Below are 288,358 nucleotides of genomic sequence, written 5' to 3'. Positions count from 1 at the left end.
CTGAGTCATTACTCTTCCAAGTTTTCTGCACATTCGGGAAAAGCCTCCACATGCATATTTGTGAGAGAACTTGATAGCTTGCACTGTGCACTTTAGTGCAGTTTCTTGTTGTTATTGCTTTTTTGAGCCACGCCCCTCCTGTTTGCATCCCCTTAAAGAAGCATGAAGGACAAGCAGGAAAGGAACAGAGTCCCATGGTAAAGAGTCAAAGGTAAAGTCTTACTAATTTAATGACCTGCCCCCCACAGATATTTCTACAATTTAACATTTTTGAAAGTTCTCCATGGAATTCTAGTCATTTTCCCTCTCTGGATTTGCATTTTTGATGTTTAGAAGACACAAGTGTCTATTACTAACAACTACCACCACAAAAAGGATAGGAAATTTTAAGGTATGAGGGAAAGTAGAGAGAATACAGTCTCTGCCAATTAATTTGAATCTCCTTTAACCTTAAACAAGCTACAGAATGACTAAGCCTTATTAGTCATTAGGAAAACCACGTTGTTAGTGGGATTAGGGGTGGTACAGGAGCCATCTCCATTGGAGATTTCCATCTGTCTATAAATCAAGAGTAAATAAAAGAAGAAGTAAGGACCTGGGGAAAAAGAGCAACATTCAAGTGTTAGCTCTGAGAGCTCAAGATCATGATGGGAGAAACAAGCTATTCCTCACAGACCTTCTCTGGTGATACTGTCTCCTGGTTTGCTATACAAAACCCATGAAGTTGCCCTCAACTAATGTAGGGCAACTAATGTAGACTATTAGCATCAAAAGACCTAATTTATGTTTCTGCTTTATGTACTCACAGGAATTAAAGATATAACTGATAATATAAAGTTATGGAAAAAGTTTGACTCCATAGGTCAACCACAAAGATGGTTCTAAAAAGACGATGTATTTTTTTAATTTATGCATGCATATGTGAGCCTGCATGAGAATATGTGCAATATGCATGTGCAGGAGTCTGTGAGTCCAGAAGAGGGGGTCAGGTCCTCTGGAAGTGGAGTTCCAGGTGTTTGTGAGTTGCCATGTGAGGGCTAGGAACACACCCAGGTACTCTGTAAAAACAGTCAGAAGTACTCTTAACCACTGAGCCATCTCTGCAGTCCCATATTTATGAACTAATATTAATTAATTGACTTGCTTATACTGAGGCAGCCAAAATGACTGTGAATATGATCTTTTATGGGTGGGTACCACACACCTTTCTTTCATTGTTCTAAGGGGTTGGTATGGCATTTTCATTTTGATTCAGAAAACTCTGTCTTTTGTAGGACTGACTTCTTTTGGCAGTACATGAGAATTACCAATGATTCCAGCATTTGCTGCTCATAATAGAATCTCTTCTCCTTCCCTGGTGTCTTGATATATGGCCTGCTGTAAATATTGACAGTTATGTTGCTGGAAAGAATAACATGGAGAAGTCTTTTCTTGGGGCTCCAAATTGCATTTCTTGGTTAATTGATTGGGCCAGCTGTCTCTGCCGCGTCTTGACCTCCACAAGAGCCAGCAAGATTGATGGTTTCAATAGCCTTTCATGGCGCACTGAAGCATTCAGATCCAGCTTTTGTTACTTGGGAAACACTAAGTTCTTGCGTAGTGTGTTATTTAGATGGACTCGGAGGCTGATGAGTTGGGAGGCAGACAAATGCCCAACTGAAAGACAATGGCCGCAGATCAAAGGAGCCGATGAGATGGAGAGTTCATGAAATGTGAATACAATTCCCCGGGAGGACTGATGCTCACGGGAGCAAAAAGCCAATCAAGTTAAATATTCATTCCAGCCACAAGTCTGGAATTCTCTCACTGGGACCCAGGCCTCTAGGAAGTTTCCTCCTCTTTTCAAGGTCTACACAAGGAAAGAACAAAGCCATCAAGGATGCGCTCATTCCGGAAAGCCTGCTGCAAGATTGCAGGAACCAGAGGTCAGCAGCTACCACTGAGAGTTCATTGCAGTCGACCCCAGGAAGAATAGGACTTAAACAGTAGTTCTGAGGGAGTACTCGGCATCGTCACCACCAATGAGCCCAATGAATGTGACAGTTTAGAATTATCGGCTGCATTTCCCCAGAACTGGCTGTCTCCCCATATATCAAACAAACCTGAAACTCATGGCTTAATCGACTTATCATAAATCAGGTGTTAAGAGGGTGTGTAAGTGTTTAGATCCAGGAATATGGTACTTTGATTCAAGAGTATCAAAACATTAAGTAAAAACTGTTGACCAACTTGTAGCCACATGCGTCTTAATTAACATCAAAATCTAATTGACTTTTGGGAATACATGAGTAGGATGCTGTTGCAGAAACAAAGCACAGAAAGGCAGGAAATGCATCCAACAAGTTTAATCGGATGGTAAGAATTATTCATTTCACCAACAAGTACTACATTTGACTTTTTATCATCTCACCATGTATACCTCAACTCTATACACAGATTAATGAATGAAACTTATTATACTTTATTTGCTCATATCTTGGAAAATGTTATACAGAGACAACTTACCTCCATTATGTTCCTTTTCTGCTCAGTTTTTTGGCTTATTTATCTTTACCAATAACATTGTCCATGTGCACAGATTGCAACGGAAATTTTCAAAATCACACACACACACACACACACACACACACACACACACACACACACACTTCCTCTGGAATAACTGAGGAGGAGAAACTGCCTCATCCTTTCAAGTGAGAGTTGCCACTTTGACCCAGGCAAATGATGAGAAATAAAATCACAATGCCAATAAGCGCTGTCAAGTATCCTTCTGCTGCATAATAACTCAGCAGTAGGTAGCACTAATGGTGTTTATGAGCTGCCAGGCTGGGATTGGCCCCAAAGCAAGGAGGCATTTGCCCAGTGGGCTTCTTCTTTGGCGGGGGGGGGGGGGGGGGGGGGGGGGGGGGCTCTTTGCAGCCTGGGGACCCTTTTAGGTAATTCTCAGCAAGAGCTGTCTCCTCAGGCCAAGGACTTTTGCAGTGAGCTGTGTTCAATCATCGCCTTAAGGTTCATATTGTTTTCAAAATGTTTAGGACGTCAATATAATACTATAAGAATTACTATGTAGGACAAGCACATGCTCAGAGGTCGTGACTATAGGTGCATAGGCATTGTTTATTTGATAGTCCAAGCTAAAGTTCAAATTCTTCCTAAGTTTTATAGAGGCCATTGTATGCTAAATTCAAATAGCATAATCAAATACAATAACAACCATGAGCCATGAGTAAGAAGTAGGTTATATAGAGACAGAAGTAGAGCCCACCCACATGATGATAGCTAAATAAAGGCAAAAAAGAAAGTAATTGAGCATCATGGGGTCAGACCATCCAAGTTGCCTTTGATATTAAAATGATGCAAATATTTGGGAGGTCAAGAAGGAAATCAGTAATCCCTAATATATTTAGGTTTCATTTTGACGCCCACAAACTGAAACTACCTCTTTGGGGTGTGTGTCCTTACCTCAGCAAGGAATATAATTGAATCTGGAAATTATTTCCAGAGATGCTTGTTAGGGCCTGCTAGTTCTGCTCCCTGAACAGTACTGTGCTGAGTTGGTTCTGGGCTGAGTTTTGAGACAGCTTCTGCTTACAAAGAAGGGCTGTGTCCACCTGCCCTAGAAAGTTCATCGAAACTCCACATTAATTCATGTAAAACATCATTTCATGGGAATTAAAATAAAAAAACTTAAGAGACAGGCCTTGGCAGGGTGTCAGGAATCCTCAAGTCCCTATAACTGAAGGGGGAGATGAGTTTGTCAGTGTTGAAATGAAAGGTGTGAGAAGAGCAAGGATCACAGTTCAAAGGTGTTAAGGATCATCACCTTCATGCTTCTTTATATTATGTCTTTTTATTCTGCCTTGTATTTTAATTTATTTAAAAAGATAACTTTGTATATGTTCTTTAACGGTGACCAAGGACATGTAAGTTTCTCCCCAGTAGTAGAGAAAACTCTGGGCAGTGGCACAAAAAAATAAGGAATTTCAGTCATGTAAACACAGAGCAAATGCTGGTTGAGCACAAGTGTGTGCAGGATATGGAAAAGCAGAACCCATAGCCCCAGCCAATTGGTAATGAAATGAGGTAATAGAAACAACAGACACTGATCTCACTTATATACACATATATAGTAAAAACATTGGCCAGCCATAGCAATAGAGAATGTTAGGGTAGTCTCCAGAGGCTGGAGACTGAGATGGGTATGGGGAAAGGGAAGATGTAGAGCATAGGGTGCAGGGTTTCAGTTAGTTAGAAGTAAGTTTTTCAGTGAACTATTATAAAGCATGGTCACAACTGGTAAGAATGTACTGTACATTTCAACAATGCTAAAAGAATAGATTTCAAGTGTTATCACCACCAAAAAGAGCAATAATAAGAAGATGAAACCATAGATAGGTTGGTTTGATTAAATCTTTCTACAGCGTGTACATCAAAACCTATTTTACCCCATAAATAATATCATTCTTCTTTTCTTTAAGAAATTAATTAGTGAAGATAGATAGACAGACAGACAAAAAGGAAAGGAAAGAATGTTAGGCAAAATAGTTTGAGATTCCGTTAAGTAGCATATGTCGAATGAGTGATCAAGAAAAGAAGAGGACCATCAGAATGGAAACCATTGCTGTGGCCCACAGATGATGTACTCCAAGTGGGATAGTGTTGCACAGTGGGTACATTTATGAAGCCTGGAGTCAGACAACCTGGGTTCAGATCTTGCTTTACCATTGAGAACTATAGGATCTTGGGGAAACCTATCTGGTTTGGGGTTTTTCTGGTTCTGTTTTGTTTTCTTTCTTTCTTTCTTTCTTTCTTTCTTTCTTTCTTTCTTTCTTTCTTTCTTTCTTCCTTTTCTTTTGGTTTTTTAAGACAAGGTTTCTCTGTATAACAGCCCTGGCTGTTCTGGAACTTACTTTGTAGACCAGGCTGGCCTCAAACTCACAGAGATCCACCTGCCTCTGCCTCCTGAGTGCTTGGATTAAAGGCGTGTGCCACCATACCCAGCAACTTATCTGTGTGATTTCTTCTTCTCTAATGTAGAGCTGACAGTAATCTGAAAGAACTGAAATAAAGATTCAGTAATTTAAGAGCTATAAAGTGCTTATAACAATGTCTGGTGGGCCTTTCTCAGTCATCTTGAAGACTGAGTCAGAAGATGGTGGAGAGGTACAGAAATAGCCAATGAGCATTTCTCTCTGATTAGGATTGCAAGGTGGAACATATGCTTTGTGTGCTCACTGGCAAGAAGTCCTCTCACTGAAGCATCAAGTTCTAGTGAGGGTGAGATACTGTGGCATCAGATACCAGGGGCCCTGAAAAAATAAGACAGGAAATTTAGTTTTCATTCTATGAGGTAGTCCTCCATCTTCCTCTTCCAAGACAAGCAGTAATGCTCTGTGAAGACCAACGGACAACCACATATAACTATGAGCAAACTGAAGTACCTGCAATCAAATAAAATTCACAAATTAATTTCTGACACTTACAGTATATATAATCAACCAAGGGTATGGCTATAACCAACTTTCAAGAAGGAAAAAAATCCTAATTTGTTTAAATAGTTTCACCTTGGCCAACTGAAGCTATAAAAGTGGTGTCACCATACAAGGAGTGGTAGAGTGTGGACACACGCAGGCCCAAGTATCCCAGTAGCCTACTGTGTTGTGCTACACGTGGTCTCCATGAGTTGTAAGCAAGCCTTGCCCTCTACCCCTACACTAGGCACCTGATGATTATAGTGCATGGGCATTTGCGATGGGTTGTATACATACATATATTTAGATGAATACATAATGAATTCAAACAACGATTTCAGTTGACATACTCTTTATAGATCCAAACCAAATTTGGTTTGGGTGGCTTGTTCCTCAATAAGTAGTATCACGTTTCCCATCTGTTCTTTGCTTATCGTGGTAGCATGCCCCAAATTTGGTGATTTGGGCCTCCTGTGGCCCATGCATCATGTGCTGTGGTTAGGGAAGGCCTCTTGAGTGCTGAGTGACCCTGTGATAAACATAGGCTCTCTATCCACAGCAAAAACAAGAGAGGTTCCTGACAAGAGGAAATGGATGTAGCAGGGATGGAAATGAGAGAAGAGAGCTCAAGGTCCCACACTTCTTTGGTGCACTGTGTATAGGAAGGCACTGTGAGGAAAAGAGAAGGAACAGTGAGGTAAAACAGCCTACCAATACATGGACAAAGCTATAGAGATGCCCCTCCTGCAACCAGGCTTTCTTTAAGCCAAGTAGTAGTAGAGAACAACCAGGCTTTAAAACTCATCTCACACTTCGGTGTGCTTTTGTTCAACAAGGCATGCTTTTGATCTCTGAGGGTAGACCAAGTGATAGACTCTGAAGGCCCAGGCTGTCCAAATGTCTCCCTGTAACCCTATACTATTTGTTAGTTACACACTGCATTTGTGTCTGCAGGACACTAAATCTGCATGATGCAAAGGAACCTATGCAGTGCTGTGTGTGTGTATGTGTGTGTGTTTGTGTGTGTGTGTGTATGTGTGTGTGTTTGTGTGTATGTCTGTTTGTGTGTGTATGTGTGTGTTTGTGTATGTGTGTCTGTTTGTATGTGTGTGTGTTTGTGTTTGTGTGTATGTGTGTGTGTATGTATGTGTGTGTGTTTGTATGTATATGTACGTGTGTTTGTGTATGTATGTGTGTGTTTGTATGTGTATGTATGTGTGTTTGTGTGTGTGTTTGTATGTATGTGTGAGAGTTTGTGTGGTGGCAGTGGGTATGGCAGTCTCTGTAGTTGTCATTTGGGGATGGTGGCGAAAGAACAGCATGTCCTCTCAGATCTTCCAGTTCATTTAGTTCACCGCCTTGGCCTTTATTGTTACTTAATCCAAAGGACAGACTGGCTGGAGTTGTCATCTATTCCCTGGTGGCACTAACTTACTCCCTGAGATATGAATACACACCTCAGGGAATATCCCTGTAAGCACCCATTCACCTGTCCACATGCAAGACACTAGAACAGTTGTAGTATCCCAAAGCATTCCAGGCAATGTCTTTTGCCTCCGCTCCAATTTGTCCCAAATGTCTTCTTCTTTGCCACTTCTTGCTCCTCCATCACCCTGGATTTAAAAGAAAGAAACCACCACAACCCCTTGTGCTCAGCATATGTCACATTTGCTTATGTCTGAGAGATCGATTCTTCATTTATCTGCCTTTTCTAGAATTCTCTTCTTCTTTGCCTTCATTATTAAACGTTATGGAAGAAAGACTGGGCTGGATCAATTTTCTTGGTATTCCTCATTTCGGTGTTGGTCCCGACACCACAGTTCTTCCAATTCTGAGAAGAGGGGATGTGAGAGTAAAAGGACCTATGGAAACAGTGCTGTCCTTCACAGCTCTGCCTCAAATGTCTCCTGAATCTTCTGCCCCCGTGGAATGCTTTCTTCATGTTGACCTGACCTAGGTTCATGCAAATTCCAAAGGTAGTTTGCCGCCGTCCACTTCTCCTGCCAATTCTGCCGACAATGCGGGACACCCAGCGCTTTGCAAATGCCCACATTTGTAGTCTAACGCTGTCACTTCTCCCTCACTGACACTGTTTATTACTCAGAAGCCAGATATTCTCTTCCATGCCCTGTGTCCCTGTCCACTTACCGCCCAAGTCAGTCCTCTACTCGCTTCTCTCTGCAGCTCTGTGGTGCAGTCCAAACTTCCTACTGATTGGTGGACATTTGAGGTGTGTCATAACGTGCATGAAAACAGAAAAGTTAACATGCTAACATTGGTCTTAGAGAATTTAACTTCAAGATGCTTCTGAAATTCACATGGTGCCCCAACAGGTGTAGAATCTACTTGGAGTCAGGTGGGTATCCTTTCAGTAGCTATGTTGTCTCTGGCCTGCTCACGGCTTACATGGAAAACCATGTCTCCATGTAAGATGAATTGCTAATGGTCTTATTAATAATAATAAAAAAAAAACCCGGGGCCAGATACTGGAGTGAAAACTAAGAGATCAGAGGAATAGGACAAGCCACAGCCAACCTCACCTTACCAACTCCTCAGCCTCCAGAGACAGCTACTTCCTTCCTGTATACCCACAGCTATATGCCTTTCAGTCCCTGCCCTCTTACTTCCTCTCTCTGCCCAGCTACATCACTTCCTCTTTCCATCCAGCTCTATCACTTCCTGTCTGTCTGTACAGACCTCCAGACCTCTGTGATTAAGTACTGCTGGGATTAAAGGTGTATGCCCCCATGCCTGGCTCTGTTCCCATTGTGGCCTTGAACTCACAGAGCTCCGGATGAATCTCTGCCTCCTGAATTTTAGGATTAAGGGCGTGTGCTACAACTGCTTGATTTCTATGTTTAATATAGTGGCTGGCTTTTTTCTCTGATTTCCAGATAAGCTCTATTGAGATGCACAAAGAAAATATCATCACATCTCCATTTATCCAGTTGTCCAATAAATACACCCTCAGTTAAGAAGGAGGTCTCTTGGTTTGCTGGCCTTGTTTATTTCTGTTAACTTTAAATGAAAATTAAACATTTCTTTGTGTATTATTAAAATCGTAAAGTACTATCATTAGGCTTGGTGTTTTAATTAAAAATTTCCTTATTTAGAACACAATAATGATGAAAATTTGTATGAAATGAAAACTTAGCTTGTAAATAATAAGCTTTTTAAAAACACCACAATTAAGTGTAGTTAAAATATTCTGCTTCTTGCTTGAAAAAAAAAAAAAGCCCTTGTGCTAGGAAGAAAGTCAAGGGATCTGGCTTCTGGCCATCACTTCTTCATCTCTCACTGTTATATTTATGCTCCAGAGACAAAAATTATCTTTGTTACCTTCCTCCTCCTCCTTCTCTCTTCTTCTTCCTTCTCCTCTTCCTCTGCCTCTGCTTCACTTAACCCAATCTGGCCCCTTGCTAATGGTCCTCTGGCCTCAACTTCCTAAATGCTGGGATTATAAATATGCACCAGCTCACCCAGCTGCCAGTTGTCTTGGGTGTCTTATGCTCTTGGGCTGATCTACCTGTTAGACCTTTTGTGCCACTCAGTGGCATCTGTTCTCTCTTGCCTTCGTTACTCCCTACATGTCGCGTCACTGAAAATAAGCTTCCGTTTATTCTGTAAGCCCCAGCTCAATTGTGACGTCCTTTGCAATTGACTTCGCCAGTCTCTCAGAATCATAGTCAGCTCCTTCTTTTGAGTCCGTCCTGACACTCCCCCCAGGCATTATGTATATTCTGTGTTTGCCCGCCCCCATGTTTCCATTCCTTAGTTCTTCATATGCCTGCATGCTTTCTTTCTTCACAGCATGAGTTCATCAAAGGCTAAGTGTATGTCTTATTTTTATCCCCCAAACTGGACTGGAGACACTGAAAAAATGCTTATGAAGTGAACAGGACAGAAGAGGGAAGGCTGGGAAGGAAAGAAAGAAGGGAGGAAGGAAGGAAGGAAGGCAAGCAGGCAGGCAGGCTAAGTTAACTGGATATCAGCATTTCTTTGGGGGAAATACACCTTAACAAAACAAGCAAACCATCGGTAGAATATTGTATTGCTTTAAAGTGACAAAAGTCATAGTTATGGCAGTCTTATCTAATTAAAACTTCATTTAACATGTTAATCTTTGAAGACTGGGTATGGGAGCACATGCCTGCAGTACTAGCACTTAGAGCGCAGACCTGCAGACGCCAAGTCTAAGACCAGCATAGGCTGTATAGTGAGTTCAAATCCCGCTTTAACTACATAGTAAACCTCTGTGTTAAGAAGCAGTGTATGGGGGAGGCTTTGCCCTGGAGGAGGTGGGAATGGGGGGGGTGGGGGGAAAGGTGGGGGGGGCCGGAGGGAGGAGAACAAGGGAATCCATAGCTCATAGGTAGAACTGAATTGCATTGCAAAATAAAAATAAAAAAAATTAAAAAAAAAAAAAAGAAGCAGTGTTTGGGATGTGGCTCAGTAGCAGAACACTTGCCTGGTGTGGGCAGGGCTCTGTCCCCAGCACCTTCTCTGTATTGGTTACTTTTTGTTACTGTGATGAAATATCATGATCAAAGGTAACTTAAGGAAGAAAGGGTTTATTTTGTCTTCCAGTTCCAGAAAGCCAAGTCCACGATGGCAGGCAGGGGAGGAAGGGCAGCAGGGCATCCAGAGCAGGAAACTAAGAGATCACATCGTCAACTGCATCCTTGAAGCAGAGAGTGTCAACAGAAAGTGAGGCAAGGCTGTGAGTCCAGCCCCAGTGATGCACTTCCTTCCAGCAAGGCTCCACCTCCTGAACTTTCCTCAGTCTCCCCAAACAGTGACAACAAGTTAGAACAAGTTTTCAAATACCTGAGGCTATGGAGAACATTTCTTATTTCAACCATCACACCCCCCAGGAGTCTTGATGTTTTCTTTTAAATCCTGTAGGACCCCTTGTTTAAGCAATCACACCAAAAATGTATTTTCCTCTTAATACCTTCAAAGTATTCTTGGATATATGAGCTTTGTCAGCTAAAACTTTGCTGGATGACATGTATGAAAGCTTGTTAAGGAAAATTTTAACCCAAGACCACTGTGATGGGTACAGGGAGCACCGTGATGGGGTCTTGTAGTGGGTAAAGGCATATAGGACTCAACTTTGAGTAGAATAAGCAAATGGGAATTGATAGCCAAGAAAAAATGTGAGGTCCAGCAGATGGAAAATTAGTAAGTAGAGACTATGTGGATAAGGAGGTTCTGGTGGAACCAACCTGGTAAACACATGGCCACCAGACATCACCTGGGGGACATGGCGGGAATGAAGATTCTGGTCATAAATGGAAGGTGGTAGGTTTTGCTAAACAGCTCAGCAAGGTTCTTTTGACAAACATATCACAGTCAAGTTCCACATAAAGGCCTAGCAGACGGTTTAGAAACCTAAGCTGTGGCCAAGCAAAAAGAATCTTTGTTAGCCTCATAAATTACCTTGTATTTCCCACAATTTGTGCTCATGTCTCATAATTTCATGGTGTACACACCCTCTGTCTTCAATAATTAACACTAAAGAGCAGATTGAGTTCTTTACTCAGATAATTAGGAGATTCCAGGAATCTGTATCTAGTCACACAAGTGTCCCTTACAGTACAAGAGATGAGGGGACCCATGAAGATGCTCTAGCTATGTCACCTAGGCTTTTAGAAGGCACCATTGGCCATCTGGAGACAAGCTTAGAAGTAGACTATTGCTTAAATAATGACCTTAGCTTGTGTGAAATGTGCTTTACTCTTAACATGAGCGATCAAATTTGATGGGAAATATTCAAACTGTGCTATTTTTTCAGAAGTTATTTGTGTTCTCTCTTTGAATGTATATATTGGGGTGTGTGTGTGTGTGTGTGTGTGTGTGTGTGTGTGTGTCTGTCTGTCTGTCTGTCCTAATCCCCTGTAGCTAGGCTGGAGTCCAGTAAGCCCCAGCTATCCTATCGTCTCTGCTCCATAATGTGCAGGTGTTACAGGTGTATGACCACACCTGACCTTTTACATGGGTTCAGGGGATTTGAACTCGGGTTCTCGTTCTTGTGCACTGAATCATCTCCCCGGCATTCTGAAGTTTTTGAAATTTAATATTAGTCCTCAACTTCAATGCCTTCCTCTGGTTATAGTCAATACCAGGTCTCTGACACACATTAATGATGTGAGCATAACAAACATGGAGTGAAGAAAAGAGAGATGCTTTTTATTAAAAGCCCTAGAGTCTATTTTTATCAAATAAACATAATTAACAAAGAAATTTTCAGCTTTTAAATGTATGAGTTTTCACAAAGAATCACATTGGATATCGTCTGGCATGGGGTGATTTGAATGTCTCAAACTTAAAGAAAGGGGGAAAAAAAAGACAAGCCGTGTTTTGATCTGAAACTGCTAGTTCAGACTAAGGGGCGATTTCAACCCTGCTTAGAACTCAGTTTCCACTCCTGGAGGACACGGTCTCATCCCAGAGAAACAGAATCCACTTTTATCTGTTCAACTTGATATGCCATAGTGAGGAAAAGGTGAGCTGAACAGCTGTCTTTTGAGAGTTTTTGTTGTCCTTGTCCTTTTACAGTATGGCTTGGAGACTTCTCAGGGTCTCTCCTTAACGGCTCGGTTCTCCTTCTGAAAGTCAGCATTTAATTCCTGGAGGAAAAGCCGGTGTCCTTGTGCTGGGCTAATCCTGAGGTGACACCCACCTGATTTTAGAAATCCAAGAACAAATAAAATCTGCAACTAACTCTCTGTCCACAGATGTTTGAGTCCTGGCTGCCAGCACTCCTTATGGATCACAGTCCGTGTGCAGGCTGTCAGCACTGCTGGACCCTGAAAGCGAGGCCCACAGTGTGAATGGGAACATGGTCTGGAGTCTGAGGATTAGAAGCATTTCTTTAGAAGGGTCTGAAGGATTTCTTGCCCAGAGGAAATCTGTCTACTCAGGAAGCTTGTTACCAGTCCCCTTCAAGCAGATTCAAATGAAGACTCTTCAGCAAACATTTGTGGAGTGAGAGACTTGGCATGAGCCTTCAGTCATTAGCGGCAGGCCCATTCTGCAGGCATGAGGCTGGGCCGCAGGCTACAAAGGCGGCACATGCTTCCAACTGTGAGACTCCCTTAGTGGAGTGTTTCTGAGGACAGTCCTCTCTTCTAGCACCACAGCCTCACCCGATTGAAAAGGTTTCTGCAGGGTAATTAACCTGCAGCACTTTCTATTCTGTTGCACCCGGCCTTTGGGGTTGTTTGTTTTAATTATTGGTCATGTCTACTATGACCAAAAATAGGGCCTCCATTATTTCATCCAAATATTTTGCATTGGACAAAGTTTCCATCAACTATTCACTCAGGTATTACTGCTTTCATCTAAATTCACACGATTATAACTTGCAATAAAAACAAAAACAACATACTCAAGCTCTCTCGTCTCCTAAAACTCTTAAATCCTGGGAGATATGTTTCATTTAATTTTCTAATGCCCTGTGTAAGAACATGCAGTGTGATGAATTTGGTCTCCATGTATTTCAACACCTCATATGAACATTATTAAATGATAAAGAATTCAATTTCACGACTAAATGTGCCGGAGTGTCTGGTGCCCAAAGTTCTGCTTGAGTAAATGCATTGCCAAAGCAAATCAGAGGAATTCATAGAAGACTGGGAATGTTAATATCAGCCTTCCCTTGGAACTGTGAGTCTAATGTATGAGTGGAATGTGTGAGCAGATGAAAACATAAAGACAAGAGGCCATTATCCTCTGGTCATTTGGGAAACACCCAATAAGAAAATTGTTTAAAGATTTCCTGAACTGTTCTTTGGTGGTCTCTTTTTGTTTTTGTTTTTTTGTTTTGTTTTTTTGTTTTTTGTTTTTCGTGACAGGGTTTCTCTGTGTAGCTTTGCACCTTTCCTGGAAATCACTCTGTAGACCAGGCTGGCCTCAAACTCACAGAGATCTGCCTGGCTCTGCCTCCCAAGTGCTGGGATTAAAGGTATGCACCCCACCCCCACCCCCGCCACCCTGGCTGTGGTGGTTTCTTAACTGTAGGCTCTATGAAATAGGAAGGCAGAAGTGGAAATACAGTGTTGGGGGGGGGGGTCACCAGAGCCTCAGATATCACAGAGCTGTGTGACATCTGCTGACAGCAACACTTTAAAGTTCAAAGTAGCATCAAGACCTGGCCCAGGGCCTGGATGACAGTTTTTTGAAAGGAGGCCTATAGGTGTTTTCCTGGAGAAGAAAGATCAAGACTGTGTGAGCCTAGACTCACAGACAAAGATATTAAGTCATGGAAGGTCAATGTTTAAATCAATAACTCATAATCATTCTCCCATTGAAACGGAGTTGGCCAATGTGTTCATGAAAAACATAGCCAAATGCTTGCTGGCTCATTCAAAATGTTGTCATCACCAAAATTCTAATATTTAAAAGATTAATGTTTCAAAAGTCTTCCAAAAATTTCACTTGGAGACTGATTGAAAGACTTCTTGGTCTCTATCCACAAGTGACTTTAGTGGTTTAAATACATTGCAATTGTACCCGACTATGGGGAAGTGGTTCTCAGAATGTCACCCCTGGACAGACAAGTATCCACCTGGGAACTTGTCACTACTGAGAATTCTTCATCACCTCACTCATGCCACAGACCCACTGAATCCGGAGGATGAGGTTAGTACCCATCTTCCCAGTGATTCTCAACCTTCCTATTGCTGTGACTCTTTAATGCAGTTCCTCAAGTTGTGGAGACCCCAATCGTAAAAGCATTTTGTTGCTACTTCTCTTTTTATTTATTTATTTGTTTGTTTGTTTGGTTGGTTGGTTGGTTGGTTGGTTTTTCGAGACAGAGTTTCTCTGTGTAGTTTTGGTACCTTTCTTGGATCTTGCTCTGTAGATCAGACTGGCCTTGAACTCACAGAGATCTGGCTGCCTCTGCCTCCCAAGTGATGGGATTCAAGGCATGAGCCACCGCTGCCCAGCTTCATTGCTACTTCTTAACTGTAATTTTGCTGAAGCAGCTCACCATTAGTCCACATCTTCTCAGCTTCCAGGAGGCATGTGGTACCCTATCACTTGCCTAGAACTGACGAGGAAGCGGAATTCCTCTTACACATGCATGCTCACATGAAGAGAGATGGCATCAGAGCTCCTTGACGCAGTGCTGAAGACCTGAGACCAAATTTATTTGTCTTGAGAAATTTTAAAGTTCTTTTGGTTTTCAAGATTCCTTAAATTTTATCATTTCTTTATGAATTTTGACCCAACTTGCTTTCTTGTTTTACTTTCCATGCAAAAAAAAAAGGGGGGGCGGGGTGAGGTGAGCTAAGGGCAGAGAGGAAACTGCCCACCACCCATTCTGCCCTTCAGGTGGTATATTTGCTCATCCTGGCCTCATCCCTACTTGCCCAACTTATTCTGCAATACTGCTTTGCCTTTGCCCCAGTATATCCTCTTTTTTAAAGTTTTTGGTGTATTTGTGACTATGTAAATTTATGGGTGTAAATGTATTTATGTGGGCATAAAATAGCAATTTTCTCCATGATACATATGTGGACGTTAGGGCACAAACAACCTCATCGATCGATCCTTGCTTTTACTTTGTTTTAGACAGGGTCTCTAACACATAATGTATCAAGAGTTGGCTTTTCCAAGTCTTTTGAGGACACTGGTTGTGTCTGCCTTAACCCAGGGAGTCACTGTTTAATTTTAGTTGCAAACCTTCCTAAACAAACTCTTGAATGAGGTTAACTATACTTACCTCACAGAAATCTTGGAAGATGAGGTAGAAAAATATATATATAAAAGACCTGGGATATTATCTAACATATAAAACTAATCAATGACTTAATATTACCATGATTACTTTAGTTACTATAGAAACCTTCTCCTTATTTATTTTAGATTAGTATCCTTGGATTAATCATAAGGAACCAATTTACAAGAAAATCAGTCTCATTTTATTACAGTACTAATAGGAGGTATTCAAGAATTGAAAGAACTAATTATTTGAATATATTATTCTGCTATGCTGGTAAAAAAAAATAGTGTTTAAACAAGTTTCCTGATCATCCCTACAATATAAAAATGATGTTATACTTCTTAAAAATGGTAAGGATACTAGGAACACACAGTTTCATTTGGTTTTGAGATGAGGAGGATACAGGGGAAAGCTGTCTTACACAAATACAATGCAAGCTTCACTTTCATTCATTTATTCATTTCAGTGAACTCTGTATTACCAGGCAAGTGTCAGGTAGGAGAGAACCTCTCCCTGGATGATTTTGTTTAGAATAGACCACAGGGATAGCTATCATGGTTTGAATCTGACTGACAAAAATAGCCTTGTGGCAGGTGTGGTGGTGCACACCTTTAATCCCAGCACTTGGGAGGCAGAGACAGGCAGATATCTATGAGTTCAAGGACATCCTGATCTACAAAGACAGACCCTGTCTCAAAAAACAAACAAACAAACAAACACCAACCTTGTGTTCTGAAGTCTTGTTCCCTGGCTGTAGTATCATTTAAAAAAAAAATCTATGGCCTCCTTAGAAAATAGGACTTTGATGCTTTTAGGTCCCTAGGGATGGTCCTTTGAATTGTCTATTTCTTGCTGTTGTGATGTGGGCAGACTCCCTCACATGCTCCATGAACTGAGCTGCCCTGACATGCCCTCTCTGAAACCCTCTGAAACTGTGAATTCAATTTTTTTCTTCCCTTATGTTGTTTTTGTTGGGTATTTGGTCACTATGATACAGAAGTAGCTAATCTATTGTCTGCATACTTACAAAAGGAAAACGCAGTCTCCATTGCAGCCACAAACGTCTCTCGTATAATGTTGTGTTCTGTGTGCAGTCTACATTCTGTATAGAATCCCCATAATTATCTCACTTTCATTCTTCAGAGAATTTTATGCCACTTGAGTGGGAAACCTCAGTTAAAACACAAAGTAGCCATTTTCTCCGCAAATAGTCACAGATGGCAGGGCACCTTTATGATTCTCTGGGACCTAGCACTGGGCTCTCCAGTGCCAAGCAAAATCTCCTAGTGCTAAGAAAGACCTGTAGTACTGAGTTATTTACTTGCTGAGTCACAGTATTGGGTGACAGCCTGGCTGCCTGACAGTTGACTTTCAGTTGACCTTGCATGGTAAATTTTCAAACTTTGTTCTCAGTATTCTCTATTGGTTTTTGCTCCTACCTGGTACCCACCTCCATTTGCTCCTCCTCCTTTTCTTTTTTTAAGAAAACACACATCCACATAAAAAACCTCAGCCCATACACACCAACCAGATCTGAGTTGCTGAACTTAGTTCATGAAACACTTTGAAGGGTGGATGGACACACTGCTATAGAAAGAAATGATTTAAGAAACAGGATGGATCCTTTCTTTGTCAAGACAGCAAATTCAAACTCAAGGATTTCTACAGAGTCTGGAAGAATGTACAGGAACCCAAGAGGGTCTAAAATAGCAGTTCTCAACCTATGGGTCACGACTCCTTTGGGGTTGCATATCAGATACTTATATCATGACTCATAACAATAGCAAAATTACAATTATGAAGTAGCAATGAAATAATTGTATGGTTGGTGGCCAACACAACATGAGGAACTGCATTAAAGGGTGATCTCATTAGGAAGGTTTGAGGACCACTAAAGGGACCTTGACTCTTGCCCCTGTGCTGACATCTGGTTTCAGCCTGGTTTCTCTCTTTTCTAGAAATCTTCCCTGTGCTTCATACTTGCAACAGTCCTAGTTCCCTAGAACTGCTTATCTCACAGCGAAGGGTTTAATAGGGATGACTACGATCCTAATAAATGATACACAGGTAGGAAATGTCATAAAAAACCTATTATTATTTTATATAATTAATATATGCTAATAAAAACAAGAGGAAGTCTGCCCTACACTGAGGCATCATTTTGTTGCTACATTTTTAAATTAAATTAAAAAGTTTTTCAGTAGAAGGATAGTGTTATGAGGGTTAAATTCTTTGTAGTCTTTGCCAACAATAGTAATAAGAATTTGAAACATACGTTAGATGGCGGCACATTTTTTTTTTTTAAAGTTAAAAAGTAAGGTATAGATGGAGTACTAATTAAAACAGCTTTTGCATCCAAACATCGAACTTAATGACCTTGGCCAGATGCACCATTTCTGAAAGCCTTTTTGCAAGTGATTTCCAGTGCACCCTTATGCTCTTTCCCAGTTGGGGGTAATTAAGAGTCTTTCTCTGTGTTAAATTAGGAACTGCAGAAACAAGAAAGCTTCAAGCTTCCATTGTGAGCAGAGCCTCTTTTCTTGTTCGCCATGTTCAAAGAATCTCAAAAGGCAGCAGACTAGGGACTCTGAGCCCCTTAGGACAAGAGAACTCCCGGCTAAGTGGAAGCCCCAGGCTCACATAGATTAGGGATTCTTACTGAAGAGCTCATTGGGAGAATCCTCTTCCTCACAATCATTTTCTATCCCAGAAATAACAAACTCCAAATGACTCTACCCAAACAGCTACTTTTAAAAATGCTTGTCGTTCAAGTCTTTCTTCTTTGCTTAAAGTTAAATATGAGAAGTAATTCTGTTGTTTAGAAAAAAGCTTACGTGTGTCATCTGAGGGATCATCTGGTTAAAAACCGAGTAGTATAGAAGGAATGCCTTTTCAGTGGCAACACCGTTACATCTTTGTAAATGCTTCATGTGAAATTTCAATTCTAGAATCTTCCATGTGGTAATTATCATGCCTCAGCTGTTTTTGGTATAGCGGAGTGGGTCATTCTTAAAAATAAAACAAAACTCATTCCAAGCATCTTTATTCTTTCAAGAAATCGTTAAACAAATGCAAATAGACCCAATGATTTTGCTGTTAACTTTGCTGAAAGTTGTAAGGATGAACTGACTTGAAAGGTAATGAGTTCCCTATTGTTGAAGGATTTGAGGTTCTGGCTGGGTGACTCCAGATGATGTTGGAATGGAGAGACTTTAAGGTCCTCTCTAATCCGAAGATTCTACCATTATAATATTTATCACTTTATGAGGAGAAGACAGTGTTTGCAAGAAAATAATAAAATAAGAAATGGAAAAGAGGGAAGAGGTTTTTATGCTGTTAGTGAAGAAATGGCCACACTTTATAATAGTTTTTCTTTTAAGTCACTTGTTGGTAACAAAGGCTGTGTTGTAACCAAGTGTCTTTTATGGCCATAGAACCTTCTCGATTTCACTGTGCTGTGAAGAGCTCAAAGTACAGAACTGTTCCCACCTTTAAGGTGCTTGTTTGAAAGTGTCCCTTATCACCCTGACTTCTTGTCTACTGTGAGTGTGCACGTGTGTGATCCCAGCACCTAGAAGGCTGGAGCAAAGGGACTATGTGTTTCAGGCTAGCCTGGACAATAAAGCAAGGCCCTGCCTCAAGAAGACAGACAGATTTAGGCAGGCAGGCAGGCAGGCAGGTGAGAGACAGACAGACAGATTTCTGATAATAATAGTAACACATGTCTACTGTAGAACATCCAGAAAGTACCAAGTACATATCAATCATTATTGCCTCAGTGGAAAAGACAGGATAAAATAGGTAAAGGATTCATCGATATGGAGGATGATCAAACACTAATCCTATTTCTCCCTCAGTTGTGACTTATATTGCAATCAGAGATGATAAAATCCAAGTTATAAAATTAATTAAAGTAATTTCATCAAGTGGTCATTTATGGAGGCTGATAGAATGGTTGGAAGTAACAAAAACCAATATAAAAGATAAGGCCAGGCCTAGGCCTACAGCTCAGTGTTAGAACATATTCTTAGCATATACAAGGCCTTGTGTTCATCCTCAGGACCTAGAAAAAATACTTTTTTTTTTTTAAGAAGTGCAAACTTATAGTTCTTTATAAAAGTAAGGATTTAGGAAATCTAATGCACAGATATATTCAAACTGAATTTTTTAGGCAAATCTTTCCCTTTTTATCTTTATATTAAGTTTCAGTGCCTCAGGAGTAGGTTCTATGTACCCTATTTCCGAATCTTCCAATATAATGTTTGTTTGCAATAAGATAAACACTTCTGACTCAGTATACAATTCCTAGTTAGGAGTGGCGTGTATTCTTGCCAAATATTCTGTAAGAGTTGGAGACATGGACAAAGAACTTTATGAGAAATGGTACAGACAAAACTTAAAAAATTAAAAGTCCCCATTCTTTCTGGGATTCTGAAGTCTTCCTCATTGGTTCTTTGCTTTAGTGTTGAAAGAGTCAGTTGGCAAAACTGACTGCAGCTGACAGCAACCTGGGTACTTTTCTCACACCCGTGAGTGAAAAGTGGCCATCCTAGGTCTGTGTGTCCCACGTCTGTGTGGGGTTGTCAAATAGGCCAATTAGTTGGGGACATAATCATTCCACTTAGTAGACTGGCCATAGGCAATACACTCATAACTATTTAAAAGGATTCCTCTAGGTGCTTTAGAAGGAGCTGGAACAGAAACTGGATTGTTTCTTTGGACTAATCTGTAATAGAGGAATGAAACTTTTTGCTAAATGTGTTCAGTTTTCCATTGAAAAAAAAAATCCTGAACATTCTATCAAAAATCTCCAATATGATATACGTTTTCTTGGCAGGTTTCTATTGTTTTGTAATATCCTTTTCTCTAACCAGTGATTAATGAGACAGTAGATGGTAGAAAAGAAATGGTTTTGTTATCTACCTGACTGATTTTCATCTGATTAACCCACCACAGGAAGCCCCGGAACATTTTAGATATTGTTCAGAAGAATTCATCTAAAATTAGAAAGGAGAGGGTGGAGGACAGTTAAACAAGGCATGTGGGTTTCTCTGTCATTTGATTCTTCTTAGCCCCATTTTCAGTTTTATCTTTATACTAGAACCTACTGGCTTCAGTATTAGTAATATTTAAACACAAAAAAAAAAAAAACAGGAACAAAACCATAAACCTAGACTCTTTCCCTTCTATATTTAAAACTAAGTTCTTTTCAAATACTTGAACAATAAATCCAAACTCCCTCAAATGCATACATTTCACTTAATCTTTATTGTGATTCGTGTGGTTTAAGAACAGTAGGCACACATCCTTACCCTCCTTTATACCTAAAAATAAAGATTTAGAGACACAGTAAGCTGCCCAGACTCACATGGCTAGCAGAGCAGACCAAGAATGGAGTCCATGTCTTCTCAGGTCAGATGTCCAGATGCAAATGTTTTTTAGCTCTGCTAATTTAACTTTGCTAATTGGTTTCATTAAAATTGACTCTTGGTGTAAGGAATTTAACATTTAATGGGATACAACACTGTATGGAATTGACCTTTGATCTCTAAAAATAACATCCAAGTGATAGGGACTTGATATTCAGCATAATTATCATTTCTTAACATATGTTGCCATATTTCTGCAGTTTTCAAGACACCTGGCCCCGGAGCTCCAAATTCAAACAGTTAACATGGCTCTAGTCCACATCACCCCACAACTTTCCAAAGAACTAATCATTAGTCCAGTGATCAACAGTGGGGAGAAAAAATTTTTTCCTCTTTTTCTTAATTTAATCGATTAGAGGACGTCAAGTCAAGTAACGAAGGAAAAAAATCAAATTATTGAGGAATGAAGCATACATTTTTTTATCAATATGTCTATGCATGAGACTTTGCAGAAAATAGATAAAATTCAAAGAAGTGGCTCAATTTGAAGGCTTACATCTCCTTCTTAACTATATAGTAAGAGAGCTTGGGCTTCAGCGGAAGACGAAGTATAGACACTGATGAGAAAATAAATTGAGAACCTAATAGGAGGCCAGGGCTGTATTTAATAAGATCTGTTTATACCTACTAACCTGTGTGCCGACCCCTTTTGATAATAGATGCTTTTCTCTTCCTGATGGGAAGAGGGTACCCTCTTCAAAGGGAAATTTATCGCCTGCTCTCAGACACACAAAGAAAGAACAGACAGACAATTCCTCCTTCACCTCTTCTTTCTCCATTGCCTTCTGCTCAAAATAATCCTTACACAAGGTGGTCCCATCACTGCTCCCAATCTGAACCTTTTTCAAGTTTCCCTTTGCAACAGCTGTGCAAGTGGACTTAGAGTTAAGAGCTAAGAGAGCTTCAAGGAGGAAGGATGGGAATCAGAACAAGAACAGACAAGCAGAAGAGGGATAACTGAAGCCTGTGTCTACATCCATCTTGACCAGTCTCCCTATGCTGGGAATAGGGGAGTCCAGTTAAATACCTTATGTTTCATTTCAAGAGCAGACTGCGGGAAGGGATAGGATGTCCTCTGACCTTTAACCTTATGTTGTATGAGCAACAGGGAACTAATAAGGGGGCACTTCTGTGGAAAGAAAAGGAAAACAATGACTAATGCTTGGAACAGGGTGAGCAGTGTTTCTGGGGCCACATGACAGCCAGGCAGGATTTCCAAAGGCTGGACCTGCAGAGTCTTGAGGTGCTGGTTGGAGATGATGGAGCTGTCACAGCCGTGGGTATTTCCTGGGTTATGAAGGAGCGTGTTCTGTCCAAACTATTGTGATGATAAAGTCTTCCAGGTAATATCGAGTCTTCCACCTTGAGTTTTCAGGCTTTAGGGAAAGGGCAATTTGCCAACTCATGAGACTAGGAAAACGTTCAGATCAAAAAAGGCTGCTTGAGTTTATAAAGAGGTTAAAATAATTCAGTGACAATGAGCATTCATAAGTTGGAGATAGTTTTCCTTTAAAAGCTAAAATTAGGAGGAATGAGGTATCATGGTAGTAACCACTTATTACTTGGTTTCATCCACAGCATAGAACAAAAAAATTGAAATAAAATAGGACATAAAATTCTAGTCAGTCATAGTGACACATATCTATAATCTCAGTCCTAGGGGAGCTGAGAAAGGAAGATTGTTTTGACTTTGAGACCAACTTGGACTAAATAATGAGTTCAAGGCTAGCCTGGGCTGTATAGTGAGACACTATCTCAAACAAGGACAAAAAAAAAAAAAAAAGAAGCAAAAGAATAATAAAATGAACCCATAAAATTCCTCTCACAATCACATTTTTTTTGATGAAAGATAATCAAAGTACAGTTATCTGAAATGTGTCTTCCCCAGCAGTGAATCTCATGGCATGCTTGAGTTTCATCAGACTTTTAGGTAGATAGGGTAAGGTGGGTGGAAATAATTTATGAATGGTGTGTCTGGATTAAATTTTTTTATATCCGATCTCTGTTTTTTAATTCCTTTTTTTTTTTTTTTTTTTTTTTTTTTTTTTGGTTTTTCGAGACAGGGTTTCTCTGTAGCTTTGTAGACCAGGCTAGCTCTGTAGACCAGGCTAGCCTGGAACTCACAGAGATCCACCTGGCTCTGCCTCCCAAGTGCTGGGATTAAAGGCGTGTGCCACCACCGCCCAGCTTTAATTCTTTTAAATGTCTTTTGTTACATGTATCTGTTATTTGGGTGTAGGTATATCATGTCATTCTTGGGGAGTTCAGAGGAAACCATACTGGAGTCTGTTCTTTCCTCCTTACCACAGGAGTCCTGTGGCCCAAACTCAGGTCACTAGGCTTAGCAGTCAGCATTTCCATCCACTAAGCAATCCTGCCAGCCCTCTCCACTTTTATTGATGGAATCTTTCTATTTGTTTGTTTGTTTTTAAGCGATAGGGTCTCATTACGTAGCCCTGGCTGGCCTAGAATTCATTATGTAGACCAGACTGGCCAAACTAACAGAGATTCACCTGTTTCTGCCTCCCAAGTGCTGGGATTACAGGTGTGTGTTACCTCCCCTGGCTCTTACAGAAATTGTCTAGGATCCATGCTGTATTTTTCCTTCCTTCAATTTGATCCTCCCATAGGTACCAATAGGACATTCATTTCTACTGGTACTGAAAGCCCTTTTAAACCCAAGGCATCATCATCTGGGCTCCAGTAAGCTTATTATGCCCCAAAATGAATAATTCTTTTTATGTTTTAAAAAGGGACAAAAGAGATAGTCTCAAAGAGGATATGGAAGATTCAGTCCTGTGAGCCAAAGCCATTCCCAAAGCTCGACACAGGCATGGTGGCACACACATATAATGCTAGCACCTAGGAGGCTCATGCACAAATATCCCTGTGTTTCAAGCCTAGGTTGGACTGTAAAGTAAGACAATGCCTCAAAACAGTGTGGGAGAGGAAAAGAGAGAAGGAAGGAAAGGAAGGGGGACAGGAAGAAGATGGAGAGACAGAGATGACCCTCACTGTATGAGTAGTAGGAATGGGGTTTATGAATAAGTGTCCTAATCCAATACTGGCAGGTGACAGTGTGAGAGGGACTTGCTTAGTGGTAACAAGGCAGTGGGACAGAGACATCAAGCACTCATCCAGAGGATAAGTTTTACCTCTTTCTTTGACACCTTGAGACTCAAGATCAGCAACCTGTGCCCCTCAGCAGGCAAAAACCCAGGGACAAAGATCCTTCCCCTGGAACAAGATAAGCTCCACAGCAGGAAGGGGGCCATCTCTGGCTGTCCTGCTGTTAGTCCTCATCAAGCTGTGTCAAAGTGAGCCAGTGTAACAAGGGCCTTCGGTTCACCGGTCTGTACAGACTGGCTTGAGCCATAGTTTTCTAGTCCTGAGCTTGCGTTCGACCCTCAGATTTCTCCTCCTTTGGACAAACAACACAGAAAGTAGCAAAGAAAGAAAAAAAAAAAAAACAAAAACAAAAACAGTAGCTATCTCTAGGAAGATAAGAATTAGAAGACCTTGAGCCAAAAATCACAAGAGCTACAATAACCAAAAGGACTCGTCCTTAGGCACGTTTTCCTCCTGTCAACTTCAATCTGGAAAGGAAGAAGCAAGGAAAGGCCCAGACTCCTCCCATTTGATCCGACCTGTGCAGACAGCCAGGGGCTGGCTTCTTAGGGATTCTTATCATTACTGGCTCTGATAGAGGTGGTCAGATATAAGCTCTAACCTCCTGAGCAAGGAGCCGACTCCCCCACCCACCCCCACCCCTCCCCAATCCCTTCTTTGTCAAAACCTCCTGGGGGAAGAAAAGCTTTCCCTGGGGGCCTATAAATCAGAATAACTAAAGACGGTTAGCAAGAGAAGAAGCCTTCATCTATAGGAGCTCAAGAGTCTGCACAAAAGAAATGAAATGTAAAAAGGAGGACCAGGGAGGCATTTATACCCATTTAGCAAAGGAAAGCAGGTTTGCCTACAGAGGGTAAAAAACTACAGGGAAGTAAGAAAGTATTATATGCCTGGGTGAGGACTATTTTTAGTAGGGTCTATTTATACAAACTCACCTAGGTGTTGACTCCCTATCTTTGATGATAAAAGAGTTGCTCCTCTCCTCCTGGTGGGGTGGAGTGAAGGGCAACTTCCTCAATGGAAAAATTGTGTCCTTGCATGGCACATTGAGACTAGGAGAGAGAACTCTTTCGGAATCTGTTCAGTCTCCATTGCCTTCGACTCAAAATTATCCTTTTGCTAAAGTGGCGTATTATTTTAGGGTGACATTCTAATGAGTTGGACTCTGGTATACAGAGGGCCAATCGGTCCTCTTTCTGTATGAGGAAGGACATTGGTTCCCAGATCCATTATTACGCAGGATACCAAACCAAAAGCACTGTGTGAGGTGATACCTTTTGAGAGAGTTAGAGAGCGAGCCAGTTACAAAGAATTTAGGGTGGCTTTTCCCTTCCCCTTTCTTTTTTAAAGAGAGTATTGCAATATGCTTGTCTAGGCTGGTCTTGAACTCCAAGGTTCAAACCACCTTCCCACCTCAGCCTCCTGAATGACTAGCTTGGGATCACTGATTCTTTACTGTTGTTATTATTCATCTTTATTACGCATACAAAATAAGATTCTTCTTTACAGCCTTTTTCTACGTAGAAGCCACTATCCTGTGCTTGTGTTCACCCCATGACTTGCCACCCAGTCACCCAGCCACCCAGCCACACAGCCACACAGCCACACAGCCACACAGCCACACAGCCACACAGCCACACAGCCGCTACCCAGTCACCCAGTCACCCAGACACACAGACACACAACCACACAGCCACACAGCCACACAGCCACACACAGAATAAGAAGGAAAGACATATAGAATAAAGATAAAAAGCCCAGAGGCAAAATGTAGTTAAAGAGAAGTGGGATAATTTAAGCTAGAAAAACTGGCTAGAAACAGGCCAAGCTAAGGCCAGGCATTTATAAGTAAGAGTAAGTCTCCATGTATTTATTTGGGAGCTGGGTGGAGGCCCCCCAAAGAGTAAAAAAAAATACAGTGGGAGATGAACTTGATGATGCTTTTTTTTTTTTTTTCAAATTTTGACTGTATGATAGGGGAGAGAGAGAAAAATCTATAAATACATTCATAGCAAGCTGTACATCAGCATGAGAAACAACCCTCAGAAATATGAACAATGAAACACACATCTTAGCACAGGCAGCTGTAAAATTTAACTATAAATGTTCTTGGTGGCAGAACTATAAGGTGTATGGATAGAAGATAACGTCTAAATGGAGATTAACGTCAGCCTATGACAACAGAGATCTGACAGAATTAGGAAGTGTATGATCTGCTTTGTTCACTTTAGGAAAGTAATTTTGGTGGTTAATAAAACATAAATCAGCTGGGCGGTGGTGGTGCTTGCCTTTAATCCCAGTACTTGGGAGGCAGAGGCAGGCAGGCGGATCTCTGTGAGTTCCAGGCCAGCCTGGGCTACAGAGTGAGTTCCAGGAAAGGCACAAAGCTATACAGAGAAACCCTATCTTGAAAAACCAAAAACAAAAAACAAAAAACAAAAAACCACATAAACTAATGTGAAGAAAAATTGGTGGTGGGGGAGGCAAGACTATATTCTAATTGTCTAATTGAAAAGTAACGAGCAATACCCATATGTGCTTTACAGTAGGCATGAATAAAGTAACTTGATAGTATTTAATAATCATTTATATATGTATATATATATATATAAATATATACAAATATATATTGCACAAGGGTACAAAGATGTATACCACAGATGTTTAATGTACTTGGAACTCATGTGTCTGGAAGATTCATTAAACTAAAATACAACTATACGATATAATACTATAGTATTTTCTGTTATGAGAAAGAACACTAGTGTTACGCGTCTTAACATGAAAATATGTTCACCGCATGATTTTTCTGTTTGGGTGTATACAGGTGGGGAAAAAAGGCCAGCAAAATGATAGCAGTTGTCATTCTGATATATGGAATTCTTAAGATATCTATACAGTTTTTTAAAATGTATATGTGGCTTTATCATGCTCATATTTTTTTCAAAACTAAAAGAAAATCACAGAGAAGACCTTTAAAAGATTGATGATCAGAACCTAAGTGAAGGTAGTCACAATGGGCTCAAGAAAGACCCTGGGAACCATGATGGTATTTGGTGGGAGATGGCTGGGTGTGAGTCATATGAGACAGAGAGACCGGAAGGGATGAAGGGGACAGTAGCATTTCTGGCTAGGTGAATGGTTTGTGGTGGTGTTATTGACAGAGATAGAGAGGATGGAGATGACAAAGTAGGGTATCACTGACAGTGAGTTAGTAAGCTTGGTCTGAAGCTGCCCAAGGCTGCTTGCTCTACAGGCATTTGAATGCTTGCCTTGATCTCTTGTGCTTTCTGCCTTCTCTGGACTCTGGTCTTTCTGAAGACTTCTGTAATATGTGTACTCACTAGGTGGGGGAGAGGTGGGGCTCAGAGAATAGTATTCTTAGAGATTAGCATTTCATTCCTCTGGGTCCTTTTACTTTCCTTCCTTTCTGAGTCCACAGTCATTGCTAAAGGCGCGAAAAATGCATCATGTCCTGGGATAATCTTATCGTTGTTTCCATGTGCCTGTGTGTGCACGTGTTTTTGTGTGTATGCATGTGTATGCAAGTGAGTGTGCATTTGTGTGAGAGTGTGTGTGTGTGCATGCATGTGTATGTGCGTGAATGTGTGTATGCATGTGTGTAAGTGTGTGTGTGAGTGCATGTGAGTGTGAGCATGTGAGTGTATGTGTGTGAATGCGCATAGTGTGTGAATGTACGTGTGTGAGTGCATGTGTGCACATGTGCATGTGTATGTGCACATGCATGTGTATGTGTGTGTGTGTGTGTGTGTATCTCAAGCTTAGTCCTGGAGAGAGAGGACTCTTGATTGTAGCGGGAAAATGTCTTTGCTCCAAACAGGGGAAATACATGGCCTTCTACACATAAGGCAGGGTAGAGGGAAAGAAGGAATGAAGGAGAAGGGAGGAAAAGGAAAGAAGATTCCAGTGGGTGAAGAAAAAGGAGAGAGAAGACCGAAGTTTCCGGGTCCCTGGAGAGAGAAAGCGAGAAAACTTATTCCTCACCCCCAGTTAATCTGCTGAGACACTCAGGGCACTGGACCAATGAGTGGAACCTGCCCTTCTATTCTTGTTTGTTCCTTGGCTGGGCCAGGGCAGGGGGCATGAGGAGCAGTGAGAGAAAACAGATTCCAAAGAAGGAAGCCTGGCTGTGCTGTGGCCAAGCAGTGCCTGTTAGCTACAAGGGGCTCAGCGTGCTGCCAAGGATCCTCTGGAGGGAGGGAGAAGGTGCCATACCCCCATAACCTGCAGAGGAGGACTCTCAGTGATCAAGAGGATGCCATGTTCCAGGACCATGTACTAGCTTGCTTCCCATCAGCCCTGTTTCTGTCCAGTGTGCCCAGTACACCCTGGGAAGAATACCCTAGAAAGACTAAGATGATTTTTTTTAAATCAGTGTTTAAACCTTTTAGAAAAGTAAGAGTGTGCTTTTTTTTTTTTTTAACCTTTGGATTGGGGCTGAGATTGGGTTATGTGCCAGACCAGATAATAGGGAACTATTCCAATTTACAGAATAACCAGACATTGGTGTTCAAACTACAAAAATATACAACAGATTTTTATCAGCAAATACATCAATAAACAAACTCCAGTGATAATGCCTCACTGTTTCTTCTTAAAATATACACAACACACAGATCTATGCATCCTCTCTCTCTCTCTCTCTCTCTCTCTCTCTCTCTCTCTCTCTCTCTCTCTCTCTCTCTGTGAATTCTCGACACCTTACAATTATATACAAGTGGGCAACTACTGAAGAAGCCTTTTCATTCTTTGCTTTCATAGGCATCTTTCCCCTTTTCTCTTTACTTTCTCTTAGCAGGCTTACATGTCTGCTTAGCTTTGGTTATCCAGAAGTGTCTTATTCAGAAAAGAAGCAATAGAAGTTGAGGTACCTTCAGCCTCTTGTGTTATCTGGGCTAGACTGCTTTTTCAGTATGTGTTCACCAGGGTTTGCCAACTGAGCTGTGATGGCTTGTGTTTGAATCAGCCAATGTCCTCACTGATACAGAAGTAAAGACTCTCAGCTAATGTTAAACAACCTATGTGAAGGCTACAGCGTGCTCCATGGAAAATCTCAGCTCAGCTGCAAAGTTGGGTGGTAGCAATAGAATAGGTACATGTAGTATTCCCAACACAGAGGGGTCCATACTGCCCCAATGCTAGGGCTGCTGGGAAGTTGGTAACACAGATAGAACCAATTTTAGTAGATTATTACTCAGGCATAATGGTGGTTTGAGATGGGCTTTACTGCCCAGCTCAAGCAAAGTATGGAGCTTTAGGAACGCTTTGGCCTATAGTGCCCCTTTCATAATCTAGGAATAAGGACAGAAATAGATTTACTAGAGGATGTTGGATTAAGAGGGAGAATGAAGAGAAGAAAATCTTCCAGAGGAACTGGAATATTAATGAAAAGATCCTTCTGTTAAGAAACTGAAACACATACATAGTCAGTATTCTTGTAGAATAAAACCAATTAAATTACTTCAAACATTGTGCTTTCTTTTCAAAAGATTTTGATATAAGTCATATAATTGGAAAATTGGCAAGGCTTGACCCGACTTAACTTGGCATGGCACAACATGGTAGTATAATGTAAACCTATGGGCATTAAGGGCCACAAGAACTTCTGCAAAATCAGTGATATTTTTATTACTGCTTATACCTTTGCTGGCATGTCAAAGGGATCTGCCAATAGTAGCCAATATGCACTGAGCAGCTATTCTTTCGAGTAGTGCTGTTTCACTTACTCTAGCCTTGCTGTTGATGGCTGGTGCAAATGAAGCAGAGAGGATTAGTAAGTTACTCAAGACCACAGAGCTAGGAGAGGAGTGGACCAGAATTGAACGTGATTTCAGCATTTACATTCTTAAACCCCGTAAACACCATACCTACTGCCTCCCTGGTATGGCAAGTAAGTGCTTTCTGAACACAGAAAATCTTAGTAGATTAGATACTTTATTAAGAAGAATTTCCATTCTCCTTGTTTTGGGGGTCATATGTTTTGTTTTGTTTTTGTTTTTTGTTTTGTTTTGCTTATAATAAACAGGCATCTCTTTTGCAATCAAAAGCAACAAAAAAGAAATAGAACAAAAATTGCTATTCTTTTAAAAAAGAGCATGGTTTCTGTTCCAGATAATGTGAGATGAAGCTTCCCTGGCTTTTGTTTATTTATTTTCATTTTAGAGAGACCCAAAGGGAGAGAGAAACACATAAAAAACTGGGACAGTAATTGGGGCCTGTCTGTATAAACAAAGACGTGTGTACAAAGCTGTTTTAATGAGCTTAGAGAGATGCCACATTATGATCAAATATTAAGCATAATGTTTATTTTATTTTCATAATTCTTTGCATTGGTTAGTTTTTTGAAGTGTGTGTCTGTGTGTCTGTGTGTACAGTGATATGTATCAATCTTTTCAGTTCCTTTTTACTCTTCAACATGTTTAAGCAAGCGATCCCTTTCCATATAAGGGGCAAAAGAATTTGGAGCAGTGAGGCAAGATGACAAGGAAGAAATGTTTCCTGTCTCAGCAAGAAAGGGACAGGAGTGAAACTTCTTGCAACATTTAGCTCTTTGGGGTAAGTGGCTATAATTTCTCCAGTAGCAGTTTGAATTAAAGGTCTAGGAACATACTTCCTACAGAAATGTATCCATGGGCTCAGGCTTTACATGTGACATGTGGCTAATGGGTCGGTGCCATCATCTATAAGCACTTAGAGCTCTCCACATTTAGAATTCCTGGATCTGATTTATGCAAATCCAGCAAGAAGTTTTATTACATTAAAAAAAATGCTTGAATCATTTTTAAGGATAGAATACTTGTGGTAGTTTAAATGAGATGTCCTCCATCATCTTGGGCCTTTGAATACTTGGTCCCTGGTGGACGATTTGTTTTGGTAGGCTTGGGAGGTGTGGCCTTGCTGGAAGAGGTATGAATGGGGGCAGGCTTTGAGAGTTTCAAACTCATGTCATTTTTACTAGTTGGCTCTCTGCTAGGTGCTTGTGGTTCAAGGTATGAGCCTTCATCTCCCTGCTCCTGCCGCCATGCCTTTGTGTCTCTGCCATCACGGACTCTAACCCTCTGAAAATGTAAGCTCTAATAAACTGTTCTATAAGTTGCCTTGGTCATGGTGTCTTATCATAGCAACAGAAAAGGAACTGATACAATACTGAACAGCACTGTCATATATATCATGAAAATCTTGTGTCACATAGCAAGGATTTTATGACAGACAAATTTTTCAGTTGACCTGTGACAGTACATAATTTGGCATTCCAATTGATTTGATATATGTAGATGGATTAAGGTAGGATTGGTTATGCTACTTTACCTTGCCATCCAAAATAATATTTCTGCTTGGAGAAAGAGACCATTCGAATGGATGGGAAGAGCCAACTGGTGGGCTATATGCTCTAGAAGTGTTTTATACTCTTTAAGGACCAATTAAGATGGGAGGCAGTACTTATTAGCAGTGCTAATTGAAAATTTTTTAACGAGTTCATAACCTACGTACATTTCCCAGCTGTGTACTAAGGCTCTCAGGGGTTGGCAAAGCTGAATCATAATATGTCTTTGCCAAGACTTGTCTGCAAATTCTTAACCTTTTTTTGTTTGCCAGGAACAAAGAAAAATTATTGTAAACCTAGCTGCTGTTGTAACATATGAGCAGTCTTTTCCTAAAATGCAAATTAGACAAACAGGAATCATGACATCATTTGCAGAATGCAGTTACATTTGGCTCCTGCTGTTTTGTATATATATGACTTTCATACCTCACTTGATATATTTTATTATGCTTTACCATTTTCAGAGCACTCGCATATGGGTAATATCATTTGATCTTTTCTTAGACCTGATGTTTTTAATATACTTCATGTTTGAAAACCATGATACTTAAATTTATATAGTGCTTGCAACACACAGCAAATGTTTTGATTATTGCTGTATGGAAACTTTTTATTATATCTCAACCTATAGGTTACACAGGTGGCAAAATAAGCCATTGTCAATTTTTATTGACAGATAAAATGGATTTTCAAATATTACCAAATATATCTGGGTTTTCTTTAATGTAAAAATAATATTTAATAGCTGGGTGGCTACTCATGCCAATATGTAGGAACAACTAAGAATTTTGTCAGATGGATTACTGTTGAAACTTTGATAACGCTTAAAAACTTAACATTGAAAAGTGAATTTTTTTAAGATTTATTTTTATTTTATATGCATTGGTAGTTTATCTGTATGTCTCTGAAGGTGCCAGAACCCCTGGAATTGGAGCTTTAAACAATTTTTAGGTATCATGGGGGTGCTGGGAATTGAACCTGGATCCTCTGGAAGAGCAGATAGTGCTTTTAACCACTGAGCCATCTCTCCAGCCCCAAAAGTTAATTGTTAATGTTAGCTTACTAACAAATCTACTTCAAATAAAGCTGCACTTTTTTATTTAGAGCTTGTTATTGCTTAATAAATACCTTAAAAATGTTCTAGTGCCTCAAAAAGGTGCTTCTTAGTAGAGTTCACAGTGGCTCTGAATATAAGAGATGTAATTCTCTCTAGTTGTAAATGAAGAATTATTAAAAATAACAATTCATAGTTGTGTTTGACAGCAACAACCACACCCAGAGTTGGCCCGTAATCCAGAGCAGTGGTTCTCAACCTTCCTAATGCTTTGACCCTTTAATACAGTTCATGTTATGGTGACCCCAACCATAAAATTATCTTCATTACTACTTCAAAACTGTAAGTTTGTTACTGTCATGAATAATAATATAAATATCTGACATGGGACCCTGTGAGGGTCATGACTCACAGGCTGAGAACCACTAATCTAGAGACTGCACCAAAGGCTTGCAATGAAAGGCTTGTAACTCTGGTCATAGGAGCCTAAGTAACTCCAAATAAGATGGTGTGTGCTGACACCTTTATTGTCATCCATCTGCCTGTTCCCCTGCAACCTGAGCATGTGCCCAGAACAATACAGAATGGCTGGAGCCTTGAGTGAGTTCTCTGTTCTCCATCTTTTACTGCCTTTACTTCTCCTGTGCATGCTCCTTCAGTGGACCCTGCTCCTGGAGTGTACTCTGCTCTTGCAAGTTGCTGTGTGTGGAGCACTTTCACTCGTGTTCTTCACTAAGGACACACTGCTGATCTTTTTGACCTGAATTTAAGTTACACAGAGGATTCTTCCCAGTAAAGCCCAAGTCTGTATGCCCTGCTATATACTCTTTTCATTTCTAGGGTATACCTGTAGATGTAATTCTGAATGGTCTTATTAAATAAGAAACACAGAGCCAAATGCAGAGTTGAAAGCCCAGAGATCGAGCAGCACCTTCTTACCCCTCGCTGTCGCTGTTGTCCTTCCCCTCTGAACAAGACCTACTTCCTGTGTCCTGTCTTTTTATTGACTTTCTGTTCTGCCTTCTCATTGGTTCTAAACCCAACCACATGACTTCTTCATCACTGCCTGTCTATACAGACCTCCAGGTCTGTGTGGTTGCTACTGAGATTAAAGGCGTGTGTCTCCATGCTGGCTGTGTCCTTGACCACACAGAGATTCTGTCTGCCACGTGATCGGGGATTAAGGGCGTGTGCTACCACTGCCAGACTTCTGCTAAATGGCTTGCTCTTAGCTCTGACCCCCAGGCAACTTTATTTATTAACATACAAATAAAATCACATTTCAGCACAAATAAAATACCACCATATATACCTTCTTAGTTGTATACACATTGCTAGCATAAGAAGATTTTGTATTAGGTACCACATGAGAAAAGAAGAGGACTCAGTGGGGAAAGCTGCATCAAAACAAGACAAGGGGTGTGTTTGTTTCTTTATGTATTTATGTATTGTTAAATGTTTAGTAATCAATTTTACATTGTTAGTATGTGCCGGAATTTGTGTATGGGAACATATCTAACTGTGTAAAATATGCAAATTTATGACTCTAGCCCCTCCTTGAAATTTTTTGTTAGTTCTCTGAGAATTTTGCACAATGAATTTTGATCATATTCCTTTCCCTCTCTCAACTCCTCCAACATCCACCCCACTTCTCTACCCACCTGCCCACCTAACTTTGTTTCCTTTTTTTTCCCTCTGGATCGCCCATGGAGTGTAATTTGTTCTGGATATGTGGCCTTCCCATGGAGTATGGCCAGCCTACCAGTCGTTATTCTCTTCAAGAAAATTGACTTCCTCTTTCCTAACAGCCATCAACTGCCCATTAGTAGCTCCTTGGCTAGGGGAAGGACTTTGTGTCTCCTCTCTCCAGGCAGGCATTTGGTTTGGCTTGAGACTGCACGGGTCTCATGATGATATCCCAACCACTGTACGTTCATATATGTATCTGCCCTATTGGAGCAGAAAACCCTGTTTCCTTGTAACCATCTACTGCATCTGGCCCTTACACTCCTTCCTCCCCCCTCTTCCTCAATGAGCCCTGAGGCTTGGGAGAAGGGGTTGTGATGTAAATGTCTCTTTTAGGACTGGGTATCCCTACCCCCTTATTCTCTGCACCTTGACCAGTCTCTATTTAATCACCGTCTACTACTAATAGAAGCTACTCTGATAATGGACATGAGATGCAGTAATCTATGGGTACAATGACAGGTCATTAGGAGTCAAGTTAACACTATGCTCATTTATCAGAATAACAGTAGGTTCTGCCCAAGAGCCTATAGTCTGTCTAGCCATAGGTTCTTGTCTCTAATCATGATGTCAGGCTCCTTTTTAAAGCTCAAAATGTATTTGGAGGTGATAACTACTGTTAGACACATATGGCATAATAAAGTGCTGTGTTGTATGACACATATTAGGGCATTTGAGAGCTAAGATAGGATCTCTTGAATATGTAGTGTTTACCCACAATCCTCTTTGTTCTGTGCATTGTGCTTATTAAACTGGCCTACAGTAACCTAAGTAGAAATAGATGAATGTATCTATCATGTGGCATACACTGGGGTATATAAGATCTCTTGAATGTGTAGTATTTTCCCACAATCCTTTTGGTTAATGCATTGTGCTTATTAAACCAGCCTACCGTAGACTAAGTAGAAATAGATGAATATGTTAATCACAGGGAAGAATGGGTTCAAATGTAACAAAGGCCAAATCCACAACAAAGAAACAAGAGAAGAAATCAAGGAATATCTGAAAATAGGGTTAAACATAAAGGGACATTGTGTTGTGTGAAAGGCTTGTGTGCCAAAAGGAAAAGATGAATAGTGTGTGTGTGTGTGTGTGTGTGTGTGTGTGTGTGTGTGTGTATTTTCATGTTTTATAATACTTTTGAGACAGATTCTTATGTTCTCTTGGTAGATCTGGAACTCACTGTGTAGATCGAGCTGGCCTTGAACTCACGGAGATCCACCTGCTTTTGCCTCCCGAGGGCTGAGATTAAAGGTATACATCATCACACCTGGCACATTTTATTACTTAAGTCCTGAGCTATTGCTGTCTAATCTGGGCTATTGCTGATGACATACCTCAAGCCCTTCTCTGGACTTAGTCTTTGTGTGCTTTCCAAGCTGATTATTTTGACTATGGTGACCAGCATTTTTGAAGCTGAGGCAAGGCTTGAGGCCAACCTGGACTAACTACCCTATCCCTATCCCTGCCACCCTACCAACCTCCAAAAAAAAGCATAGCTGGAGAAATAGCTCAGTGGGTAAGAGTGCTTGCTTCGTAACCATGAGGATCTGAGTTTAAATATCCATGACCTAGATAAATACCAGGAATGGTTGTAAGGTACACTGAGGGCACCAAGGAAAGTGGATCCCAGGAATGCATTGGCTGGTCAGCCATGCTGAAACTCAGAGTTTTGGGTTAGGCGAGACATCCTGTCATAAGAGAATAAGATGGAGAGCAATATGTAAAGATACTGAACATCCTCCTCTGGCTTCCACATATGTGTGCGCACTCATGTGAACCCCTGCGCGTGCACACACACACACACACACACACACACACACACTACATAGACGAAGAGTGAAATAAGTGTGTTTTCACCTGTTGTTCAGATGCTCAGATGCTTGTCACCTCTATTTCCAGGACCTTGGAATTCTGGCCACAGAAACAACACGACAGGTAACTGAAAACCCACAGCAGATGAACGACCAATTCTGCTTGGAAATCTAAAAGACACAACTTTGTGAACCATCTAGCCCCAGCAGAGCGGGTGACAAACTGACCTGTGACAAAGTTAGGAGTATGAGTAGCAGTGCAGCTGGGCCCCTTCTGGCCCCTTCCACTCCCACTAGAATGTGGCTTACCTGAAGAGTGATGCTGACATGCGCAGATGCGTAGAAAGTTGCTAGAGAATTTCCTAGAACAGGCACAAGGGCAAACCCACCCCAAGACCACCCAACTTGATTCAAGGCCTGGTTTCCCAGTGCACATCGCCATAATGGTTAGAGATAGAAAATTCTCAAATGTAAGAAGTTTCTGTATTCGGTAAAAAATCCTACCTGATTGGATGTATTAGCGGGAGAGGGACACCAGGAAAACAAAAGCATAAATATGAGACTAGGATTCACTTACTTTAGAATTTTGGTATATTTAAAAATCTGCTGGGGGCCTGGAGATTTGGTTCAGTAGAATTGGCAGAGCAAGTTAAATTCCTAACACCCGAAGGATGGCTCACAACCCTCTGTAACTCCAGTCCCAAGAGATCCAAGGCCCTCCTCAAACCTGAGAGGGCACCACACAAACACATGTGCGGCACATACATACATACATACATACATACATATATACATACAGGCAAAACACTCATGTACATTAAATAATAAAATAAATGACATTTAAGAATTAAAAATAAGCAAATGAATAAAAATCTGACTTTGCTGATGGTTCTTGATTTTTAGGAATTTTAAAGAATACACAAAATAATACATATACCTTTAAGATAAATCATGGTTTTTTTTTTTTGTTTGTTTTTGTTTTTTGCATAGGGTCACTTAAGATTGGGACAATTTAACTACTAAATGATATTGTAAAGTTAAATTGTTATTATAATGTTTATGTCTGTGAGATAAATACCCTTAAATACTTTTAAATATCCTTGAAAGTTGCTGTAACACAGGATAATCAAGTCACTTAAAATTAATTTATGACTATTAATTGATTTAACATTGCTAAGCTCTTTGAGATAACCAGGACATATCAAAATCTTAAGGAAAAATATCTATTTATTTTAATAAACAAGATGGGATAGTTCTGTAGTCAGGACTAGTTTGCTCAATGGGTAATTTTACTGTAAACATGAAATATTCTTTATCTCCTAAATGAATTTAATTGACAGGTCTTATCATAAATTGAAGGTTGATACCTTACTAGGCTAAATGATTATAAATGATTTTTTTCAAGAAGAAGAGTCCTTACTTTAAAGGGAAATGGCTTCAAACAGTAGTTACAGAAAAAAAAATCACAATAAGATTTCCTGCATATATTTGAAATGCTCAATGCTTACAGAGAAACATATACAAATTGGAATTCCCTGAAGCATCATATAAGATGCTAACAATAATGTCTCGCATGTCTTATATGGTTTTCTTTCAATTTCTACTCTTGAGACAGTAAGGTTATGCAAAACACTGTCAATTAACACAGGGAAGCTTCAAGATGCAGGAAAACAAAGCCAAGCAGGGTGTTTTCCCCCAAAGAGATTTGAAATCTGCAACTGAGAAATTTAAGCTCTTGGCCTTATTTGATCAAAGCAACTTTGTCAGAAGTTCCCTCAGATATGTGTCTTGGTCTTGTGCTTCCAGGTTTCCCTGGGTGTTTAAAATGCACAACCACAATGAAAAGGATGCAGATTTTTAGTTTCTCATCTTTTTGTAAGTGTTTTGATCCTCTTGTGTTGGGTATTTGCACTGAACTTGGGAACCTGCACTTGGACACACATATACACAGAGAGGAACACACACACACACACACACACACACACACACACACACACACACACACACACTTTTGGTCCTCAAGATGGCAGAGTGCAATGGAGCATTTAATGGGAAGGTGAGAGCTGTGTGTCACCTCTTGGTGCTGGTGTGAGCTTGGATGTCTTAGCTAAAATTCCTCACCTGTAAATGGAGGTAAAAATATCTGCCTATCTTATATCATAGAAATTAAAATGAGATGACATATGTAAAACTCTTCCTATAGGGCCCCCAATAAGGAAAAATAAGTGGTATTTTAAAACTCTTCTTATATACCTTATGTGTGAAGGATTGTTTTTGTCAACTTGATACAAGCTGGAGTGATCTGGAAAGAGGAAGCCACAGCTGAGAAAATGCCTCAGTCAGATTAGCCTATTGGAAAGTCTAGAGGGCATTTTCATGATCAATGATTGATGTACAAGGGCCCAGACCACCATGGGTGGTGCCACCACTGGGCACGTGGTCCTTGGTTGTATTAGAAAGCAAGTTAAGCAGTCCATGATGAGCAAGCCAGTAAGTAGTTTTGTTCCAGGCATCTACTTCAATTCAAGCTTCCTGAGTCCTGCTTTAACTTCCTGCCTTGATTCCCGTTCATGATTGATTATGAACTGTAAGCTAAAACAAAACAAAACAAAATCTTGCCTCTCTAGTTTGCCTTTGGTCATAGAGGGTTTTTGTTTGTTTGTTTGTTTGTTTGTTTGTTTTTCCACAACAGCAGAAACCTAACTAGGACACTATGGATGTATGGTGAAATTTTGTTTTGTTTAATGTAACACCCCTCGCCCAAATTAGGAAACTAAATAGTTAATTTTGACATCAAAGAAATCTTGTATGTCCTCCTATTTTGGTACTGTTCCCTAGTGTTTCATCTAGTAGATACCGCAATGAAGGCATCAGCCCTGGACATGCTCATCCTAGACTGTGTGAGTCCTAAGTGAAGAGTGATTGGAAAGCTAGTGAAACCAAATTGAATATTCCTCCCTGGGCTCAAGAAAACAGTGAATACAGATGATACCTTCAAGATTCTCACCTAAGAAAATAAAATGGGAAACAAAAATAAGAGAAAAAAATGTTAATATTCATTTCAATGAAGAACAAACAAAGACAATTTTTATGTTTTTTGTTTTGTTTTGTTTTGTTTTTTTGTTTTTTGTTTTTCGAGACAGGGTTTCTCTGTGTAGCTTTGCGCCTTTCCTGGAACTCACTTTGGATACCAGGCTGGCCTCGAACTCACAGAGATCCGCCTGCCTCTGCCTCCCTAGTGCTGGGATTAAAGGTGTGTGCCACCACCGCCCGGCAACCGACAATTTTTAAATATGTACTATGAACTAATATTCTCCAGCAAAGTCAGGATTTGAAGAACATATGATAACCTTGAAAACTGAAAGTGAGTGAAGTATTTCAAGATAAATCTGACTATTCCTAAAGAAAAATGGAAAGATCTTTACTCAAGGAAAGCTTTTTGAAGGATATACGGAAGGAAATGGCGTCTTTTACTTGCTCATTTGGAAGGGGTGATGGATACGACTACCTGAAAGAGTCCTACAGGAAAACTAGTTCTTAACGCTTTTCTTCACCTGATTTCCTGTGCACATTGGAGCTTTACTAAATATGTAGCAGGCAGTTGGAAGGAGATTTTTCTGAAATATGGACCAGATGAATCCAATGCTTACTGAGTTGTACACAGAGAGGATGTTGAAAGCATGGGAGAACCACTCCAGAGAGCCAAATCTGAAGGCCCTCTCCATTGGGAACACACATCACTCTTGGGCTACCTGTTTCAAAGAAGCACCTATCTGGAAACCCGTGAGGACACCTAAGGAACAGCATGTGCCCAATTGTGCCAGGCTTCAGCCACTATATCTTTTGATTCTGGAAAGTGTCAGACTCGCTCTCCACAGGACGGTGCTGTTGGAAGGTGGCAGAACCTTTCAAAGCTGAGGACACTGGGAGCTCTTAGGTCACTGCAAACATGTCCTCCAAAAGGGTTGTGAGATCCTGCCCCACCCCCTCTTTTGTGCTTTCTGGATGTTGGATAGTTTAACTTGAAGTGTGTTCTTCTACGATATTCTGTCTTGCCACCGTCTCAGAGGAAAGGACACTGACCTAGCAACCAATTATAAGCTCCAACCTTCAACACTGTAGGTCAGAATGAACCTCTCTTCTTAAGTTGATAGCCTTGGGTATTTCCAGCTGAATCACACTTTAATCAGCACGGGGCTCTAGAGAGGGATGTGTTCTTGGTCAGGTCCTCTCATGAGTACCCTTCTCACCACCCTTTCATCTACTTAAGAACATGGACTAGGCCTCCACAGAGGGCTCATGCAGCCCTGCACATTTCCCGATGCCCACTTGGTTACTTATTCTTTTCTCCGTATGCCCACACACAACTGTCTTTCTTCATCTTTAATGTGGTACCGACATTTACACGCTTTGAGCAGAGGATGTGTCGTTCTTAGCCTGGAGGACTGGAAGCCTATCCTATATAGGCTAGTCCAATCCCACAGCCTTGGGTTTTCTCAGAAAAACCACTTTCCATCTCATTGTCTTGAGTCTGGAGGAAAGTTAGTGATGTTGTTTTAAAATTTTTTCCTCCATCTTTCTGTTCCAACACGTCTGCGTCCACTGGGATATTAATTTAACAATTACCTTTTCTCCCAAGTCTGCCACTTTTCCTTTTCCAGTTTCCCTCCATATTCTCAAAAACAAAACAAACAAACTCAAAAACCTTTAAACTCAGTACTCACCTTTAGTTGCTATTCCGTTTGTTTCTTTCTATGGTCAGGTTTCTCAAAGTCATCCCTGCTCCAGAACCCACGGTGCTTTCTAGGGCTTCTACAACATTAGGGAGACCATTTTCCAACTGCCCATTTGATGTCAGGTTTTCTACAGCTACTTAAAGTAACCCATGAGTAGTGCAGATTGAATGCAGAAGGAGATATGAGAGTCCCAATGCCGTCTATCAAGTCAGATACCAGAGAAAGGCAACAACATAAACCAACATTCTCTTCTTGCTAGAACATTTTGTTTGGCCAGATTTTTCTAGAAATCAAAAATGCTTAATATATAATATATGTGAGGAAGGGTTTGCTTTTGTTTGTTTGTTTAGGTCTCATTATGTAGCCCTGCTTAGCCATTTGTGTTTCACAGCATTGGGTAGAAGTGTGAAAATGCTGTTAACACACTTTAACACAATCATCCCCTCTCTCAGCACCCCCTCCCTTTACTCTAGCTTCCTAGTCATGTGGCATCATTGTTTCTTGGGCCTTTCTACAATTCTCAAGTTTCTTCCTGTGTAGGAGCACAGGTCTCAATTTTTTTTATGACATTTGTAAGTCAGTTATTACAAGCCTTCCCATCTTACAAAATTTTAACATCTTCTCTACCACATCTCTTCAAACATTTCCCATTCTTGTGCATCATCACCCATCCTGTTCCTTTGCACTTGCTTTAGTAGTATTTCCAAATGTGTATTCACCCTCAATTGCTGTATGTGTTAGCTTTTTATCACGGTGACCAAAACACCTGACATGAACACCTTAGGGAAGGAGGGACTTATTTGGAATCACAGTTGCAAAGGTGTGTGTGCTTAGAACATCAAGTTGCCAAGTGGCTGGTGGCTTACGGGTACCTTACATCTTGTTTGTCATGGCGGCAGCTGGCAAGTCTCTCTGTCTCAGCCTTTCATTTTCCCCAATTCTCTTCTCTTTGTCCCACCTATACTTCCTGCCTGGCTACTGGCCAATCAATGTTTTATTTATTACCCAATCAAACAACACATGTAACATACAAAACACCCCACAACACCCAGGTAAGCTGTTCACTGCATGGCTGGTTAATAAACACAGAGGGAATGTTAGGGCTGACCCGACTTTCTCCTTTTCCTCACTTTATTCTATCTAAGTCACTGAGCTTTGGTGTAGTGCTTTCTAGATTCAAGGTGGTCTTATCTTCTCACATAATTCTTTCTGGAATTACCCTTAAAGATGTATCTAGAAGTGTGTCTCACCAATCTCCTTGTTGAGTCTAGATCCAGTCAGGGTGACAATAAAGATTACCTATCACATTGCAGGGCAAATTACCATAAACTTATGGCTTAGAACCACTCTCATAAATTATGTCAGTGTTCTTGTTCCTTGGGAGTCTGGACTTGGTCCTACCTGGCTTCTTGCTTCAGGGTGTCTTTCATAAGTCTGTAATCAAGGGGCTAACCAGGGCTAGGGGCTCATGGCAAGCCCCACAAGAGAAGAATCTACTATATATGCACAGATTGAGTTCCTTATGAGCTGATGAACTGAGAGAGGACTTTAGTGACTGTGGACCAGAGGCCACCCCCATTGACACATGGCCATTTCATTTAGCACCTTGCTTAATCAAAGAAGCAATGGAGGAAATCTGCTAACAATATGAAAGTCACTGTTTTTATGACATGGCACTGTAGTGACATTTCATCACTTTTGCAGCATCCTATTCATTAGAAGCCATTTGCTAGGTAAGACTACCCTCAAGATTGGGAGACTCCATGAGGGACAAATACTAGCAGGTAGGCTGTGGGGTGATGCGGAAGGTGGTGGTTCAGGGTCATGGGTAATAAACACATGCAGACAACTTTCTATAGTTAACTGGAGTCTCCACTGTCCCACATCAAACCTATACCCTCATCACTCCAGTAAAAGTGGAGGTCAATCATGACCTTCTTGCACAAGCTGATGACCTACCTCTCCCAAGGTTTTATCATATGCAAATAACCAGAAGCAGTTGGCCTTCTGTTGCTCCTCTGGATGTGGCTTCCTCTTCACCCTGTGTCTGTCTATTCCTTTCACATATCCCTATGATGGTTCTTTCTTCCCTTCATCTTAGAGGTCTACACCATGGAGAGGTGCCTGCACTCTACCTTTGATCCTTTCCTCTTTTGTAACTACTTAAATCGAGGCTTAATTTTCACTTGCTTAATGGCTGATGACACAGAACACTTTACAATTTTTTTCTTTTTAGTTTTGTGAGAGCCTGTTTATCTATTGTTGGCTTTATTTTCTGAGCAACCAGAGCTCTGTTTAGAAAGAACTTATTTATGCCAATATCTTGTGGCTCATTCTCTATCTTCTCTAGAAGTTTTGGAGTTTCAAATTTTAGGTTGAGGGTGTTTTTGTTGTTGTTTTATTTTGTTTCCCCCCCCCCACTCAGAGTTGTTTTTTTTTTTTTCAGGCTAAGAGTCAAGTGTCCAATTTTCTTAACTCCTCTTGATAAAAATGCTGTCTTTTCCCCAGTGTGTATTTTTTACTTCTTTGCCAAAAATCAGATGGTTTTAATTGTGTCAACTTAAATCTGGATCTTCTTCTCTAATCTATTGATTTACATGCCTGTTTTTATTACTGTACCTCTGTAGCGTAACTTGAGATCAGGTATGGTAATACTTTCACATTATTCTTTTTGCTCAGTATTGCTTTGACTCTCCAAAGTGTTTTGTGTTTCCATGGGAATTTTAACCACCACCCCCATTTCTGTGAAGAATATTACAAGGATTTTGGATTAGAACTTTCTCTGTAGACTTTTCCATCTAGTCAGAATGGCTATCATCAAGAAACCAAATGACAAACATAAATTGGCATCAATGGAAAAAAAAAAACATATTCACCTTAGGTAAGAGTGTGAACTGCTCACCCACTATTGTTGCACAAATCCTAAATGGTCTTATAATTAAAAAACAGGAGCCAGATATTGGGTTAAATGCTGAAAGATCAGAGAGACAAAGGAACAAGCCACAATCACTTCTTACTTACTTCGCCAACTCCACGAATTCTCTAACTAATGCCTCTGAGTCCTCAGCAGAAAAGGCCTCTAGTTCTTGTCTTCTCACACCTTATATGCCTTTCTCTGCCTGGCCATTTCACTTTCTATCTCAACCTTCCTAGTGCTGGGATTAATGGCAGGTGTGGTTCCCAAATACTGGGGTTAAAGGTGTGTGCCACCACTGCCTGACCTCTATGTTTACCTTTTTGGTTGTCTCTGTCCTCTGATCTTCAGGCAAGCTTTATTTCTTAGATTACAAATATCACCACACACTCTAGAAATCAGTGTGCAGAGTCCTCAAAGAGTTGGAAATCGTTCCAGCTATTCCACCCCTGACCCTATACCCAAAGGACTCTACGTCCTACTACAGAGATTCTTGCCCATTCGTGTTCATTACTGCCTTGTTCACAGTAGCTAGGAAATGAATCAGGCTAGATAGTCACCAACTGACAAATGAATAATGGTACACAGAATAGAATTCTATTCCGTTGTAAAGAAAAATGAAATTATGAAACTTGGAAGTAAACAGATAAAACTAGAAAAACAAAAGTTTTAACTAGGTGAGATAACCGAGAGGCAAAGGTTGGATATTTTCCCTCATATAGGGTCCTAGTTTCATATCTCAAATACTGTGTGGTCGTCCTAGAGAACCTGCAGAAACCAGAAAACTGGAAAGAGTCCATTGGTGGTGCATTATATGAGGAGGGGATAGTAGAAGGCAGGTCATATGGAAATACGGGGGGGAGGGGCTACTTGGAATGGATAAGTTTAAGTGGGGGCGGTGGGTGGTGGCGTATAGAAGATGTGGGAGGTGAGGAGAGTTGTTTAGCCAAACTGAAACACGTATGAAAAGGCCACATGGACACCTGCTACCTTGTAACTCAACTAAAATATATATTTGTATATGTATATACATACATATATAAATGCATACATATGAATATACATTCATATATATATATATATATATATATATTTAAAAATCTAGTCTTAGCATTTTATGTGTTGATGACTCTCAAGCAGATGTTTCTCCCCCATCTTTCTCCCAGTACCAGAGAGTGTCTAGTTGTCATTTGTATTTTCACTCAAAGACAACACAAATCTGGGAAGTTGAGGTAGAATTTTTGATTTCCATCTCTCCCCTTCTCCCTCACACTTCAGTGCAAAATCCACTCTTCCCTAATTGGTCCTGGTGTCAGTAAAGGTCAGTGCCATTCACCCAGTTACTGAGATAAAAGTCTAAGAGTCTTCTGTGTTGCTTATAGTGCCCCATGGGCAGTGTTCCTCAGCATAAGCTGATGAGTGCACCTTAGACTGTGACCCATACTCTAGAGTATGACCCACACTCTCCCCAGGCCTCTGCTCAGCTGCATCCTCAGACCCTGCTGTCTCTTGTCTGGCTGTAATAGGCACTTTTTTTCCTTCCTTCCTTCCTTCCTTCCTTCCTTCCTTCCTTCCTTCCTTCCTTCCTTCCTTCCTTCTTTCCTTCCTCTCTTCTTTAAAAACATTCATAGAATAGATTTTGATCATATTCTTAGCCCTTCTCCAACTTCTCCTAAAACCTCTCCATCTCTCTCTCCACTCAAATTCGTGTTCTTTTTCTCTCTCTCTCAAAAAACAAAACAAAACAATCGAAAGAAACAATCAAACAAACAAAAAACAAAACAACAACAAAAAACCCAAACCAAAACAACAACAAGCACGCACAAACCGTGGCGTCTGTTTTGTATTGGCTAACTACCCCTGAGCACAGGGCCCGGCCCGGGGCTTGGCTGATAGGACAAGTGTCCAGCTGGCGCTTTGACTCGCCACTGTTGCATCAAGTTCATTCCTGTGCTGGGAACTGTGTCTGTGGTTCTCACTGTCCGGATCCTTGTTCCCATTATACCACCATCTGCTTCTTTAAATGTTGGTGCATCAATTCGGGGACGTCTCCCCTGACCATGCCATTCCTCTCTGTCCCCTTTTACTGTCTGCTTCATGCCGGACTACTTGAAAGTGTTGTTGTCAGGTTACGTGTTTAGTTTGTTGTCTGAGCACAGGTTTTGGAGGGCAATGTTTTGGGTCCCTTCCAGCTGTGGCCCTGTAATCAGAAGGAAGTTCAGCAAGCACCGAATGTATGGACAACCTGGGAGTCTAAACTTGGGAGACAGACGTTCTTAAATGACTTCCTGAGTCCAGTTTATGCTGTGCTACAACATGTGTTGGTGAATCTTTTCGGAAGCTGGTGATTTTAAAGCCTGAGGTCATGACAGCTGCTCTACTCCTGGTTGAAACATCAAGCTTGATCTGTACTTGCTCTCACAGCTGTAGAGTCAATTAATATAGGATGATCAGGTTGCTGGACATATTTAAGAAGACTTGGTCTTGTCATATATTGAATCTACCCAAGGCCATGAGCCGTGGTTTTAATTCAACACACGACAGGCTCCCGTATAAACTCTCACTGAACTCTTTTTTTCATTGAGAATTTTATTTACAATTTGAATAAAAACATGGGAGCTGAATAATCTATTAAATAATTGACTGATGCTTAAGTATGACAATTATAGTGTTATAGAACATTCCAGCACATCTGATTGAAAATAGCTTTGGCTGGACTTTCATCTCTCAGAGTGGATTACATTCCTGTTTCTTTCTCATTCCCCTCAATCCTGCCATCATTACACATGTAGAGGGTTTTTTATGATAATCAGATCCACAAATATCATATCTCTATAATGAGGTGATTCTAGAAAAGCTAGACCCTGTTTTAGTAAGTAATTATTCTCATATTCCAAGGACAAACTACCAATTAGTAATGATTGAGTATTTGTGACTTCAAAGTTGTATCCGGGAGGTATGGTTTTATCACTGAATCAGTCGAAATGAAAACAACAAGAAAATACTCTCATGCAATTTTAGGGCAAATTCGGGGAGGGGGAAATGGGAAAGAAAGGGTGGAAATTGAAAGATCCCACAATCTGCTGGAACCCTGAGTTTTCTTAATTAAAGGGAATAACACCCCCTATCACTTAGAATTTCTAAGAATGATACTGTTTTCTGTCTACTTACTGTTCACTTCTCCTTGCTTTTTTTTCTTCTGAAAAGTAATTAACTCTTCATTAGCATTACCTGAGAGACTGCCTGCCTGATAATGTCATCAACAAAAGCTAACTTTCCTACTTTTTTCTGCCATCTATTTTCAAAGTGACAAAAAGAATCTGAAATCTATGTAAGTTAAATGAACTATCCATTTTCAGCTGGGCGGTGGTGGCACACTCCTTTAATTCCAACACTCGGGAGGCAGAGGCAGGCAGATGTCTGTGAGTTCGAGGCCGGCCTGGTCTACAGAATGAGTCCTAGGATAGCCAAGGCTGCTGTCTCCCAAAACAAACAAACAAACAAACAAACAAACAAAAATGTATTTTCAAATATTATTGTAACTGTGTAAAATGATAGTGTCTTTCATTACCTAAACACTTTAGAATCCTTTAAAGGTGTTTTTAGTATTACTTGGGGTGTACTTCTTTTTTTTAACATACAAGATTTTGAAAATTTCAACTTCAGTTTATGTATCTATAAAAACCGATATACCTCTCCCTCACATTGTAACTGTGACGGCTAAATGACACAGTCACATGGCGCTCTTAGTTTGTCACATGGCATAGAGAGAAGCCACAAAGGTAGCACTCTGGAAGAGACGCTTTCCTAGAGCTAACCCATGGATGTAACAAGAAATAATACAGGAAGGCAGGCGAAGCTCCCATCCACTAGTGTGTCGGTAACTCACTCAGGTGGCCCTGAACTATTATTAATTAGGATTACGGAGATTTTTGTTGACCGAAATCAGCCATGATTTTTCAGAGCTACCCACAAACTGGGCAGTTTCCAGTTTTCACTCTTACCAAAGTGAAAGCTCTCCACGATGCGATGATCGGCCTGACTGACGCGGAAACACACGTTTTCAGAATGTTTGCTGTTTCAAAAGAAGCGTCACAGCTACAGAGCTACTGTTTCAAAGTGCTTATGATTTCCTATTAGAGATTAGAATGACTAATAATGGGAACAAAATGCGTTCTCATTCAAAATGCAATTAAATGGGCTAGGAGAAACGGTGACTTTTCTGACAGAGGCAGGCACTGTGTTTACCGTCAGCAGCTCTAGCATTTTTCTAGAATCTGCCTTCTAGAAACATTTGCTTCATTTAAGCCACACAGTTCTCTCAATTGCGGCTGGCAATAGAAAAGGTTATTTTCATTAATTTGTTTTTCTAGTCAAGTTAGTTCTATAGAGAATCCTTATTCTTAAGAGCTCATGGTAAGTTTGCTTAATCAAATATTAATAGACATTTTTCAGTAAATGTGGTGTGTGTGTGTGTGTGTATGTGTGTGTATGTGTGTGTGTGTATGAATGCATGTGTGTGTGCAGTCACATGTGAGTGTGGGCTATCCCATGCTAGGGGAATGCTCTCACACCAAGCTGCACCGTCATTTCTCACAGGGAGCTGTATTTAAGTTCTTGCATATTAGAGCTCCCAACAAGAATTTTACTTCACAACCAGATATGATTTATTCATCATTATGCTAAAATTGTGATTTTTTTCAAATGCCTTAAGAAAGAAATAATTTCTACATAAATTTGTTTAAATTTTCCTAAAAGGCAAAATTGGTAGATAATTTCCCTGGTGTGAGAAAAGCATGTCTTTAAGACACTTTTCCACACTTACATTCATGTGTTTTGCATTTTTTTTTTTTAGATAAAACTGAAGCTTGTTGACATAACTAATTGATGTTGCCTTTAAAGAAATCCTTCCATTTCTGCATTTATCATTCATTCTTGAATTCTTGATCTTTCATAGTTCAGGCCATAGCATTCAGTGAAATACAGGTATTTTCATATATATATATATATATATATATATATATATATATATATATATATATATATATATAGTCTCAAACAATAGGCAAGATACACAATTTCCTAAGATAAGATTTGAAGATGTCACTACCAACAACAACATAATAAAAGATTTCCCGTCTGTTATGAACTCAGTCTTGAACCTGTAACCTTAAACTTCTCAGTTTGGAGACAGCACATAAGTAGGCAACACTGTTAGACATTTGAGCATAATAACAACAGTTTGAATCAATCCCACAGCTAGGAAAAGCCTCTAACTTTTATCTAGGTCTGAGCAGGGCATAGATTTTTAGCTAATTTAATTTGAATAATCTTCTCAACTAAAGAGGCTGTTTTAAGAGCCTTATAATTAGCATTGTCTTATTGCCATTAAAGTATGGTATGCTAGCTGGGGTTGTAGCTCAGTTGGCACAGTGCTTGTCTGGCAGGCACAGAGCCCAGGGTTTGATCCCTGAGTATTACGCAGGCTATAATCCCGGCACTCTGGAAGTGGAGGCAGGAGGATCAGAAGTTAAAATACTGTATACTGAAGTAATTATCAGGGATCTTGCTATGTTTTCCAGGCTGGCTTCAAACTCCTATACACAAGTAATCTTTCTGTGTCAGTCTTCTAAATAGCTGGGATTACAGTGCACGCCACCATGCCCAGCCTAAATGAAATGTCTTAAAAACAATACATTAGCAGAGTATGTTGGTGCACCCTTGGGATCCCAGCACTCAGGAGCTGGAAGTAGGAAGTAGTGAGTTACAGGTCAGTTTGGGCTATATAGAGAGATTTTTTTTTTTTTAAAGAAGAAGGTAATAAATGATATTTAGCAGCTATAAAGAGAAAACTATTCATATCTATCAAAATTAAGCCCAGTAAATTAACTAAACCAAGAAACTATACTCATTAAATATCTAAAGAATATTTTAGTACAATTACAATTTAAAGAACCATTTTCAGTCCCATGAAAATAATAACGATCCCATAACCCAGAATCTGATTTCAAAGAACTGATCACATAATTATGAATAAATTAATATGGATTGCTCATTAAGAAGCCAGAGCCAGCTTTGATTTGAAACGTGTTAGCAATAAAGTCAGGCAAGGTTCTTATTGCCTGGGGTTTGACATACAAGGCAAAATATTGAATTAATGGTAAAAGTCTAAAGTAGATGTGGTGGTGCATGTTCCGAATTCCAGTATCAGGAGTTCAAGGTCAGCCTGGGCTACTTAGAAAATTTGAGGTTAGTGTGAACGGGACCCTGTCTCTGAAATGGGGGGAAAAAAGAATTATTATTGTGCTCTGAACTATTTTTGTAAGAAATTTATGAAAGCAGAATTGTAATGTTGCCCATTTCTGTTACAGTGTTGATAAGGAGACAAATGTCAGAGAGACCTATAACCACAGAGAGTGAAAATTGTCATCCTCCATCTGCTCTTTGCTTTGGAATTTTTGGAGAAGTTTTGTAACCTTGCATGCTCAAAGCATGGCCACAAGAGGATGCTATGTACAGTAGGAATGGGAAAAAGATGGCCATATTCAGGGAAGCTAACACAAGACCTGGGCCTTAAAGAGTAAAGTCAGTAACAGTAAAAATGGCTGGACGAATGTCACTTTAGGAACTCTTTAATTTGTCTGCATTTTTACCATACTCTTTAAAGCATGCAGCATGTTAATCGACCCACTTTAAGGAGTTGACTTTGGAGAGTGCTTTTTAAAAAATATAGGAAATTACTAATGCTAAATTACTCACAGAGTTCAGACACACTCTTACAGGTGAAGTGGAAGTCTCCCTAGGTTTAGGTACATTAGTTTCCTCCATTCACAAATACTTCAGAACATGGCTAGTGCAGTGGAGGACACATTGAGTCCAAACAAACATTAATCCTAGCACCATGGAATGATGGTTTGTTGAAATATCTAGAGTAGTGACTTGCAGATGAACTCATGTTCTGTCTAGAGCAGTGATTCTCAACCTTCCTAATGCTGAGAACCCTCAATACAGTTCCTCATGCTGTGGTGACCCCCAATCATAAAACTATTTTCATTGCTACTTCATAACTGTAATTTTGCTATTCTTATAAATCGTAATTTAAGTGTCTGTGTTTTCCAAGGGCCTTAGGCGACCTACATGTTGAGAAACACTGATCTATACTAACATTGATATCTGACGACAATTTCATAAAACCAGTCTGCATAGCTCAGACCTCAACAACATTTCCTTGAGAACTAGTGCTCAACTTCTCAAAATTGAGCTCACAGTGCCAGGGTTTGAACCCAGTGCCTTAGACATGGTAAAGAAGTCCTTTTACCATTGATATATATATATATATATATATATATATATATATATATATATATATCTCCAACTTCACTCAATTCATTTACTAAGCATTTTACATCACCCAAATAACTACATGGATGAGTTAAAGCAATTGCTATTATTGACCAGTTGAGAGTGCTCCGTGATTTGACAATTTTATATTACTTTGGCTTCTGGGAGTTATTTAATATGTATACAGCTTTCCCTGCAAAACACGTGTTAGCCAGTGTGACTTAAGGAAATGTTACAATAAGGATGAGATGAGGTATCACCTGATCACAGGAACATGATCTCGTTGAGAGGCATCTTTTGTTAACTGCGGGGTGGACCTTCCACTCTAGCTTCCCATGTAGACTTGAGCCATATTCCTGCTCTTCTGTTTCCTAAGACATTTGTTTAGATTGTTTGTGCAGTCACCAGGAAATATTTTTTTTCCGCAGATAAAAGTTTTTGTACCAAACTGAGCACTGTCCACAGCATCTCTTCTCTATCACAAAAGTTGTGTGCTTTAGGCCATGGACCTTCCTGAGGTAACCTGTATACATCTCCCTCCTGGATACTCAGGGTGTGATAAAGCTTTGAGCTAAATTGTTATTGTTTGTAGAGGAGTTCTTTATACCTGCCATGGACATATACTCGGTGTTATCCTGCATTCATCTCCATGCCAGGTCCTTTATCTTACTGATTATTTTAGAAGAAAACAAATAGCTCAGAGATCCCTGTGAAGAACTGAAATAAACCATAAACCCTCCCCCCGCCCCCAAATAGAACAAAGCTGTTACTCTTTAGGTCCCTCTGTGGACCTGTGGACAAGTTTCATAAACTTCTCTGGAGTATGTCTGGTCTGATGTCTGCAAATCTCGCCAGTCCTTGGGAGAGGGTGGTCTCCAGATCATAGAGGAGCTAGGATTTGCAAATCCGGCTTGCTCTTCTGCTTTCTGAACATTGCCAAGTTGTTTCTCCATGTGCTTGGGGCTGTCCCATTGAAAACTAAGAATTTTTCAAGTTTGTTTTAAAATACAATATAACAGGAATTTGGGTACCTGGATGCCCCTGGGAGGTGACCTTATCCATTTGTCAGATGGGGAAAGCCAAGTCTGTGAAAGCTAAATTATGGCTCAACCATAGAACTAGGAAATGGAAGAATATAGACATAGTTACCTTAGAATACAAACTTTATTTTTCTTTTTGTTACCCTTCCTCCCCAAATCCCTTGTTATCAGAGTCACTATATAAGGCAAAATGTTTACAAAGCTGCATTAGTTTGCAATTGCTGTGTTACAAATTATTCAAGACAACCCACTTTCAGTATGTGAAAAAAACATTTCATAGTTCTATAGGTGAGAAGTCTGGACACAGTATACTCGGGTGTGCTACTTGTGGTCTGACAAGGCTAAACTCAGAATGTTCTCTGGGTTTAATTGTAACCTGGAGCTCAGGTCCTCTTCCAAGCCCATTCAGGTGGCTGGCAGGACTGTTTCATGTGAGCAGAAAGATGGAAGGCTCTGTTTCCTTGCCAGCTTCCAGCTGTAGGTAGCTCTATGGCCTTGAAGACTTGAAGGTATGTGTGGTTACAGGGGAGATATTTTTCACACCAGCAGGAAAAATTTTCTCTTTATGAAACGCCCACTCCCTTTATTCAGGGCTCAGTTGGGTAGGGCAGAATCCCTAGGGTGGATGATAGCATTCTCACAGGGAGAGGATCATATAGGATATGTGTCGTAGGGAATAAGAATCTTGGGATTCTATTTGTCACATTCACAGTGTAATCACTCCTCAGTATCCACAAATATTTGATTCTAGGACCCCATTGATATGCAAACTGCAAGCATTCAGATCTGTTACATCAAATGACATAGTATTTGCAAATTACCTATGCAGATTCTTCAGTGTACTTGAGGTCATCTCTAGTTTACTGATTGTACCTAATACAATGTAAATGTTGTATATGTAGATGTTATACTGCATAACTTATGGAATAATGGTGGGAAAAATAGCTGTGTATTCTCAGTAGACAGACACGATTTTTCTTCTAATTATTTTTAAGCCTCAGTTGGTTGCACTGTGACAATGAATCCTGTCGGAATCAGGGACAAACGCTACTGTAATCATTTGAATAACTTAAAAAAAAACTCTTTATATCTCTGCTTCTTCTTACTGGGATTTGGGAGATTTTTGTAGGACAGAAAATTCAGAAAAGATTCATGATAGAAAGTGGACTTGGAGTCACTGTGGTGACTCTCAAATCTATAGAGATACACGGTTTTTATTGGCTTTACTATTCTTAGACATAAGTACCAGTAGTGTAGCCTGGGATCACTCAAAATTAATTCAGTAATTAGAATAGTAAAGCGATGTATTCATTAAGCATAAAGCTTCTTTTTGCAAAGTTGGCCTGAATTCATAACGTTGGGGACATCTACGCTGGTTGGCAGGAGGAGGGGCCATGGGAAGGGAGGGTGGCAACAGCAACCAGAAGACCTGCCAGGTTTGCAGTGATGACTTTGGTTGGAGCACTATTCTTACTCGACCTCACAGGAGTGAACTGACACATGTAAGTTATGAGACGCTCCATTTCACAGATGATGCACTCTTGTGAAGGGATACAACCAGAATTCTGAGTCCCTGGAGCTTTCCCTGGGATGGGCTCCTCTTGGTCAGGTTTTCATCCAGGTCCATGGCAAAGAGAGTGATGATAGCCTGCTCTTGGATACTGAGATCTTGTAAGAGATCCACACTCTTTGGAAGACAGACTTTCTCACCAATATCAGTGTATGAAGGGACTCTTTACTACTCTGAAGTTTTCAGAAATCAAGATCAAGGCTGAATACATAAATTTTTGTTTTGTTTTTTTTTCTTGTTTGTTTGTTTCTTTTTCATGACAGGATTTCTCTGTGTAGCCCTGGCTGTCCTGAAACTTGCTTTGTAGACCAGGCTGGTCTTGAACTCACAGAGATCTGCCTGCCTCTGCCTCCTGAGTGCTGGGACTAAAGCACCCAACCCCCATAAATTTAATTTTTACAGAAAAATTTACAAATAAAGTTTCTTATGAACTTTATGTAACACTTAACTATCATGGCTCATGAGTAATAAGTGTATCATTATATGAGAATGTGTTAATATGAGGATCTCAAATGTAGACTACATAAGCAAAAGGCTGAAGCTGATTTTTATGTGAAAAGTGTGATAATAGAAATTAGCCTTGTTTTGGAACCTCTGTGAACTATGGTTTATTTTTGGTTGAACAATGATGTAGATGCAACTGAATATGTAGTCTGAATTGAAATAAAAAGCTGGATCTGGCAAATAAATTGCTGCCTATTCTCTGTAAAGGAGAATTAAATAAAACTGTGAATTCTTTACCTACCTTTATATTCAGATCTATCTATCTATCTATCTATTCATCTCTTCTCTATATGTAAAGGCTGAAGTTGATTTAAATATCACACACATATACATACATACATACATACACACATACATATAATTTGAGATAAATGACATCAATTAGTTCAGATTGGTAATATCACAAAAAAATAGAAGATATGAATTTTGATTTGAGTAGCATAGAAATCTACCAGCAAAAAAAGGGAAAGAAATTCAAGGTAGAAAAAAAAATCCTACTGTAGTTGGAACTTTTTGCCAGGACTGCTGGCTCCCCAGTAATGACACTGAGACTTATTATTAATTATAAAAGATCAGTCATAGCTTAGGCTTGTTACTAACTCATTCTTACAATTTATATTAGTGTACGTGCTGCCACATGGCTCATGGCTTATTATCACATGTCATACTTCCTCCATGTCTCCTTGTAACTCTGCCTTCTTCTTCCTAGCATTTTCTCTGCCCCCAAAATCTGCCTAGCTAGTGACCATTTAGCTTTTAAACAAATCTGAGTGACACTTCTTTACAGTGTACAAAAAGATTATTCCATAACATCCCACAACGTGATTGACATTACAGAGGTAAGAGTATGTATAGTTTGGTGTGGCCAGAGAACACTGAATCTACAAGAGGAGAGGAAGAAAGAGAGTGAACATTTACTTCTCACTGAGTCTGGAAAGGACATGCTGCTCTTCTATAAAGAACTGTCAAAGTTACAGCACCAGGAACCCAATAGAATCTTTTCACCAAGGACTGACATGATAATAACTATATTTTAGGAGATTAGCTTTGGTGGCAGGAGGGAGAATAAATGGGTGTGAGAACTGAAACCATAGCAGTAAAATGAGAACTTACAAGTCCAGGTCAATAACTCAAAGGATCTAGAGAAGGACAGAGGTAGAGAAAAAGAAGATGAACCTACAGCTGAGCTATTGCACAGGAGAATGCCTAGGGGCTGGGGCATCAAATGTCTGGATGGAGGTAGGAAAGGAAGCTGTAAGGAGAGAAATGGAAGCTGTTCCTGACCAGTTCAACCTGGCCTTCTATTCTGGATGTGTCTAGTTTGAAATAGTTAGAAATAGAGTCTTGGAAGCCAGACAAAATTTAGAGCAGTAGATACCCATTTGTGGATTAACGTTTGAGCTCGTGACAGTGAGTGACATTTTATAGGATTAGCATGTAGTTAAGAAGAAAAGCATTTTAAATATTAGGCCAAGGGCCAGCATGCATAAAACCTGCAAAATAAAAATGTTAGAGAAAGAGACAAGGAACATTTTTATGAATTATTCTCCGAGTCCCATGGGTAAAAATTGGAGATGGGTGAGTAAGCATCAGTATTCCCCAGGCAGGAGGAAGTCAAGCGCGGCCTGTGACTATTGAGCAGTCTCCTTGGCGGAGTTGAGGAGGTGATGGATTCCTTGAGGGGATAAAAGAAAGAACTAAGAATACTGGGTGTGAAAGGAAAGGTAGGGCTCAAAGAACATTTTCCTCTTATGGAATGATGCTTAGAACAACAACAAAATAACAGAGAAGGTGGGTATTCAGGGTTACCTGGGACTGCAGTGGGCAGGGCAGATGCAGTCAAAGGAGGGAAGGAAAGAACTGGAAATGCTTTAAAGTCTTGGGTACTAGAGGGGAAAAGGACATTCTAGAGTGAGTTAAAATAGGTAGTCAATTAAGCTCCCTATATGGGAGAACTACAGAGAATTTAGTCTTCATCACCCATAACACACACAATGCTGGTGCATTCTTATACATCCTAGCAAATTGCTGACTCAAAATATGCTCTAAAAAATAATGTGTGTGTGTGTGTGTGTGTGTGTGTGTGTGTGTGTGTGTGTGTGTCTCCACAGAGGCCAGAAAAAGCTGTTAGATCCCCCACTAGAACTGAACTGCAGTCAATTGTGAGCTGCTAGATGTGGGTTCTGGAAGCCAAGCTCAATTCTATAGAAGAGCAGCAAATGCGCTCTTAACAGTAAGCCCTTCTTCAGCCACAGGGGTGTGCTTATTATAACAAAAATAAAAATGATTTTTCGTGTGATTCTGTCCCACCATCTCTTTGAAACAGCAGCAATGGTGGGGAAAGGGGTCATATCCTAATATAGGAGAAAAACTGCCTAAAACAAGTAACTTTCTCTTGCTCACTGCAAAACCAGAGCTAGTTTGGGTCAGTCTCAAAGATATGAGTCTCACAGGATGAAAATGATTGGGGTGTATAGGTATACTGTTTTATGGGATCCCAAATATTACAGTGCAGTCTGGAACCAAAGAAATGCCCCTGAGAAATACTAATTCTGAACACATTCGTTGGCAGTCATTTGAACATCTAGGACTCAGAGTCAACTCTCGGATGTCTATATATTGGATTATATCCTAGGCGAGACTAAACTTACTCTGCCTTATAACTTAGGTGTGTTCATGACTGGGTATGTAGTTAAGTAGTGGAGTGCTTGCCCTATCATGTACAAATCCCTCGCAACACACACATGCACACACACACACACACACAAATGCATACATGTGCACACACAAATGTGTGCACAGGTGATTTCATTCTGTACCTTTGGGAAAGAGTTGGAACAAACCCAGTCTTTATGATCAAGCAGAAGAGACAACACTTCGATATTTTCCATGTGAGTATTGTCTTCTGCTTGGCTGTTCTCCAGTTTTTCTTTTCTTTTCTTTTTGCTTTTTCTGACATTCATTTGGTTTCTGTCAGGTTGGTTAATCATTTTACTAAATCATCCTTAAAAGATAGCTTGCTTTCTTAGTTGTTGATACTTATAAAATTCATTCCCAAATAAATGAGGTTTGAAAGACATACATATTTGTAGTATATCCACACAGAAGAATTTCCTACATACAGAGTATTGAAAGTTAGTCTGTTGTAGAGGAATCTGAGTTCCAGACCTAGATCCAGGCTGGAGATGACTGGAACATTCCACTGAGAACTTTACTCTTGGCTCAGCTTGGAACTAAAAGTCCCCCATGAAGTCAGATATTTGAAGCCCTGGGCCCTAGGAAGAGGAACCAAAAAAAACCAGAAGGGTCATTTTTATAAAGATGTAGAAAGAAACTTTAAATTATGTGTGAACGAAGGTTAAAACATACTTATGGTATTATTCCTTGCCTGGGCCAGGAGCAGAATAGTGTGGGTCAGCACTTCATCCCATGCAGCCCAGCTATCCTAATGACATTATGAAGTAATTTCCTATAATCTGTTTTAGAATGCTTCCTACCAGGTGTCTTTTATGGAACTTACAGAAAGGAATTGACCTGCTAAATTGCTCTTGCTGTTCAAATATTTGACATACTAATTCATCACTCACAGGATTTAATTTATATTTTAGCATCATTATAAATTTAATAGGGATGACTCTTTTCCCTATCATAAGAAAGTGTATTTCAAAGGAAAAGTGTTAACCTTGGAGAGCATCTTGTGGGCTGATGCTTAAAAGCCATCGAGACATCTAATTTCTCTCTTGGATATATATTAAATGCATATAGAGTCTGAGCAATGAGAACGTACAGTGAAATTCACTTTTATCTGCTGTGTGACTATGGACAGTGGTCAACAGCAGGCTGTTAGAGGAGTTACAGCTGAATTCCAAGCTAGGTCCAAGATGGGGGGTGAATGCAACTTGGTCCAGTAATTGGATGAGGGCAGACCACAGTTATGTGGAGTGATAAATAATCTGATGGAGAGAAGAATCGTATATCCCAGGCTCAGAGCACGAAGAGGCTACTAGCCCTGCTAATGATGCTGTTTGTAGATTTAGATAGACTAAACGAAGCCAGTAAGTGTAATCTATAGGTGAAACTCAGGAAGGCAGTTTAAGGAAAATGTCTTGACATTTTGTCATACTGTAGAAGCCACCATTGTAACTATTAGATAGTTTGGAGAGATAAGTAAAGATTTTTTAATCTATTTTTAAATTCTCTTTATATTGATTTACTTCATTATTTTATGTCTATGAGTGTGCCTAGTGTCCACAGAGGTCAGAAAAGGGCATCAGATTCTCTGGGACTGCAGTTATAGGTCGTTATGAACCACCATGTGTGTGTTTGGAATTGAAATCAAGTCTTCTGTAAGAGCAACACGTGCTCTTAGCTGCCTAGCTAACTCTCCAGACCAAGATTTTTACTTTTCAATTTGTTTTTAAAAAGCATACTTTGTTGGCTATGTAGAGGGCTTCTAGAGTATATATAAGGTTACAACCCCAGCATTGCAATAAAAACCAATCAACCAACCAATAGCTTATTTTAACATAAGTTACTCCAAAGGGCCATGCTTGGTATCATAATCGTAATTATCACTTAAAAATTTGTATATTATAGTCTTATGGTATGTGGGAAAGAAATTGTATTGATCTTAATTTGTTCACTAATTAACAACCTTGCTTGAAGATTAGATACATGCAGTATGAGACATGCAAGATGGAATATGAAATAGTCTGTCCTCAGGGAGATGCATACCCAGTAGAAGCAGATTATTACATATTTCACAAGAAAGTAATTAGAAACTGGGGGAATTGTTACGAAGGAGTTACCAAATGTGTGATGGGAGATTAAAATAGTATCATGAAACTGGTTTGAAAGACAGAAAAAAAGTGTTTTCTAAGCAAAGAAAGTCAGCCCAGACCTGAACAATAGAGAGAGTCTGGCAAAGCACGGGAGAATTTCAGGCAGAGGAAACAGAAACACGAAGGCGCTGAGGCTGGGGAATGGCCGAGTCTTTTGTGCTTGGTGCAGGAAGACCCCAGTGTGTGTGAGGAGGTGAGAGGAAGCTGGAGGTAGGCACTTCCTAGCTCTGCAAGGGCACTGGCTGCGGTTCTCAGAAGCAGAGTGACTGGGTTGGAATTACATTTCAGAAAGGTGCCTCTGACTGCCGTGTGGGGCAAAAATAAACAGGAGAAATGATCATCAGGTTGAAAACTTCTCTACAGTCACATCAAAGGAAGCTTGGAGGCTTGGATTTAGACGGTACTTGGAAAAGAGGAGGGATGAAGACCCAAGTCAAAGTGACAGGACATGGGGGTAGCCTTGTGGAGATCATGAGTAGTTGATGGAGAGAAAATGGTAACGTCGGAACCAGGCTTTTTATATTCATTCTGTCCCATTAAAACTCATTCTAGGCCTGGTGTGGTGATGTACACCTTTAAATCCAGCACTTGGGAGGCAGAGAAAGGAGGATCTTTGAGTTTGAGGCCTGGTAGACAGGTAGCTAGGAGGCTCCAGGACAGCCAGGGTTGCATAGAGAACAAAGAACACTTATTCTAAAATGCTAGCCAAAAGTTAGGAGTTCTTTGTAGGTGCAAAGCATAGTGTTAGGAATTCTAATGGTCAGTTGTGCAGAAAGACCACAAATGGACATACAGTCTCTGTCTTCCATATGCTCATATTCACATACAATGTCACTACCAAAAGAAGAAAAAAAAGTAACTATAAAGCTATACTATATATGCATATATACAAATAGATGTATGATATGTGAATGTCTCTATATATGTAGGTTTATGTACATAAATATGTATGTAATGTAAATTTAAGATATTTGCATCAAATGTACATGTGACTTAAGGGCACAGTGTGAAACTGAGAAAGAATAACTAAAAGATTGGGTAGTGTGCTAATTATTGTTTTGTTTTTATTAACTTGACTCAATCTAGAGTCATGTGGAAAGAGGGACCCTTGATTGAATAATTGCCTCTATCAGATTGGCCTGTAGGTATGTCTGTGGGATATTTTCTTGATTAGTGATTGATGTGGAAGGGTTCAGCCCACTATGGGCAGTGGTATCCCTGGGCTGGTGGTTCTGGGTTGAATAAGAAAACAAGATGAGCAAACCTCGGTAAGCAGGCCAGCACTCCATGGTGATTCTACTTCAGTTCCTGCCTCCAGGCTCCTGCCCTGAGCTCCCTCTAAGACAGATGTGAAGGGGTGTGCGAGCCAAATAAGCCCTTTCTTCCCCACAGTGGCATTGTCAGTATTTATGACAGCAATAGAAAGCAAACTCAGATGGGCAGCATCCTTTTCTCAAAAGGAATTAATGTTTTCTTAGAAACCATTGTCTTACACATCTGTCTTATTACCAAAGAAGCATGATGGTGGCTACATTTGTAGAAGAAAAGAAAGATGGTCTGACCCAAGTTCAGTTCCTGAGAAGGTAAAAGAAAGAGAGAGCAGGGGAGGGGGTTGGGGAAGGAAGTAAACAAACATTAATATTAGCAGTATCATCTATTTAATCCAAGTTGCAGATCATGGGAGTATAATTATGAATAATCATATCGTTAATAATAATGGCACATGAAAGTAACTATCAGTGTGGCATAATTATTCAAGTCACACAAGCAGAAACACATAGACATACCTTTTAGAATGTTTTAGATTACGAATTCACAATTTTGTTATAAAACCGACTTGCATGAGCCGGCTTTTTGGAACCTAGTGCCTATGCTGAGACACTTTGCTCAGCCTTGGTGCAGGGAAGAGGGGACTAGACCTGCCTCAACTGAATGTTCCAGGCTCTGCTGACTCCCCAGGGGAGACCTTGCCTTAGAGGAGGTGGGAATGGGGGGTGGTTTGAGGGGGAAGGCTGGGAGGTGGGAGGAGGGAGGACAGGGGAATCCGTGGTTGATATGTAAAATGAATAGAAAAATCTCTTAATAAAAAAGAAAAAAATCCAACTTGCTGATGGAATATGATTAGTTAGCAATTCTATTAATTATTTGCCGAATGTAATGGGGGAGATGACCCCTACTTTTGCCAGGAAACCATACTTTTTTTCAAAAGCACATTGTTTACTAAGGTGCTTTTCTTCTCGTATCCTCTGGCATGGGACCATTTTTAACTCTACTTAGTCTCATATGTATTTTTGACTATGCATTATTTATAGGGATAGCAGGACAGTGACAGTGAGAATATTCTCTACTAACTATATAACTGTCCTATTATTATTACTATATAACTATATAACTGACCATTATTACAACTATAGTAGAGATGACAGACTATACTTGAAATTAGTCGAGGTGAATTGATCACAAAGCTAATGAACTTTCAAGGCCCCTTTAGTGTTCTTGGGCCTAGATTTTTGTTTTGTTCCTGGTGATGTGGAGTCAACCCAGGGCTTCTCATACACTGAAGCATACATACACTCTGAATTTCATGTCCATCTCAAATTCGTATTTCTGAATTTGCAGTATTTTCCTTCAAAAAAGTTTCCCCAAATTTTATGAGCTTCAGGCTTTAGAAAATTTATCTAGCCTTCTGCATTGAATAATTACTTTGTTTTTTATGTCTTTCTCACAAGATTTCAGTTTTCCATGAACCAGGGCAGTATTTGTGTTCTTCCATCATCCATCATTTCTTCAGGAAATGCTTGGTGAATGAATCAATCACACCGATCTGGACTTGATTCTGGAGAGAGTTCCTTTTAATTAATTCCTGTGTTTTTATTAACATCAACTTTGTCACAGCATTTTCCAAGGTCATCTTTGTTTAAATCACCTTGTTACTTTATTTTAAGAAGTGAGAAGTATCCAAAGATTTGTATCTAGTTCTCATTCCTGTCAAGAATGTATGTTTTGCAAAAGTGAAATTACATTAGTTCTTTTTCATTTTTTTCCTTTAATTTTTTCCTTGGATTAGACCCCAAAGGAATTATTAAAAGAATATATTTAACCAACTTTGTAGATTTGAAGACTTCCCAAAGGCAAGTCTTGTTGAAAAAACCTGCAATGGTCCACAACAGCACTTCTTAAAGCTAATGTTTTATGTAAGATCTATATTTCACCTTTATTTCTCGAAGTGATTACATAATTTTCTGCCGTTTTTTCTGCTTGACATGCATTTACAGTTTGGTGTATAAGCTGGAAGCTGACAAGCCATGTTTGATCCCCATTCTAGGAGCTGAACAATATGCAACAAATTCATTAAAACATGAAGTTATTTCATCTTGAAAAGTTTCAATTGAGGTTTACATTTGATATATTATATCTAACTTTTGTTTTTAATGGCTACAGTCCCACTCTGAAGCCCAGGCTGGCCTTCAGGCTCCTGGTGGAACTCTTGCCTCATCCTCCAAAGGATGCTCAGAGACTACAAGATGAACAAACCATCACACCTGGCATTACGTTTTTTTTTTTTTTTTTTTTTTTTAAAGAATACTTTTCCTTTTCAGTCCTTAAATCAGCTCCAGGGTATTTTTAAAAACACCAAAAACACTTCATTTGCCACTTACTGACCACAGAAATTAATAATTTAAGGACAATTTCGAAGTCTTGACAAATCTCATAAATATTTTAATGATAAAAGAAATCTACTTTTTGGGTTAATCTTTCAGTTGGCTGTAAACAATGTAGCAGAATATACTCAAGAAATTAACACAAAATAATATGAAGAATAAAGACTTGAACAATATATTAGTAGAAGAAAAAAATTGACTTTGCTGTAAATTTCCTGCTAATTAGCTGCACTTGACAATAAAACAGGATTCCAGAATCGGGCATAGTTCTAGGAAGCGGCCTTGCCATTCAAGTGCCTCTCTATCAGATGTCTGGAAAGTTCTTTCAACACCCATTTCTGCAACTCTAGTCCCCATTTCCTCCTCTTCCTGTATCATCTAACTAAGTTTAAAAAAAAATCATGTAATGCTAAGTTATACTTCCTCATCAAATCCATCCATTCCTCATTCCTACAGTTTCCATGGGAACGCTGCTGATGTTTTTTATTTGGAAGTTATTGGCACGTCAATCATCTTTCTTCATTATTTTAGTTGGGGAGGTTTGTCAACTATCGCAATTACTTTATTCAAACAGAAAATTTTCATCAAGTGTAGGTCTCCTTTACCCTCATGGAGATATTCTTACTAATTAAGAAGGTGTTCTGGGAAGTAAAGTGTCTAGACCCCAAACAAAGGAGACAGAAGAAATTATTCCCATAGGCTTGGGTTTTTATTATCCATGTATTTGGCAAGACCTTACATTTTGTTTTAAAATCCAAAACGCGAGTTTGCCTTCAGTCCTTTGATTCTTAAACGTTCCTGTCTGACAGCATGTGGGTAGTAATTCTGAAGCCCTCAAAATGCCTCCCATCCTCCAGATAAGTACCCTCATGAAATGAAAGGGCTTCTGCTTGCAGCAGCTTGCTGCCCCTTGCTGGCTGAGCAGTGGCCCCTCCTGGGAAAGTGGAGTTATTTCAGCCAGCTCTGGGGCCCATCTTCCTTTCCCTCCATAGAGAGACACTGCAGTGCTGTTCACTGAGTAATCTTTTCTCGGGTTCTGCCGTTTGTGTGGCACAGTGAGATTTGTACCTGGCGTTTGTTGGAAGGCTATCAAGATATCTGGACACTAACGTTTAAGAATAAAGAACGATGCCAGTAATGTTGAGGTATCTCTTAACAATTACACCCATCTTACAGAGTTTGATTCTTAGCCCAGTGCAAATTAAAGTAGAATAAAATGATTTTCAAGACAATTTAAAAATGCTTTTGCAATTCTCCTTCCTACATATGTATGAAAGGTGTACTCCAGATTTCACCTTTATTTAAATCGTGGCAGCTAGAGAACACAGAGCAAGCTGTAGATAGCAATGGATCAGTTAGCATTGACTCCAGGAAGCGAAAAGGCAGGAGCCAAGTCACTCTGAAAGCGGGATAGCTGGAGAATATTGATCGTTTGCATGAGTCGGGGTTCTCGACCACAGCTCTCAGTCACAGTAAATGAGCCGACTTAGGTTGACTCTGGAGTAATGATAACAGCGTCTTTACCCGGAGACTACTGTGGATCACTCAGTGGTGGGGGTGACTCTAGCTTTTGACTTTTGTCCTTAGCAGCAGAATTCTTTCTTGATTTAACTGCTCCTTAGTGTTCTCCACCAGAGGGAGGATACAGGAAAACTAGGATCCATGCGCCCTTCCCAGAGAGTCTAATTCGGGAAAACTGGCGCCAATGAACTAATGCTCTAGACTTCACTTCACTTCTATCGTCCCGGGGGGCGGAGGGGAAGGGCTACCGTAGAGATGTTACTGACAATGGTGAACCATGGCTCATCAGTTCCTTTGGAAATTAACTTGTAATAAGAGATACTGTGCTTTAAAAGAGGCTATTTTAAAAGCAAAATTGGAGCTGGGAAATCCAACAAGCGTGTTGTTAAGCACACGATGGCAGGCACATGCTCAAGGAGCAGACGTACGAAGTGCAAGCTATTCATGCTTGAAGTTCACAGACCCCCTTCCTGGGTACCTCCAACTCCCTTCCACCCCAGACTTCACCTTCGCCCTCCATGCCAGAGGGAAGCTCCCGTAAAGTGAGAAAGAAAGAAACCCTTCTGGGAAAATAGCAACTGTCCCTCCCTCTCCCGGGGGCTCCAGATCTCTAGAGCCTTCGTTGTGGGGCAGGTGCCCACGGTTGCAAACTTTTCTCCATCTCCCTCCACTTTTCAAGGCTCGGAGGATCAGCTCGGTGGCTGCGGCAGCCTGCCGAGGACTTGTGAGCGCCAGGGTCGGTCCCTTCCTGGCCTCTGGGGACTGCTCGGATCGGTCCCGCGGCGGCGGCAGAGTCAGAGCAGCTTCCAGCGACCCCTGTCGGGTGTTCCAGGCAGCCGCTGGGCTCGGCCGCCCCCAGCCAGGCTGGGCCGCCAGAAGAAAGGGGCTGAGCCGCGATCGCCCAGCTCAGGCTCCTCCCGGTGGCGTGTCTGCGCCTCGGGGTGGGGGTGTGGTGGGGAAGAGGGAGGGGGCGAGGCGAGGGGAGGGTGCGAAGGAGGCGCCAGCGTCCAACCTGCGGGCAATTGAAAAAGAGCCGGCTAGGACTTCCCCAAAACTTGTGGGAACTCCGAGCGGCGCGGACGGCAGGAACGGAGCGGCGGCCGCCAGGCGATGCGAGCGCAGACCGGACGGTGATCACCTTTCCTTCTTCGGGCTGTAAGGGAGCGAGACCGAGGCCACCGGAGCGAGGCCACGCCGGAGCCGGCAGCGGCGGGACCCGGGACACTAGAGCAGCCCCGGAGTCATCCCAGACGGAGCGGACGCTCCAGGTGACCGAGTCCACGCCGCTCCCCGCAGGCGACAGGCGACGCCCCCACGCAGCCCGGCTGCTCGCTCTTCCCTCCGGGGACAAACTTTTCTCTGAGCCCCTGGACCAAACTTGTCGCGCGTCACCGTCGCCCAGCCGGTTCCGCGGAGAGCGCTCATCTTCGGCGAGATGTCTGAGCGCAAAGAAGGCAGAGGCAAGGGGAAGGGCAAGAAGAAGGACCGGGGATCCCGCGGGAAGCCCGCGCCCGGCGAGGGCGACCCAAGCCCAGGTGAGTGCCTGCAGCCCCGCTACTCCCGGGCGGACGCCTCCCCGGGTTCCGTGTGTCCCAGCGCAGCGCTCCCCGCGCTTGACCCGGCCCCGGCGTGGCGGAACCCCGCGCTTCCCTGCGGGGCTCACCTCCACCTGGCACCCCGCGCCCTGAGCGCACCGCGAGCCCGGCCGTCCCGCCCGGACCCTCCCGGGTCCTCCGTGCCTCCTGCTCCCCGGCTTGGCCCTCGGTCCCCGCGTCGGTCGTGGAGCCCAGCCCCGGGAATGCGGCTCCGAGTGCGGGACCGCTGCCGGCTGCGCGTGCCCTGCGGGCCAAGGGCTTTGAGCGGGCCCCGCCTGCCCTCTAGCGAGGGAAGCGGGTACGGGCTCCGGGTCCGAGAGCCTGCGCCCTACCGCGTGGGCCAGGCTGCGCGGAGGGTGGTCGAGGGGGAAAAGGGCGGCGTGGGCGCCCGGGCGTCGGCGCGGTGGGCGGAGGGAAGCGGTGCACAGCCGCGGTGCGAGCCTGGCTTTGCCCTGATTGCGTGCTGCGATAGGGAAACCCAGAGCAGCTGAGAGGGATTCCTAAAGGTCAGCGAAGCACGCAGAACCCGGCCAGGTGCCAAGATTCAGGTCGGCTCTGAATAAATTCTACGAACTCTTGCTTTAGCGGTTCTAGCTTTCACGGTCACCCTGATACCCATGGCTAGTTTAGTTTCCCAAGAGATGTCAGAAAGTAACCATTTATCCAAATTTTGAACCCCAGTTGCTTACTGGTTATATATAGAAAGAAAAAAAAGGAGTTAAGGCTTTTTGTAAAGCGATCTTTTTAATCCACCATCAGAACACAACGTCAATGACGGTGTCACCCTAGATCTCCTTAGGAAAGGCTAATGCACTGACTGGCCGCTAAATAGATGCTTAAGGGGTGAAGCATGAGGGGGTCTTTACTTTCCCTCTGCAATCCCCTACGGTCGATCTGGATGCCTTGTGTCACCTAGAGCATCCCCAGCACACATATTATGAAGTACTTCTGGGGAAATTAACCACAACTTGTGCAGCCTGTGCCTCAAGAAGATAGCCGACGTATCTGCTCCGTGCAGGAAGAAAACAAACCACATTTTCTTAGTACACTCCTTGGAATCACTCAGCATTTCAGAACTTGGATTGTTGGCAGAGACCCTAAGCAAGGTTTAGAACAAAACAGAAAGCGAACAGAGGGTAATTGTTTAGCCGCTGGCCGTTCTTGTGTCTGCATAAAGAGTACTGCTCATGAGATTCACCTCAGTTACCCCGCATGAGTCTTTCTGAAGGTAGACTGACGACGGTCCCCTAATGTTTACTGTGTATTTTGGAGATTAAATATAACGTTGTACTCAAAGTATGAAATGGGGAGCAGGATTAATGTCATCGTAGTATGTTAAAGAGATCCAGACCTAATAAATACTGTAAAGGTACAAGGAACGTTTGGTTTCCCTTGCTACCACTTGTGGCGTCTAGTTTCAGAAGTTTGTGTGGGCCGCTTAGATCAGCGGTTCTCAACACGTGGGTCGCGACCTCCCTGGGTGGGGCAAGAGACCTTTCCCTTCACAGGGGTCGCCTATCAGAGATCCTGCATATGAGATATTTACATTACGGCTCATAACAGTAGCAACATTACAGTTACAAAGTGGCAACTAAACAATGTTTTTGGTTGGGGGTCAGCACAACACGGAGGAACTGTATTTAAGGGTCACAGCATTGGGAAGGTTGGGAACCTGTGCCTTTGATGCGCTCATGCATTAAGGTGGGGTGGTGGTCTGATTAGCGTCCCTTTCAGTAGCAGGTTTACCTCCTGTCAAGGGTTCACGTGGCCCACGTAACACAGATGTTTTAGTGATTTAGCGGTGTGGGTTAGAAGTTTTACTGCTGTCCGGTGTGGCCCTTACTCACCAGGTCGGCAGCTGTCTCAGGACTACCTAATGTTCTCTTTAAGAGAGAATGCTACAGCTTCCTTGATTGTTTGTGTGGTCCCACAGCTGTGACTCCCTCCAAACAGAGACATTAAGTGATATCTTCCCCACCCCCCACGCCATTTCCCCGGAAAAAATTGGGATGGGCTTGTCTGTGGGGTAGATTTTTTAGTATATTTGTTTCCTGTCAGGGTATGATACTTTCTGGGGTAGAGACACGTTTTACCCACTCCAGAAGAATTTTTATCGCCTTTAGGATACTGCCAACAGATTAAACCAGATAAAGAGTATTCATTTGATTTGCAAAGGGTCACCTTGAAATTTGAATGATGTAGGAGCATGAGGCATTAGATAGTCCTTCTTGGGAATTAGTGATTCTGTGTTTGCCTTGCTACTTTTCCTTCTAGTGGTAAATGCCAGTCTGCTTTTCCTTATTGAAGAAGATGAGCAGCTCATAGTCACGTGATGTGTGGGGAACTCCACACTCTTTCTGGATCCTTTTTTTTCTGGCTTGTAGGTCTGTGGCATCCTCAACAACGTGTACACTTGCCACGCAGCCACATTTAGGATTTACAAGGACAACCATCTCTTGAGTTGTTCCCGTGCTGGTGACCTTCAATACCAAGTGTCACCCTTTCCTGAAAACAACCACGGAAGCAGTGTGTGTGTGTGTGGGGGGGTCCTTGGTGATGCACATGGGCTGCTGAGGCCTCTCTGTGGATGTTCTCACATCAGCTTTACAACAGCTGAGATGGCTGAGGGGACTCAGGCCTGCTGTGCTCTTCGTCATATGCACAGGCGTAAACACATCTGTGGTGGGAACTCTTCAGGAGACAAGCACCTTTTAACCTGCTGTATGACAGGGCCATTTGATGTGTCACACGTATTTGGCAATGTTTCCTATCGTCGATGTAGTTAACAAATACCGAATTGCACACTATTGGGACTGCAGATGTTCAACCGAATTATTTATTCCAGAATGATGGCTAGTATTGGTCCCACACCCTTGAGGCCATTGATTATTCTTCTCTGCACAAAATAAGTAACCTCAGTGAAACCCTGGGCTTTGTGTAGCAGATCCATGTATCGAGGGCCCCATAATGTCCCCAGCCTCCTACAAGCTGGACTTCCCAGATCCTGCCTCCGATTGAGTCATTCGGCTTAGTATTTTCCTTTAGAAGCCTGAATTACAAAACCAGTTTTTCTTTTTATTCTGTCAATTTACCAATGACTTCAGACCTTCCTTAAGATTGCTGATGTTTTTCTTATTTTGTACAGTATTCATTTTGTTACTGTTTTGCCCCTTAAATGACCTGGCATGAATCTGTTATCACACCTAGTACAGACCTGGAACTATTATGTGCTATTTCATGCCTGGTGGATAGGGTATTTGTGAGTGGAAAACTGTAGAAACGTATCCCAAAAAGCTAGGCACAGGCTGTACGTGCCTCAAATGATATCACCCACCTGCTTCCTTAACTAAATGGCTCCAAAGGCTGAAGTGCCTGTAAACATTCTTGGAAATAAAGTACCCTGTCACTAACAGGGCAGTCTGTGTTTACAGAACAAGGAGGAATGTCCAGTGATCTGTTTCAACCTGGTTACTTGTAACTGCTTACATTATGTAATTATTAAAAACATTAAAGATTATTTACAGAACAAAATAGAACTTGTTATAAGGAACTAAAATATCAGGGAGCATGAGGGAAGCTTGAATACTGTTTTCATATATACAAAGTGATGAAATGGTACTAATGAGATAAAACTAATTCTATTAGTATTAGAAGAAGGTGCTAAGGAGCATATGTATGTATATATTCACATGTATGTAGGTATATGTGTATATGTAATATCAGAAAGTATTGGACCATAGTGTGAACAGTAAATATATTTCCAATGTGCCCCTCAATCTTTTTCTATTCAGAGTAATGGAAATTGCTGTTAATTAGAGATAGTGTTCCAGGCAGTGTAATGCATGCATTGTGTATTATATCATTTTAAGAGCAGAAAATACAAAAGTGTCTGAGTGTTAGGCAGCATGCCCTAGCCCTTAGTTCTCTAGACAGATTGCCTGGATTTAAACCCTAGCCTCACCAAATACCCTTTAGCTGTAAATTCATGGGAAAGTAACTTAATCTTTCTGTGCCTAAGTTTCCTTTTTTGTAAAGTGGAGATAATTCCTGACTCTCTGGAGTGTGAACAAGATAACCCAGGAAAGCATGCTGACTATTGGCCAACAGGGACTCTGTACCCAGCACATGCAGGCTTTCTTTATCAGATTGCTCAAGGAAGGAATTGTCTGCAAGGATATGTGACATAATTTTCAGAATTTACCTTTTATGGGAAGGAAAACCCAGTGCTGACCTTACATTAGAGTGGGTATAAATATTAATATGGACTACCTGTAAAGATAGAGAAAAGTGAGAACATCAAGTTTCATAACGGCATATATGTATTATGAAAACATTGCTGAGCTCAATCTAAATATTGAAAGTAAGTGAGGTGCAACAGGATTTTATCTGGCAGGAAAATGTTGAGGTTTCAAGCTGCAAGATTTTGAAACCCGATTCCTTTTCTGGCAACATTTTAGGAGTTGCTGTTTAAGCCTCCTTTTGTAGTACAGAATATGTAGTCTTCTCTCTTGGGACTTGTGTAAATTACAGCCACTGAAAAACAAAGTATGCATCAACATGTCCTTTCCTATCTTTTTTATCAGGGCTAACAATATATTGCCAGGAAAAATCATAGGCCCGGCTGCAGGTATTTTGAAATAGAAGCAAAACAAGGAATACAATAAATCTATATTTCTTGATATGTTCATTTCTTTTCCTCTCTCACTAGAATGGCTATATGTCACGTTTAAGGTTCCGAGGAATATAATGGATTCTTACCAGATCAGAGTTCTAGTACTTTTACCAAAGTAAAAATTTGAATTGAACACTACTGATTGTTTATTGGGTTCTGTCAAGAGAGAAGAAATCACACCAAGGACCAGTATTTTGGGGGGAGTTATTGAATTTGCTCCAAGAAGAACAAACCACACTTTTCTTGGTTAGCTAACCCCGAAACTCTTCCCCTTGGCAAATAGAAGAAATAATACTAAGCATTAAGTCATATTGGTTTACTTTATTTTAATGGAGGGAAAATATACCTATTAATTAGCAGACATAAAGCAAATGAAAGGAACAAGTGGAATTTCTGTTCATCCTGATTCTGTTTGTATCTGCATGAGTTTTGGTTGATTGAAAGGAAAGAACAAAAAGCAAGCTACCAAAATACCAATAGATGTCAGTGTTTGTTGCTTTAGAAGAAGTGAGGTGTTAGAAAAAAAATACACAGCTTAATTCATCCTGTTTATTGAACACAAAGCTAGCTACTTGTAAAAGCTTGATTTCGATCATTCTGTCTAATCTTGTTTACAAAGCTACATTTTGCTAGTGAAGAATCATGTTTAGATCTCTTCTTCTAAATATTAAAAATACCTAAAAATACCTTACAAGCACAGAGCCCTCGGTTTGCTCCCCCGAGTTCACATTAAAAAAAGAGCCTGGTGGTGTCTGCATGTAAATTCATCACTGGGGAGGTGGAGACAGGCAAATCCAGGGGCTGGCTCGCCAGCCAGCCTAACTTACTTGGAAAGTCCCAGGCTAGTGAGAGACTCGCAAAGTACTGTATGGCCCATGAGGGCCGTCTTCTGTCCTCCACATGTATGCCCACACATGTGCATGCCTTCTTGTACACACAGGAATGTGAACAAGCACACAATGCCTCTGCAGTAAGTTCCCCCAAGACTTCAGAAGGGAGGTAGAAAGCTTGCTAATCGATGCTTTCGGAAAGTGAAGTAGCAAAATTATTGGAGCATGTTGCGTCACATCGATTAAGATATGCCCATTTTTTGTGTCCCCTTGATAGCAAGTAGTCAAGTTTATTTTTGAGTCAGCCTCAAGGGAGACAGGTCAGATACTCGCCATTTTCTTCTTTCTTTCTCTTGCAAGTGACACCTTCCTCTGGCCTCCAGAGGGTGCTCCGAGAGCATCACACTGCTATTCCCCAAAGACTACTTCTGCCTTTTCCTTTTTAGTTTTTCCAGTATTCTGGCCAATATAGAAAATGAACAATGTCTTGATTTGATCAAGGTTAGCTGATTTGGATAGATTGGTTTTTTTTTTCTTAGCTAAACAGTAGCTTCAATTCATTAAGAATTCTGAGTCAGAATATTACCAGATATCATAGTGGTGGTCCTTACCAGGCGAAATCATTTGGCCAGATGAATTCTCACTGGCAGTTTTCTCCAAAGAGCCAGACATCTACAAGGTCTTTCTAGGTACCTCTTGTCCAGTTAGGGTTCAAGTAGTACTGGTGAGGAAGTTTAGTTGTATTTGGAAGTTTCCTTCTGGCCTTAGCCACTTCTCAGAAAGCACCATAACTGAACAAAAGGTGTTTACCAACAGGTTTGTTTCTGTGTCATTAGCTCAGGTCCTATCAAAGAACTCTGATACGCACATTTCTGAAAAAAAGTTAGAGTAGTTCTTGAGAACCATGGGCTAAGGTCATAGTAGTGCAGACCCATAACTCCTGTTACTTAATGGTTCACCTGTTATGAAGTTTTAAAGTTTTATTTTTGATTTTATGCGTGTCTATGTGTATGTGCACTTGGATGTAGGTGCCTGTGGAGGCCAAAAGAGGGCATCAGATCCCTTGGAGCAGGAGGTATGGGTGTTTGTGAGCTGTCCAGTGTGGGTGCTGGGGACTAAACTCAGCCAACTGCCTTAACCTTTAAGTCACCTCTTCAGCTTGTTCATGCATGATCTGTCCCACCCTGTAATGGCCATATCTGTCTTGATTCCCGCATTGTATCATTTCCTTGTGTAAAGTGTAATATAGTTGACATTGCTTCTTGATGAAGACAGGTATTTCTGATAGGAACAGCCTTTGCTCTGCCCCAGTGTCCCAACGCTTTCCTCTCAGAGCTTCAGTAGAAAGGCAGCTGCCTGTTCTGGGCAACTGCTGAGATTTAGTTTGATGATGTTGGAGTCAGGGAATATTAGTAGGCTGAACCATATGAAATTGTTGGTTTTATAGGCCATGCATGACTGGCTACCCTAAATGTCATAGAGTTCCATATCAGAGATTTTTTTTTTGATAATTTGACTTTATGCTTCATATATTATTTTAAATAATGTAGTGATGCTGATCACTTTGAAAGTATCTTAGAAGTTTTAGTGATGAAAAAGACTAAAGACATATATGAAAGCTGTGCTGGGGAATAATTGAAGAAGTAGCATTTTCTGTAGTCGGGTGATGAGGCTCCTCAGATATCCACAAAGGATGAAGTCAGCGTAAAGCTAGAGGGCTGGGCAACAACAGCTTTTACATGGAGAAAAAAAAAAAAGTGGCAATTTTGACTGTGAAGCCTAAGTCTTATTTGGCTTAACATACCGTTTTTTCATGCTCTCTCTTCATTACCAGGTTTCTGCAGAGAAGTACTACAGCTGTGAGTAGGGAACACTGATGACTGGTAAATAAATCCAGGCTTTATTTTAGTGAATAATATGAAACTAGAAAAGCCCTCCACCCCAACACCGCCTTCAGAAACATTTGGTGAGACAGGTCTTTCTTTGTAGAGCTATCTGGCCTGGACTTGCTGCGTATAGACCAGGCTAGCCCCCAAACTCACAGGGATGACCTGACTCTGTTTTTCCAGTGCTGGAAATAAGGGTGTGCCTGGGTCAGTTCACTTTTACACTTACATCAGATTGGGTTTTCTCCTACTATCAAGTGAAGATATGTTTCCTGATATTTATAGATACTTATACATTATTTTAAATATATTTATTCAATTTTATGTGTATGTATGTAGGAAGTTTTTGAGGTTACAAGAGACATCAGATCCCCTGGAACTGGAGTTACAGATGGTTGTGAGCTGCCATGTGGGTACTGGGAACTGAACTTGGGTCCTCCATAAAAACAAAAACTGTGTTCTTAACCACTGAGCCATCTCTCTAGCCCCATATATACTTATATTTCTGTAAGATGGCTATATTTATAAATTCAAAATTTAGGTAAAGCCAGCTTTTAAAATATGCTTTTCTGATTGTAAGTTGTCATACACAAAATGTCCCAATTTTAGAGACCGAAGTTATATTTTTAAGTAGAGCATAGTATCTTTATTCCATAGCAAATCTAAAGCCAGCCATTATATGGAATATCTACATTCCAATTTTGAGAGCTTGGGCTGTAGCTCAGTTGTAGAGTATTTGCCTAAATTCCAATTTTGATTATTCTTCTTAAATAAAAATGCATTTTATAAATATGTAGGGAACTGTTTTAGATACTAACTTATATGAAAGATCTCAAAAATTGAAAGTTGAAATTCGCACACATTTAATAACTTTGAAACTTCTATTTCAATTTGATTTAATATAAAACTTTAATATTGGTTATTCTTAGGAAAATTTTCTTATTTTTAAAACGGATCTTTATATATGTATGTATGAGTATATGTGCCACACACACATACCTGATGCCTGATGAGGACAGAGATGGTATTGGATCTCCTGGAACTAGAGTTACAGGTAGTTGTAAGTCACCTGATTGATGTGGTTGCTAGAAACTGGACGCGGGTCCTCTATAGGAGCAATATATGCTCTTGACCACTGAGCCATTTCTCCAGCCTAAGTCTTTTAAGAAGTCTCCCCAAGGAAGAATGTCACTGGCTGGTTTCAGGAAGCCACTTAAAAACGTGCCCAGTCCCAAACTCTGTACATCTCATTGACCCTCTATAGGTTAGAATCCACTGTCTGGAGCTTCAAGTGTTGCTTGGTGTTTTACACTTTCATTATCAATTACATTACACCACACACACACACACACACACACACACACACACACATACACACACACACACACACACACACACACACACACACACACACACACAAACCCCCCACCCCCACAATAAAAGGAAAGAAAGAAAAAGAAAACTCTCAGAGTTGAAAAAAAAGTACCTATTTATCCCCTTTCTCATGAGTTAATTGAAGAGATTTTATTTAAAAAAGAAGTCTCCCTATTTTATACTTAAAAATATTTGTTTCATTTAACTGTTTCATATCATTTATTTCAGAATTTTACCTTGACTATAGAAATAGGAAATAGCAGTTAATATGTAAGGTCATTAAAAAAGGCATCCAGAGCCAAAGAATAGGAGGTATCAGATAAAAGGTATTTAATAGAAAACTATCATTCACAGCAAGAGTGTTCTTTTATAGCAACAGTTCTCAACCTGTGGGCCGCGACGATCGCAAAATGCATATTTCCAATTGTTTTAGGAACAGAGATACCCCTCAGTAGCAAAATTACAGATATGAAGGAGCAACAAAAGTAAATTAATGGTTAGGGGTCTCCACAGCATGAGACACTGTATTAAAGAGTCACAGCATTAGGAAGGTTGAGAACCATTGTTTTATAGAAACCAGGGCATATGCTGTTATGAAATGTTACACTAAATTCTTTCTCTTTTCAAGTTTGTCTGTACTTGGAAAGTTTTCTAGTTGTCAGTGAGTGTGTTCATTCTTCCATGTTCCCCACCCCAGGGTTCCTTGAGCTTTATTTTTAGCCATACGTGAGGACAATGAGGGGTTGGTCCCTTTCGTTAATAGTAATTGCCATAATATAGGCTTCAAACTAAGAGAAGTTATTTTGGATAACCATACAATTGAGAACCCACAATGTGCTTATTTGTATTAAATTTAACAGTGTCTGTTATAATATTTTTATTGCTCTTTCCTTTTTTCCTCTATTCTCTCCCTACTTCCAACTTGGAGGATTTACTTTCTCCGTATGAGTTAATCCTACATTAAGGATTATGGGTAATAAGTAAAAGGATTGTATGTCTTTATTTTTTGTATCCTTACATGCAGATTTCTGGATACCAGCCATTTGTAAGTTCAGTTGGGGTCAATTGTGGGCTAAAACATGAACCTCCAGGCAGCAGTTCATATGGAATCGAGGACAGGACATTTTAAATCATTCAATGACTGTTAGAAGCTTGAATGATGTTTATGTTAAGGAGCCTAGTTTTATATCTCTCCAAACCCAGTAGAGTGAAGGAAGTGTGGGTGATATTATTTTGCATTTATTTATTTATTTGTGTGTGTGTATGTGTGTGTGTGTGTGTGTGTGTGTATGTGTGTGTGTGTGTTGTGTTAGGAGTTGTGAATGAAAACTTGCCACCATGTGTGGAGTGGGCAGGGAACAGCTTGTGGAAACTGGTTCTCTCTCCATCATGTGAGTTCTAGCCATCCAACTCAGACTGTCAGGCATGGCAGCCAGCACCTTTACCCAGCCAGCCATCTAGCAGGTCCCTACACTTTGAACTCACATCCACATGTTCTCTGAGGTGTTGGCTAGAACAGAGTCTCCCTAAAAAAGATACTCTTTGGTTCACATGCTGGTGTCATCACCCCCACTTGACAGCTGATCTAGTCCTCTCCACCCAAGGATTCTAAGGACTCTTGCGTCAGTCTAGAGCTAAGCAGGTCATTGTGTTCTTCCAAATTTGTCTGTCCTTATCACCTTAATGTAAAAGCTCTCTCACCTGAATGTGTCCACTAACATCTGAGGCTGTCTAACTAAAATGGTCTTAGAGTGTTCCTGTGTGTGTGTGTGTGTGTGTGTGTGTGTGTGTGTGTGTGTGTCTGTGAACATGTGCGCACACACACACATAGTGCTGAAAATCAAACTGAGGGTCTTGAACATGCTACCTAGGAAGCTTTCTGCTGTTGAGTTATGAGTTACACCCTATCATCAAGGATTCTTGTCTTTGAGTCCAACCCAGCAGCACGGGCCTGTCGTCCCAGTTACACAGAAGGCTGAGGCAGGAGGATCACATTATAAAGGTCTGCCTGGGATACAGAGTGAGTTCAAGGTCCACTTAGTGGGCTCTTTTCTCAAAATTAAAAGTAAAGTGAGGGCTGGAGATACAGTGCAGTGGTGGAAAACTTGAGTTATGAGCACAAAGCCCTGGGTTCCCCAGTACCCCACCCCTCCAAATGTGTTATCTTTGTGTACAGTGCATTTCAGAACACACCATGAAGATGTGACTTTGAACATAACCTCAGACGTTTCTGTGACACATCAGTGGTCATCTGACTTCGAGACTGCCTTTAGTTTTAGGAAAGAGAAATACCTGTTTTAATCCTGACTGTGGCAGGGATTTCATTGAAGATTAGAAAGAGAACAGTGATCAATAGACAAGGTCCCAGCTCTGTCTCTCATTGCTTGATGTGAGGTTAGGTATAACCCTTCCCTGCCCTGACTCCGTCAGTGATCACGGTCTGTAAGCCTCCATCTCCATACTTAATACACACATGGACAGTAATCTATGAGATGTGTGTGACAATCCTGGGGTTAAAGTTTTATAGTATGCCTGATGGAGCAAAACTAAAATGTCAGCTTTATTTAAAAATACTAGTTTTGTTAATAAAACATACTAAGTATTTTTTTAATCTCTTTTCCTCTAATGTTAGCTCTTACTTCATGTGGTTACCAGTGTCTGCCCATGTTTAAGCCCACAGGAGATAACTTTATCAACATTGTATGTCTTTTTACTGGGTCTTATGCATAGAGGTTCTTGTGCTAGCACCACTTAGGAAATATATTTCTGGAATAATTCCTGAAACTTGGAAGATTGGTGAGGGTTCTATATAAATTTGTGATACCTTTGCATGAAGGACAGCTGGACATTCTTAATTTGAGATGCAGGTTGAACTTTAGCATGCACAGAGAAACTCCTTTTCAAGGGGTACAGTAACCTGTGGTGGGTGTTGTCTGAATGGTTTGGTAGTGCATGCTCCTGCATTTTATTATTTAAACATTTATGAACTTCATACATGAGCACTGTTTCTACATCACTCCTGCCCTTCCCATCTCCCTTGCCCACCTCTCCCTTCCCAATTCTTCACCACTTCTTTAATTATTATGGTTATGTGTATGTGTACATATATGGATATATGAGCACATGTATATACCCCCTCCTAGTCCATTTAGTGCTGCTCCTATGGACACGTGTCCAGGGCTTAAGATTGTATAAACTGTACGGGACTTCTTTTCTGGAGGAAACTGATCCTCTTTCCAGCAGCCATTGACCCCACCCCCTATAGCTTGCCATCTTGTTTATGTGTTTTAAATACACTTACCCATATTCTCGATCTTTCAAAATGTATGCCCATTACTTCCTTATATATCATCCTTCCATTTGTAGCTTCCCATGGTTTGAAGTCAAGGATAGTGTCTAGATAACTGCCGTGCATACTGTGCCTAGTACTGTACTTCACATATGAGTTTGTAAAATAAATGACTGAAACTAACATATGATTATATATGCATTTATGTATGTATTATATATGTTAAATGTACATATGGATGAATGTATGTACCACTATAGACTATTTCCAGAAACAAAAGGATGAATGATTATGTTCTGTGAATTGATTTGGTAGGCATTTTATTGTGTTATGAGACATAGCGTGTTCATTGTGTTAAGTAGGTTTCATTAGTGTAGTAAGTAGATCCTAATTTTGTCTGTATGCATCAGAAACCGATTCTATATTCTTCTAGCATATTCAGTATTCTCTGCCAAGAGGGAACCAGAAATATACTGACACTAAGCATAGCATTTCACTGTCAAAATTTTTGATGCATTTTCACTCAAATTTTATTTTCAATTTCATTTTTGAGGTTGTATTTTAATTGCAACATTTCTCTCTTCCCTTTCCTCCCTCTAAACCCTCCTGTATACTGCTCCCCAATCTCCTTCAAATACGTGGCCTCCTTTTTTCATCAATTGTTACTGTAGGCATATATTTTTAATAACTAAGAAAAGGAGGTACTGCACTGAGGCCCATTGGATGGTAGATTTTTATAAACAGCTATAATGTCAGCAATACTGAAAATTATTACCATCTATTTCTGGGAAAAATATTGAAGGCCTATACATTGTCCTCGGAAGGATTAGATCAAATACAGGCAATAGATTGTGATTATGACTTGTAGTGAGGTCACCTGGCCCTGGACATGGACTCTTCCCTGGGGGAACTGCTTATGCATTATCCACTTTGGGAAAGAGTTATACTTATAGGAATTATGGAAATGAGCTTGTGGGTTTGTCAGGAGAAAACCAATTATTTGAATGCTGAGTTGAATGGAAAATGAAATACATGCTTTTCCATATATTAAATTCAATAGAAATGGGAGACTTATGTCTTGAGGGTTTGAGTTTTTTTTTTTAAAAAGCATGTTGATTACATTGTGTGTTCCCACTTGTCCTCAATCTGACAGCAAGAGAAGTATCTGTAGAAATAGTTACTTACTATATTTTAATATTTGGGGGAGAAATTGTGCATTTTAAGTGTTGTCTACATTATATTTACTGTTCATCAAAAGAGACTATGATCCACTTCCAGCAGGCAGGAGAAACAGGGGCCAGTCCTTCTCGGGGAATGAGGAGAAGCTAACGGAGGGAGGGATAGAGTTTCCAGATCTGATGGATGTAAGACCTTCTGTAGGACAAGGGCCTCTAACTTGGACAGTGCACAAGCAAAAAAGCATGTGATTTCCCACAGTGCGCTGCCACTTACAGAAGAAACATGGAGCCTTAGATTGTTACCAGTTTCCTCCGCGTGGAAGCATTGCTGCTTTTTGAGAGTGCAACCACATTCTATAAAAGGAAATGTGTTTTCAGTGTCGACTCCATTCTTCCACATGGACAGTGAGAGGAAGAGAGAAAACTACTAGTTGCAGGATACGATTTAGTAGTCTGGGGATGATACTCTACAAAGAAAAATGCCATTGGTCCTGGTCTCACAGGACACATGCTGTTTGGGAAAACTTTAAGGGACCTGTGCCTCTGACATGACAGGACACAGCAAAAGAGAGGTACCAGGTTAGATATGAGGTATTTCGAAATTACTGTCAACTTTAAACACAAACGCCACATTGACGCTCATGTTTGCGCAGTTCCACAGTTGGCTGCTTTAGCGTGATCAAGATACAGATGTATCAAGCAAACAGTTGTCTCACAATTCTCCCAAGACAGAAAAAAAAAAAAATTGGAAAGATGCCCAGTATTTTGCTAGTGTTTTTAATATGTTATCTAAGTATAAAAAAAAAATTCCCACAGAGATCTTCTAAGAATCTGATATTTGATTATGCATGGAGCAGTTCTTTGTTGAACATTTTCCTGGTACGTTAAGCAAAGAATGGACATCCTTTTCATTATTCTATATCAGGGCACATTTGTCACTCAAAACTTCCTTCTTGTCACTAATGGCTTTGTGGAAAAGATAAATACTTCAACTTTACTCTGAGAAATGAGAAATGAGGAATAATTACATGTTGATTATGTGATTTAGGTTCTACATGTCAAATTTATACATCCTCGAACATGTGGTGACATGTTTTTTGTGGCCGTAAGCTTCCTTTGCATTTACTTTCAAAAGCAATTGGTAGGGCTGACAGTGTAGCTCAGTGATGGAATGCACAGTTCCCTGGATTTGCTCCCGGTACCATGAAACAAAAGCATTAATAATTACAGTTAACAATTATAATTGACTAGAGCTGCTTTCTAAGGTGGTAGATATACTTTTCTATAGGATTGCTTTTTATAATTACTCACTGAAATGATATGTCAGAGTTTGTATAAAATGCTGAACTATTAAGCTAGACATTAAGGCATGTAAATAACCCATTATTCCCATTTGGAAGAATTTTTGAGTGTTTATAGGTGCATGTTTTCATATCTTATATCTCCACAATTTTTACCGGAGGTTGTTATTTCCCCAGAGCTAAGTCTTCCTTACAGAGTAGGATGTCACCCAAGGGTAGTATGGAGCTGGGGACGTACTCTGGAGTGTAGAAGTATTAGTGGCCCATTTAGAACTGTTAGTTATGGCAGCAATTTGGCTATTATGACACTCTCAGGCAACTGGAAAATGTCAGTGCAGGTCACCAGACCCTGAACTGATCAGTCATTATTTTTGTGGTTTAAATTTGCATAATTGACTTTAAAACTCTCAATATTTAACCAATGCTTAATTATTCTGCCCAGTGAATGGAATTTCAATTTTTTTTTCATCTGAAAGTCTTACTTATCCTAAAATATTTTTGTCCCATTTTGTTTTAAGCATTTAGAGGCAGTTAAGAGGTAGACAGATGCAATGTAATAGCTAATAGTCATAGATTGCTCTGACCATTGTCTGCACGTAATGTTTGCTATGTTGTCAGTTTGACCTATAAATATATAACAGACATATAAATACATAACAGTTAAGTAATGAAGGAATCCATATTAGAAATTGCCAGGTAGAGTTAATGCCAGGTGTCAACTTGACACACCTGGGAAGAGGAAGCCTCAGCTGAAGAATTGCCTCCATTGGATTGGCCTGTGGGCCTGTGTATAAGGCATTTTCCTAATTGCTAATTAATGTAGGAGGGCCTAGCACACTGTGGTCAGTTCCATCCTGGGCAGGTGGCTCTGGACTGTACAAGAAAGTAGACTGAACAAGTCATGGGGGGCAAGCCTTTAAACGGTGTTCCTCCATGGGCTTTGCTTCAGTTTCTGACTCTAGGTTCCTGTCTTGGTGTTCCCTAATGATGGACCATAACCTGTTAGGCAAATAAGCCCTTTCCTGCCCACATGACTTTTGCTCATGTCTTTTTTTTTTTCACAGCAATAGAAAAGCAAACTACAACAGTGCTTAAACATGAAGGTCATATGCCATCAGTCTTGGGAAAAGTCAGTGTTAGAGCTCAACAGGTAATGTCAGTGGTCACCAGCTTGAATTATTATTATTATTACTATTATTATTATTATTATTACTATTGATAAAGGAATCATTTGGGTCCAATCTGAACATGAATCCCAGAAAAAGAAGACACATCTTTGGATTTTATATAGAGATTTTAATTATTACATTATTATAGTTTTAAATCTAAGAAATTGATTCTAGATGTGAATTCAGATTCTTTTTCTAGTGGTTTGGGCATATTAGGCTTCTAGGTAAGAGACACGGATTTATTTCTGTCCCGTTAAGTAACATCTTGGAAGATAGACATGTTTGATAGGATTTTACTTCAATACCTGCAGGAAATTTAAATCAACCAAATCTTTTTATCTTTACGTTCCTTATTACACTATCTTACACAATACAGTCAGTTTCATCTGAAAAGATGGCCGTTGAAGTCATAATGTCATACCATGGAAATGATGCTACTAAGAGTGTGCTTATGAATGGGATTTCTACATGATGCAGGTGTGGGCTGCCACATTCTGAAAGCCCTTAATTCAGGAGACCCCTTGATTGAGAAAGAGATGTTTGGATGTGCTATAGATGTTCTTTGTTAGAAACAGCTTCATCCAAAAAATGCTCAAGAACCTTTGTACCTAGACAGCTGCTGAGACACTAAGTTACTCTTGGGAGTGTTAGCTACTGATCATGCTCTGATGAGATGTGACATTTTACTACCAACAACCCAGAGGTCTTGTACTCTGTCACTGGCTTTGCAGGGTAAAGGTTCAATTTTCATTAGGGGGATTTATTATTTATTTAGGTAATTAGGTTGTTATTGCTACCACTGTTCATCATCATCATCATCATCATTATCATCATTATTATTGGGGAAACTTAGGCATGAGAGATGCAGTAATTTTTTTCTGTCCTTAGAGGATGATTGTTTAGTTCAGATCATTATTCACAGGATTTGGCAAATATACTAAAACCGAAGACTCAGCATATTATGGGTTTTGTCTAGGCCTCAAATGGAATTTTCCTAGGGAATGGAGGGAATAAGTATTCAGATTGGAACTTCACAGGATAATGATACTTCATGGATTGTATCACAGGGAGGAGCTTTGCCTTGAGGATAATGCAGCTCCTTTGAGGCTAGTAGAGACACATTAAGTTTGCTGACTCATGTTCGGCTAGCTTCATTAATGAGGGAATTAAACAGTGACTAGAAAGGGACTTGAGGAGTCCATTGGGAGGGCATCCAAGGAACAGAGAGGACAACTGCCACTTTCCAGACTGTCATGGACTGCAAGGAGTTCTGGGTCATAAACAGGAAGTGCTTCTGGACCCAGGCTGAGAGTGCGGGAGGGTGAAAGCCTTGTGGGTGAGTGCAAGTGCGTGCGTGTGTGTGTGTGTGTGTGTGTGTGTGTGTGTGTGTGTGTGTGTGTGTGTGAGAGAGAGAGAGAGAGAGAGAGAGACAGAGAGACAGAGAGACAGAGAGACAGACAGAGAGAGAGACAGAGACAGAGAGGAGTTGATAAATCACCTCCTCCTCCTCGGGGGAAGAGGAGCAGACACCTTGGTCAAAGAGCCCCATATGTTGGCACAGATAGAACAAAGGGAAGCAGACTATGTTTCTGTGACTTTAGCCATCATTTAAATATTTAGGCATTGATCCCTATCCTAGAAACTATCAAGTAAAAAAATCTTAGATGTAGTAGAACATTATGTTCCCAAATCCGATTTTATTAGCTTAATGGTCTCTCGTTTTGTGTGGTATGCCCCTGGTGCACTGTCACCTGGAATCTTCCTAGGTGAATCTCTTTTTGGGAAGCTGAAGTTATTTGGAAATGACTGCTGTACATATCTAGGCAAATAACAAATTGGTGTTGTGTGGAAAGAGTTTGTCTCCCATGGAACAACAATTGGTGAGAGATACAGTAGTGAGGTGTAATTCACCTTAGCAACCACCTCAGTTTACTAATGTATATGAATAATGTAGAGGAAATATGGAAAGTAAATTGTCAACATATCATAAAGGATACATACTAAAAAAATCCAGAAGGCAGTATAGAGAAGTTCTCTGTGAAAATTACATACTGATTGTGAAGTGTAGCCTTTCAGCTACCCTTAATTTACTTATTCCTTCCAAGCATGTTATATAACTGGAGCTTTATGGAATTTATGTGCTGTGGAATCCTGGGAGTACACAAAGAAGTAAAAATGGTAGGCCAGGGAGCACCCTTGAGAAGCTACTTCTTAGTAGCAATTATTTTTGTAACATGGGTGCTAGAACCCAGCCCTTCTTCATGACAGCTGTGTGCTTTAATCCAGTATCTCATCCTAAGACCCAAGAAAGTATCTGGGGTTTTGTTTTCTTTTCTTTTTCTTTCTTTCTTTCTTTCTTTCTTTTTCTTTCTTTCTTTCTTTCTTTCCTTCCTTCCTTCCTTCCTTCCTTCCTTCCTTCCTTCCTTCCTTCCTTCCTTCCTTTCTTTCTTTCTTTCTTTCTTTCTTTCTTTCTTTCCTCCTCCCCTCTCCTCCTCCTCCTTTTCCTCCTCTCCTCCTTTTTTTGGGGGAGGTGGTCAGGGCTTGAATTCCACATGTAGCATGTGGCATGTGGCATGTAGCTGAGATTATGCCTGCCTCCACCTCCAAAGTGCCAGGAGTAGGGGTGGGTGCCCTAGTCCTGCTGGCTCTGAAATTCTTACCACATATCATTTCCCCATCGGTCATTTATTGTCTTTAGATATAGGCTTCTTTTTCTTAATTTCTACATGTTACTTTCCTTTATTTTTATATAGTGTTTATTTGATTTTTCCAGAGAGGCTCCCCTTCATCAAGGAGATTTTCTTTCAACCCAATTGACATTTTAGTTTTTCTTACTGTGCCGGTCATAGTACCCAGGGCTTACACATTCCAGTCAACTACTCCCCGACTGAGCTACACCCAGCCCTCTGTTGATCATCTTAACTGAGCAAACACAATATTCAGCTGATTTACAATACCATATGTTTCAGATGTAGTTACTGAGTTGCCATTAGGTGCTTCAGTGAAAGGACACCTTTCAGATTTCCACAGCTAACCCCCCAGTGCATCTGCTCTCTTATTGATAAAGCAGGCATTTCATTTGACAAGCTGCAGACAGCTTTTGAAGGGAAGAGGATTAAGCATTAATGGTTATTAAATCTTCAGTGATATATGGGAAATTAATTTCTTTACTTTTTTTTTTTTGTAGGCCTTGGAGAGAACATAGGGCCTTGCCCATACTAGACATTGCTCTACCACTAAGCTCCGTCTAGCCCTGAGGACTCATTTTGATTGCTTTTTTTTTTCATATTAAAAAATCATTGAGTGTACCTACTCCAAAGCATAAGATGTTCTCTGTCACCACAATCATAATTAAGTATGTATTAATAAGATATAGTCTACAAATCAAAGATCAAAGGAGAACTAAAGAAAAAAGTTGACTTTCCTCATATAATATAGCCTCCCTCATACACACACACACACACACACACACACACACACACACACACATACATATTTATGTAAAATGGGCAAGAATCAGGTGTTTCATCAGTGGCCCAGAGATATATTTAGGTGCTGTGTCCCCAGCCCCATTTGTCACCAGGAAAGAATCAATTCTACTTTTTCCTTTCTTTCTCCATGGCCCAGATCCAGGAAGGTATTTTAATTGATTGGTGGGCAGACTTCTAACACAGACAGAACTGTCAAGGCAAGTGCCTTTGTTTCTAGTACAGTGGCTTTACCACATGATTGGGTAATAAAGCTAAAAGCTGCCGAATGGTTCAGAATTATTTTCAGAAATTTATATCCTCTTTATTGCCATTACCTTGAGAAAGAGTTCAGACAAAGGACTTAGTCAGCAGGCAATTATGGTATTAAGTAAAGCACAGAGCTTGGTCTAGAACTGAGATGAGACTGTTTGTCACTCTGCTTCCTAATCAGAAGACATTGAGGAGTCAGCTGCTGGTCTGACCACCACTCTTTGAAGGTACCCGCCTTTCTTCTCTGGGAGCATCCTGGACTTGGTTCTCTCAGCTCCCAGCCCTGCAGATTCACTATGATGTGTTCAGGTGTGGGTTCACTTTTCTTTACTCAGGATCACCAGGCTTCCTGGACATTTAAATTTGCTTCATTCTGGAAAATTCTTGTCCATTTATCTTCACAGATTTCCTGCCTCTTATTCTCTTCTCTCTGAAACTTGAACTAAAAGTGTGTTGAGTCATCTTGCTCTCTTGGCTAGGTTGTCCCTCCCCCCCCCCTTCTTGCAAATTTGCCATTATTTCATCTGATTTTGGTGTTTCTCCTGGTCTGTCTTCCACCTCACTCACATGGATCTGGTCAGTCTGTTGTTAAGACTTCATGAAGTCCTTTATTTCATTGTATTTTTGTTTTTTGAGACAGGGTTTCTCTGTGTAACAGTCCTGGCTGTCCTGGAACTCAGGTTGAGGACCAGGCTGGCCTGGAACTCACAGAGATGATCCGCCTGCCTCTGCCTCCTGAGTGATGGGACTGAAGGAAGGCGTGTGCTACCACCATCACCTGGTCAAGTTCTTTATTTTAATTTATCAACCCTTCCTTCACTTTTTAAAAAAAAAGAATTTATTTTATTATATTTATGTGCATGGGTGTGTATGAACATGTACTTGCAGGTACCTGCAGAGGTCAGAGGAGAGTGTTGGATACCCTGAAGCTGGAGATACCTATGGCTGTAAGCCACATTAGTGCTGGGAACTGAACTCTGGGGCCTTCTGCAGGAATGGCCAGTGCTCTTAACCACTGTTTAGCGCTGGGAACTGAACTCTGGGGCCTTATGCAGGAATGGCCAGTGCTCTTAACCACTGTTTAGCGCTGGGAACTGCACTCTGGGGCCTTCTGCAGGAATGGCCAGTGCTCTTAACCACTGTTTAGCGCTGGGAACTGAACTCTGGGGCCTTCTGCAGGAATGGCCAGTGCTCTTAACCACTGTTTAACGCTGGGAACTGCACTCTGGGGCCTTCTGCAGGAATGGCCAGTGCTCTTAACCACTGTTTAGAGCTGGGAACTGCACTCTGGGGCCTTCTGCAGGAATGGCCAGTGCTCTTAACCACTGTTTAGAGCTGGGAACTGCGCTCTGGGGCCTTCTGCAGGAATGGCCAGTGCTCTTAACCACTGAGGCATCTCCCTGGCTGCACTCACCTCCTCCACTTCTAGTTGTTTTGTTTGATTGTTTTCAAGTCCTGTGTTTTACATTTTGTTTTCCTGAGACCTGTAGATACTTTCAAGTGTGGCATTTATTTATTGATTAAGCAGAACTGTTTTGTGTTTCTGAGTGAGTTTTAGCCTGTGTTGCCTTTCACTCTCCTTTCTTCCTTCTGGTGTTTTTCGGACTCCTCTGCTGGTCATTTCTCGTTAAAAATGACCATAGGCCTTCTTTAAGGCATAGAGTATTTCTCCAAAGATTGGTATTGTTATTGCTGGACACTTCGAAATTTGAGGGTCTGTGTTTACCAGCTATGCTGACTTGGGTCTGGAAGAACTTATATGTCGTCCGGACAAAGTTCCCTTGGATTCAATGGTCAGGACGATTTGTTTCATTCTCTGGAGCTAGAAGATGGGAAAGCTTAGCCTTGGTTATCTGTGGATACAGCTTTGAGTTCTTCACAAACACACCCCCTGGGTATCCCAATTTATAGTACTTAAAGGTTCTTTTATTTAGCCAGGTGGTTCCCAGTCTTTCAATTTTATCTCATTCCCCACGAGCAGATGTCCTTGAAGAAGACTTGACTGCACGGCTCTCAGCTACTGGTGCCATGCATGCCACCATGCTCCCTGCCCTGGTGATAATGGACTAAACCCCTGAAACTGTAAGAAAATCCCCAGTTCAATGCTTTCTTTTTATAAGAGTTGCCTGGGTCATGGTGTCTCTTCACAGTGACTAAGACAAGGCCCAAGGTTTAGTGTCCAATATCTCTCTTGCCTTTCCCGATCTTTAGTCTTAAAAGAGAAAAATGTGCTGTAAGATCATATGGTTTGACTAAGTTTTCCCAGTCAGGACTGTTAGAATTCCTAGCCACTCCTCGCATGCTCTGTCCAGGAGCCAGGCAAGATGCTTAGTTATCCTAGGGCCTTACATCCTACGTGACCTGTGCGCTGCGTGGTCACGTGATATATGCCCATGTGTGGTGTAGCTAAGTAAGCCCATATGCACATGTGTGAGGGATAGGGTGGGGGTACCTATAAAAGTGAGTTCTACCTATTCCTTCTCTCTTTTTCTGCACAGTCTTCCATAGGCCTATGTACACCTTAATAAACTATTGCCTTCCCTTAATTAACTCATATAGTGGGTTTTGTTGTGCCTGGTGGCTTCTCTCACACGGTAAACAGTGCTGCTTAGTGAATAACAAGACCAGGCTTTAACCTATGTGTCTATTGTCTGCTGCCATAGTATCTCTACAAATACGCCTGACGCTCTCCTTTCCGTCACACCTGTGACTTACAAACTTCGATGTCCCTTGGTTCAAAACTTGTGTCAAAGGCTGTGGCCTTTGTGTCAAAGGCTGTAGGTGGCTGCTTTACACAGCAGTGACTATGTCACATCGTCAGCATTACAAACACCCTCGTCGTCTCTTGCGGCATGTGTACTGCGCGAGCCTGGTGAAGAACCTGACATTCCACCGGAGCCAGGCCGTGGATGCTCTTGCTGCTGCTGCTGGAGTTCTGGTTGGAGACGTAGATGGACTGAAGCGGGAGGAGGAGGAACAGCTGTGGGGCCCAGAGAAATCCTGGACTCAAGTAATCATATTTGGCAGGTCAAAGGTGAGCCTCAGCCTGCTGGGATTTGGACTCTATCCTGGGCTAAAGTAGTGTTAAAATTAACTCCAGGTGTTTCCGTGAGTCTTAATGCTGGAGTATTATTAAAGCAAAAAAATAATGTGTTTGAGGATATGAGTGGGAGGGAATCAGCATTGCCCGCTTGGGAATCACTTACTTCTAAAAGAGGCCATTCTCTCTTGATAGTTGCTCCTGCGTGTTTAAAAATCACCCTCCATCTCCAAGTGTTTCTTTCAATAGTCCCATTTCTTACAAAGGAGCTGTTATCACCCTTGTCTTCAAAAGAATGCTAAGTCACTGAGACCCTTTGAGCGTCTCCAGTTTCTTCATTTACACTGTGAAATCTGGACTTTGCATTGTTGTAACCACACGTTCCTAAGTTAATTTGTAGACAAAAAAGCTCGGTGTTCTGACCCTTAGTTTGAAACATCTCAGCTATTTCCAAGGGTCAGGTGGTGGGAATATACCTAAGCCTACATGGTAGGCGTGAGAACCTGTTTCAGAAAAGTCACTTCTTTTTGTTTTTGTTTTTCAAGACAGGGTTTCTCTGTGTGTAGCTTTGCTTGCGCCTTTCCTGGAACTCACTCTGTAGCCCAGGTTGGCCTCGAACTCACAGAGATCCGCCTGCCTCTGCCTCCCAAGTGCTGGGATTAAAGGCGTGCGCTACCACCGCCCGGCTCAGAGGAGCCACTTCTGCTGGTGGTGAAAAGACAGGGGGAAAGTGGTTATGTTACTGAAGCTCCTTGTGGGGTGAAATTTCTCCATAGGTATGGGATATTTTTCCTCACTAGCTAAGACCCTTTTGTCTCTAAGATAGCTTATGTCTTTCTTTGACTTGGAGTCTTTCTGGCTGGCAGCCTACAGTTGTCCCATGGCAGGGCCATCCTTATCTTTCTCTCCTCCGATTTCTACCCCTTCTCCTGTAGAAATCCTAAGCCAAATTGTTGTCTTCTGTTGGGGAACCTTGTGATCTTGCTTATTGTTTTCCCAAGAAGAACCATTCTCTCACTGGGAAAGAGGCTGGCACAGGAGTCAAGGTGAGATCGGACTGTAAGCATTGTCTTGGAGGCAGTAAGTGTGACTGTGTCTCGTGTATAATCAGAGCTCAGTCAATATTAAACATGACAGTGGGTTTTCAAGTCGAATGTTCTGAATGAATGAAGTTCTGTTAAGACACATCCTTTACTTTCTGCTGTATTTTCTGTATCTAAAGTAGTCCAGGATGTCACTCTGATAATTCAGAAATGCTCCCAGGCCAAGCCCCGAGCTCACCGCCCTCCACTCCTCTGCTGAGCTCTTGCTAGCTTTCATCATCTGGTTTCCCTCGGCTTTCTCTCCACTAACAGTTCATTCTCTATGCTGCAAAGTTAGTTGGTTACCCTAGAAAGTTTGAGTTGGACCACAGCGGTCCCTCGCTTAAAAGGCATTTGTAACTCCCCTTCCCTTACTTAACCTTTTATCTTATATTTCTTTCTTTTCTTTCATTCCACAATAAAAATTCATTAATTTGAATCTAACACTGGCTAGATAAGTACGGTGGACATGTGATGCTGCTGATAAATAATCTAATAAATACAAAGACTAACTCATTGGGGTAAACTCAATTTGTAACAAATACTTAGTAAGACAATGAAAAATGTCTTTCTTAAATGCAGCTGTATTCTGGTATTTCTTTGATATCCTAAGTGTCTGTAGAGAAAATATGGTACTCTGGATTATAGGCACTGAAAGGATCGAACATCACAGAGTTCTAGATACGATTTTCCTTCTCCCTTCCTTCCACTCTACTGCATGCTGGATCTCCATTGGATGGTCCAAGGCGGGGGTGGGGTGGGGTGGGGTAATGTCTAAGCCCTTTAAATATTTTAAACATCATGGAAGCTGAGAGGAAAAGGATTTTCAAAACAGAAAGTGTGTTTTGAAAAAACAAAGGAAAAGGGGTTACAAACACAATCATTACTTGCTTGTCTTTTTCTGCACACAGACATTGTGGTCCATAAATTTATTTCCTGTGACATTGTTTCATAATTCATCAGGAAGGCAGGCTTATATAGGGCCCTAGTTTCTTGCAGAGGGTTTGTATTAGTTTAACAAATAATTATTAAGGACAAACTCTGCTTTTTCGGAAAACAATGAATAGAACACATAGAATTCTTACCCACAAGGAACTTATACTGTGTCAATTTGTACATAAACACGGGCTTATCTACAAAACTTCAAAAAGAGTAGGCCTTGCCTTCTACTTTTAAAATTTGCTTTCTACTTGTACTTCATTCAGTGCATCAGAGAAAGTCTTAAATGGGATTTCTTCATTTTTTTTATTATTTGAGTCTCACGTAGCCAAGGCTGCTCTCAGACTTGAATTCCCCATCTTCTGGTTCTACCTCTTGAGTGTGAGGGTTACAGGTGGGCACCGTCATACTGCATCTCTTTACTGGGGATCTAACCCAGGACTTCATGGGTGCTAGGCAAGCACTCTGCCAACTGAACTACATCCCAGTTCTTAAAGGACACTTCTGGATACATATTAGCTCTACTCTATTTTTAACAATTTTAAGATAAATGTTAAAACTCAAACACTTATATGCGGTATTGTTGCTAATTAAATGTCCCAGTTAGAAGTCAACTGAATATTGATCCTTGTTTTGAAAGGAAACCTTTCTTTAAGATAAAGTATCACTGAATTATTGATGATTGTGGACGATTTAGGTAGTCAATGATAAGGTCATCATGCTAATGTGAATAATGACTATGGTTAGTGGTGTGCAGCAGAGTGGTACAGGTATGTGAGTTCATCATGCTCAGAAAGTTACTCTGATCCAAACCTCTATGGAGTATTTGTCTTAGTCCTTACTGTCCATTGAAGAAGAGAGCAGTTTACTTGTGACGATCTAGGTAGAAATCCCATACACGGTACCCGTGAGCTGTGCTTAGTAGGGCCTGAAACGACTATGGTGGGGAAGGTGGGTTCAGAGGGTTGAAGTTAGGAGTGAACATGGTACCGTTTTCATACTGTTTCATAGACAATACAGTAAGTCAGTAAGGACAGTGCTTCTAATTAAAGGCACAACACTGACATCTCCACCTGAAACCAGTAATAATGGATGCTGGGCTGTGTTATGAATCCCTATTTAGAATTCTTTGCTCACTGGAGATGTTTTAGGATCACAGCTCCTTGGGCAGTTTGAGATGCTTATAAATTCGTTTTGCTTGGCTATAAATAATGTAAGTGGAAGGTTTTCTGCACCACCCCTTCACCTCAGATTGGGCTCTGTATCCAGGGCCATCACTATTTGACAGCTGGGAGAGCAGGTGCTCACTTTCAGGTCTTAGCTTCGGGGCTTTGACCTGTTCCTCCTTCTGCTCGAGGCTCATCTTCATGACTGCTCTTGTCCTCAGCACAGCCTCCATGGACACCTTTGACTTCACACAATCAGACAGGGACCAGCATCTAAATTTGCTCTCACTCATCTCTTTCTTAGGCTATACTGTACAAACGTCCACTCCTCTGGCCCATGATTTTTACCTTGTTCTATTTGATAGCTCAGTCCACCTTTTTCTCAGTGTTGCTGATGGGGGTGAATTGGATAATTGTCAGTTCAAGTCACAATTGAACTGACAATTCAATTGCCAGTAAACATTTACATCACAATGTATGTCCTCAAATTGTAGATCTACACTTAAAATGTCAGGGCCAGAGCTGGAGTCCAGTTTCTAAACTGTGATTCCAAAATCCATGCAGGTGTTTTACATGGTTCATTGCTAAGCCTTTTTGATGATGTTTTTATCTTCCATTATTCTCATATTCTCAATTTGACTGCATTTAAAATTTTGTGTATCTGACTTCTTTCCCAAAGTATTTCATCCCAGGGGTGTACTTTCATTATTCTCACTTCTCCTTTTCAAAGAAATCATTGCAAATAATTCTAAAATCATATTTTAGAATCACAATGTAAGTGGCACACTCTTTGACTTTTTCTAGAGTTAATTTCCTTAATGTTTCAATTTGGATTGGAGAGTTACTTAGTAGTTCTCATCATAAAATCCCAGCATAGTTTTATAAACAGTATAAATGAACTCAGTCATCACAGGTACAATTTATTTGTAGTGTCATCCATACAACATAAGCAAGGAATACAGTCAAGTCTCAACATAGTATAGTATCATGTTACATAATATAAAAGTCCAATATATAATATCATTGTATGAATTTCCTTCATTGCACCCAAATTTTCTTCTTTCTAGAATAATTATACAGTGTTATATTTCTGATGTCAGCATAGTTTCCTGTTCAACTGGAGTATATTATTCCAATTTGACATTTTAATCCCATCTATCTTTATTATTACTGAAAATCATTGATAACCATTAGGTTCATGATGCCACAACTTATGAAATTTAAACAGAAGAGAGATTTTAAAAAAAGATTTACTTACTTTTACTTTATATGTATAGGTGTTTTGCCTACATGGGTGTCTGTATCATATGAATGCCTAGTGCCTAGAGGCCAGAAGAGGGCATCAGATCCCCTGGAACTGGAGTTCCAGGGGGGTCATAAAATGCAATGTCATTGCTGGGAATTGAACCTGGGTCCTCTGCAACAGCAGCAAGAGCTCTTAATCCCTAAGCCATCTCTCTACCCCCTCACCCCCAAAAAGAGGAGATTTCATAAGTTACTGTCTAGCAACAAAACAAAAACATTTTCTTGTATTGGATAGATATAGTTGTTCTGATTCTAATGGGGGAGGTAGTCCATGATGATATGTTTAATTTTATATCCTACGAGCCTCAGTTGGTTCTGGTGATTGCACTTAAAGCTATAGCATTTGGGAGGTAGAGACAGGCAGGTCCCCAGGGCTCACTGGTCAATCAGCTTACCTTCTTGGCCATTTCTAGACCAGTGAGAGACTCTGTTTCAAAGTAGGGGAAGGGGGAGTTGCACAGTGCCTGAAGAATAACATCTATATTTTTTGTTTTGTTTTTAATGTGCTTTTGAGAAGGATTTTTGATAAATATACCCAAATATCTATCCTAAGATACCCCAATTTCAGCAATTCATTTAGGTGATTTCCGTTTTATACTACACGTTTACCAGCTACTTCAAGACTTATTGAGCGCCAAACACTGTTCAGAATGCCAAAACATGAGAAAACCAGTTCATGCTTCCATTTTAAAGAGGTGGCTGTTCTCTGTTGTTAGGGGAAAGAAGATGTGTCAGGAACAGATGTGATCCCTGAACACACCCAAGGCCAGACTAAAGCTAATAACAAATTTTAAATCCCCTTTCTTGCTTCCTGGGAATATGCCTTCTTTCTGTTCATGATCTGGTTATTCCCCAAATGTTGCAGTCAGCTTTTGACAGGGTCCATTCCTGCTGATCATTCCCCCTGGCATGGATGTCCATGATGAGCACTGCCACCTCATGACGTACAGTTCTTCTGGGTGCTTCCTCTTTTTCTGGGATGTGTGCTGCATTGCCTCTGTGGTCGACTGACTCCTTTCCCCACTTTCCCACTAATGTGGTCACTTTGTAATTGAGTGGTTACATCGGCTCTGCTGATGATTGCTTAATACTATCACAGTTCCCTTCCTGGAATATCTGAGGATAGAAGTGGGATGGGGGTTTGGGTGTGAGCAATGCTAATAAAATGAATTGATATGTAGGTGGCATGGAGATAGCATGAACACATGAGGAAATAATGTCTTACATTTCTTAGCTGAATAGATGTTTGTGCCATTTTTGAGTAAAGCAACTCTTAACAAAGATTGGGGTCTCAAACGGCAGGTCAGTCCTGGAGCTCCTAAGATCCCTGTAGGTATTTATATTCTTGGTTCCTTGGGAGCAAATATAAAGCAAAAGGGTAAGGGGGTCCATCTTCTTTCTTTTTATGAGGATTGAATGGCTGTACAGTAAGGTAATAAGGAAGGTGTAGCTGCCCATTGTCAGCTTTTTCTATAAGACCTTCCTGGATTACAAAGGCTTTCTCTTTAGATGCAATATGTTGTCCCTTATGGCTTCCCACCCTCAGTGTACTGACAACACGTCTCATACATCAGGCCCATGTATGAGGGAAATGTGTGCTCACAGAACCTCAAGACATTTTACTTCTTCCCTCTGTTTCTGCCACCATCATGGTTAATACTCTCGTGAGTCTTTTTTGGATGCTGACAGCAAAGTGTTGTTGTTCAGAGTGTTGGCCCTGTAGCTGTTTAAGAACAGTCCTCAGGGCCTGCCTGTAAGCTGGGCTGGGCTAGGTTCTGAAGTGTTTATATTTCTACAGCTTTTGAATTATTTTAGGAGGATTTTCCTCCTTGTAAATAGATTGGCTCGTACTTCTCTAGACTTGCTGAGCCCTTCTGGTTCTGTTTCACAGTGTTCCCTTGTGTTATGTAAGATATTTGAGGTATACCAAAGTTATGTAAGAAATAGCTTTCTGGAGAAATAGAGTTTAAATATAAATTAGTGAGGGATTTCATTAGACACAACCCAGAGTTGAATGTAATGCTAATTTCTGAAGTCTTCATTTGGGAATTTTATTTACATTCTCCTACTGATTAGAATTTTGATAGTAAGTGATATTTTTCAAAACCAACAAAATCTATTGCTGTGTAAATTGTATAGTCACTAGGAAAAAAATGGTTTGTTTACTAAAATGCCAGATTGAAGCACATTCCTCCCGATATGTAGGCTTGGTCTCTTGAAGCCCAAACCTCTGCAAAGCCCTGGAAATGTTGGCAGAAGTCATTTCTTGATTTAAAAACTGTATACTGTCGTCATTAGGATGCTAATATTTAGGCAGCAGTCATGCTAAAAATATAAAATTATGCCAGTGATTTTGCTTCTCTGCCCTGATCATAGTGTGCTTGAAGAAGGGTCGGTTCTTATGGCTGCCTCTGAAGCCTAGCAGCTTGAACAATGATCCCATCTTTTCAGGAAGTTAAGGTGAAAGAGATGAAATGGTTGCTGGGGTCTGTGTCTGGGGCTGAACTTCTTTTTCTGAGCATCCAGTGGCTTTTACCCTCTGTTCCTTGGCATCTATAGAAGGAGGCCTCATAGATCAACACAGAGCATTCCAATGTCTTATGCTAAGAACAGAGTATATAGTGTTAATATGACATGAGGAGGAAAGGTAAGGCTAGATGCAATAAATGGTAAGGATAGATGCAATAAGTCCAGTATATTTTACATACATCCTGTGCATATAAAATTTGGGGGTTTCTTTTTTGGACCATGAGTACAATATTGGGACGGTGAAGAGATAAATACTGGCTTAACTGCATCCAGGTTGATTTGTTTGTTTGTTGGTTTGTTTGTTTTAAAGCTGAAGCCTTACAACATTAACAGGATAAGTAAGCATCTCATAGTTGCTGATGTTAAAAAAAAATCGACACACTTGGTGTAGAGAACTCTACTAGTTTGTTGCTTTGGTAACAGACTTTTGTAACCTAAGGGCTAATGCAAAGTTGCTACCTTTCAGTTCTAAACATTAGAATTTCAAGATGAGACTCACTGGGCTACACCAGGCAGCCTGAATTCCTTGGCCCCTGGCCTCCTCTCCTTTGACATTGCTACATTTTTTATTATTCTGAGGAAAGAATCTCTTCTTCCAGGCTCACTTGATTAGGCTGGAGCGCCTGTGAAGGGCAGCATATTCTGCCCTTCTTCAGGTCTTTAACCTGAATCACATCTCTCAGGTCTCCTTTGCAGGGTTTCTAGGCCTTTTGGCTAAGATCTAGTGTCAAGTTTCTGCATGTAAGGTGACATTTGTGGGCTTCGGGGATTACGATTTAAGTATCTTTGCGAGTCATTATTCTGCCTGCCACAGAAATGAAGTGATCTTTCTTTGGTCTCAGCTCCAAGAAGGCTGTTACTTAAAAACCTTATATTAGTTTAGAAAGCTTCATAAATTGCTAAAATTTACCAAAGAAATTGTTACTGTAGGCTTTCAAAGTGACTTTACATCAATAATTCGTTGATTGTATATAGATTTAATGATCGACTTTCAGGATCCATTTGAGGAGAAAAGAAAGCTTCACGATGAAGCTGGATGAACATAGCCACCCGACTCTAACTCTCGTGCTTTTAGATTGTGCTGATGAAAGATTTATTTCATAAATCAGATTACAATGTAATCAGTTAGTGGGTTCTTTATCTGTTTCTCCACAACCAGGATGGAAGTTTCATGATCCTGGGGACCATGTTAGTCTTATTTATATCTATCTGTATGTCAAGGACAGAAAGTGGTGGTAAGTCCAGAAGAGCTCACAGTAACATGTGCATGGTGATTGGGAATCATGAAATTTCTAAGAAAATGAAGTTGTTTATTTGAATAAGCTAGGATCTGGATGCTAGGCAGAGACCAGAAGGAGGCCTTATAGGTCAACACAGAACATTCCAATGTCTTATGCTAAGAACAGAATATATAGAGTTAATATGTCATGAGGAGGAAAGGTAAGGACAGATGCAATAAATCCAGTATATTTTATATACACCCTGTGCATTAGAAGGAAATTAGTAGCTTGTTAACTATAGAGTATTTGAGACACAGTGCAACATGGCTTGTTTGTTCTTGCACTAAGCAAACATGACTATGCTAGTTACAAAGAATAAAAAATATATTGTAGATGACAAAAGAGTAAGCTTTTTGTCCCCTTGGAACAAAAACCTTTAAAGATAGCAAGCATTGAATTAAATGGAATAATAATGATTTTATGGGAAGACAGGGCAGAGATACTTACTGTAAAAATTGAACTTAGTCACTATGAGTTCTGAGGGAAATCATTTTAGATTTATAGACAGGTTACAAAGATAAGACAGTTCCTTTAATGCTCTATAATCCTATTATATTGCTCAAAAGAAGGTACAGGCCTATTGGCCAAACGGTAAGACCTTATTTACATCTCACCACCTTTCAGCACTGAAATGAGATGATGTAGAAAACTCCTTCCTGAACAGCAAGCCGAGTCACAGCAGTATACAAAATGCCACATGGAGACTCCTAGGGTCGGCCACTCATGGTAAAAGTTGCCCTGTCTGAATGCAGCTGTAAGCATCTAAACCTGAAGTCTCTATCTAAAATTCTAGCAGAGGAAGCTCACAGGCCATCGGTTCTCTCCATTCTCTACAAATGCGCTAGTTCCCTTTCTGCGTGGTACTGGGGATAGGACTCAGGGCTTCATGTTGACAGGATGAGCTTTGTATCACACTAGCCCTATGGCTTCTGGAAGAAGCCAAACTTCCTCTCCAGTGCTGACTGCGTGCTGGAAACATCCCATTCAAAGCAGGACGTGGTACCTTGGTTCTCCTCGGCTACTGTGAAGTAAAAACCCACTTTGCAGATCGACAGGATAAGGCTCCATCCAGAAAACCTGTCCAGTCATAGAGTGTTCAGTGGGGAAATGAAGAACTGAAACCTGGTATGCCTGGCTGGCTCCCAAAGCCTGAGTTTTTGACTTTTCCACACCACAACCCCCCATACGCTACTCCCTGAGTCATTTTCCCGTATAGCCTCCCAGAATAAGCATTTTCCAAGTTATACTTATTATGCAAAGCTTCATTTCCCTTTTTATCCTAAAGCTATTTGCTTTGTACGTCAAAAGTTTTCCATGAATTACGGTGTCCTGTGACTCTATAAAAAATGCCTTGGCTCTTTGGGAGTCTTCATGACTTAAAGGACCCTGGAGGCTTTCCACTCTTGTCCTTGAGGACTCTACCACCTTTGGCCTATTCTTTTAAACTGACTGCCCTTCCTTTTAAACGTCTTAGTGCCCTTTTACGTAATTGCCACCTCTCCAACAAATCCCCATCCCTAAGAATCTGAAGATATGAAACTTTCTCCTTCTGGCCTTTCCCATGGGACAGAAGTCAAGTGATAAGGGTGCCTTTGTTCAGTTGTCCAAAGACTGTTGGTCATGACTGTTGGTCATGGGGCGAGCCAAACAGCCTTTAAACATCCTCAGAAAGCCTCAGTTTAGAAGATGAAAATAAATTTCCTCTTTCAAGTGTAAAAAGAATATTTTAGTGACATCAATTAACTAAATGTCATTCAATTTGAACAAAGAAAAAATGGCTAAAAAGGCAAAAATTAGCACCTCAAAGTCATGGTAATGTGACGAAGTGAATCTAGAGATAAGTCTTAGCATGATGAAGCCATGCTTACCTGGCTCTTCAAGTGACAGGTGCATCAGAACTTGGAAAGAAAAGAGAAGGGGGGGGGGGGACGGAAAATAAGAAAGCAATTACAAGAAAAGGGAAAAACAAATATGTCAATTCTTTACTATCTATGTCAGTTTTCTATTTGATTGGCATTTATTTTCCGTGATGTCACAGGTCTGTATGACAAAGAAGGGAGGAAAACTGACTTTTGACCTCAGAAAAGTTAGAATTTATAAGCGTACATCACCAGAAATTTGCTAGGCACCCTCAGGTAAACAACTTTTTGGCACATGCACGCCGAGGGGACGGCCTGTCAAGGAGCCTGCGGGATGTCTGTGTTGAGCTGAGTGAGAGGGTCTCTAATTGGGGGCAGCTGTGGCCACAGCACTAATTAGCCAGGCCTGTTGAACACTCAAGTGCCAAGCTGTTGGCAACCGGGCCACGACTTAATCCAGCACTCCATTGTCATGGCGTGTTGCCTTTACACCTTGACAGAATGACATTAATCTGTTCGAACCCTTTTGTTACTGTGTCCTCATGGAGGGGTTATCGCATTTCAGTGAACACAAGCACAGGACAGAGCTCCTTGACCCCTGTGGCATGTGGTCTGTATGACAGATGGACAGCCACCGAGCCTAAAGTGTTTATCTTTTTTATCATAGCAAGTTCAAGCATTCTGCTTTCTTTTATTTTCCCATAAATCATCAAGGTTGCTCAGAAAATGCGGCAATTTTACATATCATGCTTTTCTCCCAGACTGTCTTTTGCATGAATACAGAACCGATCTACCACTTGCTATAGCCCAGATTTTCTTGTCTTTCTTTTTTTGGAAAACATACTCACTATTAAGAGATAATTTAGTTCAATCTTGAGGACATTTTCATCATAAGATACGAAGAAGAATTGCAAAGGACCATTTCTGGCTTGGTCATTAAAAAGAAGGGCTCTGCCCTCAGGTTTGTGTGTTCAGGGGGCTGGCTCCATAATTCCAGCTGTGTGATGCCAGGCAAGTAACTCCTTTTTCTCTGTTTCCATTTCTTCATCTGCATATTTGGTGGAAGCATAATAACACTTGAGCCCTGGGATTGTTATATAACAAGAGATAATGAGTACAAAGCTCTTAGACCAGAGCCTGGCACATAGCAGATGTTTAATTAGCGGTTACCATGCTGAGGGGATATAGTGTTGAAGAGACTAAATGGAACTTATTGTAACATCATTCTGTTGCTTTGAAGAACACTATAATAGTATCTTTATGCATTTACTTCAAGTGAACTACTGAAAGTAGATGAGTGTTTTAAGCAGCTCTAGTTGGGAGGTGAGTAGGGTGGTACACACCTCTAATCCCAGGTTGGTGACACAGTGTACCATGGCTTTGAACTGTAGAGAAAAGAAGGGTGACTAATTGCAACAAACATAACATCAATTTTGAGTTTGAAAACTTGCCCTTACCTATAAATTTGCATCCATTTTTTCCTTGGGGAAATTTAGTGTTGCAAATCTCTTCGAGGTGTATATGGAAAAGTGATTTGGCTTTTATAGTTCATTACAGTAATTTAAAAATGATTGTAGTTGCTACGAAATGAAATTGAAATGACCTTTCCTAATTCTCAGTCTACCATCCTTTCCCCCTCCTTTTCCTGGCAAAGGTGCCACAGTGTAGAGGAATGTGCTGAGTTCAGTCATGATTCTTCAGAAGCCACACACGGGCCATTTGCTCACCAGCAGGTGGACATAGTAAACATCCACCTCTGTGCTGTCTGAACCAGGACTGCTCAGAGGAAAGGGACACAAATGGTGCATTTGGGGACATGTGACAGTGACGTTCATTTCAGGATTAGATGAAAGCTGTGTAGAATGGGGTTGCCTGATGGGGAGGAGCATCTGAGACCTGAAGGCAGAGGGATGAAGGTAGCATGTAGGTGCTCTTGCAGCATCGGGGATGGTTTGTGCACAGTGAGCAGAGTCTGCAGGATGCTGAGATACATTTGTGGAAAGTTCAAGACAAGGGTCTTTGCTGAGGCAGGGCAGCATACTCTAATGTGATGACCACATATGGGAAGTTCAGAAGAACACAAGGAACTCAAAGTAAAGGAGAATAGACTTCATCATCTTCCATTTGGCTTTACATTTTATGAGTGGTGTGTAACAGTACAGTATATGAGCCTGGTTCCCATAGAGTACCCAAAACATAAAACATTGCCAAAGAGCTCCTTCATCCCAATTAATATACTCTTCTGAGAAGTTAGTTGTGGTCTCTTGGTCTCCTTCTTCCCAGTGTCTTCCTGATTCCTCCTCCCTCTCCTCTCCCCTCTTATTTCTGTTCTTATTCTTTGTATATGCATATTTTCATGTGCATATTTGCACACATGTGCATGCATGCCTGTGGAGGGCAGGGGTGGGTATCTAACGTCTTCTGCAATGTCTCTCCACTCGGGTTTTTGAGACATGGTCTCGGTGAACCTGAAACTCACCAATTTGGCTAGTCTAGCTGACCACGTAGTCAACTGTGTTCTCCTCTCCAGTATGGGATTACAGGTATGCGCCACTGTGCCTGGCTTTTTATGTGGGTGTTCCCAACTCAATGTTTCCATGCTTGTGTGATAAGCACTATACTTGTCATCTTCTAACCCTCACACTCAGGTTTACACACAACACACACACACACACACACACACACACACACACACACACACACACCCCTATGTAGTAACAGGCTTTGTAAAGGTTTTATGCAAGGACAGCTTTCCTGGGACTACAACCAAAGCACCATTGCTATTTGATAATATTTTTTCCAAGTTTCCTATTTAATTTGGTCGGCATATGGAGGCTCTTCAGACCAACTGCACAAACATGGAACACAATGACACGAGCTAATTCTTGATAGTCAGATCCTTCGTCAAACAGAGTCATGTGCAGTGGTGTATCTCACGTATACATGTTAACTTTACCTGCCCTTAGCAGCACAGGCTGCTACTTGAAGCAGCAGCAGCAGTGAGTAGATCGGAGAAGTGCAGAGGAAGGCTGAAAAAAGGCCCCTTAGATCAGCGGTTCTCAATCTGTGGGTCTCAACCCTTTGGTGTTGGGGGGGATAGAATGACCCTTTCACAGGGGTCACCTAAGACCATCAGAAAATATAGATATTTGCCTTATGATTCATAATAGTAGTAAAATTATGATTATGAAGTAGCAGTGAAAATAATTTTGTGGTTGGGGGGGATCACCACAATATGGGTGAGGAATTGTATTAAAGGAAGATTGAGAACCACTGCCTTAGATGAATGGTTCTTTTTGCTAATTCATTTTGCCTCTACCATGAATATTTAATTACCAATTAAATTATTGGAATAATGAACATATTCCCTTATAGTTTCCTATGATCAAGAAGAAAACTAAGTATTTTGGATGGCTGTTACCATTTTTTTCCCAGTGTGTGACATATCAATTATAGAAAACGGAAAAGGAGAAGGGGATTTAATACGCTTAGAAAACCTGCTTACATTGAGTTAGAGTTGGTAATCTCTTATAACTTTCTATTTGCTTGACCATTAGTCTCTGTCAATGTATTTCTAAGGGTGTGGATGTGTTCATGCCGTGTTAATCAAGTTTAGGAAGAAAGAAATGTTGAAATGTTAAAACCTGCCCTGTCATTAGATCATTTCAGAGTGTGGAGCCGTTGCCTTCTTAGGAACACTTACAAAGCAAAATTATGAGCTGTAGTAGACCAGACCCAGATCTATCATGCCTAGGATGCTCTGGACACCCAAATTTAAAAAACAAGTAAAACAAAATAAACAAACAAAAAACCTTGACATTGAGTTTGCCTTCAACCACCTTTAAATTAACAGGCCATTTACATGCCTTTAATCCCAGCACTCGGGAGGCAGAGCCGGGCAGATGTCTGTGAGTTCGAGGCCAGCCTGGTCTACAGAGCGAGATCCAGGAAAGGCGCAAAGCTACACAGAGAAACCCTGTCTCGAAAAATAAGAATTGAAAAGGCAAGGTTTTTGTTTTTGTTTTTTTTAGTTTCAAAATTTAAATATTTAGTTAGAGATATTGATTCCAAGTGTATCAACCACTCCTAGACTTGTAGTTTGTACCCGTGTTATTAAAAAGTAGTTGGTGGAGTAAATTTAGAGTTTCAAATTATTTTTAGATGTATTTTATTTCGTGTAGTTGAGTGTTTTGCCTGCATATATGTATGCACACCATGTGTGTACACACCATGTGTGCACACTGCTCTCAGATGTCAGAGGATGGTGTCAGGTCCCCTGGAACTGGAGTTACTTACAGATAGTTGTGTCAGTACTAGAAACCAAACCAGGGTCCTCTGCAAGAGCAGCAATTGCTCTTCACTACCAAACCATCTCTTCAACCCTTGTTTATTTATTTTTTTATTTTTTGTGAAATAAACAGGGTTATATCATTTGAATAAACTACATGTCTGAGAGATATGTTTAAATATAATCCATTTACAATGAACTAGTTTAGTAATCTCTGGCAAAATTTAATTTACTGAAAATGGTTCCTATGGGATGAATGAGAAATTACACAAAACCATCTGGGTTCAAATATTGCTTTGTATTTTTATGAAAAATCTGAGGAACATTCAAGGCTGTTGATTTAAAGTTATAAGGAAGGACTTACATTGTCTTGATGTCCTCTATGTACTTGAATTTGGGCGCTGCCAAGTGTGAGTAGAGACGTTTATTGGCTACTCCTCTAGTGGTTACCACCAGCAAAGTACCAGTGGGTCGGGATGTGGGTGCATGGCTCTGCTGGGAATCTGGGATTTTGCTTCTCCATTTACACTATAGATGTTTTTTATTCGGTTCCTTAAGAAGTGAGACCCCTGACAAAGTGGAAGTCCTTATGTCTTAAAGATCATCGTGTCACATAGGGCAATTAGACTACTTAGGAATGTAAAATGAGAGAACAGATAGGACCTCTTCTGTTCTGTGGGGTTTGGAACTCAGAGAGAAACTCAAGGTAGTTGCAAGTGGTGTTGTCACAGATGCATGTTTATACATCTGGGTCACCTGGGGAAGCAGATATTTTTAAGACCATATATCTGCAGGCCTTTGTCTTTGTACATCACATACCTTCTCTTAAGGGAAGGTATGTGTACCCTTAGGGGCCATTTGGTAAGGACAGGAAAGCTATAGACAGTGTTTCTTTTCACCAAGGGACCTAATGGGATTAGCCCCAAAGTTAAGGTTATGACATTGACCCACATGACAATTTCAGTGTAACACTTCTCAGAATTAAATGGCATCAATGATTTTTGTTGTTGTTGTTGTTGTTGTTGTTGTTGCAAAATTTACCTTCACAATTGCAAACTTACCCAAGTCATTCAATGAGGAGTTAGTAAGTAATGAAAGGTCAGTGTGCTTGTAATCCTAGTGGGAGGGGGATGCTGAGTCCCAGGTCAGCTTGGACCATAGAGGAAGACCATGCCTCAAAAAGGAAAGGAAAAATAAAAAAGGTACTTCAGGTATTTGACAGCTGGGGACACAGTTCAGCGGTAGCATGTGGTTTCCTAGTACATGCCTGGCCTGGGTTCATCCCCAGCACTGCAGGGCAAAAGAAACTCCTACGTACTGAAAGCCAGAGCCTTTCATTTCCTGTCAGAAAGACCAGATGAAAAAGGCACAACAGCAGAGAGCAAGCTAGGTTTCTTTTCCTCCTCCTTTCTTTGCATATGTTCTTTTGTGTATGTATTTGCATCTATCTGGCTGATTTCCCCTAAGATGTCCACAGACACCTTCTAAGAACAAGATCCTTTTGCTCGACCACAGTGCAGCAATTCCAGCAGAGAAACTCAACTCTTACACGTTTTTTTTACTTGGATTTCCCCCAGGAGTTCCACTAATGTCCCTGGAAGCTGCCCTTCTTCCCAATTACTCATGTCTAATTTCCTTTTAATCTAGGTCTGCTTCACAGTCCTCTTTTGTCGTTCATGACATTGACTTTTCTTTTTTTAAGGCTTAGAACAACTTTATAGACTAGCCCTTATTGAATTGATCTGTTTTTGTGTGTTTGATATCAAGACTGTGAAGAAATAAGAAATAAATAAATGAAGGGCAGGAGTTGAAGAAAAGAGATGTGAGAGAGAAGGATAAAGGGAAGGGAGGGAGAGAATGAGACACTTGTTTTATGAGAAAATATTTATGCAAATGAGAGATAACAGTCTTAGAGTTCGGACCTGTGTTTGAAATGTATAAGCCAATGCCTGGAGGGTAGAAGAGGGAGCGCAGACTTGCTGAGGTTTAAGTATCTCTAACTATATAGAATTTTGTTTATTGAAGCAAGGAACCAGACCTTGAGAATTTTGGTGGAGTTTCAACTTTAATTTAAAATGCAGTTGTAGAGCACACACTCGTTCTCTTAGTTTGTGCGTACGTGCAGCCATTTATTTTACTTAATATATACAAGCCGGTCCCTTTGATGCCATTTGGCTCTCCCTGTTTGTTTCTTCTGAACCTTTCAGCAGACTCGGAAAATTATACATGATCTTAAGGAGCTAATGGAGATAAATATAGGCGCTTGTCAGATATATTAGAATTTAGTGTTTTTAAAAACTTCCAAAGCTGAACCGCGAGCCATATCTCAAAAGTAAAAGTCCTGTGGAATTTGTTCAGAAAGCAAGCCTCACTTTGATGCTGTCAAGAAAAAGTAGCCGATGGTGGGAAAACAAAAACAGTCATAATCGTCAAGTTCGGAAAGTCAGGAGCAGCTGAGTCCTCTAACCTGCTCCTGTGTCTGCTTCTGTAGGTTCCTGCAGCACTATCAGCCCCCATATACGTGAGGGGGGTGTGTATCTACAGGGGTCCTGCTAAGAAACTGCAGCATTCAAAGGTTTGGGCTTTAACTCCTGCGCTCACTTCTGACAGTTTTGGGGTTTGCCTCATAAGCACAGAGCTGTAGAAAAACAAATAACCTGAGTGGGCAGGGTATCCACTTTCTCCTCATGTGTAAGGCGACCTTGATTGTGTCCCTGAACTCTGGGTCCTCACTCAGAGTGATTATGCACTGGGCCAGTGAGGTACAGTCTCATTTACTTGAGTTTCTTTTCTGGGATTTCCTGTTAAATCCTGAACTGAGCAGAAAAGTAGACTTTGTCGCTGGCCTTTGCGAGACTCAGCGGAAACTATGAGCTGCTGAGGTCTCTGGTTCTGTCATGGTTGATCATTAAATAAATTTGCGTGTGTGAGGGGGTGAAAAGCCATCTGTTTAATCTTTAATTGGAAATATTTTAATATAAAAATCAAATATACCTTGTAGACACAAAATGACAAGCCACCACATATACCTACCACTCAGCTTCTTGGTAGTCGGGTTTCATATTTATGTGGCTTTATTACTTACTCGTCACTGTATGATTTTGTCCATACACATTCTAGCACATGGGCAGTTTTGTATAAATCAAAAATGATGTCTGTCTTTTGCGGGATAATGTAAAGTAGCACAGTTTAGCTATTCACTGCTTCTGTTCTGAAGATTCGGAAATGCTAAGTTCATGCAGTATCCAGGACATGGCAATGGTGGTCATCTGGAGTGGTCAGTCAACATCTCCGGGATAGCAAGTGCAGGCCTAGTCAGGGGTGATGTTGCCAAAGGACTTGTGTCTCACACAAAGGGACAGTGTTTCTTTGATTTGGGGATGGGGTACCTGTGATGCTTAATGAGACGAGTTTGATTCTCCTTTCTACAAATGTCACAACCAAGAGGAAAGAAAAAAATAGACTTAACAGCATTTACTCTGAAATCGGTTTCCAACTGATAAATGGGCATGCCGCTCCCGGTGCCTTCCTAGAGTTATGTGAATGTGTGATGTGCGGCCATGCAGCTCCGAAGCCAAAGCCTGGTCCCACCCCAGCCTTCGCACACTGCTTTTGTTCAACTAAGGAAGTAGCTACTGAGATATGTTTTAGGAAGACGTTTATCATCCAGCCACCCTCCCCATCTCTGTGATGAGTTTTTTATTTTTCTCCTAGTTAGGATCCATTTTGGTCTACTCATTTAAATTTATTATTATTATTATTATTATTATTATTATTATTATTATTATTTTGCCTTGGTTACTAAAGTTTTGGTAATGGGACCTGATCAAGCTCGTTCAATATTCACATGTTTCCTTTGGAAAGGCCGGATGATCACAGTGTTTTCTGCTTCTCCCTTCCTTTTCAGCCTTGCCTCCCCGATTGAAAGAGATGAAAAGCCAGGAGTCGGCTGCAGGCTCCAAGCTGGTGCTTCGGTGTGAAACCAGTTCGGAATACTCGGCACTCAGATTCAAATGGTTTAAGAACGGGAGTGAGCTGAACAAGAAAAATAAACCGCAAAACATCAAGATTCAGAAAAAGCCAGGGTAAGTCACGTGCCTTTGGTAACAGAATCTGTGCTGGCAGTAATAGGATCACACAGGACAGAAAATTATACAGACCCTAGTATTGAATTTACTGCAAAGCGTGGTATATGAGGAATGGAAAGAGTCTTGATTATATAGTCGCCAGAGGTTGTCATATCAAATAGGAAAGAACTTGGGAGTTTATGATTCTTACAAGTTTTGGGTGAAGCAATGGGGAGCTGAAGAGCAAGCTGTAGGAAGTCAGATGGGGCTGGGAGGGAAGGAGGAAGATGGAATTCGTGGCAGCCAAAATTCCCAGCACCCACATAGCAGCTTACAGCTCCGGTTCTAGGGGACCCGACACTCTCACACAGATATACATGCAGGCAAAACACCAATGGACATTAAAAAAAAAAAAGAATTCCACAAGGATTAAAATACATTTTGAGGAAATCAGGGAAGACAATAACCCGTTACATATTTTCTTTCTTCTGAGCAATTCATTAATCGACATGACACCTTTAATGTGGTTCTCAGTTCTGAGAGGTTTTATTCACTGACATCTCAGAAGACTCCTCTGAAGACCCAGGTTTTATAACAAAAGCAACATCAGAAGAAACCCCCCTTCTTCTTTTTGATTTCATAAGCTGTCTACCAAAAAAATTGTCACACACTCATGAGCAAGCTGATTCTAATGTGAATGTAATTGAATGTTATCAAACTAATTACCCTGATGACAATAATTAGAGATTTTTTTTTTCCTGGTTCTCATGGCTTTATTAGTTATACCACTTACCATTGTTATTGATCATGTCAGCAAGATCTGATGATTTGGGAATATAAACTGTGAGAAAAGGGGGCTGGGTATCACATTCTGCAGCAGGTGGTACAGATAATAATGTAAAGAGCCAAGACACCCTTTTAATATAATGTTACTTAGAAACAACAACAGTATCCAGTGTACAGTAAAAGCAGTTGAGCCGTTGGCATGTGATAACTGATTTCGTAGATTGGAAAACTGGGAGTCAAGCCTGGTGCACATCTGTAATCCCAGACTTGGAAGGCCAAGGCAGCAAGATCACCATGTTTGAGGCTAGCGGTGCTTCGTAGCCTGATCCCGTCTAGAAACAAGTTTTTAAAAAAAAGAAAAAAGAAAAATTAAGGGTCAAACGTATTATATAACGTTTTACCTACAGTCATGGAACTTGCAAAGAACTCAAATTAAACACAGATTTGTTTATCTAGTTTTGATTTCTTATGCCATACTGTCTTTGAAGTAGGAATCATCCAGGAGGGAGGAGAAGCAGTGGAAGATTTGAAAAGATAAGCATGATTTTTAATGGAGGTTAAGACAAAAAAAGACTTGTAGGTACTGGATTGAACAGGTTTTGCTGTTTGTTCTGATTTCATCAATTAGGCAAATTAAGTCACATGTACATGCTAGGCAACTTCTCATTTGTAGCTGAGAGCTGGCCCAGTGATAGCAGCAATACATAAGAGTTTGTGAGGGGCTTTATGCAAGGGGTGTAGCCGAATCAAAGAGGTAGAAGGCCTCATTTCTGTGCATAGGCAGTCCTATGATTGTATAGAGATGATCTAATTTAGTCCTAATGCAACATGGGAATTCTGGACTGTGTGCTGAAACAGGCCATTGGAGCTGGTACTGGGACAGGTTGATGTGGAAAGAAGAAAGTAAAGTTGGGAAAATAAGGTAAAAAAAAGAACAAAAAATGTGAGAAGACTAACATGAGTGTGTTTCTGAAGAGGACATATGTACACTGAAAGGCTTATTCGGTTGTCTGGCTGGGAAAACATATAATGTACCATTAGCATTCAGGAAGGCATTTTCATGTTGGCTGCATAGGTCCAGACAGCTTTGAGCACTGTCTACATACTAATATAATTCCTACCACATCAGAATGGCCAGTGTTCAGAAATTATTCACTTTAACTCCAGCCTTGCCACAAAGCAGTAAATGGGGAGAAATTTATTCAAGCTGCATGACTGTAAATTACTCTTGGCACAAAAGAAGTTTATATATTTGAGCTAAAAATAAGACATACTTTGTGTAGAGTAGGCGGCCGCTTAGGAGATCGGCTCATCGATTTTCACCATCAGAAGATTTGTCATTTCTAAAGCTCTGCAAAATTAGTGTTGTCAGATTTTGGAGTAGCCAACAAAAATATAAGTTTAACATTAGCAAAATGCTCTGTTATTCTACTTATCTTATAAAGAAATAGGGTGAATATTATTATTATCACACTGTTTAAAAAACAATCACCCTCTTGAGGTTGAACTTAACATAAGTTTCTTTCTATAGGTTGTAATGTTAATAAATAAACCTATCATTTAAATAATCTGACTCCAATGTTCATGCTAGTACTAGTACTTGTGAATTTATTATATGAAATCAGAATACAGGTGTTAGTATCAGCTCAGTCTATCAGTAAAACCTCTTGTTACTTTTCATGTTCAAATACACATAATACTTTTTGTTACCTAAATCCCAAGACTAGGAATACGTTGTGTTGGTTTACTGGTCACGTGGCTTAAACTTAATCTTTGGCTGTGAACAGCTAAGCAGAGGTGAATTTTAATTTGAGGTGTAGGATTTCCCTGGGTGTCCGTTTAAATCAAATGTTGACTATTTCAGTCATTAGTCTAGGCCTTTCCCCTCTTTTATTATCTAGATTGTACATGGCAGCCAAAATTTCCTTTTAATCCCTTTGTGTTATGAAAAGATTTTATACCAATAGGCAGTTTCTGTCTTTGTGGAAACTCATTTCCCTCTTGGACTCCACCTCTTCTTAAACAGCTTTTCTGCATGTTCTTTCTATGAGTTTGAATTCACATTTAAGCTTTTGTTTGTTTTATTTGATAAGCCACGTGTGGGACCAATTAAAAGAAATGGGAACCACTCCGTGTTGTCTGTCTGTTTATCCCTCTCTTCTTGTTGTCTGGGCCTGGTGGATGATTTGGATCATGAAAACTAGTTGAAGGCTTTGGGCCTGTCAAATTGGCCTCAGTGAAATATCTGTTCTGGATCAGCCTCGTGAAAGGCAAGCTTCTATTTCTTGTTGGTTTCCATACATGTTTATATAACCCTAGTTTTGCTTCAGCTTTTCATTTCAGCTCATATTTTAATTTGATCTGGAAGTAGTTTTGTTTATTGAAAAACCTTTTGAAGATTTTACAGATACCTACTTGGGGTTGGTGAGATGGCTCAGCATGATAAAGGTGCTTGTCACCAAGCCTGGTGACCTGTGGTCAACCCCTAGAGCCCATATAAACGTAGAAGGAGAGAACCAGCTCCTGCAGGTTGTCCTCTGACTTCTACACATGGATGTGTGTACCCCTCCGCACACAGAGAGATGAATGAATGTATGAATGAATGAATGAAAGGATAGTCTGTTGTTTTTCAGTGGCCACATTTTAGATGCGGAGCTCTGTATCAGAAAAGTTTATGTATAGTCCCTTTCTTAGATGCAGAAGTACTTTGGCAAGCCACGGAATGGTATGTAAGGAATCCCAATTTCCCTATATCACAAGTGGTCATTTTGTATGGTTTATGTGGACATTCAGTATGGTTCTACTGTCTAAGAAGTTCCTCTTCTCCTTCTGCCTCCTTCTCACAGAGAGCAGGTTGACACCTGTGGGAGCCCGTTCCCGGGCTCCTCGTGGCTTTACCCAGCAGGTCTGCATAGAGGATGATTAGGACCACGGGCCTGAGTGCAGGTGTCTGAGATGGTCTGCACTTGGCTGTGCTGGGGGAGGAGGTCTTTTGCTCCACCCCTTGGCGTCTCTGTAAAAACCCTGGGGCAGAGACAGTTGGGGCCCGTTGGAATAGGTTCCAGGCCCTCTTGAGGCTATCCTTTATTTTCTATATGTTAATCTCTGCAAGATTCTCTGCAATAAATCTTTCTATCTAATATTTCCTGCTGCTCACACTCAAGAAAACTCTGGGGAGATGTGGGGTTGGTGGGTAAATGTCCCACAGACACCTGAAGCAGAGTTGAAGACATGCATACATGTACATACAAGCACACCCACACATCCACACACTCATGGGCCGCACACATGGAGACCTTGTAAGAGCATGCTTGGCAAATGGCTCTCCAGTCTGGAGTCTTAGCAATGAAAAAAACTAACTCTTTCATAGATTTCTTATCTGGCTCTGGATTTCCAAGACTCTCCCATGTAAGACCACCTTGTATTTTCCCCTCTTCTTTTTCTCTCTGAGGCCCCGTTTTCATAGGATACTTGGCCACTCCCATTTCACTTCTTTTTCCAGGTAGCAGCAGCCCAGTGATGCATTTAAAAGTCATCAGGCCCCATTCATGGGTGCGTGCTTGTGGGACTGTTTCCTTAGTAGAATTCATTCTCTTGTTAGTGTGTCTAGACTCTCCAATGGTAATCACTTTCTTCTAAAGTCCTCTAGTTAATGGTTTTTTCATCAGCTGTCACTCAAAAATATATTTCAGTGTTCCAGCTGTGTCCCAGCCTGTTCCAAATGTACTGGTACTCCGAGCCAATTTGATTTTGTATTCTGCTTTGACGTTAATTTAAGCCATGAGTAAATGCATTTTTCTTTCTTTTTCTCAGTTTTACAATGTAGCTTCTTTAAAAGGCTGGTGTTAAAAGATGGGCTACTTGAAAGCACTCTTTTCTCTGTGCATTATAATTGATGCATCTCTTGCCCCTTGTACATTTCTACACTGTTTTCTGAATCTGGTTGTATCTGTTACACATGTCTTGATTAAGCTGAATCTTGGTCTTGGACCAATCATGTTCTGTCCTGGATTCCCAGGGGCGGCCTCTGCCACAGTGATTGCATGGCCAAGTGTAACGCCAAGCCTGGAAATGTACCTTAGAGGCTTTCATGAAACTACCAAGAAGCAGTTATGTAAAGAAAACCCCTATTCCGTTGTTTAGTGAAAAAAAAATTTTTTTTTGGACACAGACTAGTACCCCACCTCCCTACCCCCAATCCCTCTGTCCATCATAGCATTTGATTATATTACTTGGGTTTGTATTCCAGGAAGCAGGGGCCAGGCCGATTAGGAGAATCTAGATTTTAGAACTATCCTTTAAAGATTATGCCAACTGGAAATTTAATTACCCTGTTTCTTATAGTTCAATCCAGTTCAATGGTTAAAATATTAAATTGTGCAGGGTCAAGAAAGAGGTCCTTATATACGAGTATAGGATTGTTTCTAGATTCATAAATTGGGAAGATTGGGGCTTCTTAGTTGCTGTACATTCTTGGAATATTGCTCAAATTGCCTGACTTCCAAATTCTGGGTCTTGACATTAAAAGTCTCTCTTTTTTTTTTGGTATATATTCAGCATTTGCTCATCCTCTGATATTGAAGATCAGGATATTTTCTAGTTTTCATCATAATTTGTTATTACTATCTATCATTTCATGATCAAACAGCAAAATTCTTTCAGAAAACTTTGCTGGTATTTTCAGCTGAAAAATCTTATTACAGTATTTATGCTTATGTTTCTTTTCTTTAAAACCATCTACCATGAAGCAAACCTATCACAGATACACCAAGTATATCTGAAGCTGATAATCCATTAGAAAATATATATTTAAATATCCCAAAGCCTGGCATGGTGTCAGAAGAACTGAGTAATATTCTAATATTGTTGTATTCTGATAATTTTTGGGGCTGTTATGTATTATTAACCCTGAATATCTGCTTGTCATGATGTTTGCTGTGAACCTGGCCCATTTGGTTTTTACAGGTATTTTAGGGAAGGTTTTCTTTTCATAGCCTCTGTGGTTAATGCATGGCTATTCCTTAAATAGTCCTGGCTGGTTCCATTACTTAGATAAACAAGGCTATTACTAGTAAATCTTTCTGACAACTTCTTCTGTGAACCGTTATTTTCCAAAAGTGTGAACAGATGTGCTATGTGAAAGAGAAAGAGTTGGTTAAGTAAGTGGAGAGAAGCTAAATGATACATTTTGTTTTACTGGACATTCAGATTCTGTTAGTTATATTAAAGGTTCTGAGGAACTTGAGGTGGGGGCGCTTTAATGTTTCCCAAAGTTTTTGAATAGAACCCATTTGTTATGGTTACACTCCAAGACCCTCCTCCCTCTGGTAAGTTTTACTGTTGTTTTGTTGGGAGTTACAGCTAGTAGAGGTAACTTCCCAGCTAACAAGTTGACCTGGCCATGACTGCCCTGGGTCTGCACCTCCTAAAACCGTCACTGACCCTTTCACACTGTCTCACTTCCTGCCTTCTGCATTGGAGATGTTGGGGCCTGTGGTGGCATAAGCAGGAACATCCTGATAAGTCTTTGATCCATTCGTACATGTATCCAATATTGCCTGAGGATGTTCTAGGAGCGTCACAGTGCGGTGTGCCGTTGTGAGGACACCAGCAGTTTTAAATTAGACTGCCTGCTCTGAGGTGTATGTGCCGGGTCTGGACAGGAGGTGTAGTGAGAGAACCGGAGTGAGAAGGGTTCACAGGCGAGGGCAGCAGTGACGGCAAAGATCTAGATAAGACCCATGACCAGTTGCATGGTTTGATCATGAGAATCTTAACAAAGGGCTTGCCACTTAAGATGGCCTTTGAAGTAAGATCATTAAGGTAGAAACACGGGGCACTCTAAGTGGGAGCAAGTTATGACTTGTCAGAGGCACAAGGGTAGAAGCCCGTGAGGTATATATGTGGGATTTTGATTGATGCATCTAGTAGACTGGAGGAGAAGAGGAGGCATTTGAAATCTGGAACGGTACTTTCTACCTGATTATTAATACCATGTGGCAAAAAGACCACAAAATATGGAGAAAATAGCAAAGCATGAAGGCAACCACAAATGCTGCCATCTTCCCTTCCTGCCCTCTCTTCTCCCCATTGTCTTCTCCACAGGGCATGACTCCCAGATGCCGCGTCAGAATATAGAGCAATGCTTTAGCAGTCTTTGTAAACCCAGAGTGGTGGCTCATACCTATAATCCCATCTCTTGGAAGACCAAGGCAGGAGGTTTGCCATGAATTTGAGCTATCCTTGTTGTAATGTGTTTTGGGCCAGCCTGGGCTAGGCTGAGAAGCTCCCCTACTTCAAACACATAAGCTCCCCACTTTGCAAACACTGAGCCAAGTCTAGTAGTTCTGAGCCTTTGTAACCCAGGGATAGCTTAAATCCCAGGCCATGGGCAACAATGAAGGAGACAAGCACGGACATCTCAATGGTATCCACGTTCAAGAAATGGTGACTATTGATTTAATGTTGAGAGGCTTATAAAAGTGTGCTACTGTAGCAGGAACATTTATTCCAGTATCAAGAACCATTTGGGTGGCACTTTGTGCCCAGCAATGATAATCTATAAGGAGGACACCCTTCCTATCTCTAGAAATGATACATCTACCCTCTAGAAATCACCTTAATTTTTGATGTTACTCCACTGAGAAGGGCAGAGCATTCTAATCTATTGTAGACTCCTTGAAATGTTTCTTTCTACTAGGCTTATAAGAAATCATTTTAAACAAATTTTTTCTCTTCCCAAACCTTTTTTTTTTTTTTAGCTTTGGAGATTATAATTTAATTATGGCATCTCTCCCTTTCCTTGCCTCCCTCCAAGCCCTAAACCCTCTCAATTACCCCTCCCCAGTCTCCTTCAAATACATGGACTCTTCCCCCCCATTAATTATTACAGCATGCATATATATATATATATAATATATACATATATACATATACATATATATTCCTTAATATAACCTGGTCAGTCCATAGAGTGTTACTTGTATATATGTTCTCAGGGTGATGTTGAGATGTAGGGAGGACAGAAAACTTGCCAGTTAATTTAAAGAGATCTAAGCTGTAACATGGTCAGCAGTGGTAATAGAGGAATGAAGAGTACAATCAGAGAGGAGTCACTTTACTATCTGTGTACTAAGATCAAGATGATGTCATAGGCAGTTTACTGTGATACTGTATGTTTGGTCTGTTGGAAACGTACAACTGAACTGATGTGATACCACGTGATATTTTAACATTGTATGTGTCAGGTAGGAAGGAGGAGTTTGAGAATTCTGAACCCAGGAGAATGTGTTTCATTATTTACCGACGCTAAGGGTGAATTTCTGCGACGCACTTACACTGCCTTGGTCTGGATCTTACAGGAAGTCAGAACTTCGAATTAACAAGGCGTCACTGGCTGATTCTGGAGAGTATATGTGCAAAGTCATCAGCAAGTTGGGAAACGACAGCGCCTCGGCCAACATCACCATTGTAGACTCCAATGGTAAGACACTGGCTGCCTGCTGCTTCTCAGTCCGTGAAAAGAGGGACCGAGATGTGTGATAGATCGATGGGTTAATCTTGTGAACAAGTAAAAAACATTGGAAAGGAAGCCGAGCATTATAGGCATCTTTTGTGTCCTCAGAAAAGGTCTTCATTCCATGTGATGATATAGACTGTATGTGTATACACACGCAGGTGCGTGCACGTACATACACACACACACACACACACACACACACACACACACACACACACACCTGCTTAAGTTGGTTAGGAAGGGCAGTCAAGTCTTTGGTCCCATCAACCACAGAATACAGTTACATAGTTTTATATACATTATATATATATATATATATATATATATATATATACACACACACACACACACACACACACACACACACACACACGCACACACACACACACGTACAACAAGTGCACTTATATGTGTATACATACACATGAATGAATGCATCTGTTTTATTTATCTGCAAGTCCTGAAAAGTTTTAATGTTCCAGTGTGCATTTTTAAGTGATTACATCAAGCTAATAGGCAGTTAGATACATTGACTTTTTAGGGCTGTTAGTTTTGAAATTAGGAACACCTGAGAGGCAGTGTATTGCCTACTTTGTAAAGGCTTCAAGCTTCTGACAGAGCCTCCTGAGGGCTGTTCCAAGGAGGATTTGCTTCACAAATGAATGAGTCCAGATGGGACACAGGAAATACTACCTCCCAATTAACAACTTCCCTCGGTTCTCTTAGGAAATCAGAAGGTGGGAACTGCTGGTGTGTGTCTTCAATAGCTCAGAAGCCCGACCTCTGAAGGTCATGTCTAGGAGCTGATGGCAGCCTAACAATGTTCTTCAGACCTTGGGACTGTTGGGTGCCATTTCAAAAACCTTATTGTGTCTATTGAGGCTTGAAATGATTGTGATTTTTTTTATAAACCCATTCCTGATTTCTCTGCTTCTTGGTAAAGGCGAGAAACTGTCTATGGCAGGGAATGGTCTTTTGGAGTAATAAGGTAAAAATGCCAGGTCTTCATGGGAAAAGTAAGTAACAGTAAAGTTAGTTCCTTAAGAGACCAAGTTGGTTTGTTGCTCTTGATCCTCATGTGACCCAATATGGCAGGGAAAAGGGAGTGAAGTAAAAAAATGTGGAGTGGGCTGAGGAAAATCCAGGTTAGTGCCTGTTCTTCTCTGGACTTCCCAAGAAAGTTCCAGAGTGGCGTAATCAAAGCCTATCACTTTTCACTTTAGCCATTTCCCTCTGTTGAGAATAAAGGAAAAATGATGAAAAGTAGTTTCAATTACTAGTTTTAGAAGCCCTGCTTATGATTCTTAAAATGCTAATGCCACTTAACGTGTATATGAGCAAGTGCAATGTCACTTTCTTTGGTTTTTAATCAACACAGGTTAGGCAAAGCATTTTGCTATTATTACTGTATTCCACATGGAATTTTATAGAATTGTCGCACAGAACTCAAAATTTAAAGATTAATTAATTTCAATAGCTTACTCTTTACTGTGGTTTAGGTCATGACTTTTGAAAACAATGATTTTTGTCATTTTTTTTTGAGGACATCATGAGCTCTATGCCATATTTTGAAAGTTGGTCTCTTCATTGTATTTTAATGTCTCCTTATGGAAAATTGTGAATTATGATTGTGACATTCAGGTTGGATTTTTGTAGCTATACATACTATATGCTCCCAAATAAACAAAATTAGAGTGAGTGTTATCACTGTTTATAGTATAATTATATTGGTTTTTTCATGGCTTCTGGTTTATAGGATTAAGCAGAGGCAATTTATCATTGTATTAGTCCTGGAAAAAAATCTATAGGGTCTTTTTATATTATTGTTATTTTAGAGGTAACAAAAGCTTGATAATACTCATTTTCTCATTTCTCACATAAAAGAGCCATCTAATTAATTTTCAAGTTATGGTCTAGTGCTCAAATTTGAATATATAGTATTGGTAAATTTCGTTTTTGAGAAATTGAAAGTTAGAGGCATTTATGATGTTGAGCCCTTTTTTTTAAACTTAACCTAACAATAATAAAGTTCATGGACTATTTTAAGTATTCTTTTGTGATATATTTTTGCTTGTTTGTTCTTCTGATAGTGTCTGTAGCCCAGGTTAGCCCTTGGACTTCCTACACTGTAGAGGATGATATTTACTTGTGATCCACTTGCCTCTGCCTCTGGAGTGTTAGCTTTTTTTCATCAAAGAAAAGAAATATGATCCTTAGAATGGGAAATAAACCATTTAGAACCAGAAAAGTACTAGACAGAAAAAGGCAACATAGACCTGCTTTTACTTCCTAGTACACAATGACTCACTCCATATCTGAATGTGTGTGTGTGTGCACAGATAGTTAAGACAGAATCATTTACTTGTGAAGAACAGGAAGGAGTGTCAGACATAGAGAGGAAGCCTGGGGGAAGAGCTTGACCTTGGGGAGATGGACTGGTATGCTGGCATCTCCAAGAGTTGAAACAATGGGATCGTGTGTGACTGTTCTCCAGCTCTTCTACCTTCAGATGGTTTTAAACTTAAAAAACAACAACCCACTATTTCCTGATGCCTCTCTTGTCATGCTTTTGTCTCTGCTTCTTTGTAATTCCTAACTAACTGGTTTATTCCTCCCATATTGATAGAGTCTTCTCCAGGGCTCTCTTTAAGATACTCTTTGAGGATGCCACACCATGCTGTAAGACCCAGAGAATTTACAACGGATTTACCCCTGGTCATAAATCCTGTCCCACTGCATAACCAGTGGAGGGGAAGCCCCACCCACATGTGGCTACGTAGATCTATTTAATAGTGCCTAGATATAAATGAAATAATACAGTTTTAGAAATTCCTTGTGCTTGTTTTTATTTGCCTCAGTGTAACAGTGAGCATATTGCCAAAATATTTAAGCACCTAGAAAAGAGCACATGCGTAGGTCGCTCATTTATTAAGGTACATTTGAAGAATTTGTTTCTCTCTTGCCTTTTTGATGCCTTTCTACTTCTTTGTGGAACTGGAAAAAAGAATTTGCATGTGTAAACATGTGTAAACCTATGCAACCTGCTGGCATCTAATGTTGATTTTCATAGAAACATTATGGCAGGCTGTAATTTTCTTGTAGTGAATTACAGAATGCATATCGGCAGGGGAAAAGGCCACACATATTTTCTCTCAGCCCATACGCGCTGGGCTCATTTTTATCTAGTTATTTGGCTTGGTCTTGCTCTAAGAAATCCTAATTTCACAATTAATTCTTAGCTAACAAGCTCTAGAAAAACACTTGGATCTTAAAATAAAGGGACAAAGAAGAGAACTACAGACATAATTGGTTTTCCATATTAATTAAGTAATGCTCTCTTTTCAAAGGTTACTCTCGGAGAATATACAACTACTCAATCATATCTTGAGTTCTCTCTTCTAATCAGGAGAAAAATTGTATAAGACTCAAGCTCCCACAGGAATAATTGGGCTCATTATTATTGCTGTTCTATATGAGAAACAGAAAAAAATATTTTTAATAAAGTTTGAATAGATTATTAGTTAAAATTTTGGCTCATGTGGGTCATGGGCTTAGTTAGCCCTTACCCCTTCTCCCAAACATAGTGTTGTGGGAAATATATTGGTGAACAGCTTGTGGAGTCACACTGAGAAGAATGTCAAGTAGTTTTTATTTATTTTTATTTATGTATTTATTATTTTGAGGCAGGGTTCCACTGTGCAGCCCTGGCTGGCCTACCTAGAACTTGCTATATAGACCAGACGGGCCTGGAACTCAGGGAGAACTGCTTGCCTCTGCTTCCTGACTAATTGTTAGGGTTAAAGGCATATACCACCAAGCCTGGAGTCAAATAGATTTTAAAATTTGCTTGTCATTCTCCATGTATATTATATTATGTAGAGTGCTCATAAAAGCTAATATACATTAATAGTATGATTAGAATATGACAGATCATGCATTTATTAATTTAAAAACTTCTTAGCTGCTTATATACTCATTAAGAACAGTAAAAATTCAGATATTCAAAGATGTTCCTGAGTTCATGTTTTACCATTGTTAGTAAATAAGTACATTCACTTTTAAAATCATTTTTAACCATAATTTTTGTATACATAGTAGAAACTTAGAAGTTTGGGTGAAATAAAGAATTATGTAATGCATGTTAAATCTGCACAGACATCACATATGTATGTGTGTTTCCTGAATATTTATGTTCATGACAAAGTCTCAAACAAGTCTTACATTCATATTCATTAGAAAAATTGTTTTCCAGGAGACATTTATCAACCATTGCAACTTGAAACTGGATTCAGGTTATTAAAATAGTTATTCAAACATGAACAATACAGCAATGTTATGTTTTCATGCCTTCTGAGCGTGAGTTGGGTCAGCAGTGCTCAATTCTTGGTGATTCTAAAGCCTCACTATTCACACCAAGTAGACATTTGTAAATGGAATATGCCCACTTACTATGCTAAAGTACATTGCTTAGCTGCCAATCAAGGAGGCTGTAAGACTTAAATTTTTTAAATATGTAAGTGGAATGTAAAATTTCAATCACACTAAAAACAAACAGGTGTTTTGGTTTAAATCCTTGAACCCTGCACACAGGGGAAAAAAAACTTTCTTTGTAGTATTGATCAAAAAGATTAACATTTCTTAATAGCAAAGATCATGTTAAAGTATCTACCATTTTTTAAATATATTTGTGAAACTCTGAGCTTACATTTCCTCAATATTAATTCAGGAACTATTTTTACTGAAACCACAGTCATTAAGGAGGTTTTAACGATCTCCAGGATGAATATCTAATTTAGGAAGGGTGTTATTTTCAGGAGCCTCCATGTACAGTCATAACTGCTGCAACAGTTTGTTACTGTGAACATTTGTCTAATGCAGCATTCAATTGCAAAAGGAAGTTATGGTTAACCTGTCCTCCACGCTGAGGTCTTTTTTTAAAAATCTTCTTGGAAGGTCACAGTAGACAATCATTTGGTTGGCCAAAAATAAATGTGAAGAAAATTTTGATATTGGGTTGAGCTTGGGCCTTTGCCCAATGCTTGTCAGACAATGTGGTGGTCAAGTCATTGATGCATTCTGAAGGGCAGAATGAGGAGGCATTTTTCAATGTGGGTGCAAGGTTTGAAAGCATTGCGTTGAAAGGGTGTCAGGCGTGTCTACAGAAGAACAACTATTGTGAATCTTGGATTAAAAAAGAAGTTTCCTCAGATTATATGTTTCCAAAGAAGAGCAATTTTATTTTATTTTCTACAGCCTAACTCAATAAAGCTATTTGTTGCTACTTCAGGAACAGGTGTCACCACTGGTCTAGCTGAGGAAATCCTCTCTACTGCCCCCTGCATGAGAAAGTTCCAAGGAAGTTATATACTGTCATATTCAAATCCCTTTTACTTTGTTCCATTTCTAGTGAGCATAAGAAATGGTGTAGGAAACTTAGATGTCATGAAAACAGTCTCACTCTGCGAATGATTGACCTTAGAACCCTTGATGAAGGAAGATCGGTCACGTCACTCACCCTTACTTTGCATTAAGAAGTTAACATCTGGGCTTTAGGAAAGACACATCTGGTCTATGATACTTGACCATCTCTCCTGAATGTCACGTGACTTTTTCTTCCTGTCTAGTTCCTCAAATTCTTTGTTCCTAAAGAAATTCAAAAGTTGAATTAATAATATCACTTCAGTCAATTCTTCTTCCTTGCTAGGCTGGTCTCATCATAGTGGTATCTGTGTTTAAAAATGATTACATTGGTAAAAAGCATATCTCACTCTATGATTAACCAGCTATTAGACACAAAATGATAGTGTATATGACCTTCTAGAAACTTTGGGCTGATGTAGTAATTTTTGTATGGTAGCTGACATCACATGACACTCAGCTTATCTTTGTCCTGGTTAGGGAAGGTGAGAATATACAGCAGTTAATAACTTATACACAGTCAAGTTTCAATGATTCCATCATTTTATCTTTGCATCATCCTACTATTATGAAACTGCCTTTTAAAAATATTAGAATCTAACCAACTAAAACCAGTCTTAGGACTAAATACTGAGCTATTTAGACAGTGTAACCCCCCCCCCCCACACACACACACTTTATTATATCCTTAGAGCTTTAAGAAAGCAATTTTAGATTCTTAAATAAGTCTCATAATTCTCAGAAAAATGGTGTTCCCTATTATGCAAGTTTATCCCTTGTTCCTTCAGTGAACTACCTGCTCATGTATAACCTGTTCAGCGTAGCCAACACGTATCAGATGATAATGTTCCCATCTTGATTAACTCTGGCAATTTGAAGAGTTCCACACCAGAACTTGATGTGGTTTGCCAATCCCAACAGCAAACATTGCTTGCTTTCATTTTTGAACAAAACAGTAGTTTTCCAAACTCTTTAACGTTAGAAATTGCCTCGTTTTGTATGACAATGGCTTTGACGCTCTTAATTCCCCATTTCTTTTTCCTTTCCAAGAAACCCACCGTCTGTTTCTCTAGAGCTTTCTTCCTCATTCACTCCAGGGGGAGAAAACGGTTCCTCATAATTACTTAGCGTAATTCATCTCCTGCTCTTCCCCCACGAAAGAAGAACTATTTATTTGGACCGTCTTCACGCACTGCTCTTTCCTCATACTCATTTGCAGTTTGGAAGGCAGGCAATGGCCCTAGATCCCAGCTTCCCGCTGTATACCGTAATCGCCTGTCACCTTTTCTTTTTTGCAGAGTTCATCACTGGCATGCCAGCCTCAACTGAAAGAGCATATGTGTCCTCAGGTAAGGAAAAGAGCCTGGCAAGTTTTACTAACCAGTGTGCGAGGCTTAACTGCTGGCTGCTCTTCATACTAATCGGCACTCCCTTTGCATCCAAATTTCAGCTGTTCCCGTGTTCTGGTCCAGTGTTTTTTGTTTTGTTTTTCTTTTTCTCAACTTCCTTCTGCCTTTTTGAATTTTACTTAAGGCAGGATGTTTCTTTGCTGTATGTCTGAATGGTGGCTCAGGATACCAATAGGAGAGAAAGAGATCATATCAACATGCTGCTTGGTGATAGCAGACAAGTAGAAGAGTAACCTTAGGGGTGCAAGATCAGATTTTCTGTCTTTGGGCATGCTTCTCTTGGTCGCTTGGGCAACCCATTGGAATGAGACTATATTACCTAGACAGTGGACCCAGCATCTGATGACTGACCTCTGGGATGCTACTGGCAAGTTCTGGTTCACTAAATTTGGGACAACAGCAACAAATACATTGACTTTTCAAAAATATTACTATAATGTTCCATTTCTTTTCATTTTTGCCTGTAATATTTACTGGTGGTAGTTACATGCTGAGAAGACACAAGCTAATTATCTCCCAGCTCTACAAATCCATATGTAACCAGAATTCACTGGTTTGTCTACTAGTTATGGAATGACTTTGTCGGCTGTGTTTTTAATAGTTTTTGAGGCAGAAATTTGCTATGTGGCTCAGCCCAGCATCTCTCTTGGGATCCTCTTGCTCTTTCCCTAGAACTAGGGTTACAGCCATACACTACCATGTCCAGCTATTTAGTTTTTTTAAGATTATAAATAATTACATCATTTTCTTTCTTTCCCCCTCCACTCCCTCTAAACCCTCTCATATCCCCCTCCTTGCTCTATTTCAAATGCATGGCCTCTTTTTTTCATTAATCATTGATGTATGTATTCCTAAATATAACCTGCTCAGTCTGCATAATGTAATTTATATGTATATTTTCAGGGATGACAATTTGGTATTGGATAATCAATTGGTGTGTTCTTCCCTGGGGAAGACTATTTCTTCCCCTCTTAGCATTCCTTAGTTGCCTGCCGTTCTTTGTGTAGGGTTGAGGTCTTGCTGGCTTTCCCAGGTCTGCTTTAGCGTGTCTCTGGTTGTCCTTGTTCAGCTCATGTTTATAGGCAGTCATGTTGATGAGACATCACAGGTGTAGTTTCTGAGCCTCTGGCTCTTACAAGCTTTCCACCCCCTCTTTTGCAATTTTCCCTGAGCCTTAGGTGTGGAAGTGTTTTGTAGATGCATCCACTGGGACTGAGTGTCTTAACTCTGCATTTTGATTGGTTGTGGTTTTCTGTAATGGTCTCCCCTCTATTCCAGTGAGAAATTTCCTTGATGAGGGGGAGAAGTACACTTAACTTTATTTCCTGTGATTTTTATGGTTAAGAGAACCTTAGGAAATTCAAGAATTAGTATTTATTTAGCAGTAAACTTGTGGACAGTTGAGATCGAAAATTCATTTCCTTTTCATAATTTCTTTTATTTTTTGGATGTAATATAATTACATAAATTTCCCCCTTCCCTTCCAAAGTCTCCGATACACCCTTCCTTTCTCTCTTTCAAATTCATGCTCTCTCTCTCTCTCTCTCTCTCTCTCTCTCTCTCTCTCTCTCTCTCTCTGGATTATAGTGGTAACTTGCTTTGGTCTCATTCCCTTCAATTTATCAAGATTGTAACCCATTTGCCAGTTTTAACAAAATCACAGGACAAGTCATTATCTTCCCCCATTTTACAGACGAAGAAAGCTAAAGTGCTAGGTATCTTCTGTCGTGTGTATCAGGAAGAAGAAGGGAGAAGGGCAGGTTCCTGGAGCCCAGTCCTGTCTGCACAGCTTCCCGCCCTGTTTCCAGCTGGCACAGTTGGCATTTCTCACCTTGACCATACCTTTTGAGAGCTATAGTAGTCCAGAGATCCCTACACAGCCTTCTTCTTTGTTTCCTGTAGTAGTTCCTCTTTTCTTCAGAACCACTGTTGAGAATCTGAGAGAAGCATGAGTCGGCGATGGGACAGGAAGGGGTGGGCGATGAAGAATTAAGTAAATTCCTTTACCTTTCATTCAGATATTTATGCGATGTAAGGACTTCATTATCAAGACCAGTAGATACGGTTAGGGAACTGGGTTTTTAAAGTTCTATGATGCTTTTCTAGGGAGGTTAGATTGTCTTTAGTATTTCCTGAAATGTGACCTGAATATGATATTCTAGCTGTTGAATTTCAACTTTTTCCAATACTAAGTTGTTTTTTTTTCCTTTCTGATTTCCTAGTATTAAAAATCTTTAGATCTCGTTTTTTTCTCCCTACATTCCTTATGCTCTGTCAATACTAAAATGCTGTTTTTTTTTTCTTCCTCCATCCTTGCTACCTAAGCAAATCTTGTACATCCCTAACTCGTCTTGCTTGTTCAGCATGTTCTGTTGGCTCCTTGTGTGACTGCTGCAGTGGGACTTGCATGGACTTTGTTTGGCACTGTTGTTGGTCAGGATGTTTATGCTGATCCAAATTGCCTGAAAATATTTTCACTCTTGGTAATCGAATTTGGGAAAGTTGACCATTCGGTTGCAGTGGTCTTCTCTTCAACTTCAAGCCTATACCTAACGAATGATCTATTTCACTTGTAGTGTGGGCTTGCTAAGAATAATATTTCCCCAAAGCTCATATCCCAGCTGGTCTGTGGATGCCTTTCCAGGTATGCTCTCTCCTTTCCTGTCTCTTTGAGAAGTCTTCGGAGCAGAGTCGTCTCTCTGCAATCCTTGCATAGTGTGTACATCTTCCTGTTTTAAAAATGCTGCTGTATGGCTCGTGCACTGCTTTTTAGCACAGCTTGTCAAGGCAATTCCAGAGCCTGGCTACTTTCTGATTTTCAAGTGCCATGACTCAATAAAGCTTCACTCCATTCTTATGTTTTATAGAGTCTCCCATTAGAATATCAGTATCAACAGAAGGCGCAAATACTTCTTCATGTAAGTATGCATACTTCGATTCACCGGTTTTTAACCCAAGGTAATAGCTTCTCCCAATGAGCACATTCACGTGTGCCCTCAGCCTTTACTGAGGTGTGGTGTGCTGAGGCTGGACAGAATGAAACGTATTTGGAGTAGAAATGGTCTCCTACTGTGCCTCAGATTAACTAGAGACCTTCTCCCTGCCAAATATACATAAGAGTGTACTATGACACCACATGTGTGTTAGTTTTAGGATAATCTGGTTCCCTTGAATGTTGGAAAATAATTGCATAGCATCTGAGGCCTAGCTTGGGGTAGGTGTTTGTGGGTTTATTTTCAGCTTGTGTTGACACCTTCAGCAACTGCCAAAGGCACCATACCCAGCTGTTTGGGACTTTTATTCCAAAGTTCCTCAATTTCCTATTACCGTCTGCTGTGACAGAGTGAGGAAACTATATATAGATGCCCTTAATTCAAATTTGATAGCTAGTGAGTAATTATGAAAACATTTGAAGGCACGTTCCTAGGCAAGATCCCAGATGAGTTTCGCCTGTTTAATGTGAAATGTGCTTTGTGCTGGCGGGCTCCTTCCACTGCTAGATTGATTGGTGCTTGTGTGACGTCAGGGGAGCTTAAAAAATTAGCAAGGATTAGTAAAACTAGCTTCTGATATTTATTAATTGAGAGCATTGAATTAAATTTCGATATAAAACAGGCAGGTGTATTAAATATTGACAATGAAACTTAGAGCTATTCTCCTTAATTTAGGTCTTAATATAAAGCATTTCTTTGATAAGCTCTTCCATAAATACATGTCCATGTTCCTCTCCCAGTCTACAGAATGTGCTAGAGAGACAGTATCTTTCTTACTTAGCAGTAGGGGAAGAAACCCAAAGGCAATTGCCACTTGTTATAATTTACCTTGTTTCATCAGTCTGTTTTCATAGACGGCATTTGGTAGTAAAGCTTTTCCCTGCAGGCTAGCAGGTCAAAAGCTGCAACTATATAGTATGAAACATGTTATTTCCTAGGCAAGTAGCTCTACTGTAGGGTGAATGCTTGGTGTGGGTGGATAGCTAGGTTTCATCCCAGCACCCAAAACAAACAAAATGAATAATAATAATTAAAAAAAACTGCTATCATTGCTCGAGTTAATGTTTTACTTATACAGAACAGCATTTAATAGGCTTGATAGCTGGGATCTAAGACTATCAAACAGGAAATGAAATTCTAGGAGAGCTAACAGACTTCTTCAGGCCCCTCGTTACATATTCAAATGATAATTCCTGCTGGCATGCTTGCAATATTGGTTATTTAGTTCCACTTATGGAAACATTAGGACAAATGTATGGAATTTACAAAACTAACAATAAGGAGTCATATTAAGCATCGCTTTAAAAGAATAGTATGAAAAAGAAAATACTAGATTTTTCTCATTGCCACATTTTTTCTGAACATGATTTCTCCTTATATGATTCATTTGGATGACACCATTGAAACTCTTGGGACTGGAAGCCTTCCTGCTGTCATGGACAGTGTGGTGGATGTGGTCCTTAAGCACTTGTAAGCACTTCTGGAAGGGAAGAATTACTTATATTTTGGGTGTCCAGGAATTCAGGGAACTGAAATGAATCTCCCAGCTTACATTTCTGTTCATTACAGTGGTATGGAGAGAGAAATAAGTTTGGAATCTGACTCTGTTTCCTTAACTCTCAGCAGAGTGACTTCCCAGTGTTTGGTGACCATTTAGGAGGGAGAAAGGCTGTACTGCTGCGTCATTTTACTACATTACTTTCTGTTCTTGGTAGGTCATTATTATTGAACTAATTAGTTAATGCCCTTTTAATCTCATGAAAAGATGCTCTATAATTTGAAGATATAAACCAAGTGCAGGATTCTAGGCCTACTTGGAAGAGTGCTTGGAGTGAAGGAGGGGCGTAGGACTCATTTCAAGGCAGCACTAATGAACTGGATTGAAAAATTCAAAATGTATTTTTTTATAATGAAAAATCTATGGAAAAGTTCACATGGGTCAAAAATAATCAGGCCTGAAGAATACAGTCCCCATCCCCCCCCATCCCACCTATTTCATTCCAGCCATCAGGGAGACATTAGGACATCCCTGAGTTTGAAAAGTGAACGAAATCATGCCTGTGTGGACTCCCCTTTTGAACGGTTGACACTGATATTTTCTAAGGTAAAATCTGGGAAGGCTTTCTTGAGGATGTGGATCTAGCAAGCGTGTTGTATATTGGGACGGTTCCATGTGATCTGCGGGGTTAGTATCGAGAGGAAAAGGCAGCTTAGTTCCCTTTCATCCAGTTCTGTCTATGCAAATAGACATTCTTGCAGAAAAGGGATATACTAGGGCTGTTGCTGTGTACATGTGTGGGTGCTTTTGTGTGGGAGTGGGTGGGTGCACATGTTTGTATGTGTGGGTACATAAGGATTTGAGTTTTGTTCTTTAGGCACTTTCTACCTTGATTTCTGAGATGGAGTCTTTTACTGGCCCGAAGCTTACCAGGTAGGTCAGGGTAGCTGACCAGGGAACCTAGAGATCCACATGTCTCTCCCTCCACTGTTCTGTGATTAGGCGTATACCACCACACCCAGACAAACTCAGGATCCTGCATGATCCTCATGCACACACTCTGTTGACTGAACTATCTCCCCAGCCTGTGTTAGTTTATATTCTTGCCCCTACTTAGAACCTGCCTGGGTTGCTGTCTGCTGGTCCCCTGGATACTGCCTGTTCCAGATGCCTCCTCTGACTATCCCAGACTCACAGTGGTCCTTGTTGCTTCTCTAATTCAGAGTGGATTAGAGACAAGAGACAAGAAGAAGTGGCAGCTTAGAGCTGTCTGGGTCGTTATGGGAAGTGATAACATTGGTGTTGACCTTCTTTACTGGCGTAGTCCACTTTCTTCTGGTCGGTGCTTTCACTGTGCCTGTCTACTTACCCACCATCCCTCTGTTCATTCAACGCTCCGCACACGCTGTTCTCATACTAGCTAGACAGACATGGTTTGGGTTTTTTTTCCTAATAGGAAATATCAAACCTATGGTCTTTCTATACAATCTCTAACCCCAGTCCTCTAGAAAAAGACAGTTTTGAAACTGTAACAATTAAGAAATAATTCTTTACTGAAGATTTTAAGGGTTTTATTTTTCTTCTGCATAATCCTTGTCAGTTCTCCCCTCTTATTTTTTACAGAATTTTAAAAATATAGGTGAAATATCAAAGATACTATTCCCTCCTCTTATATGACAACTTTTTTTAACTATTCCTTTTTGTGAAACTGGGACCATGCATTGCAGGTTTTCCATATTAAGATTTCTTACATATTCTGTTGTTTTCTTAGAAAAATTATTCTAGTAAGGGGCTTAATCCTTTTAAGAACATTTACTTTATACAAATGAGCCTTATATGACTAAGAGAGCTGTAGGTGGATGGCTCAATAAGTGTCCTGTTACATATAGTGACAGATTTTCAAAGGGCAGCTTGAACCTTGCTCTGTAGAAGTAGCGTGCTCCCTCTTACATAGACTCAGCAAAAATGGAAATGGATTGTTTAGTGCAACCTTAATGACTTCTCGGAAGTGCCAGCTGCCATTGACCCCATTTTGCAGACAATTCTCTAAATGCTATAAAAAGTGTAATTCTTACAACGAAGGCTTTCTTGATTTAAGCTCTTCGCTGATTTCCAATTTAATGCGCAAGTGAGATAAACAATAATGAGAAGGCTCATGAGCAGCAATAAGAAAAAAAATAAATTTGTGCTCCCGGTAGACAGTGTTAAATAGCAATATGTGTTTCAAGTAATAGTAACAGCAGCCTTATCGGTTATTATTATCTTATTGTGTGCTAGCTAATGTGCCCTCCTGTTCTGTGTGGCAGCTCATGGTGCTCCTAAAGCCTCTTCCACTTTACAAGTGCTGTTCAAAGCTACACCAGCAGGATTCAAACCCAAACAACATACTACCCTGCCTGAGGTTTTTGTTGCCTCAAAGCAAAAGCCTTTCCTATTTAAAGGAATGAGATTCTACAATTGGATTGGGAAGTAGCCTATAATACAGAGTGCATGTGCGGTAGATGAAGGTAAACTGAGTTGCCTTAGACTAGCTGAGTCTTTACAGTTATAACAATGTACATTGAAGTGTGGCAGGTGAATAAGACAGAAAGGAAGCACTTTGCATGGAGTTTTGCCCTGATTCCAAATACTAGTCTGCGATTATAGTATGAGCTTAGCAGGTTACCTACCTCCCTGAGACTCACTCCCTTACTGTGTGTTATGTGTATGTTTTAAATACGCATCGGGAAGCGTAATGAGAGAAAACAGATGTAAATGCTTCTGCACAGTTGTGCTTATGGGTGGTCACTTGGACACGTGGAAGAGAGCTAGACTGAAGAATGGATATAGCTCTGAAGGGAGGAGGAAAACCAGGGAATCCTTGCATTTTCTTTGAATCAAGTTGGAGAAGTTTTATCCTTCCAGTTGGGGAAGGAAATGAGTTCGTGATTTTTTTTTCAGCCTCAACAATGATGCCGCAGGTCCTTTGCCAGGAAATCTCTGCCATTTCAACATATTATGTATTCTCAGCAAAGGCTGCCTTTTAAAAGAGATATGTCCAGGAAGTCCTCTTTGAAGTCTCTGAAAGAAATGAACAATTCGGTCTTGGATGATTTGGCACCTAAATGAGCTAGCTGAAGGGAGGAGGGTTGTCTTCTGTCTTTATCTTATTGAAATACGGCTTTAGCACTTGGGAATAGCACAGGGATGTACTATTGACTAGACCAGACCATGTCTGTCCTGCACATCGGGACATTTGAGTTATGCCTCCTACCTTCCACTGTTGGCTATAACCAACCTAGCCACTTTAAAGGTAGAGGAAACTGCTCTGATCTTTGCCAAGTGATTTTCAGCTGGAAAAAACGGCATTTTATTTTTACACCTCTGGTGGTAATAAACTGAGATCTTGTCATGGTGTAGAGCTACTTCTGACTAAGTGCTGATGGTACTCGGCTTTCTTCAGACATGGCATTTTCAAGGACATGGTCACGATGCCCACTGTGGACAATGAAAAATTACTGTGGCTCCTATGGCAATGAGATAATAATTCGAAAGGGAAGTTGGCAACTGGCATAGTTTCATTCTTTCTGATTGCTTAAAGTTTTAGGGCAATGTGGTGACTTGAGCGAGAGCCAGGACATGCGTGTTCCGTCATTCATAACACAGACCAATTATTGCCTTCATGTTCAATTCCTCTTTTTGTAACTGATTATATATTAATATTTTTCTCACAGTACTGTCTGCCAATGTGCTCTGATTCTTGAGTTTTGTGTTGCCTTTCAGAGTCACTCAGGGCCTCTCATCGTATCCCTCTGCTAGAAGGCCCCCTCCCATTTTGATCAAGATTAACTTTTTGCATTTGATTGAAAGATTAACCTTGTACAAAATTGTCCTTTTGAACCAAAAAGATGAGTGTACACAACTACACATGTGTGACCCACATGTGTGACCCACATGTGTAATGGTTAATATATCATGCATTTTTTTTTTTTTACAAGGCACCATTTCATAAATTGAGTCACGGATGCATTGAACTCTATGGCTTTGATTTATCCTCTAAATCAGCAGTTCTCAACCTTCCTAATGTAATGACACTTTAATACAGTTCCTCATGTTGTGGTGGCTCCCAATCATAATATTATTTCATTGTTACTTCATAACTGTAATTTTGCTACTGTTATGGATATCTGATATTTGACACCCCCCCCCAGGGGTCGCAACCCACAGGTTGAGAATCAGTGCTGTAAACAAGCATGGGGCTTGGCACTCAGACACTGGTGATTGGTCCAAATGTAAAGACTAAGTAGATAGTAGAGCAGAAATTGAAGCTGATTCTTCTGACTTCAGATCCCGGGCTTTTAATAAAAAGCTTTATGAGATCCATAGCACTAGCTTGAGGGGAGACGGTTTGCTTTTTAAAAAACTTCAAAATAGAATTGTTATAAAGACTCAAGGAAACAATCATATTTACCCTAGTTAGCCCAAAGCTAAGTTTTATGAAAAGGTATATTCTTCACAATAAACCAAATAATGAAGTGGATAGCAGAACCTTCAGTTAGTGGTAGAATTATTCAAGGCTTTTATACTGTAAAATCAGAAAGAAATAAATGATTGGTCTGGGCCATTTGAGAGGCTTGTTTTTTGTTTTTGTTTGTTTGCTTTTTGTTTTGTTTTGTTTTTGTTAATAATATGGATCTACTTCATAACATGCTGTGTTAAGGGAATTCTGATCTCCTGGATATGGGAATCTTACTCTGATAAATTCAGTTCTTGGAAGAGCTACATGGCCTCTTCTAAGCCAAGTGATAATTTATTACACATTCACAAATCTTGAAATTATTTATATGATAGCAAAATTTGCTAATAGCCATTTATCAGATATGAAGTGATTATATCCCTGTACTTTATTATTTGGGGTGTCTTTTAGTGGAACATAAGCTCCAACTTCTCACTAAAATCTGATTTTGACTATCAACTGGGAGAGGGAAAGCTGTCTTTATTTCGCTTATTTTCATATTTTATTCTTTTTAGTTATCATATTGCATATTTACAGGACACAGCGTTATATTTCCGGACACATGCACTCATCATATTATGAAACTCATCATATCATGAAACCAGTATTTCATGTCTCTTTATAATTTATTTTTTGGAGCTATCCAGCTCCATTCTTCTTTTTCAAGAAATGTATGCTGAGTTACTGTGAGCTCTTGTCATTGTATGTGCTAGAACACTAGAACCCATTCCTAAGTGTACAGACCTCACTATTCCAGCCTCCCTCAGCTCCTTCCTCTACCCTTGCCAGCACCGAACAATTGCTGTCCTGTTTTGTTTTCATAGAAGTATTAAAACTGTGGCATTTTAAATCTCATTAGCACTAGAATGGTGAAATACGTTTCTATATAAACATTAAAAAAATGTCTGAAAGGTTAGGTGGAGACAAGAAGATAGAGACAAAGACATCTACCAAGTATCTGTGGGGGCAGAACTAGCAAGATAGTGACATCTATGTAAGCCAACCTCCTCGGTGGCTTGCCTGTGATGGAGGAACCCAAGAAGTAGAATGGAGAAAAAACATTTCTTTAAGAGTTAAATGAAGAGAAAAGCCAAAGCTGGAAGAAATGCCGAGGACCAAACAGACAAGCAGAGTTAGAAACATGGATGAAGATTTAGGGCAGCGATTTCCCAGTAGCAAGTGGCAGAAATGCTATTCCAAAGACCATAAATATAAAGAATATACTGGCTCAGTTTGTTCCCGAGACTCTTGGTCCTCAGTCTTTGTGCTTCGCTTTGCTACAGATATTAATTTCAATCTCAAGGGGTTTTTCCTGCTTGACAGGAAGATAGCTTTGTCGTAACTCTATGTCTCCACGTGTTGGTGTGGCTAACAGTCTGAAAAGGGAAAGTCTACTCCTTGTCTATGCAGAAAATTTTAGGAATGAATGCATCTGATTGGCTCTGATCATATTAGGCTTACTGCTAACATATCCTACCTAGGGAGATAGAGGACTGCTACCAAGTAGGGAGCTGGGCCGCATATCCATCCCTGAGTGTGTTGGGGTGAAATGAGAACAGATAGACTCAGCCCCTCGGGACCTCCACAGTATAAGTTCATTAAGAGAGTACAGCTGTGAAGCAAGAGGAGAAAGTACACTACTCAGGAAAGCACAGGTATCCAATACCAGCAAACAGATCTGGGTATGGAATTCTTAAAGGGAAATTAAAGTAAATATCTTTTCAAGCACTGTTCAATCGGGCAGACACAATCGTAGCAGGATGGCCACTCTGAGGGAAATAGAGTAAGAAATTGAATTGCAGTCTCATTTTAAAAAATTTATTTTTCTGTGTGTGAGTGTTTTGCCTGTACGTATGTCAGTGTATCGTGTGCGTGTGCCTGGTGCCCCAGATGGCCAGAAGAGGCTGTCAGATCTCTTGGGACCAGAGGTACAGACAGTTGTGAGCTGTCAAGTGGGTGCTGGGAATAGAACCCAGGTCCTCCGGAAGAGCATCCAGTGTTCTTAACCACTGAGCCATTTCTCCAGTCCCTGGTGTTCTCATTTTTAACGGCTATTGCCTGTTACCTCTAAGCTCATTATAATAATTATGAATGTGCTTTTTTCTTCTGGAGGAAAGTGTTCACTTTAGATGAAAAAAAATTTTAGTAGAAAAATGAGTGATAATTTTACAAATTAGAATGCATAGGAAACATTTTGGCATTTCTTTTATTAAAGATTTATTTATATTTATTTTATCTGTATGGGTATTTTGCTTGCATGCCTGCCTATGTACCATATACGTGCAGTGCCTTCAGAGGACAGAAGAGGGCGTTTGATCTCTTGAAGCTGGAGTTATTGCTGGTTGTAAGTCAGCATCTGAGTGCTGGGAACTGAACCCAGGTCCTCTGCAAGAATAGCCAGTGCTTTTAACCACAGAGCCATCTCTCCAGTCCCTGTAAAGTACTGTTACTCTGAGGTTAAAATGTAGAGTATTAGACCCAGAGCCTTCAAAAGAGGTTTAATTTATTTTTCTTTTTAAAACTCAAATTATTTTTAACTGCCATACAGAAGCATACAAATTGTATCTATTAGTGCGGTAATGTGATGTATACCCATGTATATGGGGTAGAATGTTTATCAGGTAAAAATATCTCCTCAAACGAACGTTTCTTATTTCTGTTTATTGAAAACCTTGAAAGTCCTTCAGCTTTTTTAGTATGCACAGTTTTGTTGTTCTCTGTGCACAACAATGACTGTGCAATAGCTCACCAGGGCAGCTTGTCTCTAAGTATGTGTAAGTATTCACTGACCAACCATGCCCTACCCTTTCTCTTCCTGGCTGCTTTCCACAGCTTCTGGCAACCACCAGAATGTCTGCTCTCAACTTCTTTAAGAGCAAAGACTTTGTATATGACATGTGTGGCTGAGGCCACGTGATCCTTACCTTTCTGTAGTTGGTTTGTAATACAGCTTATTTAAAAGAAAAATCTGTGAGTAAAACAAAAATATTGCAGAACTGGCTATTGTCAACCAAAGTAATTGGGTATTGAAAAAGTTGCTTCAATTGAAAGAGAAAAAGGATCATGATTGGCCCACTGTGGCTAGTATTTTATAGCAGGTGTGGTCGAAGTGTGAGGAAATACTGATTGCAACTTTACCAGTATGTCAGAGAGACCATTAAAGGAAGTAATGACTCATAATTCATTGGGCATCTCCCACTCCCATTTCTACTGTTATACTGAATCCAGCATGGAAGATGCCTAAATTGTAATTCATGTCTTTAGCAGAGGCGCTGTGTGTTCACAATTCAGCTAATCATAGAGGGACTGCTGGACCAGCACTTTTCATCTAGAGAGGTCAGCAAAGTCTTAGAAACCAATTAAACCAGCTCATGTGGGTTATGGCCCCAAGATGTACTCACCTCCATTCTCCTTAACTTGCTCTTATAGAGGAAGAATTTGTTTAGGTTGTATTTGTTCATCAGATATGAGCTCACATGCCTGGGTTTGTTCAATACTGACTGCCAGAAGTTTTCTTTGAAACTGTCAGAAGTTTAATCAGTCTTTGTTTAAAAGTGTAATAGGAATCAGGCCATTTTGATAGTCAGAGAAGTTAATAGGGAGAAGGAGGTGATGATAGCTGAGCTCTGGGACTGAAATGTGATGCTTCTGTTCCTTAATCTGTATAATTCTGTCTCTGTGAAAGTAAGCTGAACAGTTTGTAATCCTCTTCCTGCTCTGATCCACCTCATGTTAGATGGTGTGTACATGTTTCTTGGGCTGTGGGAGGAGCTTGTGGGGAAGTGGGGGAGGGGGGTAGTCCACAGCTGAGGGAGTCTGCAGGGAAGTGCAAAGGTCATTTGTGCCTAATGGTGCCGATCTTGTGTCATGACACCCAGTCATGATATAAAGTAGACAAAGGGTGGAAATTTTTAAGTCAATGGTTTAGAAAAATAATATTGTTTAAGAGAAGTCATTTGTGAGGTATCATTTGAACGGAAATATTAAGTAATGATATTTGTCATCTTTAAAAAGAGTAGTTTATTACACTGTATATAAATCTCAGCTCAGTCAAGTGTCTGTCTTACATCATTTATGTAAGACATAATCAGAATTATTTTACATAAATATTTTTCACAAAGTATTTGCATAAAGAGAATTAGCTTACATAAATTAGAATCCTGAAATTTACTTCACTTTTACGATGATAGTCCATAATTTACCATTAAAAGTAAAATACTAATCAGAGGTGATGGAGATAACACACAGGACCTGGGGTCTTGAAAGCAGTTTGAGAATTTAGAAATTTCGCTAGAAGCTTTTAGGGGAGCATAATCACAGTGTCATAAGTTGAATTGCTGTCGATTGTGTAAAACTTACACCAAAGACATAGGTGACTTATAGAGACATACTCAAGAAAATATTTATACTTAGGGTGTATGAAAATGTATGGAAAGTTACCACTTCTTAGTCTTGTTTTCATTAAAAATTAAGACTTCTTTGGAAAAAAATTAATTTCTAATGATTAGTCAATTGACCCAAGAGAAAGAGGAGTAGAACATTTTATGATACAATATGGTAAATTAAACAATGAAGGGAATCCATATGTTAAAATTAGATTATAAAACGTAGAAAGCCAAAATTTGCCTTTTTGATGATCTTTTCATCATTAAGAGCAATGATTAATTAGTGAGAAGCCTGTATGTCCTTTGGTCAAGTTTCGCCTACAAATTTTCCATATGAGAAGTAAGGTATGTTAAGAAGAGAAAATTGCAAGGTGAAAATTTTAAGATCTTATTCTCTAATGTTCTACATAAATGCCATCATGCATTCAACCAGATCTAGCTATTTAGTCAATCTGCAAACATCCATATCCTTCACAAATCATGTATCTTTGAGAGCAGAACAGATTTTCATCATAACATTTATTTAAAATTCATATGCTGCAAAGCTAGAAATTGTTAGCATTCTTCTCCACCCAAATGAAGCTGCAGAAACCTTCGTGTTGAAATGCACCATGGGCAATCCTCCGTGTCGGGCAGGATATGTTTATGATTTAGGTGTGATGTGAGGATAGTAAGAAGGAGAACCTTGCACTTATCAAATAGAAAATTGTTCAAGTAGTCATAAAATAATTTTTGAGACGTTTGTACATGCCCCTTACTTGATCCAAATGGATTATTTCCTTCTGCTTTCTCCATGGCAGCTTCTGTAGTTCCCCAAAGCTCAAAAGCATCAGTGAGTCTTTGTTTGGACTTTCTTCAACTTAGTTATGAAAAAAATAAACCACAAAGTGTCCCTGGATATGTTTCAGGATGAGTTGATGTGAGGGAGAGAGAATTCCCTTATATGCAAATGTGACTGTGTGTGCAAGCTAGATAAAGCTTTGTGAGAGACATGAGGATTCAAGGGTACACAGGAGTAATTCAGCTTTAGGTAAAAATGACCAAGATTGAAAAATATCGTATTTAGTAGAAAAAATAAAACAAAAATGAAGCCCATTACTCTCTCTGTGTGTAAACAGATAGTATCAAAAAAACCTTTCTGCTTATGCCTTCGAAGTTGAAGAACGCTGGCTGTGAGTTTGGGTATAAAACTTACTGGAGAAATGTGCCAACAGAAGAGAGTCTTTGTGGAGAACTGGTTGGTGGTGCTATAAATACCCTCCCCGATGTGTAGTACCAGAACTGACCTCAGCATATTCTATTAAAATGGTGCTTTGAAACTGGGGTGGGGGGAAATTGTCTCATCAAACTGTAAAAGTAAGAGGCTTCCAGCTATTGTCCTAGGGTGTCCAGAACACCTCCCAACTTTCAACCATTCTCTCTTGGACATATAACTCTTGTTTTAACTGGCCATTACCTAAAGAGTGTGAGCATCAATCCCCACACCAGAATGTAAACTCCTGAAGAATTTCGAGTACATTTTGTGGTTTCATTCACATAAATCTTCTGCTATGTCAATTCCTCAGAAAGTACTAAATGAATGTAAAATACCAACAGTGAGTTAGTGAATAACATTGTTCAGTTCACGCTCATTTCTCAAATCACTCATCTATATAATGAAAGGAAAATTACTTTAATCTTAATTTATGGAAAGAGCTCCATAGATATCTTAAAATCAGCATTTTGAACCATAACTCTGGCTTTGATAATGTTTTTAGAACATTTGTAACATTTTCAGAAATAATGTCACTCTGTTTACCTATCATTTACATTATTTCTATTTTTTTTTAATCTGGAGATTTTTGGTTTTTGAGGCTATGCATTTGTTTTCATAGTGACTTTTAAGAAATTGTCTCCCTGGAGGCTTGTCACTAATTTGAGCTCACATTAGCTGGTCGCTGTCCCTCTTTGTAGTGCTGAAGAAAAAAGTTGGTTTTGAGTGAGGGAATGGCCACAGTTATGACAGCAAAGTCTTTTTCTTTTGTTCTCATGAAAATACATAATAACAAACCAGCAAAGACATCTTTTATTAAGTGTCTAGTACTTTTAACTGGCAACAGATACGATCAGTCTTGTTATTCAAACGAGGAAGAGAGAAACAGGTCCTAACAATTCAGTATTTAGCAAGGCTGTATAACAGACAGGGGCAGGAGCAGTACTCAGTCCTAGTTTTTCTGTGTTGTTCTTATCTGCATAGAGTAAAGGTAGAAGGTGGGTGATATACAGCTCTCCTGTATATCCAAAAGCCATGTAACATTGCAACTGCTTTTTAAAATGGCCTCCCTTAACTCCTCCATGAGATAAATGACTTGGACCAAACTAGTTCTATGAGTCAACGTTCCTAAGTGAAGTCTAGGAACACATTAATACATTATCATAAATGTTTCTAATGTGTATTCAGACTCAAGAATTGTAGGCACCAATCTCCATTTGTTGGGTAGTTTAGAAGGAATACCTTGACTCTCTCCCCGCTTCTCACCTCTACACCTTTGAGTGGAGAATAATTGTTGAGCATGTTGTCATAGGTAACATGTGTTTGCTGTATCTCAAATGGACAGGTCTTTCGGAAGAAAGAATACAGATAGAATTGGTCACACAGCCTCACTTTTTGTTTGGGAGGAAGCAGAATACAATGATAACTTTATGTTTCATCTTAAAGACCAACACAAGATTATTTTGCTTTAAGAATCCTTGCAATTGTTTGTCAAGGGTTGAGGCTCGGTGAGATCTCTCCTTTTCATATTGGCATGTGTCATCCTTGTTCAAAATTATTATAAAAAAGAAAAGAATCTCCATAGTAAGTTTTCATTTTTTTTCACGCATTTAAATTGACGTATTTTACTAGTTTTTAATAGGTTTATTTTCTCTCAGCTAAATAGAATTTCAATTTATGGTATTGTTAACAGTTAAAGCATGGGGCCTTTTGTTGTGCTGTGGTGTAAATTCCAAGTGACTGACAGTGATTAAACAGGAAATGAAATTTGAATGGCTGTATCTCAAAATCTACTTAAAGCCTTGACAGGTATCTGTCTGTAGCAATATATCAATTTGAACTCGTGCAGAATAAGAAACTGTTGCTTACTGTAGCTGGGTTTCCTTTTCTTGTAACTCAAAGAGGACAACAGCAGTTTTTTCTTTGATCTCTAAAAATGTAGTGTGGGTTTCTAAACAGAGTGGTCCACATACAGTCACAATCAATTATGCCTGACTTTGGGCATCATGTATGTCTCAATGCCAGTTAAAATTCCAAGGGTGTCTAAAGATACTGTCGTAACATTTAGAAAAGAATGTCTGACTATAATTAAGAACAAGGAAGATAAGGCATGGAGCATTAATTGAGTGTGCAGCTCCTCTTTGCGCATTGACTGAAAAGCTTGGTGATCACAGCAGTGATCTCAGGCCTCCCTCCAACCCCAAGGCTCTTCCTTTTTAGCATTTGTTATTACTTAGCTATTTTATTTGGCAGAGATCCCTTCTATCTCATCTTCTAATGCACTGGCAAGATTCCTATTGACAATAGCTTCAAGCCTAGTATGGCTAGGGTAAGCTGCATAGCCGAACTTTCTAGCCTCTGCATCCTTATAAATAATGCATCTGCTTTCCTGTAACTACATGAACCTTCAGACTTTAGTAGGCCTTCCTTTGTTAGTCAGGGTAGAAGAGTTGGGAGATGAGCAGTAGAGGAAATAGTTGTAGGCAGTTATTAATCACTGATTAGCACCCGACTTCCATGATACATGTATTCATCACAGGCTTCATGCTAATGGAATGCTTGTGATATTTATCATCAACAAGGTACGTAAAAAGGATGTCTGCTGACTAACTAAATGGCTAGCTCTACACAGGCAGCCCTGAAAATGTCAGCCTAGGACCCTATGACAATCTAATGGCCATAACTGCACCCAATTTACTTTGCAGTTTAAAAACTTCCCTTTAAAACAAAACAAAACAATAACAACAAAAAAAAAACCTACAAAAAACTTTTCTTTAGTTTGTGAGGAAGATACTAAATTTGGGGGTAGCCTTAAACTTGAAATAGCCTTCCTGCCTCAGTCTCTGACATTCTGGCAATTACAGATAGGAGACCACCATACCTGGTTCAGAATTTATATAAAACTAGTATGTTGCCTTAACAAGAATAGGACTGAGTAGACTTCAAACATGTATATTGGCACCACTGTTCTCTAAGTCTTTAATTCACCAAACACATAACAAAATGGAATAATGCTTTATTTTATTTAATCTAACCACCACCATCAGCCTTGTCTCTTTTCTTTTTTTCAATAATACTTTTAGTTTTTGATATGATAATATAACCACATCATTTCTCCCTCCCCTCTCTTCCCTCCAAAACCTCCCATGGACCCCTGCCTTGTTCTTTTACAGGGTTGGCCCTGAAAACATATTCATACAACTAACTGTATATGGATAGAACAGGTTATATTTTTGTATTTAGAAACACACACACACACACACACACACACACACACACACACACACACGTAACTATCAGGTTTTCAGATAATTAAGCTGCCATCATGTTTCTCCGATAGCCAAGTCTGTTTTGGTGGGTGTTTTGTTGGATGGTTACTGGAAATGGAAACAGATGGATTACATTGCTCTGTCTGTGATCGTCCAGTTCCACTGACAGTCTTTTGTTGAGCCATGATCCTGTCTGGGACTGAATCTTTGCATTCTTCTTCTATCACTAGTCAAAACAAACCATTATCAGAAGAAAACATTTTCCTAACTGGCTCCTAAGTGAAGGGAATTCTCAGATGTTCAAACATGTATATACAATAAACAGTGTTTCCTGACAAGCTCATTAAGGAAAAAAAAATTAGTGTCAGCTACACAAAGTAGAATCCATTGTAAGCCACATAAGCCTCTGACTGTCACTTCCAACTTGCCAATGTGCCAGGCTAAGATTAAGAAAGCTGTATCTTTCATTCGGATGGAATCACCCTCAGAAGCAGTTCATTTTCTTCCATCTCCTCTTAGTCTTGAATGAAGCCTGATTCTACTAGCCACTTGCTGAAATAATCATTGAGTGAACAGATAAATGAATGAATGAGAAAATGAATGAGTTAATGAATGAATAGCTTCTTTTTTGTTTTTTTTTGGTTTTTCGAGACAGAGTTTCTCCATATAGTTTTGGTTCCTGTCCTGGATCTCACTCTGTAGACCAGGCTGGCCTCAAACTCATAGAGATGCGCCTGGCTCTGCCTCCCAAGTGCTGAGATTAAAGGCGTGTGTCTCCATGCTGACTGTGTCCTTGAACACACAGAGATCTGCCTGTCATGTGATCGGGATTAAGGGCGTGTACTGCCACGGCCAGACTTCTGCTAAATGGCTTGCTATTAGCTCTGACCCCCAGGCAACTTTATTTATTAACATACATATAAAATCACATTTTAGCACAAATAAAATATCACCATATAGCCATATCTACCCAGCCCAACACAATGCCTGCTATATAACCAGACACTTGCTAAATATGCAGCTCATGGGCCACTCAGTCAATGCACATTCATCTCACTGCTTTGGAAATGGTAGCTATTTTTATTGCATGCAATGTATGACCTTAAAATTTGAAATTTGCTTTTGGAAATCAGGTTATCCTAAGGTTTCCCAATTTTTCTCCCTGCTGACTTACAAAAAGAAAATCACTTTAAGTGCTGAGTTTCCAATTTCTTAATTAGTTGCTGAATGTTGGCTAAATTACAGAAATGCCATTTCAGACTGAGTTGGAAAACTCAAGCATCTAGCCTTGATTTTATGGTATTTTTGTTCTCATTCAACACTTTCATTTATTCTTCCCTAGCTGTTGATTATTGTAAAAATCACCTGTCTCCTGGAGGATGCCTACTTCTACTCATGAGATGACTACAGTTATCTGTGCTCTTAAAAAGTATTCTAACGGCTCTGCTTGCTGTGTGTTCTTTTGATTTACCGAGTGTCTAGAAACTTTGGAAACATGGGTGATTGCTCACATTTTCCTCTGTATCTTCTTGGTGATCAGGATATGAATGAATAACAGCAGCTTAACTTTGATAGACTATGGTGGTTCCCAACCCTAGTTTTTGCCTTTGAATCTTTGATGGAGATAAAGGAGAAGGATGGGGTCCAGTTCTGCACAGAGACCATTTAGATGCCTTTAGTACCAGAGGGTACATATCATCAGACACTTAGAAAGACACAGATGAAATGTGAGTGAGCTAAATCCAGGAACTTAACCTGCATTGAGGAGATTTAACCTGGAGACAGGTAGGTGACTTACCTGAACTCCAGTGAGTAAATCATGGCAAAGCTGTGGGGAAGATTTTGAGAAATACTTTGAAAGATTGATGTGTTACTTTAGAAGCCTATGTAGACACACTTTGAACCACTTAATTTAAACTCTTCCTTTCTCATGGGAGGTGTATGAAGACAGAAAAGAAGCCTATGGTTGGGGCTTTCTGCACTGTGGTGCTACATTAAAAAAAAAGTCCTTTTTCTGCTACCTTATGTCACCATGAATGCCTCTTGCTGTCAGTGGTATGGTTTAGTTGAATATAGATGTGTTAGAGGGGCCTGTACAACATTGTACATTTTTAATAATTTATGCAATATCTGAGAGCACAATTGGGTAGCAATCACAGCTGGACAGAGGGACCTGTGGCCTGTAGTGTTTGTTGACCAGCTGGCTGCTAGAAAAGGCATGTTTGAGAAGGAATGGTCGGAATAATTCCACTTCCTTCGCAGGAGCTTGCCATCCATTTCTTCTGGTTTTGTCACTAGTGTGAACTTAATGTTTTCCCTGCTCACCTTGTTTATCGATATTTGAGTTCCCCCGTAATTGAAATGCTGGGTTTTGGAAAGTCCCTTCTCAATAAATATTTGGTACTGGGGGTGAAGTTCCAGAGGAAACTCCTAATAATATGACAATGAGTGGTTTGTCATATACTCCTTTGCCATTAAAAAATGGTCTAAGTAATGTGAATCTATTTTTTTAATATATAATTTTAGAATTAGGGAAGGGGAAGGTGGCAGAGGTGTAATGGAGGGAAGGAAAGTGGCTTGTTGTAACTTGCTCAATGTGGAGTTGGTAGAATATTTTGTTTCTTTGACATAAGTCTGTGAGTTTTAGTGATCAAAGTGTTGGATTTTCTGTGATATAGTGTGGACAAATACTACCATGAGAATAATGTTTTTAAGGGTCCTAGTATTTCATTACTGATATTTGAATGAATTAGGCATTAATCCAATTATTTGGATTTTATCACTAACATTTTCTATATTTGCTCTATGCAATGTATCTATCCAACAACATTTTTATATTTTGCAAATCATATATATAGGACATTTTTTATCCCAAATACCCCAGTGTGCATGGTAAGTATTTCACCTCACATTCTTAGGAAGAATATATAAATATGTAAGCTGTGGGTTACATAAGGAAAGAGAATATATTTTTCTTAAATACACTGCCATATCTGAGGTTTTCAGACCATCATATTTCAGAGTAAGTTAGTCATCAGATGTGTCTTTTTCCTGCCCTTCTGAGCCCTTCCCTATGTAGTCTGTCCGTTCTCCAAGTTAAAAGAAGATGTGGCCTAGTCCATTTCTCAGATATGGATAATTCTAGGTAGACCTAGTGTGGTTTTGACCTACTGTGTGTGACTGTTCTGAGGTGACAATCTTCTCTCCCAAAGTCACATTCCTTTGGAGTACTTTCCCTCTCATAAGGACAGTGAGTTATAATGTCCCCATCCACTAGTGATTTCTAATCTCCAGCCTGTCCTCAAGGAGAGTTCTTTGGGTTCTACAGCTCATACCTTCTGTAACTCCATAGTTTATAAAATACTGTTGAGAGCCAGGGTCTAAATAGGAATTCCCCACCTCTGAGTTTCTGAAAAAGGAAGTTGTGCCCACATGGTGTCATGTGGGCATTCCATAGCAAGCTCTGATATAGAAGCAATTCTTGTGAAGGGTCAAGCAGATTTTCTTTTTAAAAACTGGCATTGAATTGTGCTATTATGGTAGGCTTGGTAGGCTAAGGCTGACTCTGAAATTGATCTCCATGAGACAGTAGGCAGACAATTTAGATGCCTGAGAACTTATTTTTCTTGCACAAAATAAAATAAAATAAAATTGATGAGCAAGCTCCAACTTCCGTCAGTGAAACATTTCAATCTAATTAGGATTGAGATTACAGGGGCACTTGGTAATAAATCTCCGTCCTTCCATTCCCAATAACTCCTGAAACAAAAAAGAAATCATTCTCAAACAGGCCTGATTCTAGCAATCTTATATTACGTTTAAGAGAAGACCTTGGGGTCAAATCAGAAGGCATTTTATCTCATGACTTTCAAATTCATACTTCCTAAAATAATCAAAATTGGAAGACCGAAGGGAAAATTTCCACCTCCTTGGACCGAGGAGCAGCAATAAAGGATGAAGCTGGCATGTCCTTTAAAATGGATGTTTTAGCTTCTATGCCCATCACAATGCTGTGACCTTACAAGAGCAATGCTGCCAGTTGGGTGACTCACTCAGAATGCAAAATGGGTTCTGGAAACTACATGTGTCTTTTAGTTCCCCTCCCCATTGGTGCAGCTTTACATTCTTGTTTGAATCAGCAAAAGAGAGAGGAGGACCTATGGCGACTTTAATTGAACTATAAGCTATAAAAGAGGTTTTTTCCCCCCTTTGTCTTGTGTCTTTCATCTTTAGAAATACAGATCATTTTAAAAAGTGAAACACTAATTTCCTCTCCATGCTTCCTCTATTCCAGACACAGCACGCGTTTCTTACATGCACAAGTTTTTGTGAAGTTGCATGGTCGTATGGGTAGCTGGTTTTGAGTAACTCATGACTCCCTCCCACTGCTTCTGTTTTAAGCAAAGATCAAATGAGCATACATTTCCATAGCCTCGACTGTAAATGAGATGCCGTGCTACATGCTAGCTGAGATTCTGGGTTGGTTTAGCAGTCATTTCACAGAGTGAAATATCAGCAGAACTTTGTGTCATTTTTATTTTATTTTTATTTTTTATTTATTTTTTATTTTTGATATTTTTTGGGGGACAGGTTTCTCTATGTAACCCTGACTGTTCTAGAAGTCACTATGCAGTCCAAGCTGGCCTTAAACTCACTGAGATCTGTCTGTCTCTGCCTCTCAAGTGCTGGGATTAAAGGTGAGCACCACCATACCTGGCTGGCTTGTTTTTTTTTTGTTTGTTTGTTTGTTTGTTTTTTTTGAGGCAGGGTCTTGCTATATGGCCAAGGGTAGCCTCAAATCATTATGCAGTCCAGGGTTTTTTTTTTTTGTGTGTTCAAGTATGCATGTGTGTTGTATGTGTGAGAGCCCCCTGGAGTTGGAGTTACAGGCAGTTGTGTTGGGAATTGAACTTGGAATTCGAGTTAAGAGCAGTACGTGCTCTTAACTTCTGAGCCATCTCTCCAGCCCCCTGTTTCAGCTGAACTTTAGACAAATTGTTAGTGCCTGTGTATAAGTCAAATTCAATTACTTGCAGGTTTGAGAATTTTCCAGACTTGAATTAAGATGACATTAGTTACCAGAGGTATTTTCTGCTTATTTTTCAACCAAAATTTCTTCAACTACACTAATACATATTCTGTATTATATTGTTGAGTAAGATTGCGCACACACACACACACACACACACACACACACACACACACACACTCTCTCTTTTATATATACTTAAAAGCCAAGCTGCCTCTTAATGTTTTTGTTACATTTGCCCTAAGACTCAAGAGGGAAGACCAGACAGAAAATCTCTATTAGCTAAGCCTCCTCATGCCTGCAGCTTGAGAGAAGTTAGCAACATAACCAAAGTGAGAGATTTGTGCTTATAGTGATTAAGCCAATGTATATATATGACCAGCCACAAAGCCTCAGGGGATAGAGAGACTTCCTTTAGGTTTTCCTTCTTTCCATCATAAACAGGCTCCCTCCTCCCACCCCTTTAACAGTATTTGATTTTACTCACTCAGGTAAATCTCTATAGGGAGTACCTGTCTCTTGGAACATGTTTTCTCCCCAAAGTTTATATATCCCTTCTTAAGATAGTGCTCTTTAGCCGGGCGGTAGTGGCGCACACCTTTAATCCCAGCACTCGGGAGGCAGAGCCAGGCGGATCTCTGTGAGTTCGAGGCCAGCCTGGGCTACCAAGTGAGTTCCAGGAAAAGGTGCAAAGCTACACAGAGAAACCCTGTCTCGAAAAACCAAAAAAAAAAAAAAAAAAAAAAAAAAAGATAGTGCTCTTTGTGTATCCATGTATTGAACAAATACCTCTTACATGCTTCCATGCACCATGCCTGCTCTAGGTGCTAGGAAAATAGTGGAAACACACAGGGATACTTGTTGTATAACTTACATTCTGGAGGTGAGTACATTTGATTAAAAACAAAACTACAGGAATTACAACAAAGTCAGGCAAGATAGCTGCCACTTTGCTATGCTTGTATTTCTAGAATGCTCTAAATAGATAAATGGGATGGAATTAAACAGTGAGACATAATATTTCAGTAATGTAAAATGGTATAGAATAAACCTTTCCTCATAAAAATTATTTTAAACTGATTGTCTCAATGATCTGTCAGTTCCTTAGCTCATTCATTATATTTTTGAAGGCCTAAGCATGAAGTATAAATTTTAAGATACTTAATGCTGCAAACCCACTCTCCCCATGGTACCCTTCTTCTTTCTTTCTTCCTGTACTTGGGATTGAACTATGGACTTACCCATGCTAGGCAAACACTCTACCTTGAAGCTGAATACTTAGCTTCTGCATTATATACTGATCCTTTATGGAGGAAAGGCAATCTATATATTAAAAGTTGTATTACTTTAGCTCACCAGCAGTCCTAGGTATAAATAATGTGATGGCCGTTTAAAATTAAATACTAGAGAAGTTGAAACTGTGATGAGTTTTTCACTGAGTGGAAAGCCACATTGGATCAATTTAACCATTTAAGAGAGGATGGACTCAATTGCACTCATATTTTGTAGTCATTCCTTCCACTGAGATCCAAAACATGTTCATTGTAATGTCAAAAGAAAATGACATAAAATCATAATAAGATGCACATTAAAGAAATTATGTGTACATAAAATGATAATTATTCATTTTCAGTGATGAATATAGTTTGAATTATCTCACTGTACTACATAAATATGTACAATTATCATTTAAAATAGCAAATTTGAAATTTTTCCAACCTCTAGAAGTGGATTTGTATTTAACTATGCACTTCACTTATGGGGAATGCAACATCAACACTCTATAAAAGTAAAAGCAAAAGCTTATTATAACTATCATATATAACCAAAAGAACTCTCCAAATGACTTCACATTCCAGGCTATCTACTTGAATTGCATATGAAGGACAAATGGACCAGAGTAAAATTGATCATCATGTTCCAAATTGAGCACAGAGAAGTCCAGGCAATCAATACGAATATGTGGCACCTCACAAAAATAGTTTAAAGAATTCAGTAAAATTTTCTTCTCCAAGACCATTCCAGTGGGTAAGAAAGAGGAAAGCATGGTGTCTTGATTTCTGCTCCAAGGGGGTGTAGCATCACTGCGCCATGGCAGAAATGGCTTTCTATTGGCCCTCATCTGTCCTGTGAGTGATCATGAAACAGCATGCAGGTTTGATTTGCTTCATCAGGGAACTTTTCATTGGGGAGAGAGATTTCCCGGACAAAGAACTAAATATACATTTATCCAACTCTTCTGTTAACTTTGGTAGGATCTATGATGGCCGGTAATCACTAGGATAGGCTCAGTTCACTTAAGACATACTTTGGGACAATTAGAAAAATTTATGAGGAAGTATGTGATCTGGACATTAAAGACCAGAAAGATGGAAGGGAATGCACGGGACAGTCTAGACATCGAGATATTAAATGCCTGCCAGTTTATTTGAGGAAGTGAAGTCTATGGAGTTCAATCTCAAATAGAAATGAAAATGAAACAAAATATAGAAGTTGAGTGGATCACAGCTCTAACTTTTATTATTTATTTATTTATTTATTTATTTATTTATTTATTTATTTATTTATTGGTTTTTCAAGACAGGGTTTCTGTGTAGCCCTGGAACTTGCTGTGTAGACCAGGCTGGCCTCGAACTCACAGAGATCCACCTGCCTCTGCCTCTCAAGTGCTGAGATTAAAGGCATGTGCCACCACTGCCTGCCAACAACTCTACTTTTAAGCAGTTATTGGTCACTTTTACCTTAGAGGAAATTATATTATTTATCTCCATGTGTGTGATACAATTGAATAGTAACACATGACTGAAAAGTGTCCAAGAAATGATAATGTCAAAAAAATCCATTTCAAACCATGTGAAGTATGATACACATGCCTATAATCCCTGATCTTGAGAAGCTGGGGCAGGAGGACTTCTGCAGATTTGGAGTCACACTGGTATATATGATAAATTCTAGGTGAGCCTGGGCTACTCAAAGAGAATGTCACAAAAGGAAAAATAAATAAATAATAAAATCCCATGATTTGGGGAAGTATGAGAAGCTCCATGTAGACTGAGGGATGGTTTAGTTTGACGAAGACTTTTGGGCGTTTGTGTTCTGATAAAACAGCCAATGTATAAAGCTTCATTTGGGCCCATGAGCTTTCCTTTAACACAAGTGAGTGGTTTCACATTTCATTAACAAATATATGATTTACCACTTACACATATAATTATCTCAAAATGATATTTCTGTTGTCACCATTCTATATTATACAGCATGAAGTAAATTTCTCTCTCTTTTTTTTAACTGTAAAATTTAGAAGAATGGGTAAAGTTTTTCAAATGGACAAATAAAACAAGTTTGGGTTATATGGTCAAAAGCAAAATGACATTTGTCAACCCCTTTCGTCTGCTGAAGCTAGTCTACTCCCTATAATAAAATAAATGAAATTAATGCAGAATCAAATAGTTTAACTTATAGTGAATTCACAATGGCATTTGATGTTGTTTGGTTTTAGTTGTGGCAATTGAACTGGAGGGGGGGGGCACTGGGGACACATGCAGGCTAGGCAAGCATGTTCCCACTGAGTTACAGCCCTAACATTTTCATTGGTAATGTAGTGGGATATTTTCTTCATTGATGCTGGCTTAGAAGGAAACTAGAATATCTGAAAACTGGATCCAAAGTGCATGCATGTTTGACGTGGTTCTGCCAAATCCATTCTGCATTCCACGACTCCTCTTTCCCCTGGTTTAGCTTCTAGCACTGCCTTCCTGCCTTGAAGTGGTTGGTGGGTTGCGGCAGCAGATATTTTATCCCTCTCCATTAAGATTTATTACTACCGCTCTGAGTCTGGGCTGGCACCATGACTACTTAACAACTAAGAATAATGATAATAGCTTGTGCAACTCCCATAACAAGAGTAGTAGCTTGAGCTTCCTGTCTCTGGGGATAGACAGCTCTCATCAACAGCTAACTTGCCATGAGAAACTCAAGCCATGTGGAGAAGCCTCGTGCTGGTTTGTGCTTTGACACCCTGTGGTGCTCCCAGCTGATGTCTGACTTCTTGTGTGAGCCACCTTGCCTGCTTCAGCCTCATTGTGCCTTGAGCTGACTGCAGCCCCAGTTGGTGTCAAACAGAGCAGAAGAACCACCCAGCCGAACCCAGTCAACCTGCAACCTCATGGTGGTGGTTGTAAAGCTATTTCAAGACAGTTGGTTTCACAGCAGTACATAATTGAAATATCTTCTCCAGAAGAGTCCTGGAACTGAGGCCCTAGAAGAAGAACTAATTTGAACTATAAATAGATAATCTTTGAATTGCTATGTCTAATCCTTATAACTAGTTTTTGAAAGTCACTCAGCAAGACTTAAGAAGGTTTTTATTTTAGAAACTGGGTACATTTAAGTTTTCTTACATTAAAGTGTATTTTATTTATTGATTGTATAGTCTAGTTCCCTTATTCTCCCATTGAACTGATATACAAAAAATACATTATATATATACATATATATATACATATATATATATGTATATATATTTCAAAGGAGCATTTTTTTTTTTCGTTAGAAATAGCATGGATCTGACTGCCTCAAAAACTCAGCCCTATCATTTAACATTTAGTGCCTGGCTACATTACCTGAGTTACCTGTCTCTTTATTTTTAAGGTAAATGGACTTTAAAGGATGAGAGAACCTCAGACATAATGTATATTATGACCTTGAGAGTTCCTGGCACATAGGTGGAGCTCAATAAACATAGTTTTTATTGTTATGAAGGAGGTGGTAATTACGGAGTTTTTAAAAAGCAGTAAGATTTTTGTCTCATTTCATGTTTCTAAGAGCACATGGAAATGGGTGTTCCTGGGTTTCATTAAGGTGGCATTCACAGGGTTAATGATGGTATGCCCTTAAAGCTCTTCCTATAAACACCTATGTTACATACTAAGAAAGCTCTGGTCATAGCCCTGTAGTCACTGGCTTCCTCACACTTTTATTGCTACAGAGGATTTGATGGAAGGATAAAGCAGCTCCTGGTCCCCAGGGGAGAAGTAATGGAGAATTCCTTTTATTCTTCATTTCTATTCTCCCTTTCCCAATTCCATTCACTTTCTAATTTAGTAGAAAAACAAAAACAAAACAAAACAGTTTTATAGGAAGCTGGATTTCTGCAAGCTAATCTTAGGAGCAATGGGCCACAAAGTTCACATAATGTACATTCACGGAGGAAACATGTATCCTAAAGTCTGAGTTGTGCAGTCTGACCCAAAGGGTAGTTGTTGGGACAGTCCTATGAGTATCTCTGGTGTTTTGTCCTAGCCTGCGGGTAACAAGATCCCTTTCTTTGTAAGTGACAAGAGTTTTTAATAGGACAACCAGATATCAACCTTTGCTGTGATTAAGCTTCATATGACAACCAGAGACTGAGCCAGCAACCTTCTCTGTGACTATGGTAATTGCCATTGGTGCCAGTGATGAAGGAGCTGTGGGTTATGCCTTTGGTGTCCCCTCTACACCTGTCAGACTTGAAGTTACCTGATGCCTTCCAGTCTTTGAAATTTAAATGACCTTGGCTGTGGATAAGCTCCAGTTCAGTACTTGAATGTAAGGTTTGAAAACATCAAGTCTTACTAGACAGGGTAATCCTGGAAGGAATTATAATAATTGAGTATATCAGTTCACTATTTGTATTGGAATACTTACATGAATATTGGTTATTAGAATCTTAAGTTGTAAGTGCTTTAATAGGGATTTCTTACACTATAAAATTTCATGTCCATCCTCAGAATCTTTGTTAAGAAAACTCTCATTTCTTTAAAATCAAGTAGATGAAGCCAGAAAATAATTATGTGGACAGTTTCAAAATATTGGTCACTGGTTGTGTAGAGGTGAACTCACCATGACTTATTTTGCCTGTGAGCTTATCATAATCTTGGTTACAATTATGCTAATTAGGTCAGGCTTTTTTTTTGTTTTTGTTGTTAGTGATAGGGCTGAAAACACAGTTTAAGATAATAATATCCTTTGAATCATTCATAATTATTGAGTAATTTCATCTGGAAGGAAATGATAATATTCTTACCTCCTGGCATTTGAAAAGGCTCAAATGTATTTCAAAGCAGTAGACTCGTGCCGTACAAAATAAAGTGTTTTTAGTGCAGATTTTCTTAAGACTTGAGCATTACCTTTCACTGCCCTGGGACTGTGTGTGATGGTTATGTAGTATAGATTTAGAGAGGGTTTCTAAGACTCTTATTGACATAGGTAAATAGAATGGTTCCTTGGAAACCATTCAGATGTCCAGGCTCAGTGAAGTGTGCCGTAAAGGATCAGATGCGCAGAACATGCACAGACATCCCACGAAATGTCCCCTGGAGCCCATGCTCTCTCTTATGGACAGTGCTTTTCTTCCATTTCTTCTAGTTTTTCAAGGACCGGGCCAGAATAAAACCCAAAACTCAGCATGGAAGTTATTTGTAAATTAAAGCTACTGAAACCTAATCCACAAGGCACGCTCTTATAGAAAATTCTCAATACTCGCAGTGCGATGATAGCCGAGGACATGTGGTGTATATTACAGTGTCCAGGGAATTCAAGCCTCCTCTGCAGTGTGGAGACAACATGAAAGGATAATTCGAAAATGAACCGGTAGCCCTTGCTCTTCTTACAGCGTCCTGTTTCTCTTACATGGACATGATTCTGACCTGCTCTGGATGGGATAAGGGAATTGCAAATGTAAAGAACAGAGAGAAACGGGCTTTTTCCCTTCCCCCACACCCCCACACCCCACCCTGCCCCAGCACGCACTCAGCATTTTGCACTGGGCATGGCAAAGTCTTAAACCTCACAGAAAAGGGGGCGGGGGGGGGGGGGGGAGTTGAAGGCAGAACTGTCCATGGTTAGAAAACAGTGTTCTAACTGCTGGTTGAAAATCAGGTAATAAGAGTCCTGTTAGTGAACAAAACTTATTAGAGGGCTGGCTAGGGAAGGAATGCTATCCCTCAGCAGCAGGCAGGAAGAAATTGCTGTTGAAAAGCTTACCTCTCTGGGGAGGAGTCGGGTAGCCGACTTTGCCAAGCCTCAGGTCTAACCCAGAAGGTCCCACCTCCACCCTCCACCCTCTACCCCCACCCCCACCCCCGTCCATCCCAGCATTGTTAGATTGCTAGCATCCATCGATCTCTGGCTTTTTCTGACCCCACAGTAGGTGAAGGAAAGAGAGCCAGCAAGACTGAGAGCAAGCAAGGTGGAGTGCAGGGGTGGGAAACTGGGGCCAGCTTTAGTAGAGGAAGAGAAAAAGGGGTGGGGGCCAGGGAGACCCCGTTTAAACTGCTGCCCGGCAGCTAGCTTCTCTTTGCTCTGATGGCCTTTATTCCTTCTAATTGGATAAAATAGGAAGTCACTGGCAGTCCTGCGTTGCTGAGTGTACTGTACTCATTACAGACCCGCCAGCAGTAGAGTGGGGACAGAGAGAGAGAGAGAGAGAGAGAGAGAGAGAGAGAGAGAGAGAGAGAGAGAGAGAGGAGAGAGAGTGTGAGAATATCTATTTAGGATGAGGAGAGAAGAAGAGAAAGAAGCCACGAAGAAGGAAGACTGCAGAGGAAGAAAGTGACTGAGCGCAAGAAGGACAAAGAGGAGTGGTTGGGGGTGGGGGTGGAGGCAGGGCGGGGATGGGAGTTACCGCCCCTCCTGGCTCCCGCTGCCCTGGCTTCCCCGGGCAATGGTACTGTTTGCAGTGATGCTCAGAGGGCAGGCACCTGCTGCTCTGTAATGATTCAGCCTCTTTCAGCCGCTGCTGCGCTAACACGACAGGATGCTGTTGCTACTGTCGCTGCTGCCTCTCCTGCCGCCGCCGCTGCTGCCGCCGCCGCCGCCGCCTCTGGTCTTGCTTTTGCTTTTACTTCTCCTGCATGACTGTTGTTTTCTTCCTCTAAGCGGGCACCAGCTTCAGACGCTTGAGGTGAGAAACATGCCTTTCAGTTTGGGATACTGGTTTACTTAACGAGCCAGGCATCCGCGCTCGTTTCCTATTTTAGTCCCCTGCTTTCTTGACCAACCGGGATGGTTTGGAGAAGCATTTGAAAGAACTGGAAAAGTGTCCCAGAAACAAGAGCTCAAGATATTTCGGTACACTTCTAATTCGTAGTTGCTAGAAGCCCTTTTTCTTCTTCTTTTCTTTTTCTTTTCTTTCTCCTTTCCCTTGCCTCCTCCTGAGCTCTCTTGCTTTTGATAATGGCCTTGGACTTGGATGCCTTATCGATTTCCCCCTCCAAGATGCTGTATCATTTGGTTGGGGGGGCTCTGCATGGTAATGCGCTGTGAGACAGGCCAGGCCTTCTGGAGGTGAGCCGATGGAGATTTATTCCCCAGACATGTCTGAGGTAGCTGGCGGGAGGTCCTCCAGCCCCTCCACTCAGCTGAGTGCAGACCCATCTCTGGACGGGCTTCCGGCCGAGGAGCACATGCCAGACACCCACACTGAAGACGGGAGAAGCCCTGGACTCTTGGGCCTGGCCGTGCCCTGCTGTGTGTGCCTGGAAGCTGAGCGTCTGAGAGGGTGCCTCAACTCAGAGAAGATCTGCATTATCCCCATTCTGGCTTGCCTAATCAGCCTCTGCCTCTGCATTGCCGGCCTAAAGTGGGTATTTGTGGACAAGATATTTGAATACGACTCTCCTACTCACCTTGACCCTGGGGGGTTAGGCCAGGACCCTGTTATTTCCTTGGATCCAAGTGCTGCCACAGCTGTTTTGGTGTCCTCTGAGGCATACACTTCACCTGTCTCTAGGGCTCTGTCTGAACCCGGGGTTCATGTTACAGTGCAAGTTGACAATGTTGCTGTGGCCTCTGAACCTTCAGCAGGACCAACCCGGAAGAATCGCCTGTCTGCTTTTCCTCCCTTACTGTCTACGGCACCACCTTTCCCTTCTCCATCTCGGACCCCCGAGGTGAGAACACCCAAGTCAGCAACTCAGCCTCAAACAACAGAAACTAATCTCCAAACTGCTCCTAAACTTTGTAAGTAGAGAGAGAAAGAGAGATGATGATGATGATGATGATGATGATGATGATGATGGTGGTGGTGATGAAGGAGGATAACAGAAAAGGGTGGGCGGGAGCTTTGGAAGGTGTTCTCTAGGGGTCAACTATCTCCTTTGCTCTTGCATTTTTGACTGGGAGGTTTTGTTTGATGAATCATGTGATGGGGTGGGGGGTGGGGGAACAACCATATAGACCCCTAGGATGAATCAGTTTTTTTTTTTTTTTTTAACAGCAGCTCTGTGTAGCCAGATTAAGTCTGAGGCTGTCAATCAAAAACCACAAGCATCTTCATTCATGCTTTGGATTTATGCTAAATTCAATTTATTTGCAATAATTTTAGAAGTTAATGTCTGACCGTCCTTCATATTCTAATAGGCATGTGACTTCTGTATGCCAATAGGTATTATTTGCTAGCCTCCCCCTTCCCCAGAGTTTCTTCCATTCTGTCTCCTTGTAGCCCCAAAGTGCCTGTCATCTCTCTCCAGATCTTCCTCCTGCCTCTTCACCACATCTCTGTACTTCTCAATTTTCATTGTTTGGTCCTGATACTGCAGCAAGTCTTAGGACACCGTGCTCCCTCCTCTGTCCTCAGACCCTTGCTCTACTGCACAGGTCATACTTTTGGTTACTGAGCACTTAGCAGAGCCAATTTTCTTTTGCTCAAGACAGATTGCCATTCTCCACAAAGGGACTTTCCTAAATTAGTATTTGTCTTCTGTAATCAAATATTTAAATAGATTCCTTGCCAGTCATTAAAAACTACAGGGACAATTAACAAAGCTACCTTTTTTTTATTATTATTATTAAGATGTGTCATTTAACCCATAGAGCTGCCACAGCCTGGCTTAGTAACCTGTGACAGAAGAGACCTCATGCTATTAAAACAATATAGAATGAAACACTGGCGTGTGCAAGATGATGGAAAGTTGAGAGCCATGACTGGTCAGATTGTGCCAAATGTCAGCACGGAGCTTTTTTGGTTACAACATTGAAAGAAATGTTTTCAGTGTTTTCTGTTTCTGTTCTCTACCACTCTTTAGTTTTACCACTGAAGATTTACTTAGTAGAAGAAAAGGAAGAGGCGAGAGAATTTGATTCTCATGAATGCATGTACAATATTTTAGTGTTAAGAAAAGCTGAAAGCACAGAACCTGTGATGAGCACCCCTTCAGGTTTCCCTCTGGACTCTAAAAAAGAATAAGACCTCCTCCAGACATTTGTGTGAAGAATGAAGTTGTGCCTTGTGTTAGAGAAACTCAGAAAAAAAAAAAAAAAAAACTTGATAGATGCTTGTGATTCAAGATCTTTTGACGTGTTCCAGCTTGAGTGCAAAGGTTTCCCAAGGAAGCCTGCTTTTTTTCAGGTGTAATTAGGAGAGCCTCCCATAAGCAGACAGCACTTTGCATCTTTATCAAATCCCTAAAGTATTGTTAAAGATCTGACAGACATCTCTGCCTTTGCTGCCTCTTCCCACCTGGCAAAGTGACCGGGAAATAATACCCAGATGAAATGACGGGCTATAAAAAGCATGTGCAGATCCTGCCGAGAGAGGCAGAATTCGCCACGCAGGCAAGGTTACTTCTTTGTCTTTATTGTCTTCAACTGAAAGCTTCAGTTAAAATGTGCTGGCATAGGTTGACTTGGCCAGAAAAATTAAGGTAGCTCTTTGAAAAACTCTTCAGCCACATTGTAATTTTGTCATCTCATGGCCAGACAAAAAAACAGACAGCACACATCCCTGGCTAGGACCCCTTTAGAACTTTTGAGAAATTGATTTTGAAGGGAAATTTTACTAAGTGTTTTCAAAGGCAATATATTTCTCTCTCTCTCTCTCTCTCTCTCTCTCTCTCTCTCTCTCTCTCTCTCTCTCTCTCTCTCTCTCTTCTAGTCAGGGCACTGATTTTATGGCATTAGCAATAAGTAGGGAAGATTTACTGCTGCCTAAAAGCCTCACGGAGGAGGCTAGCTCTGGCCTGAGCGCAGCTGCAGCTTTCTCAAATGTGTTGGACGTAACGTCTGGGAAGCAGTTTTCATTTGAAAAGTTGGGGGGCGGACAGTTCATTAAAGCTCTGGACCTACGGGGTTGTCTATAGGAAAAACGTAACTTTTTGGACTTGGCAGCTAAAAAAGCAAGATTTAACATCTGTGAGCTAAGGTGCAGTTGGTCCAGGCATTTTTGTTTGCAGACTTGTAATGGGTTGCTTTTCTGTGTTTTTAAGAAAGATTGTAGTCATTAAATAAAGGGAGAGGGGATTTCATAGAATGCTGCTGTCATCTTGTAAGCTTGCTCATCTGTGTCAGTTAAGAAAGTTCAGTTTAGCTGTAGAAAGAACTGGGCTTTCTTTCATCATACAGGGTCTGGCATGGGCTATGCTACTGTGGCTTCGGTTTTCAAGTGACATTATCATCCCTGAAACATGCCTTGCCACCGTTCCGGGACTGCAGCCTCCCTGTCCCGATTTCCTCCTGCCTCAGCATATTCAGCATCTCAAGCACAGAGCTATAGCCTTCAAGGTCATAGTCTGCGAAGGGCTAATTGATTCTTCTTTATCCTGGAGCCTGAGAGAGTGCAAGAGTGACAGACATAGCCCTTGTGTCTGCTTTTGGTCCCAAGCCCAACTGACTGCCTTAAGTTTTTATTTTATATATACTAGAGTCATTCCCTTCTTTAAGGACTCTGGTCAAATTGTGACATTCTCTATCTTTGATAGAACAAAAGACAAAACATAGCATCCATTTTTAATTGCCTGCAGGTGTAATATTTATGTTAGGTTTCCAAAAATGAGCATTTTTAATAAGGTAATATAGCTTTTCATGTTTTCACTATAGTAAGTACACGTCCAGATTTTAAAAAATTGAATGCAAAACTGGAAAGAAGACATCCTTATTTGTATTTTTTATTCTTTTTTTCTATCATTGAAATGGTTATGTTTTAATATTAAGCTTGTGGTTTTTATAAAGTCACATACTACTTGAAACTGCTGTGTCTCTGTGTTGCTATAATATAAACCCAAGGCCTCCTGTGCTAGATATATGGCCTATTAAATTCCCAGTCTGAAGTATTAATTTTTTTCTTTATCTAAGCTTTATAACTTTTTCTGTCCTCCATTTATATGAAAAGTATGGGCTTTGGGGAAGTCCAAAGTGCCTATTACCAGAAAAAGAGCTGATTAATTATATTTTATCCAGGAAACTGTGGTACCATCTTGAAAGAAATTACTTTTTGGATGTTGGACCATACTTGAAAACAGACTCTTGGAGAGAAGGATATATTGGTATTTTTGTCTTAGGCCAAATTTGTTTTGCTTTGTCTTAAGTCTTCTTTGAGTAACATGAAAAGCTATTGTTGCCACAGCGACAGTTTGAACCCCACCATCTGCAAAAGATTAACATGAGTTGACTATCCAAAATCATCTCTTTCCTTGATTTCAAAGCACCTTTCATTTTTAATTCAAGTGGAACCTTCTTCCCGCTCTGCATGACAGGAAGGTTATTTTGGAACAGCAAACTTCTAGTAACTTCTCTCCCCCTTACCCTCACGTGTTTAAAATGGAAGACAATAAGAATTGCAAGAGGCTGACAAAGGCCTACAGTTTGAGGCAAATGATGAAATGATGAATGTAATCCTTTTACTCCAATTCACTAATCTGAAGTATTCGATGACATCTAAAACAACAGAAAATATAGTATTCTGCACTCCTGATTTTAAGCAAGCTTGTACATGTGCACATGTAGGTGTGAGCACACATACACACACACACACACACACACACACACACACACACACACACACACACACGAACGTCCACGATTACCACTATTTCCTCCTGTCATCTCATCCCTCTGCTTGAGACTTAAAGCTGGATACTAACTCTAGTGTTTTAAGTGGCATTCAACTAACAATTAAGCAGGTACTTCAACTGGGACCACTTGCCAAGCCTGTACGAGTCACATGTCTAAAATTGAATTTTCCTCTCATCTTCCTGTTCTGCTTTTATTGAATTTTCTATCAGGGTATTCTTTTCCCTCTGTGCTGGATCATCCATACAGTGTTCTGCTTGCTGTTGGAAACAGCTTGAGATACCCAGGGTGAGCTGTTTTCTAAGATGTAGCAGATGGCTGTGTGGCTCACCTCTTCCTTGCACATCCCACTTCTGAGATTTCCTCTATATTCCTCTGTGACCTACAGATCAATTTTTTTTCCATCCTGCCTTCTCAATTGTGTTTTGAATCTGTCTTATCGTTATGTCCATGCCATTTGACTTTATATACTAATATCTTACTGAATTTTAAGCATCTCCACCTGTCTTTTCACATGCCACTTTATTTCATTTTAATACTGAATGGCATTTACACATATTACAAGCACACATGCAAAACCATTGTCTCCGACTAGTAAAAGACACACGTGTTTCTTTTTAGAAAAATCAACTTCAGCTATTCTTCCCTTCTTCATCTCTCCTTCTTGTCCTTTCCTGTGCTAGATGCAAGCTTCTCCCTTGACTTGGTGATATACTTGTGCCTGTCACCATTTATGCATTCCCAGAAAATGATTATGTCCCAAGCCAGGCTCCTGACTTCTTCCTCCGTTCCCTTTCCTTTTAACAACACTTCAGTGTAGTATCCCTTCAAGGCAGGAAGGAAGAGATTGTACAGATTGCAAAATTAATGTATTAAAAAACAAGTTCTGGCAGTCTGGAAGCTCCTGAAAACCAAAGCTCTAATTCTTGCTCACTGAGCCTGGTGAACCATCAAGGAAACCACAGAGTATACTACATCTAGTTTTGTGCTCGCTTTTCCCAGTTTATGTTCTCACTCTGTTCAGTGTTGCCGGTTTTCTCTTATGATTTCCTTTTTTCTCCCCTTCACCAAGGGCATGTTAAGTGCATAATGTGTACTCGCCACTGCACTTGTCTAGACTGCCTGTTTGGCAGTGAAAAGCTCACTGGGTGGCAGTAGAAATGGTGGCTGTCATGGAGCTTGAGCACTGGTGGAATAGGAGGACTCAATTTGGGCTACAGCTGTACTTTTTTATACACACACACCACCTCACTCCAATGTTTCCTCTCTTGGCCTCCATTTAACTCCTAAACTTCCCTGCATATGTTTTTCCTCCCATATACTAAAACTGAACATCTGTCTAAGAATAGGATATGTCCTTTATCATGTAATGATACTAATCCTACTTTTACTACTCACAAGGCAGGTGACATTAGGAAAGTCATGTTTGGCCAGTGTGGCACTATTTAATCAAGCCTTTTGAGCAGAACACTCTGTAAAGATGCAAAGTGTATACATAATTCTTTTAGTATATGAAAGTTGTAAGGTTATTTGCCGATTCTAGTGAGCTCGCAACTGTAAATATTTACATTTTTATATTTTTTTGCTCATATTTTTTATCTGTTGTCTTGGCTTGTGGAAAACATCAACAGTAATAACATTTTCTGAAGGGTTTTTAGTTTCACTGCCCAGAGAAAGGCTAGAATCCAATCATCATTTATGAGTTCTCAAGCCACATAAAGGCCTAGATCCATACACAATTTGCATGAAGATTGATTGAACTAGACTTAAATGAAGTCAGCTGCTGCAATCTTTATTGTAGTACATTTGACTCTCTGTCTTTGTCTCTCTCTGTCTTTGTCTCTCTCTCTCTCTCTCTCTCTCTCTCTCTCTCTCTCTCTCTCTCTCTCTCTCTCTCTCTGTGTGTGTGTGTGTGTGTGTGTGTGTGTGTGTGTGTGTGTGTGTGTACTTGAAGGTTATATCCAAGTAATGTAGTAGGTGTCTTGTGCTTGTGGCACTGGGTATGCTGAATAGTTTTGGAGATCTGAATTAGTTTCCAAGTTGAGAAAACACAGGATTAGAATGATGAAGTGACTGACCCAAGGTCTCTACACCCAGTTAGTGTCAGCAAAGAAGACTAAGGCTCAAGGGATACTATCCTTGCTCTCTGATTTCCCCTCAGTTTTTAAAAAAGTGGTTATATTTAACAATAAATATTTCTATAATTCAGAAAGTTTTTTCCTCATTTATTCAAATTCTAATTAGTAGATCTTTTTATCATCCCACTGCAGAGAATTTTACACCCATGATTTTGATCAGCCCTCTGGAGATTGGGTGTCATCTTCCAGTGACTAGTGACTAGTATATGAAAGAAGTTGTTCTTTGTTTTTGGTTCTTCTTGTTTTGTTTTGTTTTTCCATCAAAGTCATTCCAACTAAAATGTGTCAGTTTTGGGGAAAGAAACTGTAGTCAGACTTTTTCTGTCCCACCAGCCAGCTCCCAAATAATCACACTGAGACTTTTTACTAATTATGGAAGCTTGGCCATAGCTTAGTCTTGTTCCTAACTAGCTCTTAAAACTTCAATTGACCCGTATCTTTTAATTTAAGTTGTTTTACATGGCTTGGTTACCTTTACTCTGTACTCCCCATGCTGCTTCCTCTCCATCTGCCTGGCAACTCTGTGTGTCTCCATCTTTCTTCCCAGCGTCCTCTCTGCTCAGAACATCCTGCCTGGCTATTGGGAGTTCAGCTTTCTATTAAACCAATCCGAGTGACAAATCTTCACAGTGCACAAAAAGATTCTTCCACAACAAGAAACTAATTCCTCATTAAGAGTATTGAAGCAATGGCAAACATTTCCAGGAGATTTGTGAGCCAAGCAAGTTATTAGGTATTTGACCTGTGATACCCCTCATAGCTCTGCTCTTTCGGTCCCTTCTCTTAAGGCACTATTTTGCACCTGGGTAGACTTGAAATTTAATCCCACTTGTTCATAACAAGCAAGAATATTCCTCTGAATGTGCTTCCTTCTTTGTGTCTGGCAATAGTGATGTTCACGTCTTGAGGCTTTTAGAGAATTAAATGGAATTCGGTGAGCAACTGACCCCATGCTTGAAACATACTAAAGGTTTAAGAATAAATTTAGGAGCTGGGGATGCTTATGAAGATCTCATATGCAAGTGGAGCATTGCAGAGGCATATTACGTAAGGCCTACAAGAGACGCTTGATTTTAAATGTCAGCTCTACCCCTACCAATCACTGCAACCTTAAAAGAGTCACCTTGGCTACTTGGTTTCACATCCAAACAAATGGGGTCTTCCTTTGCATTTCAGGCTGGTATCTGCTTATGGTCACAGGTGTGAACATTTCTAAGGAAAAAGTATGAAGTGTTTTCACAAGTGAATCACTTTGCTCTGTCTCAAAGTGATATAGAGATTTCCTAATGACTTGAGCTCCAATAGTGTAAACGAGTGACTTTTTCTCCCACCCATAAACATTGGTAGAACATACATAAAGCTTATTACTCTATGGGCAATCTCCAAGAATCCTTGAGTAAGGGGCTTTGCAATGGGCAGTGTTATCCAATAATATACAGCAAGAAGCTACATAAGAACTACATGTGTACAGAGAAAGACAGACTGGAAACTAAAACAGGGTTTGTCTGAGTGGCTGGAAATACTGGTGGGGAACACTTTAGAAGCAGCACAAGGAAATAAGTTCAGCTGGATAGATCGAGAGTCCTTGCTTTGAAATAGAGCATGTGCTTTCTCTTTGTTATTCCAAGCTCAGATTTCCTAATCCCAGAAGACAGAAATTGAGGCTTATGAGCTATATTTAGTATTTAACAAACCCATGGCAATAACAGTTTACGTAGAATAGTTCCATATAAGCTAACTCAAACATAGTCATTATTATAATTTAAAATATTTAAGTGTACACAATGTATTTGTGCAGATTGCTATACATAATTCATGTGTATCTAATATCCTTAAGTAGAATAGGAAATGATTTTATGAATAGTGAATAAAACTAGATAGATCACTTAAGCTGTATGGAAAGAGATTGCTGATTAACAGATTTAGGGAGGAGAATGGAAGAAAAAAAAACCTAGGTCCATGTATAATAGGTAGAGGATTTTGAAAAGCAAAAGTAAGATAAAATCTGTTGTACAAGCAGAAAATAATTCACACACACACACACACACACACACACACACACACACACACACACTTCCACTGTAATGAACTTAAAATGAAATCTTACCTGGGAGACTATCGATTTCAGTCCCAAGGAAGATAATATTTTTGTGGTACACTGACTGTTTTTTTTTTTTACAGAGCGAAGCAATTTTGTAAGTGCTTGTCATATATGAAACAGTATAATAATAAGCATAATAAATGTGTTTTCATTTGTTCCTTAATGTAAAACTAGGAAAGTATCAGGGCTTGCGTGGTTTGATCATTCTGATTCTCATTACTTCAAGTATGATAGATGTTCTGCACAAATTGAATTGAGAAGCAACTGTAGCACTAGAGGCCACTACTTACAAGGTAAAAATATTTGACAGCCATCCAGATTTTTACCTGGGTATTGGCATTCTTCCGACTGCGCAATGCAAATAGGCAAATAGCCCAAGTAAAACTTGGTGGAAAAGGATGGATTGCTTTCTCCTTGGGTAGAGCATTTTAAAATTTTCATCAGGAGCATGATGCAACACACAAGATGTGCTGTAGTGTTCTGTGGTACACACTCAAGTGTCTGAATGGCTTTTCTTGGGATGGCCTTCTCCTGGCTGTCGGTTCTCAGTACGAAAATATCTCTTCTCTAACTGACAACCCCGTAAGTGAACATTACACTATGTAGACATTTACATAAATGTACATGGAAGAGGGGAGCAGCTCTAAGGACAGCAGTGGCTAGAAGAAAGCTGGAGAGTTAAACAGAAATTTGACAGTAGACTTCTTAGGCCACAGTGACATTGGTATAAGATGCGGGGATCAGTTCATTTCCCCAGCTTGTCTCTCTTCTGCTTTGTTTTTCTTTCTTTCATAGTTTACACCCCAGTTGCTTTTTTCCGTCCTCTGTGAGCGAATATATCACCATTATTCCATCTCCAGGGATTTCCCTTAGTGTTTCTCCTCTGCATTTCTTTCCCTCTCCCTGTTCCAAGGCCAGCGTCCCCAAGTATCAGGGTTATGGAGTCGGTGGCTTAGCGTAGCCGTGTTTTCTTACTGCCTGAGTTGGGAGAGAAAGCCCGTGAGACCCTGACCACAGACTGGACCACTATTAGCTTGATGACTTTGATGATGCTCCCTTCCTTTGCTAAGTAGCAGGAAGTGTTTACGTGATGAAATATGGTGGAGTCGGAGCAATCAAAGCTCCATAAATAAATGAAATGATAGAAGGATGGTGGAATTGAACTCCTGTTGGCATTTGTTTGTAGTCCCTTGCTGAGCTTCCTGGGTCATAATTGCTTGCTCTTGGGGGAGCAAAAGGAATCAGTAGTCATTGATTGTTACATGATGCTAAGTTTTTGCCTACAAAGCAAATCCTTAGAGTGATGAATGGCAGGATTCACATTGCCACTCTGATGTCCCCTTACTACAATCCTTAAAGCTGGAGGGCATGGTAGATTTCCCATCATGCAGCTCTGGGTCTTTGTAAGGAAAAGAAAAATACTGTCAAATAGCTGACACATTGCTGAGAAAGTGAAAAAACATGAAATAAAGTCCTTTTATCTTTTGACTTAACTGATACCTGATAGACATCTAAATCAATTTCTATTCAATACGTTTAGCTCTGCAGGAACCTGATCAACAGTTTTAACTGGAGCTTTGGGTCTAATATTTATACCAAAGATTAGGATTATTGTTGTAATATTTTGGCTCCTAATATGTTTAGGAATCCCCTATTATTCAAGATTATCAAGTTTTGTATATCACTAATGACTTTTTACCTTGAAATTTACTTATTTTGGGTTACAATGATAGTAATCTATGACACTTGTCACCACTATGTTTTTAAATGACATTAAATAGGAGACCTTCATAATGTTGAAATTTTGTGATGGTTTAAGGATAGACTGTAATCTCATTTAGATATGTAGTAGAAATTCTAGTCTCGTTACTAAGCAGCCTCAGGCCTTTGTGTATTTTGAATTTGTGTTGGGATATTGTATAACCAAGATTAGGAATTCAGAGTTTGATGGCATCTTACAGGCAGTACCTGCCAAACCCCTTTAGTACAGAGAAACACATATCACAGTATTTACCAGCAGTCTTCCTGAATAGATGATACACTAGTGTATCCTGTGCTTTCAGCTACGTAGTATATATGAATCCAATCATTTTTCTGTAGTTCTAATTTGTAGTTCTCATCAGTGGGGGTTTATATTAATGGAATCTTACAGTTTGTTCCATCCAATTTTCAAGCAGATTTAACTTTTATAAAAGAATACAGTTTTCCTTTAAAAAGGCTCTGCTCTCCAGGGATCAGTGAGTACTGATGAGCGAGAAAGCGAGAGGAATTCCTTGGTTCTCAGGGTCCCTGGATTTAGTAGGGTGGGGTTGAGTTCCCAGAAGTCTTCATTCTCTGTTGCTACTCTCTCACATGTTCATTGGAGGGTGACAAGTCATTAGACATTGATCACAGCACTTAATAAGCTTTGAACACATAAACACTACTAGATTATTCATGGTCCTTTATGGGCCTTGTTTTGAAACCAATTGTGAAATTTTGTGATTCATAAAGTTGAAGTTATTTTAATTTAGTTTTTATTCCTTGAGTCTATAGTAGTCAATATTTAGAAAACACTCACATTGTCTCATAAATTCTTCTCTAGTGTGTGACGTCCTCCCACAGAAGGACCCCAGACTTGCTATCTAGAGAACCCCAGCTGTCTGCCACCTCCCACCCATATGGACCATATTCTCACCAGCTGGGACTCAGCCCTGGATGTTATTTTATTTCCTCCTTCAATTCCTTTGCTCATCCTATTTCTCTACCATAAATTTTTATTCCCTGTATTCTCTACCTTTCCAGATTCTTCTCAGTCCTTGAGTTTTACTTTCTAAATAAGATGTGGTCCCTTGTCCTCCAGTGCCCCTTGCTTGTTGACTGGACTGTGTTAGGACTTAACCCTGAAGCTGATGTGACGTTCTTACTGTACTGAACAATTTCTAAGACCTAGAGTTACAACTAATTCACTCCTGTGCCCTGGATAGTACCAAACAAAGTATTCTCTATGGAATAGGCATACCATTTTTGTGTGTGTGTTTTAAGAATAGAAATGATCACACCAAGTGTGATCTGAAGACATATATTAAATCTATGTATCTAGCTATTGCAAAATATATTGAGACAAAATTGGACATTTAAACATAATTTGCAAAGCTTGGCTGTGTTGCAATATCATATATGCTCTCTTAAAATTCTCATAACTGTGCTTGATGACCTGAGTTCAATACCCAGGACCCACATGGTGAAAAGAGAGAACCAATTTCTATAATAAAAGAAAGACTTACACACTTACCATAGCATACATAAGACACAAATATATACACAAATAAATGCTGTAAAACTTGTTATCATAGCCAGGCTTTGGGGTACGTACACACACTCAGAAGGCTGAGACAAGAAGATTAGGAAGGAGTTCAAAGCCAGCCTAGGCTTTACAATAAGTTTGAGATCATCCTGAGCTACAGAAGACTGTCTCAACAAAGAAAAGCAAACAAACAAAAAAACAACAAAACTAACAAAGATTAGCATAGTAAGGCAAAATGAACTTTAGGCCACAAAGTTTGCCTTGTGGTATGAGGACTAAAGTCTCATGTCTGGGTCGGAATCCCAGCCTTGTCTCTGCTGGACAAGCCTTCATTACTTCATGTATAAACACTATTAACTGTGCTTTATTCATGGGTTTGTGAGGATCAAATTAGTTAATGAGTGTTAAACCGTTAGACTTAAAATGCCCTATGCCTCATGGCACTCTGCAAACACAAGCTACCATTACTATACATTTTTAAGATTTAATTTCACTTACTTGGATTTGAAACTTTGGTATTACTGTATCTGGCTGGAAGAAAAGGATGGGGCTTCCAGAGATATGCTGCTAAAGATGTGGACATGTCAGTACTTTGGTTTAGCTTGTTCTTTTCCCAGTGTGATTGGTGTTACCACCAATTCTGCATTGTTCTCAGGAAAGAGAAGGGCAGAGAGGGACAGTCATTAGTCTACCTACCAGTGAGATGACAAGGCAGTTTAGTACAGAAAGCTACCATCTATGGACACAGATATGACAGTCACATGGATGTATCCAAACTTACTACTGTGACCTCTCACTGCCGTAAAATGGTAGGCCAACTCAGAAGAAGAGAAGCAGCTTCTCTTAGTTTTGGGAGAAGAGTTAAAGGGTCTCTAAATTCCAAAATAATCTCACTCTCATAGGACAGTAATCTCCTTATCAAATAGACTCTGTAAACTGAGGGATGATTGGTGCTATCAGTGGCAACTGTGATTTTGGAGTCCCTGAGTTTTATTAAGATCACAGAAGAATTATTAACATTTAAAGATATGAGAAATCATAGAGATAAGCTGGTCAGACTATTTTACTTCATTCATGAAAAATAAAACCCATAAATGTGCAATAACTGGGCTTCCACATGTATCGCTAGCAAGTTAATAGGAACTGGTCAACCTGAGGGCAGAGGATGGTGGAAGAACAGAGACAGCCAATTTCTGGCCTCTTACAGTTCAATGTGCTCAGAGATAAAACACTTGCTGTTCCTGGGAATATAAGGTGGTATGCAGGAAGCATGGAAATATTATGCTTAAGACATTTAAAGCGTAAGCAGATCGATGACTGTGAGGAATGAAGTCAGGCATCCTTAGATGATGGGCCTTTCTCTGTCATTCCTGGAAGCATATCTGTGAATCTGAGGGATCATGGGTATTTAGTGTGCCAAGAAAGGCCAAGAGCAAAACAAACAAGTATGTTGAGTGTCTAGTGAATGGACTAGTTTGGTTGGTGTGCAGGAATTGTGTGTTGACAGCTTACATTGGCTAGGCATGCATTCTATGCTTAGTGTGTATTACCTAATCTTTACATAACTCCGTGATGTATGACTATTTTCCTTTTCAAGAAATGAATGGCACAGATAGTAACATTATGTCAATGATGACAGGGATGGTTTTAGTGATAATCTGAATATAGAACAAGGATGTAGGAAGTAAAGCAGAGGTGTAAGCCGGGTCATAGAGACACAATTCCTTAGACTAATCTAATGTGGGAATGAAATGTTTCTGCACACATCAGTGACTTAGAGGCTGTTAAATTAATGAATTGCTGAATGGTAGCATCATGCATTCATTAAACATGTATTATTAGGTTCTACTAAGTGTTTTTTGTATTTATCAATGTATGGAATTGGTGGATTTATGACAGGAAATAACTGTTCCAACTTGCAGGGAATATGCAATGCTTTTTCCTGATATAGTCACTCAGATAATGTCAATCAGTTGTCCCTTAACATGACAGAGAAATTAAAATTGCTAAGACATAGACCATAAAGGCATTTTAAATTTACTTTTCAATGGTATTTATTATTGCTGATGGATGGAACTCTTTGGGATGCACATCCTTTTTAATAGACACTATAAAGAAACTTATGTACTAATATGTATTTGTGAATAAAAATTACAAATGGAATAACATATTCGGATTGTATTTAGCCTATTAGGGTTCATAGTCTCAGCACAGGATGTGTGTTCCAGTCCACTGAGCATAGCAAATTTCCTCCCCCACCCCATTTATGAGCAGAATAGTTAAAGCTATGCATCCCTTGCATTCAATTCAAAATGTGACTTGTGAATTGCAGCTGTTACATGCAGCTTTTGCAGACAATTGTTAATGCCATTCTCAATTTATAGCTCTCTCATCCATGTATTTTTGGTGATGTGTGCACTTTGTCCTAAGGAAAGGGCCATTACAAAGCTAAAGGTGCTATCAGTGCATAGCTTTAGCTTCACAAAGCTGGCAAATGAAGTGAGATAATGTAGCTTCATGTACTGCTTAAACACCAGCTATTGGTATCTGGAGTTTATCAAACATGTATGGGTACAGATGTCACTGTTCAAAAAAAGAAAAGTATTTTCTCATCTAGCTGTGTATTTAAAGTAGTAATACTTAATACCATTAGTAAGTTATTTTTAGAGTGAAAAATTTTAAAGTGTGGCAAAATACCCTCTGATAATTAAAACAGTTTATGAAAGTCGCTTCCTTGCAGAGTCTTTAGATTCAGTGGGTCAGATGGGGCAGGCCAGTGGCCTGACTGTTTTACTAGGAGTCAGTCTTCACGCTTGTGCTCCACTTGTAGGGGAACAAATGGAGATTGCCAGTGTTTCCAACTGAAAATCCAAAAGTAAAATGTGAGAGAATTCAGTTGAGACCCACTGACTCCCTCCTTCAGTTTGTAACCTTGTAAGCAGAAGCAACGTTTTCATATTTTTCAAGGCTGGGATTTGGAAGGAAGGGTGGGGAGAAAAAACAACCTTTTCATGTCGTTATTACCTCTTTGTTCTGAACTGACCTAAAATTACTACAGGGGCACAAACATTGTGGACACCTATGGCTCGGTATATATGTTATACCTATGGAGGTAAAGTATGTATAACTTGAAATTTCCCATCTCAATCATTCTACAGTGTGCTAAGCTAGTGTTAGGTAGATCCACATTGCTGTAAAATGTTCCAGAATGTTCTGATCTGTGCAAATCTGAAACTGTTCTTCTTATTGAACATCTTGCTATTTATCCCAACCCTTCAGTCCCATACAGCCACCACACTACTTTATTTTTGTAAATGTAATTTTGTAAATAACATTAGATACCTCATGTCTTTCCTGACTGGCTTTTGGAGGAGGGAGAGTGTAGTGCCCTCCAGGTTCATTCATTGTATAGTATTCATGAGAAACCTCTTCCTTTTGGAGACTGAATAACATTCCATTGTATGCATATATCAGCTCCTCCACTTGTCCATCAATAAACACTTAGTTATTTCTACTTCTAGATTGTTGTGAAGAATATTGATATGAACACAGGTGTGACACAAGTTTTTTTTTTCCCTTTAGAATGTGAAGTTAAAATAATACTGTTTTTTTTCTGAAATGGAATGTGTGAAAATATTTCCCATGAAAGCATACTAATAAACTCAATTTCCTTATTATATATAAATAATTCATTTGGGGAAACCTTGGCCCTGATAGCTCTGTGGATTTGAGAAGATACAGTGTGTACTTCCTAGAAAGCTACTTTAAGTGTTTTTCTTTTCTTCTCCTTTTGATCCCTTATAACCATCCTTATCAGATGCATTCAAATTGATTGTCTGATTGCTCACAAGCACATAGTATTTCAAACCAGTCATCAATCTCAAAATGAAGTTGCAAGAACGATCTTGTGGTCCTTTTTCATGGATGATGATGATGGTCGGAAGAAAGCAAGGACTACTATGTTGGGTCTTTACAATGCAAGGTCTTGGGGCTAGCAGGATGGCTCATGGGATTAAGTGTTTGCTCTCTGAGCCTGGCAACCTGACTTCAATCCCTGGAATCCAGGTGAGGGTGGCAGGAGAGAACTGATTCCCCATGGTTATGCTGACCTCCATACTTGTGCTGTGGCATATCTTCCCCAAACACACACACATCATCTATACACAAATACATAATAATGATAAGTAATAAATAAAATGTAAAAGGTCTCAGCCAAAGATAACTGTCCAGGTCCTATATTCTTTACTATTAAATCCCCAGAGAAAGTCTCAACGAGGATTGCCTGATAAGATTGAGTGTGTAGACATGGTCAGTGAGTTGTTTTATCTAACTGAACTCTTAGTAGTAACCCAGGTTAGACCACAAGTGAGTCTAAACTGGAGAAATGAGTGTAGATGTAGATGAGTGAAGTATTAAGATGATGATGACTTTGGGGCATCACTGGGATTGAAATCCTGGGATGAGCTTTCAGATTAGGGAATCTTTGGGATCACAGTGATCTCACACACAGCCATCTCACCTGGGGCTTTAGAACTACCATGCACTATTTATATAAAAACTAAATACACTCTCAGATCCTATTGTCATATTTAATTATACAAAGTATTTTTTAATGTTTTGTTTGGTGATATTTTGCTTTAGTTTCTCAGAGTAAAACATTGTTTTCTTTGAATTGTATTTTCTAAGATGCCAATTGCTCCAGAAATAATAGACTTCTCCTCCATAAACCTGCTGGTTAGATAAGCACAGCTTTAGAGATAGAGAAAGATGAGTCAGGATTCCTTGCTCTTAGTATTACCATTATGGATACAATTTATGCTGCAGACAGAAATCTTTTCTTCTTTCTGTATTACTTAACAATCTTTCTTTTACTTGACCAGAAGAGAATTCTTTTTTTGATGTTTTCTGATAGCGAATATTTCTTTAGTGTACGGGATAAATGAAAGTATCTGAATTTTGCCAGGCAGGGGATGGCACTGCACTATATAGGATTCAAGTGAGATTTTGACAGCTAGATTCTTGCTGGGAATTACTTACTTAAGCCTCAAAATACCCCTGCTGGCACCCTGCTTATTTTATATTGCTTGAGATGTTCATTATCTACTCTTCATCCATGGCAAGGATGGGATTGATAAAAGGTTGACATGAAAATTATAGGGGAAAAATGCAAATATCAAAAGGGAGCATACAGCATGTGTAATGTGTTCCCTGCCCAATTATATGGATATGGACTCCTCCATAATGTATGAGTATTCAAGGGTTTTTTTCCTTTGCTTTTTACTTTATTATTTCTCCCCCCCCCCTTTGTGGAGGTCCACTCCAACCTTTCCATACATGGTCACAGAGCCCAAAAGGAAACATCAAATAAACCGTAGAGATTAAGATATTCCACCTTCCGTAAATAGCGAAGCTTTTCCTTTAGCAATCTTGAAAAGAAAATAATCAGGACTGCTAAAGCCTGGATCTACTTTGGATTGTTCGCATGCTTAAAGCCCAAATGGCTAACTTTGTCCAGAAGGCAGTAAAGCAGGTAGGTGAAATCAGATTAGAGCCTGCCATTTGGACTTAAGCAGCTTTTCACTGCTGTGTGCTGACATTTAAGTTAATAGAGTGATTTCTGAGGGTTCCCCCCCCATATTACAGCTCATCTGACATTTGATTAAAATGTATTTCATTATTTAATTTTGACAACATGATTAGAGTTGGTCTTATATTGAGTGAGGGCTTTCAAAGTTCACACTTTTGCCTCATGGCATATGCTAAAACTCACATGATTTTCCTAGGTAGCATGAACCCTAACCATGCCATTTGAAAACATTCTCTGTTTTTTTTTTCTGTTCTTATATTCATTAAAAAGTTTTGAAGTAAAAATAAATTGCAAAAGGAAAAATCATTGCCACAGTACCTTATTCTTTTCTTTCTTGTTATTGTCTTTAGGAGTTATGTACATTACATTTGCATCTAGCTGAATAGTTTTTCTCATAGTTTGTGTTTTACAGTTTAGCATTAGGAGTACTTTTTTTTAATAACATTAAGTGCTAAGACACCTGAAATTTTTTATGTTTGATTTGTTATGGACAAACCAAATTTCTCTTTCTCTCACTTTTAAATGATTTTCTTTTTAAAATAATAAAAACCTATTTTGAGGCTGTATCTCTTTTCACCATAGGCCAGGCCTCCAGTGTACAAACTGATTTGGCTTTTGATTTCAAGGGAAAGGAGAGAGAGAGATTTGGAAGCTATTAGTCAACTTATTAACTGTCAAACAAATGAACAATATTTCCATATGGAATTCCAGGTTTATTCTTACTCTCTTCCTTTGGCTTCTCCCTCCCCTTTGATGTTACAAAGACAGTGGCTGGAGGTGCTGGTGGCTGGATTCTCTCCCCAGCCAGACTTGCCATCTCTGGAAGCAGGGAAACATATTGCTATTGTTGGGATTCTAATCCTTCCAGAGTCTGTATTAAAGGCTTCATCCTCAGTTCGGTGCTATTGTGAGGCAGTTGGGCATTGAAGGGATGGGTCCTAGTGAGAAGTCTCTAAATCATCATCGAGGACATGGCCCTGAAAGAGATTTTGGAACCCTGACTCTTTTCTCATCCCCTCTTTCACTTTCTGGCCACGAGATGAATGACGCTGCTTGACTGTGAGCTGTGTCACAATGTGTCCCCACAGGCTCCGAGCAACAAAGCTAACTAACAGGTATCCGAAACATCTAAAACTGTGAACCAGAATATACCTTTCCTCGTTATAATTTGCTGATCTGAAGTGTGTTTTAATAATAAAGAGGACTGTTTCATATATCCAGACATTTGAAGTGGTCATTAGCATGCATGCAGAAACCCAGAAAACAAACAAAAAAAAAAAAAAACCAAAAACGATGAATCAAATAAATGAAGTGTGGGGGAGGTGTCTTAAAAATGTGTAAGTACTTCTGCACACATTACCTCAAGGTGCACATTTGTGCTCAGAAATCATTTGTTAAGGGAGTGTACCCTGGTGGAAGATTTTTCGCGGGCCAACAACGAGAAAGTGGATGCTCAGAGAACTTTTTCGGTATGCTGACAATCACATATCTGTAGAAGAATGATGAGTAGGTCTCCTCATGATAGTTAAACATTGCACATGTTAACTGACTTGATTTCATCATCCCATATGTACTCACTATGCTGTAACCAATCAACAGTTCTCAACCTGTGGGTCACGACCCCTTGATGGGTTGACAAATGACCCTTTGTCACCTAAGACCTTCAGAAAACACCGATCTTTATGTTCTAATTCATAAGAGTAACAAATTACAGTTATGAAGTAGCGGTGAAATATTTTTTATGGTTGGGAGTCAACACAACATGAGGAACTATATTAAAGGGTTGCAGCATTGGGAAGATTGAGAGAACCACTGTCGTAGATGAACGTGATTATGATTTGCCAACTGAAAATAATACTAACAAGGCTAGTTAGAGTGGTGTGCTCCTATAATTGAAGCCCTAAAGATGCTAAGGCAGGAAGATTGTTGCAAGGCTAAGCTTCTAGGCTACCTAGTGGGTTCCAGATCAGCCCGGGCTACAGAACACTGTGTAAGGACCTGCCTCTAAAAGAAATAAGTCAGTAAATAAAATGAATGAATGAAACCACACATCTCACAGCGAGAAGCTGGCAAGCTTCACTAAGACTTCAGCCTTTGAGGCCATTAGGCAAGATTAGCAAACAATGTACATAGGAGGCTTTTTTTTTAAATTAAATTATTATTTCTTCTCTCAGACTGCTTTATTTATTTGGGGTTGCCTTCATGCTGTTTAGTCTTTAGCACATGCATTTGTGTGTATGTAATATATATTTACGTGTACAATATGACTTTCTTGTGTGTGTGTGTGCACACATTGATGTGTACGTATGTATCCTTGACTAGATCCAGTTTAACTTTTGATCTAGAGGGTGTGAGAAGGCAGCTCACTGACCAAGGCCAGCTGGTCTTTGATTTTTACTGACCCATTCTTTCTTCGTCCTTGTCATACTGCAGCACTCTGTTTTACAGTCCCTTGGGATTTTTCACATGGTTGACTGTGGGGCCTGACCTGGAAAGGCAAAGGCTGATTTGATTAGGGACTTCTTTCTTTCAGGTAGCTCTCATCAGACAGCTTTTGTAACAATAGGAAGAGTGGTAGGCATTTCCTCCGGATAATCTTTGGTTTATACCACAGGGAAAACCTTGCCTTCACTAATTAAGGCTCCTGCGGAATATGTGCAGTACAGGCAGTTTCATTACTAATGGGATTATATTCATTTTAACAGAAATGCATGAAGCAGAGTGGACACACATTATCAGTTTCTTGCTGTCTTCTTCTGGCGTGATTATTAAAATGCAAGTTTTTATAATAAGGAATATTCCAGAAGGAGAAACTAATAGTGTTATGAGAATCTTAAGATGGAATCCCTGAAATATCTGTATAAATTTAGAGTGATTTGACTTAAACAACATGGCTAGTCAGCTCAGCCACAAGTGCGTATGTACTGAAGCTACACATTAAACTTACGTATCTGGTTAAAAGTCATTATGTTATTTAAGTGTTTTCCAAGCTTGTTTTTTTTTTATAGTAAACTGTACTTTATTGGAGCATCTTGTCACTTTCTTTCTGACTATGCCTCCACCTGCCTTGAAGCTACAGCTTTGTCTTCTCACTCTCTTCCTATCCTCTGCTTTTCTCTGTTGTCTAGCATCATGACTTTACTACTTTCAACATTTCTAATTGATCTCATTGCTCTGCTATTGTTCCTGCAGTGTTTTCATTGGAAGAGCATCATATCAGAACCCCCAAATTCAAATTCAGAACCAATTAGTTCATCTTTGAGTTTTTGTTACTAATAGCAAAATTCTAAACTAAATTCAAAGAGTCACCGGGTACATGCATTATGATATAATGTAGGATAGATATGCTGTGTGTGTGCATGTGCTCACATGTAGGCTAGAGGGTAGCATGGAATGTCTTCCTGTACTGCTCTCAGTCCTACTTTTTGTGACAGGGTGACTCATTGGACTGAGAGATTACTGATTGGGTGAAGCTGGGCAGGGAGCTGCAGGGATCCTCCTGTCTCTGCCCCCCAGCAGTAGGATTATAGGCACATATAAGCACATCCAGCTATTGACATAGGTGCTGGAGGTCTGCACTCAGTTCCTCGTGCTTGGGTGGAGGACACTTCACTGATGGAGTTGTCTTTCCAGCTCCCAGGAGTTATTTTTAGAGTTAAAAGAATCCACTTGTATGTATAGAGAATGACTCACCAAGCTTTTACAAATTAGAGAATGTGTCTTTTACCTTCAAATGAAAAATGCATTATTGACTTTCATAACACTGCTGTTCTATTGCTTTATACTATAAAATACAAGCTATTTATTAGTATTATTAGTATTAATATTATACATTCTGATGTTTTTAATGCCAAAAAGTAATGAAAAGACCTTGCAAAGCACTCAAGTCTCCTTGATCTCTATTTCATAATTTTGGATATAAAGAACTTTTTAAACTAATCACTAATATTAAAATAATTACCTATTAATAAAAACAGAAATATGTAAATTATCCTCAGTGAGCTTATATGTTACTGTTAAATTGTATATAAGAATAAGCATCTTCATTGACTAGAGTATTTACTTACACTGTTAAACCAAAGTCAAAGATACATCATGCAAATGTATGTCATCATAAACTATTTTAAAGAAGTTAGATAATTCTACCAACTGCATATTGTCCATCTAATTAATGTAATTTCGTACTTATCACACTATGTAAAATAAAATCTTTCAGAAGTTTCAACTATACTGATTATTATTGGAGAGGTAGTGCTATGGCTTGAGGAGGTAGTTGATAAACTTTATACATCATTTGCTCAGGAAAGGCATCTCCAAGTGTGCTCATATAGAATCCCGTGTTCCAGCACCGGTTTAAAACATGTGTAGAGAATAATAATACAAAACAAGCAATTTTAAACAATGATTATGACCCTCCACTGCTTCCACTTCTAGCATTTCAGGTTAATAGAGTAACTTACAAGTTGTAGTGTAAATTATAGCTCTCTGGAAGTGGTAAGTAGGTTTAGAAATCGAGTATTGAATTTCCCCCCTTGTAACCAGCTGCTGTCTGGAGATGGCAAGTCTAGCCTGCAGGAGGTCTCCCTTTGGGTAGGTGTTTCAGCCAGGGTTTCTCTATCATTCCCCCTTTGAGGCTCTTTGCATTGCTCTGCTTTTCCATGAGCCCCTGGGTTGCTGCCTTGAATCATCTGGTCTCCAGTTTCTATACAGCGTGATTTGAGCCTGCCTCACAGTAATGCTGGCTCTCTTTGTCCATTGCTCTAAGGGTTGAGGCAAAATTCTTCCCTCTTTAGTGAAGATTCTTATGGAAATATAGAGAAAGCACAGGCTTTTTCTGGGCTAAAATTGCTGTATTGTGATGGATGAAAAGATGGAGGAAACAACTTTGCCTCCTTGTTTGCTATTTTACCACATGCCTGATTTCAGCTTTATTATCCTAATGTGCAGGGCCAAAGGGATTTCCCTGGAATCACCATTGGCTGTTTCTATACTCCACGGCTGTCTTTGAAAGGATAAATGCGATGTATGTGTGTATTTGTCCTATCAATGATGAGCAGGTTTGTTTTTTAACTGAGGAATTACATTTTGACACAAAGGACTAACAAAGTTGCCCAGTTTTATTTTATGAAACATCTATAATTACTAAAGGTCCAAAAGATGAGCAGAAAGTAGAAAGTAATGTTCAATACATCTAATAAAGCATGGCTGAAGCTCAGTGGACTAAAAGACTCATGAAATGTTTGTACCCCAATTTTCCTTGTTCTACGTTCAGACTTCTTTTCAATTTGTGTGCAGTTTTAGAGACTATGTAAGGGAATTAATGGACAAAGAGTAGTGGCACTGATTGTGAATGTATTGTTTTAAATACTTCCTCACTAAATTGACAACTAAAAAAAAAATTGGAAAATTGACAACTTAAAAAATTGGAGATAGTTTTATTTGGACCACAGGAAACTGTTCACTGATGCAGCCTTGAGCAGTTGATACAAGAGTGAAGTAATAGAAACCCTAAAAACAGAGGGGAAAAATATCTATTTTAAAATTCACAAAAAATATAATTTTAAAGTAGTAATCCTTTCAATCCAGTTACCTAGAATTAGAGAATAATAATGGTCTTATAAGTCTACTTCTATTTCATTCTTTTTGAAATTTTTTTTTTTTGGTTTGCTGGTGGCTTGGACAAAATATGGAGGCCGTAGAGAATGTGTCACAGTTTGGGGAAGAGACAGATAATAATATCAATGTCACCTGCTTTCTAAAATGCTATCAGTTTCTGATAGTTTGGCTATTGCCCCTAAAGCCTCTGTGGCATATACTACTTTCCTTTCTATTAATCTGAGATGACTAGTGTAGACTTTCTCACTGTTTGAGTCCAATTAAAGGTTCTTTAAAGTGCTCATGCCTAGCATTATATGGTGGTCAGGTTTAATGAGTGCTCAGAAGTACTCTCATTATACACCAGGCTTCTGAAATGAGACCCTGTCTCAATCAATTGCTTTGCCTTCTTCAAAGCAATTAACTTAAGTAGAAAAGAGGTTTCATTGGACTTCTGGGCTTTGGTGAAATTAATTAATACCACTTCACCAGTAGGGGACAAGGGATAGATAGCCGTTTTTTATTACTTTGTATGAAAGACAGATTATCACAAGGGCGGCATGCGAATTGCGACCATGTTAACCCATGCCGAATGGGTGGCATTTAAATCCATGCATTACTAGAGGGTTTTCTATAACTTCCACAGGTCAGGAGACAAAGTTGCAATGCTCTGATTAATTGAGCTGGGTAAAGGCTGGCAACTGAGCATCAACAGCTGCTTAGGTGAGATAAAAATGGACACATGTTTAGAGAAAGAATGACATGGAAAAAGTCAACATCTATGCTCAGACAGGAAGCTAATCTGTTCAGGCAGTGGGGACTGCTCAGTATTTTTCATGCTGATTCTTATACATAAAAGATAAATGGCCTAATGTTTAGCATGCCACCTCATGCCTGCAATGCATACAATCTCAGCACTCAGGAGGCTGAGGAATGAGGATTAGGGGTCCACGGCCAGCTTGAGCTGCATTGAAATGTTTTTTTTTTATCTTCTATTTTTTGAGATTACATATAATTGTATCATTTCCCCCTTTGTCTTTCCTCCCTCTATATACCCTTCCCTGCTCTCTTTCAAATTCATGCCTTTTTCAATGACTGCAGTTACATACATATATGCATATATATGTATGTATAGATACATACATACATACACACACATACATACATACGATCTATTCAGTTTGTATGTTACTTGTTTGCATGTTTTCAGGGATGAACATTTGGTACTGGATAATCAGTTAGTGTGCTCTTCCCTGGGGAAGACTATTTCTCCCACTCTCAATAATTTTCACTTGCCTGTAATTCTTTGTGTAGGGTTGAAGCTTCCTGGGCTTCCCACAACCTTCCTCTCAGCATGCCTGTTGTCATGGTTCAACCCATGTATAGGCAACCGTGTAGGTGAGACGTTATGGGTGTGACCTCTGAGATTACTAGGAGACACAATCTTAAAGCAAACTCTCCGAGCCTGGGGCTCTTACAATTTTTTTGACTTCCCTACAATATTCCCCAAGTAGTGTTTTTTTTTGTTGTTGTTGTTTGTTTGTTTGTTTGTTTTTATAAATGTATACTTTGGGATTGGGTTTCACAAATGTGCATTTTGATTGGTTGTGGTTTTGTGTGATGCTCTCTATTGCAAAGAGAAGATTCCCTCCTGAGGACTATACTTATCGGTGGGTATGAGGACAAATATTTAAAATCCAGTTAGGAATTAATGCTGGTTTAGTAAAGTAGTAGTTGTAGATTCTCCTCCAAGATCTGTGACTTCGCTAGCCCTCGGTAGTTGGCTAGGATTCCAGTACCAGGCATGGTTTCTCATTGAGCAGGTCTGAAGTCCAATTAGAGAGCTGCTGGTTATTGCTAAGATTGCATAGGGACTTTGATGTCAGCCCAGGGTATGTAATGAGATCTTGTCTCAAAAAGAAAAAAAGAAAGAAAGAGAAAACAAAAAGCCTTGTAGCAATTATAATGTTTGGGTTTCCAGAACTCTAACATCCACAGTTTAAAAGTCTTGATAGTTTAATTTTAATAATATATAATGCATGTTTTTCTACATTTTCCTTGATCACTTTTAGTTTTATAAATAGAATTTGTCTTTTCCAAATTGAACAGAATGCTAATAGGATCTGTACCCTCCACTAGTGGCCCAGGAAAAATGATCTTAGTGTGATTGTTATGGTTGAAACATTTAGCTCTTCAAAAACACCATCACTGTGGTTTTCACCCTCATATACTAAAACAAAAGATTACCCTCCTTTTGATGCTTTCATGCCATATATTTAGAATATGCCACACTAGTGTTCAAGATTGACTTGACTGTTGGGTACTGGTACCTAAAATGATCCTGCACTTATTTTTAAAGACTTATTTTATATGTTTTTAAATTGACATATGTATGTGTGTGTCTATTGGAGGGGTCACAGTGGTGAGGAGGGCTTCCGATCCCCTGGAGGTAGTTACAGGAGTTTGTAAGCCTCCTGATGTGGGTACTAGCACTCAAACTTGGTTCCTATGCAAGAGCAATATGTGTTCTTAACCATTGGGCCATCTTTCCAGTCCTCTATATTTATTTTTAAATACGGTGACTGTCAAGTCAGGTGAAATGGTTTTGTTTTTGAGGCATGAACATGCCTCTAATCTCAGCACTTACAGAGCTGCAGCAGGAGGACTATACTCTTAAAGCTGACTTAGGTTGTATAGTGTGACACTTTTTTAAAAAGAGGGCTTTATTCTGGATAATTTCAGTGGCAATCTACTTTTCTGGTCTTAGATATCTATCTGCCTGAGAGCTGAGATCAATGTAATAATTCTGATATTCATAAATGAGAGAGCATTCAGTGTGATTAGAATGAAGGGTAATTTTCCTAATGCATTCATAAGATTGCTTAGTTCTGTTGCTAAGATGCTGGCACCTGGAAGTTATTACTTTTCTCCTTCCTAGTCTCCTAGAGATAAAGAAAACATGATTACTTCCAAAATAAAATGACATACTGTTTTAGAAATTGAGGATATCAATTTGCCAATTAACCTATGACATTTTACCTTGTGGTTAATCCTACAGATTTACCTTGATGGCATTTAACTGTGAGTTATGGTAATGAATTGAATTGGATATAGTGCCTAATATAATTACACATAAAATGTTATTGGTAAAGTGTCTAATGGTTGGTTGACTAGGAATTATCTCCAGTTCTGCATTTTCAAAATGACTTTGTGTGTCAGGTCTACTAGTAAGCCATATTAACCATTAGTGTAGATCTGGTGAGTCCAATTGTCCATATTTTCTCAAGAATGTATCTGAGGTGGGGGCTCTGGCATACTGGAAAAACTTATTGCTAAAACCAGTAAAGTCTCTGAGAAATGATTTTAGTGGATTACCTTCATTGATTCTGAATACAATTTAACAAATCCTGTTTGTGAAGCATGATCCAGTTTGCCCCTGTGAGAACATGTTCCTGTGAACAAGGACTTTTGGCCATTGATGGCCTTCAGTAAAGGAGAGAAAGGTATAGACGCCTACAGTGATGCTAATGGCAATATTGGTACCAATTAACTGATCATAGAATTGAATTGGTTTTAAGACAAACCCAATGGTAGCTGAATAAACGTCTCTCAGATATCATTTGCCTTTTCATTCCCAATGTGGCTCGTACTAAAATTAATTGTAGTGCTTCCAAACTCCCATTTTTTTGGTTTCCCTCTACTAGACTTTAAGTTACTGTAGCAGGATAGAAAACCTCTTTAATTTATTTGTTTATCTTTGTATCAAAAGATCTGTGTTGGTGAATAAATGAATGAATTAACTATATTTTTAATTCTTCAAAATCATATAATAGCACCCACTGTGATCTCTACATTTCTAATGATAATCTCAAGAATCCAAGACATTGTATAATGATCACGAAAACACAGTATTTATTTACAAATTATGATGCCAAAGATACCCCATCAGATCTTTACACCAGTTCTTTTATTACACTCATCTAAATAATTCTAGCTCAGAATTGCTTCTTGGAAAAGACCTTATCATTCAGGGAAGGAAACATAAAAGAAGAACATGTCAGTCTTGTTATGTGTACTAATTAAGGTTTTCATGTAATGTACATAATCGATTTTATAGTTAGCTATAATGGGGTAAACGTGTGACTCCATGTAAAGCAGAATGGTTGCTAATGTGTTTAAACAAGGCAGTCAGCACATATGCTACATACACCCTGCTGAGCAAAAACTTTGAATCTGTTCTTGGAAATCAATAGATAATTTTTCTTAATACAATGAAGTTTTTGCCTTTAGTTTATCGATATGTTTCTGTGTCCCTTTCTTTCCCTGTGTGTTTTATACCATGTGTTGCATCACAATTTAATAAGACAGCCTAGCCCCACAGAAGAATATAATTACATGAGCCTCTTTTACACAGCGATGAGCCAAATAAACAAATATAAAAGTAAGTTTCACAGCTGCTAGGAAAACATTTATAAGCAGAGTTTCATCATAATTAATTCTCGGTGTACTGTTACCCACACAAATACTGCAGTTTGGACAGATTTAGGGCGTTTATAGGAAACTAGTCTTTGAAAATAAACACGTCCATCTTTTTCAATTCATAAAAACAAAATGAACTGTTTATACTTGCCTTGTGATAAAGACTTTAAAGATATCACAAAACACTTGGCAAAAACTGTTTAGTAGTCCAAATTCCCAGTGCAGATAGATAGACAAGCTGTATACTAAGTAAATACATTCTTTGAGTACCTGCACAGCAAGGACCTACCATGTGTAGACCATGTCCAAGCGTATATTAATGAGCAATGTGATTAAATACACCTAAATTTGTAAATAATTTCATTTGTTATGTTTTACATGATTAAAAATCAAATTATACACATAATGTATTATCAGTGACAAAAAATCCCTGGAAAAAATTTGCCTTTAAAATAATCAAAATTAGTATAACTACTTTTACTAAATAATAATTCCATAGCTTAGAAAAACTGTATTTATTACACTAAAGACCTAATTTATGTGTAACAATAATAATTTTAAGTTTAATGAACTGATCCATAAAACATAAAAGTTGCACATTTTATACCTGTGTATTTTTAACTTTTATTCTTTTCATTTGTTTGTTTTTTGAGACAGAGTTTCTCTGTATAGCTTTAGAGCCTATCCTGGAACTCGCTCTATAGACCAGGTTGCCCTTGAACTCACAGAGATCCACGTGCCTCTGCCTCCTGAGTGCTGGGATTAAAGGTGTGTGACACCACCGCCCGGCCTTAACTTTTATTTTATTCTTTCTCTTTAAAATTGAGCTGGGCATGATCGTTCCTGACTGTGATGGTAGCACTCAAGGGGTTAATGCAGAAGGATTGCCGTGAATGCAAAGCTTGCCTCGGCTACAGTGAGTTCCAGACCAACCTTAGAAGGAGAGTGAGACCTTGTCTCCAAAACAAAAAGAACAAAAGCAAAAGCAAAAATGAACAATAACACCCTACACACACATACACAGCACCCATGAGAAATGAATGTGCTGTTAATCTTGTTGACGTCCAGTTGATAGTCTGGTTCAACGTCTGTGTTCAGTGACACACAAAAATACATAAAGTGGGAACATGAGAGGGAAAGACAATCTACTAAAAGACACTTTCCTCTAAAATGTGGTAAGGATATCTAGTACTTGGTTTGCTCATTTAAAAATGCATTAATTTAAAAATAAAGTATTAAATAGTTAAGTGTAAGAAAATCAAGCATTTTTGCATGCCTAAACCATGTGTAAAAAGTGAGCTTTTGATTTTTTAGTTTATTTTAATAAACCTTGAGTATTTGGTTTTATATGAAATCCATTTTAGGCAGCTAATATCATTCTAGCTACCCTAGGGCTTAGGTGCTATGACTGTTGTCTTTTGTTGTGGTTGTTGCTTGTTTGTTTGTTTTTAAGACAGTGTCTCACTGTGGAGCCCAGGCTGATTCATGATCTGTTGCCTCCACCTTCTTAGTACAGGGAATGTGTGTCACTATGCCCATCTGTCTCTCTTTTAACTGAGAAAATAGACTCACTCAGCCTGGTTGCCAGCAGATCCCAGGCGGTGTCCTTCCACTATGCCTCTGTTGAACTGCACTAGACTGTCAGAAAAGCCCAAAGAAACAGTAAAATGCGGACTTGATGTCTTTGGGGAGACTTCATGGGACACAAAAGAGATTATGGAGGTGACTTTCAGCGGAATGAAGATGAGGGGAAACATGGATGATGTGTACCCTGTATCACCTGTTTAGACCACCAAACGAGCCTTCGAGCATAAAGTTGGAATTTGGAGGGAAAAGTTGATGTGAATAATCATTCCAGAGTTTGCAGGGGAGAAAGTCTGTGGTCAGTTTTAACTCAGCTTGGTGTTGTTTTGCTTTTGTGGTACTGAAGATTAAACCTAGGGCCGAATGCATGCTAGGCAAATGGCTCTGTCCCTGGTCTGTATCCACAGACCTTTTACCTTTCTAATTTTTTATTTTTGAGGCTGGCTTTCACTACATTTCTCAGGCTGGCCTTGACTTTGTGATCCTCCTGCTTCAGCCTCTGAATTAGCAGGGATTGTAGGTCTGTTCCTCGAGGCCCCACTCTATTCAGAGTCTGATACACAGGCATGCAGTAAATTTTAAGAACATGTTAGAAGAAAGAGGATGCCCTGATTCGTATAATAGGGCTTGCTAACAGAGGACCAGGAATGCTGTGGTGAGGTCACTGAACTATATGGCTGAGTATTAGCAGCACTGTGATGGATGATAACTTGGTGGAACATTGAGCCCAATCAGTTAGGCAAGGCTGTGTATGACACAGATACTCACAGAACATAAACATAAGTATATTTTCCTCAAAGGAAATGTTTAACTGAAAACATGAAAGATATTTACTATGTTCTGTCAGGAAACAAAACAAAACAACTTTACACATCCATTAACCCCTATTCTAATGTTAGAACTCTAACTCTTCATATATGTGCAAATAGCCTCTCCTTGCCCACTCCCCTCCCTACTCTTTCCCTGGCAGAACAATCCAGTCCATTAAAACACATAAAAATATATTTTCTGCCTTCTAAGTCATTATATTTCCAGTCTTCCTAAATAATGAATATTCACTAGGATGGAGTAAATCCCAAGCAGTGAATTCATTAAGTCCTACTCAGTGGCTGCATACATTGGTGATGGGCCAGAATGTTGAGTTCTTCTCTCTTCTAGTTGCTAGAGGCTGGCTCTGGCTTAGGAGTAGGTAGGGAGAGGCATGGTTGGGGCCAGTCCTGGAACAGGTGGTCCTGATGCTGCCCTGTCTTTCTGAATCCTGTTGTTTGTCACCCCTTCAAAGCATGTCATCAAAGAATTGCTAGCAGTTAGGACCATTCTTCTTGCCTAGTGAACAGAATGACATGTGCCTCTGTTCACTTGTACTGTTCCCACGACTGGCCATAGCAGATACAGTGCTTTTGTTCTGAGGCCATATTCCTGGGAGACACACCTCTTTCTTTGCACCTGAATGATTTTTTACTTATATCAACTGTACATTATTTGAATATTTTTGGAAAATAATGGTTGTTTTTTTTTTTTTCTTCACTGGAATTTCGACCCATTGCAGATTTCAACAAATCACATCAGTTCATGTTTTGAAGCGTCTGAGTTTTTTGAGTGCACAGCTTTTACTTGTTCTTTTTGCATCTAGAATCACACATAGACATCCTGACCTCAGAGACTCAAATGCCTGGAAGTCAGGTATCCCCATAAGAAGGGAGTGGCTGTTGCCCTTTTCTTTTTTTCTTTTTCTTTTTTTAAAGATTTATTTATTATATATAGAGTGTTCTGCTTGCATGCATGCCTGCATGCCAGAAGAGGGCACCAGATCTCATCATAGATGGTTGTGAGCTATCATGTGGTTGCTGGGAATTGAACTCTGGACCTCCGGAAGAGCAGCCTGTGCTCCTAACATCTGAGCCATCTCTGTCCCCCTTTTCTTTCCTGTTCTTTGTCTGTCTTTCTCTCTGTGTCTGCTTCTCCCCCTCCCCTTCCCTTTATTTTCTTTTTATCTTGTGCTACTTCTACTATGGAACTAATAATAACACAGGAGCAGTTATTCTCTATTTTTACATGGCTATGCATTTGAGTCAAAACCATGGACTTAAATGTATTCCATGCACAAATTACCACTTGCAAGACACTATTGAGCATAAAAGTCATTAGCTGTGTGCCACACATAGTATTTAAGATTTTACTTGTAGGTTCAGTCTGAGAATAGTTAAGAGGCAAAATGTGGCCTGAACAAGTCAAACATTGTTTCCTTTTAAAAATGACCACCTGTAGAAAGTGTTTTCTTGGGACTATCCTAGTTGGGACATCTTTGTACCTAGTAAAGAAATCTGACCAGTTTTGGATGCAGTAACGTGAGTCTAAATGCACTAATTGATTAGCTTACAGCAGCAGCTGAATACGTAGGGGCCTCCCTAGAAGCACCTGTATGGCCCCTATTGCCACAGAGATCTCAATGGAATAGCCACAACAGTTTCTCTAGCTGTCCCAGTCCTCATATTGGACTTAAAAACTGCTGCCTGCAGGAGTAACCACCTCCCTCAAGCCACAGAGCTTATTCCTGGCAGATTCAGCACTTCCTCATTTCCCCAAATCCTATGTTCTTTTTACTTCCAATCTTATCTTCTCTGGCAAGAAGTCATTTCTGAAGTTAGCCAGGAATTAAATAGTTAATGCAGAGCACTATTTCGAATCATCAAATAAAAACTATAAACAGCTGGAGAATACTGTCATTTGCTAGGTAGTAATTTTGTGATCTTCAGATTTTAAAAACCAAATTCAGTAAAACATGTAGTGCGTGCACTTGTGTGTGTGTGTGTGTGTGTGTGTGTGTGTGTGTGTGTGTGTGTGTGTTGTTGCTGTTTTAAGATGAAGACAGTACATTGTTGCATAGGCAGAGTTCAGAACTGCTTTCTGATCCTGGAGAACTACATAAGCCTGAGAAGGCTTGAATTAAGTCGCCTATTTCTATTCTGTTTTATTACTATGCTTTGTGTTGCCGAGGGTTGGACCCAGACCCTGTCGGTGTTAAGCAAAGGTTCTACCCTTGAGCTACACTTCCAGCCCTAACCAACTTCTTCCACAGTTCAGCACTCCTAAGAGACTTCCCAGCTGTCTTTGTGTTTGTTTCTGTTCTGAGTGCTTGTTCACTTCTAGAGATAGAGTTTTAGGGGACTCAATTAGGCCAAATACTGATGAGTAAACCACATGAGTACCTTCAAGTAGGAGTCCTTTCAGTGTCCTCTTTTGCTTCTGTTGTTCAAGCACCATTGTGGGAGCGATATTAGCTGCTAAAACTGTAGCAATCTGATAATGCTTTCATAACTGTCTCCGTTCTTCTCAGAATAAGACCAAGCAAGTGGAAGTTGGAGTCTCTGTGTTCTAATTTCGTGTTTACATGTATGGTTTTGAGAGAATGTGGTTTTCAATATGGATTGACTGAACAGATTTTTTTGGGGGGTGCTTAATGATGGAGTGGGATTATTAAAATTCTCCATGTTAGTTGTGTGGCCTCTTGAGGTCCTCTTCCACCTTTTGAATGAAGTAGTGCCTTCTTGGAAGTTCATGAGCTTGAGAGCTTGAAGGCTATGTTGTCACTTGATGTCTGTAGTCGTTGTCATGAGTAGGGTAGCAGGTATGGTGTCCATATAAGATGGTCTTTTCCTTTGGCTAGTACAATTGTCTTGCCTATCTCCATTTTTGCTTTCTGAGGTTTCAGTTACCCATGGCCAAGTATGAGCATAAAACATAACCTATTATCAAAAGATAATTTGAGACAATGGAGAGAAGTCTTCCTGCTGTTACTCTCTTTATCTAATTAATACATTAAACTTTATTATTCATATGTATAAAAACCATAGTGGATCTCAAGTGTGGTATTCTGTGTGGTTTCGGATATTCTCTTGAGGATGGGGCTAGGAGTGGATCTTCTACAGTTTAGGGAGGGCTACTGTTCAAAATGTTAGAATAATAAATACTTAAAGCAAGACATCTGGACATCTGGACATCTGGACGTGAAAACTGTTGTAAATTGTGTAATTTGTAGAAATTTATTTGGGAAAACTTACTGTTTTCTTTTAAGTAACCCTCCTTTATCATAATTTAGTTTAAAGACTATGTGCCTTATCTAAACTGATTTATGGAGCATGTGTTATTCTTACAAATATCTAAGGAAATTCTAAGATAAACTTTGGAACAACAACAAAAAGCCTAATAGCAATGTCATCTTCGCTTACAGTATAATTAATATCTAACCTTTTGCCTTTATAATAATAAATATTATCACAGCCATTTAGAGCTGGCAATTTTAGTTTACATCTTTTGGCATATAGCTTTAGAAAATGTCTGTGCATAGCAAGAATTTTCTTTCTTTTTTAAATTTTTTTTTATTTGGTTTTTTTGAGACAAGGTTTTTCTGTGTAGCCCTGGCTGTCCTGGAACTTGCTTTGTATACCAGGCTGGCCTTGAACTCACAGAGATCTGCCTGCCTCTGCCTTCTGAGTGCTGGAACTAAAGGTCTGTGTCACTATGCCTGGCTTAGAATTTTATTTCTTAAAATTAACTTTGAAATATCAGATCAGCACCACGAAGGAAGGTGCTATTAGATGCAGACAAACTTTTGAAGCTCACGGTTCCTGCATTTATGACCAGGAGCTAACAGAGTCTGTTTCCATGTTTATTTACTTTTCTATCAGTGTGTTCAATCAGTTGACACAGTTTCAGAGCTTGTGTTGATCTCAGTGGCCATAAACGAGGAAATACAGGCTAGGGAACTGTCAGGGTGCTTAGCACCACAGAACAGCAGATTTGAGGAAAGTATTTATACAAAGATGCAGTGCCAGGCTTTGGAAATTGACTCTAAATGCAAATTGGCCTCGACTTTGTAGCCTCCCTGTAAGAAGAGATGGAAGAAGAAGAAGAAACTCCAAACTCGCTGAATGCATTAGTAGGCATGGCAGCTTTCATGAAGACAAAAATAGGTTCTCATTTTCATTCACAATAGATAGGCAGACTCGTCACATGTCTTATTGGAGCCTTCAATTCTCTGAAGGCCTGCCTCATTCTAATTCATCTTAATGTAGCTCCCCTTTCCAGGATAGGGCAGTCCTCCACCCCTCCCCACTTCCTAAGGTTAGAGGGAGAGACTTCTTCAGCCAGCCATCTGTCTTGATGGTTTTTGTCTTTTTAAATGAATGAAATGCTATTAAGTTTTACTTACATTTGAATATTGCTAGGACAGCCTAATTCATCATGCATTATTAACAGGGCACCTAGTGTAAATTCTGTTACACAAAACGTTGGTTATTTTTTTATTTTTTATCATTTGCTTCTTGAGTAAAAAAATGAATTCTAAAACTCCTCAGATTAGGGGAGGTGAATAGGGAACACACCATGAGTTACATACAGTTTTCAAATGTGGTTTGCTTATTCTCAGTCTTCCTAAAATGTTGTTGGCATTTAGAATGTTCTGTTACCAAGGCATAAGTACATAGGAGTAGAAGATTTTATTTTAGCTACTTTGTTTCCTTCCTTCCTTCCTTCCTTCCTTCCTTCCTTCCTTCCTTCCTCCCTCCCTCCCTCCCTTCCTCCCTCCTTCCCTCCCTCCCTCCTTCCCTCCTTCCCTCCCTCCTTCCCTCCCTCCCTCCCTCCCTCCCTCCCTCCCTTCCTTCCTCTCCTCTCCCTCCCTCCTTCCCTCCCTTTCTTCCTTTCTTCCTCTCTCAAAAGGTATCTCAATTTTAAACAGTTTAGCAGAGGTTGAGGTTTCAGTATTGGTAAATTTTACATTTAATGCAATCCCATCCATATTCATTCCCTTCCTTTCTTTAGACAGTCTTCTATTATTAAGAACATCAGTAGTGTTCTTTAAGGAAGTAGGCCTATAATTCCATTTTACAAACAAACAATTTCTTCAATATATTCAGAGGGAGAGGTTTCTAAATTCCCAAATATTAGCAAACAGCTATCGTCAAAGCTCATTATTGAGTTTTCTTTGACAGTTCATGCCCGTTTGAACATTTTATCAGGAGATAACTAGTCAATGAGCCCTGAAGCCGGAGAGGTAATTTGGCAGATGATATCAGTTTTTGATAGTTTTGATACTCTTTTTCACCTTTCCAGAAAAAAAAAAAAATCAATCCAATTACCTTTCTATCCCACCAATATCAAGGTAAATCCAGATAATAATACATTTTAAAACTAAAGATAATTTGAATTGAAGTAAGAAACAATTAGAACAGTCCCCATACCCTTATTTTCCTATGGTGACATCCTCCCCACTACAGAAGAAATATCACAAACCACAATGTTGACTTGGATCCCGTCATGATACAGGATAATTCTCTCACCACAATTTAAGTAACAATAAGGAACCATAGATAGATTCTTCAGCACGCTGTATTATTTCATCATTGAGACAAATAGCTAAACCATTGCTGATAGCAGAAAAGAGTTGAGAGGGCTTGGTAAGACCCTCCTTCTCAGCCTGACTTTCTAACTGATTTACTCACACTTCAGGAGTCCTAGCTTCCTTGTACCTGAATCTATTCTGTTTTTATGTATTTGGTTTAAGTCATTTATTCTGAATTAGAATAAAATCCGGGCTAGTCTCCTCTCTTGTTGAGACTTGCCAGAGAGTCTTGGGTTGTAAATGTGTTTTAATCTCAGTTGGTATCTTCCTCTTACATGGCTATCGCCACTCTTCCCATCCCCACTGTCTCCACCCTCTCCCTCACCACAGGCAAGTTCTGATTATTACCGCTAGTGTTCTCCATCCTCTCTCTCAGTAAGAATTGCTCATACAAACAAGTTTATTAACTAGTGAGCTATAGATAGGCCACTTATGTCTCTAAGGATCATTTTAGCCTTAGAAATAATGATTTTTTTTAAAAAAAAAAAGTATAATGACACATGAAGAGAGATGCATTCATGAAATCCATTACTTTGTATACTAACTTGAAAATTAATTCAAAAACCACATCTACTTCAATATGTGCAGATTAATCCAGGGAAAAAAAAGCCACCACCACTACATGTGTACAAAGGATATTGAAACTCTTGTTTTATGTCTTTGGTTGATAATGACTAAGACTGGAGAAAGGTGTGCATAGTTCAGGACCAACCAAGTTCAGAGTGGTGCATGAAGAAGGCTTCCTCCACAAGTGATGGCCGAGAAGGGAGCTAAGGACGTTTAGTCTCCATGGAGTGTGATGCTGAGGAACTGAGCTAGTGAGAGTAGTCTCTCAGCCTAGAATCTTATCTGGCCTTACTTTCACCCAGATTTCAGCATTTTTCAGGTTTTTAGTAGGTAGTCCCCTCTGTCATTTTGAAACCTTTAGTTCAGAACACTTTAAGATATTATCACCTTAACCGTGATGGCCACTGGGGTACCTCCCAGCTGCTGGGGTCCAGTCTTGGTTACTATGCCCCTGAAGTACTTCTGGCCTGTGCTCTGGCAGGTTCAAGTGACCAGTGTGACTCCTTTGCCTTTCTTCCCTTATGAAGCCAAAACCCCAATTTAAAAAAAAAAAAATCCAGGATTCCAAATTACCTACCTAACTCCTATCAGAAGATGGAAACAAAGCAGTGAGTTGGCTCTGAAAACTAAACACAGAGGTGAGGAAAGGAAAAGGAAATGCAGGGCTTCTGCATCCTGTTAGGGGTCCTGCATGAAAGAAAAGCTTGCAGAGAGCCAAACGTAACAACATTTTGTCCCAAATGACAGCTGAATGAGATTTTTCTGACCTTCATTAGAATGAGCCAAGTCAGGGAAGTGGAGGGGTAGGAGTGATGGAGGAGATGGACTGTGTGTCAGGCTGGCCTCGAGCCTCTCTGTATGAATGACAGAGGGATGCTACCATGCACGGGAAGTGTAGCCAGTTAGACTGTAGGAAGGAACTGATTTGATTTAGCCCAGTATCAGGAGCAGGGTAGGAAAACCTGTGCAGTGTGCCAGTTGATGATACATTCTTCAGATGGTAACACCTCAGTGATGCCAGATCTAGGAGTCTTTGGGATTACAATTTTCTTTTTCAAATCTGTGTCTTCATGAAAATTATCTATATCCAACTGTCTTCAGCATATCCCTCTACATGAAGAGGATAGGAAAGGTATTGGAAATCATCAGCCACAACAGTGATGAGACAAGGCTGAAAGTAAAGAAATTAGTCAGATCTAAAATATATCATTATGACTGAGAGTGTGGTTCAGTGGTAGGCACTCATGTGAAAAATTCAGTTCAAATGTATCATCAAATTTAACCTTTGTTTGTAAATATGTGTGTGTGTGTGTGTGTGTGTGTGTGTGTGTGTGTGTATAATCACTAACAACACCTTATTAAGAATGGAGCAAGGTTGTTGTGGTGTCATTTGGGAGACTTTTAGATGGGCTATTTGAGAAGGAAATTGTGTAGACAGATGATAGACTGATGATGTCTAGATGGGTGGGAGGATAGATGGAAGAATGGATGCTAGCTAAAGGGGTTATGAACGTTATTTTTTTTTTTTTTAAAAAAAAAAGCATACCAAAGAGCTTTCATCTGAAGTCACTTGGAGTTGCTCCAAAAGGGAATTTTTTTTTTTAAATTAAAAAAAGAAAAACAGTGGAGGAACTGGAAGCCATGTTTGGGATTAGTGAAACCAAGCAGGAACCTGCCTGGACACATTTCCAGGAGGAAGGCTTATTAAGGAAGTTGTCAAACGAGATGGATGACCCATTACCAGTGGGAACCAGGACTCTCTAAGCCATTAGTGGAGGCTGTAATCCTCTCAGGCAAGGACTGGGCTCCGATTGCCCGGGGGAGGCAATCAGAATCCACCCAGGAACAGTTGTTGCTTCTTAGACAAAGATCACAAAAACATAGGAAGGCCTAAACCCCAGCTCTGCATGTGAACTACTGGGGAAATAGTTAAATTGAAGATTGCCCACAACTGTATTGCAGTGCTACCGACAGGCACGAGTGAGACCCTTGTGACAGCGGTGAGCTGTTCTCAACCATTGACTCCCAAAATGTGTGCATGAAAAACCTAGTTTTTAAATAATTGATCCCACTTCTTTGTGGCGACAGGTGGTGTCACTGCTTTCAGAAATCGTATTTTTGTTTGTTTCCAGCCACCCCAGACAAGGTAGTGACGTGCTTAAATACATAGTATGTCTCCAAAGTGCCTTAGTTTGATAATTGCCTTTGCATTAGCCATGTGGCCACAGAAGTTTGATCTTTGTGTGTCGTAGTTTCCCTACTTGAAAGCTGGGTTTTTCCAACAGCACCTAGCTCATAGAGTTGTGAGGCTGAAATGAACTCACTGGAAAGCATGTTGGTAGGGTCCCCACACAGCAAGCATCTGCCTGCATGCATACCATCCCTTGCGTTTATTTCTATTCCCAGCTATGTGGCGTGTGGGCATGCGTGGTGTGTAGCACAGGTGCAGCACAGACACACATGTAGTTAGCCTAACTGTAGTAGGAGGGGGAAGTGAAGAGGGCTTTCTTTAACCTTCCACCTAGTTCTCACAAACAAAATAGCCATTAGCTTTGGACCTATAGAGGAGAAAGCCTGAGATGGCAATCAGGCCTACTGCTACTGAGATTTTTAATGTATGTAAAAAAAAAAAAAAAAGAAAGAAAAAAAGAAAAAGTAGCTGAAGTACTTGGGAAATTGGAAGCTCTTAGGCCTGGGGTGATTCTTTATCGTTTATTACGAGTATCAACCCCCCCTGTGCTTTTCACACCTGTTCCACTCAGCCCACCTGGAACACAGCCCCATTATTGGCTTCCATTGCCAGTATCCACATCTTTGACAGGATGGAGCACCATACCTCCTTCATTTCCAGCTACAGGAATTTGTCAAATTTTTCATCAAGACTAGCTTTTAATTTGCCCCAGTTTTTTTTTAATTGGACTAGAAATGAAGATGAAGCTTCTGCTGCCCCATCACCACCACCACTTATTACTGTCACCTGTCTGCCTTCTGCCCAGCCAGCCCTTCGTGCAGTATGTGCACAGTTAATAAGAGAGTGGCAAATGAATGCCGAATACAGATTTGTAAGGATTTCGTTTCTCTGATAATCTCCCAATCTTTTCCACACCCTAGTTAGACTCAGTAGGATATTAATGACAGCATTTCAGCCGTGATTTAAGTAAACCTTGCCCATCTAGGTTGTTAATGACTGAAGAAAATGTAAGTGTTTTTGGTGCTGTTAGATAAGTTTCGATCTCCGAATTTCTTGTTCCTGCTTTTATTGTTCTCTTGGAAGCTGAGCTCGCTGCTGGTTTCATCTATGAGACATTTGAAATGTTGAATTACTTTGCATAGCATTCGCTCTTGTATTGTCTAGGTCCTAGCCAGCCTCCGAGGGTCGTCACACTGTAATCTCAAACACAACATGTGCCTTGTGGCCCAGATGTTTTCCAAGAGGGAAAAACTGGAGCCAAGAAAAGCAAGATAGTATCCTGAATACCCAAAGGAGCAGATAGGACTAAAGAGCAGCCTTGTGGCCAACACTGTAGCTGTCCCAAGAAAAAGCGAGCCTATTATTTGCCGTAGTTAGGGTTGCTGTGATCAAATAGTACAATTTGAAAAACCTGTTGATAAGATCTTTTGCTTCCCAGATTCTGGAAATATCTGCTTTTGTGGTGTGGACCTGGGTGTCAGGCAGTTTCCAGACAGAACTAGTTTTGTGGCAGCAGTAAGAGAAACAGCAACAAAAGAGGCAAGAGTTCACGGGCTGTTGTGCTGCTTCTTCATACATGTGACACAGTTAAAAGTTGCCTTTCTGTCCTAGTATTAGCAAATAATACAGATAAGGGACAGATTGTGTCTGGAACTAAAGCTGAGCTGAGGCAATTATCAAAACGCTACTGTTTAGTTCTTTGTTTATGGATCTGGGTCCTAACAGAATTTACCTTACATATTTTTACAGTGGGTAGAGATATCTGCAAGGGGTGCCAGTAGGGAGGGAGGGAAGAAGGGAGGGGAAAAGAGAAAGATTGTGATTCCTTTCTTTTTTATTTTTTTCATCTGAATAAATAATTTTAATTAAAAAAAGGAAATTTTTCCAAAAGTACTCTATTCCATCCAAAGTAAAAATGTTAACTTATTAATATTTACAATGATTCTCACAGTAAGCCCTGACAAAAATTACCCAGTTTTTATGATAAATAGAAATACTAGTTCAATAGTGTTTTCCTTTCTTTTTTAATGGTTATATCCATCTTGTGCATCTTCGAGTAAGGACACCTTTGGCTTAACTACCTGTAAACATATTAATAACTTTATATAAAGTTACCCCCGTGTTTTAATTTTATTGCTATAACTAGTTTATAGCATTAACACAGCTTGTCATAGATAGGAACTTATGGCAGTATGGATGGGGTGTCATAATATATCATGATAATGCTATAGTCACATTCAATCCCGCATCTTGCTTCAGAAGCTGTATTGCCTTCTAGTCCAATCTATATAGACCAGATTGTGTCACAGTCTGACTTTGTGACTTTGTCTAGATGAGAGGAAGCAGTGAGATGGGGGTTTGGTTTGGGGATCTGTCTGAGACTTTAAGACTGTCATAAGAAAAGCCATTGAGATGCCTGTGCTCTTCCTGAGCTAAATCATGATGCACTCTCAATGTGAAGAACTTGGAAACGACTAGAGCTAGCTACTTATGACTGAATTAGATCCTGTGTTTCTTGAATTTTAACTTTAAAAATAGATTTTTTTTTTGAGACAAGGTTTCTCCATGTAGATTTGGAGCCTTTCCTGGAACTCACTCTGTAGACCAGGCTGGCCTCTGGCTCTGCCTCTCCAGTGCTGAGATTAAAGGTGTGTGCCACCAACACCCTGCTAAAAATAGATTTTATATGTATGAGTGTACTCCTAAGTGAATGCATGCCATGTATGTATAAGAACCTTCAGAGGCCAGAAGAGAATGTTGGATCTCCCAAAGCTGGAGTTACAAGTATTTGTGAACCACCTCTTGTGGGTTCTGGGAACCAAACTCTAGGACTCTGGAAGAGTACCAGGCATTCTTAACCACTGAGCCATCATCTCTCCAGCCCCCTGAATTCAAACTTGAAAATGCAGCTGCTTCCTTGTTTGTTTTTGTTTTTTTCCCAAATGAAATCTTGTTTTGTATTCAAAGCAGTTACACCAAATTTCCTGTTATAGAGGTAATTATGGGAACCAAGAACCCAAATCCCATTGGACCTGGAGTCTATGTCTCTCATAGCCAGTGAGGCAACTTTAAAGGTGTCCCAATTTACTGGGTATCACATGACAATATAGCTTTACTCTAGCCACGATGGCCCACTGTCCTTATAAGTTCGACACGAGCAGATGATGTGCACGTTGAACATGAACACATATCAACAATGAAGATCTCTGCAGAAAAGCTCCCTCTGCCCTCATTCCCATGGAAGAGTTGCTGCCCCTACAATTGACCTAACCTGAGAAGGTAGCCCTCTCCGTTATCCTATAGGTTCTGATGATTTGAGCTCATGATAGTTCATTAAGTTTCAGGAGGCAGGAAAACCCATACCCTCACCTGTAGATCTGCTGGAAGCAAACACCATGGGGCTAGATGGAAGATAGATGAATATAATAACCTTTGTTCCTTTTGGAATATCCCCAGAGACCATGAGCAGAAATGGTGTCTTTATCAGAGCCTTGATACTCATAGGAGGCAAAATGAGGAACTTGAGATGATTTTATTTTTGTTCGTTATCCAAGAATATAGAAGGATATACTTCAAATCTCATTGAAACTAGGGGTTTTATCCACCCTGTGTGAGCTGTAAGCTTCTGTAAAGCTCATTTTCAGACAAGTGAAGAGGTGACATATAAGTTCTCTTGCTGAATCCACACCTGGTTTGAGGCCCCATTTCTGCTGTTAATGAAATCCCCCAGAGATGTTCCCAGAGCTTCAGTTCTCCAACTGGCACTAGACACTATTAAGGAACACACAATGTGAAAATCATCCAAGGAGAGGTCTAGTTGCAACCTCCAGATAGTCTGCAGAGTATTGTGTGTGTGTGTGTGTGTGTGTGTGTGTGTGTGTGTGCTGTGGGATGGTCTGTATGTCAAATGTGTTGCTGATTGGTCAGTAAATAAATCACTGATTGGCCATTGGCTAGGCAGGAAATATAGGCGGGACTAACAGAGAGGAGAATGGAGAGAACAGGAAGCTGGGAGAGAGAGACACTGCCAGCCGCCATCAGGACAAGGAAGATGTAAGGTACCAGTAAGCCATGAGCCATGTGGCAAAGTAAAGATTAATAGAAATGGGCTAAATATAAGAGTAAGAGCTAGACAATAACAGGCCTGAGCTAATGGCCAAGCAGTTTAAATAATGTAAGAGTCTGTGTGTTTATTTTATAAGTGGGCTCTGAGACTGGCGGGACTTGGTGGTGGGAGCTGGAGAGAAATTCTCCAGCAACAAATGGCGTCCAACGTGGTGGCAAGAGTTTCCACCTAAAAACTGAGAAAAAAGATTCTAAAACGGAGCTAAAAACAGCTTCCTAATTGTCTCTCTCAAATGAGCAGCAGCTGCCGGTTTGAGCTACTGGCGGGTTCCTGGCGTGTGCGCTCAACCTGCAGTATGGCGGGAATCAGGCCTCTGCAAGTGGCACATTAAGCTCTGCGTGGTGGATTTAGCCTTTGCAGGTACAAAACAAAAAAAGAGGTTTCTGGGCTACACGCTACTTTGGTAAAAGCATAGACCCACTATTTCTGAGAGTTACGGCTCCCAGAGCTGGCGGAAAGCGGACTACCGCCATGTTGGGAAGCTAAAGTGGGCGGAGCCAGCAGCCACAGCTGCTGCAGTTTAAGGCAAGAGATTCACAATAAGACAGATTCAGATGTAATAGTTTACAATGTGTGTAAAAGATACGTAGGCTTGAAAGAGACAAAAAAGGTGATATATAGAAACAAGTACATAGTTTTAAAAAATAAAGTCATTAAAGAGACAGTAAAGGTACTATAAAAAATAAGCCACGTAAAAATGGATATTACACAGAGAATCTGGATTGTGTTGTCTTTGGGATTCTTAACTGCAGAGAAATATTTTATTGTAAAGGAAGCTGAGTTAAACCAATATGTATACTTTAAAGATACCTTGACTTCAAAATTTGGATATAAGGATATGTTGCTTTGGAAAAGAGTCTCTTTTGTTTCCACAGAAAGCCAGAGACTATGGATTTGTTCCAGATTAAGATACATCAGGTTTGACCAGCCAAGACCCCCTGAAAGGTCTCCAATGACACCATGGCCCAGATGATTCAACATCCAGAATGGTTTCAAGTCAACTGGCTCAGATATACAGCCTCACGGACTACTCCATGATCCTAAAATTTTCTTTCTGTCTCCATAAGATACAGCGCCCCCCTCCAGCAGGAAGTAGTAAGAGAAGCTACGCCCAAATTCCCAAATATACCAAGCTGGCTTTAGAGATGGAATTGGCTCACTCCCCCTCTAAACCCAGACATATTGCTAAAAAAAAAAAAAAAATGGTTAAGCGATTCTTATGTCCCAAATCAGAAGAGCCCTCTGGTGTGGGACAGACAAAAACCAATATTTTTATTTAAAGCAGGTTGATTATAAATACAATCTCTTTCTAAAGAAAAAAAGGGGATAGTTTAGATATGATAGGATGAAAGGGTAGATTAATGAACCTACTTTTAAAGAGTAACAACTTGTTTAAAATGTTTTACATTGCTATAGATTTTAGTTTATTGATACAAATTTAAACTTAATTTTGTTATACTGTATATATATTTCTATTCTTGTTTGAGGTATTATGTTTATGTAACTCATTTAAAATTGTAATGGATAATTAAAAATAGATTAATAGTTAGTCATCTATGATAATATTTGTAGCCATGTTAGTTAAGTCTTCTAGGTATACATAGATATATTTCAGATAGATAGGTAGTCTTCAAACACTTCAAAGACCTACAGAATATGGCATTTAAAATGTTTTAAAAGTTTAGACTTTTTGGACAGTGAGACATGTCTGCTCCTGACAGCACCGATTTACTTCAGAGAGGAGGATGGGCATCGAAGACACTCCATATGGAGTTTATCTTCACCTTGACAAAAATAGCCATTTGGGCAAGAAACTGTTCTTGCCTGGACTGCTTGATCAACTGGACATGCAGGACCCATACAAAGGTGACCACTGAACTTTGCTTGACAAAATGGTCCTTCAGGTTCCTGCTTTGCAGAGAAAACTGCCAGATATTCTACAGGACACAGAGAAAAGTGAATAAGAGACTCTAGGCCTGTGGGCTGAAGACAGATGCCCCAACCTTACAAGAGAAGTTTGAATGACTGTCCAGGCTGCCAGCTGTCTCTGTCTACCCTACAAGACTCCTAAAAGTTGCTTATATCCTTCTCCATTTCTCAGGTAGTAGTATATCCTTCTGAGGTCTTTGATGTGGTTAAAGACTAGATACTTACAATTTTCCTTAGTTATAATAAAAGATAAGTTAGATATAAAACCTTAAGCTCACAAATATAAGATAGATAGGATCTCTTCTTTAATATTGTAACTGTAATTCTTGCTTGATAATTGTTTTGTTATATGTAATTTTACTATGTTAAAGTTAAAACCTTCCTTTTTAAGAAAAGAAAAGGGGAAGTGCTGTGGGATGGTCTGTATGTCAAATGTGTTGCTGATTGGTCAGTAAATAAATCACTGATTGGCCATTGGCTAGGCAGGAAATATAGGCGGGACTAACAGAGAGGAGAATGGAGAGAACAGGAAGCTGGGAGAGAGAGACACTGCCAGCCGCCATCAGGACAAGGAAGATGTAAGGTACCAGTAAGCCATGAGCCATGTGGCAAAGTAAAGATTAATAGAAATGGGCTAAATATAAGAGTAAGAGCTAGACAATAACAGGCCTGAGCTAATGGCCAAGCAGTTTAAATAATGTAAGAGTCTGTGTGTTTATTTTATAAGTGGGCTCTGAGACTGGCGGGACTTGGTGGTGGGAGCTGGAGAGAAATTCTCCAGCAACATGTGTGTGTGTTGGGTAATCCTTCCTCCATCAACTAACATTTTAGAAAAAGGAAGCTTTAAAGTTATAAGATATTGCAAAAGTCACATAAAGTCAGTTAGGGTGTGGGAATTGTGGGTGTGACAGATATATAACTTCCTCACTAACTTGGAAACTGTGTCCAAGTTACAGGGGTACTTCAGCAGCTTCTGTCTTTAGCATTTATATTAATGCTTACCTTCTTTATGCCTTGATAGTCAATAGAATATATATTTTTCCCTGAAGCCAGAATATGGTATCAACTTTATCACGTTGTAATCCTCTAATCTTGGCAGTGTGCCTTATTGCATAGCTACTTCTTACATAGGAGTGCCATAGTCCAGAACAAAGAAATCAACCTCTGAGACCCGCTCCTTTTCTTCCTCTTTCATTTCCATAACTTAATTATCTCCCCCAAAGCTCAGTTCTAATATACATAATGTTTTAAGTATATTCCCAATACAATCTTCTTTTTTCCTTGTTTTCTTGGGACAGGGTCACAATGACATATTTGCATAGATACAGTATTAGAATTTAGCACTTCTGGCTGCTGGGAGCAGACATCAAGATTTACTCTATAGTGTCATTCTCTAACTTATTGGATTCTAGCCAGTTGCTTAATGGACCATGAGTGAATCCATTTCTTATAGCCTCTCAGCCAAGGCCATTTGTCCAGCAGCACCAGTTTCTGTCAGGGAGGGTCTTTGCCTAGCATTGTCTGGAGACACCCATTCTACACAGATTGGTTTCCATGGATTGCAAGTGGGAATCACCCCTGGAACACCTACCTAGTAAGCTGGAATCTTCACAAAGAAGGAAAAATGGTAGAATAGATACCTCCTGGGACAATATTTAGTTCATCTGTAGTCAAGAGTTGGGCAGGAAGAAAGCATATTCATGTATTATATTAAATTCATATTTTCCTATGCAAGCCCAGCTGATCATGTTAAGTACTAGGAAAATAATGAATGGAGGGTGCGTGTGTGTAAGAGTCTGAGTGGCATGTGGTAATGCATCTGAAGTCACAGCCCAGTGTAAGAGCATCTATGTAGCTCTTTTGAAGGAAATCTGCCCAGTACATAGTCAGCCTCAGAGGCAGGATAAGAGTGATTTCTCTATAGTGCCTCCTGCAGGATTGCTGTACTTGGAATTCTTCTTTGGGTGTCTCTGCGCCCAACATGACCATTTCCAATAAGGTATCTGGGAAGGAGATATCACCATACACATGAGCATTTTAAACAAAAGCAAATCCCCATTGTCCTGGTGAATGGAAGCTGTATGTTCTAAGGACTGTCTTGATTGATTGTAGATGACCAAAAAGTCACTTTTCTAGGAAAAGATACCAGCATGGTGGAGTGGGTGAGAGGGTTGCTGTTTGTATACACACATAATCTTAGAAGAGATTAAAAAAACTCATTATGCAAATGTATGGTTGTTTTAATGGCTCTAAAAGCAGCCCAATTTATCTTCTCTGCAGGACACTTATTTTAGAGTGAATGCTTTCAGTTTTTAAAAATACTCAGCATTCCCAAATTGTCCAAGCAGTCTCCGGCATTGGGAGTAAAAGACAAAAGCAGCATGCCCTTCTTTTTTAGTTAATCTTTGTTTCAGAAGTCACCAAATAGAATATACTAGGTCTAAGAAACTGCAGCATTTGCTTCCCCTGGGAGAAAAAGTGGTTGACAGGTTTCTTGGTTTTCTTCTGTCTTATGGCAATAAAATCAAAGCTTGCAGACACTGTGGGATTTAGGGAAGAGTTGCTCCTGTCGTAAGAACGTTCTGTGTTCTATTGTTCATGTGCTGTGTTTAGTGAACTCATAAAGACAGATATGGGCAGCATAGACTATATTTTTGAGAATCAACAGCAATTTCCTTGCCTCCTGGACTCCCTTCTTAGCAAGTGTTCCTGATGTCACTGGCCCATTGGTCCTTGCCTTCCCTTTCTTCCCAGCGAGCTCCTTGGGCAGGGGGTTTTGGCTTGTGTTCAGCTCTGCTTTCTTACAAGTACCTTCTAGGTGGAGGAGACCATGCCCTCTTTCTAAGATCCTGGGTTCTTTGTCTTCTATTCTGCTTCTCACTTCTAGCATCTATCCTGTTAAAACTCAACATTTTAAAAATGCATGTCTGAAAGTGTATCTAACACTTGTTAATATCAATTATTATCATAATTTAAAGCCTAAATTGCAGATGTTCACTGTAATACTTAGCCAACTTCTTATGACTTTTTCTTTTCCCATAGATGAATGTTCCAATTTAAATGTGTTTTCTCTTCCAGAGTTTTCTGTATAGCTGTTCTGACATTTCAGATTGCGGTATTTCTAATATTTAGTCTCATGAGGTGCTTCAATTTTTAAAAACACTCTTATAATGTGTTTTCTTTCCTATTCCATTATTGTTCTAGACCGGTTCCTTATTTTCTTTTGAGCATGACTAATAATAATAAAGTCTGAGTTGCTGTCTCATATTGCATATTTTCATTGTATAAAGCAGCTATGAAGACCCACACTGACAAGATTTTGAGCCTAAATAAGATTAGGTCATGTCTAAGGGAAATCATCCTGTGAATCCAGCAAATTGTGTGGGTGTAAACATGTGTGTGAGAGACAATCTGTTTATCCACAGCCCATGGTACTAATGTTTCTTAAGACAGCCTCCATTCTCTGTCACAGCAAAATGGAAGCAGCTTTGGATGGGAAGCTCTAGATCATTTTAAAGATCAAGACCTTAAAACCGAAAAAAAAAAGAAATCTTCTAGTTAGAGTCTCCTGGAACTAAGACTCATTCTCCCAGCATGCACCTCATGTAGACATCCTCACACTTGATTTTCAGCCATCTTTGGGTGGGGATTGGCACAGTGCCTGACAATTAGGCATTTAGAAGCTAGTGATAATAGAAAAGGAAAGGGCCAGTGAAATTTTAGCGTTTGAGTCAGTCTAGAAATACCAAGTGAACTCAAGGGCAGTTAAACAAAAGTATAGAATAACAGCGCATCTTTATCTCTGTTCATTGGGAAGAAACACAGAACCAGACAAACTACAAAAAGTCACTTGCTAGACCCAGTAAATAGGGAGCTCAGGAAACAATCAGGAGAGATTTTGTTAGTGGTAAAAATGTGTGGTTTGGTTTTTTTTTATTTTTGTTTTTTTTTTGGGGGGGGGGTTTAAAAGCAGAATTGTGAAAAACATAATTTATAATGTTGAAACCCAGTGTGAAGTTGTTTGGTGTATGGAGGGTAGCACTCTCTGGTACTGGCTTTTAGATGCTGAAAATGTCATAAGGGCAGGTAGATGTACTGCTCCTTTTTTATCCTGAGGACATTAAGTGGCAGCTGTTAAGACTTAGGAACTTAGACATGAGAGGACTTACAGAAGCAAGGTTGTGTGCAACCTCTATTATCAAAATGTAACTCCAAATAAGGATATTATCAAATGAACTTGACTAGACCAAGAGCAGAGCCAAGGAATTCCAGTGTTTTAGTCCAGCGTCTGGATGCTTAAAAATTCAGACTGACTAGTCAATGGATGTGACCACAAAATTAGGTGATTTTGACTCAGAAGAATGCATCAGACTCCCTTCCAGGAGAAGTTGCCAGTTCTCCATTTGTTTCTCCCTCCCCTTCGACCCACCCCAGGTGGACATGAAGATGACTTTCTATTTTATTTTGTGTTTAGGGAAGGTTTACATATGCTTGAGCTACAAGAAAAAGGAAAATATTCTCATCAAAATCAACATTCTTAGAGACACAAGAGTGAAAAGACCACTATTGTCTCAGAGGTTTCCCCAGAGCTGAATCATATTGAATAATGCTATGATTCTCTTCATTTTCAAAGTACTTTAATTACCTTTGGGTGTTAAGTGGTAGAAATTTACATAGCACTCCTTAATTGAAAACTCTATCTTTGCTGAGAACTATATCTTTGCCCTCCTCAATTTCCCAGGCTCCTCTGTATTAGAGATAAAATAAGAGTCCTGGATACTAAATAACAGTCCTCCTAAGAAGCCATCATAAATTTTTGCTGCTCTTTTCCTTTGTGGTCCTGGAGTTGAGTCTAGATCTTTGATTATGCTAGACATGTTAGCACTGAACTACACCCCCAGACCTCTTTTTTTACTTTTTATTTTTAAGACAGCATTTCACTAAGTTGCTTAGACAGGACTTGAACTTGTTAGCCTCCTGCCTCACTAAGTAACAAGGAATACGAGTGTGCACCATCAGACCCAACTAATTCTTGATGCTTTTGCCGACACTTGTCTTGATTTTGGGCATGAACTTACTGAAAATGGAAGTAAAGCCTCATGGTTTCTTTTCAAGAACCTTAAAATGCTATATAGTCTACCTTCAGGATTCCTTTGTATGTCCAGGCCATGTGCTGAATGTCGATGGCTCGATCCGAGTCATGTGAGCTATAGGACTAGTAGATGCTGCCTGCAGTTCAACTCTGTCTGCAGAACAAAGTGTATCTTACATTAAGTATGAAAACTGGGAGAGCATGGTCTTCAGAGAAGTTTATTGAGAAATCTGGAGATGCTGTTGTGAGGGCTGACCGCAAGTCATCCCATTCTGCTGAAGACTCTCTAAGTCACCCGGAGAAGACAGTTTTGGAGCACATCATGAGCTTTGACTTGCCTGTTACTGTCGTCAGCAATCCTCTAAGTAGATACTTCTTAGAGGTGTGTGGGTAGTTCTGAGAAACTCGGTCAAGTTATACAATTGTTTCTATCTTTCTATTCACAGTGTGCTGCTCGTTTTTGGCTTCAGCCTACCACAGGATCACTTGGTCCCAAGCACTCCCCTCTTCTTCATTCTATAGTTTGATCTCTAAGTTTAGCAAAGCATTCTTTCTGTGTGATGCTACTGAGCCATCCTCAGAGTCAGCTGATATAGTCCTCCAGAACAGATGCCTCCTGAAGAAGAGAACTCTTCAAAGTGCAGAGCAGCTAGTCGGGTTTTGAAGTGGAAGTGGTCTATATCCAAGGTGTGCATGCATGTGCTTGAAATAGTGACAGTAACAGAATAGTCAAGGACATACTCGTTACCTAGAGACCCACTTGCTGAAGCTGATACAGTTTCATAAATCAGCATAGTATGACTCTTTTAGTCTTTAGAGTGTCAGGATTACGCCTTATGAAGAATTAGAAAACCACATTTCCGAAGGATGGATGATACTTTTGTAGAAAATGGAACAGTCTGTTAGGCAGCATTGTATAAGATGGAGCTGTCATCTGTTAGGCGGCAGTATACTGAAGAGGTAACAACCATTTCCAGTGAATAAACACCTAAGAGAAGCACAGGGAATGAAATTGCTTTTCTATATAACAGTCAAGGAACAGCTGGCAGAGAGAAGTCGTGAGAGCAAAACATTACCAAGTATACATTAGTGATCCCGCTGTAGATAAAGTCAATGCCACAGAGTTTTGAGGGCAGACACAATCTTCTAACTATTAGGGGACTGCTTGCTGTTTATGATGTGCCGCAAGGGTGTCATAAGACATACATTCAGCACTAAGGTATTACTGCAGCAGGTATACCTGTCTTTGATTGCAGTGAAGGGAAAGCATTTGAGATTACAGATGGTAACCATCAGTAAGGGCCACATACTGAGAATTCTTAGGGATGGAGAATGGCAACATAGAGGCCTAAAGGTCTAGTACAGGAAAGTAGCTCCAGTTCTCCAGGCCTACTCCAGGCCACAAACCTCACAAATTTCAGTGTGTGAGCTTGATGATCTCAATAATTTGGGGATCATATATATCAGAGACATGAGATGATAATTCCTCATAAAGTTAACTGGGTTTGAATTTTTTCTTAGGCCAGGAGTGACTTCTAGAAGCACTGAGTCTGGTCCCCCTCTTCAAAGAGACGTCCATAAGGAAATTTATTATACACATTCTCCACTCACAGATAAAGCAGAAACCTTCTTAGAAGGAATTCCACAATTGTCTTTATTGATACTGAGAACCTAAAGCTGACCCATAGATATTCTGCTTTTAGGGGTGATGTGCATACTCTGTATGCTGCCTGGGAGTTTGTATTTGCTTGTATGTCATCTGATATTTATTTGTTCTGTGTTCATTTACTTTGGAACTATGTATGGGCAATTTTGCATGAAGAAAACTACCATACAACTATAACTTTAATTAAGTTACCATTAAAAATGAAACCTGTCTACTTCCTCCTAATCTATCACTGACAGTGACTGAGGGGTTCAGTTTGCCTGTGGTGGCACAAAAATTGAATCAGTAAATGAGCATAGTTCTCAGGCCCAGATGCTAATTAGTTAAACAGCTTGCCTGGCTTAGTGATTAATGCAGTTGGAGGGAACGGAATCTGTTTCCCTGCTGGAACCAGACCCTTTCATGGAACAGCGACAGTTGTACAGTTGTGTTGACCATCTCTGAACATAGTCGCATGGAGATGTATTGTGGAGAAGGGTTTCATGAGATCGGTGAGGCTGCTTGTTTTCATTGCCACCAGCTCCCTTCTTATGGAGACGAAATTACTCATGGCTCGTATTTCTCTGAAGTTTTCCTATGTACATCATTACTCAGGAATATGGGAGGAGATGGGAGACCTTGAGATGGCTTGTCAGATCAAAGGCCTTGCCACACAAGCCTGTGGTCCTGAGTTCCATTCCCAGGACCCACATAAAGGTGGAAGGAGAGAGCTAACTCCACAAAGTTGTCTTCTGATGGCCAGCCATGTGCACCATCACACACACACACACACACACACACACACACACACACACACACAATGTTTTAGTTAAAAGAATGTATGGGTCTGGTTAACAAAAGAAAAAAAAATAATTAACCAAATATTCATATGCACATACTTACTTACCCCAAGTAATTTTAAACTTTTGATTAAGTTATAAGAATTACTTAACATAGAAATTTGCTACATATTTTAAGACATCCACACAATTATGCAGACCATGGCAGCTTCCCAAATCTAGAACATTTATACAACCCCTACAACAACTTTAATACCCATTGGCAGTCACTTTCCACCTCCTGTCCCACATTATTCTAGTTATTTTTTGTAGTAGATATTAGGACTGACTTTAATGTTGTCTGCTTACACAAAGTAAATGAATTTAAGGCAATTGAACCTGCACATAAACATATGCATATGTACATGTATATTGCTATATATAATCTATCAGAATGTATTTCATTTCTAGTGAAGCAGTGAGTAACAAAATACTTTAATGTCATTGAAGTTGCGAAATAAATTTGGCAGTACTGCGGGTGAAACTAAGTGAAGGGCTGATGTGAGTGTTCTTACCTAACCCTCAACTGACATACCCAAAAATCCTATCAAGGCATTATAAAAGTAAAAATCTCATAAAAAATAATTATGTTCCCAATAGTGTAAAAACTATCAGATGAATTGTATGTGCAAATATAAGTAGAACTTAATCAGTTTACCTCTAGATAACCTGTCAGTTTTTATTTATTCCAAGAGTACTTTTTTTTTACCACAAATAAGAAAAATCATCATTCTAGTCACCTTCATTAATATAATTGGTATATTGAGTTAATTCTGTGCATTAGCCAAAAGAATTGAGCTAAACTGTATTGCTGTCAACTGAAGGGCTTGATAAGCTATTTGATAATTAGTGTAAATAATGTAAAACACAAAGGGAATATGTAATCTATCATGCCAGATAAACATTGGTTTATATAAATGAAGACACTGCACATTTTAAGGTGAGTGAGCTATGCTAACATACCCCTGTGTGTTCTCTTATTCTGACTTTTCAGTCCTTACCCCATGGACCTCAACAACTGTCATTTTCTAATTTATTTGTGTGCTTTCTTAACCAATTCCATTCCATAAGGGACCTACATTCACTTGCTGGCAGAGGCTAAGTCCCTGTCTTCCTCTGGAGCTTTAACCCAGGGCTCCCCTCTGCAAATGTGGATCCAGCCCACCCACTTCTGTATCATCTAGCCCCTTGCTTGTTTAGATATCTATGTCTTCAAATCTGTTCCATCCTGCACCCCTTGGAGAAACTTTGCAGCTGAAGTCAGGTACCCATTAGTGTCATGAATGTACCCTGGCTTTCAAAAATCTCATCACAAAGAGTGATAAGTACTGCCTCCATTGTGTAAGCATACACATGCTCTCAGATGTTCATTGTGGAGATAGATCAAATGTTTATATCTTTTTAGAAAAAAAAATCTACATTTGGACTAGTATGAACTTGTACCTCCTTGCCTTTCAAGATTTTCGAATTATTTCACTTTATTTATAATTATGGGCCTGAATTCATGTATTTAATTTAGAGCCTAGAATACCAGGAATGCTGCTTTGCTAGCCATTAGCTGATTTTCACTTTTGTAAAACTCAATATCATTTTAACACAATGATGACACAGGGGATACAGGTACACCAAGATATACGGTAGTACATTAGTCAATCATTTTTATTAATTTTTTTGCCTTTCAACTTAAGTAATTTAGCCTTTTTCAAAGGTTTCACATTTTACTAAACTTGTCATTTTTCCATTTATAATATTAAAATCTGTTTTGAAGTAGGTAAACCTGTCAACTAAAGTAAATGTGTTCAACTAAAAGATGGCCCGCTTTTGCTAAACTTGACAAAAATAGAGAAAAATTCAAATTATTGATCAGTTTTCCCTTTCTACCTCATTTGTATGTTTTCTATGCTGCATCTTTATGGGAATTACTTATTGCAGCCTAATTGTCTAGTACCTGTTCACCAAATGAAAGAATGAAAAGAAAATGTGAAGGAGTTAAGGACTTATGTGAGTTGGAACTCTGCCACAGACATTTGAAAGTCCGGAAACTGAAAGTGAATACCAAATCAGGAATGATGTTTCCTTGACATTCTATCCCCAAACAGTGATCACAGATGCTAGCAACTTCATTCCTCTGCTCATCAGGACCACTCCTTTATTCCAGCTTTCTCTCCAGTCTAGCATCTCATCTTTGAGACTTGACTCTCATAACAAATATCAAAACCAGAGAAATCTTTAGATTAGCTTTCTTCTGTAGTGTAAAGAGTTCTTTATCATGACTTCAGGGAAAACAAAATCAGTTAGAAATGAGTGTTGAGGAGAGCATGCTCAGTGGGTTGCCATCAGGCCTTGATCAGAAGCTACCTCCATCCTAAACAGTGGCTCCAGGATGGCTCTCTCATTTAGTGCTCTCTGGTTTTGTGGAGAAATGTGTGTTTCCATGCCTGTGAGCCATGTCGGTGTTCCCATGTGCCTCAGGGCTGTACATAAAATCATATAGGGGCCTGAACGGTTCAGGGAAGCTGCAGCAGCGCAGAACAGCTGTGTTGGGACGTTCAGTTGGTAGACGTAAGCTTTCAGAGCACAGTGTATTGATGGTGATTGTTTTCAGCAGCGTTCGCGTATCAAGAAATGTGTGTTGTAAGATTACTTAGCCGATTTTCATTTGTTTTCTACTTCTTTCATCTTTACCTTTTCCTCTCTATCCAAGGACAAGCTTTTCAATAATAATAATAATAACAAACTGGCAAAGAGCTTGCTAGAGGGACACAACCCTAAAAGTACAAATGGATCTGATACTGGTCTGCCTGAAATGAGTTAGTGCCTTAACTGAGTGGTATTCAGTTATACTTCCCATTGGCTTATTTTGTTTGCTATTTTTTTTGTACTTATATCTTTTTCCTTTATTTTTTTTAGGTTATTTTATCTTATTGAGACAACTGCTCTTTTATAGTTCAGGATGTTCTCAAACTGGTGGCAATCCCCCCGTCTTGGCCTCCTGAATGCTGGGGTTACATGCATGTACCACCCTACTCATCTCTCTTGTCGTGGTGTTTACCATAATCTGAGGCTGTGAGGCAGTGTGGAACAGTATTTGAATACTGGAGGGGCATCCCCACTCCTCTAGTCTTACCTGCTTCCATCACAATGCTCTTCGTAGACAATAGTATGATTGAGGGACCAAATGCTGTGAAAAATATTCTCAGTTCTTTCCATCTGTTTGGCTTCCCAAGTAGCTGGGAAACTGCTCATACGTGTTTTGTTCAACAACAATGTAGAAATGTCCTTCTGATTGTTTTCAGTTTTCTTTTCTTTTTAACCAACATTTGAATCCCGGTCTTTGATGCCTGGTTGAAAACTTAACATGCCAAGCAGCAAAACTGTTCGGATTGCTAGACTGTTCCAATGGGATCTGAGACATCAAGGAGGAAACAAGTCAAAAATCAGTGAAAGGACCAAATAAAACCAAGTTCTTATTCCCTCGATAACAGTGGTTCATCAAACCCATTCTGCACATGAAGATGAGCACAACATCATAGCCATCTTTGCTCTGTATTCTTTATTGTGTTCCCACCCAAAGGACAGGAAAAAGGCACGTGCAGAAAACTGGTTTTTATAGTGGTTATTTTATTGTTTGAATATTAGTTGTGTATCTTTGAAGAAGCATGATTTGGATAAGAAAAAAAGAATTTCTCTGCCACATAACCACAAAAAGCAAATCTTAAGATATACATTGAAATGAGTGTATTGTACTGTTTTCTCTTTAACCCATAGACATTTTTCTTCCTCTGAAACTGTTTCTTCCAGGACTTTGAGGGCTGATGGATATGTCTAACCAAGAAGTATTCAACATACGTGTTCTCGTGTCCTTTTGGTACATTCCCAGGTTAAATAATAGAATTAACTTGCTTCTTGTCAGTAGACTTATAGGAAAGATAGAATAACAATAGAACCCAGATCTGTCCTGACCACTGCGTGGAATTTTCCTGGCTTAACACACACACACACACACACACACACACACACACACACACACATACACACACACTCAGGGATGTAAGCTACCGAAAAGTCTTCCTGCCAACACTGGAAAATCGTTTCAAGTATTTGGAATAAGAGGGCCCACACCACTTACTTTAGCCTGTGTTCTTTAGCAGAGGCTATCGTAAGACCAACACTGGCTGTATAGCTACTGTTTATATGAAGAAGTGCTAGAGCACATGCAGTTTTTACAAAAGCAATGGCTTCTCCAGGAAATGCTGTGCCTGTGCACTAGTGATTCCTGCAGGAGGGGGGCCTGGCCGTCGCCATCCCTTCCATAGTCTTTGCCCTTTTGCTCAGATTGCAGTGCATTGATTAATTTCAAATACTGTCAGCAAGAAAGGAAATCTGCTGAGCAAGCACCTATAACCTAATGGTGCTTTATGGAACAGAGCCGTGGCCTTTCAGTAACTAAGAATGATACCAAGGAAATGAGTTAATTTAACAAATTGCCAGTTGCCCAGCAGACATCTGAGCAGAGAAATGATATATGCAAGGTGTCATAATGACGCTCTTTCCTTCATTTCTCCCCCCTTTATCTTCTGTCTTTCAGTTCCCTCTAGGGAGGCAGTAAAGATGGGAAGGACCACTTGGTGAATTTTCATAGTGGATCATTAGAATGGTCACTTTGTTCCCTTTGAGGTTGTTCATAACCTGGGTAAATTTTTGTCTATGGAACATGGATACTGTGAGGCTGGAGTCATCTGAGGTGCTGGAGTGGCTTTGGAGAAGGTATCATAAACAGACAGGAAGGTTAATCTGCCTGTGACATAAAGTTTAAAATGAGTAATCATGTATTCCATAATATGACAACAAGAATGTAAGCAAACTAAGGGGCTAATGACAAATCTATACTAAAAAAAAATGAGTTCTTTTTATCCCCAAAGATCAAATCAGTTTATAATTTGCAAAATATATACCCATCTTGTCTATATTTTTGTGTAATAAATCATATTATTCCATGTTTTATTTTGCCTCCATTGTCAGGAAGTTCATAGAACATGTTCAGCCATTTCTGGTTTGGAGACTATCACTACAATATAGTGTTCTTAGTCCTAGCACAAGCAAGCTCATATGCATCATTTGCAGACAGATTTTATTGGTCCTCGTACATTTTAATGAGCCTGACCCCCATTCATCTGCTGATGGCTAATAAAAGCTATGCCATGTCTCATCAATGGAATTAGTAATCTGTAGGGACTGAGAAACCTTAATGCCTGTCACTCTAGATCTGTGATCACTGGGGTGTGCTTTTTTAGGGGGACTAAAAACACTGGTATGACTTAATACAATTTAGAGTTGTTTCTGTTGTTGGTTATGTTTATCAAATTCTGAACACCAAAAGAAGTCTATTGGTAACCATTTAAATCAAAAATATGATTAATGAAATATATATATTAGTAATAGTATATAATATATAGTATACTAATAGTAATATATAATAGTAATAGTATATAATATATAGTATACTAATATATAAAAATATATATATATTAGTAATAGTAATAAGCATGATGACCATATATTTTAAGTAGCTTCTGTTATATTTAACCACAACAACAAATTATGCTTAAATCAAATGAGACATACACAAGTAGAAAATCAATACAGAACATTGCTTTTCCATTTCAGAGGAGAGCTCCTCCTTATTTTCTACCCAGTTGGAACCAATTTATTAGAATTAGATCCTTGAAATTAATACCCAGTGTAATACTCCATGATCTGTAACAGTCATATCACTTCTTCCCTAAGGAAGAAAATTGTTGCGTTTGATCCAGGCTGCTAGGATTGATTTTTGAGTTTAAATCAGAATCATAGAGCATCAGACTTAGAAGACATTCTGAGCTGCCTGACGTTCAGCTCTTTCTCTAGGGCTCTGAAGAACCCTTCCTACATAGTCAGTCTGTCTTTGGCTAGCTCTAGAAATAATTTTGAATATTCAGTACACTATTGGTGTTCCAGTAGTTTTCTTAGTTGGACCCAGTTGGACTTAGATGTAGCCAAAGAATATCCTATCCCCATGTTTCTCAGCAGCTCCACATTAATCAGTGTTTTTTATATGGTAAAACTTGAGGCCTTTATCAGGCAGATCTGTACCCTCAGCTCCCCTTGGCAGTGTCCTTCCCACTCTTTTCCATCTGAAGACTGTGTCCTGTGGGGTCCAGTCAGTGACCTGAATGGAGCTAGTGAAAAGGGCAGATGATACCAGAGGTGAAGAATTGCTTCTGTTTCTTTCCCGAGATCCTTTCTTCCTTGTAGCTCTGCTGAACAGCCCACCATTCCATGGTGTTGCTCCCCTTCGTGTTCATCTTGACTGGGGAAAGGGGAGACTCCAGGTGCTTTCAACTCTGCACTGAGGAAATGTCTATAGGAAAAGAGGATTGTTGAAAAGGCAGCCGTAAGAATTTGTACAGAAACTTTCCCTGGACCCCTTCAGGGACAAAGATAGCCGTTCTGTTGACAGTAGTATTGACTCCTAGGTTATTATTGCATTTTCACCTGGACCCCCAGACTCTGGAAAGACAAAGGGCAACTCTATGTGAGGAATGGGGGTGGCTTTGTTTGCTTGAAGTCACTTTTTTTAATTTGAAAGCTTCCTCTACCCTATACAGTTCAATCACAACAGAAATAGAGTAGAAATCCCTGAGGTATGGCAGCAGTGTAATGGGGATTTCTAATCTTTCTGCCAATTTGATAAAGCCAGTTGCAGAACTGATGAGAAAATATAGCCCTGCAGTTGTTTTCAAGATTCTCTATGTTGTGGTGGTGGGGTGGGGGGAGCTTAACTTGTCTTTCGCAAAGGATACATTGGCTAATATGAGCATGTCCCAGATATTGCAAGAGATACAGTCAATACCAAAAGATAGCATCATTTTATGAAATCCTCACAATAGTCATAAACCTTTGATCCTCCAACCTCACCATCAACTAAGATCAATTGGAAGGAAATACTTATTTATGGAAACGATATAGGCATCAAAACCTTGGCAATCTGCTGTCAAGTAGGGCACATCATCCTGTGAATTTTGTGTGTGTGTGTGTGTGTGTGTGTGTGTGTGTGTGTGTGTGTGCGTGTGCGTGCGCGCGTTGTGTTTCTGTGTTTTGCTGGTCATTTAGCCCATGACTTTGTACATGTTAGGCAAGAGCTGTAACACTGAGCAATACCCTCAGCCCTGCTTGGGAGTTTTCACCCAGTAAAGGAATTATACTTGTCTTCCTAGACAATAAAGCTAACATTTCTGGTAGATTGTTTTTAAACACTTACGGTATGGCATCATTGATTATAAAGTAGCAGAAATCTCATCCCTGGTGTCACTTGCAGTTCTAGGAGGCTGGATAGAATTGAAGGGCCAGCCCCAAGGAGTTCCTTCCCGAAACTAGCTTGGTCAGGTTGAGGGTTTCACGATGCGCTCTGGAATAGAATGGCCAGAGGACCAGTGAGGATGATCAATATGAAAGTGTAGCCCACCCCAGAAGTATCAAGTCTGTCGTTAGAGTCAATGGCTTACTTAAATCCCAGGCTAGAGAAAAAAGAAAAAATAGGATACTTTTTAGAACCTGGGCACATTTGATTAGCGGCAGAATGGAAAATGATAGACACTCATGGATCTAAGGAAGCATTTCTGACTTGCAGGGGTGTGCTTTCCAAGATATCTATCCAAATCAGCTAGATTAGACCGATAAAAATTATTCAGACCAAAGCTTATATGCATATACATTCTCACAGCTAATAAATCTCTGTCTCCAATGGGACTGAACTAAAAAGGTATTTATTTGCCAAAAGTTTGCAACTATTATATAGATTTCTCTCTTGAATGAAAACTTGAGATGATTTCAAATTCTTACTATATATCTAGCAGTGAATGTCCTGTTTGAAGAAAGGGAGAATCAGGACTATTGTATATAAAATAGCTGGTTAGGAATTAACCCTGGTGTTTTTTATTAAAGGTACCAATTATCCAGCAGTAAGACATAATTTTTCTTAAATATATTATATCCCTTATCTATACTTTACATTTTACCTTTTAGGAACATTCACATAATACTAGAATGGAAACATAAAAATTGGCTTCATAGTAAGACTTTGTAAACTTAGTAATCAAAATGATATTAAAACGCCTATTTAAAAAGAAACTTAATAGAAACAAAAAGATTTCTTCCTGGAGCCTTCCTTCTGTTAACATCCAAATGCAACAGAATAAATTTTACTTACAACTTTTAATGATCAAGTGTGTCAAAACAATGCCAGTAAAATCAATATGTGAACTCCTAGTTAAAAGAAGCTGAGATGATAAAAGGAAACCATCATTACTGCCCAACTTTCAACCTCTGCCTTCATTATTATTGAATTTTGAAATATCTTTTGCTCAGTCTTCACATTCCCAAGTAAAAATGCCAGTCAGATTTTCCTTAATGACATCCTACAGCCACAGCCTTGGCAAGTTAAATCTCTGCATGCCCTCCTACACGCATACAATTAGTACATCTTGAAGTTTTTAACAAGCTGTAACTAGGAAGAAAATAAACCACGTAGTCTATGCACAGACTACTGTCCCCAAGTATCATCCAGAAACTATTCTTTAGCTTTCTGTGTCAAGCATCACACTGTCTCAAATAAAATGAGAAGCTGTATATATTTTTCATAATTGCCAATACGGATACTTAATAGTCCCATTCATCTAGTGACAAGATAAATGAGAGAGAAGATGTAATACATTCAAAAACATTTGTGTCTACACATCTGATCTATTGATAAATACATTGGTTTCATATTATAGCAAACATTACCCCAAACCCGTGGTCCATAATTTCTGGAGTGAGAAAATTGTCCAGAGGAGAGGGAAAGCAGCATGCAATGAGCTGATACAGGGAATTGCTCAGGCAATGACTCCCCACTTGTATTCCATGCCCTAAATACTTCTATATCAGGATGAATCTCTGGGTTAAATATTAAAGTAATTGAATTTCTAATAGAAAATGATACTAAAAAAAGACTTATCTACAACTGTGTGTTTGAAGCTGTATGCTTTGCCAACCATTAATAAAATTGTATCAAATTGGATCATGGTATTGATATTTTAGTTCTGCTAGAAGGAATAAAATTTTTGTTAAAATAAATCATCACTACAGCTTCCTTTTAGAAAATCAGACTTTTCTGTTAAATGCTAACCCAAATCTAAAATAAGAATATTTAAAAGAATTTTCTTTTTAGTATAAAAAGGAAGAATCCATTTTCTTCTTACCTGCCCCCTAGTTTCAAGGTCATAGGCACGAAGTATGTGATGTTTTTTTAGGCTAGAAAGACATCAATTAAGAAATTATTTTTTCGTGGCCATAGGCAATCTGTAAAACCTACAAACATAATGCATATGTTATATTAAGTTTAGAAGGATTAAATCGCTCTTCTTATCCTTAATACAAAGACTGAATGAAACTCTCATTTATAACTCAAGTTGTCATGGTCAGCAGTAATGCTAATGAAGTCCTTAGTATTCTTTTTTTTTAATTTAAGAAATATTTTATTCATTTTGCATACCAACCATAGATCCCCCTATCATCCCTCCTCCTGCTTCCCCTCCAGCCTTCCCCACCTCCTGTCCCCTCTTCCAAAAGGGTAAGGCCTCCCATGGGGAGTCAGCAAAGCCTGGTACATTCAGCTGAGGCAGGACCAAGCCCCTCCCCCCTGCATCAAGGCTAAGCAACATATCCCACCATAGGTAATGGGTTCCAGAAAGCCAGATCATGCACTAGGGATAGATCCTGATCCCACTGCCAGGGGCCCCTCAAACAGACCAACCTGCACTATTGTCTCCCATATACAGAGGGCCTAGTCTGGTCCCATGCAGGTTCCACAGCTGTCAGTCTAAAGTTCATGAGTTCCTATGAGCTTGCTTCAGTTGTCTCTGTAGATTTCCACATCATGATCTTGACCCTCCCCCCCTTGCTTATGTAATCCCTCTTCACTCTTTCTTCAACTGAATTCCCAGAGGGCTGGGGAGATGGCTCAGTGGTTAAGAGCACTGGCTGCTCTTCCAGAGGACCTGGGTTTAATTCCCAGCACCCATATGGTCTCACAACTGTCTGTAACTCCAGTTCCAAGGTATCCAACACCCTCATATGGACATATATGTAGGCAAGAACAATGCACATGAAATAAAAATAAATAATTATTTAAAAAAAGACATGGTCTCACTACGTAACTCATATTGGCCCCAAACTTGCTATATCGCCATGGCTAGCCTTAAACTCTCTTTTCTTCTGGTCCTTAGCATTCTTAACTTCCTTCTTCTATGGTCACCAAACCATCTTGAGAACCACGGTCATCTTTAGACAAATGGTCAGTGATAGCCCAGTGTTGGTATAAGCTGCCATTTTATTTACATATGTCAGTGAAGACTTAGCTTCCCTTAATTCTGTAAAATGTTTGGTCCTCAAATTAAAGAACTCCCATTGGAAAAAAAAAAGTCCTCAAATACTTAACTAGCTTCCTGGAAGGAGCAAGGATTTTGTCATCAGAGATGTGGGTTTGAGTTTTGGCTCTGCCTTTTTCTATCTGTAGGAATTTGGCAAACTCCTTCACGTCTCTGAAATGCTGTTTTCTTTCTGATAAGTGGGGGACATAATATAGAGCTTTCGGTTATTGTGAGAATGCCATGAGCTCATGCTGAAATCGCTCAATAAATGTGATTTCCTTTCTTCTGATGTCAATACTCAGAGATGATGGGAATAACTAGGTAAAGATTCACTGTGGGAAGAGGGTTTTCTTCTGTTTTGCTAGTACCATGCTAGGATGTAGCTAACCCTGCGTGCATAGAGAGTGGTCTACTGGACAGCTTACAGTGGAGGTTTATAATACAGTTCAATGGCACCAACTGTAGTATGACCCAGGGCAACACTTGACACATTTTCTATAAAGTAATTTAAGTCATTGCCTTTTGTTTTATTATGGAGAGAAAATATAAAACTGTGTGTTGACCAGGATGAAGCTTCCTTTTTTTTTTTTTTTTTTTTTTTTTGCCTTCAAAGCTTTTTTTCAAGGACATTAAACACTCTTTCTAATTACTTTGTATTGATTTTTTTGACATTTCTGCTCAAAATTGACTGCTTATTTTAGGAAACAAAAGGATGCTGAGCTAAAATGGTGCATTTGGAAGTACAGAGTTCAACATTACAGTCATGTTTCTCACAGGCAGTTGCAACTTGAAAGAAATCATGTAAAGGTCCTGCTGTGTGCCTCTGGTATCTTCTCTTCATAAATAACATTTCCTTCCAGCCTTAACTAATTGTGAATAATTTTACGACTTCACAGTAGTCAACTTTAGGAAATACACTCTTTATCATACTCAGTTGAGTAAAAAATAGTTTTGACACAATCTCTACTGAATAGAGATTAGAAATCAAAATTAGGCACATTAACTGTTTTCTATATTCTTTCCCCAATTTTGTGGTCCTTTGCTATTATTCATTCTCTGATTTATAGGGTTAATTAACAAGAGAAGCCTGATTAGATGACCCTTCCTTGTAACCTAACCAAAAGAAAGATGTCATATATGAGGTCTGGGAACATCCAGGTGTTTGTTCATTTGTTTTGAATTGTAGGAGTTGTTCATTTAAACTTATACAGAAGTCAAAACTTAACTTTCATTTAAGAGGATTACCCATTTGAAGCCTGGTGAGGTACATCTCAAATCTCAGCACAGTTCTTGAAGGTAGGGGGAGACGGAGGCAGACAGATGTCTATGATTTTCAGGCCAGTCAGAGCTACCCTGTGAGACCCTGTCTCAACAACAGAAAACAATACGAAGTTATTACATGATATAAAAAGCTGTTGTGAAGTTAAAGACTACTATCTAGCTAACAAAAGGAACCTGCCTACCACCAAATATCCCTGGAAATAAATTCTCATCTTCTATAAATTAGCTGCCTGGATTACAGAATTCTTTGCCCTTTTTCTCCTTCAGCTTTTGGTGCCTATCATCAGCTTTTGGAGGAGATAGTAGTATTAATTTTAAATGGAGGTCAGTCAGATCTTATGCAAATATTAAATATTGCACAGGCATCATAACTAAATTTAGCACTTCATTTGGTACAGTTCCTGCTGTCCTGAGTCCCCACAGTGCCTATAGCTCAGCATATTTATATTTGTCCCTATACTCACAGATACATGCATTTCTGTAACTAAGGATTTGTAAAGAAATAACAGGGGCAATATTTTTTCTACTCTTGAAATGGTCACTAAACGAAAATTGAATTTTCTTAAAAGCGTTTTTAAAAGGAAGATGTGGATAATTTGATTGGAGGCTGAATAGAATCCATTATAACATTCCAGCTGGTTGGTCACTTTCCTAATTTACACTCAGCTATTCAGGATCAGTTAAAGAAAGCTTAGCGGAAAAACATGGCTATTCTATCCTGAAACAGCAGAGTACTAGATAATGGGAGCCGAGCAGTTGCTCAGAGTTAAGACTAAAATAGCATGGATTTGACTAACATTAGCCTCCTGCTTTCTACTCAGAATGTGAGACCTAGAAGTAATATACTTTAAGTCTTGTACTCTAAAAATATGGTTTGCAAACAGAGGGAATGTTAAATGAGTATCACTGGTTGGGAGGTGGAAGAATGTGATCTCCATAAACATGGGGAAAAAAGAGCCACACTTTTTCTTTTGTTTGCTTGTTTTTACTACAAGGTCACAGATGTAGTTATGAAATAACTATCCTGAGCCAGAATGCGTTAATGGATACATTATGAGCCTTGGACAGAATTCATCTTGTGTTGTTGTTTGTTTGTTTCTCCTTGTTTTGTTTGGTTTGAGATGAGGCCCTACTCTGGAGTGCAAGCTGGCCTTGGACACACTCTAGAGTACAATCTGACCTCAAACTTAAAAACATACTACCTCTGCCTCCTGAGTACTGGGATTCCATGTGTGTGCCATCATATCCTGCTGGAGTTCCTTTTTTTTTTTTTTTTTTTTAAATGCTGAGAGCAGGCCTAATAGCATCTAACCTCCTTCAGCCTCCATTTCTTCAGCTGTGAAAAATCAAGGAACATTCTTTATTTTATGGTTCATTGTGAGGATTTGTTATTTAAAATGCCATACTACCTGGCACAGAACAGTTATTAATGAGTCTCGGTTTTTGTCTTGGCGAAGAATGTTTATGGCATGACTCTACATCTGCATTTTATTTACATGTTTTTTCTACAGAAGGGAGTTGGGGGACCAGAAAGAGAGCTAGAGCTGCACCTTCACAGTTTCTAGCTGACATTACCTACTGGTGTGAGCAGGAGAGATGACCATGGGAAGCCAATGTTACACCATAAAGTTAAGCCCCAGTGCAGGGCTATAAAAGTATTTGTGCTATAGAAAGGAAAGCTTAAAACAAAATAAGAGGGTCCAGAGTACTCAGTCACAAAGTATCGTCCCTCTTCACTTCCAATTTCATGTCACCTGTCCTTGACCTTGCTGCCAGGTTACCTTAATGCTAGTACATAGCAAATAGCATGCCCATTAAAACATGGGGCTCGTGAGCGTTGTTAAAGTGCTTTTGCTTGTCTCAGAATATAGTGTGTAGTTGCTTCTATCCTAGAAATGGAACTATTAGGAAGGAGTCATCCTATTTCTTCTGTATAAGAAAGGACAATGGAAGAGTTTGGAGTCACCAGAAAGTTGGCAGAACGTAGAACGCCTCACTTGAGTTTGGATGTCAGGTGACATGATGCACTGCTATAAAGAATGAATGTCCTGTGGATGTTTTCCTCCTAATTCTCTTCCAGAGCCTGTACTGACGCTGCTTGTTGAGACTTTCTGTGCTTTGGAGAAACTACGTCCCAGGCAGCATATTTTCTAGACTCCGTTTGTAGCATGTGAAGGCATCAAAACATCTCTCTGGTATTCATTCTCCTGGAGCAGGAGAGTATCTGTCACAGGGTTGTAATGGCATCCAATCCAAATTCACTCTGACCTTCCTTCACTGTAAAAGTAGTTTCCATTTGGATGATATCCTTGGTGGAAATTGTAAAGAGTCTAATAGTAGCCTTTGACAGAATGACAAACAGGGTTGTCTATCACTCTTAATATCTTCAGCAAAAGACATTGGAAGTAATTGAGCACACCTTTGTCCATTTGGCAGCAACTGTGACTGTTAATTCAGTATTTGAATATTTATTAATAATTAGTCTTTTTATAAGTTATGGCTAATGGGTTACAAAGTCTGCATATAAATTCTTACCTTGCGTTAACAAAGGTCTATGTTGACCTTAGTAAGATGGTCATTTGTCCCCTGATGTCAACCATGTTGTTCTTACCTCACCAAGCCATCAAGCTAGCTAAGCACTGGAGCATGTTCTCTTTGTTACTTAAATCATAAAACATTCCTGGCCTGCCAGGGTAGCCATGGTTAAGCCCTCAGTGTATTAACTCATGATAGCAACAGATTCCTTCTGTCTGGACCTCTGTTCTTGTGGTTCTGTGATCTAAGCACAATTGGAACTTTGTTCTGACCTCATGCAATGGCTAGTCACAGTTTCTTGTAAAATAGAAAATTTTATTGGCTTGGACATATCCCTTATCTTAAGAATTAGATCATTCGTGACTTCCTTCTCAGGGTCACTCGAATAGTCACCATTGTCGTCTAGGCTCAATTCCTGCTCAAGCATGTTTTTGTCCTTTGCATGTACTCGAGGTTACCTGTCTCTAGATTGACTCAGCCATGTAGACCACATTGCTAGTTCAATGGATGAAATGTCATCAAAGATTTTTAACTCGACAGCGACCCTTGCCGGTATGCTGCTGTTTAGTATGGAAGTTTCAACCTCATATCAAGACTTGAAGTTATGATTTTCCATAGACTGTAGCGGCTCCCCATCTGGCAGCACTCTGCAGACTGTGTGTTCTTTCCACAGAGGAAAACAAGCCAAAGGAAGAGTGGATACCTCTGGGTATCAAAAAGCTCTTCTTATTGAAGGCTCTCTCTCCTGTGTGTCCCTAACCTTAGACGTGAAGAAGCTGACAGTCTGAATTGCCTTACACGTTCTGACTTGAACTTGATGTTCACTGTCTGTGTACTAAGAAGTGCCAGCGTTTCACACAGCCACACTTGTCTCTCACTTGTCTCCCCCGTGGCCAGCATCAGAGTGATTCTTGTTTTTTTTTTTTCTCCCTCTTATTTATAAGAAAACTTTAAAATGTGCATGACCACATGTTCTGTAGGAGTCTCTGTGAGCATGCCAAATAAACCACCTAGGTTCCTATAGCTAAAAATTGTTTTTGATTAAATTATAAATTAATATTAACTGAATAGAAGTAAACAAATAAAAAGTTCAGAAAACAAAACTTGGAAGTTCCTGGGATGTCTTGGTGTTTTCCTACTTTTAGGAAAATAAATTGTTCTGGAATGATGAGACATAGCTTAGGATAAGGTACCTCACATCCTATTCCCCAAAGAATACATCATTCCTTCTAATAAATAAATAAATAAATAAATAAATAAATAAATAAATAAATAAATAATCAGTTTTCAGACAGAGTAGCAAACTAGTTGGAGTTTTTAAGGGAAAGCCATATTTAGGCAAGTACACTTACACACACACACACACACACACACACACACACGTTTGCACACACATACACACATATGCACACAAATGTATTCATACATAAAGGAGGGAATTAGTTTCCCCATACTTGAGTTACAAACCCATGCACACTTGATAGTCTGACCTATTCTAATGGAAAACGCTTTGAAAGAAGAAGGAAGGAAAGATGCTGTGAATTCTTTCAACACCTGTCTAGTAACGTGGGTCTCCTTTCATCTCACTAACTCTTGGCACCGTGTGGCCTCTGTCGAACAGTGGATGAACTTCTCTGAGTTCTTCAGACCTTGAGAAGCAATCAGTTATAGCAGCAGCTGGTTTGTAACATCAGTCCTTAACTTACAAGGTAATGAGTCTCCTACCCATGGCAGATGTCCGTAAGAGACAACCACTTCCCTCTAGTTGAATATCCAACACCAAAGAGGTATGAAATGAAGAAAACTCTCCAGCTCTCTTAACAAAAAATGTGCTTCTTCAATTTTCTTTTTTAGAAGTAAGGATTCTTTTTTCTTTCTTATTTTATTCTTTTTTTGAGACAGGGTTTCTCTGTGCAGCCCTGGCTCTCCTGGAACTCACTCTGTAGACCAGGCTGGCCTTGAACTCAGAGATCTACTGGCCTCTGCCTCCCAAGTGCTGTGGGCCAAACTGCCTCTTCCTCAGCAAAAGTAATGATTCTTAACGGAGGTGTCACATAGAAATCAGAATAGAGTCAAATCTAACTTCTTATTGACAATCTTATTTTCCTGTTAAGACTTTCTTTTGGTTTAGAAACGTCGCCAGAGCCTACTGGTTGTCTGTACTTTTCCTTAGAGGGCTTCGAAGTATAAATTGCTCCCAAGTGCCCTGGGTATGGCAGTCACTGGTTACTAAGGTCTGGAACAGCCCTCGGACTGCACGTTTCCCCACCCCCACCCCAAATGTAACACTGAACATACCAGGTTTTGCCAGGCCTATGTGACCTAAACAAGAAATTCAGATTCTACTAGATGTATTATCTGTTATTATTGCAAAGTCTTTTACAATGCTTTTGAATAAGTGGCCAATTTGTACTGAACACACTCAACTTTTCCAAAACAGTTTGGGAACTAAGGAATGAATTGGCAAGTAAACAGCCCAGGATTGATGCTGATTGCTTTGGATTCAGGTGGATTTGTAGAGCATGCTTCTCTTAGTATGCTGGACAGTCATGATCTCTGCTCAGCATTTCTTTCCTGGTCAGTGTTAGGGCATGAAGCCCTTTAGAAATGAGTAGGAAGAGCAAAGGTCTTTCTATCTACCCCCCACTAATGGTTTATGTCCTAAAAGAAAGGGACGATCTCAGCCCCTTAGAGTTACTACAGCTTTGGGAGTTGGAAGTAGTTTATTAGCCCCAGTAAATGGAGTGCTAACAGGAAAAAAAACTAACAAATTATAACTAGAGACCAATATATAGACTCACATCCCTCTTTCTGGCATTACAGGGATGGAGCCAGGCAAATTGAGCCAGGCCTGGCTTCTACCAACCTTTTAGAATGTGTTTCACTGTGGCCACTTTCAGTACTGCTTTTACCTGTAGAGTTTCCAGCCACTGGCTGCTGAGAATATGATGCTAAACACACAGATCTGGTTTTTCAAAAACAATGTATGAATTAGGAAAGGAGTGTGTTTATGTAGATTTCTCTCTGGGAGCCTAAAATTTCAGATATGCATTGAAGCTCCTGTGCCATCATTTGCTTCTCCACTCAACAGAGCTTAGTGCCCACAGTGGGAAAACGGGTGACTGATTTTGAGGGTGCAGGCCCCCAAATGAAAGCATATACAACATGTCCACTAATACAGATACACCCCTGCACACACAGTCTCGCAGCCATGGCGCATGTTTTAAGGACATTTTTTCTTCAGACATGATGCATTCAGAGTCCGCTTATCATTTTGTCCCTTCCCCTGAAACAATACAAGTATTACCTGTAGCATTACCTTGCCATTGCTCTATCTGTAACCTTGTATTTTAAGAGAAACAAGACCTATTATTAACTAAATATGGGACCATCTAGTCCTTTGTTGAGGAGGTCTGGGGGACAGGACAAAGGAGAAATAGATTTTTTGAAGTGAAGCTTTGAAAACTATATTGTATATTTTTTTTCTTGAAACCTCCTATTCAGGATGGTCACAGGTGAAATGTTGCTACCGTCTTGAAATGGCTCGATTTCGATTTCCATGATGTTTGGTTATGTAGAGTTTATGCCAGGAGCCTGGATATTGTAGATACACATCTAATAGCACATCCTATTACAGGGTGAGGTGTTTTACTTCACTGATCACAAACCTACAAAGGAGGAACTCCTGGGAATTGTGGAGAAATGTGTAGCCTGATGTTAGCCAAGTGTGACAGAGTAGGACACATTGTTACTTCTCTATTCCTTCATAAGCGGCAACCTTTGGCCTTCTCGATGAAAATGTGCCCAATGAAACAGAAATTGGCTGTTTATGTCCACAGCTATTACACGAGTACAGAATTGCAGCTGTTTGGTTAACTGGCTTGTAGCAGTATATACTCAGTGTTTTAGGCATACTTTCTTTGTGCTAGAAGGACAAGTATTCTAATAAATATTATCCAGGATTCTTGCCTGAAACTACTATTGTCCCTAGAGATGTGTCTCGAAGTTAAAATACTTGGAGCATTATATCTGTCTTTCCAGAACCATTTTTGAGTTATTGGCTTGGTCCTCCTTGATACAAATCACAAAACACTCAAGATTTAAAATACTCATCAGAAGCAATTTTCTGTCATTGAAATGTTACTCTCTTAGCCATGTATGTAATGAATGATATCAGGCCACCTATGATACTATCTTGTCTTGGGGGGTGGTATACATGTATATATGTGGGGATTGATCCCAGAGCCTCATGCATGTTCCTCCTATACTCTACCACTGAGCTACAGCCCCCCTAGTACCATCTGTTCTTAATCAAGTCTTTAATACTAATGGACATATGGTAGCAGACATTTAAGTTTCACCAGTGGACATCAAATATTGGGAAAAATCCCACATGCCTTTGTCTACTAGCAAGTGAGGCATTTCCTTCATGTGTAAAGAGTAAGGAGAAAATGTATTAGGCATTTGAATGGCTTAGCAAGAGGAGGAATACAAGTCAAAATATGAATGAATTCTGATATTTAGCTCCTGACTTTAACATATAAATACAAAAGGTATGTGTGAGACCGTTGGGTTATAGCTCCAACATCACAATAAATAACTGCAGAGTATTATTGTTTCCTGATTGACTTGTACCCTTCCCGGTCATTATCTTGCTCATTTGAATTCTTTCACACCCGGACCTTTGGAATGGCATTGTCGCTGACAGTCTCGTCTCTATTTTCTCCTCCCTCAACAATGATAGGGTAGATCATCAATTTTATTAATCATGACCTCACTCAGAGTCTCTCGGTCATCTACATACTGGACATTAATTCCAACCAGGAGTGTCAGGGTGTCTGTGCTATGGATGCTTCGTTGTTTTATAGCTTCCTTCCCTTCGGGTCTTTGTTGTAACCTCTGTGCTAGCTAAGGTGGACTTCTTTCACTGAACTCGACACTGCCTTCTCACATCCACAGATGTGCTCTCTTATTTAACAGCGTATTCTTCTCACATAGCCACAGGCCCCCATTGCTCCTAATACATCACCATATTACTACCCTTTACGTATGTTATTAGATTCATAGCGAATGGCGTAATTTATCCTTTTGACTAGAGTGAGTAGTTTATTTCAGTGGATTTTCTTGTTAACCAGGATTAGTTTTCCAACATATATGTTGTCAAGTAATGACTTTTTCTTCTCGTTTTCCATCAGGATTTTTTTTTAATTCCTATCAATTGCATTGATTCAAATTCAAATGCATAAATATTGGCTAATAAGGATAGCCATGATTTTACTTGTCCTTCTCAATAATGGAAACATCCTCCCTCCAAGAGTTACAGTGTTACACACAATTTAGGTTGTTGGCCCAAAGTAAATACTTTTACATGGTGCTGAGTATTACTTACTTTATAAAGAAAAAAAATGTGTTTTGAAAAGATAAAATCAATTGTTTGTATTTTTTATATTAAAGGTACAATAAGCACATATTTAAAATCCACTTTATAGGGCTAGGATGTATCTCGGTGCTAAGAGTATCTGCCTTTCATGCATGACACCTTGAGTTCAACCACCAACACTGGAAATAGCTGTATCGTATAAAATTTGCATTTAAACATGGCTGTTGTAGTTAGGGTTTCTGTTGCTGCAGTGAAATACCATGACCAAAACAGGTTGGAGAGGAAAGGCTTTAATTTGGCTTACACTTCCACACTGTAGTCCATCACTGAAGGAAGTCAGAACAGGAACTCAAACAGGGCTGGAACCTGGAGGCAGGAGCTGATGCAGAGGCCATGGAGGAGTGCTGTTTACTGGCTTGCTTTACACGGCTTGCTCAGCCTGCCTTCTTATAGAACCCAGGACTACCAGATGGGGATGGCACTGCCCACAATGGGCTGGATCTTCCCCCATTGATCACTAATTAAGAAAATGCCTTACAGCTGGATCTTATGGACACATTTTCTCAATTGAGACTCCTTTGTCTCTGATAACTCTAGCTTGTGTCAAGTTGACATAAAACCAACCGGTACAATGGCTAAGAATGACTCATGAAAATACAGAGAATGGTATAAAAAAAAATCCATTATAGCCAGCATCCATGCCACAGTTATCATCTTAGTCCCGTGATTGCCCTTTCTTCACACTACCTGATATCAGATCTCAGACATCTGATCATTTATTATATATATATTTATATTTTTGGAAGATAAGAAATAAGCTGTTTTTAAACATATCCAGGAAACATCTTACACACACACAAATTGGTGGTAATGCTAAGTATTATTAGTTATTTAGATAGCGATTGGACTTTCTCTTATAAGCACATTTATAACAGTTTCTGGGAGCTAGTTTCCAAATGAGGTTCACACAGCTTAGTTGGCTGATGTCTCTTGATTCTTGTGTGCTTAATGTTGGATTTTTCTCTTCCTTCATTCTTTGCCTATAACTGTAGCTCCCCTGTTCCTACCTGCTTTTCTGCTCTTCAGGAATTCAGGTGGTCCATGCTGTAGAGTTCTATGCTGTGGGGTTTTCACTGGTCTTACCCAGCCACGGTAGCTTTGAGTGTGTCCCTTTGATCCAGCTCTTTTCCTGTTCTTTTTTACCTACATGAAAATATTTGATTAAATTAAGATTAAAATTTCGAGGAGGAGAAGAATGCTTGACAGTTTTACAGAAATTGACTTACTTTATTCATTAAATGCCTGTTCATTAGCTATTAAAATGACCACATTGCTTTTATTTTTTGATATGCCATGATCTTTGTTTAAATGTGTTGAATATAAAGATGAACCTACCACAGGGTTTCTCTCTTTTGACTTTTCATCTGCTTTTGTTTCCAAACACATTTCAGAAGATGAATAAATTAGCCGCTGTCATTAAATGTCGAATGTTAATTCCAGCGCTGGTTGAATAACTGAATCCTTGATCATTGCTGCAAGTTCACCTGTTTTTGTTTTGATTTGTTCTGTTGTTGCTAAAAATTTTGGCCAGCCTGGACAATGGCAGGATAATATTCCCTACATTGGCATGGCCTTCTCCATGAACCAAACTAATCATGGTAGAAAATGCAGAGTAAAGAAGGTGTACCTTCATCTTTTAGTGTGGCGAGATCTAGAAATAAACCAAAGTAAGCCAGTCAGATGGGCTGCTGATGTTGGCTTTGCAGCCAGTTAGTCTGAGACTGTACGCCTTTAGAATATATGCTAATGGGAAAAGAATCAGGGGACAGCCTGGACTTCTAAGTATGCAAAGCTTATACTCACAAGATTTCAGTGGTTTCTCAAAAATATATAGCAGAGTCATGTTTCTGGAATTGGTTTCCTAACTAAAAGCAAAACAAACAAACAAACGAAAACTCAAATCTATTGACTTTGCAAAGAAAGTATGCCTTTCCTGTTGTCCTTTCTCGCAGCCAGTCACCCAGAGATACTCTGTTTCTTTGGAAAAGCTGTGACATCCTCTGAGACATTTGTGTCACTGAGATATCGTTGTCTAAGCTGTAGAATAGCATGATTAGCCTGTGTCGTGAATAAAATGTGCTGTCAGAGGAAAACGGCAACTTGTATATTTGAAAAATAACTTTGCCTACAATCTTATTTTTCTAAGGATAACACTGTCTAATAACACCAAGTAATTTGCTTAGCAACTGCTGGGAACTTAGAATGGGCTTTCTCTTCAGCTACAGATGACCTTGGTCTGTCTTCCGTGTGTGTGTGTGTGTGTGTGTGTGTGTGTGTGTGTGTGTGTGTGTGTGTATAATTTTGTTTTATGAGGAAAAGCATCCAAAGGTTACTTCTCATTCTGCGGGAAAGGAAGAAATACTATTAGGGGCTTTTCAGGGCTTTTAAAGGAGAAAAGTATCTAAAAATCGTCTTAATGCTCCCCCCCCCCCCTTCAGCCCTAAAATAGGTTCACTGAAACAAAACACAAACTGTGCCTCATACATTTGTGTGACCTTGGGAAGCCAGCCTCTGTGTACATTTGTGAATTCTTAGCTGGGGTATTATTGTTAAAGACTGAAGAGCCATCTACTCTTTTGAGAGGACTTATATCCTCTTTTAAAATACAGGATGCTATAAAATATACTAAGGTCCTTTCTGGTCCTTCCATGCTATGTGGGTTTAAATGGTACCCAAACACACATCCAGCAGTTAAGCTAGTTAATCTCCATTGGATTTTTTTGTGTCAACTTGTTCTTTAGATAAATAGCCACCTTGTAGAGTGTCTGCAAACTTTTAAATTTCCCTAGTTTATGAAGTAAGCTTTGAGTCCATGTAGTGAGTTAATGAAGTCTACTATTGAAACTTCTGGTTCCATTTTCCATGGTCTCATAAAGTTCTCTTTTCTAACCCTATTGTCTTCTCTCCTCTTTCCTCGCTCTCCTCTCTTCCTCCTCTCCTCTCCTTTTCCTTCCCTTCCCCTCCCCTCCCTTCCCCTCCCCTCCCCTCCCCTCCCCTCCCCTCCCCTCCTCTCCTCTCCTCATTGTAGCTTCTCTTTTCTCCTGTGTTGGCCTGCCTTGTCTTTTTCAGGGCTGGGATAGAACCCAGGGCTTTGCACATTCTAGGCAAAGACTGTACCAGTAAACAATGCTTACTTCTCTGCTTTCTTGTGGCTTCTTTAGCAAAGCTCAGTGAAGGAGCAGTCACACACATGGTCAACATAAGAGCAAGTGAGTCATAACCCATCTGTGTTTTGTCCTTGCATACAGTCTTACAGCCTTTGAATTTTTAGATCTAGGAGCTTTAGTTATGACTATTACTTGTGTATGGCAACACAATTGCCAGGAAAGGTTATTTTTCAAATATTCAAGTTGCTGTTTTTCCCTGACAGCACATTTTATTCTCGAGACAGTCTAATCATGTTATTCTACAACTGCTTAGACTATGTCTCAGTGACACAAATATCTTGGAGGATGTCACAGCTTTCCCAAGGAAAGGAGAGTGTCTTTGGCTGGGCAGTTACAACAGCAAAGCTACAGTCTCTTTACAAAGCCAATAGTCTTTTCTTAGGAAGCCAGTCCAGCCCTACCCAGCACCAATTTGTTTAAGCTGGAGCTCCCAGGAGCTGGGTGTCCTTTCAGGTGCGTTATGGCCTCTGCTGATCTCCCAGATCCAAGAGTGTCTCTTATCTCCTCCAGGAAATTTTCTCCTTTTCAAGGACCTATATGCTATTCAGCAAAGGATTGAATTACTATGTCGGGGAAAAAAAAATTGCCAACCCAGAATGACAGGGCTTCTGTGGTTCCGGTGTGGCTCTGGCTTTTCCTGTAGAGAGCTAATGACTGCTCTCCCCATCCCCTTACGGTAGAGGGAAGCCACATGGGCAGGGCAGCAGATCTCTTCCTGTTTGGCTTCTGGTGCAGAGTGCTTCACCCTGGAGAGCCGTCTAAGCAGTTCTCAGCAGTACAGAGTGCTTCCAGCAGAGGAGCCTGATGGCATTCTGGACAAGGATAATAATTTGAAGGGGTTTGGGCTTAAAAACAAACAAATAACAACAACAAAAATAACAGGATATGGAAGATCCAGGAAAGCATGCAGATTTCTAAATACATAAGCGTTGAAGATACAGGTAAGGTTCAAAACTTTCATTTTGTAGTTTGCCTACTTTGTATAGGATTTTTTTAAAAAAAAGCTTTATATATTTTTTTGAGAAAAACTTCATGCTTACTTAATTTTCCACAAGTGAACCAGTAAAAAGTGTCTTGAACACACTGTCACTCAGGAAGGACAGAGCTTTGTGATATGGCTGCTCTCGAGTATGCATTGTTGCTCCACTTGACTCCTGCTACTTGTTCAAGGAAGCTGGCCTGACATTTTCCCGGAGGTGTGCATTTATACCATGGTTCTAATCCATTAGTGTTGTCCTTCTGCTTTACTGACGAGGAAAACAGTATTTAAAACCAAGGAGAGAGGGAACCATCTGCCCAGCATTACTTTTGCTTTGTCTTGAGCTACTCTGCAGAAAAATGTGTATGCTTCCAAGAAAAAAATTCTTAGTAAGGAGTAGAAAACACCAAATTGTTATTCAGATATTGATCAGTGTGCTCACAAAAGTATGTGGTAGTGTAATGCTCAAAACTTACGTTACAAATTAGAGCTGTTTTGTGTTTCCTATCATGTGGACTTTATACTACTATAAAGCTTGGGCCATGACACTTACCTATAATCCCAGCCATTCATAAGGCTGAGGATCCAGAATTCTAGGTTAACCTGGGCAATGTAATGCGACCTTGTCTTAAAGGAAAATAAAATAGTTTATAGTATTTAAATGGTTATACTAATTTATGATAGTGTAAGTGTATTTAGTTTTTATAATGTGGAACTTCAGGCAGGAACATGACGGAATTGTGTAAATACTGAATGTAGAAAATAATCATATTGAAGAGTGATTCAGTTTTTATTCTTGACTCATTCAGCAGTTTTATTATGTAAAACAAATTAATGGGTTGGTTCTGAATTCTTGGCAAACAGTTACAGTAGAGTAGGCTGTCTGTGTTTACTGAATGCCTTACAGTTATTCATTGACTTCTACTGCAAACTAAGCCCTCTCCCGTCACATTCCCTAAGAAACTACGGAATTCCAGTGTGGACAGAAAATATGTTTTGCTTTTCTTTGTCCAGTGTTTACGCACCAGTGACGGGCCAGTGACACCCATCTGGAAGCAGTGCTACAACAGAAAAAAAAATCTGGTAGCAAACTTCATAACAGCCCCCTCCATCTTGCTTTTGCTGCTGAGTTTAACTGAACAACCCTCTAGGTACGAGTCTGCCAGTCACTGACACCGTTGAGGCCTGGGCTTGATGCTTCTCCACATTATTAGTGGCACTATTCATTGCTCAGCAGCTTACCTAAATAGTTTCCTTTCAAGGAACGCTGGTGATGGTTACCTTCAGTTATGACCATTACCTGTACATGTGATGGGCGGGCGGTGAGGGATGAAAGGACGGATTCAGAAAAGAAGGGGAAGGAGAGAAAAAAGGAATCAAAGGAATCTTACCATATAGACAAGGACTTCTTTTCTCCTAGCCCTTAAATACTGGTTTTGGTTTCCAAATCCTATTATTAAGGCAGAGAAAGTCCCCTTCCTTGGCAGTGATCAGTATCCTTGACTTATATTGCCTTAACCAATATAGTCTCTGGCAGTGTGTTACTACCTTATTTATACTTTTTCTCCTTGTATATTATTTGCTAACTCACCACGGAAAGTGCATTTGGGTTGAAGCATTCATAGACACAGTCAACATAAGAACCACCAAGCCCTACTTATTCACGTGTGTTTGTTCAGACAGTCTCATTCTGTAGCTCAAATTGGTCTTCAATTCCAGTTCTTACCATTTCATCTGCCCTACTGCTGTGATTAGAGGTGTGCATGGACTAGCCCAGCACACCTGTTTTGTTCTTAGTTGTCATTCATAACACTGAGTAAAAGCTAACACCTGCATTATGACAAACTGCTCACAAAGTGGAAGTCCGTGGGTGTAATCAGCACTGAGTGGAATCTAGCTCACCTCTGCACAGAACATCATTGGTGTATTGAAATACATTAACCCTACGGTCCTTAGTATTTCCTCCTAGCTCCCTCAAAAAGAAGGCTGTTCATGTGCCTTTGTGTGTAAGTCCTGTTCTGTCTGCTTCAGTGTTTTGGGGGCAGCATTACCAAATGGCATGTGACCTAGCAATGTGCATGTAGAAGCCAAAGGGCCAGGCTAACACTATGAAATGAATAGACTGACAGCATATCGTTTTTCAACCAAGAAGAGAAAAGGTGGCAAAAATCCAGAGTGTGCATAGCGCTGTCTCTCTGGCAAGCTCTTCTGACAACTGCAGCTTATTCTAGAGTTTGGCCCTCGCTTCAGAGCGGCTGTATCCAGTCAGTTCACGCTGCGCATCACTTGGGATTTAATTGCTGCTTTACAATTCATGATGTTTTCAATGCTGCCTGTGGATAAAAGCGGTCAGCACAATAGCCACGACTGTGAGATAGCTGCTACCTCATTTCCAGCAATTAGCTTCTATCAAATGTCTCATTACTACCTTTAAGTAACGATCTAAGAGTTTTTCCCGTGGAATGTGTCAGGGCTGGATACTTTGGGACAGTTTTATAAAAGAAAAATCACTTCAGGGAGAAATATTTTTAAGAGTCAAAAGGTACTGTGCTTTTTTGTTGTTGTTGTTTTAATGTGCATTTATTAATCTTAGTTATTTTGATAATCCCACAAGATCAGCAAGTCCAAGGAATAAGGGTGGTATATCTGTCTTTGGCTTGTATCATGGCCTCTTTTTATTGTTCATTTATAATTTATGTATAATTATGTCCATTTGTGGAGGTTGTTGGTTTTGGTTTTAGTAATTTCCATAGGATTTATTCTGAAAGAGCCTTCCAAGCAGGCTACTCAAATGGACAAAGCACATCCTTAGCCACATGCTAGGGACTCAGACACCACTGGGGACTGCTCATGGGTCAGCACCTTTGTGCAGGAAAGTGTGGTGACAACTCAGTGGAGGTGGTGCATACACTTATTGCTGTGTATAGGGGCAGGAAGGACACCCAACCGAATTTGTTAATAAGTGAAATGCTGTCAGCACCTGAGTTAAAGCAGCCTTCTCCTCATCAGTTAAAAGCAGTTGCCATGGATTAAAAATTAACACATGCTAGCCGGGCGGTGGTGGCGCACGCCTTTAATCCCAGCACTCGGGAGGCAGAGCTAGGCAGATCTCTGTGAGTTTGAGGCCAGCCTGGGCTACCAAGTGAGTTCCAGGAAAGGCGCAAAGCTACACAGAGAAACCCTGTCTCGAAAAAACAAACAAACAAAAAAATTAACACATGTTCACGAACCATTTTTTGCATGAAGATATGTTGTTTGGTTAAAAGGATATGCTGTGTGGCATATAGAAATGTTCTCTGCCATGATTTTATGAACCAAATTACATTCCCCTCATTGTAATAAAGATTCTGTTAACATAGCTGATAGTAAGAGGGTAATCACCAAGCTTAGGTTTGTAGATTTCTAAAGGATACATTTAGTGACATTATGAAAAAGGCTTTTTATTGAAGTAAGTAAAAACTTGACTTAGGCCAGAAATGATGTAGCTCAATGCTAGAATACCTACTTACCATGTGGATGTCCCTGGTTTAATGCTCCACACCACAAAAATTAGTCAGTTGTCCCAATTCCTAATTATCCACAGTAATGATATGAGTAGCAGTACAAATCATTTAAGTCCTCAGATTTCCAGTGTTAAACATTTCCTTTCGGTGTTACAGGTGGAAGCCAGGAAATCCTAGCAAATACTGCACCATGGAACTGTGCCTCCAGCCCCTTTGTCAAGTTGTGTCGTTGTTGTTGTTTTTAAATACTGATTGCTAAATAAGAAAATAGCAATTTTTCCCTCTCACCCACTAATTCTTTACCGAGAATGCATATAATCTCTAAACATTTTCTGTGGTTGGCATCACCCCTGTTTTCTGAATGAGAAATTTAGGAGAGTCAGGACTAAAGATGTCTAGAAGGGATTTGAATGAGATCACTCTTCCAAGTTCAAGTGGTTTTGATTCTCCTTCATTCTTCTTTCTAAAAGTTGTGGTCCCCAGTGTGCTGTACACAGGAGAGCAGGAAAGAAGAAAGGGTATGGAAAATCAGAAACTGAGTAATCAAGATGTTGACAATTCTGGTCAGGAAGAATGAAAATAAATGAGTAGAAGAAATTTGGTTTAAAATAATAACAAAATGTGATTTGGAAACAAATGAAAAATCAAAGCAGAATAAAATGAGAAAAACCATACATGATGGGTCAAGTCAATGTACAGAGGAGTATTGACCCACACAAGTAATAAACTAGAAGTGATAAGAGACAAGGGATTTAAAAATCTATGGGAATAAGTCAGTAGATAAGATAAAAATTTCATCTCAAAATAGATTTTCTTCCTGAAAAAGTAGACAGAATCTTGACTGACTTGATGCTTCTTATCCTGATTGATATCAGTGGTGAATACCGTTTGACACTGAGCCCTGCCACATTGTTCACAGCCATGGGAAGGAGGGGAGGCCCTGATGCTAAATGTCCTTGAGCTGCAGGACGGGGAACTTGGTTTCATTTTAGTGTAACTACTCAGTGGTCCAGCTGTCAGTTTCAGTTTTACTTCCATAAGACTGCCAGGCTGGAGAAGTAAATGTCAAGTGACCACATGAAGAGCTGATAAACCAAAGGATGACTTGTTTCTAGCCTCGGTTCCAAATAGATGAGTCTTACAGCAGGTTGTACATTACTAGAGATATCAAACTGTCTGTTTCTTCCAAAGCATGTTGGCGATCAGATACATTGTTTTCAGTTGTCTAAAATGCACAGTTCATTCTAAAATGAACATATACATAAAATATAATGGTCAAAATAAGTGATTGTACCAGTTATTGTTATTAGAAATTCCTGTTGTTGGTGGGATCTGATACCATCACATTTGAGCCTTGCTAGAGATGGAATTTTATTTCATCACAATGGCGGTTCTCTTTACAGAACGAAGTGTCCAACTTTCCTCTTCTTTTTTTCCCCCCCATCCAGCCACGTCTACATCCACAACAGGGACCAGCCATCTTGTAAAGTGTGCGGAGAAGGAGAAAACTTTCTGTGTGAATGGTGGCGAGTGCTTCATGGTGAAAGACCTGTCAAACCCTTCGAGATACTTGTGCAAGTAAGAGATGAATTCCTCTCTGTGGCTTATCTCCACAACTGCTTATTCCAGATGATTCTGTGTTGTGATTTGCTCCATTGCTTCTTCCCCCCACTTGGTTGCATCCTGTTTGAATAATGCCAATTTATTTGTGGAGGGTTGTGGAAAATTTATACCATCTGCCATCATCTCTGTCATGTCCAGAACTGGTTTTATTCTTTTCCGTGTTTGTGGGTATTGTTGATCTCCAGTTGTTGTTGGGTTTTTGTTTTGTTTCATTCTTGTTTTGGGTTTTTTTAATATGTCTAATGTTGCTTTCCTTATGGTTTTCATTAATAACTGCTGAAAGAAATGTGCCCGTATTGTAGAAGGCTATAACATTGGATCCGTACTTCTTTACTCATGTATAAATTGAGCTGTGAGGTAACATTTGTCTCTTATCCCAGTGCTCACCTGCAAAGTGAACAGGTCAAATACAGGAAGCAGGAGGCAGAATGTCACGATGATGTTATTGCCCCATAATTATTTCTCAAAACTGTCTAAGTTGCTATTTCTCCTTATTAAAAACAAATAAGGTGCATGCGTTCAGAAGTGCATTTGGTGTGTTGTAGCACCATTGTCATAAAAAAAAAGCAGGATTTGGTCTGTGCTACTTATAGACATGTCTAGATTGTCCTTTTCTTTCCAATGACCCAGAGCACTGTTAAGAAAGTATCAGATTAAGCTGGGCAATGGTGGCCCACACCTTTAATCCCAGCACTCTGGAGGCAGAGGCATATGGCTCTGAGTTCAAGGCCAGCCTGGTCAACAGAGCAAGTTCCAGGACAGCCTAGACTAGTCAGAGAAACCCTGTCTTGAAAAACGAAAACCAAAAAAACCAACAACAAAAAGAAGTATCAAATTTATATTCTCTCACCAGCAACATAAAACAGCATGAGGTTTTTTTTTTGGGGGGGGGGATTACAACAAATATTTAAACTTTATAGTAAAATGTCAATAGGATGATTAAAATGCATGTTTATTTTGTCATTCATTTTAACTCTGTTGATATTTGTTCTATATTGGTTATATGGACTCATAATTTGACATGGATGAAAGGTCTTACGCTGGGGCGCTAGCACAGTTGACATAATGCCTTCCTAGCATGCACAAAGCCCCCAGTTGCATGTAAACTGGATGTGGAGGTTGGCAGCACATGCCTTTCCCATCACTAGGGAGAAAACAGGCAGGATCAGAAGTTCAGGGCATTCTTCTTCCTAAGCTTTGTGGTGAGCTCCAAGGCAGCCTGGGAAATGTGAGACCCTCTTTTAAAAAATACAAGACAATATGCTCCTTGAGTGGTAGTGGTGCTAAGAGAGCACACCTTGTGGAGGATGTGTAGTTGGTTTTATCAGTGGAGACCATTCACAAAAGCAAATCATACCTTAGAGCGAAGCATAGACTTCTAAGCTCAGCTCCTCAGCGGGTAGAGGTTTGATGGAGGAGTCTCATTAAGTTTTTAAAGCAAGATAAAGTAGTCAAGCATAAAGAAAACCGAATCATTTCATGTGCATATGACACCACACTGTGTATTATTTAAGTTACTCTTACAGTTAAGATTAGTTTTAATCATAAAAATTATTCATGTGTGTTTATTTGTGCAGCCAGTTTTCAGTTTTAGCCTTCAGTTCTGCTGAATTGCTATAAAAAGAGCACAAGATATGACCCACCCACCCCCATATTTATCATGGCAAACGAGATGAGCATATTTTATAGCCTCCTATAAGACCTTCTTTTATCACATGTAAAATACCAGATGTAAAGAATTACAACCTGTAAGATGTGAAGTTCATTTATTATACTGGGAAACCTTGTGATTTTCCTCTGTTCTTAGGCATAAAATATCATTGTGTCTTAATAGATCTCCTTGAAAGAAAACATTTAAATTTTATTTCCTGAAATTTTCTCCTTTTTAAACAATTCTCCCCCCCACCCCATTATCTATGTTTTTTCATTTTTACCTCTCTAGAAAAGCATCTAAGACCACTATGTTTTAATCACAATGATGAAATGTGATCATTCTTTATCATAGCCTTCATAAAGATTTACAAGCTGCATGAGTACATACGATAGTTTCGGAATACCTCTAAGGAACCAGAGCAGTTATTTTCCACATATTAATTTCACCTATTCTGCAGCCCTCCCACATCCTACACAAAACACACAACCACATGAGTGCTGTTCATCTGTTCCATTTTGGTACCGTGCCAACAGCTGTGAGTTTTCCTCACCCACACAGTTTCTCTTTAAATTTTAAGTACTATCCAAGAAAAAAAAAAAAAAAAGTACTTCCTTTTTTTCATGTGACTCTTGAAGTGAAAAGTTTGTTACATCTCTAGTAATTATCGAATTAGCAAACCGAGAACAACTGTCTGGTGAATCAGGCTTGTCTCCCAGTTCTTAGAAAATTACCTTTCCTTTTATTTTCCTTTCCTTCCTCCCGTTTTGTTAGCTAGAATGTTTCTTAAAAGATTTTTATTATTACCCTCCCTTTAGAAAGAAAATCTCTAGTTTTAGGCCTCACCTGTTTTTAGAGTGTAACTTGATTGATGCATCTAAGTAATTCAGTGCCTTCAATTAAGAATTGAAGTACATCTAGCATACAAAATAGACCCAGCTTTGTAAAGTGAAAAACTTTCTCTGATCAAGAAAACCATAACTTCTGTTAAAAACATCCATAAACAATAAAATTAGTAACAACTCAGAATTTAAACACAGTCACATAATATGCCATGTCGTGTGATGATATATGATTCACTAAAGCACATGAATAAAAATAGAAAGCATAAAAATGTTTCATCGGCTCATCGACGTCCTGTCTATGAAGCCAGTTCATAGTTTCCATATGGTCCATCTGCCTAGAGCAAAAACACCGCTGAAGCGCGAGCCGTGTTATTCACAGTCGACTTTATCCTTGACCAAAGACATGACTCAGAAACAGCACAAGCATGAAAGTCTCCAAGGTGTCTCTCTGGTCACCTATACCACTGCTGTCTTCTTGGGAGTTGAACTGGATTTTACAGCCAATCTCTTTTGCCCCTCTGCTTAGAACAAGGTGTTCCAAATGGATTAGCCATAATGCAGTTAAATAGTTCTCAGAGGAGAGTTTTGATGGTTCCTTGGACTTGCCCATGGGGACGAAATGGGGATTTGAGCTCTGGTTCTCATCTTTTATATTACTCTTCTCTCCACAGTAATTTAAAATTTATCTAAGAGAAGGAATTAGTTACTATTCCAGATTATATGAAGAGGGGAAGGAACCATTCCAGTTTCTGTCCTCTGATGCTCTGACATCATGTGGTTCAAAGCAACAAAATCCTTTGAACATGAAATTGTCCAGATTCTTTCTTTCCCTTCCCTTATGTCTGCTGCTCTGAGCAGTTCAGTTGAGAACTGATTTGGAAGATGTGAATGGGATGTTTTTTAATCTAAAAATTATTTTTGCAACAGACAATGCTTATAAATGTGATATATTGCCCAGTGGACAGATGTAGGCTTACAGTGAGGGATTTGGATTTTTAACCACCAGTTTTGGTAAGCAGTCTTGTGTCCTTCCAATTTCAACCCTCTGGACAATATCTTCATTTATAACATAGAATTACTATGTTCTACAAAAATTTTTCCCAGGGAATCAGAACAATTAAATGAGTGCATTTCTGCTAAAGTACTTTTAACTCCAGCAGGACTTTTTTTCTCCTCTAATAATAAAAAGTAAATAGTACTATTCTCTCTGTGGACATTGAAAAAAATATGGTGGTGTTATCTTATTTAAAACCCAATTTTTCTTTTTATTTAAACGTGTTTATATGTCTTTTATGAAGCCACCAGCTAGCTTTGCAACTATTCATAGGATGGTTTATTTATATATCTGATCACCAATAATAATATATTTGATCACAAGTTTTTTTATTTAAAAAAAATTCAAAACTAAAACTCAGAAATCAATCTATACTTAAAAGGTAGAGTTTCCTTCAAACACTATGTCTTCGTGATTTTTGGATAATCAATGCTTATATACTATGTAGATCATGCTACATTATGTATTGTTAAAAGGTACATCATTATATAAATAAGACTGTCAGAGATAAAGTCACAATAATAGGCTACTATAACTTAAATTCAGTAAAGGAAATGTTAATATTTGCTTGTTGAACAGCTATATGCTAGACCCTTTTGAAAACATTGATAAAACATAAGGCGTAGTCTTTGGTCCCCAGAAGCTCACATATGTGAGGAAATGAAATCGCTAAGTAACTACACCATGCCAGTGCATGTGTTCCAACTAGCACAGTGCTGACTTTTAAGGTAATTAAAATTTAAAGGGAAAGAAAGGAGTAGAAACAGAGGAGCCTTTACAAACATAGCTCTCAATTACAGAGTCCTTCTAGTTTACTAGGCTTCCCTTGAAGATGTAGTAATCTTTACCTTCCTTTATTTATTTTTATCACCATACAAAAATAGTTTCATTATGGCATTTTTCAAACAATGTATTTCCATCATTCCTCTTTCCTCCTCCACTCTATTCTGTTTTCCCACTCTAGGAGCATCCTTTCTTCTTTAGTATCGCCTCTTGTTCCCATGTTCTCTTACCTAGTTTTTTTTTTTAATAGCCTATACCCATCCTTATGCCTCCTTATATACATACACACAAATACTAAAAGTTAGGATCTGAATATGAGAGCCAACATGGTGTGACATGCCTACCCAGAAGCTCACCTCCATTCCAGGAAGTGAAACAACATAAAAACTGTTAGGTAGTGCAGACAGTTGTGTGGTCGAAAGGCTGGACAGGGAACTTTGGGCTTTGGGATAGCTAGTCAAAGAGCCAGGGTAATTTTGGGAACCAGGAGAATAGCACCGTGAACACAGGGATATGTTTAGCTACATACATTAGGGAAACCCAGGGACTAAGTAAGATTCAAAGTCATAGATACCAGCTAAGGCTGAAGCTGTACAATATACTATCAGAGTCATAACAGTAGAGATGATGTCTGTCTACACTATTTATAAGCAAATGGGTTAATGTAAACAAGGATGATTAGAATTCATTTGGGTCATAAGAGCACTATAAATGCTCCTCTGATTCCAACCACAGAAGAGCTTTTTCATAGGGAACTTCTGTGTTCTTGGGTGCCATTACACTGATCAGAAACAGAAAGCGTTTCTGAGAGAAATTGATGGGACTCATAGGAATCTAGACACTGTGAGCTCTTCAGACAACCATGTCTTCAGTTTCTTTTGTGCATGGAACCCTACCACTCTTAGTATTTGTGAATGTATTCAGACATGGACTTCCTAGAGTAGATTGGAGAAAGTCTTACAGAAACCAGTTTAGGTGCAGGTCTGTTGGAACTGGAACATTGGCTAACCCCTCCACAAAGCTCACTTCCTTTGTCTTGCTTGCATCAGCTAGCAACCATGTGTGTTTTGAGTTCCCATGAGGCAGGCCTGGGTGCATGCTGAGCATCCAAGGCTGAACAGAACCACACTGACCTCTTCCTTTAGGAGACATAGGCCATTGAAAATAATACCCATGTTTCAAGCAATCAATTTAATAATCAATTATTGATGTACTGAGTGCCATGAAGACATTTAAGGAGCAAAGGGTATGTTTGGTGAGGACCTTAAGGAATGAAAGACAAAGGCTTTGTAGAAGGGACAGAAAATGTGAAGATATAGTCTATGTTAAAAAAAAATGCACTGTTTTAAAAATATTTATATTGAATAATTTAAAAGAAACCATTTAGATGCCTAATTATAAAATGGGTCTGTTAGCACAGAGAGAATGAGAAAGTGCCTCAGGGCTTCTATTCTGAAGTAAGAGTATCCCCCTGAGACAAAGACAGACTACAGATGAGTAGCCAGTATGTCATGTGTCAGTATAGCGTAGTAAGGTACAGGCTGCGTTGGTTCCATGTCTATTGAAGTTGTTTGTCTTGACTTGAGGATGGATTCATGCTGGATGAACAATGGTGAGGGTTTTAGTCTCCGGGTGAGCATTTCCCTAGAAGCTGTACAAACAGAGCCTTAGGTAAGGCCAGAGGTTCAGCCAAGGAGGGATATGTTTCTAAGCACTGCCACACCCACTGTTAGTAGGGAAACACAACAACGTTTGAGAGCCAGGACAATATAGGAGGTGTGTGTGTGTGTGTGTGTGTGTGTGTGTGTGTGTGTCTTCCTTAGTATTTACTCATGAGCCCTATGAGGCCACTCTGTGTACTCTGTTATCTCATGGATTGGAAGCTAGTCCCAGGGTCATAATAAAAGAAGGGAAAGACCCATACCAGCTGAGCAGTGATGGAAGGTATATGCTAGATCTGAAAGAAACATCAGTGGAACATTGTCTGTTTAGTGTTTTCTTTAATGATGTTAAGGAGGGCATTCTCTTGAGGAAGTGAATGGCTTTTGCAGATTGACATTGCAGAGAACACTAAAACACAAATTAGAAAACCATATATAAGCCTCAAGTAATTTCACGTAAAGGCTGATAACAGAATAAGATTCATCTGAGAAAAATGCAGACTAATAGTAACAATACATTTGGGAAAAAATAATCTACAATGCAGATACTCAGCCAGTGAGTAGGCGAGCTCTGGCCAGAATACCAAGCCAGCTATGGGGGTGAGAAAAGTCTGTGTTTGCAATGTGATACGGTAGAGAATCAGCCAAACAGTCTGAGAGCTGAATCCACGGGCAACTCAGGTTTCCAGAGTGACAGCGGGAGGTTCTGATATCGAGCACAAACTAGCCAGTGTTCCCCAGAATGAGTTTGTTGACATTTCCATGACTTGATATTTGTAAATATCAACACCAAGTAGGTACATTCAGGTGTTTTACGGTGTCAAGGAAATGCCACAGTTAGTACTGAAGAAGAACAGGAAGACATGATATTCTTTCTAGCAGGGCATTTAAAAAAAACTGGCCAAACATTTCGGCGTGGATTGAGGACTAAAGAGGGAGCACACTGGCTGTCGGCTTTCTTCTTGCTAGTGTTGTCAAGGGACAAAGATGAAAACTGGAAACAAAGGAAAGAAGATGTCTCAAGATGGTTTACAAGTTGACTGTAATTGATAAGTCGTTTATAAAATTGGCCAACCCTATAGAGCCAGGTCTTCCTTGGGAACTTGTAAATATCTTTGAATATGTCTAGAGTATCCATAAACTGATTCTCAAAACACATGCATCTATGATTGGATCATTATTAGTAAATGCAGCAGGCCATTTATAAAGTATTGTTGTTATTAAAATGATTTTTTAAATAAGGATTCATCTATGTTAGTTTAATTAAATGAGTGAGTTATAATTGCCAATACTCCTGGTTTGAAAAATTATAGTCAATTGTTAGGGATTGCTTATTGGGTGAAAGGAAAGTCGTGTACCTTATAGCCAAAGTAAAGCCTTGGACCTCACATGTAAGGAAAAGCCTGGACTCTGGGCTAAAACAACTTTGAACATTCCTTAGTTTAGAATTTTTCTTAACATAGACTTAAAAGTGAAATAATTTTTTGTCAGGCACTCTGTAAAATTAAAAACACATAATATTATAATATATGCCATTTTAAGGCTAATGTAATTGAAAAATTCTAGTATTTTTTGTTATTGCTGTTAGACAAAAATCTTGGTTAGAACACAGTTCTACTTTATTGAGTCCTAGGTAAACGGGTGTTTAAATATCAAATTTTAATTAGGTAATAAATTTTCTTTTAAATAATCATAGCCCTTTCTCTTTAACATGGCAAGCACAGTGTTAAAGGTTTTTACATGGGGAAGGAAATCCCCAGGTACTGGTAATTCCTATTAAAACTTGGAAGTCCACAGAGGAAATTCTGTTGTAAACTATAAAGATAAAAAGTAGATGTTAAGATTAACTGGTTTTGACAAATCAGTTTACTTGTGGAAGTTTTTGGTGTGCAGTTCTTTATCAAAAGCTGCAGTTAGAATTATACACATTCATGCTCTGGGTCAGGCAGTAGAGATACAGAGTGATTTGAGATAACCACCATTCACATCCATCACAACGCAGTAGGCACAGTTAAAGAGGTCTAGACCAGCCATGGTCCAGGGCACAATAAAAGAACCAGGGAAGGAGTCCTTTATAGAAGGAAGAGGTGGAGTCAGCCATTGTTAAATTGGAAGAGGGATGCATAGATAGAGAAAAACTGAATTTTCACTCCATTAAGAATAGCTGTATCTAGAAAGAACAAAGGTCATTATGTTATATGTTACTGGACCAAATAGTCTGTATGACCACATAACAGAGATAACACAGCATCTAACAAGAATAGTCTCCCAGGATGCACACAAAGTTCATAGTAATTAGAAAATGGGTAGGGAAGATTATTTTTACCCCATTTGTATAGTAGATACATGCCTTTTATTCACAGGCCTGGCATTTAAGATGTCTAAATAATTTCCTAATAAATGCCCTCCTTCTCTTAAGAAACTCTTGATTCCTTAGGTATTTTTTTTCATGTTATAATCTTTAAATATGAGCAGTAAGATCAGTTCTTACATTAGATGGATCTTTCTTCTCCAACCTCTCTCTCTCTCTCTCTTTCTCTCTCTCTCTCTCTCTTTCTCTCTCACACACATACACTCTCATACACACACAGAATTCATTTCGGGCCATATTAATTATAATAAACAAATGGTGTGCTCAATATGAAAATTTTAGTTTTTATTAAGAAAGCAAACATGTTGAATGAAATGGTCACTGTGGAATGTATCTATAATTCTAGAATCAAGTATAGGCATGTTTTATAGGATTATGTATTTTCTTCAGAAGTGATTTGGTCAAATAAGCTACAGGGAGCATTTTTTTAAAAAATCTATCTAGGCATTCGTATTGAAGCATATAAGACAACATCCTTATAGAAATATCCCCTACTTTGTAGGTCAGTTCTTATATATTGTTCTAGATAGAGCTTTCTCAAATTCCTCCAACAAAAGATTATCAGCAAAAATAATCATTTTATCCAAGTATTTTGAAGACTTCAATGGGATCATCTTGATATATTTATTATATATATTTATTGATACTCTTTTAGTTTTTCGAGACAGGATTTCTCTGTGTAGTTTGGTGCCTGTCCTGGATCTTGCTCTGTAGACAAGGCTGGCCTTGAACTCACAAAGATCCGCCTGGTTCTGCCTCCCGAGTGCTGGGATTAAAGATTTATTTTTATACTTATGTATATGTGTGGTGGGGAATGTGTACACATGAGTGCAGTTGCCCATGGAGGCCAGAAGAGGGCATCAGATTCTCTGGAGCTGGACCTACAGGTAGTTGTTAAGCTGTTTGAAGTGACGGCTGGGAACTGAAATTGGGTCCTACGCATAAACAGCATGTACTCTTAACTGCTGATCCATCTCTCTAGCCTTATTGGTGTTATTCTTAATGATCTCAATTATGCTGTACAAGTAGTCATGTGATAAGAATTCTGGTACTGCTAGTATTTTTTGTGCCTTCATGCAATAAGAGATTTCATGTACCAAACTACTTGATAGCATTTCTTATTCCTATTGAGTTTAGCCTGAAAGTTAAAGAGATCGCTCTTATGTTAGTAGTACTAGTAGATTTAATAACACATTTAATATCAAAAATGATAGTATTCAGTCTTATTTACTCTAGAGACAGAGACTTATATAAAAATCACTAAGTCAGTACTAGCAGAGCAAATTATGTTAAATGAGTGCAGTTTGTGACAGCTATGATGAGCTATAGAGATGTGTGTGCTGAGCATTCAATTACAAATGTTCACCTCTAAGGATATTTGCCATCTAGCACTCTTCCATACCTGCTTATTAGGTCATGATACTGGGTAAATCAAAGCCATTCTAAAGTGCTTCAGATACTAGATTAAGGCAACGTGGAACAGTAAAGGGTTGCATGTCTAAGCACGGCCCCGCTGTTTGATCTTAAGAACAAAGTTATATCAAGAGTCTTACATTTTGACAAATAAACTGAATCAAACAAATAAAATTCAACTTTTTACATTAGTTCAGAATATTCAGCCATAAATGTAAAAGTGTCATGTCCTATGTGTTTCTGTATGAGAATAACTTTTAATTTCAAAAATGTATTTTTCTTTTATTGGAGGCAATTGGATGAATGAAATTGTAGCAATAAAATTCTACTCTGTTTTCTTTCAATAATATTAAAAAATAAGACTGAATTTGTAATATCTCGGGAGGGGAAGAAGTAGAGATTGTCAGTCTCTCATCAGTAAGCACTAGAGAATAACAGTATTTGACTTACTTTGTCTAAATGTTTCATCTTATAGTTCAGAAAACAGCTATGAAATGAGTAGAAATCTCAGGGCATACACAATAAAATAAAAGGCTCAAGGTCTTTTGATAACAGAAGAAGTAAGTGGAGCCACAGAGGCTCATGTCAACACCAGTGTTTTCACACGGTGAGATCAGCACTCAGGACGATGCAGGATGAGAGCAGCACCTGCCTTGCCGCCCTGTACAGCTCACAGCCTCTCTCTAGTTAAATTTCAGTAACTAGTCTTCTGGTGACTGAAGCAAAGGACAAAATCAGTAAGCCACAGTTTGGTAGGACTGGCTTTCTCAGCGTTGTGTCTTTTCTTTTCTGTGTTGTCCCACACCGGGTCATTTTTAGGACTCCATATTCCATGGGAGGCTGAAAATTCAGTGTCTTGAGCGTTCGATTGCTTATCACATTTTTACCCTCTAGGTGCCAACCTGGATTCACTGGAGCAAGATGTACTGAGAATGTGCCCATGAAAGTCCAAACCCAAGAAAGTATGTTCAAATAATCTGAAACCTGCTTTCTCCACCAAACTACAGCGACATCGCAACCACTTGGTGCTTTTATGGCTCAGTTGTAACGGATTCCTGTTGTTCTCATTATGGTGTCTCCACTCAGGGCATAAACCCATCCGCTGTGGTCTCAGTTACCTGTAATTCACTTAGGTCCCAAAGTTAAAGTGGGAAAGAATGGCCGGTCACATTGGCCTGTGATTCTGGGAGTCGGCAGTGAACCAACTCCAAATTATTTCCTACCTGCTTCTTTGACTAGATGACTAAAATATGACGTCTGTCTTGTGACTGCTTTGGAAAGAAAGCAGTCACCTAGAACTCCTGGAACCTCACTGTCAAATAAGGCTGTAAACTGAATTTTTTTTTTAATCCAAATTTTTAAGTACTGGGGAGATGCCAGAGTATGAAAGCCATGATCAGAACAAGGATTCGGTTCCTGAGGGTGAACTCACCAAGTTCAGTCAATGACACTCAAGGAGCTTCTCTAGCATATATTCACTTCTTCTCTTTTTCTCTGTTTTTTTTCTACCATTGTTTTTTTTGTTTCTTCTCTCAGGTGCCCAAATGAGTTTACTGGTGATCGTTGCCAAAACTACGTAATGGCCAGCTTCTACAGTACGTCCACTCCCTTTCTGTCTCTGCCTGAATAGGAGCATGCTCAGTTGGTGCTGCTTTCTTTGTTGCTACATCTCCCCTCAGAGTCACCTAGAGCTAGCGTGTTCTACCAGGTCTAATATTGACTGCCTCTGCCTGTCGCATGAGAACATTAACAAAGCCATTGTGTTACTTCCTCTGTGACTAGTCGGCTCTGAGTTACTAATAGGTGTGTGAGGCTCCAGATGTTTCTGAAATTGATAATGCATAATGTGACGCAGATTGATAGTGAACATCAAGGAGTGAAATAATAATAAAGACATTTCAAACTCGCACTTGTATTGATAAAATAAAATCATTCCACCGAGCAGTCCATCTTCTGTATCCAACGTCCACATCCTGCAAAGGCCGTTGTTAGGTTGTAACCGATATACACTTGCAACAATGGTAAGTTAATTTTGCTCAGAGTGTGTTATTCATAACAAAGAAACATCACAAAAAGAGTTCAGATGTTTTGCTTCATTAACCAAAGTTCACATGCAGGCATAAAGACAAACAAACAAAACACTACTAGGTAGAAAAATTAAAAACAAATATTTCCCCGCCAAGAAAATATCCAGGCTTATATGTATGTTTCTTGGGAAATGAGTAATTCAGAATGAGATTAGATAATCACCTTTATCCCAGTTTTTCTTCATATGAATATTTATGTTGTCTTAAAGGGTAATCTTAGAAAGTAGCTATTATTATTTTGAAAACTATTATTTCCAAATATAACTCAAATCTAGAATAAATATGTAAATGTTTAATGCAGAGCTGGCCAGTTTAGTGAATGGCTGTGAGGTCATGATGTTTTAAACATCATTTCTAAACTACTTACTCCACATTGTAGATAATTGCCCGGATAACTAAACTAGATGTCTGTCCATCTCCTGTGAACTGAGATGGTATCCCTTCGGCTCTAAAACCTTCAGAACATCATATTTGCTTATATCCCTCTTAACCATTTAGGTCATGTATTGGTATGGTTTTCCTATGAAGGTTCAGATAGCAAGTATTTTAAGGTTTGAAGTGACAGTGTCACAACTTATAACCCCCCCACCAACCCTTGTAGCTTTAAGACAGTCATAGACAATGAATAAACCAATGAGCCAGCCTGTGTGCCATTAAATCTTTATCTACAAATGTCAGCACCAGGCTGCTTTTACCAACCCTATCAATTAGTAATCATCAAATGTATTTTACATAGTTCACTACAGTTTAAATTCTTAAAACATTAAAAATAATCATACAAGCTGGGCATTTAGGTGTCCAAAGAATCAGAGATTTGCCCTTGGTTCTGATTCATGAGAAGAATAAAGTTCTGTTCATAGTCACAGGTGTCAGTGTTTAGAAGGCAGAGGCAGTTCAATCTCTGTGAATTAGAGCCAGCCAGAGCTTCACAGTGAAACCTTGTCTCAAAAAAAAAAAAATTAAGTCATAGATGTTGTCAGAATAATAGCCATATATTTAGTGAGATGATATTTATGTACTTGCGCAGACTGTGTTATCAAAGATTGTGCCATAAGCTATAATTTTCTCTTGTAGAAACTTGCAAGTTGGCATTGTTAAATTTTGAAATATATTCACTGTATTAACAATAGTTAAATAATAGATTTATAAGACATGAATTTTCTCTCCATAGCTATAGTTTTTTTTTAAGTAGATAGGATAGAAAGGGAAAATAGAATTATATTTAAGGCAGTAGAGACATTTTTTGAATTGTTTGTACAAACAAACAAACAACATGATTTTCTCTCCAAAACAACGAATTTTTCTCTCCAAAACAAAGAACATGAATTTTCTCTCCATTGCTATAGGTTTTTTTTTTTTTAAGTAGATTGGATAGAAAGTAAAAATAGAAGGGAAAATAAAATTTTATTTAATGCAGTAGAGGCACTTTTTAAATTGTTTGTTTGTATTCAAATAGCATAGATTTAGCAAGCCCACATGATCATATAGGCATAAATCTATTTTTTAGAATTTAATGAAAAGAGATAAGCTGTTCTTATGTAAGGTGTCAGACAGCTAGAGAGAGATGTGTTGTACATTGAGGAGAAGGTTGGCTCACTAGATAAAGGAAAGGATTAAAAATTCTAATATTTCTCAGAACAATAACTCTGCTAACTCTGCCATTGGTAACAAATAAATATGTTCTCATTCACTTTTTAGCCATTTTCTCTTTTACTTGACATTATTTAAAAATTGCTACTCTGAAGTCTAGAATGAGGCTCCTTAAATAAAATTTTTAGTAAGCATTCAGTGACACTTTTGGAAAGCATGCAGGAAATTAGCATTCATGTTTAACTTGATTTAACAAGGATTGATAGGAAGCTCAGTGACAAGGCCAGTATGTAATGGCTGCGTTATTGATCCCACATGTCTGGAGGAGCAAGCGTTTCCAATGAGATACCATTTTTCCAGAATCATCTTGCCCAGAGTTCATTTTCAGTTTGTAACTCTGAGAGAAGATAGGAAGACAGGGGAATAAGTTTTGTTACTTCATGTTCAATAACCATGAATGCTGCAAGAAAATCTAGAGGATATTCCCATCACTTGAAAATGTAATTGTTTGTTTATAGACACACTGTCTTAGAGAACACAGCACAATCTTTAAAGAGAAGATAATCTCCTGCCTCAAAGATTTAAAACTTACCAAACCATATTCTGTTGAAGAATAACATTCCAAAGAGAATATACAATTCTTCCAAGTGTTTAACATGTAACTTATATTATTAAGATTAAATACAGTCATTTTGATCATCAATCCTATTGACTGATCTATAAATGCTGATTTAAATTATGAAAGAAAGGAGTACAGTTTATGGCAGCCATTTGTCTTGAAATATAACATAGGATTTCCTAAGAAAATATCATCCAATTTAGTCAGCCTTAAATCTGACCTATTATACTACAATTCCTAGTTAATAAAGTTGTGATACTGTGATCACTATCATGTGGTGGCATGTATGTAGGGAGCCCACACTCGATGTGTAGACTTTGTGGAGAAAAGAGAAAATTCATTCACAGCTCTAGTACCTAGAGGCAGCATAAGGGCAAGTATGTTCTGGAGAAGGTGGCAAACCATAGGAACTAAATATAGAACAGCTCACATTATAGATTATTTTGAAGTGAACAGTTAGAACTTGAGGCACATTCTCAAAATGAGTATACTTCTCAGGCTTAAAAGGACTTTTGAGTCATAGGCTATTATCACATACATTATTTCATTGATTTCTAAGTGTTTTCAAGAACCTGTTAAGATAATGTACTTATCAAACATGTATAACATGTATCTTGCTAACAAGAGAATAAAGAGCACTCCACTTATGACAGATTCGTCATAAATTTCAAATGAGTGTGAAATTTGCTCTGTGTGTGTGTGTGTGTGTGTGTGTGTGTGTGTATGTGTGTGTGTGTGTGCGCGCGCGCGCGTGCTCTTCTGCACATGAAAACTGGGGAATAAGGCAAAAGTCTATTACATTTCAAAGGGCTCAGTAACAATGCAGACTGAAAAAAAGCATCTACATTTGTAAAGGTAAGTCTGAAATTAAAGTCAAGACACTAAATTCATCCCATTTAGAATTGGCAGTAGTAGAACTCCGTAGAAAAAGTCCATAGATAGAGAAAATCAAGACTGCATGTCTTTGAGATTATTTGCATAAACAGTTCCAAAGATGTTAAAAAAACATCTGGAATGCCATGAAATTTGAACAGAAACCGTAATTGCAATGGCTATATAATTTTGATGAAAGAAAGTTATTTTATTGTTCTTCTCTCCAGTGCAGTTGAAAATTTAAATTAACCTCCAGGTTAATCAGTTTTCGTCAAGTAATTATAAAATCCTAACACAAAGGATTAGTGAGTCAATATTTAATAGTTTCTGGAGACTCTTAGATTTAAATTAATTTTTGATATTGCCATGGTCCTGGCAGGAAATCACATGTAGAAAATGAAACTCGATTGTTTACAGTAACCTTTGTGTTTGTGAATTATTAATTGAATTTGAAGAATGTAGTGGCTAGCCAAAAGTTCAATAGAACCATGTGCTACATAAGGAGCTAACACCAGCATTAGATTAAATAGAGCAGATAGAAAGAATTTTTTTACATAATGGAAAGTGTGCATCGTCTGCTTCTTTTGTTGGATGTAAAGTGAAAGAGATGGAGCCACCAATAGTAAAAGTAAATGAGAGCATCTTCGTTCTGTGTCTGGAGTGACTGATGCATGCATCCTCCGCTTGTTTCCTTGTTAGGGCTCACAGCCAAAAGAGATTCCCGTTTTAAGTACCAATTTCCCATTGAATTATTTAAAATTGGAGCTGCCTAATATGAATGACTTCCCTTGAAATGAAATTATAGTTAGGCTCACAGGCTTACCTATAAAACTGTAAATGCAGTAATATGTATGCATGGGCATGCTACTAATTTTATTGAAGACTTAACCAAGCTTTCTATACAACTAATACAAATTGTTAGAAATGTTCACATAGGCATGGAATAATTCCTTGGAAAGGATTTTTTTATAGATACATTTTGGTTTTTAACCCTTAAAATCTTAGTGACTTATAGGAGAAAAAGGCAAGAAACAGAGAAGCTTCTAGAAAGAAAATTGGATCATAGCCCTGTGAAAGAAACGAGGAAGGAAGTTTATTATCAGTTTCCTTAGAAACTAAATTTTTTCATATTCATTGATGCCCCAAAGTTTATATGAAACAGAAAATGAGAAAAATGTCAGTCTGACAAATTGCACACAGGCAAGAGAAATTCATTTGTATTTGAATAGATTATTTTATTATGAATATCTTGTACAACTGAATCAACCCTAAGGCTTCTGGTTCTTAACTCATGAAACATCAGATTACTTGGGGGGGGGTACAATGGACCCAATGAAGAAGTCATTACAGATCATGCCTCCCATTTTCAAGATGTATTTTTACTTGGGAAGCATTATTCCTTGAAGTGGCTACAAAATCTTCACCTATTTTCCTTTTTTTTTTTTTTTTTTTTTTTGATACATCCTAGGACCATTCAGTGTTTTCCTACATAAAATTACTCAAAGTAACCATGAATGCACTGAGCTGTTTGTCCCATGATACATCTCTAGATGTGTCTGTTTCCCAGAATACTGGGCCCTCTGCTGTGACGGACCATAGTTCCTTCCATAGAGTTACCAGTGAGCCTGCATATCATGAATTTGTTCAGTAAGAGACAAACCTGACCAAAGTTGCTAAACAGATGAGTGGGGAGACAGGACCTGAACCAGGATCAACCTTCCACTAGTCTCATGTCTGTAAAGGCTACTTTCTCCATGCCCTGACAGATGTTTTTGTAAAAGCCGCATCCCTCCAGCCCATACTGCAAGCTGAAGAGCTGCCTCGTTATAGTGGCGGATTGCCCCCAGTATCTTTTTAATCCATTAAGAGAAGGAAATACAGACTTCTGCTTCTGATCCCACCCTTCCACTCACCTTTCATCCACACCACATTGTACTCACCAAGAGAGAAGGCCTGCACCCTTGATGAAACTTGACTGTCAACTTTGGTTGCAGGAAGGCAGAGTATCCTTCCTGGAGATTTTTTTTTTTTCTCTTTGCCTCTTCCCCCTCCCCTTGCTGCCCTATGTTCACCTGGGCATGCCTTGTACAGAGCTGCAGAAATGCTGGGCATCGGCTCACCCTGCTTAGTCCCCTTTCCTGGAGGATGCTGAAGTTCTTTTGGCACCTGTGCCCACTGGAGCTTAGCACTGTGGAGAGCTGATCTCATGACCTCTAACTAATAGTTTGAAAAAGTGGTAAAGATCCCAGAAACTGTATCTTCATATAACACACTTCCCCCACCCCCACCAAAAAAAAAAAATCCCTTTTTCTTTTTACCTTTAAAAAGGTGAAGTTTCGAGTTGCCCAGTACGACACAGAAATGATATGAAATACTGGAAGCAGTCACCAGTAATCCAGCTTCCCTTTCTTATATTTCTGGGTAGAAGCTTGTGTTGCTTTCTCTGAATGAAATGGACAATGTATGTAGTGAAGGAATTGGAAAGTTAAGTGACAGAGGTACAACTTTAAAAAAAAATACTAAAGCGTAACTACCCACCAGCAAGGAAAAGTAAATCTAATGTGATAAAATTTCAAACCAAATTACTGTCTTCTTGGCTTCTACTCCTGTCTCTGCCACTGGACGCATTTAGTGAAGAAAAAAAAAAAAAAGAAAGAAAGAAAGAAAGAAAGAAAGAAAGAAAGAAAGAAAGAAAGAAAGAAACCTCCTTAGAACTTCATTTAAAAACCAATCAACTTATTGCAAATGCTTTTTCTGGTTGTAAAAATACGTCTATCCTCAAATGATGAGTCAAGCATGATTCCGCTCCTAACCTCCCTCGGCAGAAGCTTCTGAAGGTTACTAAAGAGCCTGTGCTTTTGCAGCGCCTCGCTGGTGGGCTCGGGCGTTCCTGAGCATGCTTCTGTAACACTCATCGGCTGTCCTGTTCAGTGTGCACGCACAGAGAGCTGTCATAGTCATGTGTAATTTGTTTGGGAGTGCGGTGTATTGCTCTTTTCTGAAACTTTTTTCCTTTCTTTTTTCTTTTTTTTTTTTGTCAACTTTCTGCATTGGCAGAGCATCTTGGGATTGAATTTATGGGTATGGACCAATCATCATTCCTTTTAGCCTGCAGAATTGTAGAGCCTCTGAGCTGAACTCTTTTTGCCCTTCCTCCTCTTGCTTTTCAGTTCCTAACTAATTTCCTTTTTCTTTAGAAGGGATCATACAGCTATAACATTGGTTTCTCTGCTTTCCATCTATGATTAGTTTATGGAAATGTGAACGGAGTGCAGCAGTTTTTAAATTTCCAAGCCTACCTTCACTTAGAGATTAAAGCTTCCCTCCTGCTGCAACTTATCACAGACCCCACTTTGTGTGACCCATTGATTGGATCATGCTGTTACTTAAAAGCTGGGGTAAGTTGGAGTGGTGCATAGGCTACAGGAGAAATCAAACCAAGAGCCAGAGGAAAAAAATGTTTTAAGTACATCCACATAAAAGATAGCACAATGAGAGTTTTACATACAACATAAAATTCATCTGTTTAATATTGTGCCATAGAAGTGTCTTACATTGCCATAGTCTTATATCCACTGAACCACTCAGATTTCTTGGAGATTCTCAAGTATGACTTTAGTCAACTTCATTTGCTTATAAGCAAGTAAATAGAAAACAGATGATGTTATTTTAGGTGGATGTTCCAGGGCTGATGGAATTAAATCGGAAACACTAAGATTAAGATTATCCAGACGAGTCATCATATCAAAAACTTAACACTGTAAATATCAAAACAAACAAAGCTCCCAAAGAGGGATGAAATGCAGGCATATTCCACAAGACCCTTCATCCTAAAAGAAAAAAATAAAAATAAAGGGTAAAGGGGCCAGTTTTGAAGGAGCTGGAGACTGTTACCTTTGCTGGTCTTCAGGCTCTTGGTGAAAGTTCTGAAGGACTGGAACTGGGTCTTAGGTCAACAGCACCGTGTTGCGATTAGCAAACTGCTCCCTTTTCAGCTGCTCATGCTGCAGCAAGGGCTTCCCAGGGCTGTTGTTCCCTTTTGGCTGGAAACATCATCTCCTCAGAAACATAACTGGTGACACATGAGGCAGTGACCAGCCCTGGCAGGTACAGAGAGAAAAGTTTAATTCTCATCCCTCCAAGAAAATAAAAATTTAAGAAGAAAACAATTCATCTTATAGGTTTTTTTTAAAAAAAAGCCCAAACTTCTAGGAATTGGTTCTTTTGGCATTAAAAAGAAAAACAAAAACCTCCTAAGTTTGGGAAACACAAAGAGATCTACACATCATTCTTGAGGGTTCTTCTCTCCTCAAAGGAAGGATCTCTCTGCCGGATATATCACTACTACAAGAAGCCAAAGGCCAAATCCTCGGAACTACCTTTTGACAAGTAGGATTTTCCCACTCAGAGCTTCCTGGTCTGACCATAGAGTTTACTATTTCTATTTCTGAACAGTGGAGTCAAATAATTATGCTATGTGACTGCCCCCCCCAGCTGTTCTCATGGTTCATAAGGGCAGTGTGCTGTTATCCACGCATCTCAGAGGCTTCGTAGAGTGTAAGGCCAGTCGTTATATCCTGAAATAACACCTGACCTTATGGGTCATTTAAAAACAAGAGAGCAAGAATGGCTGTCTTTTTTCCTGGACACGTCCAGAATGAAAATGCGCTTGATGTGACTCACCACAGTCCATACAGCCAAACCAGAGACTTGGAGCATTTTCACTCATGGAAACAGGCCAGATCCTTGGGCTGATTTTTAGTGCTAGCTCTGATTTGCTCTTGCCCTGTGGATACTGTCATGAAAAAAAATAGCAATTAAAAAAAATAAATGAGAAGAGCAATAGGCTAAAGGAACGTGCTGTTTGTCAAAGATTTTTTCCTTTGACATTCATATTGTGGAGATAACCCAATGTAGCAAAAATCATGAAAAAAAAATAAAGAAGTTTAGGTGAGAAATTTGTAGTCAGTACTGATGTGAACACAGGATTTAATCCTGTTTGTGTTTTCTGTGTTTATTTGGTTCCTTTTTAGCCCCGTAGCTCTTTAGAAGCACTCTAGTCTCTGAAATAATTGTTTTACTGACAAGCGTAAGAATAGGCCAATGACTAGATGCTAGCAGTTCACATATCCAACTCAGCCTGTTCCTCCCTGGTCAACAACTGAAAGAGAACTTGTTACAGGAATCCCTGAGAGTTTTGGGGGCACCCCAGGATGCCCCCAATGCTCATTTCAGTCCTTCTGTATGCTCCATTTTTTTTGAAGTTTGCAGTAACCATTTCTTAGCTGTTTCAAAGAGTAGAGTGTGAAGGAGTTGTGAAAAGCTGCAATCAAAGGCTTTTTTTAAGCCACCTTCTTCCCATCAGCCATTTGTGAAACCAGTTCCAGGATCTCCCATATACTAGGCAAATGTCCTACCTCTGAGCTGCACCCATGTCAAGCCTCACTAGTTGAAGAAGAAGGAGGAGGAGGAGGAGGAGGAGGAGGAGGAGGAGGAGGAGGAGGAGGAGGAAGATGAGGAGGAGGAGGAGGACGAGAAGGAGAAGGAGAAGGGGAGAAGGAGAAGAAGAGAAGAAGAAGAAGAAGAAGAAGAAGAAGAAGAAGAAGAAGAAGAAGAAGAAGAAGAAGAAGAAGAAGATGATGATTAGACAAAAGGGGAATGCGGGACCTGCCATTCCTTAGTGAAGGAGCGAGCCCTATGAAGGAAGAACAGTGGAATGAGATCATTCTCTTTAGACTTTAGACATACACACTAAAAACCATTTAGGATGCCAGGGAGGGAAGCTACAGGGTCATTGGCTCACAGATAACACCTTATAAAAATCAATCCCCTGCCTTTGAGAGTAACAGATACAAGCGATTAACACACAAGCCCTCCCATTCATGTCACTGTTAGACTCCTGCAGTACACGCACCAACACATAAACTCCATGACACCAACTGTATGTCTCCTGCATACTGTGGCACCGCAACGCACCAACTGCTTCGCTTTCTAATCATGGCTTCCATGTCATGGCTAGCCTAGGTTAGGAGTTATGCTGTATGGGACACCCCTTCCCACTTTGCACCCACCTTTTCCTCCCCTCACCCCAGCATCTCCTCCGTCTGGTTTTCATTTCTTTCTTTATTTTTTTCTCCCTTAATATCAGGCATGCTGTGCCAGGGACTCCAGATGGCTCCCTAACTTTTAACCTTGTTTTTCCTTTATACTGGACTTTCTCGATCTCTGTCATCCTTTCAGTCTGTCTGTCCTCTTGGTTTGTTTTTCCTCTCCACCTCCAACCCTTTCTGTTTGTTTTTGTATAATCTCTCCAGTGTTATAGTCTTTTACCTACTGACTTCTGTTCTCCTCTTAATAATCAGTGCTCTATTAATTTGATTTGACAATGTTCTTGACCTGTTAACTGGGACTTGATTACCATGGACTTGGCTTGTAGGAAATGTTTTTGTTCATGATAAGATCCACTAATGTGATAGAAATTAAAATTCACTTACTCATTTTTAAGAAAACTTCCTGTGGCCTGCCCTCTCTCAATGAAGAGAAAGGTATAGCTTCTAAGGCTAAAAACATATGATGGCAATAGTCTTTGTGCATTTCTTGTTGATACCCAGATAAGGCCATTCTTTTTGTGCAGTGTTCTCTAGTTCTTGCCCAGCTTATTAATTTTAATGGCAGACAAACCATTTATAATGTGTGCTGGGTGAACATGTCAAGATCTTCCAATAAATGTAATTAGATTATTGGAAGCTTGGCTGCTAAGCAAGAAGCATCCCCCCAGTAAGTCTACAAATTTTGTTAACAACCTGACTCACCTTTGTATAAAACCAAGCCATCCTTCAAAGACACTAATTCTCAACTAGAAAAGTTTCCACAAATTACAGACACCCTGAATCTGGAGTAGAGTGGTACCTTCAATTCAGATCTCTTTAGAACACCACACTTCCTTAAAATGGTCAAGTTGTTTGATGTGGAAATGTGCAATCTAGTCCAAAGTATACATCACTTGTATTAATGATGGGCTTCTTAATTCAAGTTGGTTCTCTAACTTCATTGGTTCCCTAACTTATGAGAGTCATAACCGTTTTCCTTCAAAGAGCACACCTTTCCTGTGGCCCAAGAGTGCTCTACCCATCAAGTTGGGTTTTCTCTGGCCCAGCTTCCTGTTCCCCCATGGTGTACTTGGGGCTGTTGCCTTAACTTACTAACTACAAGCCAAGTTCATGTTTGCAAATACGTTTGAGTTCAGTTTTATTCAACATAGAAATATCTCTTTGTAAAGACCACTGGATATGAATTGATGGCATAAAATATAAGGGAAGTGGAAAGAGGATTGGTATGGATGGGGGTGAAGAGAGGAAGGAAGAACGGAGGTGCTCCCTGATGCCCACTTTAGCTCTTTTTATCAATATTGATTCCTGTTGTCTTTGCAAGAGATGTTTTATAAGATATTTAATAAAAAGAATAACATTGATGTAGTTTTAATAAATTCTTTTGTAATGAATGTTGATTTTCTAGCTTGATATATATATATCATTATAGCTTAAAATTAGACAAATTATAAAATACAACATTTTTACCTTCAATAGCCCTGGCTAGCTTGTTACTTATGGTCAAAGTACAGCATAGAATATGTTGTCCCTTAGACATATGTAAATAAGTGTAAAGAATTGTCAAGTGTTCATTATCTTGTAGACATGGGTAATGTCATGAAGCATGCCAAATGTTCAGTTGTCGTAAGTCCTGGTGATAATAAATGACCTTGGTGACATATGCTCTCACCCCTTTCCAGAAGCGGAGGAACTCTACCAGAAGAGAGTGTTGACAATTACTGGCATCTGTATCGCCCTGCTGGTGGTCGGCATCATGTGTGTGGTGGCCTACTGCAAAACCAAGTAAACCTTCCCCTCGACTCTGCCTATTCCCCTTGGTGTAGAAGATGGTTAGTCAGGCAGGGCTCTGCAGTCCCAGGCCCTAGACCCAAGGCTTGGAGAGAAAAGAAGCCTAGGGACTTACATCCTTATGTTTCCCACTGAGTAATACATTTTGTGAACCTTTGCCTGTTTGTGTCAAACTAAACGAATTTTTCAGTGACCAGGGCTCCATGAATGGATAAAGGATTGGAGGGACAGAATTGTATAGGATCAGAGTTCCACAGGAGGCACATCCTACTAAAAGCATAAATACCAAGGGTTAAGGATAAGTCCAATGGGCCCAGAAACTTAAGATTAAAGGAAGCATTTTATGGTATTCAAGATACAGGTGTTTGGGGAGAGTTGTTATTGGTTTCTTTTGGGGGGTGTTGAGAGTTAAAATGAGTATGTTTTAATTATATTATGTTTCCAACATAAATGCTCACCAAATGTGCAGTATATATAGAAATTTGTGTGGAAAGATAAGCAAGCCAAATTTGCTTGGGAAAAAAAGTTAAAGAGAAAACCATAAAGATAATGTAGTCACTCCGCTTGGCCCTCTACAGGTGTCCATATTAGTATATACATTGGCCGACTCATGAGTTCCCGTCACATTTCTCTCCACTTAGGATTTCTTCAAGTCCAAATGTAATGCTCAATTAATAGAGTTTTGGGTTTTTTTTTTTTTTTTTTTTTGGTCTGATGACATAATATTTTCTGGTCAAAACTAGTGATAGAAGTGTCTTGTTCTGAATGTTGCACTAGGGAGGAGAAGTCACGTGCATTTTTGGCACACCACCTTTCGCATGAATTGTGTTTTCACAGTATCCTGTGAGTTAGCATGCTGGGAGGACTGGATGATGAGGATGAGCTCTCCTGGAACTGGCACCATGAGTCTTTCTGTAGTCAAACTTGAATATTACCACCTCGTCTGCAAAATGCATTGCAAATGCAGAGTCTTGTTACACTTGTGCCAAAATATTCCCAGAATCCCACTTACATGTGGGTGATAAGCACACATAGTAACTGTGTAATATGTACAAATAGAAAGCTAAGTTAATTGTCTTTTAAAAATCCCATCGGAAAATTTATAAGTGGAACCAACCTTATCAATTCCATAGCTCAAAGTGTGTAAGACCAATAACTGTCTGTATGACATAAACAAAGATATACCAAGAACATTGAGAATTAAGCCAAATACCAGCATATTTGGTTTTTTTTTTATTTTCCCTCAGTACAATAGCTACATTTCTGTAAGAATTCCATCTAACTATTAAAACCTGCTTTCTAAGGACGTGTGATATTGCTTATTCTGAGATGGAGTGACATATATTTCCCTCCCCCTCTTCATCACCACCAATTAACTGCCTCAAACTTCTCATCAGTGTTAGTAGAATAAAGATGTGGTTGTAGCAAAAAAAAAAAAAAAAAACGACCTAAGTACTAGGAACAAACATACTCCTTTTTTTTTCCTGTCCAGGAAACAGCGGCAAAAGCTCCATGATCGGCTTCGGCAGAGCCTTCGATCGGAACGGAACAACATGGGGAACATAGCCAATGGGCCTCACCATCCAAACCCACCACCAGAGAACGTGCAGCTGGTGAATGTATGTTGACCGACCACGGGGAGAACCAAGCATTTGTTTGTCATTCAGGCGCACTGAAGTTGGGTTTTTTAAACGTAGGCTATTAACTGCTGCTGCATATCACAATGGCTTCAAGAGACCCACAGTCTTTGCCAGCAGAAAACAATGAAAGCTATTTGGAAATGGATTTGGTTATTATATTAGCACATCCCTTATAGTGTGTCATTAAGATTTTGAGATAAGGCTTGGCATGTTCTGCGAGGAGGCCATAGCAAGAAGGAAAAACAAAATAAATAATAATAAAGCCAGAATCATAAGGAATAATTATTTTTAATCATTTAGAAATGAAGGCTACTCCAGTATATCACTGATTCATAGCAAACCAAGCAAAGGACTTTTTTTGAAGTATTTTTACTAGGGGCCCTTGCTGGTACATGTGACTTTCTGATTCTGATTTCTAAAGGAAGAAACTGGGGCATGAAACGGTGGGAAATTTCTTAAATATGCTTTAAGGAGCAAAGCTAGGAGAATGTAATATTTATTTGTTCCCTGGCTCCATCTCTGTGACACCATGCCCTCCAGGTGAAATGCATCCATAATCCTTCTGTTATTTTAATTGTACCATGCACTTGGTTTCGAAGTGTGACTAAATCATAGGCTGCTCCTTGATACCATTTGCCTGTCATCATTGAGCTCTTTTGTATCAAGAGATTGGGACCAGAGTTCTTGCCAGACCTCCTGAATTCTGAAGTGTCGTTCTTCATGTTCTAACACAACCCCCATTCTTCCCTGGGAATCTGTAGTTAATAGACAAAGCTTGAAATTTGTAATACCGTTTTCTGTCCTGTAAGAGAATATACCTATAAGAATATACCTGTAAGAAGGTGTATCTTAGGTGGAGAAGATGAGTCATAGACTCAAGTCTGGAGCTGGTGGTTACTACTGGGGGTTACAACTAGCTGGGGATTACTACCCCCAAGTCTCATAACACAGAATTTGGGGAGAGTTTTGGAGCAAAGGGCTAATAGGCAGCTTTTGCTTTCCTCCTAATAATGGGTTTCACTATAATGCTCTCCAAGGTCAAAAAATGTGCTTATTATCAGCAAAACTGTAATATTTATGAAGTTGAGATTTTTTAGGATCTATCTTGTGCAAACATTCAGAAAGGCATTTCTTTTTTTAACTCTATGCATCTAATCTCAAAGCCAGAGTGGTCAGAAAAGTATTTGCCATCGGGCCAGCTGAAAAAGGCTTCTGTGAACATACGTACAAGAACCAATTGTACCTGAGTTAGTGTATTTGGGTTTTGACTTAAATGAGCTTAAGTTGTGTCTTTTTGTTTTTCTAGCAATACGTATCTAAAAACGTCATCTCCAGTGAGCATATTGTTGAGAGGGAAGCAGAGACATCCTTTTCCACCAGCCATTACACTCCCACAACTCATCACTCCACGACTGTCACCCAGACTCCTAGTCACAGGTATGGGGGGCGGGGGGATCTCAGAGGGAAGAAATTTTCCTCAGAATTGTTTCTTTTGTTCATTACCCTTTATTTTCAGTTCCTAACAAAAGGCAAAGGAGACAGTTAAAAGCAGTAAAATGTCCTGATTTTGAACATTAATAGATTTGGGGTATACCTTGTAAGCTTAAGCCTAATGTTTCCATTAAAAACAATAAAAGTGGTTAGTAATTATTACCTTGTACGCTTGCGGCTCCTCAGTCTAGAAATTGCTGTAGCTTGTGCTCCGCTACTCACTGAATTGTTGCTCACTACAGGGAAAAAAAAAAAAAAAAAAGATCTGTCTAGATTCTGTGTGATACTTAGAAGTTTGTTTCTAAGACTTAGACTTCCCTGAAAGTGCCCCCTGGAAATGCCTACCTAGCTGAGCACTCAGTTCTCCGATGCGCTGGTGGTCTCATGCTGGATGCACACGCTCTACCGAGTACAGCGCCAGGCTTCCAGTCTTTATGCACAGAACAATGCCTTTGTTGAGCCCAGGCCACCCAAGCATAGTGAAACTGCAATAATACTTAGTACATGGTGGCATCTGGTAAATATTTATGGAGTGAATAAACTATGCGTTCACAAACCCAATGTGAATCAACATTCTCTTCACAGCAAAGAGATCGTTTTATCAATTCTGGGCTACTGATGTATGGATAACTTGAAATTTTTGCCAGGATCATTTTTGTTCTCTGCCATTTTTTTTTTTTTTTTTTTTTTTTTTGCATATAATGAAGCCACTCTGTCTCACTGCCTCTTACGTCTCCCCTCTACCCAGCTGGAGTAATGGGCACACAGAAAGCATCATTTCAGAAAGCCACTCTGTAATCATGATGTCGTCAGTAGAAAACAGTAGGCACAGCAGCCCAGCTGGGGGCCCACGAGGACGTCTTCATGGCCTGGGAGGCCCTCGCGAATGTAACAGCTTCCTCAGGCATGCCAGAGAAACCCCTGACTCCTACCGAGACTCTCCTCATAGCGAAAGGTAAAACTGAAGGGCAAAGCGATCGTGGAGGAGAACCTCACTCAGTGAGAGAATCCCATGAGCACCTGCGGTCTCACCTAAAGAAATTCGTCCTTATATAAGGGGTGTCATCAGTTCCCCGATGCTCCTAGTGGATGAAGTCATCCTCCTATTTGGTTGAACGCCTTTCTCCTGAGCGTCTCCCATCATCCCAATGGCTGACAGGCAACAGACTCTTAAAGAGCAGGAGTAATGTGATGTGGAAGGTACAGCCAACATGGAGTTCTCAGACCTGACCATAGATAGGTTCAGACTCACTCAGGGGTCTTACTTTCTTCAGGCGTAACATTTTAAGGACCCTCATCTAATTCCAGTTGGCCAGTTGGCCATACTCTCCCTTCATGGCTGATCTGGCCCTATGTTCTCATGTACTAATTGCCCTATCTCTAGCCTCAGTTAAATCAAGTCCAGGGCTATGTCACTGCTGATGGTCATGGGGGAACACCACCTCGTGTTCCACCATATTGTATCCTGTTTATGAAATCCCAAGAAGTGATGGATGAATAAAGGTCTTGTGTGATGAGCCTGGCAGCTTTTATAGGTGATTTTCAAAGCAGATCTTGCCTCCAATATTACCCTTTATTCCAGAATGTTTGAATTTCCTTTGGAAAGAGATCCATTTTGGGTTGGAGAAGTAATGACAGAGGAAAACTAAGAATGGAAACAAGTAAACTGGAAGAGGCACTAAATAGGGATATTGAACTTGGACATTCTTCTTGTCCATTTTCACCTATTCTAGAAGAAAGTCATGGCTAGTTGACTTTTTAGCCTATCTGCAAGCTGTTACCTGTTGATTTACCAATCTGACTGGTTTATTTTCTTATTGTTATAGCAGTCTAGTCTTTTTCCATTGACTAAAAGGTCAATATAATGTCAAATTTATATGTATTTTGTAGTTACATAGGTGGAGATGATTTCAAAAAACTTTTCAATTATGGACCTGAAAGCGTAGCAAAGAACCCATTGGGGGCGTTCAGGTCAAAGAGCCTATTAAATACCTTCCCATAAAGCAGTTTCAGAAAGGATAGAGTTTATAGAGTTAGTATTCTCTTTATAACACATCTGTAGAAGAGTGTGGTCTAAAACTAGCTTAGAGAATTAGTCTTGTGTAATTATATTTTTGCATATTGAAGTCTTTCCTGTTTAGTCTTTGTGAAACATACACAGGGTGTAGGATGAAGTTTCTCTTCATTACTATGGCTTGTGTTTGGAGATTCTGTCTGCTAAAGTAGGCATCCAGGCATCACCCAGATACTACCTAGAGTTACAAAACAGTCTTGAACTGAAAGATTATGGGAGAAAAAAAGATGAATCACTTGTATGTGTTGGCTGAACTGTGACTAGCATTTCTCAGAGGGTCTAATTTAAGTGCCCTCAAAAAAATGTCTGCAGACTTGGACCCCAAATGTTTCAAATTCTGAGACACTTGTTCCAGTTTTAAAAACAGCTGGATCTCACTTCTACATCACCATGAATCATGGATAAATGGGAGCATTAGTAGTCTTCCTTTTTCGTTAGCTGGAGTTCAGAGAGCTCCAGTATCCTGTGTTATCACAGGTCACATCGAATTAGACTGTGTTGCTGTGTACTGCTAGCATTGTTATCAAAAGCTGAGGAAAATGAGTCAGACTCAGCCCAGAGTACAGGTGATCCTGTTCTAGGGAAGGTACAGTGCTGCAAAGCAGGAATACAGTGTCTGGACTGTAATGGTGGCGTTCGCAAACATAACATGTCATAAGATATCATGGTACTCCCAATCCTTGTGTATACATAAAGGCTTGCTAGGCACTTGGGAGAATCTTTGGCAAGTATTCCCAGAAGGAAACCAAAGACTGATGCAATGGTGGGATTTGGAAGAGCAATAGATGGGAGATTGGAGTTAGTGTCCACTGTGGTAACATGAATCCAAATTATGGTTCCTATCAGACTTGCCTTGGAATGTATTGCACCCTGAAATGGACAGTTGCAAGTTGAATGTTAACTAGTAGCATTTCATGAAAATTTCAAACTTCAAAGCACACAAATGTACTACACTGTTATCAGGAATAAATCTTGAAGTTACTATGCTCTTTTTTTTTCATAAGACATAACCTTATAGCTGAGCTAAGGAGAAACAAGGCTTACAGATCCAAATGCATGCAGATCCAGCTGTCAGCAACTCATCTTAGATCCTCTTCCATTCCCCATTTGGGCTTCATTCTCTAAGACCCCTTGGCCTTTAGGAAGGTATAGTATTTAAGAATACTTCTTTCCCTTCTAAGTCCCCAGGAGCCCCCTTTTCTTGGCTCACATACTTTTATTTGAATTCGTGATGAGACTAAACTCTTGAAAGCTTTAATGAGCTAGATGATTTAGCTGATCTTTGCATGATTCCTGTAAGGAAACTCTTGGCTTTATAATGATAGGATCCAAGGGTGCTGCACTTGTAGTGTAAAACTTAAGTATTCGATGATGACTGTTCTCTGACTATATCCTGTGTTGAACTCTGTCGCCCCACCCCTCCCTTCTCTATGCCTCTTATTCCACTACATTCATGTGGGGTATTCTGTGCTCACACAGGTATGTATCAGCCATGACCACCCCGGCTCGTTTGTCACCTGTAGATTTCCACACGCCAAGCTCCCCCAAATCGCCCCCTTCGGAAATGTCTCCACCTGTGTCCAGCATGACGGTGTCCATGCCCTCCATGGCAGTTAGCCCCTTTGTGGAAGAAGAGCGGCCGCTGCTCCTTGTGACGCCACCAAGGCTCCGAGAGAAGAAGTACGATCAGCATCCCCAGCATCTCAACTCCTGTCATCACAACCCTGCACATCAGAGTACCAGCCTCCCCCCTAGCCCATTGAGGATAGTGGAGGATGAGGAGTACGAAACAACGCAGGAGTACGAGCCAGTTCAAGAGCCTGTTAAGAAACTCACCAACAGCCGGCGGGCCAAAAGAACCAAGCCCAATGGCCACATTGCCAATAGGTTGGAAATGGACAGCAACACAAGTTCTCTGAGCAGTAACTCAGAAAGTGAGACAGAAGATGAAAGAGTAGGTGAAGATACACCATTCCTGGGCATACAGAACCCCCTGGCAGCCGGTCTTGAGGTGGCCCCTACCTTCCGTCTGGCTGATAGCAGGACTAACCCAGCAGGCCGCTTCTCCACACAGGAAGAATTACAGGCCCGGCTGTCTAGTGTAATCGCTAACCAAGACCCTATCGCTGTATAAAACCTAAATAAACACATAGATTCACCTGTAAAACTTTATTTTATATAATAAAGTATTTCACCTTAAATTAAACAATTTATTTTATTTTAGCAGTTCTGCAAATAGAAAACAGGAAAAAAACTTTTATAAATTAAATATATGTATGTAAAAATGTGTTATGTGCCATATGTAGCAATTTTTTACAGTATTTCAAAAACGAGAAAGATATCAATGGTGCCTTTATGTTATGTTATGTCGAGAGCAAGTTTTATACAGTTACAGTGATTGCTTTTTCACAGTATTTCAGCAAAACCTCTCATAGATTCAGTTTTTGCTGGCTTCTTGTGCATTGCATTATGATGTTGACTGGATGTATGATTTGCAAGACTAGCAGCTGTCCCTCTGTTTGCTTCCAGTAGCGCCCAACCAGTACTGTCTTGAAATGGCACATCCGTCCAAATACTCCTCTATTTTGTATGATGTCTTTGCTTTCCGAATATGAGATGAGTTCTCTCTACTCTGTCAGCCAAAGGTTTGCTTCACCGAGCTCTGAGATAATAGTAGACCCAACAGCATGCTACTATTACATATAGCAGAGAACTGCATTAAGTAATGTTAAAAGTTAGGAAGAAAGTAATACTGTGATTTTTAAAAACAAACTATATTATTAATCAGAAGACAGCTTGCTCTTGCTAAAAAAGGAGCTACCATTGACTTTAATTTTACCTTTTTAGTTGTTGTTCTTGACAAAGGGTAACAGCTTCAAGTACAGCTTAGAAAGTGGGTTCTGGCTTGCTATCAGGATAAATCTAACAACTTAGACAGGACTCAATTTCACTTTCTCTCTGGGGGACTGATCCAGCAGCTCATCTGTTGACCAACCAACCACAGCTGCTAAAGGTGCAATCCTTTCTGACATATTTTTTTAACTGACTGGTTGAACCCTCTTCACGGCTCCAGAAGAGGCACATCATGTCATGAAGCCCCAAGAGTACACTCAGCCATCTGTCCAAACCACTTGTAGAGTACAATGTGCCTGTAGTACATAGCGGTGACTTGGCCATTGTAGGAAAATGTTCCACTTGTAGAATGTTTAGAAGGAGTGAATGTGTAGAAGTCACAAGGGGAAAAGCAGCTCTGCAACCCAGTTGACATCTTAAAAGTTTGGTTGGCCACACCTTTCTCCCCATTATGTTTCTCTTATGTTCGACATTGCCTTGATTAAGTCATAACTATGCATGAATATTTTTTGCCAGGAATGGCCAATGTGCATGTGATTTGTGATGAGCAAGAACTTTCCACAGTGATGCCTCACTAGGGAATGTCAATAGTATTGGGAAGATTGCACCTTTTCTTGCAGAAGTGACCCCCACCTGTGGACTGATCTCTCTCCATAGATAGCCTGTATCTTTCATTTCTCCTCTCTTAGTATTTTTTCCCATACTGTCTCAACAGCAGGACTAAGATTGATTTAAACTCTGTATGTTCTCTTATGATTGTAAAGCCAACGAATGCTTATGGATATTAACATATGAACAACTGTTGGTACAGAAAGAAAAATTGGGGGAGGGGGATAATCCCTTAGAACCTTTTATATTCCCTTCCTGTTATCTGTCAATCAGGACTGGACCTTATTGAGTTTCTAAGTAGGCTCCTAGGAGTCACATATGGGAAAATGGGAAATAGTTGAACAGGGGATTGACAAAGTCAATGACAATTATTGATTCTTGTTCCCAGTTGAACCGAATCTATTTTCTATACCGAATCTTTGTATAAGTCAAGGGAAGTAATAACACACAGGTAGGTCTCAGAAGAACACTGAAGGCTGACCACAAGTCCATGTGTTACACTCCTCCATGTTTCTAAGAGAAGCTTGTCTGTTAGTATTTGATGTCTCACATTTCTGGTCACTTTTCACGGGACAGCTTCTCTGTGCTCAGAGTGTTGTCCTCCTTTGCTTCTTAGCCATCCAGAATAATGCCTGCTGGTGAAAGCCTCACTGGCTTCCCAATGCTGCAGATGGTCAACTCTTCACAGGGAGGAAAAGTCAGCAAGCTTGAAGATACTCTCTCTACTTTATATTGACTTTGAAGGCCTTGACTCACCTATCATTCAATAAAGAAAGTTCTTTACTGTTATCTTAAAACTCTTAAAAATTCAGTTCCTAGTTAGGTGGTCACTGGGGTATTGAGAAAGTCCCTTCTTAAAAAAAAAATAGACTCTCCTGATTAAAAACAACGAGCAGCATTTTACTAGCATAAAAAGCTCTATAAATTTGCAAATTGCAAATATATGTGATCTTTTTTTCTTTTGTGCTTGATCTGGCAATCCACACTTGTCTTATTAGTTGAGAAAGCCTTTTCTCTAAGAGAACCTAGCTTTCTTGATGAGAACAGGCATTTGGCTTCTCGGGGCTACCTGATGTAGCCTCTAGATTTATGTTTTAGGGATGTCTCTACAATGCTTCGCTGCCAGGTCTCACTCAACCATCCTGTTTATAAATCCAGGCAGAGCTGTAGCAATGCAAAAGAATGCACACCTGTGTTCCTGGCATGTGTGAAGATGCCTTGCATTTTAAGGGAGTACAGATTACTCAGAATTTAACAACAACTTTGTTTCTTGAGTCTGAAATCAAAACTACTGAGAATTACATAGCAAGGTATAGTAGACACCAAATTCCTTTTGTATTTACTCAAGATTTGTTTTCTGTCCTGCTTTGTGCTCTTTTTCTCCCCCTACTTTCAAGAGTGCCTGGTGGACAGCCTTCTGCTTTCTACAAAATGGTCCTCTGTGTAAGAGAGAATGTATCTCAAGCAGCAATATGCCATCTCTTTCTTGTTTCTGTGTGACTGTCTATACAGGTGGAGTCTATCCAGGGTAACTTTCTCTGTTATCTATTCCTCTTTTGGCCTGAGGTTGAAGGTATATGGCTCCTACAAGTGAATAAGGAAGATCTGACCTTCTCTTTTAGTCCTAGCTGCATTCCAGCAGCTGCAGGGATTTCTATCCATTAAGATCCATGACACACTATCAAGAAATGCAGGCAAAATGAAATGGCCACAAATCACAATTTCTATTATATATTCTTTTGTAAATACATATTGTATAGTACTTGGATGTTTTCTTAAGTCATTTACTGTCTTTATGAGTTAATGTTAGATTTTACTCTCATACTGTATAACATTGTAAATAACATAATGTCCTTTATTATTTATATTTAAGCATCTAACATAGAGAATTGTTTTCATATAAGTTTAAGATAAATGTTTAAAATATATGTTTTTTCTTTGCTTTAAAATTATGTACCTTTTCTTTTTTCATTTTTTTAAAGAATAATTTATTGTTCAGGAGAAAGAATATATATGTAATTGAAACTATTTGAAGAATGCACATTTGAAGGCCATGAGGTACTGATAAACTAAAGAATTTATTATCTCAAATACTAAGCAATAAGTAATTGTGATTTATTTAAAGTTTTGTTCATTTCCCAAGAAAGTCATACTGCAATAAAAATGCTACTCTATGGAGACATGAGCGTGTTGCTCAGCAGACTAACATTGCAGTCTGCTGGAGCAGTACTTTTCATCTACCCATGACAGCTGTACTGTCTAGGACTGTGCTTCATGGACCTAGTGATCATCTTGTCTCTGTTGATTTTGATGCATTGCCCATCTCTGAGTCACCTCCCTCCTGACTCTGTTTAACACTTCATGCCTTGCTTTAGGAGACATAGAAGCAATAGAATGCTCCATTCCACAGCCACCAAACCTCCATTCACAAAGGCATCAGAGGGAAACACTGCGTAACTTTCTGGATCCTGCTTGCTGATATGCAATGACATCAAGAAACTTTTTTTGATTAGTAGCAATGACTTGTGCCGATCCTATGCGAACGTAAGAGAGAACAAAAGCTATCATGGTTCATATGGTTCAACGGCCACAGTCGTCTCAAAGACAGCTATGCTAAACTTCCCTGTAATGTCTTTAAATTTACTTCCCATCATGCATACCATTTTATAAGAAGGCTAAGGAGCAATGACTTTACTCTCCTCATTCTATCAATAAAGCAAACTGATGCCCAAAGTACTGCTCAGGGAGGGACCTATGCACGAAATATTCCTCACATTCTAAGACTCATCACAGAATGAATATAGTGCTTTTTTAATTAAGATTAACCTTATGAAGCCATATTTTAACAAATAGATATTTGTGTGTGATTTTTTATATATTTCAACCATTCTACTCATTATCTCAGATAGATGGAGAGCATTTAAAGGATGTATAATAAGTCAACCTGCTTTGGAGTTTGAGCATAACCTGAGATTTCCCATTAAAGTTTACCTCCATGTGTAGACACAATTCCTGTTAACTCATAATAGCACTACGAACATCATTCACAAGCAGTCCAGATGTCCAGGAAACTTAACTTTCTGAAGCCACAAAGTGAACATACTTGTCCACTAGTCATTCAGCTGACAAGCCAAGTATCATATCAGAAGATGAAAGAATATTTAAAAGTTAGATTCTGGGACCCTTCAATTTATGCTGTAAATTTGCCAACTCCATGCTCAAACTAAAAGCTGCAAGTGATGATATTGGTAACTTATGATAGACATGTTTAACTAAGTGGTCATGCCATTTCAGGCAGAAAAATATGTGAAGAAAGGTAGTGTAGAAAAATGAAAACTCAATTCTAGTCAAAGTAGAGTCTCAATAATTACTATTGTTCTCCAGTTGTGTTTGACTCTTGAGTGACAAATCTAGGCTGGTTCTGCAAACTAGGAAGACATCTGTTTTTCCAAGCAGTCTGCAGAAATTTCTCTTCTCTGTTCCAATGATGAATCATCAAAGGGTTTAATGTCAAGGATTTGAGGATAAGTCAAGCTGGGCTGAAATCTAAACACTTAAGATACTGAAAGGAGTGGGAGTTTCAGTTGACCTTAGCATCATGTTGTACTCTCTATGGATTCTCCTCTCAAAACTGATACATTGAAAAACAATTTATGGAAACAATTACTCCAAATGATTAATTTGGTAGCAACTGAGAGCTTCATACTTAGGAAGGAAAAACCTTTCTATTGGTTTAGGAAGCTGCAAATTGTACCGTAGAAGGTAGTTGTTAGAAAGGGCAGTACATGCTCTATACATATCTGTAGAACTTACACCCTCATTCTGCAACTTTTGCACCTCTCTATTGGTTAGCTATTGGTTTTTAACTGGTTGAACTTAAAAGCATCACCTACCACAGGAAAGGGTTTTGTTACTATAACATATCATGATCAATGTCTTTTTATAAGAGTAATGAGAGACAGAGGATGTAGCACTGGATCAACCCGAGGATCTTTTCCTAAATGTCCTCTTTCAAATGGACTTACTGGAACAGAAATTTATGGAGGAAAATTTTTCTCACCAACCTATGTTCAACAAAGCTAAAGAATTGAATATCTTTAATGTCTTATAAATTTACTCATAAAGAATCAAATTATTAAATAATATTTTATACTGTTTATTACTTAAAATATCTTGTATCTTTTTGCTTCATGCTAGAAAAAAATGGTGAAAATTTAAGCCCAGGAAAGTTAAAACTCATTCTCAGAACAATCTGTCTACTGAGTTGTAAAGATATTGTAGATACCTAGTTTCTCTCAATTTCTTCCCTGGCACTAGCCTAGCAAAATGAGCATTTTCATTTACAGATCTCTTAACATAGTGTGAGTTATATCTAAATCAGCTTTTATTTTGGAAGAATGAACCTTCCAGTCTTTGGTTTGCAGATATTCTGGAACCCAATTTGCTTAATGTAGCAACTCTATGCATCTTCCCTAAACTCAGCTTTCTAAGGAAATGCAAGTATTGCCATGGGAGTGAATTCACAATTTTGATATATAGGTGGCAGATTCTAGTCAAAAGGAGGGCTTTTTGGTCAGAACAATGTCCTTAACACTTAAATTTTGTGGACATGGGCAGCTTCCTCCTCCCACCTTCCTTAACTGGAAGGCTGTAGTTCTTTGAGGTTTAAACTGGAACCCATGTAAGGAAACTAGAAAATGTCTAGTACATAGTGAGTATTCAGATAGCTCCCTTTGTCCCTCCTACAGATTCTTAAGTTTGGAGACCTCAGTTTTAAATAAAGTATACTTCATTGCACTAGCTGACCAGAAAAACCATTTCACCAACCCCATGTCAGCAAGAAAATGCCTTTTCAACAACAAATATATGCTGAGAGGCATTGTCACCAAATAACATTTAAAGTAGCAGTTTTAAAGACTAAGATTTTTGTGTACCTTATGAGTAATTTGCTTCTTGTGTACCAAAGCCATGCCATGTCTATTCATTAATTTTTTAATGGCTTGTGATAATCTCTGAGAAAATTAATGAAGCAGACTCATTGTGTAGTTTTCATAATGCTACCTTCAAACTTCATTGTAAATTTCTAATAGGACAATCAATAACTTCTCTTAACCCTGCAGAACATCTGATCTCTAGACACCCATTGGCCTTAATTTTATACATAATGTTCACATATAAGTGTATTTCTTTGAAAATGTATAATCCCAGCCAAGGCCTTTTCAGGCTTATAAAACTAGGGAAGTCTCAGATAAATACCAAAATCACGTATCTTTATGGATGCTCATACCCACCCCATTATTTATCCAATAATTCTTCAAGTTTTAACTTACTCTTTACTCCATGCATAAAATAAGAATCTTTTCTCATCTATATGATACAATTGATAATTTATAGACTTGAGCTCTTTTAATTCAGTCTTTTAGTCTTTTAAAACTTGATCATGCAAGAGTATGTGACTTAGGCTCATGATATTAATCACCATGCTTGCAAATAAGCATTGTTATAGCAATGGAGTCTGACATAATTGTTCATGTATAATCTTCCCTTTAAGTGAAGCATTTTTTATTGAGAACAATTGTTAACTCTAGTTTATCACAAAAAAATGCAAAGGAGTATTTTCTCGTTTTTAAAAATATAGTCTTTTAGGTAGACACTTTGTGCCTCTGATCATTAGCATCATGAATGGAGCAGGCATTGGTCATCACCAACTTTCAGTTTACTAGATCTCTGCCAGGTTCCTGGAAATTCCCACTGCTGTGGTTATCCAGACTCCTGCGGTCCCTTACAATGGAGCCTAAAGTGAGCTTTTTAATCCTCTTCTAGGAAAAAGCTTCATTTGGGATATCGATTTGTAGCTAGTAAGGTATCCAAACCAGTAGGTCCTCAGCAATTTCCACCATGGAGAATGAGGAATAGAGTGCTACATGTGACAGCTTGTGTCTCCATTAACCACACCCTTCTGGTAATGAGCTGCTGTTGCGTTCACACAGGAATCCCTGCACAGCCTCCAGCCTCCCCTCTTTACTCTTGCAAGCATCTCCCTTCACTGATTGCAGAATGCAAACATGCTAATTATGTTGAGGGATCATTGTAGATTGTACACACATACCAAAGTCCCACAGTCCCTCATAATGACGTGCAAATATTATGTGTCCATTGAAAACTCTAAAATCATAAAACTATATAATTTTCATACCTTGATCAAAAACCTAGAAATGATTGAATTTAAAGAGAATTCAAGGTAATATTTTCGAACTAAGACACCTTCCTTGGAAACCTTTGGGAAAGTTTTAGGGGTGATGGTGGTACAGCTTTTCCATTACTGGGCCACAGCCTTCTCCACCACTGATTTGGGAGCTCACTCTTTGAAGAGTTGGGTGTCCAGACAGGACTTAGGAGTAAGGTGATCACTTTCTTCCTGTGAAGATGTTAAAACGGAGACACAGGGTTTTGCTCAGGTTAAAACCACATCAATTATCAAAGAAGCAACTACTGTTGGGAAATAGCCCCACAACTTGTAGAGGCACCTGACATCCTCAGACTAAGCCACACTAGAACACTATTCAACATGTCTCCCTCTGCACCAACTGGGTGACAGATGACTGTCAAATCGTTCCATCTCCTCCTCCATGACCTTGCTTCGTCCTTCGTTTCTTGCTGTCATTCTCTGCCACGGGGCCACCAGCATCCTGACTGAACTGCTTCCTCTGCTCCTGTGGGCCATCCTTCACATTCTGGTGTCCTAACTCTCACTTCTTAGCAGGCTAGACTGCTGGTTAAACCATGGCTCCCGTGGACTAAACTCCTCAGCCTGACCTAAGAGAGCCTTCACAGTCTCATTCTATGAGATGGCTCTAGCTTGTCTCCTACCATCATTGTTCATTCCAATCTTGTGATTTTCTGTTCCTGAAGTACACCACATTGATGTTATCGAATCCCAGTCATTGACATACCAACTTCATATTATTGCCATGTACCTCTTGTATTATTATTTGCCTATTGTTTTTGATTGACTGCATTTTAACTAAAATAAAGTCATTTCAAATAAAACTTTGTATGGGTACCGTGAATAGAAAACTGCAATTAGTTGCCGTAATTAAAATAAATTGTAAAAATAAGTATAATCAAAATGAAACATTTTCTAGTTCTAGCAAGAGACCATTATCTGCTGACATCTCAGAATGCAATGCCTGTTCTCTGATAAGAGGGAGACAAGCAAGCATTACAGAGAGGGAAAACACATTCACAAAGCATGGGGAGATTTATTCCTTCCGTTTCTTGGGACTAAGATGGAATTAATGAGGAAGTTGCTTCTGCTTTTTTTTTTTATTAATTATTGTCTAATGCTTGGTGCTATATCAATGTGGATATATTTAGTCATCCCTGCATCTTAAGAGGCACATACCTGCCCCGGCGTAGACTTCATTTTGCTAGAATTTCCTTCTCCATTTAGCCTCCTGATAAACATTCTTATCTTTCCTGTGGGTAAAACAAGTCTCCATCTGTGGAAATAGTCTCAGGGAGAAATTCGGCCTTTCCCAAATGCTGCTTTTCTCTTGCTCCCTCATAGCACACTGTGCATTTTTCAGCAGTGTTTTCTATTTACGTCACACTTGTAATCACCTGGAATTCCCTCTGCAAAAGACTGTGCATCCATTGAGTACACAGACAACTGTCCTCGGTGTGCATGTTGACTGACTAGCACAGGGCTTGGAGCACAATAGACAATGTCAAAGGAATAAATCATCAGTGGCCAGAACAGGAGCTACTTATACAGATTTAAGACTATGTGAAGAATCCATGTAATTTAAAGCACTTTAAAAGCCAAGAACGAAAGAGCAGCCCATGGGTTCTTTTTTTTTAAGTAGATAACTAGAATTAAGCTTCCTAAATTGTAGTCTGAAAGAAGCAAGCAAAACACCCCAAACCTAAAAAGTTAGATCCGTCGCCTGAAGAATAGGAGTTCCTGGTTTACACTAGATTTTGTAGTGAATTCATATGCATCGCACATAACTTTTGTACTCAGTCTGGCTTTGTCTCCGCTGCCTCCCCCTGACCTAAAATTAACCCTTCAACTCTATCCACCCTTCTTCCCTTCCGCTTGTTTTCTAAGACCTCCAAAACAAGACTGGACATGGTTCACTAGGTCGGTCTGGTAAAGCAGATTTTTACATTCTGTATTGAATTTACACCAACCCAAAGTCCCCAATCTTTTGGAAGCCTGCACAGAAAGCCTTTCATACTACATGTCCTCAACAAGATTTTCAAGTGTACAAGTTGATTAAAACTTGAAGTCAACATGCTACACAAGTAAATGGAAATTATAACCTAATACAAGCATTTAAGCTCTGGCCAGAGATCTATCCCAGGTGACTCTAGTTCACAGGAGACACGATCTAACTAGTTGCAAGGAAGTGGAAGGACTCTGCTTTTACCATACAAAACTTCTGTTTCCAGTAGTTTATTTAGTCTAGAATTACAGTTTTCTTTATTGATTAAAAAAATAATTTGTCCAATTGTCTGTTTAAAAGTAAAGCCTTCTGCTGTTCATCTGGGTGATTCTAAGGTCGCCTGTAACTTTAGTAATCTGAGGACTAAAGGGTTAAAACCGCATAGTTATTTAAATTTTACTAGCTAATGAACAAACCCAAATGACAGGGCCGCCTGTGGATGGCTGGACTTCCATCCACCTTTAAACTTCAAAACAGAGGCAATTGTGTTGGAAATGACAGCATTTTTTGAATATATCATTTCATCACAACTTGACAGTCTAGTAACACCCCAACCCCTCCAGACTCCATGCCTATCGGATATGGCATCAGTCTCTACGCTGCCGATACCGTGATGCTGGTGGTGCCAGCACCAGCCTCTAAAAGGGAAGATAGCACGTTGCTCCTGATCACAAACTCCCCACCTAAAAAATGCACCAGGTAGTCAAGCAGAGACCTGAACATCCCAGGATCCTGTAAATGTCTAAGCCTATGAGGCCAAGCTGTCTGTGTTCCAAGACTGAGCAGCGGTTTGTTTTCTTCTAAACCAATGTCTGCCACTGTGCTGGTGCATGCTAAGCTTAGACTGCTGAGGCATGAGGATTGTAAAGTCTGAACAAGCCTGAAAAATACTGGGAAACCCTGTCTCACCCTCTCTCCACCAGGATAAAACAATAGGCAGAAGTCCAAACAAATCATGTAGATGTTTGTGATGCTCATCTTTGAAGTCACAACTTAAGACCATATAGCCATTTTGCTGCTTACGATCCCCAAGCCAATAAAATGTGGACCTGGAAAGAGAATCTGGCCTCTTTCTCAATGGTGTAGAAATCCCAAGTCCAGGAACTAGCATTCTTTCTTGCCCAGGCTCCTTTCTCCATCCTCCACTCTAAAAGTTGACACTGTGGAACTTTCCCTAGTGTTTGTCTGTACTCAGCAAAGAGTAGATATGGTAGAAAGAACAGGAACCCAGAAATGCTCAAGATCTGGGATTGGATCCTCCCTCGCTGACATGGGAAATTTTGACCTAATCCCCCTAGTCAGTGAGGGAAATTAAATGAGATAATTATGACATACAAGCTTTAGCGTGCCACACTGCCATCTGGTAGTGTGCAATTAATAGCGTGTGTTATTCAGGCACGGCTATAACACTAATATGGGGGAGTATTGAGGATCCAGAGAAGGGGATTAAGAGTTCAAAGTCAGCCTGGACTACTACATAGTAAGTTCCAGATCAGCCTGGACTACACAGTTAAGCCATATATGTATATATTAATTTAAACAATCATGTCTTTATTTGTAGACCAATGTTCTGTGTCTGACAGAGGAAAAGGAATCCTGACTTAGCAACCTACTTTGTGTTGGTTGATCCCACCCTGCTGTGAAGAGTTGTTTGAGGGAGAGCAGTAGAGGTTGCAGCTTCAGAGAGTAGAATTTCAGCCTTTGTTTCCAGATTGACACCCCCAAGCCCCGCCCACCCAGGTATACCCACTTTCCACACTCAGCTACACAAAAACATCAGAGAACAAACTTACTGAGAGCCGGACTGACCCAGTGGAGCCCATGCTTCTTTTTCTCCAAGAAGAAAACAGTTTCACAAGTTCAGAAATGAAAATGAAGGTCGGCTCCATCCAATTAATGAGAGCTAATTCAGATTTTAAGGCCATTCGTTATGCGTAGTCTTCTCCTTCACAGGCCCAGTACTTTGGCTCCACCTGAGACCCAGCATCGCTCTGAACCCTGTAAATCATCACGCTTTCCACTGTAGGATTTGGTCACCTGGCAGTGCTACAGTTCCCATTTTGAGGAAATTGGTAAATAATGAGACATTTTGCAGATTATGTTATGGCATAGTGTTCTCTTGCCTTGTGGCTTAATTTAATTAAATGTGCTACAGTAATAACTGGGCTGTAGAATGGGTCCCTGTAACAGTACAAATAGGAGATGTGCTGTCTGACTCAACAGCCTGTGGAGAATTCAGTGAAATCTATTTATTTTTTAAGGAGATTGGGTGAGGTAACTTAGAAGAAACCCTGGGAATTCTGTACCCACAGGAGCTTTCCAAAATATGCTTACAGAGAAGAAATCAGCAAAACTACTGTCTGACCTTGAAATTATTCTGTGGCCACTGGCTCTTGAAGACACTGATGGAAGCAGTTAATGCAGCTGTCTGGGACTTTGATCAGCACGTCTGGTCTGCCTCCTCCACAAACCCCACCCCCAAGGTGTCAGAGTCTTCATCAGTAGCATCTTTTCTGGGATGGGGCCCAAGCACAGGAGTCAGGATGCCAAGATGCATTTCCTTTTCCAAACAATGCCCAGGTAGGTAAACCTTTTGTAAGATTTCAGATGTGCATAAGTACTAAAATATATTATTCTTATTAGGGATGTCTTTGTTATGGTTTCTGTTGCTATGATGAAACACCATGACCAGAAACAAGTTGTGGAGGAAAGGGTTTATTTGGCTTACACTTCTACATTGTATTCCATCACTGGAGGAAGTCAGGACAGATACTCAAATAAGAAACCTGGAGGGAATAGCTGATACAGAGGCCATGGGGAAAAAAATGCTGCTGACTGGCTTGCTTGCAGCCTGGTCTTACGGAGACATTTTCTCAGTTGAGAACCCCTTCTCCCAGATGACTCTAGATTGTGTCAAGTTGACATGAAACTAGCCAACACAAGGGGATACGAAACTTTATATGTTTTTGCTTTTTCAGCATGACAAAATTAGCGTCCTGAAGTCATAGGATGTTTGGCATTTCTGCTCAGGCTTGGAGGAAGGCATCCTTGTGGGAGCAGAGTTATTCTCAGGTTCCATTTCAAGTGCTGGCTTCAGAAGATGGAGCAATAGTCCATTCAGTGGGTCATGTGACAACAATTTCCTGTCATAAGATGGAAATGAGGGAGATTTAGACAAATAATAAATGGCTTCCTGAGCAACTAGTGAAACCAGTCAGCCCTTTGTCAATAGCACTACAATCTGAAGCCACTGCTTGAAGTTACCCAGGAGACGATGCTCAGTGACATGTGGTCAGTTGGTTGCTAGGACCATCTGCCACCTGCCAGGTTGTAGAGTGAGCACTGGCTACACTTTGAATCCATGCCCAGCTACAACCACATGCTGATGATCCCTTAGACGCTTGATATTTAATTGTCTCATTGTCCTTCATCCCTTCCAAAGCTGATCCTCATTCATTACATGACATGCTATCATTCCACATACATGCACTGAGTATATGTGATACACACCACACTGTGCTAGAAGCCACTGGTACAAGGAGAAAAATGGATCTCATTTGAACACACCTAACACTTCAGGGAGGACACATTCAGGAATTGGAGAATAATGCATGAACAGTATTAATGTGACTGGTTTATCAGAAAAGAACACAAGCCTGTTTAATCATTTGTTTTTTTGCCAATTCTGCCATGTAGCTTTTAGGTGAACCTTGACATAATAGTAAGCATCTTGGCCTTTATTTATTTTCCTCTATGAGTTCAATAACTTTAAAAAAAATACGATCATGATTATCAGACATATACCGGGACATCTAAACTATCATTTGACTCAGAGCAATTGCCTATTAATAACTTTAATGGGACTTTAAAGGCAAGGTGACAATAATACCCCAAGAACAATGAGAGTCCGAAGACACAGCTTCTGTCTGAGGGTATAGTTTAACTAAGTTTGAAAATAATTGTTGCTTACCCAAAAGGGAACAGGGAATTCCTTTCCCAGAGAAAATGCCCAGAGCTGTGACGTAACAGGGTCTTTTCAGTTTGGTGTGGAAAGTGCAAACAAAGGTGGCATTGCAAGTGGTTTAAAATATAAGGCTTGTGTGGCTAGCTGCAACTCATTTTGGGAGTAAGGTTATTTGGTCATTGTGTCAGCCCTGGAGGAAATTAATAAAGAAGGTGACATGCTCAGAAATGAGTCTTATAAAATTATTTCTGAGGATCACAGTGTGAAGACAGGAAGAGAGAGAACACATGTCTGTTGTGGAATATTATTATTTCATTTATGCTGTGGAATGTTTGTTTAATGATGCAAAGATGTGTTGCATTCTTTTATGTTGCATTTGTTTAACTCTTTGAAGCTGTGTTACTTTGTCTGTCTAAAACACTTGATTGGTCTAATAAAGATTTGAACAGCCAATAGCTAGCAAGGAAATAGGATAGGCAGGGCTGGCAGGCAGAGAGAATAAATAGGAGGAGAAAACTGGGAAGAGGAGATGGAGGAGAAAAAGAAGGAGAGGAAGACATTGGGGCCAGCCACCCAGCTACACAGCAAGCCACAGAGTAAAAAGTAAAGAAATGCATATAAAGTAGAGAAAGATAAAAGCCCAGAGGCAAAAGGTAGATGGGATTGTTGTAGAATATTATTTTCAGATGTGTTACATTTGTTTATACTGTGGAACATTTGTTTAATGATCCAAAGATGTAGTACATTCTTTTATGCTACATTTGTATAACTCTGTGAAGCTGTGTTACTGTGCCTGTCTAAAACACCTGATGGCCTAATAAAGAGCCAATAGCAAGGCAGGAGAAAGGATAAGCAGGGCTGGCAGGCAGAGAGAATAAATAGAAGGAGAAATCTTGGAGGTGAAAGAAGAAAGAACAAGAGAACAAGGAGAGGAGGATGCTAGGAACCAGCCACCCAGCCACACCACTAGCTATGGAGTAAGAGTAAAAGTAAGATATATAGAAGTAAGAAAAGGACAAAGCCCAGAGGCAAAAGTTAGATGGGATAATTTAAAGTTAAGAAAAGCTGACAAGAAAAAAGCCAAGCTAAGACCGGGCATTTATAATTAAGAATAAGCAGCTGTGTGTGATTTATTTGGGAGCTGTTTAGTGGGCCTCCCAAAAGAGCAAAGAGTAAAGAGCAAAACCAAACAATAACATAGGATAATTTAAGAAAAGCTGACTAGAAACAAGCCAAGCTAGGGCCAGGCATTCATAAGTAAGAACAAGACTTCATGTATTTATTCGGGATCTGGGTGACAGGCTCCCCCCAAAGAGCCAAAAGAGTTAAAAAACAAAAAAACTACTACACAAGTAAATGCTGTAGGACTGGTGATAAGAAAGAAAAGCTGGAGACTAGGACAGGGAGGGGAGGGAAACTTATGAGGTGGAGAATGATAGTCCTAATGACTAATTTGACATGTAGTGTAAAGAGACAATGCCATTGGCTTGGCTTTGGAAGAGTCCCAACACCTGTTCTAAGACACTTGACAAGAACCTGTACATTTGTAGATGTCAAAGAGGCAGGAGAAGAAAGAGTCCGACACTCAGTAAATGGTCAGATCCCGGTTGTAGCTTGTGCTTTCTTGTTATGCTGTTCTATGCTGGCATTGGTGTAGGTACCCTCACTGCATCTTCACAGCAACACTATGGGGCCGACATCAGTTATACTATGGATGAGAGCTGAGCCTTGACTGTTCTAAGCATCTTTTGCTGGATGTCAGTCAGCCTACAGGAACTAGACCTGAAAATCAAACAAGATTTGCCTAAAATCAAAGTAGTAAATTCCTCCCAACCTGTTTGTCTTAAAGAAATGCTTGCTGAACATGACTCATGCTTTAAAGACACCACAGAAGATCACCTCTTTAAATAAGATTCATTTCCCTCCACAGTAATAGAGTCTTTCACTTGATTTAAGATTCGAGAACAGTTCAGACTGAAGCCAGCCTGTTTAAATTGCTTTTTATAGAGGTGGCATTTGACTAAGCCTGGCATGATGCTCGCACCCTATCCCAAGTTTGAATTCATTTGTTTATTTGTCACTTAGTCACCTCCCACCTATTGAGAGCATCCTTCCAACACTCTCTGTTCTTTTTTATTATGTTCTAGTACTGTTTCCCTTATTTGAAGATGTCTGGAATGCTTTAGGAAATCTTGGCATTTGAGAGTTCATTGAAGAATGAGCATATCTTTGGCCATCTTACTTATTTCTGAAATCACTGAAAATGTTGCAGATCACCATTTGAGGAAATATGCTGGGATCTGTCCCACCAGTCTTCCTGGAAATGAGGGGTTTCATCTCAAATCAGCCTTCCTAGGGATTGGCTGACTTACTAATGGGCTAGGGTGCCTTAGGTATGGACATTTCATCCACAGATCATGTTTGCTGAAAGGCGTTGCTAGATATTTCCAACATTCACACTGCTTTAAAAACATAAGAGCTCTGTGTAGAAGGCATGAGGCCCTTGTGCTCACAAATAAGCACAAGGGAAACCTGGAATGTCAAACACACAGGGTTATCTCTTCAATGGAAGAGATGTATATCTGTTTCCACCCCCAATAGCTGAGAATTGATGTAGTTAATAGCCTGGTGATCTGTGCTATCTGTAGCGCCAGGCCACACCCAATTTCCTCAGACTGTTATGTTTATCCTCCCTAGACCTTTATTCTGAGCTTTGTTTCTCAGTCAATAGAACCCATCCTTGGGGGAGATGTCACATGTGCTTTGTAACTTGGTGACTTCTACAATGACCTAGACCACATCAGATCCTGCCTAGGCCCTTAAGCTATAGAACCCATTCTTATGGAAGAGGCCACATGTACTTTGCAAAATACTTTCTGATGTAGTCATGCCTTAAGCTTTATTGTATGCATGGGATTGAGATCATTGTTACCAGGAAGCAAACCCTTTTTTCCAAATTGTACTGTACTTAAATATGCCTAAATAAACTGCCTGGTGTCAGATTCAAGAAGTTTGAACTGACCCCAGCTACTGAGTCATATTGAACTGGATTTCTTCTTGCCAATACAGATCATTACTCTGCAGGCCATGGTGTTTGCAGAGACCTTGGCACTCCATTTCATGTTGGCATGTCTACTGATGTTACTATTGCTCCCACCTTGTTTATGGAGCCATTTTCTAGAAATGACTGTTTCACAGCCAACTTCTTGGTATTCTGGCTCTCACAATCTTTTTACCCCCTCTTTAGTGATGTCTCCTGAGCCACTGATGCAGGAGTTGTGATGTAGAGATATCCTTTGAGCTTCGGCTCCCCACATCTTTTGCTCTGTGAACAGATGTGTTTTTCCATGATCATCTCCACCTGTTGTCAAGAAAAGCATATGATGAGGAGTGATAGCTACACTTATCTGTGAGTATAAGGATAAGACTTGGAATTATGGAATTATGGTCTAGCAAAGAAGGGCATGGGATGGGTTACATGGAGGAAAGGAAAGGACAAAAGTGATGTAATTCCATTTTAATTAAAAATACATTTTAAAGAAATAAGAACTCTTATCCCCAAAAAATGTGTAGTATAAAGGCATTCTGTAAACTAACATTACATAGTCATGTCCACACATAGAAACATAAGCCTGAATTTACACACAAATATTATAGACTTCAAAGTTGAGGCTTAAAGGGTACTCTAATATTCCTTCTGTACATTACTGTAACATCAAACTTTGCTGCTTCTCTTAGGTTTTAAAATGATCTACCTCCACACCCAACACATCTTATTATATGACATAAGCACACTATTTCAGAAAGAGACACATTTGTGTCTTTCAAAAAATGTCAGAATTTATTGAACAACAATAAATCCACAAGCTACCACAGATTCACTGGCAGCAATATGCTGGGTAGCCTCAATTTGTTGGTAGTACTGAATGATGCAAACCACAAGTTCTTTTATTCCAGTTTTAATTACTGACATTACATCTCAGATCACACATTACACATCACATGGTAGATATGTCTTTATATGTGTATATGCAAGTTACAGAGTAACAACAAAGGATAAAACAGGCAGAGTCCTGAGAGGAGGCCTTCTAAATCATTCCAAAGAGACCTGAGAAGGAATAAATGGACAATAGATTGAAATGCAAAGGAGTTTGTATAGATAAGGAAGCAGCTAGGGGTCTCTAGGGGATGTTCTGTGGCTGTTGCTAAAAAATCTGGCTGCAGGGTCAGAGTTGTGAGTAACTTGTAGAGGTGAAAGTCAGGACTGGGTCCAGGCTAATGAATCTGCAGATGGATAGGTGGCATGTCCAGATGGGTGAGCAGGAGGACAAGAAGACAGTAATTTGAGTAACCCACATCAACAGAGGGGACAAAGCCAAGAGTTTTCTGAACTGGCCTACTCTGGTAATCAGATTGGTGAATACCCTAACTGTCATCATAGAGCCTTCATTCAGTAACTGATGGAAGCAGATGCAGAAATCTACAGCCAAGCACCAGGCCGAGCCCTTAGAGTCCAGTCGAAGAGAGGGAAGAGGGATTACATGAGCAAGGGGGGTCAAGATCACAATGGGGAAATCTCTAGAGACAACTGGACCAAGCTCATAGGAACTCAGGAACTTTAGACCAACAGCTATGGAACCTGTATGGGACCAGACTAGATCCTCTACATAGCTGGGTCTGTTTGAGGGACCCCTGGCAGTGTGATCAGGATCTATTCCTGATGCATGAGATGACTCTCTGGATCCATTACCTATAGTAGGACATCTTGCTCACCCCTGATAAAGCGGGGAGGGACTTGGTCCTGCCTTAACTGAATGTACCAGGATTAGCTATCCCTCCGTGGGAGAACTTACCCAGTTGGAAGGTAGGCGAGGGGAAGCAGGAGGAGGGATGAGAGGGGGATTTATAGTTGGCATGTAAAAAAGTTTTCTGCCTGTTGGTCCTTAACACACAAACCAAATGGGGAAGTGATAGTTGGGTGGAGGCCATCACAGTGCTAGGTGTCCATCTTTTGTGGGACCCAAATGTAAACATGGCACTGTTTCCTTGGTCTGGTATATCCAATAAGTTTTGCCTGATATGATTTTAATACACCTGTGTACCTCTACCATACAAATTTATAAATTTGTAGGGTTGTGCACTTTCTATTTCCAGGAAGAAGTTAACTATCTTACTTGTGGATGGTGCCAGACAGATAATGTGATTTATGTGTTCATCCACATAGGCAGCATCAAAATGAGGTTAAAAACTGATTATAAGCCGGGCAGTGGTGGTGCACGCCTTTAATCCCAGCACTTGGGAGGCAGAGCCAGGAGGATCTCTGTGAATCTGAGGCCAGCCTGGGCTACCAAGTGAATTCCAGGAAAGGCGCAAAGCTACACAGAGAAATCCTGTTTCGAAAAAACAAAAAACAAACAAACAAACAAACAAAAAACCAAAAAACAACTGATTATAAAATGGACTCTTTCAGGGCAAGGCAATTTAAACAAAACAAACAATCAAAGCATTGTTTTACGTAGTGTCTTAGTTTACTTTCTGTTGCTGTCAATAAAGACCATGACTAAAGTCAACTTGGGAAGGAAAAGGTTTATTTCACTTTACAGGTTATAGTCCTTCATGGAGGAAGTCAGGGCAGGAATCTTAAGGCAGGAACTGATGCAGAGGCCATGGAAGAACTCTGCTTACATGAAGGAACCCATAGTTCCTTCAGTCTGCTGTCTTAGACACCTCAGGACCACCTGCCCAGGAGTGGCATCCCCATCATTAGCTGGGCCATCCCACATCAATTAATCAAGAAAATGCCCCACAGATTTGCCCACAAGCCAATACAGGGGAGACATTTTCTCAATTAAGGTTCCTCTTCCCAGATGTGTCTAGGTCTGTGTCCATTTGACAAAAACCAGTCAACACATACTATATGGAGCATCCCAGGACAGGCAAGATCTGACCTCAACATTATCCTTCAATTTAAGGCTGACATTTAGGGCTTTGGGAACTGGACATTAGGGACTGTGCTGCAATCACCTTTGGACTTTACATTCAGAACAGTGCCTGGAACTTTGAATGTCCTTAATAAATAGTGTTCGGTGATGCCTCTTCAGGAGAAGCTGTTGAAGAGGACAATCATAAAGCTCCAGAAAAGAACACAATTTCATTTGTCCAAGATTTTTTCCCTATGCTAATTTTACCCAAGATGAATGGCAAAAGATGTCCTTGTAGGGAAGTCGGGTAAATGGCTCTCAAAATGAAGACAGATGATAATATTATAATATTGTTCTTTTAGTATGTATAAACTATGCCATCGGATCTCACTAATGAAAAGTAGACAGAATTACCTTTGGTCTTTTCAATTAGTGTAGTGGAGAATCTGAATTTAGCAATAAGGAAGATTCAGGCATGTCCAGGCATGTTTGCGAAATTGGTGGGAGCAGCTGCCAGAAGCCTGTTTGCATACGGAATGAGAGCCCTCTGGGGATTTTTCTCATGCTGAAGGAAGAAGTTGCCTGGCAACAAGCGTTTGACCCATGGAGAGGTCCTTACTCAATAGAGGAGCAAGGAAGTCTGAGTACAGTGTGGTGCTTGTCATCTGGATCCATCTCCCGATTGGATGGCAGGAATATATGCCTGTGTCCTTCACAGAGTGGGGGGTTTGAATGTACAAAGTGGAAGAAAATGTCTTTTTTTTTTTTAACAACATAGGAATAAAAGGCAGTTCTTCTGGTTCTATTTAATAGACTGAAACCAAAATATAAGGAAGGTGTCCTTTCCTTCACCACAAACTTTTCCTTTTTGCATCTGGTAATGTTGCCAAAGCATTCATAGCAATGCATGGCACAGCAGCAGAAGTCCCAGGAGAAATGCCCTGAAGGCCATGGAAGCGTTAAGAATTGATACATGTGGGATGTAGTGGCATCCAGATGATATTTCCCTTTCTCACCATTCCTGCTGAGGAGTCCGTGCAGTTATTGGGCTAGGAATTGATACCCCAAACCCCAGGCATCTTGCCGTCACAATGTGACTCAGAATTGCCACCAACACTCCACACTAGTCTCATGGTCATTGCAGAATCAATTTCTTAGATTTACCACAAGCCCAGTCCTGAACGGGCCTGTGAACTTGACATCTAATAACAGCTTTTTCCCACCATCAAAAGCAGGAGAGGCTTTGGCCAGTCTAACTTACTTGGAGGAGTATGTAATCCCTGTTCAAAGTGCTAAAGCCTGTAGAGCATGTGAGAGGAAGGGAACCAGGCAAACAAAACAGCTCTCCATGTTTCCAGAACACAGATGTGGCTGGACTTGTGCCTAGCCGGAGTCCCTAGGAATACAATGCACGAGTGACCAAATTCTGTGTTGGTGACTCTGTGGAGGGCCTAAAGGCCAGACCAGCTATTCTCCCACAGGAATGACAGTCATGGATCCAGTAATGGGTGACCAGTAATGGGTGACCAAGAGTTGCACACTCTTCCATGGGAGAAGGACTCTCAAAATGGGAGCCTCCCCAGCCACTCCCCTAAAAGGGTGGCCAAGGTTGCCAGCAGTTTTGAACATCTGTAATCTCAGACACTTGCAGAGATTAGACCTAACAGTGAACTTGAAAGTACATCACGTCTCCATACTCCCATTATTTGTTTTGGAAGGGTGGCTCAGGACTTTGTAGCATTGTTCTGCCCATCCTCTTTACAAATGTTTTGATACAGCATAATGCTAACTGTCCAGGGTTTTGCAGATTTGGAGACTTATTTAAGAGACAAGTGAGTGCCCCCGAGGAAGCAAGTGTGGGAAAGTCGTTCACCAAGCATACAAGTGATATTCACAAAGGTTGACTGGGAAGACTTTGCACTAGCCTGTGCTTGTAACTGTTAAAGGCTACACAAAAAGTATAAACAGATACTCCTAGAAGCAATAGGGTGGTTAACAGAAAATCCCAGGGCTAGGAGTAGGTTACCTCCCCTAAAAGTTGTTGACCACAGAAGCCCTAGAGGCTCCTGAAACAATAAAGGATATTTCCACAGTTACTTGTAGCATTCCAGAACCGAATGACAAGACCCTATTGTTGAAGACGCTGCATGTTTTAGCTGCTGGATTTTGAGAAATAAATCTGGATCTGAAATGTCTCCCTGTGACCTAGCTCCAATAGTTCCAGGAGTTACGACTAATGATTTAATGGAGAATTAAGCCCAACAGTCCTACTCAGCTGTGGTTCTTGCATTCCTCACAATAGAAGCCAGAGGCAAGATTTGCCAGCTGCATAATTGTAGTGTGAGTGGTTATGGTAGAACTAATTTTCTTATTGGATTTAAGGCCAACAAAGGGAGAAATTCACACCTGGTATGGAGAATTTCAATAAAAGCCAGTGATCACAAAAGTCATAGGCTTTGTTGGAAAAATAACTATTATTGATCGTTAGGTGATGTATCAGCTAAAGTCCTTCCCTACATTTGTGTTTATAATCATTCAGTTATCACTGAAGTCCATGTCTAGATAGTTTTCCAGTTCTCATTTTTCCTATTTTTTTTCTCTCTTATATCTTATAGTAGGAAAAGTACACCCAAGACTTGCCAACAGCTGCGTCCTGGAGATGAGACATAACAAAGGGGCACAAGGGTTTGGTACTTCACTGCAGTTAAATGAAAATAGTCAGACATCTAGATCAACCCCCAACCCACCCCAAGGCTCAAGAACTCTTGCAAGGCAGGAGAAGGTAAAATCCAGAGGAAAGGGTGAAGGTATTGTACAAGACCAACTTCCGGGTAAAAATAAAATAAATATTGTATGGGGAGTGTAGCTGTGCCTGCTTACAAAAGATCATCCCACCTGGGCTTGTTGACTGTTTACATCCCCTCATAGAGGGTGGGGAAGTCAAGAAGACCTCACCTGAGTATCATCCCTACCTCCAGCTGTATGCAATTCTGCCTTAACTGCGCCCAGCCCCAGAGAGGCTAGAGTGCTGAGATCTGGGAAGGCTGCTGGTTGGAGGGGCTCAATCCATGAGGCTGTGAGGAAGCCATCATGCCTGCTGGGTAGAGACTTTCTAATCCAGACTTTTGTGGAGGAGCTCCCACACTCCCGTAAGTAATCACTCACCAGCCCTCTGTGTGTAAGCCTAATGAACTCATTGGTTCCTGAGTGAACTCTGGTGGAATAGTACCTTGGTTTGTCATTGGGACTTTAAGAGGAGGGTAGATGTTGCTTTGCTTATGTCTACCCTATGAGGAAATATTTTAAAAAAACAAAAATGCCCTCTCTAAGGGCTCCTGTGCAGAGAGAGTTTAAGCAAGCTCACTATCAGCATTGTTTCATATTTTAGATCCTGAGCTCTCTCAAAAGATTTTATTAGAGGAGATGGGGTACCCTTGGATTGTAGCTGTTCCTCTTTAAAAGCAGTTTTGAGAAAAGTGCATGTGAGCTCAGTGACTCACTGTTGGTGAAGGAGCAAGGCAGCTCTGTCACACTTGATCATCTTTAGATGTCCTCAGTGCTCATAAACTTTTAATTACTGGGTAACCCAGGGTGACTCCTGGGTCTCATGGGATTGCATTGTGGGGCAGTCTCGATGGTTGGTATGACAAGGTGGGAGGGGACTTCCCAGTTCTCTTCCCCACAGAGAATGTGTATACACCCTTCTTTTCCTCCTGTAGCATAACGAACAATTGTCTTGACTTGTTAACTCCTGAAACTCATAGTCTTGTCAGTACCAGAAGTGAGGGGAAATTGGAATACATGGAAAAGTTAGCTGAAGGAAAACAGCTACGGAAACTAGTGAGAGAAAAGCTAAGACGTAGCTCGGCGATACAGTTAACACAGAGAAGCGTTGATCAGGATGGACATTGTGGGAGGAAGGGAGGGGAGTCACTGTACCAGGTGTGTGAGTTTCCATGCCAGGTGATTACGTTGTAAGGAGCTGATACTGAACACTCTGTGCCTGTATTTAACAATAGTGTATTTATGTTTAGAATATGTTAAGCAGGTAGAACTCCTGGTAGAACTATTCATACCACAATGAGAGAGCAGGGGTACAGTTGCAGAAAAAAAATGGGGAAACGTCCTAAAAGAGCTTGGTTTCTGGCTTAAATTTGTGAAGAAAGCCTTCGAACTGCTAGGTAGATTTGCTTCCGGTCAGATCAGAGGATGACTTCATCTATCTACTCCGTTCTGTATTGGTGAGTGTATTTCCTCAATTTACCCTAATAGATTTTCCTATACTCTTTAAGCAGACACCCTTGGATTTATCACATTACCTGGAGCCCAACATGGGACACGAACCCACAACCCTGAGATTAAGAGTCTCATGCTCTACTGACTGAACTAGCCAGGTGAAATTCACCTAGTGGTTCGATCACACCAGGAGGCAGGCATCAGGGAGAAGGGACTCCTGACCCTTTTCCCTTTCCTTTTAAGAGGTCACATACAACTGCAAAAAGCACTGCCTCCCTCAGGCCCTATAGCCCAAGGTCATGGGCGGAGCAAATACCACTACAATATATCTGTATCTTTGTAAATATAACCTGCTCAGTCTCTATAATGTTACTCATATGCATGTTTCCAGGGCTGACCATTTGGTGTTAGATAACCAGCTGATGTTCTCTTTCCTGGAAACGACTATTTCTCCCACTCAGCATTGCCTATAGTTCTTTGTACAGGGTTGAGGCCTCATGGGCTTTTACCCAACCACTTTGGAATGTCTGTTGGTGTCATCCTTGTTCAGTTCATGCTTAACCCATCATGTTGGTGAGATTTTTTGATTTATTTATTTATTTATTTATTTATTTATTTATTTATTTATTTATTTATTTATTT

At 39.8% G+C, this 288,358-nt stretch overlaps 2 protein-coding genes across 8 annotated transcripts; both read left to right on the top strand.

Moving 5' to 3' along the window:
• Positions 1-65,134: 65,134 nt before the first annotated feature.
• Positions 65,135-267,125, top strand: Nrg1 (neuregulin 1). Of its 7 annotated transcripts, XM_059245068.1 has the most exons (13): positions 65,135-65,385; positions 106,280-106,457; positions 114,587-114,708; positions 121,461-121,511; positions 124,439-124,489; positions 233,678-233,807; positions 245,167-245,225; positions 251,857-251,880; positions 256,589-256,691; positions 258,190-258,316; positions 259,644-259,774; positions 260,577-260,783; positions 263,382-267,125. In XM_059245068.1, exons 1-13 carry the CDS (start codon positions 65,286-65,288, stop codon positions 264,034-264,036), a joined length of 1,938 nt encoding a protein of 645 aa, XP_059101051.1. In that variant the 5' UTR covers positions 65,135-65,285; the 3' UTR covers positions 264,037-267,125. The 7 variants fall into 7 exon arrangements, with proteins under 7 accessions (XP_059101051.1, XP_059101050.1, XP_059101045.1 ...); XM_059245062.1 differs by lacking the exons at positions 65,135-65,385; positions 106,280-106,457; positions 114,587-114,708; positions 121,461-121,511; positions 124,439-124,489 and adding exons at positions 152,826-153,492; positions 249,805-249,890 and having other exon boundaries at positions 251,859-251,880; XM_059245063.1 differs by lacking the exons at positions 65,135-65,385; positions 106,280-106,457; positions 114,587-114,708; ... (1 more) ...; positions 124,439-124,489; positions 263,382-267,125 and adding exons at positions 152,826-153,492; positions 249,805-249,890; positions 262,907-263,037 and having other exon boundaries at positions 251,859-251,880.
• Positions 152,288-152,476, top strand: LOC131894752 (uncharacterized). Its single transcript, XM_059245069.1, has one exon. It carries the CDS (start codon positions 152,288-152,290, stop codon positions 152,474-152,476), a length of 189 nt encoding a protein of 62 aa, XP_059101052.1.
• Positions 267,126-288,358: the final 21,233 nt, after the last annotated feature.

Source organism: Peromyscus eremicus, chromosome 17, assembly GCF_949786415.1.
Source record: "Peromyscus eremicus chromosome 17, PerEre_H2_v1, whole genome shotgun sequence".
In the NCBI taxonomy this organism is placed as follows: domain Eukaryota; kingdom Metazoa; phylum Chordata; class Mammalia; order Rodentia; family Cricetidae; genus Peromyscus; species Peromyscus eremicus.
The sequence above is the reverse complement of the archived record's forward strand: the minus strand, read 5'-3'. Positions and strand labels throughout refer to the sequence as shown.

What these genes read in the sequence shown, in the direction of transcription:
- Nrg1 (XM_059245062.1), top strand. Translation starts at nt 152,826, where the DNA reads ATGGAGATTTATTCCCCAGACATGTCTGAGGTAGCTGGCGGGAGGTCC. An exon ending in CCTTCGAGATACTTGTGCAA is followed by an intron (nt 233,808 to 245,166) that starts GTAAGAGATGAA and finishes TTCTTCTCTCAG; the next exon opens with GTGCCCAAATGAGTTTACTG. An exon ending in TCTTGGGATTGAATTTATGG is followed by an intron (nt 251,881 to 256,588) that starts GTATGGACCAAT and finishes ACCCCTTTCCAG; the next exon opens with AAGCGGAGGAACTCTACCAG.
- LOC131894752 (XM_059245069.1), top strand. Translation starts at nt 152,288, where the DNA reads ATGCTGTTGCTACTGTCGCTGCTGCCTCTCCTGCCGCCGCCGCTGCTG.